We start from the raw sequence: 228,664 nt of genomic DNA, 5'->3' as shown, positions 1-228,664 counted from the left end.
TGGAAGAGAGTAGATCTAGATTGGATATCAGGAAGCAATTCTTTACTGTGAGGGTGGTGAGACACTGGAACAGGTTGCCCAGGGAAGCTGTGGATGCCCCCTCCCTGGAGGTGTCCAAGGCCAGGCTGGATCGGGCTTTGAGCAGCCTGGTCCGGTGGGAGGTGTCCCTGCCCAGGGCAGGGGGTTGGAACTAGATGATCTTTAAGGTCCCTTCCAACCCAAACCATTCTATGATCTATGGAATGTTTGCCCTATCTATGTCAATCTGTACTAATTGCCTAAGTATCCTCCTGCAATCATTACTGTAAGCTATATAATTATGCTTATAAGTAAGCTTATATGTAAGCTATATGATTGTGCTAGTTGTTATTATATCAGAAACCAGCAGATTTCTTATTTATTTTTATATTGGTAAACATATTTCTAATTTAATATTATAAGCAAGTTCATACATACTACCACTTTCAAGTAATGAACTTCAAAAGTAACCGAAATTTTCTTCAATAATATTTAAGCCAGAATAGGAAAAAGATGGTTGAATACAGCCACCAGCAGAAGTCAATTACTAAATATCTGAACATTTGTTTTTAAAATCTTTTTAAAAAACAAGAAAATACGTTTCTCTGGTCAGATAATGGATGAATGCGAAAAATGTTCAGTATTTATTTCCAATAAAAGTTTGTAGCTATCAAACTTTTTGACTTTAATTGCAAGAAAAAGCAAAATAGCACTAAACATAAGTATGCTGAGTGTTCATTAAGAAGTTGGTGTTTGACATTAACAGTTCACAGGAGATGCAGTTTTTAGGTACTGTATCAGCCTTGATGCTGTTTATCACATTCAGTCAGAGCCAGATTTTCTGTGGTCCTCATTGAGAGCCATGGGGAACATGGGCCAAACCTCCTCTCTCGTCATTCCGACTTGTCACAAGTGTTCATCTTCTGGGAAATGTGGCAAATCCTTCCTTCTGTAACAGGCACTGCATTTACTGATGTTTTTTTAACTCTGCTTTCTTCAAAGGCTTGTGGCAAATTCAAAAAATATTGTAATAAAATAATACAGTATATGTATTATTAAAAAAAGAATAAAAATAATATTAACTACTTATCATTTAAACAACTTAGATATTAATCTGATTGTTAACTGATGTTAACTCTTGTATATTTAATAAATATTTTAAACCCCAGATTTTATTATAACCTATAATTTGGTAAATAATCCAAACTCCATGTATGGCAAAGACCATGATTGTGGAACTGCTGTTTGTCCAAGTTTTTGTAGGATGAACTATTTATTCATTACCAGATCTCTACTTTCAATCCCATGCAGATGAGTTGAAGCTAAAAGTTAAGCTTCAACTTAACTACTGGTGCTTTTTACTAGAGATTTCTTACATGCCAGTTGCACACAGTGCTTTGTTAAGCCTTTGGCCCTCAAATCCACGGCTTGAAAGAAGATCTTAACAGGAGTCCTACATCTCCTGTCCGTTCCTTCAGAAGTACCATTAGCACACCATGCAGTGAGTACACTAGAGATCTATGTACGCATAGGGTGCACGTGAGCGTGTAGTGCCCAGGAGCCTTTCAAAGATGAAAAACTCCTGCTGATCCACGGAGTGAGAACAGTACACATACTGTGCAAAGTGAATATGATGATTGATTATTGTAATAGAATAAAGTCATCAGTGAGTTTGAATCGTATGACAACGAGAGGACAGAGGGAGAAACGTGAAAAAATGTCATTTATTTTTTATTTTCTGAGTGAGGAAGAAGAGTTTAAATCTGATGCGGTGATAAGGAGGGAGCCAGTATGGGACCCAAAGAGGGAGAATAACCTGGCTTGAGCTGTACGCGCGTATCAGGGAGCCCATTAGAGAGCCCCAGCCCACTGTTCTCATGAGCCACATGAAGTAGTGTATTAGCTGTGACAGGCTGTGAAGAGGACGACTCTTTCCTGCACCAAACATGCCTGCTGCAGCAGGATCAATAAGGAAAGGTAAGGAAGAAATCAAGTAGGCCACTTTTATTATCCATCAAAAGATGCTTGTTCTAGGAGTAGGCCCAACAGAAAAAAAGGTTACATGTTTTTCATTGGCTTTTCAAAGAGAGAGAAATGAGAATAAAGCAATTCACACAGCTGTACAGAGATAAAGAGGCATAGCCAGTGAACCTAAGGGAGTATAGTCAAAGAAAAGATTTAGAAGGAAAATTAGGAACTTCTGTTTCTCACTGAACTTTGAGGCATCTACTTTCATCAGAAATTAGATCATCATTGCATTATCTTGAGGTCTCCATTGTGGAATGCTAATAGTGTTTCTAGGTTTTGTTCTGTGGCTTTGACCTGATTTCCTTCATACTTTCTCAAAACAAAGCCATCTACTCCCAATAGAATTTTTGAAACCTTTACAGGCATGGGCTTATAAATTACTTTGGCAAAATTACAAATAGAAGGGTTTAGCTAATGTGAATGCTTTAAGACAGACTTTTGTGTGCTTTTCAGCACTATGCATAGGAGCATGTGACCCTTTGTCTGGCTTATATAATGGAGATCTATGAAAATGATTTCAACTATCTTCGCTTTTCACACCATTCTTAGGATCAAAAGTATGTACGTAATAAGTGCTTATCCCAGAATGTCAGGTAGAGTTCCCTGTCCTATTCTGGAAGAGATTAAAACGTATTTGGTATTGCATCTACTGCTGACTTATCTGTCTCTCTGTACAGTCGGTTTAAAAACCATACACCATATTCTCTGTGTCCTGTCTATAACGGAATAAATATTCTAAATAACAGCCATCATTGCAAGTTCACAAGGTGAGACATATGACTAAAATAAAAGACAGCATTTTATTCACTGTCTTTGGGTATAGGAAAAATTGAGCAATATGCAAGATAATCAGTATTAGAACATGCCATAAACTGTTCACTAAAGTGCAAAAATGTAGATGACAAAGAATAATGCTTCACTTCTTGAGCATTTTGTGTGTCTTTGACTGAAGGAGAACTGCTTTCTGGACTATTAAGAGGATTTTACTCACTGTCTTAAAGTGCCCGTAAGTAAATTCCATTTTTTTCTTTTTCTTATGCATATCAGACTTGGGACAGGGGCACAGTTTATTGTTATGCAAATAAGAAGAACATATTTCAGCCTGTAAGGTTCATGAATAGATGGCAAAAGTCTCTTATAGAGAAGACCTTTAAGTTATTATCTTAGTCATCTAAAGAATTCCTTAGATAAGCATCCATGCCTTCTCGTAAGTAAATAGTATTCTGAAAGAAACAGCTTTATTCAAGCAGAGAAGAACCTAAAAAAACCCTGAAGAGCCGTATTCATGGCTATAAAGAATAAAATCTGAGGGGGAGGCATTTCAGACCTGCCTAAGTACATCAGGACTTAAAATCCACAAATCCAACTTTAGTCTCAGGTATACGAAAGCTGAAGGCGGTCTTCCAATAACAATGTGGTCTTACCTCCCTTTAAAGCCTTATTTTCGCTATTGAAGCTATTTTAAATTAATTATAACTTTTGTAACCATGGAAATTACAGTACAACAAAACCTCTGCCATTGATGCCTGGAGGAGATAGAGTGATACAATCTTCTCTCCTTCCGGATGTTTATGAATGTTTAGGAGATGTTTATGAGAGGCTGAGAAAGAAAAGGATGGTGACAGTGCCAGGATGTATCAAGAGACCTACATCCTGCAAAAATAATTTTGTCACAAGCTGTTTGTGAAAGTAAAGAGGGGACTTTATCAGAATGGCTTTTGTCCATTGAAAGCCTTATATGCCAAATCCAAAGCTTCTGTATGTTAAATCCACTTCCCTATAAGGGAACTAGAATTTCAAAGCGGGGTCTGACCTCTTTAAGAGTCTTTTCTGCCTGCTCCATTTTCACATCCCTTCGTAAACCCATTGCTACATGCCTTGTAGGAGTGATCACCCCAAAATGATCAACTGTGAATAATCTGTGGAGCAGCTTGTATCTGAGGAAGTGTGACCATATTTATGAAGTAGCAGCTCTGTGGATTTACAGGGTTGGGTGCTCGGAAGCTGTCACAGATCTTTCCTGCCTTTTCTCAGCAGCACCCCACTAAAGTTCCCATAGACTAATGTCCTACTGTTTCATATATTTTGTATTATGTAGCTTTATTTGCATTATTCAAAGCCCTAGTACACTGGATGATTAAAAGATGACCATAAGAAACAAGAATCTGAGAGGAATAAATAGCCACATTCTCATATATGACAGCTCTGTAAATGTACACATTTAAATGACTATTTCAAAATTCCTTTGAATTGTACAGTTGCAAAAGCATGAGTAATAAATCTATTCGATTTTTGGTTTAGTATGAATTTTTTATTCATTTGAAAAGTGAGTTGAAATTATTTGGAGCTACCTTCTTAAATAACTTCCAGATTGAACATGTACATTTTGCATGCAAATAAGACTGAGAGATTGTGGCTACAAATAGCTATACTTAATTTGAATATGTAAAAATAGTATTTGCATGTGTGAACTTTACTAGAAGGCGAGTAAGAGAGTTTAAAAAACAGGCTTGATATCTGTGTTTTCTAATCTTCTGAAGGATGGCAGGAATATTTATCAAACTAATGACACATAGGACTATCAGGAATGAACAAATTTTAAAACTGATGGATGAAAAAAGGGAAAAGAGTCAAACTATAATCCAGTATGGTCTCATAGTTCAGCAATCAATCAGATTGTACTTCATGGAAATAAAGCTTCACAATCATGAATAATAACAATAAACATATCACAACTTACGTTAGCCAAGTATTTCTTAATGGCAAGTTGGTAGACACTCCTTTCCTGCAGATACAGTTGATTTTTTACTGAGTCTCCTACGGTTCCGTGTCCTGGTTCTGCACCTGGATGAAGTCCAAATTCTACTGCTGCTACCTGAGGAAATCTGGAAGTTAAGAAGACAAATACTGGATAGGAAAAATGAATAAATCAAATTAATGAACCATTCGGGACAATGCAATGAGAGCAGTCTCAGAGCAAAAAAGACACTGCTTTTAAAATAACAAGATTAATAAGATCATACTTGCACCAAATATCTTACAATTATAAGGGTATTTGAGGCAGCAGCTGTTACTTTTCTTGCCAACAGTCCAGAACTGATCATCTATGTTAAGACACTACCGAAGGTATCTAAGATTTTAATCCAGGTTTTATATTTGCATAATACAGTAATAATATTAGAAATGTTTCTTGTAGAGAAGTAATGACACAGGGTTTGTGAGACCATTATCAGCATTATGTGAAACTGTAGGAAACATTTTAAGTGTCTAAAACTACTAATACTTTCATACACAGATCAAACAGACTGGATGATCACTCTGCAGATTTTTCCATTAAGAGCTGTGTATCTGTAAAAATCCTTTTAAAAAGCTTCCAATAGTTATCACCCTGGAATTTTGACTACGAGCAGTGGATCTACAACAGGGAGGACAGCAAAAAGATCACCCATAATAAAATCCTCTGTGGGGTAACTCAGTTTAAACAAAGCGCAAATACAAAATCATAACAGAAAATAATTAATTTCCTGTAGGATTTTTCTTCCATAAACATTTGGCTAAACATACAACTTCTTGTTGAAAGATTTGAGGTTAGCTGTGGTTTGAGGTCATGCTAAATAAGAAAGAATGTGCTTTAAAAACTAGTTCAAATAGCAGTGATGTAGGAGTCGATACTGCAAAGATCTACACACATATTATGTGCATTAAACGGTCTTAGAAAATTAAGCAAATATGTTGACTTAATGATTTCTATAGTTAGAGTGTGTTTGGGTTTTTTAAATATTGTACACATGGGTAGATGGAGAAGCCAAATCTCAATTGTAATCCCTTCCATCACAAAATAAGGCCAACTAAAACCAAAGCCATCTGGGCACAAGGCAAAATGTTGATTTAAAAAACAAAAGAAAACAAAACAATAAACTCATCAAAAAAAAGCACCCAAACACCAGTATAAAGCGAGTAATTATTAGCTAGGAAGAACAGGAAAATGGAGGTAGCAACACCACCAAAACTGGTTGTATCTGAAGACTTGTAGAAACTTTCAATTTTAAATAATTCAGTAGCATTTTGATTTAAAGCATATTTGGCAAAACCAATTGCTCTGCAGATTTAGTAAGATCAAGGTTTTATATGTGGGAAATGTCTTCTCAAATTGCTTCTTATTTGATTGAGGAGTGGAAATAATTGCAGAAATACGTTGCTTGCAAGACTGCAACCAGGATTTCACCCAAGCTATTTTGTCTCATTACAGTACTGCTGTACTTTAACTAAGCATCATTTCTTCTTCACTCTTACCGCATTTGCTCTACAAACACAATGTGCTTGATTCCTGCCTTGGATACCATATGCTTTAAAAGACCCCAAAAAACCAAAACCCCAAAAAAACCACCAACAACCAGAGAGACAGAAAGTGTACAGACAAGCAGACCTTTTCAGTAATGTGAATCACCAATACCATCTAACCTATACATACCAATTTTAAAATGATTTCTCATAAGACTACCTGTTCATATATGCACTAGTATGTCACTGTACTTCAATCACAACCCGAAGCAGTTAGCTGATGTGATTAGTTCATACTTGAACATGCTGATATTTTCAGTATATGTATTAAGATTTACTTTTATAATTTTTTTGCTAGTTTTAAGTTTCTAATTTCTTCAGAGTTTTGGTTGGTTTGTTGTTTTTTTTCCCCTGTAATATAACTATCTTTGAATGCTTTCTTTTGTGCTACAAATCCCTGACTTTTGGATTTGTTCCTACTCAGAGATTTTGGAAGAGCTACTCCAAACTAAATGATTAAGAAACATCTCCAAGGTTAAATATTAACATATTCAAAACATTTTGGGTTACCAAAAATGTTCTAAGTGGTGACCTAAAGTAGATAGTGCTACATCAGCATAAGCACCCTCTAGTATTGCACTGGCTATAGGATTTCCTAGACTGCTTTCTACTCCTCCCCCAGTATTTAAAGAACTGTCTAGTTGTGTATCAGCTGGACAAAGAACTACTTCTAAAAGACGCTGAATAATAAGATTCCCAATATACATATTTGCAACATACATTCCTTAATTCTAGAAATTTGTTTCAAAGATCAGATTTGTTTTATAACTTTCAGTAGAAAAAGAACAAACACGAAAAATGGTTATTATCCCTTCAGTCCAATAAATCTGAACAGACATGTTTTATAAAATATCATTTGTTTTGGCCTTAATTAACACCAACACTTCTAAAGCCCCCTAGCTTCCACTCTACATCCATGCTTACAAGAAGTTTAACAACACCAACAAAGCTACAAAATGCATCTCTGGAGTTTATCTAAGCAGGGGAATTCCAGTCCAGCCTTTCTTCTTACTATATCTGATATAAATGATGTGCAGATATGATAGTGGACAGCAGAAGTGATCAAGGCCTGTTGTAAGACGATAAACCCGAGGCATTCCCTCAAGAGTAATAAACACAGCTCTATCCATTGTTGGCCTTAGGAAGAAAGCTTGACCAACCGCAAGAGATGACCCCGCAGGTGACTGAATTAGGGGAGTCTGTTATCATGCAGGGAATCAGTTCTCAAATGCAAAGGATATTCGGGATTTTACTTGTGAGCTTTGAAAAGTCAAAATTATCCCTTTTTTGGCTTCATGTTGTGTTTGCAAAGGGGAATGTAAAAGGATTCAAATGACTGTACTAAATCCTATAAAAGACAGAGAAGAATTTAGCTAGAACCTGAGAATACATGATAACAGCTGATAACCGCTCACACCAAATTAACAGGTTGTAGCTTGTTGCTTAAATCCATTCTTGAAACCATCATCACCCACATGCATTTCCTGAGTGATTTTTTTCACCATTCTCCCAGTTAAATGTTCAAAACAAATTAACCTGTGGTCACAACAGAAACATTTCTGTAGTTTAAAGGCAGTTAAGATCAAGGATTGCAATCAACTTCACAGTCAACCTAACTTTAACAGTCTCAAAGTTTTACTGTAATGTGTGCCAGTTTTTAGCATCTCTTGTGAATACTAATGATCTAATTAAAAATTGTCTTGTGATCTCCAGAGTCCCCTCAGGAGCAGAGAATATAGCAGATGCCATGCTACTACACCATGGCAAAGACTGCTTTATTGGAATGTACCTGTGGTTAGCTGTAAATGCTCAGTGCTGCATATCAGAGAAAATAGCTTATTTAAATTTAATATTTTGTCAGAAATACTTTATTCACAGTAGGAATGCACTAATGCACTATGCAACTCAACAGCAATAACCACATAAGGGATTTAAGCGTAAAGCTCTCGGGATTGGAGTGTTACAGTAATACTACTGTATTACTAATAAATATCTATAATGAAGGGAATTCTTGTGGATGGTGATCTTTCAATTAGAAAGTCCCAGCATCCATAAAACAGAATGTTATTGAATGCTGCATTCTTTCACTCTGCCATTGCTTTTAACTGTTGAATGAGTAGCTATGAGTAGTCAAGGATAAATTAATTTATATTAATAAATATACCAATCATATAATTCATATGCCACGTAATTCATATACTATTACGAATTAATTCTCTCAAAAATTCAGGAAGTAGCACATAGAGGGGTGCCAAGGGTACTGTTTTTTACTTTCCTATATTCTGCAGATACAGTAATATTTTAGGATTGAATTGGATAATTGACAAAATTTCTAAATGACATTTTCATAGAAAAACTTAAAACCAAGTTTAATAAGGTGATGTCTTTTAATAGTAATCAACTCATGGATGCACTAGAGTAACCTTCCATTTAAAATTAAACTAAAACAATTTAAAAAAAAATAGGCTACATTCCTCTGTAGTCTTTTACTGAAGTCAGTAGAGTTGTATCTGCAGGAAATATGGATCTCATTTCAAGATAGAAAGGCCAACTAATTCACAATTTCCTCTTAAATATAAATCTAAACTGTGTTTATAAAATCAGGAAAATCCCATGGCCACAATGTAAACACAGTATAGTTAATTGCTTCTAGAATAATGCAGAATATAGGACACAGAGCACTTGCAGCTTCCCACTTGTATCTATTCTAGATGTACACAATTGTAAAGGACACTTTTGTGCATCTCTTATTTTCAAATCACAAGTTACCTAATTTCAAATGATCATAAATCATTGTCATGGTTTGGGCTGGGATGTTGACTTTCTTACTAGCAGCCTGTGTAGTGCTGTGTTTTGGGTTTGGGATGGGAAGTCTGTTGATGGCGCATTGGTGTTTTCAGTTGTTGCAAAGCAGTTGGGGCCTTTTGTGCTCCTCACACCACCCCGCCAGCGAGCAGGCTGGGGCTGCACAAAAGGTTGGGAGGGGACACAGCCAGGACAGCTGACCCCAACTCACCACAGGGATAGTCCATACCATGTGGCATCATGTACAGTATATAAAGCAGGGGAAGAAGAAATAAGCGGGGAATGTTCAGAGTGATGGCATTTGTCTTGCCAAGTAACCATTACATGTGATGGAGCCCTGCTTTCCTGGAGATGGCTGAACACCTGCCTGCTGATGGGATGCAGTGAATGAATTCCTTGTTTTGCTTTGCTTGCGGACACGGCTTTTGTTTTACTTATTAAATTGTCTTAATATCAACCCATGAGTTTTCTCACTTTTAATCTTCTGATTCTCTCCCCCAACCCAGCTGAGGGGAGAGTGAGTGGGCAGCTGTGTGGTGCTTAGTTGCCAGCTGGGGCTAAACCATGGCAATAGTCATAATCCTTATGGGAGCATTTTTTTAATGAAGGCTCAAGAAAAAAAGTTTCCATTTAATGCCCAGCCAGATACCTGACATTAAAAAAAAAAAAAAAAAAAAAGCAAAAAAACCCAGAACTCTCAGCTTAGTATGATTTTCTTTTCTGTATTGAACATGAAATAATATGGAGTAAAGAAAAAAATCATTCTCAGTAGCCTACAGAAAACATTAAATAGACCAGCAGTAGGTGTAAGAAATACTGGCCACAGTATTTTCAAATCTGTGTATGTTACAGAATCCTACCTAAAGGCAGCAGCAAGCAGACTTTTGGTTCAAATTCTAGACCTATTACTGGTGTAGTGTCTGAAAAGGTCACTCTTCAACGAATTATCCTAGAGGGTTCTGGATGCTAAACTGCTTCTGCAGAGGATTTAATTGCTACAGGCAAAATCCCACATACTTATTAAACTTGAAATAATACTAGCATGAGCAGAAGGTTATTCAATATGAAAGTGACTGTTAGAGTGTACATAGGCAGATTTTTGTGGACTCTTATGGTATCTTTTCTTTGAAAAATACAATCTTTTCATGTTGTATATATTCTCATTTTGGAGTACATGTAAAACAGGAGCAGAAAAGAAAATTTGATTACAAGGAATTACATCTACTTTCTAAAAATTAACTAGCTTCTGAGCTTTGCAAAAGATAACCAAAAATAGTAAGGACTGAAAAAAGACGAGCTGACCTCATCCTTCCACCCAACTAAATCCATGGCTGAAAGGACAGATATGTTTAGAAACACAAAGCAAAAAAAAAAACAAACAGAAAAATCCATAAGGAGGAAGAATCATCTACTTGACATATTTCTGCTTTCCCCTTTTGGCTCATAAGAAGCCGTGTTCTGGCTTAGCAACCCTAAAGGACCTTTGCCTTCCTTATAGGGGTAGTTAACAAACAAATTAGCTTGTGTTTCATCATTCCCTGGGTTATCACACTGCTGTTTTCAGTAGCCACTTTTGTTGTCTCCTAGTTCTGAAACTATCTGTCACAATCTCATTTGGGAGTCTGAACACTTGCTGCCCACATCAAAAGCAAAGTCTGTTGCAAATAGGAGTCAGTTACTCTGTTTATTAAACAGTAATTCTTTACAAGAGCACATGTTGTATGGTTTGCCTGTTAATTATGAGGCAGATTGTAGGCCAAACCAAAAACCTTACATGGATTTAAACGGTCTTGGATTTACTTCTCCCCTAAATTAATAGTTCCATGGTTGCTACAAGTAGCACTTAGATTAGAGATGAGCTGTTTTCTTTTTTTAAAGAAGTTACTGATGATTGGTTATTTTATATTATGGCCCCATACTTCTGGGATTAGATTTTCCTCTTATTTCTGCAATTTTAGAGGCAAACTTTGACTCTTTATTTACTCCTGAAGAAGGCATTCCACTTGTAGAGAGGAGCTCTGGGGAAGAGCCTGCAAAAGTGTGTGCCCTGCACCCCATGTATCCTATGAAGCCGGGCTCTGCAGAGCACAGACGTACCGTGGCACACCTCTAACAGGGACTGGAAGAGCCACACAGACGCTGCCACTATACAAATCGTGTCCTTGTCCTGCTGTGACAAGGGCTATGCTGGCTTGCGGAGTGCTACTTCAGGCACTGGATCAAAGCAATGTCTTTCTACACATCACATCAAGAATTCAGGCTGTGTTGACAATGCAAAGATGACCACCTGCTTTCAAAGTAAGAACACAAGGTCCTGCCTGAGACAACTTATAATCAAAAACCTGCAGAGGACCACCCACAACTGGGAATAAACCAACAAACCACAAGTGATATGAAATTCAACTTACCTTAGATTTTTTTACCAAAGACTGCAAATGCACAGCACATTCAAATGGAATCATGTGTTTTCCTTTTTTCTACACATAAAGCCGATGGATTTAAGCATTCACGGAATCAAATTTTTATATCTGTTGCAAGTCTATAATGGAAAAAAAAAAAGAAACCAGGCTCACTTGACACACACTTGTTGCTCTTCATCCGTACTTGTACCTTCCTTTTCATTGCTGAATTAGTAAAGCTTTCATTTGGCATTTCCTCAAAACAACTGAAAATATTTGCAAATAAAACAGATGAATGATGCCTAAAACACTCCATTCTTTCTCAGATGTCAATAGCAGGTGTTCTCTGAATAGAAAAGGAATGCAAAATAGAAAAAGAATACAGGAAAAATGTGGACTTGATCTTTTCCTGTGTCCCACTGACTTGCATGTTCTCTCTCTGACCTTCACTCCTAAATAACTGCTCTTATCGTTTTCCATTTCACTTTATTTCATCATTCGTAAGCATTCTCTGTTGCTGTTCACCTTTTTCCACTTTGTTTCTTCATGTTAGTATATGTTTCTCCTTTTCTCATCCTTCATTTCTTCCCCACTTCTTCATTACTCGTATCTTTAAAACAGTACAAATTTCTAGAATATTTAATAGCACTGATACTGCTGTCATTAAATCACTTCCTTAGAGCTCTATTGGGAAAAGCATTTACAGTAACGGAATGTTAAGAAATGCTTGCAGCAGTATTGAACTTGAGAAGTGGAGAAGATGCTGAAGTAGGGGCAAATACAGTGGAAGAAAGTATCTGTCTCATGAATTGACAAATAAACTTCCATGAAATGATAAAACCTTTCATGAGACTGAGGAAGGTTGTGAAAGCAGTTTTTACCTCATCTAGGAATATTTATAAGTTCATATTTGTTATGAAGCTGACATGGTATTTTTGTAATGCCAAAAAGGCACAGAGGAATAGAGCTGAAAGGGACCTTGAGGAATCTGTAATCCAATTTCCCTCCCAAGGGGAGATTAGCAACATGTGCGTAATTTCTGGCAGAAGATTGTCTATACTTTTCTTTAAAACCTTCAGTTAAAGCCTCCTGTGGAAAACTAATCCAGCCCTTCTCTACCCTTACCATTAAAAAGACTTTTCAATATAACATGAATGCTCCTGATGAAATTTATTATGTATTTCTACGATGCCAGGAAAAAAATAAAAGCAGTTTGTGTACTTGACAACTGCTGTTTTCACTCAGTTATCTACTTCCAGCACTTTCTGTCTCTACATAGTTCACCTTGTCTATATTATAATTTTTTTCTCCCTCCCACTTCTCTCCAAGTGGCCCACACCTCGCTTACAAGGCACCAGACTGGATAGGTCTTTACCACCTGGGAAAGCCAAGACTGAGTAAATATTAAGTGGAATTATTATTTCACATGTTTTGCTAGCTGTAACACTAATTCCACCTCCTGGTATGACAGGGGGTTTTCTTACTAATAGCTTCAACTTCATGTCAACAACAAAAATGCCTAGATCCTGTTCTGCAGCATTTTACCTACCTCAATCTTGCATTTATGTGGTGGGTATCTTCTACCAAAGTGCATTATCTTACACAATTCCTTTACATGATTTCACAACATTTTTAAAGATGTTGTGAAATGGTATCTTCAGTTTATCAAGATCGCAATGAATTTTCATCTGTCTAAGTTCCAGCAGCTGTCCCGTTCACATTCATGTCATCTAATTTAATAATCATATTCCAATACTGTCGTCTGGAGGATATGGGGAACAGTGAACAGAGCTGGACTCTCAGCAGGCATCTGCTGAATCTCATTCATGTTAACCCCACATTAAGAGTAACCCATTGATTACACCTTGAGCTGTTGTTCAAACTATTTCATCCTCCCTAAGCCTTGCGATTTCTCTGGGAGAAGGGGGAGAAATAGTGTATAAGCAGATATTAAATTAATGCATAGTATATTCATTTATTTATTTATTTTCTATATATAAGCATCATATATTCCATGGGATTTCTCCAGTTTCCTGTGGTTACTCGTGGTGAACAAAAGGAGGACTAGGGATCTGTCCCTGTAAGTCTTCCATACAGGTGTAGTCTGCATCTACATATGATTTTTTATGTCATTTTTAAAGCTCATTTGTATGATAAATCTTCCTCTCTCATCATGAGTTTTAGCCTATGCAGGGTAAGTTTTGAATTTTGCTCCTATTTGGAGATCTTACGTGCTAACTTCAGAACTATAGTTCTACTTGTCATTTAGAAGAACAGAACACAAAACTGTTCTTTGATCACATAGAAAAAACAGATGGGAGTGTGGACAACAGAGAATGAGTGAGAAACTAAATGGGAAAAATAAGAACAAAATATAGAGTAGAAGGATAACATGAGACCAGAATAACAAACAGAAGATGAAAACAGGCCAATTAAAAAACCATACAGCATAAACCGTGAGGAAATTAAAGCAAAGAAACAATACAACAAAGTTAAAAAGAACGGGAAAAAGAAAAGGCAATAAAGAAAATGCAAATCCATGAAACAACATTGAAACAAATCTCTTATTTCTTTGGCTTTATACAATAATCCAGCCCTGTATTTTTAGGAGTGTAGTCATACATTCTCAAATCTTTAGCTCTTTACTGTCAGCACAACGGCCTTACGCAGGTTTTTAAAAACATATTCCAAGACAAGGATGTGGTATATCTTTCCGAATCTCTGCAGGTCCTCCCACATGCTGTATCCTTTTCTCAATCTGAGAAAGATTCATTAAAACTTAAAGCCACTTTCCTTTTTTTTGCCTTTGAAATACATTGGCAGAAACATTGGTCTTGGTGAATATGTCTCCCTAAATCCTCCCTCTTCAGAATTCACGGTTGTGTTTAATTATTTTTTGATTCTTACAAGGCTATTTATTTCAACGTCATGCGAAGCCCAAGTAAGAATTATTAGAAAGAGTTCTTTTTGTCATCTGCAAACAAGAAAGGAGGAGGAAGAATTAGAGGAGGTGGAAGCTGACAGCCAGAGCCTTCATCCTGATGTTTCTCGGATCCCAAGAAATGCAGCTGCCTCTACAAGCAGAAGGCCACTTCTCTTACTTATGAATCTCTCCATTGCCTCAATAATCAACCAACAAGGTAAAACTACAAGCCTAGAGCAGCAAACCAGCACAACCACACCACAATAAGGATTACCAAACTTTCTGCACAGGTAAAGAGAGAAAACTAAAGCAATCTTCAACTCACTACAATTTCTAGAATCGTGCATATAATAAAGCAACAAAACTGGAAATCCTGGACAGTGTCTTCTGAGAAGCCACCACTCTAGAATTGTAAAGTACTGGGGGGTGAAATCTTTTGTTTGATGTCATATGGATATTCGTATGCTTTTTTTGGTTGATTTTCATATTCTATTTTTCGTATTCCTAAATTCCTTTGTTTTTTCAGTTCTAGTTTTCCTTAAAACTCTTCCTGATTTCAGAGAATGTCCTTGGCATTACTTCAGGCAGCACCATCATTCTTAATCCTTCTCTAGATTTTAAAAACAATAATGTAATATTTAAAGGCCAGGAAAGCAAAAAATGAAGGTCGTCATTACTGTCCTTGCATGTCACACATGCACGGCCAGATTCTCAGAATTGCCCAGCATTCATCAAGAACAATTACAGGTTTTGTTTGCTTTGTTTTGAGTTGAAAATTATGCTCACGAAATTATATTAAAAAAAATTAAAATGTGAATTTAGTAGGTTGATGAGCTTGGTGAAAGCAAGATTAAGGACAAGGACAACAAAGGCACTTGGCAGTATATGTTTCTATTCAGAATGGCTTGATTTCAGTGCAGATACTCAGAGCAGCAAGGCTAAAAAGCTTGTAAGGCAGAGTAAGAGCTCAGGTTTCCCAATGAAATCACTGATCATTTGATTCAACCCATACTGCATTTTCATGTAAAAATGAACTGTGCTGCACTCGCCATGTACAAAATGTAGATTAAGTCATTGTTTGTGGTGTGTGGTAATGACACTTCTATGGAAACCACAATATTTTCTGTGTGATTTAAGCCTTCATTTAAAGAAAATATGAAAATGTGGTTATTAAAATTAGCCTTCAAATGTGAAAGTGTATTGAATGTGCATAGTAACAGTCCAGATGATAGTTCTTAAGAGGATGTGATCTATTTCTGTTCATTTCAATAAATCATTAATTCCTAAGTGAAGTAATGATAATTTAAAAAATCAATGTTGTGCCTCTTCCGACCATTTAACAGAAATGAGCAACAACAGAATAACTGAAATTGAAGTCAAAGTTTGCTTTGTAGGGCTACAATATCTCTTTCAACATGTAGCTAGTAAATAGGTACCAGAACAGGCAGAAGAGTGGAGATATAAAGTAGCCAGTAAAGGCTTTTTCACAAAGGCCAAATTCAGATGGCAAACAGAAGAGGTTTCAGAGTACTGCCACCTCTGTTTTTTGAGGTTACTAATTTTGGGCTGTATTCTCATCTTCTTATAACACAAACAGAACTTTGTGAAACTGACTAAGCCTGTGTGCCCACTGTGTGTCCAGTATGATCTAGTTTCCAGATTTTCCTTAGGTGACTATCTCTGAGAGTCATATTGGGATTATTCCTTGTAACAGCATGTCCTGGTTCAGGGTGGAGCAGTGGGAGAGGCTCTTGCTCTTGTTCAGTGGGAAAGGCTCTTGCTTACACTTGATGGTGTAGCAATCACAGTCAGTTGACTCAGTTGTTTAACCCGTGGAGGTGTTGCACCTGTGGGGAGAAGTGCACAGGACAGGTGACCCAAACTGACCAACAGGATACTCCATCCCTGCAAATCTGCATCGTGCTCAGTATAAAGCTGAGTGATCAAAGGGTCAGCCCTCTTCTTCACTGGCTCTCTTTCTTCACTGACTGACGCCTGAGGAGGACCCTGTCACTTTGTCTGCCTTTGATCCTGACCTGTGTGTTCCTGAGTCTAGATCTGGTATCCAGTTCCGGAATCGGTGAGTTCAGTCTGGAACTTCCCCAGTGCCTGCCAGTGACATGTTCCTGGGAACTTGATATGTTTATATATATGTGTGTGTGTATATATATATATGTATATATGTATATAAAAATATAAATACCTGTTTCATTATTTCCTTTTTATTTTATTATTAATATGTCATTAAAGTAGTTTAGTTTTTTCTAAACCCATAAATCTCTTTATCTCTCTTCTTCCTGTCCTTGGAGCGAGAGGTGGGGGAGAGCATCTGTCGTCTTGTCATTGGCCAACCCGGCCCAAACCACAACACAGCGTTAATTCTTGTGCTACATTTACACTAGCTACAGTAGTGAAGTTTTACTTTCCTTAACTTGCTTTTGATATCTGAAAATATTTTTCCTTCTTTAAACGTTATCAGACCTTTGCTTTTTAAAATCTTGAAAGAGACCAGCTGAAACATTGTAAAAATAACCATTCTTAAAAATAAAGTATACCTGTAGCATATGACTTTTTAAAACATTCCTGAAGCTGTAGTGGAGGGCCTCTGCATTGGTCTGGGCATTTTTCCTGTAGGACTAAAGGGAAGAAGATTATTTGGTTTAGGTATTTACGTGTAATTCTCAGATTCTCAAAAGATTATACTTGTTTCTTTGAATTAAGTGTATGTTCCCTAAATATCTAGAGAACTGCAGTTCACACATTTAATATAAAAACACAAGTCCCACACATTTCTCCTATACACCCATCAAGCAGTCTCCAAACCATTATATGCCAAATATTGCATTTTCTAAGTAGCAAAACACTGACACATCTATAAATATTAATTTCTTAAACATCCATTTGGCTGGAGCTGTGTTCTTTCACTCCTCTTTCTTACAGCTCCTCACAAATCCATAGTGTTTTATTTTCCATAGCTACTCCTATCCTACTTTTAACAATCACAATGTTTTACTTTAAGAGCTTAATCTTCATCATTCCATAAATAATGTACAGATTTATTATGTGTAAGACCTTCTTCTAATATTTTACTACCCAGTCATTTATGGAATTTGTTGTAGGAATTGTTATTCATAAGGAATTCAAATAATATCATAAAATTTAAATTTTAATTGTTAGTTCTTGCAAGTATTTTTAAAATTATTTAGTGTTTTGTGCTTTATGACATTAAAGATAATTTTTCTTGGCTTTTTTGCAGCTGTTTACAGAAAGAATTATCAGTGGTCTTTTTTATCTTCCATTCATTGTGTGACTTTGTTTTTATACCGGATTTTCTATCATAAAAAAGGTAATGTTAAGGCAAATTTATACTTATTTATTGCAAGTGTTTTGTATTCTGTTGACTACACTGGAGCTAAAGCTAAATAATTCCATTTATACTTTCATAACTACTGGTATTAGCCTTGTCCTTTTCAGTAATAATTTTAATTTCTGCAGTTTGAAGATTTGTTATGCTAATGTTTATTTTTTTAAAGTAAGCATTTGGTTTTTTCTCATGATAACAGAGGTGCTGATGGCAGTAGCATTATTTTAGTGATGATATGATATTTTTAAAAAATTATACCCATAGAGGTGAACGCAGAAGCTATCTTGTATGGGCCTCTTTCTTAGACTTTCTTGTAATTAAATCCTATATTGTGTTAGATAAATCTGGCTAAATTGGACACAGTTAGTTTTCTAGCTACCTGAGTGCTGATACAGGTTTTTCCATATAAATTGATGTTGGAATTACATATGTAAATACATGTTGTAAAGGAAATCGAGAACATGGGAACATATCCGGGATTACCTGATTTAGAATTTCTTTTGTGCTCTGATTTAAGGAATACAAGGGTTCTTAGACGCCAAAAATCTCACCGCAATAATCTCTAGCATCCTCAGGGCATGGCTTCAGTGTCACAAACAGTCCTTTGCAACACTTACAGAGAAGGCAAGTAGAGCAGACTAAGCCATTTCGACATTTTTGCTGGCTTAAGCGTGTTGTTTCATGCATTCATAACCAGGGGCAACATGCCTGTACTGGGCTGGCAGCTACGGACAGACTCACTAATGACTGCATTTTTTTAAAACTTCCAGTGACTGCAAGCAAAATAAGCCTCTTCCTCAGCACCTCCACTGCTAATACACTGCGTGGAGATTAGTTGCCTAAGCAAACTTGGAAAGTGTTGAGGATGACACAACAGAACTTAGAAAAATGTTCCTATTTTCTTTACAATCTCACCTAATATATTGCTAGTCTTTGTTGAAATGTGGCTGTAAATTTCACAGGACCGGGATGTCTTTGCTTGCTTTGCGGGGGTACCTATGCAAATTATTTTTAGACATTTTTTAAAAACACTCAATTACTGTATTTGGGGTCAAAAGTACTGTATTGACTTCTACAGAGACTAAGTATAATATTTTCCTGTATCTTGGTATTAGACTAATAGAGACTAAAAATATACTAATGTGCAATCTTTGCTACAAAATGATTTGGCTTGGTAAGCCCTACGCTGAGCACAGGCTGAGAAGAAGGGATGCCGGGAGCTGCCACTGCTGGAGGACCTCTGAAGTCAAGAAGGCTAACACCTTGGATACATAAAAGACTTATTTATGGCATCAGGACAGAATAGCCCCTCCTGTGGCAGTCCTTTCCTTAAGTCCCTAGCCGGTAGGGAATGATTAATAAAAAAGAAATGGCCACTGAAGCTGTGGTTTTCCATTGCATTATTACATTTTTATTTATGAGGGTTAAAGGGTTTTGCTCCACAGGAAGCCTCATCCAAAAATTGAACACTTTACCTCCAGACGCTGATCTGACCCTGCATTTCCAGGGACTAAGTTTGTGTTCTGTTTAAAATGCACCATATTTACTTAGAAAAACAGTCAGTTCACTTTCTTCAAAAAAATACTTCAAAGAAATGTGAAAATGTTGTTATTCTTAAGTTTTCATTTTCAATCTAACTTTAAAACTTATATTTTATTTTACTGTACTAAGGATATCACGCAGAACTACTTTCCTACATTTTCTTCAGTACCCATTTCAGGGTTTTGTCTTCTCTGTCTCTATCTCCTTCTACAGAAATGTCCATTTTTGCCGTCTCTATTCCTTTGCCCCTTTTTGCCTGCCTTTTTTTTTTCCTGCTCCAAAGACATCTCCTCATATTTCTCAGCTAATCAGCGTCTCTGATAACTTATCAAGTCCATTGCATTCTACTCACCCTTGGAAAATATTACCAGAATCCAATGACCAGAGAAATAAATGGATTAGGCAAAGATTACAACAAAATGGAACAAGAGAGACTCACAAGTAAAAAGTTCATCTAAGCTGATTTTTTAGAATTACAATATGGGCTAGGTATAGCAAAGCCGACATATTTACTTGGATTTCATTATGAGTTGTGGAGTTGCCTAATGTAATAGGCCAGGAACTCTGAATTTATTTCAAGGTCACCTACCCATGGTCTTGAGCAGATGCTGTGGGAGGGAGCAACAAGCCCCTGCGATCCACTAAACATCAGGAGATGAAGCTGGAATAAGGCCATTTGTAACAGGAACTCCAGTTCAGACAAGAGGAAAGAATCGTGTCTCTCTCTTTTCAGGAAAGGGCTGCAGCATTTATATATGTATCTCTGCTTTCTCAAGAGAGCATCTCATCTCATGGTGGTATATGTTTTCAAAGTGAGTCTTACTGCCCACCCTGTGACAGCATTTGGTGGCTTAGCTTGTAGCTCTTCCCCTCCAGACCGAGAACACGGATGCCTACAGAAATCATTGTTTCTTATGCATCCCAGAGCGACTTGTTCCCTGTCACTCCTGCTTCTCCAAGGCGTGCCATCAAATTCATCATGTTCCCTGATGATTTCAGAGGTCAGCTGGAAGAATTCCGAAAACTTGCAGTCTTATAAATTCCAGAAAGAATCAACAGATCCACTTCCAAATGTGGACAAACTGAAGATACAAACAATCAGGAGTGAGCACGCTGCAGGCCAGCGGGACTTCAAAACCGTTCCAGATGTTGGATGAAGGGCAAAACTCAGCTGTGACTCAGCTTTATGCAGGGCAGATATATCACCAGAAACTAAATTTCTAACCTGTTTTAAAAGTCAGTGGGACTTCTGGCATTGACTTCAGGGGACTAGAAATTCAGCCAAGACAGGTGATGTATAAGCACTCATGCTTCACTCTTCAGTAGATTTATTGTTATTGTTGATGGTTTTAGTATTAACATTAGTATTCCTTCATAATTGCTACTACAGTAGCTCTTTAATAAGACCTGAAATAGACTGAAATAAGACTAGAACATAGGACTAAAATGATACATGAGCAACAATTAAAACAGTAGCATTAATTAAAACACTAGCATAGTAACATGTTTTAAATTCCCTTTAAAAATACATAAGTTTTGTTCTACATAGATGTGAGGAGAAGATGCGTTCACTTTGCTTTTTGTCAGTATTAAAATGTTTTCCTTGCCATTAGGTAATGGTTTGTCTGTATATGGAAGAAATATGATGTCCTGGCTCAAAGCTTGTGTTCATGCAGCACCAAATTCAAGCATTTATTTCCTATGAGTAATAGAATTAAGTTTACTACAAGAAAAAAAGTGTGGTGTCCTTAAAATAGCACTTGCAAACTGCAAGTTCTTGCTGCTCTGAAGATCTAGTAGTATGTTTACAATGGTAACTTTATAATTACAAGGGCATTTTAGTTTTAGCTAGAGTGATGACAGTGCTTGCAAGCGCTGCAAAATTATCGGCACTAACAAACATCCAGTAGCTTCCATTTCTGGGAAAACAGCAGGAAATGTCTAAAAAGAGTTTTAAGCAGGCTAACAGGCAATGTCTGGAGTCAGGCAGGTACCAGGGTGTCTGTGTTACAGTAACGCTCAGCACAGCCTAAAAAGAGGCCCTCAACCTGCCAGAGTGCCACTGCTGGCATGTTCAAGCTCCTTGGCAAGACTGGGCTTCTGCGTGTGCTGTGCTCGGCGTTCCCTTGGTATCAAGAACATTACTGAAACATAAAAACCCTTTATTTAATGTCCCGAAGAAATAAAATTATACCAGAAGTGAGCTAAGCAGCCATAGCCACCTGGCTACAAAGAAGAGTGAGACCAGTCCTGGAGGTGAAGCCGGCCCAGGCAGTACCTGGCGCAGAGCAGAGGGGTCCCAGGAGGGCTGGGGAAGGTGGCCTCAGGCACAGTGTTGGCACAGCCCCACAGCCGTGCACTGCCCTTGGAGGGGCTGGTGCCCCAGGCGTGGGGACACTGCCAGCGTCTGCCTGGTGAACTGCCACTGCCCTGTGCTGCTGGAGCACAGAGGAAACAGTTTCTCCAATCGATTACTATTTAATCTTTCCCACAGTGAACAAGTATAACCTACAGGGCAGTCGCATCACACCCTCCAAACGTTCTCCTTAGAGCCCACCTAAACCATCCTAAGATGGTTTTTAGTGAAAGAAAACAAATTCGAGCAGTGACCCAAGCCTTTGCTAAATAGAAAAATATTTTCAAAGTAAGCTTCCTGACGATTAGTGTCAACTCCGGCAAAAGCCGGCCGGGCGGTGTGCCAGGGTCCAAAGGAGCGCCGCCCGGGCTTGGGGGCGGGGGGTCCCGCTGAGGCTGCGGCCACCAGACGGCAGGGCGCTGCCCGGCTCCCCCCCGGGGCTCCCACCGGGAGGGCCACTCGACCCGCGGCCACCGGGCGACCAGGCGAGCCAGGCGCCGCGGCTGGCGGGCTCCGGGGCGGCCGGCGAGGCCCGGGGCGGGGGCGGGAGGGCGGCGAGGCCCGGGGGTGCGGCTGCCGCAGGCGCTCCCGCCCTGTGGGGGCGGCGCACTGTTGACGGCGTCAGCCCCGCCGGGCCCCGCCGCCCCCCGCCCCGGCCCCTCCGAGCGGCTGCCGCCGGGCGCCCCGGCGAGACGCGCCGCGGGGGAGCGCGTAGCGGCGCGGTGGGGCGGGCTCGTCCGCGTCCCCGTCCCTGTCCCCGTCCCCCGCCGGCAGCATCGGGCAGGTGGCGGGGGCCGCTGGATGGGAGCTCTTCTCCGCCGGGCACGGCCGAGCTCGCCCCCGCCCTTCGCCGGCTGCGGGAAGGAGGACGGCGGAGCATGCCACCGGCGGGGCGGTTCCGCGGGGACTGACATGCTGCTGAAGGAGGGAAGGCGCCAGCCCCTCCGCCTCTCCCCGCCGTAGCGGAGGCGATGCTGCAGGGCGCTCGCCGGGCTCTCCCGCCGGCGCCAGGGTACCGCCCGCAGCTGCCGTGAGCGGCGCCCGTTCCCCGCCGGGCCGAGGCCGAGCAGCGGCCGGGGGCCCGCACCCCCTCCCCGGGGCGGCGGCGGCGGCGGCGGGAGAAGGCGCTGCCCGCGGCCGCGGGGCCCCGCGCAGCGGGCGGCTCCGCGCGGCGGATGCGCGTGCATGAGCGCGGCACCGAGCGGGCGCAGGAAGCGCCCCCGCGCCCCCGCCGCCGCCTCCATCTTCCCGGGCAGCAAGACCTCGCCCCGCCGCCGCGACGGTGAACGGCGGGGCAGCGGCTGCGAGGGCGCCCACCAGACCCAGCGAGCCCTGGATGACTGCAAGATGGTGGGTACCGCCCGTGGGCTTCGCCCGGATTTCCACCCCCTGCCCCCCCCACCCTTTTTTAGTCCCGGTGCCCCGCGTCGCCGGCGGCGGCTTGTCGCTCCCCATCAAGTGCAGTCGCGCTGGTTGTGAAACTGCGGGTCCTCGGCGGGCGTGCTGCCCCGTGACCCAAGCGGTGGCGGTTCAAAGGCGGGAGAGGGGAGGGGAAAGGGGACCCGGGACGGGACGGTGCTGCGGGAGCAGCAGCGCTCGCCCCACCGCCCCCGGCCAAGCCGCTGGAGTTGCTGTTTTGCGAGGTCCGGCCAGATCCGTCCCCAGAGTTGCACTCGCTGAAGCCTAAATAGGCGAAGAGTAGCCCCCTCTGCATCCCCGCGCTTTCTGCGTGCTGCCGTGTGCAGCAGCCACGCTCCTGCCCTAAAATCCTTCCAAAACGGAACTCGGAATTTGAGGCCTTGCGATTCATACGTGGTACCTGTTTCCAGCCTCCACAGAGTTAAGCTGGCTGCAATTGTGAAACCTCAGATCAAGGACTTGCATCCATGTTATTTTTGGACTGTCACATCGTGGTGTGACATTTTTCTCCATTCATGTTCAAAGTGCTTGGATCCTGACACTTTTCCTCCAAACGAGTGCTATATGCCGCATATCTGGCTCCTTGAGCTACAGTCAGCTGGACTCCGGGCCCTAGAATTGGTCCTCTTAGCCAATGACAGAAATAGAAAGCAAATGAAGTTGCTCCTGCTTTTCTTGAAAAATCTGGATCTTGCTAAAGCTCGGTCCTATAGCGCTGGAAATGTACCTGCTACTTCTGTTCTGCTTGGATTCTGGCAATTTTGTTTCCTCTAATACTGCAAATTGTGCTGGCAGATATCCACTCTGATACTTCAAAATTGGGAGAAACTCCCAGTGCACTGAGGAACAAAAGCTGCCAAAGTAGCTCTATAAATATACCCAACAAGTGGATCCCGCTGGGTCCTGCCTTTTTTTCTCATTCCCGACAGCATAATGTGGCTAGTTAAACAGAAGTGCTAGCTTTGTCGAATTTCACTGATGAGGAATAAAATATGATTTACAGATGGGTTGTCGAGATGCCGAAGGATTCAGGAGATAAAACCCATGGGTTTTTTTCTTGTTCTCTGTCTCGATGCTGCAACATCAGTGTGGTTTTGTTTTCCTTGGTGATGTTGAGGTGGCTGAATGTGTCCTCTGTTTAGACAGGGGATGTCAGGTGAGTGCTGGCAAATGTGTCTGGCGCAGCCAGTTACCCCTTGCAGGATGAAACGCTTTTCTCTTTTTCTTCATGTGGCGTACTTACGCTATGACACAACATAGTACAATTGTTTTTTCTCTCCATTGCTTTCATGCCTTGTCTTAAGCTACAGAATGAGAGAGTTGAAGGCAGGTTTGGCAAATATTGTGCCTGGGTCTTTGTTTGGCGTGTGCTTTTGTTTTTGTTTGGGCTTTGGGGGTGGGAAGGTGCAGATGTACTGGAATGCGCTGGGATTGTTCTGCTGTTCCAGAAGCAGAGAAACCTATTTGCTACTCTTACAATGAAATTTAAGAAGGCACGGCCAAAAAACAGGTCCCAATACTAGTTCTCAGTTACACAGAGTAGTTACAGTGAGATGCATGAAGAGGCAAATGTAATACTGCAGGAGAAGCGACTCACTTATTTTCTGAGTATGAGGATGTGAGGGCTTGACTTCAAAATTTGGTAGATCTGATAGAATCCAGGTTTTCAGCATGCTTGTGTGTTGGGATACGTTGAACTCCTGGTCGTAATGATGGCTGCAGAATGAGCAGTTACTCTTGTCTGTTTTTTTGTAGTTTGGAAATTGAGGTCAAATTAGCAAAACACAGATAAATAAATATTCTGTTCTATTGCTCCCTGCCTTCCACCCCCGCCACGATGTGGAGCAAATGGTCTGATGTGCTTTCTTTCAGAAGGCAGAAAATGCTTCATTTCCCTAAAATGTAATCCCACGTACATGATCGTGGAACTAAACTATAATGGGCTTTCCATCACTGTAAAAGTTAGCCGTTTATCCACTAGCATCCATGTGTATCTGTTGGATACTGGATTTCTGTAAAGGTTGAAGTGTTTATTTACTTTGTCTGTTTTCCACACGCACACACACATTAGAAAAAGTGCTTTCTGGAATCGTAAGTGGAAAGTGCCTGTCTGGTACATCTTCTCAGCCAATAACTTCAGATCAATTTTAAGTCTGAAATCTGGGTTAGAGGTCAGTGACAGAACAGAAATCATTAGAAAACAAATTAGCAGAATCGCCAGTATAAAAGCAAATGCTACATTCCAATCTCTAAATGTGCTGTTAATCAGGAAGCAGGAGGAGCGAAGGCAATCATTTCTGGAGATATTTTTGTCTTTTATGATAGCAAAAAATAACCTCACGCTACTAGTAAAACAGCTGGGTTTTTTGTCTGCTTAATATTTAAGACTAATAACTCAAACACTTTCAGAGATTAAAAGCAGAAACACTACTTTCCTGCAAATGAACATTTATAGCTCACGGAAGAGGCAGCTGCCACGGATGCCCTAGTCATTTATTACTAAATCTCGGGCACTTGATCCCGTTTTCCGTGATAATGGGAGCAGCAGGAACAAGCCCTAGATTGGTCACATGTTTTAAAAACTCAAGTTGTTTTTATCAGTGTAGTTAAACCTCTCATGTAAGTAAATCCTCTTTGTTTTTCAGCTTGTCCAGGAGTTCAATACCCAGGTGGCTCTGTATCGGGAGCTGGTCATTTCCATTGGGGATGTCTCGGTCACCTGCCCATCTCTGCACGCGGAAATGCACAAAACTCGAACTCGGGGATGTGAGATGGCCTATCAGGCTCATCAAAAACTAGCAGCTATTTCTGGGTAGGAGTCTACTTATGTTTCGTTAAAGCTGTACTCATATGCACATCTTTGCTAAATACTACCTTATGGAAACTTTCAACAAAAGCATTAATTCATGTGTCAGTTTTAGGCATGGAGATGTATGACCACAAATTGTACAGAATGCTCATATCCTTATGATAGTACAATTTGGTGTAAAATCCTGAAGGTGGTATCCTGCTGATTTCACTGGATGCTTTTATGTAAGATGAACAGGATTTCACTCCGTGTCACTAGACTACTTAAAAAGATCAACAGAGAAGCCTTGCCTTCCAAGGGTGAAATAGCAGTGGCTTTCTACCTAGTCTTTTATTGGGTGTACCTAATTGAACAGTTAGAGACAACTAGCTCAGCTCAACTAAAGACTAAACAAAATTAGATGAAAGAATAATTAGGTGAAAATTATATAGGGCGGGAGAATACATACAGTATTGTGAAAACTTGTGCTTACATTTTACATGTTTTTAAATCCTTATTTGTGTTGAAGCAAGGACTGAAGCTTTGCCAGCATATAATGTTTTCATTTATTCTTTGATATTACATTATATACGTTCCTTTCCATGGCGACAGAATGCATCATCACATACTTGAGACTATGCCTCGGTACAAGATAAATCGGCATAAGTTGCTGTGTCTTACAAAATGGGAATTCATGCTGCTTACGCAAAGTCTAATTATTTGTGAGTTCTTCGCAGTATGGTGAATGGGGCATTTGTATTAATTAGCACACGTACTTCCTGAGTCGTGTCTCTCTGACTACACTTTGTTAGAACTTTCTGCACTTGCCTTACCTGCCATAAACCATCGTGTACTGCTGCAAAAAAATTTTCTTTTTTTGCAGTTCCGCCTAATCCCCGCTGAAATTTTTTCATCACTTTAATCTGTATGAGAAATCTGTCATGGGTTTAGTGCATAAGGGAAGACCACATTAATAGAAGAAAACGCTGGTTGGTCACTTGAGTAGAACTGTCGACGTTTTCAGATGTGATGTTGTGCAAAGACTCCTAAGTTTATATTGTGACCTCTGATTTGTTCCTCAAACAAGATACATGCTTATAAGTTGTTAAAATCTGTGAGAATTTTTAAAGTAACAACTGGCCAACAAAAACATACAGTTCTTTTTAACCACTGCACTGAAAATGTGGAAGCAAACAGTAATGAAATTGATCATGTGCACTTTCAGACTGAAAAGAGAGAATAATACAAACCAAAAAAGTACATCTGAATAGCAGAACCTAACTTGGATTTTATAATCCTTTTTTTTTTTTTCCCTATAAAGAAAACAATCGATATATGCACATTTAGAAGTATGGAGTGTTTTTAATTAATCATTTCACAGTTGGGAGTCTGTCATATACACAAAGATGTCCTGAAGGTTGTGCAGTTGCTGCGAGATTGACATTTAGCTAATCTAGAACTGTTTTAAATAACTGTGATAATAGTGTGATATTCATAACAACTGCTAGGTGTTAGAAACCCTCTGGAAATTACTTGTTTGGTTTGACAGACATTTTACGAGATGTGCTTCACATCCCCAGATCCCCTCCTACAGCTGAGGAAAGCCATGTGAGCCAGCTTAACTTGTTTGGTGTATCTGTGAGGAAAGATGGGAGATGAAGGTGCAGAAAGGATTCAGAGTAGAAAAGAAGTAGAAGGAGCGGAGTAACAAATAGTCTCGGAGGTTCAGTTTTCAATTCAGCAGGAAGAGTGATGTAGCGCATACGGCGTAGGGTCTGGAATGGGAACCGAATCTGGTAGGAAGAAAAAGTATCAGGAAGAAAAAAACTTAGGGAAAGGAATGTATTAAATCATCCTCATTATTAAATAGTCAGGAGGGTAGTGTACTGCTCAGAAACCCCTGGTAGTCAGCAGATGGGACAAAGGCTTATTTAGTTTACTGCTTTAGTTCAAAATGCAAAGCACTGCACTGGGTGAAATTCTGGGATACACAACCAATTCTGTTTTCCAAAGCTTGTTAAAGAAAGCCTATTGCTTTCCCACCCAGAGAGAATAACAGCAATTAGCTAATTATGTTACCAGACTGTAAAATTTCATTACATATCAGTACTCTATTAGTTAAGGTCATCAGTAATGTTCAGTGAGTCTCTAAGTGACCTGAGCTGTTGCAGGGCATTCTTTCTTTCAAGAAGTTGTCATCGCTGTCTAGTACAACATTAAGTTCATTAATTTTGCTTGTGCTGATGTCTTCCTTGGAAAATTAGCGGACAGCTTCATTTTATGCTTCCTGTTTGAGTACATCAGGATTTGAGACTCTTAAATGCACTCCTGGTTCACGCCGCTGGAAGAGGCACCTCTTTCCCCTCCAAACTCACCTGTTCTACAGGAGTAGGGAAGGTAACAAAGAGGAAAGCTGCAAAGACTTGGAAGGAAAGAAACAAGAACAGAGCCACTAATGCTGAGAAAAGCAGCACTGGAAGAAAATTTGGGAATTATGGGAAGGGAGAGAAATGCTGAGGTGGAGATAGTGCATAGGGAACTGAACAGGATAGAAGTCATTAGGAGGAAAAAGCTTTGGTCATGGGCATATCCGTTCTGGAATATTAGATAGACATCAGAGTAGGACAGTGGTCTAGTATGAACGAGAAGAGGAGACTGCTGGTGTAGCTGTAGAAAAAGTGTACACTGATATGCCAACAAAAAGGAGGTTCAGCTATGGAAAAGGAGGAAGTGAAAGCCACACTTGTATTTTAAAAACTGAGAGGAAGAAAAGGAGATGATGACAAAGATAAGGAAGTAGCAAAGGAAACATAAAACCTTACGAAGTCTGCACTGGATTAGACCATGTCACCCCATCTAGCTCAAATCTGACAGCTTCCAATAGCAGAGAGTTCACAAAAAAGCATATAAAAAACAGACTGTGTATAGAACGATGCCTTCCCTCCTATACTTGCCACTACCCAGCAATCAGTAGTTTAGGGGGTGCCTGAGCCAAAAGCTGCATCTGAACAATTTGTATCTGACAAATATGAGTTCTCACAGAAGATTGCATGATTTGTCTAAATAGGAAGGTCTTTCACTCAGAAAATTCTGAGGATGAATAATGACTGTGATGTGTTTAAAAATGTTACAAAATAATTTACAAAAAGAAAAGATTGATGAGAAAGGAAACTTCAATCTCCAACTTAATAGGGCCTCATAGCTATTACATCCTCTTCTTAACTTGCTCTGTTATGTATTTTTCTGTAGCAATAGGTGAAAGTTTATCAAAGAGCAGATGCGTGCCTCAGTTTACCAACACTATCATGGCTTTCAGGGAATAAAGATTATAAATAAAAATAATTGAAATTGAAATATCCTAGTTGATGATCTTTTAGGAATGGAAGTCAAAGTAAACTCTTCTTTCAGTGTTGGTTTTCTCAGGACTTCAGGTCAATTCCTACTCACCACATTTGTACTAAAAATTCTTAGTGATTTCTAATGAACTGTCTTCTGAATAAAGGGAGTAAGGTTTGGTCTGTTAATTATACTTTTTGCTGTAGTAGTTTATCAGAAATTAGATATCTCAAATTAATTACGTTGCATCCTTGCATTTTCAGATGTTGCGTTCAAAACTGGAGAAAGTAAAGCAGCAAGAAAATGAGTTAGGATTTTTTTTTTTCCAAAAGAAGAGAGAGGAGAAATACTTGCAACAATAGCGAGATGGGGGAAAAAATGTGCAAATCTCTGTTTTGGAAGGGGGTCTGCTCTGTGGGATGGTAAAGGCTGATATTTTAGAAGTCATCAAACAGAGCCAGCTATATAGGTGAAGTACACTAAGTCTGGGATATAAATGGAAAGATAACTCAGAACTGTATTTTAAGATACAGGCCTGCACAGCTGTGTACACACTTTTGTAAATGTCCCTTTCATATTCCCAAGCCCTTGATATGCTTACATAATGCCAGTACTTCTGTGTGCGCCTGGCACACTGAAACCAGAACTGGCAGTATCTGTGACAGCCTGATATATATGTTGACGGTGGCTTTTTTTTTTTTTTTGCATGAAATGAAACTGTGTGAGGAGCTTAGGGGTGCATGGCAATGTACATCTGTGTGAACGTAGCTTTGAAAATGGTTGTCCTCTGTTGTTCAGCCTGGTGTTGCAAAGTCGTGAATCTAAGGAGGAATAAACCCCTACACCAGTACAGGCTGGGGGCCAACCACCTGGAAAGCAGCTTTGTGGAAAAGGACCTGGGGTGTTCTGGTGAACACAAAGTCAAACATGAGGCAGCACTGTGCCCTTGTGGCAAAGAGCACCAACAGCCTCCTATGCTACATTAGGAAGTGTTGCCAGCAGGTTGAGGGAGTTGATCCTTCCCTTCTGTTCAGTGCTGTTGAGGCCATCTCTGGAGTGTCTCCATATCTAGAGTCCAGTTCCGGGCTCCCTAGTAGAAAAGAGAAAGGGACGTACTGCAGCACGTCTAGTCAATGGCCATGATGATTAAGAGCATGCAACATCTGACATACAAGGAGAGGCTGACAGACTTGGGATGGTTTAGCTTGGAGAAGGCTTGGAAGGGGATCTTATCAATGTGCAAAAAAAATACCAGATGGGATAGTGTAAAGAAGACACAGACAGCCTCTTCTCAGTGGTATCCAGTGACAGGACAGCAGGCACAAATTGAAATACAGAAAATCTGATTTAAACATTTTTGAAACTCCTTTTTTGCTGCTATGTTGGCAAAATATTGGAACAGGTGCCCCGAGAGGTTGTGGATTCTCCATCCTTCGCTATGTTCAGAACTCAACTGGATATGGTCCTTAGTAACCTGCTTTAGCTGATACTGCTTTGAGGACGAGGGTTGGAGTAGATTAGTTCTAGATGACCCTTCCGGCATGTGTTAAACGTCATTGTAAATTTCTCATTGGGAGGATTACAAAATAAAGTTTCCTTATTTCATATTGAGGTGCATCTGTTACTTTTATAAAACAGTTGTTAAAGTAACTTACCCTGAGTTCAAGAGAAGTTAAGGAAGTAGACCTAAAAATCAAATCCTGATGGTATTCCCATCTTTATTGCAGTGCACAAAAATGTTACCATAGTATTGCTTTAAGTATGTAGTTTTACATAATTTCTACTTCTGTTTTCCTTTGCAATCCACGGTAGATTTCTGGTGTTTTCAATATGGAATAGAGGGTAATTTCTCAGACCTAATTAGTATTAAATCAGTTCCTAAGGTTGTGTTAAAGCATTCTATTGATGTCCAATTGTAGCCAAAATTTTATTAGATTGTCTGAATTTTCCCCAAATTATGACACTTTAAAATTATTATCTGCTTTCTAAAGCACACAAGCAAACAAAAAAGACCGCTCCAAAATATTTTACAAATTAAGAGAAAAGGAGACTTCAGGCTTATAACTTAATGGGAGCTGCATTACGACAGACGTAACAGAAGCCATTTTAACTGTTTAACTTCAGATGCTAAATAAAGCACTGCTGGCAGGCAGTATAGCAGAGCAGAAACAAAACACAGCAACACTTAGGTCAACAGGGAAGAATTTTTATAATTGTGAATCAAAAACAAGGCAATGCCAGCAGACAGAGCAAGAAGCTAGAGCTCTGCCCAAGCTAGATACCAATCCAGCAGCATGTATGGAGGTCTCTGCCCTCCCTACATGTCTTTCCAGTCCCTGCCATTGGACTCCTCTAAGTGTATATGTCAGAAGTGGGCAGAGGGATGTTAATGTTGATCCCGGGAGTTCTGAATCCCAGGCACTGCCACTGTGTCCTGCCTCAGTTACAGTTGGCTTTGTTTCAACAGCCAGGTGAAAGTTAAGAATAAGGTAAGCGCTTCACAGAGGTCACACCATGACAACCAGAATGTAGCCTGATGAGAGTATAATTAAATATTATAAGTACTGTGGTGACATGTAAGAAAACAAAGAAAGTAGTCAATATTCACTGCAAGAATCAGTAGTGTTACATATGTAATATGAACAGCGTAATGATCCCTGAATTCATATGGGGTTTTTTTTGCTAAAATATTGCAGATATTTAAAACAGTAGGAGCTTAAAAATCTGACCTTCAAAATCCTGTTAAGTAAGTACAAAATGTTGAGATACTCCATTTCTGAAAGCTGTTGGAAATAAAACTTTCCATTTGCACTCACAGGCGTATACTAAAATCATCTCAGTAAGTTGTTCCAATCTGACAAGGCCAGATCCCGCAACTCTTACAGTCATTAAATATTATCTCAGTCAGTCCTGATGACTTAACTGGGACTGTCCAAAATGAGGGAAAGCTGGGGAGATCTTTGTCTCCCTCCGAAGTATAACTTTCAGGATCTGGAGCAAGTTCATTACTGAGCATTCTTATCATATAAAGTCTCATTTTCCCTGAATCTTTACATTCAGCTTCTGTAAACATTTACTCTAACTTTCTTAAATGCTTACAACTTTCTTGTGATTTTGAGCATATCATATTCTAGGGGCAAATTCTGACTTGTGTTTGTTACACTTTGTTTGGAATATCTTCACTGATTTCTCAATCGTGAAGTGACTCCAGATTTAGTATTGTGTATCAGAGACTGCACCTGTTCCAGTGACTCCAATGGGAGTTGGTCTCCATGGGAATGTTTTGGGAAGTAACTCAAGTACTCAAGTATGGACATCTTGTGAACATACTCTGTATAGATAAACTAATAAGTATGCCGTAGCTTACTCCTTTCTCAAGAGGATAAGATGCACATGTATTGTTCTCACTAGATTCCGTTGCAAGAATTTCTCTAATTACACAAGCCACGTGCATCTAAGGATGCAAAGGATGCAAAGGGACACCGGAAATCTAAGACCATTTTCTATGGAACTGAGTTAAGGTGGGTTCTGTTGTTGAGCTTAAAGTCTGTTTACTCAATTTGAGTTGCAAGTTGAAAAAGAAGTCATTTAAGTCAGATACCTCAAATCCTAATAGGTCGATTCAGAAGGTAAATAATGAAGGAGAAAACAAGGTTACTTCCTAAAGCTAGAGTTCTCAAAATAGCTAACCTCGACAGACTCGCTTTTCCTTTGTACCTTTGTCTTTGGAACTGTGCTCTAATAGGCAGTTGGGACTTGAAGATACAAGGTATTAATATCTCCCTTTATAGATCTGTCTTTCATGACTGGAGGGTGGATTTAGTAAAGGGCAAACATACCTAAAAGTGAATTTAGCATTTACTTCTCCATGTCCAAAACAGCAATTCTGAAAAGCCTGAAAGTTCTACCGCTGCAGTGACACAGTGTAACTTAGTTTTGACAAAGTGGAAAAGATTACTACCTTGCTTAATGGTAAACCTAATCATCAGGCAGAAGTGAGGCATTCTTGCTTGTCCAAGATCTGACGGGCTTGATCCCATAGGTGCTATCAGAGGATCCTTGGAGCCCAACACGCACTTACAATTTTGGACTCCTCACAAAATGTGTTGGCACCTGCCACTTTCTTTTAAACCAAAGCAGTAAGTACATCAACTTAGTTTCTAGACCACTTGCACCTAACTCCCAGAAAAATGCCCTGAATATAGTCAGGGGAAAGTGGGAGCTAGAAGTAGGATGGACATCATCGATGTCAGTCACTTATTTGGCCCTTTCTTCCATCTCGTCCTCAACCAGCATGGCCACTGCTGAGACACTCAAGGACTGCGTGTGCAGTTGAGCCTGCCACCTGCGTGAAGGGTCCTCTGACAGAGAAGCTGTGTCCCAGCCCAGAGGCTCTGCCCTGTGCTCGGGGATCGCCACGAATAGCCATATTCTCCCTGGCAGGCACAGAGCCACGCAGCTTTTCTTCTGTGACGTCACCTGAAGCTGTGAGGTAACAGCGGGGAAGGAGGACGCACGTTGCCATCTTCTGACCCAGTGGGCAGAGTATTGTGTGCAAGGGAGCAAAATGGCATAGAGGTCTGTGCTGTGCTTGGGTTTCAAGCAGTACCAGTGCAGGATGAACATCGAAGACTCTTAAGCCGGTTCCTTGGTGGTAAGGAGAACCTGTATTCTGGTCCCTGCTCCCATCGTTTTTTCTGTGTTTTAAGCAGATAAAACACATAAAGGCACAGGGGAGCAGAGATTCAGGACTTGCATAAATGCTGAGTATTCTTCATCATTCTGCGTCTTCAGCCTGGTGAACTGTGAATTCATCTACACAGTACCCTGGTCTAGGGTAGGAATAGGCTGTAGGTTTAGGTTGGTTTGGCTTCTGTTTTGTCATGCCTTCTCCGTTCAGCGCCCCATTCTGAGCCCCAGATGCCAACCTGGAATCCCAAAAGGTAAAGTGTTGCTGTATTTTAAGTCCTTCACTGGAATGCTCTTCTCTTTATGCGTGAGCAGCATTCCACTATGGTTAGATTCCAGGGGGTTTGATTCTCTTAAGTCTAACTGGGGAATAATGGAGTATTCCAGCCATAGGTAAGCCTATTTATCTGTAGCAATGGTTGAAATAAGCACTCTGTTTTACGCTCCTATTTTGAGCTTTACAAACCTTTTACATCACAAATTGAAGTGAAGGAAAACAACTTACGTAGCCAGAGAAATTTGGGGACTAAATTAGATTGGCAGGGTCCCTTTAGAAATGCTGCAGTGTCAGAGCTGACCTTGTTCAGACAATCCAGTGTTTTTGCAAGCATTCTCTGACTTCATGCCTTTCTCTTTTTGTCCTTCCTTCAAAATACCTGCTATCACTGTTGGACATAAAAAGCTTTTCAGACTTCTTCTATGAAAGCAATTTTCTTAGGGAGTAATCAGCCAGAGGATCCAGCTGTTAGGTACGTCTATGGAAGCAGGAACTGTGAGGATATGGAAAAGCCTACAAAACTTAAGTGTTGACTCATTTTTGGCAATTACCTTTGCTTTGCTCCAAATTTCCTCATAACCTCCCTTGTCATCCCTTTTCTTCAGTTTTTCTTTTTCCAGTCCTTTCCCCCTTCGTATCCCATCTCCAAACAGTAATGAAATTAATATCAAATTTTCTGCTGCCATATTAACTATTTGGAAACTCTTCGGGGCAGAGATCTGAACGTACTTACAGCAAGGTCACTGGACTCCACTTACACTTAGATCTGTGGTATTATTGTAATAAACATGTTTAACAAGAAAAATGAATGCTTTGAATATTTATTTTTTTTCATGTTTTGGGAAACATCTTGAAAATCATTCATTCAAACCCTGACTAATGTTTTAGGCAAATTACTTACTAAATAGGTGTACCAGTACTTATTATCTCTTAAAAATGCTGTGTCTATTATTTAATTCTTTTACATCGTATTTCAGTCTTCCAAGGGAAGGCATAATATTAAAATATTATATTTTATTACTGCCATACAGTCTCCTAAATAAAGCATGCAAAGATTACATTTTTATCATACTGTTTTCCTGAATTCTTTCTCAAAAAATTGATTTTAAATGTCAATTTGTGGAATTTTAGGCCCTAACACGTAACAGAACATAGCAACTGCTGTATGTATCGTGGCATATCACAAGTGGAATCAGTCAATAAGCTCTTCCTGAGCAATACTAACTTATATCTGTAAATAGTGCTTTAAAAAGGGAATTAGAACTAAATTTTAAAAGGTAATTAAAGACTTACAAGTGCAGCTAATTATGAATCTGACACGCCACGCTAATGACCCTATGCCCACAAAAATTATGGGTACCACAGAAGCCTACATGGGTTCAAAATTAATGTTAGACTAATCCAAAATAGGTTTTTCATTTCAGTACTTCTGAGAGAAAATTTCTTTCATGGCAAAATTTTGCAAAAAACCACATTTGTGGAAAAAAAGTATTCTGAAGCTTCGTGCCTGTCTTCACAGATGTGATTAAAAGATGCAGTTGCACTGATCTGTAATGAAGACGGCCAAGAAGGGCGCCTTCGTGTCCCATTTAGGCCCGTTGCTTTGAGATCCGTCTCACCAGCATATTTCAGTAATTTTCTTCTCTAGATTCCTACTGAAACACAGCTGAGGCCTGAGCTGAGAGTTTAGTCATGAGTTCTAAGTGCTTCTTTCCTGATCGTTTTCTTAAATACTGTTTGATTAAGAAATCCCACATGGCTGCAATTTTTAGTGTTCGACACTCTGCTTACCTTCGTTCTGTATAGCTTTGGTTATATTGTTTTCAGAAAATTACTTCTGATTCTCACTGAAGTTCTTATAAATCTATTCTAGCAATATGTTCATATATCTTAAGAGAAATGAGAACATGAGATAATGAAGTTGAGCATTAGAAAAAGACTTCAACATGGGCTCTTATAATTCCACATATACTGCATTTTTGCTTCTGATTTCCTAACTTTTTTTTTTAATTGAGATTTTCTTGTTAACAGGAATATTTTTACTAATTCTCAGAAGTTCCAGTGTTCTGAAACACTTTTCTCTCATTAGAAAAAACAATTTTGATTTTGTGCCCTTGACTGAAATCAGCCAGTGCAGTTGCTAAGTTAATTGGACAGGACCATACAATTAAGGGCGTGTCCTTCTCATGACTCATGTCCTGTCATGTCTCTTTCAAGCTCTAGACTTCCTACAGAATCATGTAAGAGAAGACTTTCATACCTATTGTGGATTTTGGTGCATGGAGGTTTGATCTAGGAAGATGTCGAGTACCAAACTATAAAGGATAGCTGCTCTCAGCAGCATTGTCAGTAACTTGCAAGATCAGTCTCCAGCCAGGGGAGGTCTCAGATCTGTCAGGTTTACAAAGGAAAAATTCCAGCCAAATCTGAATTTACTCTAAGGTGTGTAAAATCTGTTACAGTTTTTCTGATTGCTTTATACTTCTGGTTCGTAACAAATAAATATTTGAAACCATTATCTGGGCATTAAGGTCTCATCTGAACAAAGCGTTAAATTAAGCATTCCTGAATCAGGTGTCCTTCCAGTATTATCAATTAAATGAAGTTTAAATGTTTTAAAATTAAACATATACTGAAGTGCTGGCTATTACTGAATACTATTTCCTCTTTGCTGGATATATTTGCAGATCTACATAATTTTTAACTGTGAGAGAAATAATACAGTTCTTTATATATTAATTATTCACCGTAGTTCTTGCTTTTCTCTCTTAAATTCCATTTTTTACCTTGCTATTCTTGTCTTTCATATGAATACTTTCTGCATGAACATCTCCTGTCAGTATAGGAATTTGGCATAGGGATTCAAATACTGTCATATTGTATTAAATTATGTGATTGAAGTTCTTGAAGAAACTGATTTCCCATTGCAGAAGGAAACAAGTTTGTGTTTATTGGGTGAACAAAGAAAAGCTGACCTTTTATCTCTCTGTCTATCATGGCAAGACATATCATTGCATACGCACGGTTAGTAACCTTGTCGGCATGTCAAATGGTGAAGTGGCAAAATATGTAAAAGTGCCGTGTTTATACAGCAGCCTCTAATGATTTCCGTAAGTTCTGGAGCTGTTACTGTGATGAAGCAGATCTACCCACCCATATGCATTTACACCCTCTTTCAAAAAGCCCCAACACCAACAAAACAGAGATTGGTACTTTGGGATAGTACGACAACTGCTACCATAGCCCTGTGCGTAGGCTGAGCGAGCAATATGAGGCTGTGTGCTGAGGAAGCACTCCCTTTTTGCAGGCTGAACAACACCAGAAGCCCTAAAGTCGTGGGCATTCCAAAGCCTGGGCATTTAATTTAGCTGCAGACCTACCCAAAGTAGTGTGTAGCTCTGCTATTACATCATTCAAGACCTGGAAATGAGTAGTGTGTCTGTGCAGCTGCTAATACAGGGTACTGGGTGACCAGGGAAGACTCTGTGGAGGCATCCTTCTTCCCAAGCAGAAATAGGCATTTCAAAGAGGAAAAAAAAACCCCACCAGTTCACAAAGTCAAGTGGAGATTAGAGCAGGATTCAAAAATCCAAAGTGAAAAAACCGCAAAGTTCTTTATGCTAAAATACTGCTTCCTGAACACATTTTATCAACAGATGGTTTTGAACATTTCTTTTTCCATATACAAATTTAAACATTTCAAGAAGCTAATCTTTCTTTTTTCTCTCTTTTTTTTTTTTTGACACGTTCAAGTTTTCTCACAGTCTCTCAGCTGTGATTTTTAACTTAACTATTCATACAGATTTGATCTGTGAAATATCTGCTAGGGCTGTGCAAGATACTTCTACTGACACTATACCACAATTTCGTTTTCACTTGTAATACTTTTATGTGGAGGTATTTGGGTATTTGTTTTTGAAAAAATACTCCAGAGCATAAGAATCAGCTATTGAAAGCATTCCTAGAAGCATTTGGTACATCCAGAATCCCAAATACTACCTTATTCTGAGCAACCTAGTAACAATCTGCTTGGTGAACTGTTTTCCTTCCAGTTTAGAATTGTAGCAGTCACATTGTTTGACTAAAATAAAATTAATAAAAAAGGATTATGAGAATATATGGATCTTTTCAGTAATTTTTAATGCAATACAGCTCTTGTCCAAATCCCAGTGAAGTTTACAGAACATTTTCCCTTTAGATTCAATAGTCCTTAGGCAACAGTGTTTTGTCATATTTTTGAGGAAATGCAAATACGTTGTTCCTTAGTGCTTCTCATTTTATCATCTCATCATGTCTGCTCTGTTTTTCTCATTTTGAAATACGGAAAAACAGAAATTTAAGTTACAAATAGATAACAGGTGTCCAGATCACACAAGCACTTTATGGAATGCCCTTTGGAAAAATTTTATATTGAAATTTATATTCAAAGTAGGTACGACAGACAGAAAAAAATGGAAAAGAAAAGTGTCATAAATCAAAGCAGTCATCTGGTTTGGTGTCCTGTGGATGGTCAACAGCAGATGGCATCACTTGCCTGCAGCAGAGTTCCTTCTAAATCCCATATGTTAGTAGTTTGTTGTGACCTAGATCCTACAGCACCAAATACCCGAAGCATTTCATTAATTTTCAAGCCTTTCTGGGAAGTCTGACCCTATTTGTCCACACAGATCAGAACAAATACCATAGATCATCCCCCATGGGGTACTTGTTTTGATAGTTTTCATTCTTTTTCCAACTGTTAACAGAAGGAACTACATGGGAGTGTAAGTATGAATTCTAACCATGTAAGCTTTGGAGACTTGTCAAAGATAAGAGTTTATTAATCATTTATTAATGAGTATTAAGTGATTAAGGGACATTTTAAGGAATTCAGAAGCTTAACTAAAATCAAAGGGGAAATCCATATGCAGTCAAGTTCTAAGAGGCAACGTGGAGGTATACTGGGCTTGTGCCTGTTGGCTGGCACAGACCTGTCCCTGCTCTCGCTGCTGGTTTATCAGAGAAATCCATTTGAGAGCAACTTGCAGATGCTGACGAGACAGGGTGCTGAATAGGAATTTCGTTGGGAAACTTAAAAGTTGTTGCATATACAACTAAGACTGCCTCCTTCTTGGTTGGCACAGATCTTTTCTGGAAGGTCTGTGTTATGGTTTGGGCTTGTCTGTTGTTTAGTAGTGTCTATCATATAATTTGAGGCTGTGAGATTTTTTGTCCAGCTGAGGCTAGAGCTAAACAAGGCTGACTTGAGAGCTCACCCAAAGATTTCTTTTGTCTAACCTGACACCACCTCTCTCAACAGGGAACCTGACAATGTGCAGAGAGAGATGTTCAGCTCATCTTTGGCTAGTGCAGAGGTCTTAGGGATTTCCCTAAAGTAAAGGCAAGGGACAGCCAGCTGAAGGCAAGAACTATGGAAAGGAGGCTCAGTGTTAATTTCTACAAAGGTTTGGTGGTGAAGCCCTGCATTCATGTTTTTTTTTAAATCTTAGCAGCAACTCAAAAGCATGATTAAATACACACGTGCAATTTCAGTTTGAATTCTGAGTGCTTAGAAGTATCGTGTCGGGGATTTTAAGCTTATCTAGTGTGGTGGTTTAGCCTTGGCCACCAGCCAAACTCCGACCCAACTGCTTGCTCACTCACTCCTCAGCAGGACATGGGGAGAAAATAGGAAGAACAGGAATGAGAAGGCCAGGGTGGGGGGAGGATAAAGACGAGGACACTGCTTAACAACTACTGTTGCGGGCAAAGCAGGCTTGAGTTGGGGAAGATTAACTTAATTCATTGCCAACTAAAATAAAAATAATTACTAATTTGGATAATGGGAAGCAAAAAGACAAACACTAAAACAACGCCTTTTCTCCCCCCTTTCCCATGCTCAGCTTCACCCTAGACGCCTCTGCCTAACCCCCAAGCAGTGCAGAAAGGATGGGCAATGGGGGGTTGCAGTTCTGCCTCGCCTCTCCTTCCTCCTCACACTTTCCTCTGCTCTAGCGTGGGCTCCTCCACAGGTGGCAGTTCCTTCAGGAATATCCATCTGCTCTGGTGTGTTCCTCTCTGCAGGCTGCAGGGAATATCTGCTCTGCCATGGGGAACCTCCTCCTCCTTTCTCTGACCTTGATGATCCCTCTCTTGTTTCTCACTTTTTTTGTTCCCTGTGGTGTTCCTGCCCTTTTTTAAAATAAGTTTTCCGAGAGGTGCCACACACACACTTGGGCTGATGGGCTCCGCTGTGGCCTGCCGTCAGTCCCCCAGGTGATTGTCGGTGGTTTTGTCCTCTAGTGGAATAGTTTGGGTAGTCTGGTAATACTCTGGTAATTTGCTTACCCGTGCTTCAGTTAATTCAGCCAGTGAACTTCACTTCTGAGGGAACAAATGTAGAAAATTTCAGTCTGTGATTCTGATCATTCCAAAGAAGTGCTTTCTGACTAGCGCCTGCAAGTACTGGATACGCTGCCAAATACAGGCATAGCTCTAAAACCTGTGTGATACTTGTTCTCCTGATAACATAAAGCCAGGGGTGTGGAATAATCACAGTATTAATTAATTAGTAATTAATTAGTAATTAATTAATCAATCAATTTTAAGGTAAGGTCATTGCATCTTTAGTAATAGAGTGGGTTTCCAAAAGAATTTTTGAACTTCAACATAAAAAAAAAAAAAAAATTTCAAGACTTCAATAATTTAAGTGATGCTATATTTTTTCCTTTGGGGGTATTTCTGAAAGAGAGGAGCTCCGCCAGAAAAAGGAAGCAACAGCATGTTCAAAATGACTGTAATTTGCAGACCATATATGGCCCTTGGTTTACCAGACAACTTCTGTGGAAGTCAGTGAGATTTTCTTGAATGGATAAGAAAAGTATATATCCTATGATACAGTTGTAGCTAAATTGTTCTAGCATGGAAATATCTAAACTGCCATCAGTTTGGGAGTTGGAAACCTCTCTACAATATGAGTCACTGCATTCTGGTTTTGTTCTGCTTTTATTTTTATATGCCCAGATTGACTCCATCAGCCTTATCAGAGTATTTGGAGATTTACACTGGTCTAACTACACAAAATCTGATCGCATATCTTCTGCTATTGAGAGTGCTGTTGTAACTGCTTCAAAACAACAATCTGATTTAATAAAAACAACACTGCGACCATTTATGGATCTGCTAGAAAGAACTAGAACTGCTTTTCCTCTGGCTGGACTGGGATGTTGTGTATCAGTTGTACCACAGAATTACAGCACATTAGTAGAGAACAAAAAAATAACACATGATACTGAAACTGACAGTAATTCAAGTGAAACAAACAAAAAGAACCCAACCAAAACGCAGCAGATGGGAGGAACACAAGAATTTTCTCGAGATCTGTTTAGAAGAAAACATTGTCGCTGGATGACTTTTCCACTTTTATTCAAAATGAATCAGCAAGTCTTTTGTTACCTTTAAAGATGAATGGTTAAGTGATAAAAAAAATAAATGATGTGTTTAAGATAGAAAAGCAGAGGCAGGTTTAGTAGGCTGTTGCACCTGAGCTATAGTCAGAGGGGGCTCTACCTCCTTATCTAAGGTACTGGGCATATCTCCTGCACTATTTGTCACATTTTTCATTCTAGCGGAAGAACCATCATGTTTGAGGTAGGCCATGTTTCTAGATCCTCCTTGTAGCTGCTGTCTATTTCTAAACTGCAGCATTTCTGACACTAAATTAAAAGACAATCTACAGGGTAATATTTGTGGACAGTGATTTTCCACAGCTTATCAAGCCAATCTACATTCCTTTTCATGGGAAGTACATATATGGGGCTTAAGGTAGGATTTGATTAATTAATTTTCACTTCTGATTTGCCGAAGGTTTATTTTCCTTTAGCTTTTGAAGAAAAGCAGTCTTCATTATATGCCTGGGTAGTTCTTTCAGCTCGTAATATTTTAGAACTATTGATACTGTTTATAAATGATACTTTTCCTTAGCATAGAATTGTCAAAAGAATACTTTTGAAAGGTGTATCAAACCCTTCATATAACATAGCTACTCTTTTAAACAGAGATAATACATGTGTGTATTTTTGAGTGCTGTTGATATTAAAAGTAAAATGCTGCTTTGTTGTAAATGTGTGACAAAAAAATTTAAGTTAAATTTATAATTAGACCATAATCTTTGTTAAGTTTTGGTAGTCTTAAATTTCACTAATTTCAATGTAACTATCAATGCTGGACACCTGTGGGAATTCAGGAAAACCTGAAGGCATTTTTCGGTTGTCACCAAACTTGGCAGTACACTAAAATCATCTGTCAACTATTTGGGAAAAAAATCAAAATTTTAAATGGAATTTTCACTCCTTACCTTTTCATGTTAAGGAGGGACATTTTAATCATGTTTATTCTTGTATTTTAAAATTATTATCCAAAGAGCTGCATTCATTCACCTTTCTTACGTATGTTGGGTACTATATGGTTGGTGTAAGAGCTCCCTCTGTAGGTTTTATTTTAAATATCACTGTAGGAAAATATAAAGGAAAGTAAATTCCACCTCTTGTCAGTGCTTCATAAACATACTCGGTTGAACAACACGACTTGCTTTTTAAAAAAACAGGATTTTATGGAAATAAAACCATCAATTTTGGCAGAGGTTAAAGTAAGAAAATGTAATGTTATGGATGTATTTAAGTTGTATTTACAAAAATTTATACTTTAGTAATTTAAGCTACTGTTATGTGACAGAATAAACCAGCATTTTGTCTTTGGTAACTACTTTTAATACACATAGGTATCAGGGCTCTCCAGCTGCAGAAGTATGGCTCACCGTAGTATGAGTTTCTCATCAGCTGACTGGTATTCACATCTTTGAATAAGAAATTCTACTCTTTATGGCACCCTAGTGGTATAATATTCATGCGACAACTACAGAAATTCCTTGTAAGGGAGGGACAGGATTTTTGAAACTATTTAATATACAGCCATCAGCATAATTTAGCAGAGAGAGAAAAAATGAAAATCTGCCAGTTTTCCCTAGACAAGTGTTTCTAAGTCAAATAAGTAATCCTACAGACCTCATGATGGGAAATGTCGTTGGTGGTAGTAATAAGCTAACCATCTGGCTTTCCTTCATACAGGGTTTTTATTACTAAAAAAACCAACCAAACAACCAAACAAACAAAATCTCTGTGTGAAGGAACCCGGTTTTTTTTTGAAAATCAAAGCCCACTGTTTTCTAGTGAAGATCAGGCAGGAGGCCTGACAGCTATTAAGCAATAATTATGTATGGATGTATAGATGTATAAACTTCACCCTATGTGCACAATACTTGCATACGCACATGTACACCCATCTCACCATTTCCCCTTCCATGTGTTTGGGAACACATGTGTCTTGCCGCTTCACTGGCAGGTCAAGAGGCTTTCTCAGAGCAGTAGAATTCCATACATTTTATCTTAAGTCCCTTCCTACGTGGGCCATTCATCACATTCATTCTGTGAAAGGCAGCAGTGCTCCCCTGTCGGATGAAGGATGCCCAGGATGCCACAACCTGTGTATCAAAATCCTGTAAAGGTTATCAGTACCTCTTACCTAAGTCGATAGGGAGAAAATTTCTCCTCCCGCTCCCAACAGGTGTGGGAAGGGAGGACAATTCCTATTCACAGCCTTGTGGCAGCTGTGCTCAGAAGCCAGTGATTAGGAACTGGTCTTTGGCTCACGGGCAGGTGCTTGGTTCTGTGCTGCCTCTGATGTGTCCAGCTGCACATAAGCTAGTAAACAGCTCTGTTTGACAACACGATTTAGCACAGGACTTGTATGAGTTGTGTTACATGAGATTTCTCTTGAATATCTAAGAGGTCTTCATAAAGAAATCAGCTGGACTAACTGAAACAAGGGTAGCTGACTTTGGGGTGTAGTAATACAAGTTTGCATGAACTTTTTGTTGTAAATATGTATGAATTTGGTATATAGCTACTTAATAATAAACATATCGTAATCAGCATTCTGAAAGTTACGTCTGTACTAGTCCCCTGTTCAACATTTCTCACGGCATGACACTGAACATATAGAAATAGAAAATTACTGAGGGAAGTTGTTAAATTGATGACATTTTAAAGGGAAATTTTAAGTGCACTACACAGAATGAACTTCAGGCATTCATTATGTGCATTGGCATCAGAGCATGTGGCTTTCAGAGATGAAAATGAGGCCTATATTCGTGCATAAAAGAAAATTGTTTGGTTGCAAGCTAACGGAGTTCTTCTGGTCATTATTGCAACTAAGCACTAATTAGACAGTTTGAGACAATCAGTGAGGGTAGTGGCCTGGAAATAATTCCCATTGTATAAACTTTGGATAATTAAAAATATTTTTCTTGGATGTCACTGCTGTTACTCTGGGTTTGCAAATGAGAGAAGAATTTTGCCCACAGTCAAATTACAGATGCTCCATATTCTTGAAAAAACAGGAATGGGTCAGAACATGCATATATCGTAGATGTTTCTAGTTCTTATTCTTTTGCGATTCATAAATATAGTTTACAAGAAAAATGTATTCGATTTACAACAGCAAAAAAGTCAATTAAAATACCTATTACTGTGCTTTCCAATTACTCTTCCAGCTCATTTGCGAACAAGAAGCCACTGATAAATTCAAATTGGCTTATGAGCCAATCATCTTGTATATAATTGCTGCTTTCTTAGTCTGCACAATGAATAAATCTGTCAGTAAGACCAAAAAAGTTTTAAAGAAAGGCTTTCACCATTTTTACTTCTTAGAAATTAAGTAGCTGTATGAGGAAAATACTGTTTTCTTACACCTGTGTGCAGACCCTCAATGTTTTTGCCAGTGACAGCTAGAAAGGAAGAAATACATTCAACATTGTAACTAAAGTTCCTGTGATGGCCAAGACTTCTAAAAAATCTAAGTATTTCTAACATTTGAAACAATGAAGAGAAAAATAGGGCAACCATAATCCAGTTTTATCTAAATCTGCTACAAGGAAATTATCTTCTCATGATACAAGTTTCCATACTCCTCTTAGTGATAGACTTGTGGTTAAAGAATCCAAACTTTCAGAAGAGCTAGACATATTCAGCTTGCATAAGAGAGCGGAGTATATCTCTGTCTCCCTACCAGAAACAGCTGTCATCACTGAGCAGAAAAAAGGTCATCCTTACCATCTGTGGTGCCTTTGTTTTTTGCAGGTTCCACTTCGCATGTGAACGTTTATGGGGCATTGCCCTGCAGGTGGAATAGGCAAATCAGTGACTCATTTATCCGTTATGTTGTGTAACTGTTTGCCTTCAGGACAGAGGAAACCCTGCTCAGAAAGAAAAGTTTAGGCATCTAGGAAACTCAAGCAGAAAATGAATGTGCTAGTGTGAGTATATTCGTGGGGTTCCAGGACTTTGCTATTACATCAAAGAAGCAATAATTTTGAAGAGCTGAATTTTGGACCTCGGTGATGAATATGGAAAGTAAATGAAATTCTACACTCCTAAATCTTTTTGTAATGCCTCTATTGGTAAGAACAGCTCAAGGGAAATTACTGTATGTATGCTCATGGAGAAACAAACTGCAACACTATGTGATGCAGATGATGGGAGGGGGAGAAATGTGCCATGCATATGTCAGAGTATGTGACGCTAAGGGGTATAAAAAAATATCATCTGTAAGCTAAAAGGTAGGACAAATGAGGATAGTAAAAGCCTCCAAGAGACCATGTATTATCTAGGTATGTACTACATGGTTCTTAAATTTATTTATCAGAGAAATAAAACCAGGTATATATGCTCCAAAGTTCGGAAAGTTAAAATACTATTCCAGAGGAAGAAAACATGATGTGTAGTGCTTTTGCTGTATTTGGCTAGGTGCTTGTTCATGCTGAATTTGGTTAGATGAATTCTATAAGGTTACATTTACTCCAAAGACTGCATCTTACATCAAACATCAGAATCCTATTCCACTCTAAGATTCATCCTGTTTTGTAGTAACTCTGTTACAGAAAATGTTGAAATTGTTAGCCATACATGTAAAGTGCAGGACTAGAAGCTGGTCTTGAAAATGCTGATATGATTTAGAAATAAGTCTACTTCTGAAGAACTGCTTCTGAATTATATTGAAACAAATTATATTTCTACCTGAACTATATGTGTTTTGTCTTCTTTGGTTAGTACCAATGTGATTGCATTAAAAACCCTTCTTGCCATCTGCCAATTTGAAAAGAAATGCTGTTAAATTTATGGTTATTGTTTATGCAGAGAGAACAGTCCATTTCTAATCAGCTAAGTGATCACAGATCTAACAGTTGCAATTCAAATAACAAATAGATTGGTTAAAAGTGAAAGAAATGGCAAACACAACTGCAGAGAACATCAAGATTTAACTCTTGTTAAGCCAGGACTAGATACTATGGATTAATGCAAGATAAAAAAGTACCAGATACTTAATGCAAGGTAAAAAAGTATAAAATATTGTAATACACAAAGTAGAACTTGTAAGGGTCTGAGGAGTCTGCAATTAAGTACAGTTTTTAAAAAATCAAATTCAGTTTGTCCCAAAACGATCTTATGTGCATAAACGTGTGTTGTAATGCTGTGTATTTCAGAACTGGCATTCTTTATTTTGTTATAATACTGTTTATGCATTCACTAAAAATATTTATGTTCCAATCCTTTGATGAGAATGTGAGATTTCAACACAGATTCATTTCTAGTAAATACGTGTTTTCATATGCAGTTAAGGACTTCGAATAAACAAAAAAAAATTGTCAGGTTATTAATTTTTCAGGAAAACGATTCAGGGTCGTAAGGCTATCAGATATTTCCGACTTGGAATCACTGAGAATAGGAAGAAATATAGGAAGCATCAGAAGAGACATCTTCACAGTATTGGGGGGTTTTGTTCTGCCACCATAGCTTTAGTCTGTACTTATGATAAGATGCAGGAAATACCATACCATGCGTGGTATAGTTTTTCAACAAACACAGACCACTTTAAAAGTGGAAAAGCAGATGTAAGGTTTAATGTCCGATTTTACAGCCAGGCATGAAAATTGATTCCTGGATCTGGGTAGATTGTTTTCTTAGTGTCCTAAGCAATTAATTGGAATTGTAGGATTACTCTTGATTTCCGTTTTTGTTTTCAAGATTATTATTACTTTTCTGAAAAAAACTCTTGAACATCCCATTCTCCTCACAGTGCAGTATCACATGAGTACTAATATGAGCACAGGAGGGAAAAAGAAATTCAGGCAAAACTGTAGAACCGAAAGACTACAACTGACTTGTTTCTGAGGAGAGTGTCTTCAACGTTGGGTTGATTATGCCTGATCCAGGATTTGTAACTTGAACAGTGATTGTGAAAGTCACCCTGCAGCCTCCTGCGTCTGCACCAGGACCAAGGGTAACTGAAGTAGGATGGCAAAAGAACCCTTCAATCTACCAGAAAATACTTAACCAAAGCTTTTAAAGAGGAGAAAAGATCTCAGTCACTTATTTATCCCTTTTCCAAAAATACACGGAGATGAAAATGAGGACGTGCAGTCTTACCAAAGACAACCCAAGTTCAGTTGCTTTAAGCCTAGAGCTTTGTAGACCTGAAGAACTGTTTGTAAATAGAATTTGTTAGCAGCAGGTTTTTTATCATGTACACATAGCTTAGTAGTATAGCAAGCAATTATGATGTGGGTGCTTCCAACAGTAGGGAAGTGGATTTGATGACCCTCACATCCTTCCAAACCCATTCCTAACTAAAATTTTTCTCTTTTACTGCAGCCCAGAAGATGGTGAGATTCATCCTGAAATCTGTAGACTGTACATCCAGTTGCAATGTTGCTTAGAAATGTACACAACAGAAATGCTTAAGTCCATATGTCTGCTAGGATCACTGCAGTTTCATCGGAAAGGTATTGAATTGCATGAATATCCAGATGCTGGTTTAAAAGAAAGAACGGTCTTACAGGGCATGAAAGACAAAGCACCAAACTGTAAAGTGAACTATACGCTAAAACTTTTCAACTACTGAAAAAAAAGCTGTATTTCTATTTCATTATTATCATCTAACAGAATTGTGTCATATTAGGTATGTATCACTAATGTCCTTGTAGTTCAGAAGTCTGATTATTTTTTAAAGAGTGGTCCCAAAATTTTTAGAGGTCATCAGTCAGATCAGTGAGCAAACTATCGTCATTTTATTAGAGGTATTAGTTGTGTATGATATTTGAGGGCAAGTATTCGGTGGAGCAATATGGCATGGTTTTAATACTAAAGTGATCCCTTATTATCCTTGTTGTTATTTATCCAGCAATGCCAGTTTATAGCAAAAGACAGACAAATATGGTTAAAAAGCTGCCTACCTTTATAAAACTAGATACTAGATTCAGAACTGAAATCTACCTTGTAGAGTATTTTTACACACAAAGGAGATGTCCTTGCTTCAGTGAACATATCTCTCTCTAATGATTTCATATTTGATCAGCCACCTACTGAAAGGAAGATGTAGAAATGCAGATAATCCACTGAATAGGTTACTTACTAACCTCATTACTCAGTGACAGCACACACTGATTGGGACTGTATCTGTGCTAATTGTAACTACTCTTTCCCCAGTAATATCTCAGCAGACTATACTAGGTAAAGACAAGACAAAGTTCTGTAATGAACTGTAATGAAGGTCTTGTAATGAACCTTATGTATTTCCTGTCATGCTGAAAGTTCCCATAATGTATTTTTCACATCTAGATATAGGTTATAGCTATGGTATTTTGCAGCCAGTGATATTTTTATTATGAAAATAAGAATTAGACTTTAATAACTGCTCAATGGAGCTTCTCAGTGGTTTTTCTCAAGTCAAAAAGAAATCTATAAAATAGGAAGAGACAGAATTAACATAGCCATCCTATAACAAGATGCCAGTAGCTACTGAAATGAATCATCACTGTTTAAGACAGATTGTACTACATTTCTTAGCATTCCTACAGTTGTCAAACCACCTTCTGTAGTTCCATATAGGAAGTAGCTTGAGGTGACCTGAGTAATCCTGGTATGTCTTGTCTCTCCCTTTGGCCTCTGGATAGAATCTACATTAATAACTTAAACTAAACATCAGACTATTAGATGTCTAAAGTTGGATAACACGACTTACAGCATTATAGTGTGGGCCAGCTTAGTTCTGATCTGGCAGTACTTTTGATTTACATTGGTTCCTCCTCTCACCATAGAGAAAGTCATGGTAGCTATTCTGCCGTTGTTAAATAGAGTAATTTTGTCTGGTATCCATATAGACATAAGCATAGTAACTTGGCTTCAAGTTTTTGTGATATTCTCTGAGGAAAATTTGTAATAGGCAAAAATTATATAGTCACAGGGATTCCAATAATTTGAATTTTGGAACTTAGCCAATAGAACATTGCTCTTGTATATTAAATATTTGATATTTACAACACCTAGAAGTATTGTAAAGGCATCATGCAACACAGGAAATTGCAGTTACATGTTAAGTATTTTTTCACAGTAAAGGTATTCATGTACTAGAACAGACACCCAAAGAGGCAGTGAAATCTCCATTCTTGGAGATACTGATAACTTGAATAGCCGCGAGCTATCTGATGCAAGTTGGCCCTGCTTTCAGTAAGGTGTTAGACTAGATGACCTTGCAACCTATTTATTCCATGTTCTGCCAAAACATACTGTTTTCCAAGGAGGAGAGTGAACCCATATCTTTCTTTAATTTCTTTATTTATGGAAAACGGTACTGCCATGTGGGCAAGGTGCGTAAATTTATCTCAAGGAATGAAAGAGCTGTTAATTTCACCATTGTAAAATATTTTGTGATGTTGCTAGTGTAGAACTTTTTTACTTTTTCACCTGTTAAGTTTTTTCACCAGTTTTTCTCCTTCCGATTGAGCATAGTAAAAAAAATAAATAACCACATTCCTTGTGTACAGAGAGTACTACCTGCAGAAACTTTGCTTAAGTCACAAATAGGCATGTCTGATGTTCTTGCTGTATCTTGAAGCTCATTTTTGAAGGTAGTATTTTCTATTTGGATGTAATGTTTTCCATTTTGTAGTCCTCTTACCTGTTGGATTAGTGGTTTGTTGGGTATTTAAATCTCCCATGAGATTTCACCAATTTATGTTCTTACTTGGGAGCAGCCAGCAGAGATTCAAGTAGAAGGACATGCAGGCTGTTCTCAGCAACCTGCAGCTAATAAATAATAATGCAGGTACTGGCATCTTGACTGGACAGTATCAAACAAACTATAGAATTGATAAAGCTAAGGCAGTGCTGATGCTCTTTTCCCGAGAGAAACTCAGCCAGTGCACCCTCCTGGGAAACAGATGCTCTTTAATGAAACACCACACCACAATTTGAAGGGCTGAGCTCTGGGTATTTTCACTGTCTTTCACAGCACTGATTTTCTGTCTCTCTTATCTTTCTGTTCAACTGAACAAACACTCCTATATATACTGTACAGTATATATCAAGCTTCCTGTACAGAAATTTCTTGCATATTTACAGTGCTTTAGATTAACTTACTACTGTCATACAACCTCTGCTAGAAAAGTCAGATAGTCTGTTATTTCTTTGAGAAGTAACAGTCACAATGGGGCCTAAAGCCATAAATATTTCCAGCTGTGTTATGCAGTAAGTAAACTGAGGTAAGTTCTCTCTAATAATTTTTTTTTCGAAGATACATACACCACAAAAGCCCAGTGTTGAAAATACATTATGACTGCAAAGTTCAACATTCAAAAAGTTTGCAAAGGACACAATGGAATGTGTCCAGGTAGCCTTAATTTTTGTAGTTACTAAGCCTTTGGTTACCTGACCGTATATATATTTTATTACTGCTCTTTTCCACAGTCCCAAGAGTCCTGGCTAACTAATACACATGTAAATATTTACTTGGGCATACATCTTTCTTTTATCCTAATTGTTCAGTGTCATACATTGTATTTATTGCACGCAGTTTTGTTCTAAAGGCAGAATCCGTCTGTTCCTCAGGTCTTTCTCAGTAACTCATACACTGGTGGGGCTGTCTTCAGAACTGCCTTGGGTAGTGAGGTAGTAGCAATTTTTCCTGTCGAAAAGATGGAACAAAGAGAGATTAAGCTAAAGATTGCTAATTTAGAATCTCAGCTTGCAACACACTTTATGCAGTGCTGTGTGTGTTTATTATAGAGTAATTTCTCAGTAGCTCCATTTGCAGCTGAGTGCAAAGAGTCTCTGGGTTGAGCAACCAGACAATTAGAAATGCTACATCAATAACTATTTTGAGGAGCTGGGTTTAAGCAACTTGGATAGGATCACATGAAAACTTCAGGTAGGTATAGAGTCCAGTTTTCAGGGCAGCACTGTGAGAAACTTTCTGGTGTCTTCCTGCAGACCCTAACACGATGGCTGTAAGGATCTTGCTGTCCCTTTTGTTATAGCAAATACCTGTTGGGGGTGACTATAGCAAATACCTATTGGGGCAGATAAGGCAGATGGCAGCTCATGTTCCAGTTCTTCCAGGAAATTTTCTGAAACTTCTCGCTGCATTTGTTCACCTAGTTTTCTTCTGCGTTGTTATCACACTCTGGCAGAACTTCTCTGGATAGAATCATCTTTCTCAGACTTTGTCAAGTAACAGATGAGTTCACTTACCTACGACCTGCAGCTTCTCTCCTCATCTTGGTTTTGCTTTGTTTTTTCCCCTCCATCATTTGAATTTTATAGCTTTGTACTTTAGGGAGCAGTGTCAAACACAGTTCTTAAACCTAGTGATACTTTTTAAAATTTGAGTTAGAGTTTCATGAAAAGTAGGATATTCTGAAGGAGTTTAGGTACCTCTCTGAAGTGTTTACAAAATTCAGCTCTAATTCCTTTAAATGTTGTATGTCTATGATGCCATTATTTACGTTGCATGTTCCCAACAATGACTATTCTTTTGATTAAATAAACAAATCCTGGCTTAGCTACCAAGGTCTTGGAAGAAGTAGTTGACATAATTTCTGTCCGTGGAAGCTGCTGGATGAGATCGCCTTTTTTCCAAATTAATACGGAGGTTGTCACGGGTCCCACATTGAGAAAACCCAGACAGAACAACCTCAGAGTTCTTAAGTACACTTTAGCATGCATTGCTGTATTCAGCCACAAATATTTCGGGGGTCAAAGGTTTTCACTGGTACCTTACAAAGAACTTAATTGTATTTTTAATATGTAAACATAACAGATAAAAGAACTTTGCTGATCCATATATCCAAAATAGTAATATATTCCTTTCATTGTATTACTGAAGATTAATGTCTATACATGTTTACATAGAAACCATTCATTTCTAAGGATCATCTACAGATATAATTGACTTGTTTGGTTATATAATTACATATATTAGAAAATATTTTTTAAAATCCTAAATTTCAGATTGCAATCATTCTATTAACTAGCTATGCACTATTTGGTCAAGGCACTCATTTTAATAATTAAGGGAGTGAGCCCATGTAGGAAATAAAAGGCAAGAGGGGACGGTTTAAATGAACCAGAGGTGTTTTCTGGAGTTCAAAACATGCTGTAAAAATAGTTAAAACTACCTTGTCAAAGAAGTACAAATTTGAAACTGGTAGTCATTTATGCTGAGTTTGAACAAAGTTGCTGCTTATGTAATATATTATCGTTATGGTCCAGGGTCAGTACAACCTGCTGTATTGTTTGTAACTTATTGAAAAAGAAGTGTGCGCAGATGGAGAGGTAATTCCTACTACTCTCAGTTATTTACACGTAGCTCTAGTCATTTTAGTAGAATTTGAATATCTGTGGGAAAAAATGAGTCCAGGATACATTGGATTCCTAGAATCTTACAGTTTCTTGTATGAAATGGTCTCAAAGTCTTATTTTTTCCTGTGTGTTCTTTTTCTTAATGTTGTGCTTATACATGAATAATTTCTTGTATAAAGATAGCTGAGGGCAGAAGGATACCAGCCCTCAGCAGACTGGTAGGTACCTGAATACTTATGTAAAAAAGGGAAGAACTGAGTCTTATGGGAAAATCTTGTGTGCATACTATCGACAGAAAACATTAGGCTTTTGTGATGTAAGTTCAGACTGAACTCATTCCTGCATTGTTGGTCTATCAGAATGATACCAAATCACAGGTAACTGTATAGTGTACCGTAGAAGTTCATAGCATAATTGTTGTTTTTCCAGTACGTGTTTTGTGATAAAAATCTACATTTCCTTGTAATAGTACCTAAAAGCCTGTGATAGCTTATATTACAGATTACAAAAATAAACCCTCAATTCAGTAAAGGGAAAGGCATTTTTGTTTTATTTGGCTTTGTTTAAATTACATGCTACTTAGAGTCTTGAAGGAGAAAAGAAGAATTGTTTAACAGATGTGAAACGATCTCAGCATTCAATTTAAAGACCGGTAGATTTGTGTAATTACTTAGACATATTACTTACACAAGAGGGATAAGATGTGAGAGAGAAGAGAAGCACGTAGGTATGGAGAAATAAGCACTTAAAAAATCCAGAGAATCACCCTTTCTCATGTGGACACTGTGAACAGGCCAAAATGAATAGAACAGAAATAGACACGGATGGATGAAAACACAACTTCTGCCACAGGCTTGTTGTTCCCATTGCATTTTCCTTAATAGTAATATTTCCAGTGAGACAATCTCATGAGTTCTGCAGGCCCCAAGTGTAAGTCAGGATTTAAGTTCATTAGGCTGTTAGCTATATTTGCCACATTTCTTTTTTACTTCCTATATTATTTTTTCCTATTCTCTGTTGATGTTCTCCTTTTCAGTCACTTTAGCTGTGATCTATAGCGTGTGCATTTATCCTTAATTGCCAGGCTAGAAGCCTGATGCAAATGCTGCCTCCTTTTTGAGAGAGGGGTTCTCTCAGCTTTGTTAAATTTTCTTCTTCCCCTCAAAGATCTTTCCAATTCATCTGCAGTGAAATCTAACTAGCTCTGAGGGACCTGTAACAGATCGTCTTTTTCATTATGTAAATTTCTCTGGGAAGTAGGTGATCACTAAGGGTAGGTCCATAGGGTAGCACGACAGAAGCAAACACAGAGGTCACCACTGAAGCAGTAAGTGAGACAAGTAAAGCACAGTGATTACAGGTGTTGTATGTAGCCTTTCTGAGCTGATCGATTCTACCTTCTGATTATCCTCACTCACTGATGTTTGATCTTCAGCATTATTTCATTCAGTTAATTTAATTTCATACCAAAAGCATTTTCTGTTTCTTAAAGTAAAAAAAAAAATATTAAATGTGGTGAATTAGACTATAAGACAGAACACATCATGTTTTATATTAAAATTTTACAGTAAAAAGAGCCTCTGTCTACTCAGCTGGCAAAAACAGCAAGCGTACGTGGACACCTCGGAAAACATTGTGTGCATGATAAAACTCCAACTAAAATCAATAAAAATCTTTCTACTGACTTAATGGAAAGTGAAATTTAGGGTTCATATCCCTATTTTAAGAATGTATAATAGAAAAGATATCCTTACCACAAGTAGAAAGACGAGAAGATTAAAGAGCTTTTGTTTCTCTGCAGGCTGTGCCATGTAGTAGAAATGTTAAGCCTGAGTCATATACGTTATTCAAGCAAAGCCTTTATCGTTAGCTGGCTCTTTAACTGTTTTCAAGTGATTGAGCAGATGCTCTGAAATTCAAGAAAGGCTTTATGAATTGTTCACGATACAACAGAATTACTGGTAAAGAGCTTTTTTGAGTTGAAAAGAAATCTGTGCTGTTCATTATGCTAAATCTGCAAGAGCTTGCCTTTGTGCTAACAAAAAGAACGTTACAGTGTCAGTGCTTCTGTTCTCAGGTTGCAAAAGGGAACCTTTTCTGTTATTTCACCTAGCATTGTTACTGTCTCCATTGAAACACCTCTCACATCCCTGAAGGATGCATCTGTTGACAGGGTTGTTCTTGACAGTATGTCACCAAAGGTCAGGTTGGAGTTCCAACATAATGGTTCAAAATAATGGGAAAATTAACTAATATCCAGTTACAGCAGTAACACCTTGTGATATCAGTGGCAAATTAGATGGTTTCCCTGGAGCAACCCTCTTTTACAAAGAAGTGGTGAGATATTGGTAACAGTATGTTGTGTTATGGGCTTCTTGTAATGGGAAAAATAATGAATCATAGAATTGTTTAGGTTGGAAGGGACCTTTAAGATCATCGAGTCCAACCATTAACCTAACACTGACAAAATCACCACTAAACCATCTCCCTAAGCACCATGTCTACCCGTCTTTTAAATACCTCCAGGGATGGTGACTAAGCCACTTCCCTGGGCAGCCTGTTCCAATGTTTGATAACCCTTTCAGTGAGGAAATTTTTCCTAATATCCATCCTAAACTTCCCCTGGCGCAACTTGAGGCCATTTCCTCTTGTGCTATCACTTGTTACTTGTGAGAAGAGACCAACCTCCTCCTCTCTACAGCCTCCTTTCAGGTAGTTGTAGAGAGTGATAAGGTCTTCCCTCAGCCTCCTTTTCTCCAGGCTAAACAACCCCAGCACCTTCAGCCGCTCTTCATAAGACTTGTTCTCCAGACCCCTCACCAGCTTCGTTGCCCTTCTCTGGACACAGTCCAGAACCTCAATGTCTTTCTTGTAGTGAGAGGTCCAAAACTGAATACAGTATTCAAAGTGTGGCCTTACCAGTACCAAGTGCAGGGGTACAATCACTTCCCTAGTCCTACTGGCCACACTCTTCTTGATACAGGCCAAGATGCTGTTGGCCTTCTTGGCCACCTGGGCACGCTGCCAACTCATATGTCAACCAGTACCCGCAGGTACTTTTCCTCTGGGCAGATTTCCAGCCACTCTTCTCCAAGCCTGTAGCATTGCATGAGGTTGTTGTGACCCAAGTGCAGAATCCAGCACTCAGCCTTGTTGAACCTCATACCATTGGCCTCAGCCCATCCATCCATCCATCCTGTCCAGACCCTTCTGTAGAGCTTTTTTACCCTCAAACGGATCCACACTCCTGCCCAACTTCGTGTTGTCTACAAACTTACTGAGGATGCACTCAATCCCCTCCTCCCAGTCGTTGATAAGGATGTTAAACTGAGCTGGAGAACACCACTTGTCACCGGCCACCAACTGGAATATTGAAGCTTACACAAAAGAACAATTAAAATTGTACAATATGAGGTACCTTAAAATAATAGCTTAAGCTCCAGTCAAGAACTAGAAAAGATTGAAAGTTATACCTACAGGGTGATACACAGTAAAACATATGATCTGGGAAGCAGGCTTAGGCTAGGTTCCACAAGCAATTGAGTCAGCATAATAGCTTGTTACCACCAGGAAGGTCTTGATGTTTTCCTCTCCCTTATCATGCCTTCACTTCTTCATCTTATCCACTGCTCCTTGCCATGTGATCATCCTCCTCTGGCACTTGCTCTGGAACACGTAGGGTTCTTTACTGACCGGACTAAATCACTGCAACATCAGAAAACTTCACATTTTATTTTTCCTTTTATTGGCTAATCTTCTACCATTTGACAGGTTAAAGTGGTTCACAGAGGGACCTGGCAAAGTACAAGTTAGCAGTTGGTGCCAAAGTAAGCAGTAGAGAACGGACACAAGACATCATTCAATACATCAGCACAGGAAGGACGTGGATCTGTTGGAATGGGTCCAGAGGAGGGCCATGAAGATGATGAGAGGGCTGGAACACCTCTACTATGAAGACAGGCTGAGAGAGTTGGGGTTGTTCAAACTGGAGAAGAGGAGGCTTCGGCAAGACCTTATAGCGGCCTTCCAGTACCTGAAGGAGGCTTGTAGGAGAGATGGGGAGAGACTTTTTATCAGGGAGTGTAGCAATAGGACAAGGGGTAATGGTTTTAAACTGAAAGAGGGGAAATTTAGATTAGATATTAGGAAGAAATTCTTTACTGTGAGAGTGGTGAGACACTGGAACAGGTTGCCCAGGGAAGTTGTGGATGCCCCATCCCTGGAGGTGTTCAAGGCCAGGCTGGATGGGGCTTTGAGCAACCTGGTCTAGTGGGAGATGTCCCTGCCCATGGCAGGGGGTTGGAACTAGATGATCTTTAAGATTCCTTCCAACCCAGCCCATTCTATGATTCTTTTATAGATGGTAAACTTGTAATGTTAGGTCGTTCAATCTCTTAGAATCAGATGACTTGGTTGGGAGGGGAGGCAGGGAAAAGGGCTTCCTACTGACTTTAGAGAGTAATGAAAACATTAAGCAAGTATCTTCTGTAGTATAAGTAATGTCTAGTTTGACATTCAGACAAGTAGCTAAGAATATTGTTTTTTTCAGCAAAGGAATAATTTAACAGAATACAACAGTTTAGAGAACCTGCCCAAAAAGAGCTTCTTAAGATCCAGGAATTTCTAGTTTAAAAAAAAAAAAAAAGAGAGTTACAAGCCTGATAGCAGAGGTAGTTATTTGTGATGTAGAAGAGCAATATAGCATGATCTGCAACCTTGGTCTCTAGGGTCCCAGAAAAATGGGCTGAATGACCACTACGCTGTTAGCTGTTCTTGTTCTTCCTGTTGTTTGTCAAACCTTTCAAATTGCAGAAATTGTGAGATTAAAAAACATTTCCAGCTCAACTCCTCATACCACTGTTTTAAACATTGTCATTTTTTCCTATGTTCTTAGAAAGTTTTATTTGTTTCTTTCTAAGATTGCTTACTCAATTTCATAAGAGAACTCAGAGGAGGAAATACTTTACCTTCTCAATAATGTGTCTGGCATGCACTCCAATTTGAGTTTTCTCATATAAATGTACTTGGTGCCAGGACTGTACTTGCCACTACAGAAAAGGAATGCCATCAGACAATCCACGGGAGGTTTGCAAGGATAACACAAAATCCCACCAGTACTTAACTCTCTTGCATGCTCCACTCTCACAGTCCACATCCTTTACCCCATTCTCTCCCTGACAAAAGCCCTGGCAGATCTGTCATGAAGCCCCCATTAAATACCAGTGCTGCACTGCATTTTCATATGATGAGCGTGAATCAGGCAAGTGTAAGCACGGAAATTCAGAATATAATGCATATTGGGTTGTGAGTGGTGGCAGCTATGTATTGCTCTTAAAATCACTAAATACAAAACTGCACATATGTGTCTTTTGTTTTCCCTTAATATTGCTGTAATACCAGGAGACATGGATTGCAATGTTCTTTAGTGTCAAAGTTTCTGAAGTTGCTTTCAGAATATATGCTGTAGTTTCCTTACTTATTTTGTTCTGGTTTGTCGTCTGTTTTTTTATGTTGTGTCAGATATGAGCCACTGCAGTTTAACTGAAACTCTTCATAATACTTATTATGTCAAATTCTAAGCTCCACACACGCCTGCGGGGGACTTCTCTCAGTTTTGTTCAGGAAAGTAACATACAGCAGCGCTCTGATTAGCGGACTGGTGTGTTCTGCTCTCTTTCTGAACAGTTCTTACTCAGTGTTTGCATTCAGCAATCTCTCTTCATTTATACTGTGCAAGATCAAGGTCAAATCATCAATGATATAATCTGAGTATGTATTTTAATTAATAACTGAAGGGGATATGTGTTTTGTTTAAATATTTTAAAGGAAAAGAACCTTGTGCCCCACCCAAGATCCTAGATACTAAAGTGGAGGAGAGTTCCGAAGTACCTATTTTAGAAGACACGTCATCATCACCAACAGATATTCAACAGCATTTATGGCAGGTTTCCACAGATATTGAAAACACTGAAAGGTATGTGTAGCACTTCATTCGTAAACAAAACAAATTTCTGTCTAGGGTTTATTTAGTCTTTTCCAATTAGGCAGCCAGTGCTGCTACTATTAAAGGTATTAGTTAATTAAATAACCTGTTAACATTCAGTTACATTTAGCATATCTGAGAGCAACTCCTAAAACAAGGTCAGAGAGAAGTGACGCTAATTACCAGAGGATAGTTGCCAAAAAACAAAGGGTGGCAAATGATGTTGCTAGTGGGGCAGGTTCTCTAAAAGAGAACCTGGCAACTTTAATCTTGTCTTGAGTGATTTCTGATTTTGTACCTGAAATCTGCTGACCTGCGTGCGGTTCTGCATTCATAAATCAAAAGCACAGAATCTAGTTCATGGCAGTTGTTTGTGCCCATAGTTATGAATGTGGAAGCCTTGGGAGGAGAGGGGAACATCATCCACAGGCTTGTTGAAGTGGACTTCTCTTACCCCTTAACTATACAGCTGAAAGTCAAAAAATGAGACCCTTTAGTAGGGGGTAATCCTTATGGCCAACATTTCTTTGCAAAAAATACCTGTTTTGATGGCTTTGCATATTAAGCTGCTGCTGAGATTTTAATGGTTACCATGTTTATTTATATTAAATGAAGTTCTCTACTGAGAGAGTAATGTGGAGAATAAAACTGAGCAATTTCTTATTAGTCATGTTGCTTCATTTCTAAGAACTATTTTAGATGTAGATGAATGAGGCAAGACCACATTGCTTTTAAAAACTGAAAGCCTGAAGACATTACAAGCCTGCACACAAAATTGCCAGTCTGCCATCTATCTGTAAAACAGGAAACTTTTTGCAACTTCTGGCCTCTCTCGAAACCTATCCAAATGTAACTTGCTTTGTGAGATGGTATTTTGTTAACATATTTTACATCTTCTGCCTTTTAGAAAATTTCCTGCCAGAGTCCTCATAAAAGGAGTGAGAATGAAAGCCGTGTTTCTGATATTTTCACTTAATGTGCAGGGAGCTTAAGTGTCATGGATTAGCTACATGTGTTATCATAAATCATAAATTTGGACCAGATGTGACTAGTTAATGTCAGACTGGCTTAAAAGTGCTCCCTTATTAAATCTACTGCTCTTTATTTTGGTATGGTTCCTCTGATACATGTATGTGAACCAAATGCTTGCCCAATAGATTTTTGTATTTATTGCTCCATTATTTCAGCATATGAAGCTATACTGTGAGCCATTCTCCATTCAGTCTTCAACTGCTGTTCTATTGTATCTCTTTCAACTTTTGTTTCCACAGAGATATGAGAGAAATGAAAAACCTTTTAAGTAAACTCAGGGAGACTATGCCTTTACCACTGAAAAATCAAGGTAGGTTTTGTATTTTCTTTGTGTAAGGAAAATTAAGATAATTAAAGGTTTTGCCTTCCATCACATCCAAAAAATCTAGGGGTTTTTTATAGAAGTTACAAAAAGAAAAATCTAGGTGAAGTCTCTTCCCTACTGATTCAGTGAAGTCAGAATTTAGTATGTGAACTCTGGCCTCTCGAGTTCCACATGAGGTATTCTGGAATTTTATAGATACGGTATCTATAGATAAAATAATAAACTTTTTGTGGTGACACAAAGGCAGCAACAAAATTAATTCCCCGTGTCAGGAGGTTTTCTTTTTCAAAGGTAACGAAGGTGTAACTGGCACAGACTATGATAGGGATCCTACCAAGTGATGGGGTTTGCTTTAACTCCCTACAAGGCTTGTAGCTTCTGTGAGATGACATTGACCCTGTGCAGAAAAGACACTTGCCTTGAGCCTGCTAACAGCCTGCTTTTCCCAGTAGCCGGCACATTGTAAGGCTCATTATACAGATGCACAGGGGGACAGGATCTCCATCCTATGCAGGTATTTAGCAGTGTGCCTTCATTTTGCGGCCCGGCAGTGTTAATGTTCCACGTAGACAGGGACTCTCTTTCTTCATGTGAAGAACATTAAAAAGATAATAATTTTCCTTTATGATTTCTTCGCATAATGTGTATTTCTTAAATGCTGCGTAGTCTTTGCCTAGTGGCACCTGATGGACTACACCTAATGTGTCCTAGATTTTGTCCCAGGTAACTAGGCAGTCTATCATTCATCATAATATGGAAAGAGATGAATACAGAAAGGGTGATTTCATTATATGAGTAAGAGATTGCAGCAGGATGGCTTGGTGGAAAACTATGTGAATGGAGAAGGGGAATTGCTTATGATACATGGTACAGATGTGCCATTGTAGAGACCAGAAAAATGACGTAAAGTCTATGCCTAGCCTAGAAGAAAGGAGAGTGGTGGAAGTAAGGAATTAAAAGACACATTTGGGGGATATCAAGCATATAGAGACTCAAATTCAGAACAGAGATAAAGGTGTACTGAATTCTTCTCTGCTGTCTGGTGTCTACACTGCCCTCCAACCTTGGCCAGAAAATCACTGATCACCCATGCAGCAGGATGGGAAATGTGTCAGCTGGAGTTTAAAAGCTCTGAGACATATCCCGGGATCAGGTAATCGTAAACGGTGTTTTTGCAGCTCCCACTGACTCCCAACTGTGTAGTTTGCAGATGACCTCTGAGAATGGATGCCTCAGGAATGGACAGTCATATTCATTATTCATACAGCCCTTAAAATTTTTGAAATATTCCAAGACCTTTAATTAATTAAAGCTCAATAACAGTATAAGTAAATAGAACAAACAACATTATAGGTAATTAATATGATCTGGACTGTAATTTTGACACATATATGAATTACAAGCATTTCATGCCATTGAATGAGTTTATTTTTACGAGAGCCAATCCTCCTTTCAGTAAATGACTGACCATTTTGCTGTTGATTTCAGTGACAGACACAATGAAGTTAAGGTTGCAAGCCTGCAAAAGCGTTACAAAACATTACTGACTCCTCACAGACCTGGTTTTTTGTATGGAATTCTCTTAAGTGACAGCAGGAAAGTTACTGTGCTAAGAAATTTAGTTGATGTGGTTCATGAGCTTGAGACATAATATTAAATGACCTCTTACCTACATTCTTAATTGTTTGTATTACAGTAGTGTCTAGAGCCTACAATTAAAACTAGGTCCCTGCTGTAGCCAGAATGGGAACATAATGAGGCATAGCTCTCAGGCTGAAACCATGCCTGAAGATGGCTCAAATTCAAAGTGAATTCTAAAGATTTTGTGAGATAGCTCGCTGACAGTGCATGAGTTGTCGCAAGTATAGGCACTAATATATAGAGTTTGTATGAATTTAAAAGGAGTTACTATAAAAGGTAGAAAGCTAACCAGAAACGGGGTAAGCATATTGTGCCAACTTTCCCAGACAAGCGCTTTTTCTCTTGATGTGCGAAGATGTTCCAATGTTGCAGTTTTAAATGTACGTCTCCCTGATGTGCACAAATGGGCACCCTATAAAGTTTTTTTTATGTTTCAATTAAGCCAGACTTTAACCTTAGGATCAATATTTCCAAATTTGCATGTCTGCAAGCTCTCAAGCTACTTATCTTTTATGTTTTATTTGGGACCCTAACATTATTCATCCATGCAGAAATATTGTGGCTTAGGTCTCCCAGTACTGGGGGTGTAATTTCCTTTAGGTTCTGTTATTGAACTGGTATTATTCTTGCCAAAATTTCTATTGCATTATTATGGAGATCCTGATAGTTAGCATTGTAAGACTCTTAAATACAAAATTCAAGTTATTATTTGCTCTATGCCTAGAACAACAGGATCTATTACTTGATCATGTAGGTGCTGTTAGGACACATAAGTGAAGTAAACTCTTTTGTGTGTGTGCATGTGCACATACTTGTGTTAAAATGTGGATTTTTTTCATCACAGATGATAGCAGCCTCCTAAACTTGACTCCATATCCATTGGTAAGAAGACGGAAGCGAAGATTCTTTGGACTGTGTTGTCTTGTCTCAAGTTAGAAGATTAAGTACAGAAGCACCAAGAAAATCATAACTTTGATTAAACCACTATTATTTGACCACTGAGAAGACGAACATTGCTACTCTTGATTATAAAGTACATTTTCTACGCAATTCCTTTTTCTCTTCTGTTCCATCCCCCTTTTCAAAAAAAGAGTTTTAATAGTTTAAAGTTATGGTGGTCAAAAACCAGCTGTGGAAAAGATCTAGCATAACTAAGAATGTTTTTAAAACTTTTTGAAGTATGTTTTGCATGCTTACTTTCAGCCACTCAGAGAAAAGACGAATTATGGTAATAGATAATTTTAAAGTTTTTTTTATTGTTTGAACTGCAGCTAAAAGTTTGTGCATAGTACAGTAATCTTATTAGTATCATATTAAAATACTTGATCATATTCTAACAGTCTTTAAGCATAGAAAACTATTTAACAGCAAAAGTATTAAACTTCTAAAACATTTAAACAATATTGTAACAGAATTTGCACAAAATATCCAGTTGCTTTTTGTGCTCTCATTCATATTTAGTCTTCCACTATATCTCAATTTAAAAGTTTCATAGAAAGATATCTTAATTTACGATACACAAACCATATATGAAAATACTTATGACTTGTAAATACAGAGAAATCATAGTATCTACATACTGTACAATGCATAGAAGCAGCAAATTTCCTTCTAAGCCGATAGTGTCTCTACAAGCTTTTGGGGAAAATAAATAATTTATTAAAAGAAAATGTATTAAAGTAAACAATGTAAAACACAGCACCAACTGATTTTGTTTCCAATAGAACTCAAAGCATGGCGTCTGCATATCACTAAGTATTAACTCCTATAGGGCATGCCAGAATTATCTCACATTGTAAGATACTAAACGTTTTACATTGTTAATAAAGTTTTTTATTTAAATTAAGTGTTGTCTTGTTTCTAGTTATATTGCAAGAGTAAGTCTTTTTTCTCTAATTTTGTTGTCAGAGTACTGCACAAGTTTTGATAATTTTTCCATTTCAAGAAGTATGGTAACAAAGACAGATAAAAAATTATGGTGAATATGTAAATGCTCAAATGACGGCTAGCAGCAGCAGTAGGTATGAATAGGTCAGACTCATTGTACTGATATTTCAGGATGATAGGCAAGACACCAGAGCTAAACTTGTGCTAGACTGCAACACGGTGAAACCCATAACAATCTATAACTACAGTGTAGAGCAGGTCACCGTAGTCGGTAATACCTGAGGAAGGTGACTATGAGCCCTTCTGCCATTCCACCATGACCCAGCATATCAACAGGAACCAAATTCCTTCTTACTGTGAGAGGGTTTAGTGCTGAGTAAGGAGATACTGTTTCCTTGTCACAGGAAACACCAATACATTAAATTCTCCATTATTTTTTTTGGTAGGACACTGGTACGCTCCCCAGAGCAGTTTGTTAGGTATAGCTGTATCTGTATCTGGCACCTACAGAGTTTGAGCTGACTGATTTTTCTACCAAGTTTTTCTCCTAGGGTGCTGTTTGCTGAAAAAGGAAGGAAACACCCACGTTGTCAGAAATACTGGTGTACTGCCCATAGCAAGGACCAAAAATTCAAATTTAATTCCCAAGGCAGGAAGGTAGGATTTTTTTCTTCCTGAAGAGCCACACCACTCCTGTTGTACGCATTCATGTAACTGAGCTTCCAGCATTTCTCTGAAAGGTTATTTTTCTTTTCACTCAGATAAAGCAGAGTGTTTAGTTTTTTTCTAGGTTGAACTGATCTATTCACTTTTCGCCTTTCAGTCTCCCAGACAGAAAATGTATTTTTGAATAAAAAGACACCCAAATAAATACTTTAAATGCAATGAGGACAAATAAATCTAAAATGTCCTCATGGAAATTGTGTGTTTCCATAAGCAAAATGAATTCCATCTGAGGAATACATTGCTAAATTCTTTAAATATCACAGAAAAAGGTAACTGCAACATGTTTCAGGATTTCAGGTCACAAACTATTCTTCAGCATACACGGCATTTAATGCAGGGAGATCCCTGCACACTCAAAAAGCTGTGTGCTTGTGAGCATGAATGTATTTTTCATAGGGTCATAGAATGGATAGAATTGGAAGGGACCTTAAAGATCATGTAGTTCCAACACCCTGCAATGGGCAGGGACACCTCCCACTAGCCCATTTTGCTCAAAGCCTCATCCAGCCTGGTCTTGAACACTTCCAGGGATGGGGCATCCACAGCTTCTCGGGTCTCCAGTGTCTCCACATCCCCACAGTAAAGAATTTCTTCCTAATATCTCATCTAAATATATCCTTTTTCCATTTAAAACCTTTACCCCCTCATCCTATTGCGACACTCCCTAACAAAAAAGTCCCTCCCCATCTTTCCTGTAGGCCCTCTTTAGGTACTGGAAGGCTGCTATAAGGTCTCCCTGGAGCATTCTCTTCTCCAGGCTGAAGAACACCAACTCCTCCACCTGTCCTCATAGGAGAGGTGCTCCAGCCATCTGATCATCTTCATGACCCTCCTCTAAACACACCAACAGGTCGATGTCCTTATGTGTGGGGCCTCAGTACTGTGGATGCGTGTTGCGTGAAAAGGGGCAAAGCAGTTTTAGCAGAAGATAAACCCCCTTGCGTTCTAACACTCCTCACCGAGGTGGGAGGCTAGGTGCGGCTAGGTTTAAATTCTGAGTGATGCCCAATTCAGCACTATCAGTCCAATCGCGTTTAATATGTATTAAACTATTACGATTTGGATACACTAATAGTGGACTGCACCTTCAGTCTAGTCGTGCTCATGAACTAGCACGGCCACTCTCGAGTCTTTGGTCGCGTTCAGTGAGAAACCAAAACGACTAGCTACTTAAAAAAGTGCAGTTTATTTAAACAACAGATATATAGGTTCTTAGGATTGCCGGTGATAAATACACTGTCTGCAAAGCACGTGCAAATGAAAGTATTGTTACATATACAAAACGCGCGACAAAGTTATAAACGATACAGCCTGGCTTTAAATGTAGAAAAAAGAGAGTCTCTAGAGAAGTTTCTAAGTTTCCCGAGGAAGCACTCGGTATAATCTAAGTCTTACCCAAAGGCGTCCCTATGGGGGGGAAGAGAGGCTCAGCCCGTCGACTGATCCCAGAAGTCAGTGATGTAATTCTTTATGATGGTGTCTTCCCTGGGTATCCCCCCTCTCTTGGGCTATTTTTATACTATTTGTTATCTTCAAGGTGGAGTTTGAGTGACTTTAGTCATACATACTTTTATCATGATTGGTGTAAATTTCTCTCGCTTCACAATTAAAGGTATAGTTTACGAGAAATTCAGGGCGCAGACTCAAGAAGGAGTGGTCGCACCTTGGAGGCGGGTAGCCTTCGGGATGGAGGTGTGTTTTGGTATTATAATGACATTATAACGAGCAAAGTTCGCACAAAGGACAGCATTTCATCAAAATTTGACAAAATGTTGGCTCTGAGCATCTAGCGGGCAGCTAATTGGCAGCTTATCTGTTTCATGGTATCATCCCATTCCTGTATCCGCTATACATCATAAGGTAAAGCCACGGAATAATTGCATCCCGTCCCGTACCTCATGTAGCTTATCAGGGAACCACAGATGTTGTGTCCTTCATGCCAGCTGTGGCTATTTTCTACCTCAGAAGCCTCTTGATTTTATACTTTTCCTTAATGTGTGAACAATGCTGTACTTTTGTATTTTTTAGCCAATTTAGTATTTATTCCACAATGCGGTCTCAGCAGAGCGGAGTAGAGGGGCAGAATCACCTCCCTCGACCTGCTGGCCATCGTTCTTTTGTTGCAGCCAAGGATGAGGTTGGCTTTCTGGGCTATGAGTGCACATTGCCAGCTCATGTTGAGCTTCTCATCAACCAACACTCCCAAGTCCTGCTCCTCAATCCATTCTCCACTCAGACTCTTGCTTTTTAAGAAGAATGGAATCATAGTCTACAGCAGGACATTTTTTTCAAAGTTAATTCTGTGACATTTTCCCCACATCCCTCATGAACAGTGTCCTCGTTAACTGTCCTAGTTTTCCATAATAAGTAGTTAAAGAATGTCCAAAAGATGGCAGCACTGACTTGTTTTCATTAAAAGTCTACAAACCAATAGCCTTGCCTTGCTCTATGACTCCATTCCCAGAGTTACAACAGGCTTTGCAACCGCTAAAATTTTAGAAAAATAACTCCTGATGTCTAATAGCTATTAAAAAGTATTGTCTGGGGATTCGATCTGTAATTACAATTAACCAATTAATTTTGGTTCAGCCTAAGTTAAAAAGACCGATTTATACTATTTTATTAATCCTGTAGACACTAATGCCAAAAAGGAGTGTATGAAAAAAAGACTAAGCATGCAGCGATGCTACAGGAGACAAAGGGAGAAACAAAATTTCACGCAAGCAAACTGTGTTAATTCTTTTAAAATGTTGTTGTATTAGTATATACACAGAAATTGGTTTATCAGTTCAGTGTGATGTCTCTAACAACTACTTTCAAAGGAAGATAAAGCAGTAAGCGTGCCTAGTGCAGTACCTGCCCACATATCATCACACGTAGGTTAACAAGCCAAGTTACATGACAGCTCATGTCTCTGTGTTTTTATCACATCTGCTGCGATGGCATATAAGTTAGTGAGAGAAATGTATACATGTTAATTAATTATGCAAAGCTCTTGACATCAGTGATACTTCATCACAATGAGCTGTACAACTTCAGGACGTTCTGTGATGGAAACAGATTTACGTAAGTTGTCTTTGAAGTCCTTCCTGTTTGCACTGTTTTAAAGTGTACAGTAACATGCACATACTTGTACCTTTTGTTATTCTGGAAACTTTAGTACTGTCTTTGCTCATTTTGAAGCTTTTCTGTATTTCTAAACAATTTCGCAGCTTCTCTCAAACTCCTTGTAATTGTTATACCTGTTACTAATCCTAACGGACACATGCTTTAATTCCCAAGCTTCATGGCCACTTAAGGAATACTGGTGATCAAGGGTGAATGGAATGTCCTCCAGTTATCTTTTAATAGGTAGTAGCCACAAATCAAGGCTCGGTAAGTATCTGAATTGAAAGGTGTTAAGGGATAAATTGGCTTAATTAGGAATGCAGAGGATTATCTTTCACTAAAATTCAAAAGGAAACAAAAGAAACTTTTTTTAAACCCCAGAACATCACATAGTTCCAAGAAGGATAAATGTTAATGATATTACTTACATTTTAGTTTAATGGAATAGGGCAATGTGGGATCAAAGCTTAAAAGTTCCCACAATAAAATGACATACAAATCACTTAGAGATGATTTAGAACCATTCATTTATTTGTTTATTTTCCAAGTATTAAAAAAAAAAAAAGACGACTTTACATTGATAAATGCTTGAATGCATAGAAACAAGCAATTTAGGGGAGATACTGAGGAAAACAGTACCTGCTTTCTAAATCCTGAATGGGGTTTTAATATTTTAGTTGAAAATGCTGCAGGATAGAGGCACCGTAACTCTTTTGCAGGATTTGAAACAAGAAGCACCATACCCACCAAATACATCAAGTTTCTGCAAGTCTTTTCTATCAAAACTTTGTGCAGCTCTGGCTTTTCTGAGCAAGCCCAAGTTCTTTATAACCATTCACTTGCAGTACCTTTCCTGTTTTCACAGATACTTCACATCATAAAAAATATGTGGCTAAAAAGTCGGTTGTCTACATACAGTCTAAAGTGTAAGGTTTTCAGAGCAGAAGCAAAATGCAAGCATATAGAAATAGACAGTAAATACATATTGCAGGCTGCATGTTAACTTACACAATATGTAAAAGACAGCATGCAAAATCTGCATGCTAACTTACGCAATACAGAAAAGGTTGTCTCTGTGACCTATTAACTATTCGTCCCATAGCAGGCTTACCTGGGATGAGATACAACATAAACACACTAATTTTTCAATGTAAGGTAAATACAGAACTACAGATTAAAGGACTTTCAAGAGTTTGAAGAGCTGTCTAGACTGTGGTAATGCTAGGATCCTCCCTCAGGATTAACAGTAAGACAAGAGAAGTTGCTGTTTTAGTGAGAAATACAAGGAGATCGCCTCAATGCCACCACCACCTCCCTGGTCCCCGTCACGATGTGAAGAGAAGAGGCAAAGAGCGGGCAGGAAGGGCGGGCTGGTGGCCACCGCACCGGGGCTGCCTCGGTGGGGCCTGGCCTCCCTCTTGGTGTGGGAACCTTCCCCACGCGTGGTGTGGGTAGCCTTCACAACATCGAAGGGGTTGTAATAAACCTAATGTGATGAGGGAAATGCAACAGGAATAGGTTTTCATAGTCATTGAGTTTAGGGGCCTTGGCAGACACACCGCGGGGTACGCAGAAGCTGAAGGGTGTATGTCAGCAAGCTCACCATGGGCTGGAGAAGGCATGGAACTGGAAACTTCACATGCTGTCAGTAGCTGCAGGTCATTCCCTCTGTTTCAGTTTTTGTCTGCCAGGTCTTTCAGCAACTGCCTCTATGCAGATATTACTTCCACCACTTGCCGAAGTGATGCTTTGCAGGCAGAATCACAGCACTCTCCTTGGCCGAGCCCAGAGCAGGCCTCTTCGTTGAAGTGTTGTTGTAATAATACTGCTATTTGGGCTTTTTGTGTTTAGATTTAGAAACACTGGTGTAGTTCACCCAGAACTAGGTGTAGTATTTGTTGTATACCCGGCCACATCTGTTGCTCTCTCGAACACTTCAAGCCCCATGTTGCGCGCTGTGGTCTTGAATCTAAAACACAACACCCAATGACCTACTGTGAAGAAAACCAACTCTGTCCCAGCCAAACCCAGTGCATCATGCCATCGTAAGGAAACCTTAAAATTACAATTTAAAATTTTACTTTTATCTTGATGTTCAACTTCGAAAAATCTGTGTCAGAAAATGGGAAAAATACAATAACCAACTTTTATCCCATTTCAAGAATAAATGCACAGTGATGCACTGATACCTCTTTTCAAAATATCTGCTGGTCTTATGTCAGCTTAAAGGTGAGATTCTTTATTATCTGTGTAAGAAGTAGGCAACAAATTGTCCAGCTGCATGGACAAAAGGCAAGAAAAGCTAAGGAGACATCTATTTCTGCTCCTGCTCAGTCCTGACTTGCTTCGGTCAGAAGAGATTTGTAGCATTATTTGGGGAAGTTTGTGGTCCTGTTTAAGTTCCAGGACCTTGAAGGCACTGTCTGACAGGCAGCAAAACTTATCCTTTACCAGCAGAAACTTCGTTTTCTGCTTTAAAAAGAGCTGAGCCAGGCTAGACATAGGTGGACAGGAGATAATTTCAAGGGATCACCATGTGGCAAAGGTTGAAACAGTGACTTCAAACTGTCCACAGCTGAATCATTTATCTTAAATCCAGAAATCTTTTTCCTGAGGCTCTATTTCCTTGTACTATCTTTAAAATCTCAATTACCACCTCAGTCATATCTCAAGTAAGAGGTAGAATTTTACTCTGTAGTTGATGGTTGTACCCTCCAATGTGGTTTTTTCAACCTAACCTGCTGCCAGCGTATGCATTATCTGCTGTCCAGATCTAGCTTCATGTTGCCAGTCTCATAAATTTTTCGTTTTCCTGTCTGAACTCATCTAGCTTTGAACTATTGGTCTCCTCCTCACTAGTACTTGAGACTTCACCTTATTTCCTATTATCTGTAAATTTTCTTGGTATGATATTTATATCCTCTCCATTCTTCTTAAATGTATTTAGGTACCAATAGTAATGGGAATTCTGGGCTCCAAAAGAGCACATGGTTCTATTTGTCCAGTCTGTTGCTGCCTCATGGAACCACTCCTTTGTTTGAGCCGTTATACGTACCAAGCTCCCTCTTTCAGCAGCTGTATTTCTTGCCCTTGTGGGACTGCAGTTCTTTGGTGTATAGAAAGCTTCTGCTAATTTCCAGCCTAGATCTGCTGCTGAACAACTAGTAGCAATTTGTTTGTATACTTGTATTATATTTTAAGTGTTTTCTCTGCTTTTGTTGACATCTTATCCGCTAATATTTAGGGAGGCCTATATACCCTTATCAACTAATTGAAAAGTCAAGATTTTCTAGTTGCTTGTAAACAGTGCTATAACAGTACCTTCAGAGTGCAAATACCTTCCTTCTCACAGACTGGGTAAATACCAATTTTCTTCTGGTTTTGATTTCCTCCAGTAATGGTTTACTGAAACAAGACTTAACACAATGCACTTATCAAATTTAAGGGGGAAAAAACTTAGTACATGATGGTTTTGTTTAGGAATATAAAAGATCTGCTTAAAGCATCCAGACAAGAGAAAAAACATCCTTTAATAGTAAGAAATGTAATTTTTTTCCACCCATATTGTGAATAACTTATTCTTTTTTAGCAATCAAATGACAAATAATCTACACATGTACTCATTTCACAGTGGAAGATAAACATTTATTCCTTTCTGCTTTTTCTTCCTTTAATTTACTTAGCTCCTGTATTCTCTGTGCTAACTTAGAAAATAATTTTTTAGCCATCCAGGAAAATTTAAAGAAATAATTTGTACTGTCAGCACTGAGAAGAAGCTTTTTAATCTTTTCTGTGCTGCAACTTAGAAGGAAAGTAAGAAAGCTTCTGAAACTGGGACAGGTGGGGGGTGGGGAGGGGAGAGAATGTTGCTGATCCCAAAAGCAACGCACTGTTGGCCACCTTTTTCAAGATTCAAACAATTAATCTCTTTCAGTCAGTAGCAGATACAGTAACAGCAGAAACAGCAATTGCACATGGAACATATCTGGCAGATGTTCTAGAAAGAGAGCATTATTTAAGATTCAGAACACTTCAGAGATTTGGAAAGCTTTGGCAAAGCAAATTCATAGAATTTAAACATAACAGAAGAGATTTCCTTAAGGAAGTCAAGGTTATATATCTAAAAATTGGTATCTTTCAAAGGATTGAGTCTGTTTTTTCTCCTTTGAAAGTTCCCATTCAAGTTCTCATTGGTACAAATCCACAAAAATACTTTTTTGGTTAGATTCCAATCTTTCATCCTTCTCCCAGAACCATTATAATCCTAGTCCCTGGCATAAGCAACCTAGTGTCTAAGAAAGGAAACTTCATCCTCCTCATCTTCCCTACTTCTTTTATTCTGAAGTTGGCCTTAATAGCACAGGAACTTCTTCAATTTCAGTGCCTCACTAGAGAGCTGATCTGAATTGAGGAAGAACCTCAAAGGGAAACTTAAGCATCCTGTAGTGATTGTTTGGCAAATTAGCCTTTCTATAGCAAACCATCATGTACTGGTTGTCTAAATACAGAAATAAAATTATTGAGTCAAGTGTCATATAAGACCTTCCGAGGTCTGTGAAACACCTGCCAGCACCTGAGTTTCTTAGATTTGATTTTGTTTTGTAAGGTTTCTGTGAGATATTATCTGAAGCTTATTTGAGACAGCTTACTATTAGTGTCCAGTATTGGAGGCTTCCTGTTGTCTTCAAAAATAGATTATTTTCCCTGTAATGGTTACCTCATTTAATTATTGAACGTTTTTAAAAAACAGGGGTTTACAAGTGTAAATATCCCCAGACTCCTTGCATAAACCCAAGTCGAGAGTTTAACCCATTCCTTTCTAAACGTAATGTGGAAAACTGAAGCCTATGCAGTGAGTTTCATATACCACAGGGTCCCATATACCCACATTTCTTACATATATGGAAAAGGAAAACTTTGCCTTAGTGTACTAGTTTTTAGAAGTTCAGTGGGTGGTGGTGGTGGTGGTGGTTGTTGCATTGTTGACTCCCATTTTTTTTCTGTAATATTTCAGAATTAAATTGATGTTTGTTAATGTAAAATTTTTTTAAAAAATGGATCAAATAATTAATTTTGAACTTAATCTTTTTTTTCTTAAAAAGTAGAATTAACCTCCAAATCTCAGAAAACTCATACTATTCAGACTAATACAGGTCAACTGTTTTAGAACTGCTTTCCCTGCAAATGAAAGAAAAGAAAGATAAGAGTGAAAAGAGTGATAAAGAGAGAAACAGGAGGGATGTAACAGCTGTAAAGTATTCCTTGGTGTTGTCCTTTGGAATGCATACAGTCCAGGATCAATTAAGGCATAATTGTCTCTTTGTGAACTAACTCTCAATTTTCCTGCAAACAAGAGCACCAAAATTTTGTTCATTTAAAACATGAGTTGCTTCTACCACCAAAATAATTTCCATTAGGTTCCTAAGTCTGAAAAGCTGTTCACGCTTGGTTTGGCTGAAGAAACAGCTGTTTTTATGGACTTTGATGAACTTCCTGTAAAAGGACACAAGAGTTATACGATAGAGGAAAATGAGAAATCAGTAGGAATTTAAAGTAAACCCTACAAGAATGGAGCATAGCTTAAACTAGTATTACTGTTATATTTAAAACAGTCTTGAAACTCCCTTCTTGGATATGGGCTGGATACTCTATGATCAAATGTTTTGAACCAGATGTACATATAAAAATTGGTTGCTGAAGTTCATCAGTTCTTGTTTTCATTGTCTTAGCACCAGCACATCTGTCTTCAGTTTGAAATTACTGAGTGGAGTCGTCCCTAAAATAAGCTATAGCTTTGGGGTTTTTTTAATTAAGTGTAGGAGTTCTATATAGATAAAAACTGTAATTTGCGAACTGTATCTTCAGAACATCACTGCATACTATCGTCGTGGCAGTAGGGAATAGAGGATCCATAAAGGTGGCTTATAACTTCTAAGCTTTAAAGTGCACTCGGATGAAATGCAGTATTCACATACTGCTATCATACAGCGTGTTTCTTAGAGTTGAATTTAATTCTTCGTTGAAATTCTCTCGTGGTCAAAATTCTGCCAGGATACTTTATAAACAGTTACACTAAGTAAAAGCCTCAGGGATGTTTATATGCAATACAGATAAATAAGGATTCATCATTCTTCTTCACTGTACACTTTCTCAGTGGGACAAATATTTAGCTTACACAGAAAACTGTAAACAAAAGTTAGTCACAGTTTTAATACTACGCTAAAGTATAAATGAACCCTACTAAATAGCCTATTTCTATTACAGAATTTTCTCCTGTATTGCTGTTATTTTAACTACAACATTTTAGGAGAATATTTGCATTTCTAGACAAACAGTTCCCTCTGATCTTCTTCCTCAAATATTTTTTTTTTTAAAAACATAAAAATATATCATATTCTTAACAGGATTTTCCTGTACTGGATAATCATTAGTTCAGACTGCTTATATGTTTTCCACCCTTGTACTGGCATTTCTCTAGTCCCTCTGTTTCTTCATTCTTCTACCTCTTCTGCAATTCTTTATTTTCTGCTACCACCACCTCATCTCGTATTCTTCTTTATCCCCTAAATTCATCTTCATGATTGTTATACTAGAACTTCTTGTGAACAGTTTCAGTGTTCTGGCATTTTTATTACAGAAGCATTTTTGTTGTGTTTTTCCTTCCATCCACGTTCATATTTATGGTGATTTGTAGCTTAGAATCTCCATTAATGCCCTTCTCTGTCTTGAGGCAGAGGAATTGTGGTAAGAGGCACCAACCGTGTGCTCTGCCCAAAAGAGTCTCTGACGTACAGTAATTTTGGCAAGTTAAGATAGGTGAGTGCCCAAGACATGGCAGTGCCAGAACTATTTTCTAACAAACCAGCTTCACTGCTGGCTCTACTGTGGAGACTGCAGAGCACTACTGAGTAACCATGTGAGTTAAAAGGTTTGTGATATTTGTCATTCTGCTCTGCATACATACAGATTGTGCCCTTTTTTGACTGGGGAGAGAAAATGTGATGAACTGCAAAAGACAAACTGCTGAAAATACACCTTAGAAGTTCCTGGAACTGATTATTGTATGAAACAGACAAGCACCCTGTCAGATTCATTACTCGTGATACTCCTTGGAGCGATCTGCAGCTATGACTTGCTTTGTTGTTGTCAACTATAAAAGCACTGAGTAAATACAGAGTTCAATATGCATTGATTATCTCAGCAGCTTTTACCTCCTTAAAGATCAGACCTTTAAGGCTACCCAGTCTGTTCCAAGTTCATAGTTAGACACTACATTTTTTTCTATCTATCTACAACTGCCTTGTTGCAATTCTTAGCTATATTATGATTCTTCAACACGATTTATTGCTGAAATAAAAAAGAAAACAGTTGTAGAGCTGTGTAATAATACTGTGTTACTCAGAATTTATTTTTCTTTTAGTTTTAGTCCCATCTTTTGGATGCCTATGGGTAACACTTTTGTTTGTCCTCACTTAGATTCCCTTGCAGACTGCACAGAACCAACATAGACCATTGAAGGTAGCTCAGAATACAACAAAATAAGTATCTGACTCACCTGCAGGAAATACTCAATAAAAACTCCTGGAAACAACACAAGCTGACACTACCAAATGCCATAATTTAAAAAATGCAAGCTTAGCAAGTGATGGTGTAATACAAATTTTGATGGCAAAGAAACACATAATGGTAAAACAGAAAACTAATTATTAAATTGTTAAACTATCAGTGATGTACATGTCACTTTTCTTGCGCTGCAAACTGATGCTAGGAGCAACTAAAATACTGCAGAGTTTTAACAGATCATGAAGACAGCAAGTATGTTCATATTGATAAAAAGCCTGTGATCATGAAAACTAATCAGCATGGAAGCGTACTTCAGAAAAAGTCTAAAGAGAGAAAGATTATTGCATTGTTGTTCACCCCCCCTGCCAATCCAATATGTATTCAAATGAAGCTAAAACATGTTATACAGGTTGCACAGAGAGGTGGTGGAGGCCCCATCCTTGGAGACATTCAAGGCCAGGCTTGATGAGGCTCTGTGCAACCTGATCTAGTTGAAGATGTCCCTGCTTCCTGCAGGGGGGTTGGACTAGATGACCTTTACAGGTCCCTTCCAACCCAACGGATTCTATGATTCTATGATAGTGCTGAAATACAACTTTCCATTACTCTAGGTACATAAAAAAAGTATATATGCATCATGGAAGAGACTAAGAGTTTTCCATGGTGTCTCACATGCTGCTGAGAATGGTGACACTCTGATTTTTGTGCTGTGAATGTGTATTTTCTTTAGCTATTTCTAAAACAATAGCTTAATTCAGCTTTGATTCAGTGACGCCAGCTGTTGGTGCACTTTACAGCACAGTCTGTTCCCCAGCTAGTAGGTAGACTGCAGACGTGCATGTTCTTCCACTATCTGGGAAAGCAGACTGAAGGCAACACGAGGTACCTACTTTGTTTCCTGGTGCCTAGATAGAGGTTGATTTGCATTTCAGAGCTAATTGTAAGGCGTATGGAGGTTGTTGACTTTTCATTATTCTATCCATTTGGCATGCCCTTGCCTTCATTTCTTTTCTTCATCCCACCCCATATATCACTCACATGCAAGACAAAAATATTTGTCTTTCTTTATGAAAATAGGCATTTCATTCTGTAACTGAGGTAAATTGACAGGGAATGACAGTCCTTGTTTGTACTGGCATCACCTTTATACTGTAAGATCTTTGGTGCTTGTTGAGTAGCCGGCACACAATCAATATCTTAGCCCTGTACAACCACAGCATTTATGTCAGGCATTGCCCTTGAAAGTGTGGTTCATGAAAGCTAATAACAACTGATAGAAGTGAAGGAATAGCTGAGTTCTAATATTAGAAGTCTTGTTCTGATACTTAAACTTGCTGAATGTTACTTCTTTTTCTGGAAGCAGAGTAGGCATTTTGGTTCAAGCTGAGACAATAACATTTGTTACAACACAAAAGAATCACTAACATTATGTCTAAATCATATAAGAAAACCAATGATATTTATTTTTATATCACTTTAAAAGATTAGCAAATATTAACTTGGCAGAGAACTGTTCATTGCAGCATCTCCTCAATGTATCAGTTAACGTACCTGAAATCCTGAGCACTTCTGCAGAAAAAATCTATTGACATTAACATACATCTTTGTAAATAAAATGGGAATATGGCCTGAAAAATAACCCGACACATTATATTCTCTCTGTTACATAAATACCTGAATTGAGAGAATAGCAATATTTAAATTGTTCAAATTAGAAAAGCCTTTTTCCAATATGAAAATCTATGTACGCCAGTAACAAGTGCCAAGACACGAACACCGAAATTCATGCCTTACTCTTGTAACCACTGTAACTACCATAAATAGCTGCTGTAATGCTACATGGTAAGTAATTGCACTATCATTTAGATAGGTGATCTTTTGATTTCAACAATTAGAACTAGAATCTAAAATGGCTATTTTAAACTACACAAAAGCATAAGGAGCACTAAAATAGCTACCAGCTGCTTTTCTGAATTTTATGCCTCTATCCATTCCCTAATTTGTCCTTAAATGTAATTTGATGTCTAAATTATACTTATGCATAGAGATATATTAACTCAAATAAGGGTTGTTTAATAAACTCTTCAGCCACTCTGGTATAGAAAGCTCAGTAAAATTTCCCTTCCTGTCTTCAGATGAAGCTTTCAAAGATCGAGAAACAAATAAAGTACAAACTCCCATTCCTCAGAATTGGCATCATGGGATCACTGGGAGATCATGGGAAGATCATGGGAGAATTACATGCAAGTTCTGAATTCCCCTAACTCAAATAACCCAACCTCATTAAGTAAGGAACATTTTAGGGGAAAAAAAAATAAATCACAATGAGCTGTGTCTTAAGCTGTGGCTTGATTAAGTATTTCCTTTGGCAACAGTACTGGCTTAGTAGCCCACAAGTCCCCTGTTGCACTCTACAGAATAACTGTCTTAGAGAATTAACCCAGTCAAAAATAAGCTCTTAACAGCCACAGCAACACTAAGGAGACTAGAGTGAACAGGGTGCCAGAATTTGTTAAATTAATACTTACAAAATAAAAGTTCCTTATACTATGCACAGGTATCAGCTAATTGAAGAGTCCAGTCTCTCTTCAGTTCTATTATCCAAGCCCATCCCAGAAATCATGATATAAGACATGAAAAATTAGATTGGACCAACGCCAGTGAGAAAAAGAGCAGATGCAAGGACTCTTGCCATCCTCTATTGAGAGACCTACATAGAAGGTTACAGATTATTTCTTTTTGCTCTGTGGTTTTCATGAGTATTTTGATCTTTAATGTTCTGTAGCACAGCACTGACAGCATGAGTTGCCTAATGATAAGGGTATGGGTCTGAGACATAAAGGTCTGAAAGACAGAGTTAGATCTAGACATCTCACTTTCAGGGCAAATACGGTAGTCATTAAAATACCATAAAACGTTTTGTACCGACCCAATGCTCTTACCCACTGTAGAAAACATAGGCAACAGATACTATTCTTAAGAAAGCTTAGTTGTTGCTCTTCCTCATACTTTGACTCCTATGAGACTTACACTGCAGCTGTGTGCCAAGCTGCTGAGGTGTAAGCAGTTCTGTGTCTAAGCAAAAAAAACTTGAAACCACAGGCAAGAGGAGCATTTTCAAGAAGCTGTAAACATAAGCACTTTGAGGTTTAGGCATTTCTGGGGCAAGATTATATCCCTAAAATCTGCTCAACTCAAAAGTATCAGCCTATCTTGAACCTGTACCTTACCACAGAACATAATATGAATTGGATACTCCTGAATTCAGTTATAAAATTTTGACATACTTAACATTGCTCCCAATAGCAAATGGTAAATTTTGCTACCAACTTTAACATGACAGATTGCTTACTTTCCACAAGAGGTTGGCTTGTTTGTTTGCTTTGTAACTTTTCAATGGGAGTTCTATTATAATGAACAGAGGCTTCACAATTCTTGTCACTTGTCAGTCTTTGAATTTCCTGTTTTCGTTCATGTAAGCATTAATCACCATATTATCGTATTAACACAGTTCTTAGAACTTTGTAAACAATCTTGCTGGATAGTCATCTAGTGTAAGGAAGTGGCACTTTACAACTATCTCAAAGATGAAATAGTCGCAATTGTAAAAGAACAAAACCTAGGCAGAAAGGACTTTGAAAAATTAATAGCTTTTGTTTGTTTCCAGCTTGCTCACAGTGATCCTTACAGAAGAATAAGTAATTGTGTTTCACAGTCTATGACTAGATCAATTTTAGAAGATAATTTTGAACAAACAATCTGTTTTAGCTTCTCATTGCTCATTCTTTCCCTTCTCCGGACCCACACTCTACTTCGTATTTGCACTTACTGGTTAACGTATATAAGTAGAAAATGTTATGCAAAACATACATTTATTTAGAGAATAACATAATAGAAAATCTTACTTTAATTTCCAAATTTGATTTAACCACTCTGACATTAAGCATATTTAAGTCCAAATCTTTCTACACAATGACTAGCAAACTGAAGCTTACCATATCCTAGTGTGAATGATTCCAAATACAGCTAATCGCAACTGAACTAAGAATAAGAGTGAAGAACTAGTTAAACTTGCATGGTTCAGTACTAATAAACTTGAAATAGAGGAGCAGATTCTTTTCCCAAATGGTTCATTTAATTATTTGAAGCACTGATATTTGCAAACAGATTTCTTAAAAATATATATATATCATTTTAAAACAACAGCATTGCAAAGCATAAATAAATTTGATTTGAAAGGAAAATCATATTCTCTGCAGAAATGAACACAAAAATAGCCAGCATCTCAGTCACTACTAGAACTGTCTGAACTATCAGAAGATGAACTTTTTTCCTTTCGTCTCTTCTTCTTTTCCTTTTTACGATGTTTTCCTTTCTTAGATTTATTCTTTTTTTCCTTTTCCCTTTCTTTTTTGTGTGATTTTTGTTTTTTTGACTTTTGCCCGTCCTCTTCAGCTGCACTTGATGAGGAAGATCTAGTAAAAACAAAAAAATATAGATACATACTGATATGCAATTAAAGAAGGAAAATGCCACAAGAATAATGTGGGGTTTTTAATTTCAGTATTTATATAATGTCACAAATCAAATTTGGTGTAGAATTTGTACAGTAGCATCCACTGGAAAGCTTACGATATCTCAGTCTGCATGTTCAACTGAACCACAACTTTTCTAATTAGAAAAATTAGACTATTGTGACAAAAAATGCAGTATGTCTATGGTACAGATTAATTAACAATGGAATAGGCAAGTTGTGTGTTTTTCAACCTTCAATAAGGAAACGACTAAGAGTACAGACTGACAGAAAACTGAAAGTATGACAGTAAGATAGAGCTTCCAGCTTTTAAAATATCACATGATCAGTAACAATGCGCCAGTAATGCCTTCAGACAAATCTAATGTCTTTCTCTCACACAAAAAAATAAAAGAAACGGGTATGACAAATTTGGATGCCCTTCCAGCTCATTATACTGGTCTCTCACCAGCAGTGATGAGTGATTACAGACATACAAGAATTAAGATGATAATAAAAGAAAAGGCATGATTATTATACTCAAGAGGGTAGATTTGTCCTACTGTTTACATGATTAACTATTAATTACTTGCATGTAAAGACTACAGCCAGCAGACTGACTCTTTTTTACTATCTTAACTAAGTGTATCTTACTAAGGGTAAGCTATAGCTACACTATGTAAATAAGGAAGGGGAAAAACGCCAATACAACCACTGTTAAATCCTGTTTATTTATTTCTGAAAACCATCTTATTGTGGTCTCCAAATACATTACACGTTCCCTAGCTCTCAGTGCAGTTCCTGGCATATTGTCTCATCAACAGCCCTAATGACTACAGTCTCATCTTAATAAAAAAAACCAATACTCAGATTCACAATGCATTTGAATATTATGATATTTGAGACTGGAGTAACACATTTTTTAGGCTTCTACAATAGCAGGAATGCTAAAACTCAACACATGCTAAGTAAAACTAGTTTCCCCCTTGATAGTTACATGTTACTCAGAGTGTGCGTGTATGTGCGTGTCTACACACATACACGCGTGCATGCAGGGCATCTTAGGGTCTCTGAACTGCCAGGAGGCTTCTCCATACGAGCTAAGATGGGAACCAATCCCATAACCCTCCTGACTCCTTGTTCGTCTCCCACCACATCTTGCCTAGTGTTGGATAGTCAGAAGGAGCATTGCTTTCTCAGACCTGCAGAACCCCAGCTTGTTACAGCTTTCTAGACTTTCATGGTCCTAAGTCCACAGCAGAGCCACTCCACAGTGGCTATACCATTATTCAGAGAACAAACAAGTTCTTACTGGACAACAAGAAGCTTTTCAAACCAAAGATGTACTTGCAAATAAAGTTGCATCAAAAGCAGCATTGTTTTCCGAGAAACAACCCAAACATCAGAAATATTTCTAAAGTTGTTTTGAAATTAAAATAGGTGTGTGAGAGAGTTACCTTTTCCTTGGTCTCTTTAATTTTGGTTTTTCTTTGTTTTTTCTTTTTTGTTTCTTTTTTTCTTCCTCCTCATTTAAATCTATGGATAAAAAGTTACAGTTTACAAAACACTTGTCTGAATTAAGATCAGCATTAAAAGAGTGGCTTTGACTGCAATGTAAAGTTACTACAAAATTCTTGTTAAAAGTTTTTCCTTTCCTTTCTCCAAGTTCTGGACTAGTATAATAATTTCAGAAATATTTTGCAGACTAGCAGAACTTTTTATACAATTTACATTCTAATGACTTTGATCTAAGCACTAACAACAAAGGAAGTCCTGTAAAATGTAGCAAAAAGTTGTGACTTTTCCTATATTTTTACATCAGCTTTAGATTTCATATCAGTTCTTCCATATTTTAAAAGACTTGCTCAAGTCTGAAAACAGGTCATTTAACTAGAACATACAAAAAAAAAATATACCCGTAGGCTTACCTGAATTACTGTCACATATATTCATTTCATACTTCACAAATAGCTATGCCATAACTGAGAAAAGCTTGAGTTAACTGTCAATATACTGTCTACGAAAATTGGCAGAAGAGTCACCCCTCATCTGGTCACGTTTGTTTCTGGTCCTAACACTGTATAGTTCTGTGTAGTATTGTATAGTATCTTCACCTTTCACTTACAAGCAGTATTTTTATAACACTGATGAAATTTCTCACCTTAGGCTTTTCTATAGTAGTTCAAAAGTATTTTTGAATTCTCCCAAGTGCAAATCCACTACATAAACATACAGTACTACATCAGTTAACAGGAAAATGCTGGCTTTACAATTCATCCGTAGAACACATAGCTAATTTTGAGCATTTCATCTTTTGTCTATCATACAAATAACCTTCCATACAGTCTGCATGCTAGTGCAGTTATTCATTTGCTAACACAAATGGAAACTACTGGTCTGTATGTTCTGGAGCGAAATTTGAAAGAATTCAGTATGTTACAAAAAGCAAAATACTTTTGGAGCAATTAAAAACCATGAACAAGAATGCGTGATCAAGCACTCAGTATATATTTAAGAAAATGGTGCAAAAATCTAAGCGCAAACAGTGCAAAAAGCTTGAGATGATGAGGCCACTTGAAAACGGCAAAATCCTTCCTAGATTATTTACAGTTAGAGATACATATCTCCTTGCGGTACACACAGCAGCCACAGTTTGAGAAGGAACATATAATAAACGGGGATATCACAAGATCAAATAAACAGCTGCTTTTCCTGCAGACATGTATCTTCAATTAGTTTAGGGCCAAAAAAAATGCCCTTGCATGCAAAAGTACATAACAAATGGGAACAAGTTTTTCAAAAGAGACTTGTTCCAAGAAAGGACTGTTGCAGTACCAATTTAGCCCTGCTGACAAGCAGACTACCCATTTCTTTTGAAGTGTTCCAGCAAATTACAGGGTTCTATCTCTCCCTTCTCCTTCCTAAATAGCATCTTCAGTAGGAACTGAATGTTGAGTTTGTAATGTGAGAGCAACAGAACAAAACATGATGTTTCAAGGGGCACAGGTGAAGAACATTCATCCATTTAAGACGTGCTATGGTGGAACAACCTCCCCTTCTGACATAGGGAAGCAGTCTCTTTGGAGTCCAAATTCAAATGAACTCAAGTTTCTGCCAAATAATCCATCTATTCTCTTTCTGACAGTTGATGCTCAGACCTTCCAAACAGAGAACAGTACTTCTCCAAATATGAACATTTAAATTCAATTCACTAGCTGTTTCAGTCAAAACACTACTTAGAAACTGGAGAGGAATTCAGCTGTTACATTTGTCAATAGTTTTAAGAGTTACTATCAACTTTAAGATGTTTAAACTACATGCCATAATCAAAAGATTAACTCAAAACATCCATGTCATTTTCTCCTAAGCAGTTTCTTAGTAACAGTCTTACAATCTTTTTTACATAGAAGTCCTTTTTGAGATGTTCCAAATGGGTACATTGTTCATTTCCTATGACAGGACTTAATAATAATTTCAAAAAAAAAAAAAAAAAAAGATGTAGCAGATCTCTGAAGTCTGAACACATGAAGTAAAAGACCTGCTTTTAAAGCACAGGCTTTAAATAATAGTAGTTATCGAAAAGGATAAAAATGAGAGTTCCAGTACTTCAGAAGATCATTATCCAATTTACTCTTTAAGAAAAAAAAAAAAGCAAAACACCTTACTTTTTTTTTCACGCATGGCTTGCAATCTCTGTAGTTCTTCTTCCTCGCTGTCTTCACTGCTAGTGCTGCTAACATCTAAAACAATATCTCTTTGAGGATCTACTCGGAGGAAGTTTCGACATTCGAATGTCAGATGACCAGCTGAACAAAACAAATATTCAGAAAGAAAAATTACAATTCACCAAAAAAATATCAGATACTAAAGAACATCCATTTTAGTATTAATCAGTTTTGAGAAGGAAAAAAAGGCTAGGCTATAGACACAGGAATACAAGTAGCAATTGAAATAAACTCATCTTCTTCATATCAAAACACCTACATCTTGAAGACAAAGCTTTTAGGAACATAAATACAAGTTGTGTGATTTGACTACAAGTTTCCTCCTCTTCTAGAAAGTTTCTGACACTTACTGCATGTAGAAATGAAGCACTAAATCTATATTGATATCCGTGTTCCTTTAGAAGAACAGATACACAGAGCAATTCATTGATGACATTTGCTGAAGACAAAGCCTACAGTGAAAAAACGAAGCATACTTTCCTCTCTCCTCACACCACATAACGCTCATAAAAAAAATTACATTAAGTCACTCTGTTAAAAGTTCAACACAATTCACTGCAAAACCAGCATCCACCCCTCCATCATTATAAAAATAAGAGTTAGTTATTAACAAATTAAAATCTAAGACCTGTCTGCATTCATCAGGAAAGTAGCCACAGACATGCTTACATGATCAGAGCATAATGCAAAGCATAAGCTAAATGCTAACTACAGAACTTGTAAGTAACAAAATCAACTGTTTCTTGAAATGCAGAATGCCCAAAGAAGTCTGTTTTCTTAGCATAGAAGATCATACAGATGTAAAATTCTTTTTTCTTTTAAAACAGATTGGACTTAACTCCAGCTGAAATGCCTGCCCAAGTTTGCAGTGAGACTCAGAAGCACAAATGCTAATCTCAGTAGATATTTGTTATGAGTTGAGAAACCCATAACAATTTATTGTTGTTTAGACAATCATTCTATCACCCGATGACCCCTCCCCCACCCAGAAAGGGGAACCAGGGAAAACAAGAAATACAAGGGTTGAAATATAAATAGATTGAATAGTATAAGACTAAATAATTAACAATATTACTAAAGAACCAGTATCGATCCCAATACTAATATAAGATGTACCAGGATTATACTCAGCCAATTCTATCAGCAGGAAGCCATGCAGTGGACAGCAAATGTTGGACAATGTGAGCGCCATGGCTTTGGGAGGAAGGGAAGGGCTCAGGGGTCTGGCACCAGGGCAAGGAGCTCTCTGGACCACCACCATCAAGGGAGAGAGAAACTACACAGCAAAACTTTCTAATTTATATTGAATGTGACGTTCATTCTATGAAATAATCCTGTTGGCCAGCCTGGGTCAAGTGCCCAGGCCTCGCTCGTCCTCGTCCCTGCACCTGGCAAGGCTTGAAAACACTGAGGATCCCAGCCTAGCTGATATTTCCATGAATTCAGACACTAGAGTCTTCTAAAAGTGCAGTTTTCCCAAGCATTAGAAGAGAAGTTAGTCCTGTATCGCTCAACCCAGAACAATATCAAAGACCATACTTTCAATTCAAAGTTTCTCAAGTAATAGTAATCCAAATGTAACATATACAAACACAATAGCATACTTTTTTTTTCTCTGAGAAACTCAAGGGTTTTCAAAAGCAGCAATAGGTATGAGGAGCCACAGAATAAATAGGAAATAAATAAAGACAGAAAATTACAGTAATTTAAACAAATGTATAAGCAACACGGGAGAACATTTCCACCAGCCCTGCCCCCCGCCCCCCCCCCCCCCCCCCCCCCCGCAAAAAAGGCAATTCCAACATCACAAATTGAAGAAAAAACACTGTAATTTCATATTTCTTATTACAGACTCACGGTATCCACACTTCTTGCATCCTGCTCTGATGTTATCTTTATTTCCACCTGAAAGAGAAAATTTCATCAATTAGGTGTTGCTAAACAGAATTCTCAAGTTTCTTTTAAATCTGGCTTGATAATTTCAATACACAGACAGGAGTGATCACTCCTGAGAGTATTAAGTACATTAAGATCTCTTAAAAAAACTTAAAGAAAAGCAAAACAGTGCATTTCTAAGATCACTTTTCTGTGAAGTAATCTATCAGAACAAATTTGGCTACTATAAACCGCTACAGATCATTTAGTTTCACATAACTTATTGCCAAATTCTCATTTGATTATGACCTTACCATTATAATTTTAATAATTATTCCACTTCTCTGACAGCTTATGCATTTGTTTAGTTACAGTATGAACAGAGTAACAGCTATCTGACATTCCAGTGATCCATAACTGCGCACTACAAGTGTACTTACAAATTCTAGCAGTGCATAGATGTTGACAGACATTCAATGAAAACTCTGAAATAATTTATATTTTAATTACAAGAACTGTCTTTAAAAGGTAATTAAAAAAGAAAAAAGAAGAGAGATAAACAATCACTCCTGAAAAGGGACAAAAGACAGATAGAAGACACCAAAACAACCAATGCTAAATAAGTTGTTAAATGATTCTGACTCTAGGCAACAAAGCACCAAATACAAAGAATTAATGTGTACAAGAAAGCAGATGGGGAATAAAGTGCAGAGTAACAGAAAAGTCTGTAGATGCTATGCAGGAAGGAGGACCAGAATAGTGAAAATTTTAGGTATAGCAAGTGTGTGATTTTCCCATCTGAGTGCACAGTTAAGTTAAACAGACATAGTAGGATATGACTCAGAAAAAGAGAAACCCCAGAGACCCACCCCGCAAAAATAGATCAGTCTTGTTTTTAATCATCTGAGCCTATTCATAATGAAAGTCACAACTGAATTTCCAAAATCAGAGTGCCCTTCTATCTTCCAACTGAATACAGTATGAAAAAAGCAGTGACTTATAAACAGTTATATATAGTTTTCTGACAAACTAGGTCATTTATTTAAATAAATAAATAAGCAAACATAACAAGAAAACCATGACAGAAATTACAGAACCAGGAAGTTAGTACATTTGCTCCACAGAAACAGAAAGTGAGTACATTTGCTCCATGAATTTAAACTGATTTACTGAGACAAGCACTGTCTTTAGAAAATTCTACTCAACAGAAAAACCTTCAAACCCCAAGCTGAAAAACTAACTTGGAAACTTGTACAACTCACTGGTCTATGCCCTGAAGAATACTGGAAAGCTAAGCAATACAGATACGTACATTCCATTATGACACATGGTTTTCTGTGGATCCCAAAACCTTACTATTGCATATGCCCTTCAAGGTCTACAAACTCAGCAGCACTTACATGCCTGTTTTATGACTATCTTCTGAGGGAAATCCACGAGAGGTACGTAGGAGGTAGAGAACATGAAAGAAAGTGTCAAGAAGCAAAGAACAAAACTATACTTGTATCTTGCAATATCATGTCCAAGAAATACTCAAAACAGCATCTGTTTGTCCCCTACACCTTGGGACTAGAAAGCAAGATCACCTGAGCTACTACTTTGCCTCAGCTTTCTGAAATACTCAGTAAACTTCATCCCTGCTGCGTAACTGACCTGTACGTAAAGAGAGATTTGGTATTGCGTGCAAGGGAGGTCAGTACAAAATCTCCCATAGCATTGTGCAGGTGCCATTTGTGAAGATTTCCAATAGAAACACTCAGCAGATGACAAGAATATTGTCACCAAATACTCCCACCAAATTCCCAAGACTGAAATTTTATTATTATTCTTAGTTTTAAATGTTAGAAGCAGGGTTTTAGATTAGGTGACATTTTAGATGGTTAAAACCAAAGTAACTACTAGAAGCTTCCTTTTCTCATTCCCTTCTTCCCAGGCGTTAACCCTCAACAAAATTAACAACGAACACAGCAGCAACCACCACCAACGACCTCATTCATTCGGTGGAGCACAAGGTTGCAAAAAAAGCTTTGGAAACCTTTGAACGCAAACACGATCCGTCTTCCTCAAGAACCCCTTCTAGAATGGGAACAAGCTTATTAAGGTCTTCTTTTCTCTTAAGAGAAGCAGCTTACCAAAGCTCAGACTTCTTCAGCTGTTCCCAAACACTCCTCACATCTCAGGATCAAGAAAAAATTATGAAGCAACGGCTCTATGTTTGGCTGACACAGATCTAAATACCTTGAAAACAACACAAGTGTTTGCGCCCGTCCTGTCTCACCATCCTCGACAACGCGTCTATGTGAACAATAATCGAGTGGGGCGCACACAAACGTTAACCCAGAACAAAAGACGAGGAGGAAAGCCAAGTCTGATAACAACCATTCGCCGGATCTAACTTTAAAGAAGGTGGACCGCGCTAACAGGCAACAGGAGCGTAGCACACGGTCATCACTCGTCCAACACGCCGGGGAGAGGCCCCGCAGGCCTAGAAGGAGGCGACGGCATGGCCGCGGTCACCGACGGCTACCCTGATCCCCCTCCCTGCCCCGGCCATCTCCCTCCCTGCCGCTGCCCCAACGACAGCTGGTTTATAGCAAACCGGCCGTGCAGACCCCAGCAACGCGGGACCCCCGCGGCCCTGGAGAGACGCGCCGTGCCGTCGCCCTTCCCGCATCACGCTGCGACCCGCGCTCCCCGCTCCCAGCATAATTTTCCACCAGCCCGCCGCTTGTTTCCCCTTCCCCACCCGCCGTCCCTGTGGACAGCCGGCCATTGCCCCCTTTTCTCCCCGCTGGCGGCGGCGGCGCCTCACCCGGCAGAGCCATGGCGCCTCCCGCCGCCCTCCTCGCCGGCCCGACCCGGCCCGGCCCCGCAGCGGCGCCTCTCCCCGCCGGAAGGCTTTGCCCGGCGCACTCTCGGACAGTGCCACTCGCAGGGGGGGCGGGGGACCTCGGCACGGGGCGGAAGACACGAGGAGGGATTGCAGGTACCTGGAGAAGCTTCCGAGTCTTTCCGAAACAAATTCATTCCTCAGTGACTCCTGCGGAGAGTCCGACCGGGGACCCATCCCTTCGTCCTTCCTCCTGCCTTGGTCAACCTCCTCCCCGCCTCCCTGGGCTGAATAGAGGCGCCCAAGATGGCGGGAGGTTCACCGTTGGTAGGAAGCGTTAGAGGCGAAGCGTAGCCGCGTGTTGAACCTGGGTGGTCTGGGACCTACCGGGACCCTCCTTTCCCCACCATGAGCAACATCTACATCCAGGAGCCCCCCACCAACGGCAAGGTGAGGTCGGGGGCAGGGGCTGCGGTGGGCCAGGGGCCGGACAGGCCAGGCCAGGCCCGGCCGGCCCGTGGGGTGGATGCGAGCTGTACTGCAGCGTCGGTGAGGGGGTGCCCATGACGGGGAGCTGCTGCTGCTGGGGGGGTGTGGGCTCCTCGGGGGGTGCGGGTGAGGAAGCCCTGTGCTCCGAGGGGGCTCTGCAGGCGTGTGGGGGGTGTTGTAGGGGGTGGGGGACACACAGGTGAGGAGGGTGTGCGCTGTCTGCGTGTGGTGGCGACTTGCGTGTTGTGGTGCTGGTTTGGTTAAAGTTACTTGGAGGTGATATAGCCCGTACAGATATTACGCGAGTCAAAGCACGGCGTAAAGCATTTAATTTTTTTCTGTTCTTGACGATGTCTGTAGGTTCTGAACTTTTTTATGATCTCTTACTGAATTTAATGCTATTACTCGCAAGAGAGGTTTTAGGAGCATGTAGTGATGGGACGAGGGGTAGTGGCTTCAAACTGGAAGAGGGTAGATTTAGATTAGATATCAGTAAGAAATTTTTCGCTATGAGGGTGGTGAGACACGGGAACAGGTTGCCCAGGGAAGTTGTGGATGCCCCATCCCTGGAAGCGTTCAAGGCCAGGCTGGATGGGGCTTTGAGCAGCCGGGTCCAGTGGGAGGTGTCCCTGCCCAGGGCAGGGGGTTGGAACTAGATGATCTTTACGGTTGCTTTCAACTTAAACTGTTCTGTAATTCTGTATGTCTTTGGAGGTATACGGCTTACGGCTTTTTTTTTTTTTTTTTTTTACATGCTGTTTCCATTATGGAAGTGTTAAAGGGTATCTAAGTTTCTGTTGTGCCAGGTACCAAGTCACTGGCCTTGAAGCTTTATTGTACATGTTGAGTCAGAACTGTATCTTAAGTTCTGACAATGCTATCTATACCTAATAGTAGCTACATGGCACATTTGAATGTCTACTATTGTTACTAATATAATGAATGCAGAAGTATTTTTTTAGCTTAGCAATGATATTCTTTGATTGGTGACTAATTTACAATAAAACTAATGGTGTATTTATCTGTGGTTTTTATAGGTTTTGCTTAGAACAACAGCAGGAGATATAGATATAGAATTATGGTCAAAAGAAGCACCAAAAGCATGTCGAAATTTCATCCAGCTTTGTATGGAAGGTAATGACTGAATGGGATAGGAGTTGTTGAAATTATTTCATATGCAATTTTTTTGCCTTCTTTTGTAAAATAGAGGTCATAATTATATTTTAATTTTAATAGCTAATTAATTTATTTGTATTTAAAAAATATTAACTAACAGTCAGACAATGTTTTTCAAAGTTATTAAGGAACTCCGTGAAAAAAAATAAAAACTTTAGATGGTTTTCTCAAATGGAGCAGATGACATAGTATTACTGAAAAGTTGTATGTCAGAGGTTTGGGAAGGCTTATTTTCAGCAAGTCTCTACAAATTATAACAACTACTTTAATGTATGTATGAAATGGCAATGATCCTCCATCCTCCAAAATTGTGATTTCATCATCTTTACTACCTTTTCATTTTTCTCATGAGAGCCTCTAATGTTTCATTTGCTGTAGCTTTTTGTTGGTGGAAGCTCTGTAATGCTCTTCGCTGAAGTAATGGGTACCAGAATGAGAAGCTTCCTATTGGGAAAACAGTAACAAGAATTTGTGAAGGACCTGGTGCCTTTATCTGTTTTCTAGCTGCTGCTATTATCCCATTTATGCATTTATAGAGTACTTCAGAGTTCTTTTAGCTGTCCTCTGTTAAGGAAAAACACCAGTCTAGGATTTGTGCCTCCAGCACGGATCCAGCCTGTTCTGTGTTCTTATGCATAATGTGGAGATTTTTTGCAATGGTAAATCAATTTCTTAGCACTTGGTAAGTCATAAGAGTTCAATTATCTTTAGTGTTAAAGAGCTGTGCTTTATTTCCTTTCTGAATTTGTCTGACTGCTGTGTAGGATCCTATGCTTTGTATAATAAATTTTGGTATTTCTGTTGTGAGTATCCTAGTATATAACCATCCATGAATACAGCTGTCTATGCTGTAACATTTGCAGATCCTGCTTTGTCTTGCAGCATTCAGCAGACTTATTTTTATTTCTTTAAAAAAAAAAAAAATCAACCAGAGATATATGTCAAGTAAAGTTCAGTTTTCATTCCTTTTGTTTTCTTACAATCTCCTCACCGTTATCTGATAGATAGATAAAAGAGGATAACTTGGGAAGCAGAATATTTCGTTCCCTGAAAATGATCAGTTTGTGTACAGTGTAGGTGGTGAAAGTGGTGACACTTGTGTTCCATGCTGGTGATTGAAAATGCTAATCATTTGGTGTATGGATATGGCTAAAGATGTATGTGAGATGTTGACTGGGACAAGGCATAGTAGTTTTAGCATTCCTTTTAAGTTGATGTACATTGGTAGTATCATTCCAAACTTGAAAGCTGAAAAGAAAATAATTCATCAATATCATCTTGTCAGTGATTTGCAGTGTCTTTTGCAACAGAAGCATATGCCACCTTTTTTTTTTTTTTTTTTTTTTTTCATAAATGTCATCAGCAATACTTTGTAGCTGAGATATAGTCACACTGAGCAAGACAGTGGAAGAGGAGGAAAGCCAGTCGGAATATCAGAATCCAGTTATAGTGCTTGCTTTCTGGAACTTCAGTCTCTGGACATTTCTGTATAATTTATATGAAAGTTTGATTTTTTTAGACCACTTGTATGTATTTATTATCATATTTTTCTTTTATTTTTCTTTTTTTAGAGTATTACAACAACACAATATTTCACAGAGTAGTGCCTGGCTTTATAGTGCAGGGAGGTGATCCCACTGGTACTGGATCAGGTGGAGATTCAATCTATGGAGCTCCTTTCAAAGTATGTATCTGTATCTCTTATGCATTAATTTTTGGTTATTCTCTACCAGTTGTTCTTCCTACTGCGTTAGATTGTGAGAAAACAAATCTTACATTAGAAATGCAACATTATACATGTGTAGTAATTGCTTTCACATGTTGCTTCAGTATTTTTGAGTTGCCTTTTTGAATTGACAGTTCTTAATCTAGCTGTCCAGATACTATGATAAATGTATACTAGCATGTATAATGTATACTAGTATGAACTTCAGAAGGAAAAATAGTGAGGGGGATGAATGAAGAGTTGGTGTTGATATGTGGCAAACTCAGATGCAGAAATGTACATTGTTTATGCATATTCTAATTCATTTAGCAAAGGTCTCAATGTTGTATATGTGTTCAATGGTATTGTTGATACCAGCAGGGCTCATCTCTTAACCAGGAGGCTCAGATCCTGAGTGAAGCTACACACGCACAGCAGCTCTGTTCTGTTCTGCCCGATTGTTTTATTTCAGATGGGGCAGGCACCTTAACTCGTGACTGAAGCTGCATAGCCTGGCTCTGGGCCTTCCAACTCCCTACTGCTAGAGTAGATTCGTACCTACAACAGGAAAGCGAAGTTTGTGGAAGGGGTTGGTACCTGAGCAGAGAACAAAACAAACATGACCAATATTGTAGTAGCATTGCTGCTTAAAATTTGTGATATCTCAATATTGCAGTGTTTGGAATTGTGATACTGTCATGGTATTGTTATTTTGCTCATAGCTTTCACTTTGCTCTGAAAGTAGTCCTTTCTTATGGTCCAGAACATGTTCTTCGTGTGGATTTTTGCAATGCTATACTGTTTTTGAGCTTCCAGTTATTTTACATGAAGTAGGATTTTTTCCCCTAAATACAGTGATTAACAAGAATGCTAGTTTTACAAGAAATGTATGAAGTGCAATTACTTTTAGAAATGCATCAATCCAACAAAAGTAATGAATAACAATTGATTCGTTGGCAATGACTAAAAAAAGATAAAGTTACCAAGACAGAACTTAGAGTTTTTATTAAATTGTGTGTCTTCCCATTGTTGATATACCAGTTTCTAGTTTTTGTCATTTGTTGGTTTTGTGTCTGTGGTTTCTTCTGAAAGAAGATTGTTCATTTGTTTGCATTATTGTAGGCACTAAGAAGAAAAAAGCATTGATTAAAAAATATCTTTTCTGATGAAAACAGAAGCTTTTAAATACAATTATGGCACTAAGTTTCAAAAGACTTTTTAGAGTCGTTAGAGTTTTACTACCATCTGAATTTAAAAGAAAATTAACGGCACGTTTTCGGTGTGTGCATTGATGTAAATAGCCCATAGCTAAAGAAGTGGAAAATATAGTTACTTACTTAAACTGCGTTCATTTCTCTTCTGTCTTTTCCAGGATGAGTTCCACTCACGACTGCGATTTAATCGAAGAGGACTTGTTGCTATGGCAAATGCTGGGCCCCATGATAACGGGAGTCAATTTTTCTTTACGTTGGGTCGTGCAGATGAACTTAATAACAAGCACACAATCTTTGGAAAGGTCTGCCACATGGACTAGAGTCCCAGTTTGAGTTTGACTGAAGCTCCTCTGTATTCAAAGGCTATTTTAGTGTTGTTCGCTGCTACATACATTTGAAATTTATTTTACTGCTTTCTAAGCTGTCTCCATTTTCTGTTTCTCATGCCTGGTAGAAATGTTTCTACAGGTTGTTCCCATAAGTATCTACTTTGCTGTTGTTATTCTTCTGAATTATATTTTCGTGTTGTGCTTCCTTTGAATAATCTTACTAATATTATTATGGTTCTGTCTTATTAATCAGTTCATCTAACACTAGTGATATGTTAGAAAATTCCGTTTGTAAATTCTAGTTACCCAAGAAAAATCAGGGAAAGAAAAAACATAAGATGAATTTACCACTCTCACAATTTGCTTGAAAGAAAAGAACACAACTATTTTTTTTACTTCACATTGTCTTTATTTTCCTCTTTCACAGCTCACAATAAGAATTTCACATCTTCCCTGCTATATGGTCTCAAAAATGCAGTTTTAGCTACCTTCAACTTTTAAACTGTTTCAACAGTTAAATTTGAAAAAGCCCAAACCTTTGGACATTGTACTTGCTGTCTTTTAGAAGTCTTACATGCTTACAGTGTTTCCTATGTCATTTGTATTTTGAAAATTCTTTACATAATAATAGCCTTGCATTTTGCAGAATAGTTAACAAAAATTATAGGCAAGGACTTCAAACCTCTTTTATAAATTTGACAGGTTACGGGAGATACAATATATAACATGCTGCGGTTGGCTGAAGTAGAAGTTGACAAGGAAGAGAGACCTCTCAGTCCACACAAAATAAGAAGTAGTGAGGTGAGTATGTTCTGGTTTGAAATTTGAAGGTTTAAAAGTCTTTTGTTCATGGTGTTCAGAAAACTGTTCTAGTAGGAAAACTTGGCATGTCTCTTTATATATTGTTTATAAAATATGGAATAATTTAATTATAACAAAATGCTTACTAAAGATGTGTCTAAAATATTACTTTTTTAACAGGTTTTGTTTAATCCTTTTGATGACATTGTTCCAAGACCAAATAGAAAGCTGAAGAAGGACAAACCAGAAGAAGAAATTAAAAAGTCCAAAGTAAAAGGCACAAAGTAAATATATGCAACATAGAATCATAGAAATGTTTAGGTTGGAAGGGACGTTTAAGATCATCGAGTCCAACCATTAACCTAACACTGACAAAACCACCACTAAGGCATTTCCCAAAGCACCATGTCTACCCATCTTTTAAATACCTCCAGGAATGGTGACTCAGCCACTTCCCTGGGCAGCCTGTTCCAATGTTTGACAGCCCTTTCAGTGAGGAAATTTTTCCTAATATCCATCGTAAACCTCCCCTGGCGCAACTTTAGGCCATTTCCTCTTGTCCTACTGCTTGTTACTTGGGAGAAGAGACCGACCCTCACCTTGCTACAGCCTCCTTTCAGGTAGTTGTAGAGAGCGACAAGGTCTCCCCTCAGCCTCCTTTTCTCCAGGCTGAACAACCCCAGCTCCCTCAGCTGCTGGTTTGTTTGGTTGGGGTTTTTTTGTTAAGCAAGTGGTGGTTAATTTTCTTTCACCTTTAATTTGCAACTTGGTAATTTTCTATTTCTGCTTTTGAAACACAAGGCTTTACCAAAATGCACAGAGGAATGTTCTCTAACCTTAGCAAACCTGTCTTCGCTGTTTGCGAAGAGATGATAGACATTTAGTTGCTGTGACTGAAGTGGTTACTGTGCATCAGCTGAGCTGTAACTGTTTCATGTGTGCTGATAATTTGTTGTAAAAGAGAGGTACAAGGTAGCTTAAACCTTTCCCATCCGAGGGAGTTGCGTAATGGTGCTCGTGGGGCTGAAATGACACTGAGGTTAATACGTACTAGTAACTATGGCACAGCTCATTTGTTTGAGGTTTTTGAACTTATTTTATCAGTTATCACATCTCTCCCACTAAACACCTTCGCAAAAGTCAGGCATTTGACATGGGAAATTTCAGTTTCTGTGAATGAAATTTGGTAGTCCTAAATCTGTCGTGAAAAGTAATAGGAAATCTAAAGTGTGTGTATGCTGTCAGTTCTGTTGGACAGAAATACAACACATTGCAACTGACTATTTCCAGCATATTATAAATACTTACTATTGAAAAAAAAATATAAAAGATCATGATTCCTTTTAATTACATTCTGTGAATGTGTGTGCATTTGATGCCTTGCTGAGCTGTCACATCTTGCAAATTTTATGTTTGGTACTTCAATGTTGCTCTGTTAGATGAAAAAAAAAATAAAAGTACAACTTCTCTGCTTTCAGAGCTGTCAGCATTTGAGATTCTGTGAAACTTAGTCAAAGCAGAATTTCTTAAATTCCATCTTACCATGTTCTAACTGATGCTTAGCTATCCTGATTGTTTTGTCTCAGGAATAGAATAGAACACGCTTCTCAAAATATTCATGGTTTATTGCAAAACAACATGTTGTAGTTGTTTGAAATTGGTACGTTTAGCAGGACAAAAAGAATCACATACAATATGAAAGTAATATGTGTAAAGTTTATAGAATATTAATAAGACAGTATTTCAAGTCATACTAGAGAATGTGTTTTCTCTCTTAAAGAAATTTTAACCTGCTCTCCTTTGGGGAAGAAGCTGAAGAAGAGGAGGAGGAAGTCAATAGAGTTAGTCAGGTACCTTACCAAATCATCCCCTGTTTTCTTTTCAACTTAATTTTACCTTTTTTGCATGTTAGTAAAAGCTTTAAAGTTCTTCATCTTGTTCTTACATTTGAGTTTTGAGCAATAATACTAGAAATTACTTCAATTTTTATCTTCTACTATTTTAACCTTTTGAAAAAACAGAGGTTTTTAACTTTTCTAACTTTGAAGATGCCTTCAGTTACTGCATGATATTTTTACATTTCCATAAACATAAAATGTCATACTTCATAGGGTAGATCTATGTCTACTGTTTAAAATTCATGGAGGTGATAGAAACTTTGTTCTTCTTCACCTCCTTAATTACAAGAGTCTGATTTGACAGTAAAATGCTTGAGATTTGAAATAGATCAACTTGTTCATTGCCAGTGCATTCTTAGCTCCATTTTCTTATGTATGTCCATTCTGTGTGTAAAATTAAGTGGAGTATTGTGGGGAAAATAGTGCATTATCATAATTAAATATTGCACTATTGTGAATTGGACACATTTACAGAATTAGGCTTGCATAGGTAGTTAATCTAGCATTTCCTAACCTGACTTTGCCTCTTAAATAACATTGGTTTAAAAATTTCTTCAACAAGTTGTCATTCTCATTTCTACTGAGACCAAATTATTCTACTGCTGACCAAATTATTTCTTTAGAGCCCTAGTCTGTCTTACTTATTTGTATGGTCCAAGTATCTGCCTGCTTCAGTTAGTGATCAGACTACATGGTGCTGAGTACTGTACCACGTAAGTGAAAAAATGGTCCTCAGCCCTCAGGATTTAGTTAAAATACAAAAAAAACCAATGAATAATGATGAACAATATTAATGAGATAGTAGCAGTCAGGATGATAGGAGAGGTTTGTCGCAACAGTTTTAACTATTTTTCTTTCTTGTTTCAACTTACCAGTCAGACTAACTATACTTGTTTAACATGCTCATCTGCAGTTCCACTCTTGGTATAAGTCTAGTTTTTAATATTTCATTTAATTTGGTTGCTTTGATGTTCTTCCCTTTCACATCAAACACTTGCTTTTCAGTTTAAAATTATCTAAATAGAACATCTCTTTTGTGACAAGTCCAGTTTCAGTGTTGTCATGCTGTCTTCAACTGTCTTAAAATCTCATCCTCGTATTTATCCTGACTAAATCCTGGACTAGCTGTAGCTGGCAAAATAACCAAATCAACTGTTTATGAAAAACTTCTATTAATTCCTTATAACGCAATGAAACTTTTCTTCCACAAACCTCATTGCTTGTTTCTAATAGGTTTGATAGTATCTCTATAGTTCTGGACATTATCTTTGTCTTGATGAGGTTGATGAAATATGTGAACTTCAGCACGAACTTTCATTCTCTGTTTTTGGTAAGAAAAATTGAAAGTCAAAGTTAGTAATGGGATTCTTAGACATCAGAATCTGTGAATCTGTGAACTTTTTTTTTTGATTGCTAGATGCAGTAAGTCTTGCTTGTTTCAAAGTAAGAATTGTATGTTTTCGGGACTGAGGTTGAGAGGAAAATCTGCCGGTAGCTGAGGAATCCTTTAATAGATGTGGGAAAAGGGAACATTTTTTAATTAATTTTTAGTGTAGTGAGGCTGGGGCTAAATTATATAAAGAGTAAATTAAAACACCATATATCAGGATGAAATTTTTATGGTATTTAATGGTTTAATGTTTAGATGTGAAAAATAAGAATTCTTGTCTCAGTCACATCATAGTAACCAAGTGAGTACTGAATTTAAGAATGGCTTCCTAAGTTTTTTCTCCATCTTCCCCATTATGAACAATTTTCTACTCTGGACTTGTTCAGCCTGCACTACACTTAGTCTAAGCGAGGAAATATATTTTGCTTTTGCTGCAGTACATCACCAGACTCTTATTCCTGAGGCTGTACAAAGAAGGGCAAGAAGGATAACTGGGAATATGGATCATGGTAACTTTAAAATAAAAAAAAAAAAACAAACCAAAAAAACCAAACCAAACAGAAGAGAGGAAGGGAAAGATTAGAATGATTATTCCTTATTTCTTACAATATGAAAGTTGAGACACAAGGATAAATAAGCAAATAAATATACAAAGGAGTATTTTTTTCCTCTTGGAATTTAAGTTGTGAGGATTTATGCAACAGAACATGGTGGAAGTGAGAAGTGTAAATACTTTCAAAGGGAGATTAAACAAGGGAATAGGGCCATTGGTGTCTTTTAAACGCTAGAGGTCAAATTGTGTCTTCTGTATCAGGAGAGTCTCTAAATGGTTATATTATAGAGAGTATGAATCTTAGTAAATTTGTGTATGCCAGGAGGTTATAGAAGGCAGACATCACAGGGTTAGGGAAGTTTGTGTCAAGAGGGAGTGGCAAGAGCTGCTGCTGCATGAGGGAGGGTGAGTGAGGAGGCAAGAGTGATTCCTGCACAGGCAGCGCACTCACCAGCAGGGGCACAATCCCACAGGGTCTGGATGCAGCAGGCAGAATAGGTTGCTGGTAACAGGGTCCATCAACAGTCCTAGACACGGCAAGCAGTAACCAAAACCAAGGTCCCCATCTGAGATTCCAGTCAGAAGCAGCAAGAGATGCAACGGGAGACAGGGCTGGAGAAAGTCTACAATGTGGGTCCAAAAGGCCCGTCCAGAAGACAGGGTTAGACACAGGTATACCTCTGGATTGTCAGGCCTAAGATGAAATGGTTATTATGGGCAGAGGATTTCCAGGTGAAACTCCTCAAGGCCAGTAGGGCTGTTAGTGCACTCAGGGACCTGACAGTGGCATGCCCACTGGGTGTTGATTAGTGTTTAATCTGAACCTTTCAGTGTCCAAACTGCTCATTTAATTGTATTTGTTTCTAGCAGTTTGCAAAGGTGGTAAGCACTTGTGTTATGTTTTATCTAGCTCCTGAACACACATGCACAAATTACTTGTTGAAGGAGGTAATTCTTCGTGTTGCTGAATATGTTAGTCGTTGTTTTTCCACATGATAAAAAATTGAAGTTGTGTTTAAATGATTAAGATTTTATTATCCACACAACAATTGTCTTCCTGAAAGGATTATAAGGTGCAGCTGAAATGGAGACATTCAGGTCACAATACAGACTGTTTCTGTAAAAGAGATTTTCAGTCTGATTTCAGTCTGGATTAGCATGGGGAATGCTTTCTTGCTGCTGTCTTTCTGCCTGAGGTTCTTATGTGGTGTTTGATTTTATTGGAAAGTCAAGTTCTTACCTCTTCATTCACTAAACTATATAGTGCTAGAACATGTCTCTTTATGATGTGTAATGATTGTGATAATTAAACAGTCTCTTTGTTTTTTTTCTTTTTTTTTTACCTCTTTCCTTTAAAATTAAGTGCATTGCTATTGCAAAAATACTTTTTAAATTTATGTAGTCAGTTTGATTCACCTCTTTCTGGTGGAACACCTTCTCTGTTCTGCTGTTAAAAGTATTTGTGCTTACCGGTTAGGCTAAAGCTAACAAGAAACAAGTTGTCTTTTTCTTACCGTTATCCTTTTTCACCATCTGTTCCCTCAAACACTGAAATTTTATAATACCTTTTTTCTTCTCTTTTCTTTTTGTTTTTTTAACAGAGCATGAAAGGAAAAAGTAAAAGTAGTCATGATCTACTGAAGGATGATCCACATCTAAGCTCAGTTCCTGCTGTCAGAAGGTTAATATGTGATTTCCAATTTCCAGAAAGGATTTACTTTCAGGATTAGCATCATACGTATTCATTGTTTGTCTGTTACTCTTTAAGAAATTAAGAATAGCAATGCTGGATTGGACCAAATGTTCCTCTAACCTTCTGTGCTGTCCCCAACATTGTCTGCCAGTGAATGCCCAACAGAGAATAAAAGCAGGGCAAGCATAATGTTTACCTGATTAATCTCCCAGCCTCCATCTGCTTTCAGTTCAGGGGACTGTCAGATTTTGATGTGATTCATCTATTCAGTAATCCTTAATAGAGCTCCCATCAAAGTACTCGTTCAGTCTCTTGTAATAGTGTTTACATTCACATCCTCCTGTCTGCTGCAAGAAGTGGTACCTCCCCTTTTTGTTCTGAAGCTGGCTGCTACTGCTATCATTTGATAAATTCTCTTATGCTGGAAGAGGTAGTGAGCAGTCAGTCCCTTTATACCGCTCTTTACCACAGTCTCTTCTTAGGCCATCTCTTTTCTAGCCTAAACGTTTAAAGCCTACTCAACTTTTCTTCACACAGAAGTTATTCTGTACCTGTGGTTATTCTTGTTGCTCTTCACAGACCTGGTTCTGTTCTAAAGTATCTTTTCTTTCTTTTTTTTTTTTCCAAATCTAAACAACATATTAAAAATGAGGTGAATCACAAATCTGTATAGTTGCATAAAGATAGTCTCTGTTTTCTCCTCTGTTTAATACTTCTTAACTTCTGATTTGCTCTTTTAATCACTGTTGAATATTGAGCTGAGATAATTCCATGAAAATATATCAACTCCAAGAATTTGCTTGTCATAGAATAGTTTGGATTGGAAGGGACTTTTAAAGGTCATCTAGTCCAACCCCCCTGCAATGAGCAGGGACATGTTCAACTAGATCAAGTTGCTCAGAGCCCTGTCCAGTGTTTGTCCAAACATCCCTTGAATGTTTCCAGGGATGGGGCATCTACCACCTCTCTGGACAACCTGTTCACCACCCTCGTTGTAAAAAATTTCATCCTTATATCTAGTCTGAATCTACCCTCTTTCAGTTTAAAACTGTTACTCCTTGTCCTGCTGCAACAAGCCCTACTAAAAAGTCTGTCCCCATCTTTCTTATAAGTCTTCTTTAAGTACTGAAAGGATGCAATAAGGTATCCCCAGAGCCTTCTCTTCTCCAGGCTGAACAACCCCAACTCTCTCAGCCTTTCTTCATAGGAGGGATGTTCCATCCCTCTGATCATTTTTGTGGCCCTCCTCTGGACTCGATCCAATGGGTTCATGTCCTTCTTATATTGGGGGCCCCAGAGCTGGATGCAGTACTCCAGGTGGGTCTCACGAGAGTGGAGTAGAGGGACAGAATCAACTCCCTTCACCTGCTGGCCACACTTCTTTTAGTGCAGCCCAGGATACAGTTGGCTTTCTGGGGTGCGAACGCTTATTGTCAGCTCCTGTCCAGCTTTTCATGCACCAATACTCTCAAATCTTCCTCAGGGCCACTCTTAATCCCTTCATCCCTCAGCCTCTATTGATAATGGGGGTTGCCCCAACCCCGGTGTGTGACCCTGCATTTGGTCTTGTTGAACCTCATGAGCTTGTCCAGGTCCCTCTTGATGGCATCCCTTCCCTCTGTGGAACTCTGTATTGATACAGAGTCTGATGTCAACCACACCACTCAGCTTGGTGTCATCTGCAAACTTGCGGATGGTGCACTCGATCCCACTGTCTGTGTCATTGATGAAGGTATTGAACAGTACTGGTCCCAGTACAGAGCCCTGAGAGGCACATCATGATCAATGATGGTCAGCTGAGAGTTCCTTGTTCTGTATGTGGGACTACTTTTCCTCATGTGTGTATCTTTACTTTTATCTACTTCATCTATCATTTTATTGTCTCATAATTTAAGTCCTCCTGCAGTTCTTCAGTCTGCTCTTGACTTTACTACCCTGAGTAACTCAGTATTATCAAAAAATTCAGTGACGTGGCAGTTTGCTTGCTTTGTCTCTGAGTTCACTGAACAGCTCAAGCCCCAACACAGACTACTGTGGATATACGCTAGTGATCTTCCTCCATTGCAAGAAGTGATTGTTTGCTTCTAACTTTTGTTTTCTGTCTTTTAACCATCTCTTTATTCATGCGTGGACTTTCCCATCACCCCAGAACTGCTTAGTTTCTTTAAAAACCTTTGATTAGAGATTCTGTGTGAGTCCAGATACACCAGAGAGATCATCCACAACCACGTGTAGCCCATTCAAAACCCTCCCAGAGGTTGGTAAGGCAGTTCCCTTTATAGCCATGTCACAAATCCCAAGTAGATCGTCTTACCTCTTACCATGGCTTCTACTTGTTTATGACTGACATCAGAGTTGCAGACCTGGAAGTATTCTAGATATTTTCTTTAATACTTACAAACGTGGATTGTTTTTTGTTTCTTAAATTATAATCTTCTGTCAAGAAATAATTCCCTGGATTAATTTTTAAATTAAATTAATGGCAATGATTCCAGCAAATTTATGGTTTCTTTGATGACCTTGATGACTTATTGATGTTTTAGAGTGCACCTCAAAGCCTTGACTTTGGAGACTCCTTTAATATTCCTTGCGTTGTTTCTTTAACTTAACTTCTTTTTTAAAGCGTGGGATGGAAAACTCTGTTTGTGACAATTAATAGTGGATATGTTAGCTTTAGTATATTCAAATAGATGCCTTTTTTAATACACTAAACTAGTTGTATAACACATGAAAATTTTGATGTTAACCATAACTATCAGTATAGAGCATGTCAAACATGCCTATATAAAGAAGGCTTTCAAAAATATAGACTATTTGCAATGAGGTGCTAGAAATTGTTTAATATATGAGATCAAAACCATCCATATTAAGTGAGTTTTGTTGTTTATTTTTTTCTTTTAGACAAAACATTAGTGTTTTGGCTAGATAGCTCAAGATATGATTAGAATTTATCCTGTGTTTTTAAACATTTCTAATCAGAAAGGATTATTACAGTCAAATGATAGAAAGTATGATTAATTGGTACTTTTAAGATTAATATGAGGATGATATAAATGACTAGGTTCACTAAAATTTCAAGTAGCTAACCAAACAAAATTTTTCATTGAAGAACTGTTTTTTTTAAACAGTATTTTAAATATCCTCTGGTACTTCAAAGTACTTATGATTATTTTTCTTCTTTTAGTGAAGCAGCAAGTGAAGAAGGGGATTTGAGTGAGGTAAGTAACTTTTTTTTACAAGTAAGTCTTTGATTTTTACTGTGTGTGAATTAGATTTTCTTAGGGGAACAAATGCTACTTTAGAGGTTTTTGAAAACTAACGAGCTCAAGTCAGATTTCCAGCAAAAGCTGGAGGCCCTTTCAGAGCTCAACGGTTTGGCCATTGTGAACGTTCACAACAGAGTATGCAGTAATAACTCTACCATCTACTGTATTTTTTAAAAACTGATTACCAGATATTTCAGTCATTATATTAGGTGTATGGGAGGTTACGTATCACAGAGTGACAAACCAATAATAAAAGCACTGAAATTGCTTTAAAAAAAAAAAAAGTTAAGTTTGTCATGAATAGTGATATAACTCAGATGTCGGAGGGGAAATCTGTGTATGACTGAGAGTCCTGTTAGAAAGATTTCTTCAAGGAAACAAAACTTCAGTGAATATTTATCATTTAAATTGTATTGATGAAGACTGTCACCTCTGAAAGAGAGGAAATCTGAATAACCAAGCAGTAACATTTAACCAAGCATGGAGGCTATTTTAATTACAAGGAGATTGCCATACATGGTGCAGAGTAAAGTTGCTAGGTGAAGTATGTCTCTGCCTCGAGCTGTAGGTCATGGGGGTACCCCTTTGAGTTGCTGTTGAGACAAGGGTATAATATTTGACTAAGAATGTAATCCCCCATTCCCCAAACTGAATCCTGAAAGGTACCATTTTCTGTATCTATCCACCATGCACAGCTACTTCACTGTTAGTTGATGCACAGTGGAAGTGAAGGAAAGACACAATCTATCCTATTCTTGTGCCTAAAATAAAGAAAATAGTCTGCTTCCACCCTGTTTCCTGTTGCTTTTTATATCAAGCATATGGGTTCAGGTTTTTGGACTCTTCTCCTTTGTAATTCCTGCTGTGCAGGAGCATTTAAGTGTTAGAAGGGTTCTGAGAATGGTATTTAATGAATAATTTTTCAGATGTTCAAATAGCCGTTTAAGTGAACTGGATTTGCGGAATATAGAACAAGTACGTTAGGTATATTTACTTAAATTTTTATTTTTCAGACTAATTAATGTGAATGCTGTTATAGTAATGTCATGAAATAGGAAATAAGAAGACCTTCTTTTTTTTTTTCTCTTTGTGCTCTCCTTAGATTTCATTTCATTGAAAGATCTTAGCTAGAACCTAGCATTTCAGGCAGTTTCCTGAGCCTTGTGTAGCAGTAGTAGTATTTTATCATCTCACTTGGATTTATTTCAGTTAACACATCACAGGATCACTTCCACATTTACACAGCTGGAGCACGTTGGTAGTTTTATTGCCATCCTATGAGCAAATAATTCTTCCAGATCTCCACCAAATAACAAGTCCCTAGCGTGTAAGAGAAATCCTTCTTATTATTCCTAAAAGCCTGATCTTGCTGTTCAGGCTATTAAATACCATCTTGTTTCTCTTACTGCAGTCCACAAGGTCATACATTCCATATTTTGAGAGCTGAGTCCTTTGTATTAGCAGTACCTCATTGCTATTTGTTAAACCTCATTTTGTGCCTAAGTCATTAATGAAAACATTATATGAAATGTGTTCACAAGACTGAACATTTTTTTCCCACCAGTGACATTCCTTTGTTTCCCCTTTCTGCGCAATTTGTTTTCTTCTTCCTATTTGCCAGTTAGTTACTGAACAGTAAGTTTCATGTAGTATTATGGATAGATAAAGCTTGATGTCTGCCCTCCAATTTAATAATCTTCTCTGTGGAAAAGGATCTGAGAGTCCTGGTGGACAACAGGATGACCATGAGCTAGCAATGTGCCCTTGTGGCCAAAAAGGCCAATGGCATCCTGGGATTCATCAAGAAGAGTGTGGCCAGCAGGTCGAGGGAGGTCATCCTCCCCCTCTACTCTGCCCTGGTGAGGCCGCATCTGGAGTACTGTGTCCAGCTGTGCGCTCCCTGGTTGAAGAAGGACAGGGAATTGCCGGAGAGGGTGCAGCAAAGGGCTACAAAGATGATTAGGGGACTGGAACACCTCTCATGAAGAAAGGCTGAGGGATTTGTGTCTCTTCAGTCTGGAAAAAAGATGACTGAGGGGGGATCTTATCAATACTTATAAATACCTAAAGGGTGGGTGTCAGGAAGATGGGGCCAGGCTCTTTTCAGTGGTGCCCAGTGACAGGACAAGGGGTAACGGGCGCAAACTTGAGCATAGGAAGTTCCACCTAAACCTGAGGAGGAAATTCTTTCCTTTGAGGGTGGCAGAGCACTGGAACAGGCTGCTCAGAGAGGTGGTGGAGTCTCCGACTCTGGAGACATTCCAAACCCACCTTAGACGCGTCCTAGATGACCCTGCTCTGGCAGGGGGGTTGGACTAGATGATCTCCAGAGGTCCCTTCCAACCCCTATCATTCTGTGATTCTCAAATGGCTAAATTTGAGTAGCCATTAGTCATTCTGACACAAAACCTCTCATTACGTTTTTGTATCCAGAGCAAAGAGAAGAATAGGACAACTCCACCCAGTTAACAACAGCAGCAAAAACTAGTACAGCTTCCAGGCAGACAGTTGTGCATTTTTGTGTCGCTAGAGGAACACCACCATCCAACTGAACAGCCACTTCCCTCCTGAGTTGTCATGTAGCTAGCTCACTCTGAGTAGAAATGTGTTAAATCTATTAGTTAGTAATGAGACTCTAAAAGGTATGAGATCAGATAGAGTTAATGAGACAGAGGAGGGACTGAAGGAGGAGACTGGGCAGGAGAAAAGAGTAGAGTTGCAAGAGGGGAAAGGGTTGAGGAGGAAGCTTATGTCCTATTTTGTCAGTGTTATTGTAGGAGGAAACTGGTGAAATCCTGTGCAGAGTGGGGGGGTATGGAAGGTTTGGGAAGCAGGGGATTCAGATGAGTTGAACAAGTTGAACCATTTTGTCTCTCCCATTTTAAAACACCATCAATGGAACCCCCCTCCTGCTATTCAGATTTCTGTAGTTTTTAATTAGCTTACTACTTAGCAATTGCATTTTGTCTAGCGTTGTCCATTTTTATTCTAGACATTCTCCTATCCAACTCTGTGTTTCAGTGAAATGCTCTTAAGTCCTAGCCAAATCTCAGCAAGGAGTCTGTCTTTATCCTTGGCTGTTAAACACCTCGAACACAGTCCTGTTACATTCCTTTTCTGGATTGTGCTCCCTGCCATTGAGATATGTTGTCACCCCATTTCCCTGATAATTGATCAAGTAACCCTTCAGAAATCCTTAAGAAAGTTTCATTATCTCCTCTGTCAAACAGTAACTTTCGGGGAAATTAAGTGAAATGCGTATCCTGTTCCACTTTTTCCCCTACTTAAAAAGAACAGACAGCCCCCCCTCCCACAACAACCTTTCAGTTATTTCATCAACAAAATATTCAGCTATTTTACTGTGCTGAATATTCACAGATTTCATTTTTTATTCCTGACTGGTCTTCTCTTGTCTAAATCTAAAATCTAAGCGTGGTAGTATGAAGATTCCTAAACAATGACTCAAATACAACATCTGAAATCCAGCTCTTGATTTTTCTCTTCTATTCCCAAAATCATGGCTCTTGGTTCTTTTATTATTTTTTTTTCCCCTCTCCCTCTCCATGTTTATGGACATGGTCTTCATACTACTCATCCTCCTGCCTGTCAGTCACCCAGGAATTGTACATTGTCTTTAGGGTGTTCCTCTCCGAGTGCTGACATCCTGGCATTTTCCTGGATACAATACAGTCCTCTGTAATACCATTTCTAAGTCTGTTCTTTCTCTCTGTGTGATTAAAATTACAATCATGTGGTGTCTTATGCTTTTGCTTTGGCTAATTACCATCACTCCAAAATAAATATGAAAAGATGTACCATGTAGTATTTGAGCTGGCATCCTTTCATTAAGATTCATGCAGGCTTTCTTCTTCAAGGAAGGAAGTAATCAAACTTAGATGCCTTGCTCTAGTCAGTCATCTTCATTACTGAGAGGAATGACTGACTTCTCCCTCCAAATGTCTTTGAACCAAGGTGGTTTATCCCCCTTTGCCTTTCTCTGCTAGGCCTGGAACCATAGTATCTCTAGCGAGTTGGGGTGATTGATTCCACGGGTTTTCATGGCCTCTTTTGATCAATGGGGGTATTTATAAATTCCATCATGGAGACTGATGGGCAAACCTCTTCCATCCCATCATGACTGTAGTATAGCCCTGTCGCAGGAAGTTCTTAAGTTTTGTTTTTCTTTTAGTGGAAAATTAAGGAAGTGTTTAATGTATTGCCTTGATCAAATTTTGGGTTTATGAACAATGACCATACTGATACCACATTGCTATGAGGACTTCTGCAGATCTGCAACAGTTTATAGTCTAAACTAGACTGTTTCAGGTTTTTTTAAGCAATATAAAAAAAGATGTAATTTGTGTATGAAAAAATAATTAATTATCATATTTCTAATTTTTTGTTCCCTCTGAAGCAAATAAGGAGATATTTGTTCGGAAAGTTTGCTTTGAAATGAAGTATTGTTCTTTTTTTTGGTGATGGATTATCTTTGTAAGAAAATCTTTCCATATTCAACAGTCTTTATTAAAAAAAAAAAAAACTAAAGGAGAAGTTTTATCATTTTAAATCAATAAAGGAGGAAGAAGAACATGATGAAGATGCTGATAGCGTAGAAGATGAAGCTGCTAGCAATGAAAGATCTCAAATAAAAGAACGCATTGCCAAGAAGTTGAAAATAGATACAAGTGAAAACGCGAAACACCAACTTCAAGAAGAAGAAACAAAGACAGAAAAGAAAACAACTAGTCGCAGGTAAGTGTTGTGCTTTGTTTTTGGTTTTGTTTTTGTTTTTCCCTTCAGCTTATTTACAGTTAAATTTTCTGCTCAGTTCCAGTTTTGCAGTTACTACATTCATAGGTTAGTATTTATATTAAAATTATTCTCACTTGCCCATCTCCAACTATGGAAGATGAAATTGCGTTTCACTTTCTCATTTCTTAGTTTCATTTGGCAGTTTAAGCCAAACAGTTAAGTTACGTTTTGTTACACTGAGCACTTATAGGAACCTTGTAGGGGAGTTTTCTTTTTCCCCCATGACTTATGAATGAAGAGTATTTATATGTATTTATCATGATTTAATTTACCTTCCTATACATTTGTAAAGTTTGAGTTTTATAATTTCTTTATCTGCACACACGGTGGTCATCCAGCCCTGAGACTTAACAGAAAGTAAAGACTTCCTAGTCATCCATTAAAGTCTGGTTTAACACAGTAGTCATTCTTAAAGTGTACCAGTTTTTCAACACTGCAATTAATACATCATTTTTTAAATATCATCTAGGGCTGTTTTTAGAGGGTTGGAATATGTCTGTGTTTAGTAGCATAACACTGCATTCAAATTATTAAACCAGCTCTAGACAAATCATTAAGTTTCTGTAGCAGTATTCAGCTCTTTACAGACATAAAATTGTGGGTTCCAGTCGTGTAATATAGCTGTGCCGGCCTTCGTGAACATCTGTACTGATTAGTGCTCAATTTTCAATGAGTTAATTCGTTTTCTTGGAACCTTGTGTCTTGGCAGTCCTTCTCCAGAGCTGACTTGGGGAATTCTGCCTAATAATATTTATATTGCATGAAAACAATCATCGTGAATGCAAGTGATATGTAGTGGGCCTGATGGCAAGCTTACTAGGAATTATTGTCCAGTATTTCAATAAACATGGGTTCATGAAGTTACTGAACAATTAAGTCTTTGCAGTTATAAACTTGAATGTGTAAATTTACTTATTCAGTGAAACTTTCTGGGTCATAGTGGGAGGAAGCATCAAAAAGGTAATTTAGATTTTGTACTCTAACTCTGCACAGTTATTATAAATAGCTGCCCGATGAAATTATTCACTGCCTATATTAAATTCCGCTTATGTAGCGGCTGTCTTAGATTCTCTCGTACAAGAGCTTCCTCTGAACTGAACCATTCCTCCTCTTTTCTTTTTTTTTTTTTTTCCCCCCCTGTTTGTCCCCACTGCAAATATGGTTTTATATGTAATGGCCAAGGCATATAGCCAGCATGGAAGAAGTCAGGACAGTCTGTTTGTGACAAAAGAATATCTGGTAGTCAATATAAATGCTTCACAGGTACCATAGCATTTACCATCCCTATTAATAACTGGGAAGTAAAGGCTTCGGGTCACAACATGTGAAGATAATTTTTTTGTAACAGTAATACACTTTAAGGTAGAATATATATTGAAACTTTAGTTGGAAAATGGAAGGAATAACTGCAACAAAATCAATTGTTGTTTTACAGTCATCAGAAACTCACCCCTTGCAGGTTACTCTGGTTTCATATGACTATATATACCTGCTAAAAATAAACCCAACTATATCTTATTGAAGAAGAGTCTGTTGTGAGTTATGGTGGGCATTCAATCATTATCTTAATTGTAAAACAAAACTAGTTATTAAGAGAAAAGGGAAATCACACCCTGACATGTGCAACTTCACAGGTATCGATCTGATAATTTTTCCTGAAACAATTTAGTATGATTTTAAAAGCAAGATGAGTAAGCTTTGAGCATTCCATGTGAGATAGTGTTTTTAACTCTGTGTGGCCTATATGTTTAGAAGCAGGCTGTGCTTTTACAGTGGTAGGAACACTTGCATTATTTTGGATAATCTTTTAATATTGGTATATTACAATATACCAACTGTAAGTGTTGCTGTTTGTCTGCCTTTTTTGGAGCAGTGAAAACCCTGGTGAGAACATTGCCAAGAAAATAATTTTTATTAACCACTTTAATAAGTTCGAATAACTCCAGAAAATAAAATATTTATGAGATTTAAGCAGGAAATTCTGTGTCCTTTTCTACATCTTCTCCAGTGTTGATTTGAATCTGAGAAACACATCAGGTACAGAAGAGAAACCTTTGTAATTTGAGCAAATCATACAATAGTTTGGGATGGAAGGGACCTTTAAAGGTCATCTAGACCAACTGCCCTTCAGTGAGCAGGGACATCTTCAACTACATCAGGTTGTGCGGAGCCCCGGCCAACCTGACCTTGAATGTTTCCAGGGATGGGGCATCTACTACCTCCCTGGGCAACCTGTTCCACTGTTTCACCACCCCCAGAGTAAAAAATTTCTTAACTTATATCTAGTCTGAATCTACCCTCTTTCAGTTTAAAACCATTACCCCTTGTTCTGTCACAACAGGCCCTGCTGAAAAGTTTGTCCCCATCTTTCCAATAGGCTCTCTTTAAGTATTGAAGGCCATAATGAGGTCTTCCCAGAGCCTTCTCTTCTCCAGGCCAAACAATCCCAACTCTCTCAGCCTGTCCTTATAGGAGAGGTGCTCCAGCTCTCTGATCATCTTCGTGGCCCTCCTCTGGACCCCCTCCAACAGGTCCATGTCCTTCTTGTGCTGAGGGCTCCGGAGCTGGATGGAGTACTCCAGGAGGGGTCTCACGAGAGCAGAGTAGAGGGGCAGAATTGCCTCCCTTCACCTGCTGACCGCGCTTCTTTTGATGCAACCCAGGATGAAATTGGTCTTCTGGGCTGTGAGTGCACATTGTTGGCTCATGTCCAGCTTTTCACCGACTAGTACCTCCAGTTCCTTCTCCTCTCAATCCCTTCATCCCCCAGCTGTATTGATAATGGGGTTGCCCCAACCCAGGTGCAGGACCCTGCACTTGGCCTTGTTGAACCTCCTGAGGTTCACACAAGCCCCATTCTCGAGCTTATCCAGGTCCCTCTGGATGGTGTCTCATCCCTCAGGTATGTCAACTGCACCACTCAGCTTGGTGTTATCTACAAATTTGCAAAGGGTGCACTCAATCCCACTGAGGAGGTTCCAGTCAGTTCTTTTGCAGGCCTAGATGATGTTACTGCCAAAATTCCTTGTAGTTTTGTGTTTGCTGAAGAGAAGACGCAATATACTTAATAGCTGGAGATAAATAAGCAGAGCATTTGCCATCAAAAAGTCCTGCACAATAATGGAAAAGGATATAGGAAACAAAATCTGTAATTTAATTGGGCATTAGTTTTTCCTGTCATATGATTTTACTTTTAGTTATAGGCAAAGCAACAAACTTTTATGCTTTGGCAAAATTTATGTAGTCAACAAGACTTGTGTGGTCAGATCTGTAAACTGATGTTAATCCATTTCTTTTGGAACTGTCATAAATTTGTTCTCTTTATAGAACCATGTAGTGTTAGGCACACCAGCATAGAACTCTGTTTCATGAACACTGGCTTTCTGTGTTTCATTCTTCTTTTGTCTCCATAAGAGCACCTAAATCACAATACATGAAATCTAGCGCCATTTTTTCATGGCTGTGCTATACATAACTGGGTATTGTTTCAGAGGACATATACAGGATATCTAAAAACCTATCCCCTGTTTCTCCGTTCTGCCATCTTTGAAGTTGTGCTGTGTGGCTGCTTTGGAAGTTGGTGGTGGAAATTGGTACTATCTCTGCTGTAGACACCTGGTCCACAGGAAGCATATTGAGATCTGGGAGGATGATGGATAACTTGGATCCCAAAATCTGGTTATGGTTGAGATAGATGGATAATCCCTGTGGGAAATTACATGAATATTTATCTTGTGACGATTGAAATGGTTTTATGTCAGTATGTGGGATGAGGAATGTGAGGTAGTTTTTTGTCACAAGTCTTGCAGAAGCATTGTGCTGAAGTAGTTTCCTGACTGCAGGAAGAAGTAATTCCTGGTTTTCAGTACTCTGCCTTCAGTGATTGATTAATCCTGTACCGCAATAATGTTTGTGATATTACCCATAATATTCCCCGATACAGAATAAGTATAAGCTTCTTGGAGTCAATGTACTGTTCTTGATCATGGAGGTTGGACAAATACAGATTAGCGTTAGATAGCTGTGTCTGATGGTGGAGGTGACGATTGAGAAATTTAAAAGTTCTCCAAGGAGAGCTTTTTCTCAAAAAGTACCTTCAAGTACACAGCAGCCAAATAACATCTTTAGAATTGCAAAAGGTATCGGACTTCATATGTACTTACTACCTACCTATCTGTCCATCAGTCTGTCCACCAATATGTTTAACTGTCTGTTGGGTTTTATGGGGGTGGCTGGTAGAAACAATTTCGGCTAAGATGTAATAGCAAATTTGTAGCATGAAAGAACACAAAGCTAGAGCATACCCTTAGGCATGAGATCCTGCGTGCCCAAGCTTGCATGACATTTTATCACATTTTCAGAGACATTTGTGTAGGCATTCCATAAGCTGCGGGCTCTGCATGTGGACGGTCAGTGTGCTGTGTTTGTGGCTATTCCACTCTTTCAGGGCAGTAGCAGTAGTGTTATAGCCAAATGCGTTATCTTAACTAAGAGGGTTTTATTGGATGCCTTTTTAGCAGTTGGAAGACATAGCCTTGGGTACTGCTTAGTACCCCAAGTAATATCAATTTCTAGACTTACTGTTGTCCAATTAATTGTCTGGCATCCTCTGACATGAATATCAAAGGCATGGTATTGTTTATTATAAATAAGGTGTTATTAACTTTGAGGTTTGGTGACATAAAGTAAGATAAATATTATCAAGTTTCATTGTCTGGCATAGTGACTTTTTTGTAAGTGTACTGGAGATGATTGATAATATGCTCCTGGGACTTCACCACCCGCTGTAGTCCAAGTGTGTGTTGATCAGAGCAGGCAGAGATGTGGGAGGGGCAAACATCAAACAAGAAGTTGGACCCACCATACATAGCTTGAAGGATGATGTCTACTAACATATCAGAGGGCCAAGAAACATCTGATATCTATCAATTGCTCATCTCATCAGGTACTTAAACGTGCTAATAGAATAATTGAACACCTGAACATATTTTTTCAGAACACTGTCTTTCAACATGCATGACTTTTTCTACCAATCTGTATTAATTTGTATCAGTCCTGTTTCTTTTAATACAAATAGATTTGTGAAGTCAGAAGTTTGCATATCTGTTTCAGAGAAACAATACGGAAATAATAGACACCACCTCAAATTCATGGCACTGGGATCCAATACCACTTCTAAATGCAGTCATACTTGGAGTGCTCCAAGGATTACATTAATTTTAGCCATTTCAGTAGGCATTTGAACCTTTTATGTATGTTTTTAAAAATAATTTGAAAGACTTTCCAATATTAGATAGGAAACCTTGCGAAAAAAATTCCTATTAATTCTAGCAAGTTATTAGAGAAATTTCACAGTTCTGTTTGGTTTTGTTTTTTTTTTTTTAATTAGAAAGCGTAAACCTAAACTTCAGAGTATACAACAGCTTTTTACATGAAGGAATGTATATAGATTAGAGAAGCATTTGCCATCATTGCAATAGTAATGACATTTATCAGCATTACATTGCATTTGTCAAATGGCAGTGGCTTGAGATCATCTGCAGGCTTCAGAGTAAACAGTCCTCTTTTAGTTTGGTAATTAAAAATACTGGGTTTATATTTGTTTTCACCCTGTAGGTGGAGCTCGGGTGCTACGTATTTCTCTGTACCAGCTTTTAAAAATTTTCACTGCTTCTTGTTTGCAAGACATGCAGTGGGCAAGTAGAGTACAGTTGACAGTACAGTTTTTCACTCTACAGTCAACAATTTCGATTGCATCCTTATAATGGATGTGCTATTAAATAGCAATATGAAATAAGTGTCTGGAATAGCTAAACTACTGAGGAAGAAAAGCTGACTTTTTCTGAGTAATCAGCATCACCTGAATTTAACTCTGTGTTTTTCCTGCTGTATATTTTTGTCCTAATAATCCTATGAATTGCAGTTGAACTAAGTAATCACTGTTCTTTTTGGCTTATAAGCCATCACTGACTATCATAAGGAGATGTAGTAATAGTAGTAGTTACTATTAACTACTGTTGTAATTAATAGTAGCTATATTGCCACTCCCTTGCTTTCCTCATTTTTCTTATATGCATGTTGCTTGTCATGAAATAAATCATGTCATGAAGCTTTAGACATCTATTGTGTGTATATGTAAGTAATTACTTGCTTCATCCTCAAAGCAGAAGTCTATAACACTTTTTAAGGTGTAATTCTTCTGAATTCTTTTTCTCCATTTGTTAAAAGACAAGATGAAATAACTAGGTTACTTACAGATACCTGCACTTGGTCAAATGACTTGCATCCCCACTCATTTTGTCATCTAGGCACAATAGTAATAAAAATATTTAATGATGGTAGGCAGACATGCTCACGGTCATGCTAAGTCCATTTCAGACCATGCAGTAAAAATTGCATGTAGTTAAGACACCATAACATTTTCCTAGCATCTGAATAAAGGTTGACACATTGAGCATGCAAGATTGCTTTCCTAAAGTGCTCTCGTAGTACTTTGGTATGGAACAGCCAAAGGTCATTTTATATGTGATCTCATGGTAGTCTTTTAAAAGACCTTTAAATCAAAACTGCATATTCTCTTTGTAAATCTGCAGTTGTTATAAATGAAGAGTTGGATATTTTTTGTTCATAAATTAATAATATATAGTAGAATATTTTGTTGTAAATTAATTTACTGCGTACTTTTACCTTGTGCTTATAATGCGGGCATTATAATGAAAAGAAAAATAATTTTGGAGACTCACATAATTCTACAGTGGAAGAATTCTTGTCATTCTTGTAATTGTTGAAAATTTATTACTTCTTTGTTATTTATAACCGTGAACATTTCTGTACATCTATGGAATGTGTTCAAGGGGGATGAGACATGTCATACAAGTCTGTTGTCTATAATTGTCATCATAAGGTGGCTGTTGTCATTGCAAGGCTGTTTTCTTTGAAACTATGGAAATCCTCTGACTGGAGGATGTTGCAGAAGTTGCACCCATTTTCAAAAAAGGTAACCATCGTAGGGATGATCCAGTTAGCCTCACTTTGGTCCTTGGGCAGATCATGGAGTGGGTCCTCTTGGAACCTATTCTGGGCACGTGAAAGAGAAAAAGGGGATTGGAAATAGTCAGCGTGGATTCAGCAAAGGCAAGATGAGGGAAGGACAGTAGATATCATGTAGTTTGAGCATGAAGCTAGAGTAGATGAGTTTCTGAGGTTCCCTCCGTCATGAATGCTTCTGTGATCTGTTGGTTTGTTGGTTTTGTTTATTTTGTAAAAATTGTTATTTCCACATCCCCTAGACTCTGCTGAGATCTGGAATAACAACTCCAGCAGCTCTTTAGTTGTTGAGGTTTTTTTAAATTGTTTTTAAGTTACATGTATATGTATTTAGGTATTTTATTTATGCTTCTGCTGATATAAACTTAATCAGTATATCATCTTGTGTTCAGGAAGCTACTTCTGTAGTTTTTTGTGAATGTTTTTTGTTTGTAAGTGATGGCAATGTGATGTGAATACCATATACTTAGAACTACTTACTAACTTTGAAATGTGAAGTTTATCTGTTTCTGTATAGAACTGTGATATTCGTTCTTCACAATAATTACTATTTCCAATCTATTAACTATATTTTTGATCCTACTAACATTTTCCTTAACCAGGTATAACTGTTACTATCAAGCCTTGTCCAACAATACATATTGTCTCCTTGCTTTTCAGTTTAGCATCAGGAAATAGAAATTGTACGTTAATAAGACTGGCTTTTGAGTTCTTGAGTACAGACTCTCCTTGCAACTGACTTCAAACTTCACTATACCTAAAGAGCTGCTGCTGTTTTCATAACAGCAGATTCAGGTATTCTGGTAGTAATGTTTTAAGCCAAAGGAGACCATTAGATTAACTGTGTATCTCATGCCATAATTTACTGCCAGTTTACCCCTGTATTGAGCTCACTGTTTAGCTACAGTTGAACAGGAAAGGCATTCAAATGTAATCTGTAGATATCAAGAGACTGAAGGTTCGTCCATATTTAGTCAGGCAGTGTAATCTATTCCAGTATTTAGATACCTTACCCCTAACAGTACCTCATCTAGCTTTGCATTTTAATTTGTCTAGGTTCGGCTTGTAACCAATGAATTTTTTTGCTGTGCCATTTTCTGAAGTTCACTGCAGTATGCTTTATTTTCTCTTACTTCAACTACTTAAATTCCAGTTGAGTCCTTTTTGCCTTTTTGATAAGATGCACCAGTTGAGTTCTTTCAGTCTTTCACAGTAAGACATTTTTACCAGGCCTCAAGTCACTTTAAAGCTTTTTTTGTTCCTTCTCCATTTTTTCAACATTCTTTAAAGAACTTTGATCAGTAATCACTTATTAGACTTACTACTGCTGTATAGAGAGAGCAACAACTTTTTTTCTTACCTCCACCTCCATGTTTATTCATACAGTGCCCACATCAGCCCTTCTTACTGATGTTCCACTGAGATAGTTGCTAGAGCTTTCCAGATTATTTTCAATCATCACTCTCCAAGAACTAATTTCCCATTTTGTACACTTACCTAGATTTTGGCAACTAATTGTCTTTGGATTTGGGGTTTTTTTAGCAATCCCAGTTTGCCCAGCAATCCTGATGGGAGAATTTGCTACTGTGACAGTTTGTGTGATTCACTAGTAGTGGATGTAGTACCAAGTTCCCTGGAGTGAATAGATATATTTCTAGTCAGTGTTTAAATCTCATTGGCAACTATTTTAAGCAATAACTTTTTAACCTAATTCTTACTTGATGAAGATGTTCTTTCGGCCTGTTTTGTGTTGCTGATTTTTTCAAGGACTTCCATACTTGAAAGTTCTGAGAAGGAAGTTTTCCTGGTTTCATATATTAAGAGGGGTTATTTGGGTTGACTCTAAAATTAGCAAAGTTAACAACCAGTCAGGAACTCAGACTGAATTCTACTAAGAAACTCTCTGATAGCATTATGTCAGAATCAATATGCTACTCTGAAACTTTTTTGATTTTGACTATTGTGCTTTTTCTGTGGGAAATTTTTATTTGATTATTGTATTCTAGCTTGATTCAAGAAGTACTTTTTGTGTGTATGTAATCCAGTACCAGATTTTTTTAAAAAAGAGATATTGCCAATAAAATTGATGTAAAAATCATTTAAATGTTGAGATGAGCACATGTAAACTGGTTAGTTTTCAGTTTTGGATATGTAACGGAACTAATAGCTTTAGCTGCAACTCATTATAATAAATGCAAACCTATTGTCCTTTTATCGTTACCTCTTAATTTTGGATCCAAAAGTCTTTGTTGAAGTCCATAAAGTGCCAGGTTTTAGAATAATAGAAAACATCTGTTAGGTGTTAAAAGAATAAAAGAAAAAAACACCAAAACTGTCAAGTGGAACCAAACAGAGATTAAAATCTATCACTAGATATACTGTACTACTAGAAAGGGTTACTGCATGAGATTGTATTGACATTTGCAGTCTCTCCTGCTCTTGTATTCTTTTCATATTATGGTATCTTCAGATCTTTGTGACTATGCTGCCTGCATTTTTAATTTCATTTTCTTAGAACTTTTGAATTCTTACATATTTTTAAGTGTTGAGAGTAATGCATGTGTTTCATCTGACAGCGAGAGGTTAATTGTAAATATTTTTATTTTATTCAAAATCATTAATTCCGTACTTCAAAAGAGACTTATTTACTGTGTGATTATTGTGCTCCATTTGTATGGGTATTCTTTTAAAACTAGGAACCACCGATAGATATAAACCAGCAAATCAGCTTACGTTGTTTCATTTTAACTTCCTTGAAGTGGGCCACTTTGTGATCCACCCTAAAATAAGGGCCTAAACTATTTTAAACAATTCATTAGATTAAATTGAGAAATTCCAGTTTTATGCAAAAGTAGCTACTTAATCACATACTGAAATAGAACAATTACTAAGCGACTGGTGACATGAAATCAGACTTTTTTCTATTTCTGCCTTGCTAGATAGAGAAGTATATTTGAAGTCTGTTTTCTTGATTTGAAAACAGAGTGGGTAGTGATTACATAACACATGACAAAATTAGTTATATATCTGTGTAATATATTGCTACAAAACAACAGCTATAGAGTTACAACACTTTTCATTTGACTTCATTGTGCTCTATGTAGCCTGTACTTCACATAGGATCATAACCAGAAATCTGTAATCTTTTCTCAAGACGGGGAGAGAAAGTATTTTATGACCAAAAAACCACCAACTTTCCTTCTCAGTACTTCTTATTTGTTCTTCAGTTCTTCCTTGTATTAAGAGACTCTGTGCTGTGCTTTGCAAAATTACATTAAGCATAAAACTTGCACGGAGTAGTCACTAGCACTCCTCACCCTGCCCTCAGAGTTCTGATTTTTAGGTACAGTGTAATCAGCATAACATTTGGGAAATTTTGCAGGTTACTTAGCTAGGGTTTACCATCAGCATCCCCAGAGCTCCATTTGTTAGCATACTGTATGTTTTATATTAAAATATAGTCTAATAAATAAAATATTTTAATATATAGTATTAGAGTGGAAGCTAGATACTGAGAGGCCACCCATATGTTCTTGGTTTGCAAGAGACTGAAAAGTATTGTGGGAGAATCCTATATACTGACATTTTTGCAATTAGAGGTCAAAGACAACATGGTGTTTTATGTAATCTCACCTTCTTTTATGCGGTTTTGTCCCATAATATACTGACAGAAAGGTCTGGAAAACAGAGCCTATAAACTTCCCGAGGAAGTTATTTTACTCTTCAGAACTGTCCAGCAGTTTTCTCAAGTAGGATGCAGCACCTATTCTATAATGCATAAAATTGTAACCAACAGTTCTGGAAAAGTGCAAAAGCTGACATAATGCTGAATTTCAAGGGAACGTGTAAGCAGCAAATCTTTCCTAACAGATCTCTTTCAATGCGGAGTATCAAAATGCTTCTCTTAAATCTTAACCTTTAGTGGGTTTTATGACACTAAACCTACTTAGGACTGTTCTAAATTCTACTGATTGTTCTTCAGTATTTAATAGATTTGGTTTTCTATTTCTGCTCTTTCACTCTTGTCTTGAAATGTCATTTGAAAAGCTCTTTGTAGGAGCAGCACCTTTCTGATGGAAAGTACTAGGTGTGTGAAATACGCTGATACACGGACAAAGCAGTATGGCAGTATTTCAGTCTTCCTGTTTTTCTTATCTTGATTGACTTGTGTCCAAGCAGAATTCCATTAGGTTAGTCATTTGCCTTAGATACAGTACATCATGAACACTAGCTGAATTAGACAATTTTGCTTGTTCATCATATGAATTCTTGAGAAGGTATTAGTTCAATCATGTGAACTTGTCTACGAAGACCTATGAAGACCTCCTACGAAGGATGTAGGAGATATAATTTATATATTATGCAAGTAGTACCTACATAAATATTTTCAGTATACAGAAGACAATGTTCTTTCACTAGAGTGGCCGTTTGCAGGAGTCTGCACAAGACTCAATCTGAATAAAGAGGTAAAGAGTTTGGAGTATTAGCTGTGAGGGAGGGATTAAGTTATTCCATTCATTATGAATTGACTTTACAGCATAAGAATACAGAAAGCTGCTGCCACATGTCAAGGTCAACACATTTTCCTGGTTTTATTCTATAAACGTAGGTGCTTCTCTCTACGTGCAGTGCTTGCCATACATAGGGCAAACTCAGCTCAGGTGTTCCTCAACATGTCACTCAGTTGTGACATGCTTTAAGTGGAGCAGTACCTTTGAAGAATTTAGAGATTATTTCAGAAATTAAGTAGAAAAAATGATGGCCTATGAAATATTATTATACAGCATAATGCCTACTTGACACTGAAAGCGCATTGTACTGGTTCTGATTTATGCGTGCCTCCTGTGGTTTGCAGGTGGAACTCTCTTGAATCCTAAATACTTTTAAGTCTGTGTTACCTCGGAGAACATGACTGGTGTGCTTTGTTGTCACAGCTATGCTAAGCAGATGTGTGTGATCCGGAGCTACCTCATAGAAAAGGGAAAACTTTTTTTTTTTTTCCCCCCCACCTGTGCTGTTCAGGAAAAGCACAGACGTTGGGAATTCATTGTCTAGGTATCAAAAAACAGCAGGAGTGGTAGTTGGTGTAAACTAAGTCAGCATGACTTTCATGAAGAAATCTGAAATAGGAACTTATTTTGATGTATTTTTGTAAATTACTGTGTAAGAGAATTCTTTTAAATTCCAGTTTGGTTGAGTGTGTGTCTGATTAAAGTAGTAGCTGTTTTAGCTTCTGCCTTTTGAAAAGTGTAAGCATATAAATCAGAGAATCGTCTAGGTTGGAAGGGACCTTTAAGATCATCGAGTCCAACCATTAACCTAACACTGACAAAACCACCACTAAACCATGGCCCTAAGCACCATGTCTACGTGTCTTTTAAATGCATCCAGGGATGGTGACTCAACCACTTCCCTGGTTGGCCTGTTCCAATGCTTGATAACCTTTTCTGTGAAGATTTTTTTCCTAATATCCAATCTAAACCTCCCCTGGCACAACTTGAGGCCATTTCCTCTTGTCCTACTGCTTGTTACTTGAGAGAAGAGACCGACTCCCACCTTGCTACAGCCTCCTTTCAGGTAGTTGTAGAGAGTGATAGGAGCCCCTCAGCCTCCTTTTCTTCTGACAAAACAACTCCAGTTCCCTCAGCCATTCCTCATAAGACTTGTTCTCCAGTCCCCTCACCAGCTTCATTGCCCTTCTCTGGACATGCTCCAGCACCTCACTGTCTTTCTTGTAGTGAGGGGCCCAAAACTGGACACAGTACTTGAGGTGGGGCCTCACCAGTGCTGAGTACAGGGGTACAATCACTTCCCTAGTCCTATTGACCACACTCTTCCTGATACAGGCCAGGATGCTGTTGGCCGCCTTGGCCATGTGGGCCTACTGCTGGCTCATATTCAGCAGGCTGTTGACCAACATCCGCAAGTCCTTTTCCTCTGGGCAGCTTTCCAGCCACTCTTCCCCAAGCCTGTAGCGCTGCATGGGGTTGTTGTGACCCAAGTGCAGGACCCAGCACTCAGCCTTGTTGAGTCTCATACCATTGGCCTCAGCCCATCCATCCAGCCTGTCCATATCCCTCTGTAGAGCCATCCTACTGTCAAGCAGATCAACACTCCCGCCCAACTTGGTGTTCATCTGCGAACCTACTGAGAGTGTACTCAGTTCCCTTGTCCAGATCGTTGATAGGGATATTAAAGAGAACCAGCCCCAATACCGAGCTGTGAGGAACACCACTTATGACTGGCTGCCAACTGCTTTTAACTCCATTTACCACAACTCTTTGGGCCCAGCCACCCAGCGAAGCATACGTCCTTCCAAGCCATGGGCAGCCGGTTTCTCCAGGAGAATGTTGTGGGAAATGGGGCTAAAGGCTTATAGTAAAGTCCAGGTAAACAGTATCCACAGTCTCTCCTTCATTCATTAAGCAGGTCACCTTACCATAGAAGGATATCAGGTTTGTCAAGCAGGACCTTGACAAACCCGGGCCTTTCGTAAACCCATGCTGACTGGACCCGATCAGCTGGTTGTCCCGCATGTGCTGCATGATGGCACTCAAGGTGATCTGCACCATAACCTTCCCTGGCACTGAGGTCAGACTGACAGGCCTGTAGTTCCCCAGACCTTCTTTGCAGCCCTTCTTATGGATGGATGTCACATTTGCTAACCTCCAGTCAACTGGGACCTCCTTGGTTAGCCAGGACAGCTGATGAATGATGGAAAGTGGCTTAGTGAGCACATCCACCAGCTCCCTCAGTACTCTTGGGTGGATCTCATCTGTACCCATAGATTTGTGTGTGTCTAAGTGCTGTAGCAGGTCAGTCACCATTTCCCCTTGGATAGTGAGGGCTTCATTCAGACACACAATAATTCAGTTTAGATATAAGAAGAAAAAGAGAGAAAGAGGCTTAATCCTATACGTTTCAAGAATGTCTGAAAAAAGGGAAATGCTTTCTGAATTTTTTGGCTTGGTATTGATATCCAGCTTTGTAATGATACCATACAAAGGTATAGTATCTGTAATGATACCAGACTCACCAACAGGCCTTATAATATCTTAGGTATACCTATCTACATGTCAGATGTTTGGTTTGATAGGTTTCCACTTTAATTTGTGTGTGTGTTTTATGCTTTGGGTCACTTACCATGGCATATAAATTCAATATGGATTTGAAATCAAAGAGCTAATTTATAAATTGCTATTTACCCATAGTCATATGGAAACCACTCACTTTGTAAATGTTTGCATGAGTCAATGATTCCAGTGAAACTATTAATGTAAGTAAAAGTTCATAGAAATAAGCCTGAGAACCACTGAAATGGGTTCATTTGACAATCATTATGTTGTATGAAGGACAAAGGAGAGGAAGGAATATTTTGGATAAAATGACAGAAAAAGTCTTTACCCTTGGGACTGAGTAACTTTTTCTTTTTTTTTATAAGGCTGTCTCAAGAGATTATTGCCTTCCTTTCCTGTCCCCTCAGCTACCTTTTCTTGACATTTGTTCCTGAATTAGAGTGTTACAGTTGCTTATGGAGTTCCTTGTAAAATAGATCCCTTATACAGCACAGGATACCAGTAAATCCCAGTAAATCAAGTGGAAAAAAAAGTGATCTACAAAGCCAGGGCCAGAAGTAATCTGTCAAAGACAAGAGACTTTTAAGCAAGTTTTAGTGCTTTAGAAAGTGCACATAACCTTCTGCCCACAGCACACTGCATAGAAGATACAGACATCAATCTTAGAGAGAAATGGGGAAGGCATTTTGCTGGGGCTAGAACCCTGAATGATGCAAACTTTTGTTTTAATCCTTATATGGTTTATCAAGTCATTTGGTTATTAGGATTTTTTCTTGTCTTTTCAAGTAATATTATAGTACTAATGCTTTTAAAGTAAACTTAATTGATATTTTCTTTTGCTTTACATGCTACCTTTCCTCACTGCATGGGGGATCACTCATGTCACTCGGGCTAAATTTCTTTAAGGAAGGCAATAGTATTTGATTTAGCAAAGTGTAATGTTTCAAATTTTACCCATTCTTCTTTAAAACTTGACCATTTACTTTTTGACTGATGAGGTTCTCTTTTTAATTATCTGAGAAAATGAAAAGAATGGTCTTCTTTTCCTTTGGTAAAAATTAATTCCTAAGTTATCCATAAGTTTAAGAAGTTAGTGTGTTCCTTTTCATTTGCATTTTTATAATTTGTTCAAGAAATTCAGTATTTCAGACATGTATAACTGACATATAGGAAAGCAAGATTACTTCAGAATTGGTTTTAGAAATACTTTATTTTTCTTAATAAGACTGTTTACTTAGAGCTAAGGGTTGCGTGATTCATTTATTCTTTTCAAAATAATGTAGATTTTTCTGTATTCTTTAGCTTAATAACATTCATTGTAAAGAAAAAATAATCCCAGACATACTCTTTGTAGAGTTAATGATTGGCAGTAGCTTAAAAGCAGACTATACTATATTAAACACAAACCCAGATTGTTTGGGCACAAAACCCAGAATCCCAGCACTGAGATTTTTCTTGGCTAAGCATCAAAGCATGTTAATAGGTATAGTGTTAGACTGGGACAAAGACGGGATTGTTACTGCGGTATATTTCATCTTGCTGATACTTGGCAAGAGTCAGTGTATTTTTAGGTGAAGTTTGTGTGTGCATTTGTCTAGTCACCTGGAAAAAAGGATGCGTAGATGACCCGTGAAAATGCAGTTAGCACGATGGAAGGTGAGAATGTGTAATCCTTATTATACAGTGAATTGTTAGCACTATATTGTGGGTAAGATATCATTTCAAAGGGCTGGAGTGTTCTCAGTTGTTTGGCTGCACATGTGGGGTTTGTTTTTTTTTTATAACGTAACGATGGATTTAACAGTGGTATAGCCATGTACTTTTTAATTGCTAACTGTTCATGCTCCATTTCCTTTCTTTGTTTCAACAAAGTTGAGTAGCATGGGAAGAGGCATTTTGAGGTTTTTGTTTCTGTTATAGAATACATTTTTTGTAAATATGAGCAATACTTTTTAAAGTGGTACTGCAGTGAAGGATGACTACAGTATGTTCAAACATTTTCTTTATTCATCACATCTGCTGTTTTTCTCAACAGTCAATTCATGGTATAATTCAATATTTTTTTGGTTTTACATGCCTTACTACAGAGCCAAATAGGTATTTTTTGTATAGTGTAGAACAAGTCATGTTGGTTGTCAGATTCTGGTTGTGGAATCTTTATGATTAATAATATTTCATGAATAAAAGGAAGTGAAATTCAATTCTTGCCTAAAAAGTTGTTAAGTTTTTGATAGTTAGTAGCTAATAGTAGTAGTTGTTAGTTTGGTAATAACAAAACAAAGTAAACTACAAATTTTGTGAGCTGAGCAGATTCGATTGGGAAATCTTTCAGACAGTAAAGATAACTGTTACTAAATTGATTACAACTTTTTTTTATCTCAAAGATTGCAGCTACTATGCTGTCATAGGTAAAAAGCCATGTTTCATATGATTCTGCAACCTGTTTTATAACATTTAACATGCTGGTAATTTTTTGAGTACAGGTCTTCACCAAGTTGTCTGCAAGTCTGCCTATCATCTTTGCTGTCAGTTGGGATAATAGATTTTCAATCGTGTTTTTTTTGGGAAGGGGCCATTTTCAAGGTTTTTCACAGATACATTTATATTAATTATAGATTGTTAGCTGCATTGCCACCTGGTCCTGGTGGATATTGTGTGAATATTGCAGATGTGATTTCAGGAATGCTATTTCAGATTAAATGATTCTTCATAAATTGTTTTTTCAATGTTTCTAGCAATCAAATTCAGAATTTTGTTGAAGGCCTTTATTCTTCTAGCTTAATAGACAATTTGATGTCTATATTTAAAAGCAAAAAAACAGTGGTTATTTTCTAGAACTGAAGACCAGAGTATGCTACATTGACCGTCGCTTTTCTGAGCAGATGCTTTGTAAAATATGCAATTTTTACTCTTAGAAATCTATTCTCCATGGTAAATATTTCCAGAAGAAAAAAGAAAAAAAGGAACAAACCTGAGCATTGCGCTGTTATTTTGGTCTTAATCTTTGACACTGTCAGGTATTCCTGAATGTATCATTGTGGACCATGTTTGTAGGTTAGCATATCTGGACTAAGTTCTGCAGTGAACTTTACAAATCCAGTCTTGCAGAAGTCTTTCAGTTGTTCATTCTCATTTCTTGCATGATAATAGTACTGTTTCCTTACAGTTGTGAACTCCCAGAATGAGAAGGCTATAGTTGTGTTTTAAGTAGAAATTACATAGCAGGTTCTATGGAAGTTGAAGTATGTATGTATTCTGTTTCTCCCATAAATGGCCTAATTTGTGTTGTAAATGGTATTAGTTGCAATTCCAGGCTGTGTTTTGTGGGTATTTTAATCCTGGTTGATGGATTTTCACAAACATCTTGTTAAATACTTATGTGCTGCTTCTGCAAAATGTCTCATAGAGAAATTCAAGTTACAAAATTTTAGGGTTTTTTTGTTTTGTTTTTTTTTCTTTTGCATTGGTTTTTTTTGTAAAGGGTGAATGTCATATGATATGGTGTTTTGCTTTCCATATGAACAATTTAAACCTTTATATAGGTAACTAAAAATAGTAATACTATTAATAATATCCTTCAGATTCAATCATTTTACCATTATTTGTTGACTTCACAGTTTCAGATTTATTTTGTATATAAATGACAACTCTCTGGTTGCATAATGTTCCAGTTAAGATTACATATACTTAATCATAACTGTCCCAGTTAAGATTACACATACTTCACTTAAGCAGTCAAGCATTTGACTTGCAAAGCATGTGTAACTTAATATTTTTTTTATTAGTTGATCAACTGTGTTTTTAACATAGACATGCAGCTAGTTATGATATGTATTGGTTTCTACCTCTTTGTGATGATCTGTTGAATTTTATATTGAATCACACTAGTGTAAGTAGTATTAGATCTCAATATATGACACTGTACATGGAGGTTATGGTCATAGAGACAGCAAAAATTAATACCTCCTTTTGAAAATGTGCTTTTATTGTACTGAATGGCAGCCTTACTGAGAGTGTTGATAGGATAGTAAGTATGACTAATTTTCTGCTATAGTCTTGTAAAGAGGTAATTTTACGTTTATGAATTACATGCTCATAAACACACTTAAGTGCCCTGTTGTGCTTGTGAGTGTAATCTATATTTGTCATAGATAATTATGCAAAATCTTTTCATAATAAATTATCAACAATTTTAAGAGTTTTTTGTGTGTGTGAATGTATCTTTACTGCTACAATTTAGTTTGGAGTTTGGAATTTGGAATTTGTTTTCTTTTTCCCTTCATTTTCTTTCTGTGAGATTACTTGCTTGGAATGAGTGATAAATTGGATAATTTCTTGCAGCTCAAATTTTTGTCTCTTTGAGGACATAGGAGTTTATTTGAGAACAAGGGAGTAAAACATGGCACTTCCAGCTAGGTCCTCCAGCTTTTTGCTGCAAGTGTCATGATTTCTGTAATTAATAGTCTTACTGGTTCACTGAGTCTGAATTTAAGTAAAACTGACTCAACATGGTAATAAGTATTACAATAAATTTTAAGAATTATGTTTTGAGGAATGAACTTTTGAGGTTCGTTGCTGGGCAGACTTTTTGTTGGTCTAGAGTCCAGAATACGTACAGGCTGAAATACTCTCTTTTTGAACAGAATCCTTTGCACATAATTAAGGGAAAGCTGTGTAAATTGTAAATGAATTGGTTTGGGGAAAAACCACTGTGTTGTTTTGTTCAGCAATTGTAACTTTAATGTATTTCAATGCATGTGTTCCATGAGAAGTGTTACAGACTGATTTCTGCTTCTTAGGATTACTTAACTTTAAAGTAAGTTTAAGCATGGAGAGCATAAGAGAGCTTCCTAATAATTTTAAGTGTGAAAATCTATTTTAGATGTTGTATCAGAAATATGTTTCATGAAAATTATCGTCACAAGCACTTGCATTGATTATTTCTGCAAAAATATCTAAGATGTATTAATGAAGGTTCTGAGTAGAATTTGTGTCAGCAGGAATAAAGAAAACCCAACTTGAGTCCTTATAAGGGTATATCTGCTTCTAATGAGAAGAAGCTGTTTATCTAGTGAAAATGGAAAACATCCAAAAAGCCTAGACTTTGAGAGGATAAGGCAGAAAAGACTGCTATGATAATTTAATCCAGTGTTTTACCTAAAAGAGCACACAAGACTCTCTTAAATTATTTTATGTCACTCTTATCATTTGGTGGAAAAAAATCCCATTTTAATGTAGAGATTTATGCTGAAAGATACCCCGCTAAAATTTTCTTCAGTAAGTGCTTTTCTTGTTAAGTAAATAAAAATGCCACTTCTTTTTGGTCTGCCTCTTGGCTCATCTTCGAGGTCTTAGACCCTTTTTCACTGGTCTGCTGGCCTTCTGTTAGCACATTTGTCTTCATTTGCAAGTTGTGACCAAATCACCCTTAAACTTTGTTTGGTAAATTAGGTAGATTGAGCATTAACCTTCCTTTTGTCACATTTTACTGTTTTCCCCAGTCTTTGTCATGTCTAAACTTGGTCAGAAATTATGCTCTTTTCTTCCTTCACAGAAGGTAGTTTGACAGTCTCTTTTCTTTATGTCCACAAGTAGTAGAAATAATTTTTTCATGGTTCTAAGTTGATAGTTCTGTTATTTTTGCTCAAGAACAGTTTATCAAGCTTAGAATTACTTGAGTTATATTTTCTCTTTATAAATAGTGATATAACATTACAGTTTCTGCCCTTCTTTTTCCTACTCCTCTAGAATTTCCCTCCTATGTTATTCACAGCCTTGTTCCCCATGGCTCGTAGATCTCTTTAAGCATCTTTTAAACAGCACTGGATGCAAATTGCATGGCCCTGTTGCTCTTTTTATACTGCTTGGTTTTTAGTAGCTGTTCTTTCTATTTCGGGGTAACTCAAGAAAACCTAAAAATATATTATCTTCAAATGTCATATTGGGCTTTCTCAGAGAACAGAAAGAGCTATAGAATTCTTTTTTTTTTTTTTCCTACATTGCTAGTACTTTTCCATTTCTTTAGGCTTTAATCCCTAACATAAAAAGAAAATTTAGAAATGTGGAAATGTGGGCTTTTTTCTATATGTGCTCAAAGATGCATGTCTGTATAACTTTAGCTATGTCTGTTGTCATAAATAAATGGACAATGGTTATTTAATGATCACTTTTCTATTTAAAAGTATTTTTACCTTCTTAAAGTAACATCTGAGGCCAAGTTAAGAAAAACAAAAATTTCCTGTTTGGTACCATTTTTCATTCAGGCATTTGGCAGCAAATTACAAATAAGCAGCTTTACCCTTTTCTCTGTACAGCTGCTTATTCTTTGTATTTCCCTGGATCTTGAATATAAAATTAAAGATGCTGGTAAAATCCAAGTATTGAGGCCAAATATTGTGTGTTTAGGGAGGCATCTTTTTAAATTAAATTGTTGTTAGAAAGTAGTGTTTCTTTTCTACTCTGTTACAAGTGAGAAGGCAGTCTGAGTTTTAGTGGATTTTGTACAGTGCTACAGAAACGTGGCTTAACTGTCTGCAAAGAGAATTCAGTTTTAAAAGCTGCATAAACCATGTTAGTGCAATGTGGGATCAAAGTTAGTAAGTCCTGCCCAGTCTGTCAAGTAACACGTGGAGACAGCTTGTGTATTCTTGCACATGTTCTTAGAGCAATGGAGTTGACCGTTTTGGACCATGTGGTGCATGGGGTCAGCATGGCTTATTGAGTCAGTTTCTGCAACATGTAGGCTGCACCCAACCCGACTTCTAGAAAATTACTGGATATTTCTGCATAGTGCTCATAACCCTCCAGAATGCGGAGGCTTTATTGGAACATACTGAGCCAGGGTGGTATTTCTGTATTTACCTGGGGAGTTTACCTGGTATCTTTGCACCAAGTTTGTGTGCTTGGAACACAAGGGAGGGATTACAAACCCGGCCTGGGAAAGAACCAGTTATTGTTAGAGTTTGTTTCTGGTTTTATGTCTCATTAAAGCAGTCTTTGCCCTTTTCAGACATCATCTCTCTCTGGAGATCACTGCTACAGGTGAGACTTCTCAGCCTACTGTCTTCACACATGTAGGTCTGGCTAGGTGCTTTGTGGTCTGCTGTGGGATTCATGTGTTTCTTCAGGTCAACAGCGGATGTTGCTGGGTTGGACTAGTAAGTCATGCCATGCCCCCAGCTCACTCAGGGTTGAGTGTCTATATAGTCTTCTGTTGTATCTGTGTGATAGATAAGGGTGGATTTTGTGGCGTGTCACTTCCTAAGCCTGGGCACAACGAGTACATACCTGTAGCTTGCTGCTACTGTGACATTGGGGGGTATCCCAAAACACCATCTGTCCCTCTTTACTGAACTGATTGTACCACTCTGCGTTACAACTGAGTTGTTCCAAGTTGTCATCCATTGACTGCTCTGATGTCTTATAATAATAAGTAGTTTATGGGACTACATACTCACATACATATGTACCTATGTGTATTCAGTTAGATGTGTGATGACAATGTATTTGTAGCCTACAGTTAACCTGAGGAGTTTTCCATAGTCCAGAAAATCTGGTAAATGCTATGTAGGCATTTTATATGGCAGTATTATTTTTTTTGTGTGAAAAATACTGGATAAATAAAATAAGTATCAATCTCAAAGAAGTTACAGTTTAATATATACTTGTGCATTAAAATGACATAAGACAGAGGTTAAAACATGAAACAGTCTTGATGTGGATCGGCCAGTTTGACAGTGGAATACGTGCTCAGATAAGCAGACCTTTAATGCTTTCCTATGCATTCTGCCTCAAATTGTAACAGAAAAGACAAATTCAGGAAAATTTAAATCACTATACATTTTATCATAACTAACATTAGGAAAGGACTATTGATAGGATTATAGATCGATAGAGTTTTGTACTATTTCTAAAAGTGGTTTGGACCATCATGAAGAACTGAAGTTGAGCAAACACTGTATTCCAAATTGTGATATCAAAATATTTTGCACGTACTCATTGCTTGGCTATATTGCAGATACTTGGTTTTTTGTATCCTTTTTTGAGAAATTTCAACTGACACGCAATTCTTACCATTGTTTTCATTAGTTCTCATTTTGACTTACTATATACTTGAAAATTGGTGATCCTCCCAGTAAAAGGGTTAATGCACATTGTTTGACACCTTCCCAAGTTTTAGAACAGCAAAGCATACCATAGTCACAGTTGGATAATTTCACAGCAAAATCACTTTTTAATGAGAAGTATATCAGCAGTACAGAGCTTTTGAAGTTCTTAAGTTTGGCTGATAAGCAGCCATACTGAGCTCATTGATGGAAAAGCATCATTTGCTGAACAAGCCTCATGGTTAAGACTGGAAGTCACAGTTACGTCATTGCTTGGTTAATTGGCTGCACCTGTCACTTGTTAACAGCTCTAATCCAGTAGTCTCTGAACCACGTGTTGAGAGGTCAGCAGGAGCAGGAAAGAGCCTGGTGCACTGGGAAACATTGTTAGATGTAATCTTAGTTTGGCAACCTGTTGTGCTTGTTAAATTCAAATTGTTGCTTTTCATCTCATGACATGAGCTTCCCAAAGTCAGAATGTTGCAGATATCCTGAAAGTAAAGTATGTGGTTCTCTTCCTTCAAGGCAATGCTTAATTAACTTAAGATCAGATATTATTTTTCAGAATGTATTCATTTGTGGTTTTGTCTTTTGTAATGAAAAATTCTTTACAACTTTGTTCTTCTTGGAGTTGGAGTGCAGTTAAAAAGTATGAATACAAAATTCATAGTAGCCAGAGAAAATATATCTCTATATATAGAGATACATACACAGACATGCATATGTATTTGTTAGTATTTAGATGTCCCCTCCATGTTATAGAGTTTGAGTCCTCTGCTGTCTCAGGTGCTTGTCATTGTGCTGCCTTTTATCACATAATGCTATTTGGGGCATTGAAACTTTTAGTATAGTTATTGTATACGTGTAATTATGTTGGTGTTTCCTGCTATTTATATACTTAAGCTATCGTTTAATTCTAGTGATCTTTTCAGCTATTTAAATAGTTTGAGTTCTTCAGTACATCTTGAAAATATTTGCTTTCTACATATGTTCATATTGATGAACATATTGAAAGTATAGTCAAAAATCACTGAATTTTTAAAAGTACATCTGAGTGTAGAATTTGAGATAACTCATATGTTTAGCAATTTTTGTACATTTTGTAATGAGCAACTTGCTAAACTTGTTTAGACAATTTGAATAAACTAATTAGCTTATTCTACATATAACTGCAGAATACTGCTGCGTTATCATCCTGTATTTCAGAGGAGCAATTCTCATACTATTAAATCGAAGTTAGAAATGTAGAAATGTTTTAAGTTTAGAACTTCATAACATTTTGCAAGTATTTTGCTATTTTTTCTTTTGTAAATTTCAGAAGACTGCAAGTACACAGATAGGATTTTGGTATTGATGGTTGTTGCTAAGAAATTAAACAAGTTTAACAAGTGGTATTTTGCATTACTTGACTGATACTCTTACAAAATTCTTTATCAAATAGGAATGTTCTTGCTAAAAGTTATGATATCACAGAATGTGTTGGGTTGGAAGGAACCTTTAAAGGTCATCTAGTCCAACCCCCTTGCAATGATCAGGGACATTTTCAACTAGATCAGGTTGCTCAGAGCCCGGTCCAACCTGACCTTGAATGTTTCCAGGGATAGGGCATCTACCACCTCTCTGGGAAACCTGTTCCAGTGTTCACCACTCTTGTCGTAATTTTTTTTTCCCTTATATCTAGTCTGAATCTACCTTCCTTTAGTTTAAAATCACTAAACCACCCACTGTCCTATCGCAATAGTCCCTACTAAAAAGTCTGTCCCCATCTTTCTTATAAGTCCCCTTTAAGTACTGAAAGGCCACATATTGGTTACTTGGGAAAACAAATGTGCTACCAACACTATTCTCATCCCAAATCCAAAACTTACCACTACACTACCTGCTAGCAAGAAAGTCAACCTCATCCCAGCCGACACCATGACAGTTGAGTATTAATTGTGAGATCATAACATCTAATTTGGAAGTGGTTGGTTGTATATAGAATGGAGAATGTTTCTGAATGCATGTACATTAAATACTATCCTAGTACCAGTGTTTATGATTCATTATTTTTGAAAAAATTCAGCAAGAAATAGCAGTGACTTTAAATATGGCATGTTATTGTTACAGAAATGGCGTTACGGTGATATTGTCTTTAAAAGTATATGTGTACTGTAATTCACTGTATGTGGAATAGATGATAGTGAATCAGTCATTTATTGCTGCTTTTGTGGTGGTAAAAGATAGGGTCTTTATGGATATATTTGCCCTCTTGTAGCATTTTTAAACAAGTAAATGGTGTGGCTGTTTCAGTGACTGGAACACAAAATGGAAAAAAAATACTTTTATCGTGAATTGAGTTCAACAGTTGCATAATCACCTCCAGGAAAAGGGGATGGCCTTAATATGTGCAGCTTAGTCTGAACTGCAATTTTTTAAATTTTTTTTTTTTTTCATTTTTAATGCATATTATCTGTGAGACACTCAAACTGATGGCTTCTTCAAGACTTACTAAGGGATATTAGTTACAATTTACTTTGGAGTTTTCTGATGATTTATCTTATGAAGAAGATGCGATCCAGGTTTCAGATTGTTTCATAGATGCTTAATGTACTCAGTTTTTGTCATACAGTTCAACATTGAGCAATTTACTGCTCATTCACGGTACCCTAAGACAAATAGTTACTAAACTGTTTCTTAGGTATGTTCAGATTTCTAGCTGTTTTGATTACAAGCTACGGTATCTGAAACTAGCCAATTCGTTAAATTGCCCAAAGAAAAAATGATTGTGAGATGTAAAGCAAACAAACAAATCCCTTCAGCCCTCTAAAATGCAAATTTGTATATCAGAGTCATAATATGTCTTAAGTTAAAGTAACCTTTCATCAACAAATATGTTTTTCTCATTTGCAAAAGTAACTGCTTAAATGAAAAGTAAATCTTTGGCTACTTAAAATAGCAGTATTTTTTTATGTCAAGGCCTCTCTCGTATTTCATGCTGGGTATAGTATCTTTATGATAAATATTTCTAATGGAAAGTGTCATTGAATTACATTTGGTAATAATTTTCCATTGCTATAAAAGCGTAGAAATTGAACTAAAAGCAAACTATTATTTTTAAAAACAAGTGCATGATCCAGTGGAAACAATCTTTTTAATTGAAGGTGTTGGGTTTTTTTAATACCACTCCTGCCCAGAAAAAGGAGTTGTAGTTGGTGGAATTTTATCAGGGTTTTCAAGCAACATTGAGACACCATCTTATGCTCTTCCTGTAAAACTGAATTCAAACCTCTTTGAAAAAAGACTTATGCCTACCAAGAAAATGGTATTTATCCTGCTTTATGTATGAATCAAAATCCAATGATACTTTAAAAGGATTATTGTTGCTATTAAAACTGTTACAGTCTTTTTATTTTTGTTTGGCAATTCTTCAACAAAGATGATCAAAATAGTATGATCATCATTAATCAGAGATGATCTTTTAATCACGTAATATATATTGCTGTCCAGGTCAGTTTTATGGACTGTCCGTCAAATCTTGTCTGTAATTTGTATGACTAGAAATTTCTCCTGCACATTTTCCAGTGGCCAGACAAAAGAGGAACTGCTACTGATTGTAACGTTAAATAGTTTAACTTGTTCAAAGGCATATAAAATATTTCTATTTTGCATCTGTAAAATTGTGTCTGCAGTTTGTCCATCGCAGATGTATTAACATAAGGTTATAGCAGAGCTTTAGAGTTGTAGTTGTAGTCATTTTCTGATGGGAAGTTTAAAGGATTAAGCAGCTGTTTTCATAGCTGTGTAATCAATAAGGTTGTAGAACATTGGTGGGGGGAAAAGCATTCCTGGGTGTCTGTGTTTTCATTCAAGCAGTTCCTCCACAAATTTACTGCCCAGTAACCTTTAGGCTCAACTGTGTTTTTTTTTTTCATTGACTGCTGAAATGGTAGTTGCAGTGTGTTGGCAGAAAAGGACGGTTTTGAATGGTGGCTATTGTTCTATTAACATTAGAACCCTCTGGCTACAGGATCAGCAAGAATGCCTGCTTAGATAAAGTGACAATGTTGTCTCCTGTTCATGGGAATAATTTGCTGATAAACTATGACAGTACAGAAAGCCCTAAGGGCTAAGGGTGGGGAAAGCTATGTTAAACTTCATGTATTGCTCAGCAGAATTCTTATTTACAAGGTAATTCATCCATTAGAACCTATTAGGAAGTATGAATTGTAAGCGCATCTTACACAATAAACCTTCCTTATTTGTACTGTTATGGTTTGTAGAATAATTCTTGAAACAAATAATGAGGTTCTGTTTCTGTGCCTCTGCATTCGTGTTATTTTTTTGATGACAGAATGGCATCATCTAATCCTTACAGGACAAAGAGTTATGTAATGTATATTAAATAAGTATATTTCCAGTGCTTTTACTGAAACTTGTATGCCAAAAGGCTAAATAATAAGTTCCTCTCTTATACTTCCTAATCTTTGAGTAATTCTTGCGTTCAGACTAACTGTAGATAAAGGATTGGTGCCATCATTGTTTCATCAGGCTCTCCTAGAATACTCCGAAATATCCTCAGCTTGAATTAAATACTAGTTTTTAATAGTTAATTAAATAACTAGTATTATTTGTGATTAATATAGTGTTATAAAAATGCATGCTTCTAAATATCTCTGGAATTAAAATGTTCTGTGGTTCTTGAAACATTTTAGTAGGTACTGAAGATTGGAATTCTCAAAGACTGATATTTCATCCTTACAGTAATGTATGGTTTTAGAAATTTTATAAGAAATGTTGAAACTGTTAATTTAGAATCATAGAATCATTTAGGTTGGGAAAGACCTTTAAGATCTTCAAGTCCAACTGTAAACCTAACACTGTAAGTTTACCACTAATTCAAGTCTTTAAGTGCCACATCCACACATCTTGTCCATAAATACGACGATGCACAACCGGAATGAGGTAAAAATCCAAACTCTTAGGAACTAAGATTTTAACATAAATCTTAAAGATGTGTTTCTAGAATTCATGTGTAGTTGAAGAGAAAAATATGGTAAATGTCCTTTTATTTTCCTTTTTTTCTGTCTTGAGTGATGTTTCTTATGTAAAATCATCACATTGTAATTATTGTTCATTCATTTATATCATCATGAACTTTTAAGTGTATCTTATACTGAAATTGGTGAAGTACAGATGTTTCCTTTGTGGCTGGACAGTTTTTCAAGTGTGAAATTGTTGTCACATGGACTGAATAACAGAATTAATCTTTTACATTTTAAGTTCCCACTATGGTTGTACAGTCAGTTTCATAGCCAGGTATTTGGTTACATTTGTGGAACTCCAAGTTTGTGATGCCATCCCTTACTTTGAGATCCAAATAATGCATATTGTAATCTAAATGAGTGGAATGAAAATGACCTTTTTAGAGTACTTGTAGGTGAATATGTTTTAGAGCTTCCATTGTTGCATGGGTTCTTGGATAACTTACAGTTTGTTGTGGTTTTGGGTCGAACTGACCACTGAAGTGAGCAACAGGTGTTCCCCCGCACCTCTCTCTCCAAAGAGAGGAGAGAGGGATATAAAGAGATTTACAAGTTTAGGAAAAAACTAAACTACTGTAATGAAAATATTAATTAATGAAATAATAAAAATTTTTAAAAATAACAAAATATATACAATATATACAGAACTGTATCAAGCTGCCAGGATGATGATCGCATCACAGCAGGCACAGGGAAAGTCCCATACTGGACTCAGCAGTGGACAGGAGCTGGATTCCAAATCTGGAGTCAGGAAGGCTCAGATTGGCAGACAAACAGACCTCTCCTCCTTGGGCGCCAGCCATTGAAGAATGAGAGCTGACCCTTTAGTCCCTCAGCTTTTATACTGAGCATGGGGCAGATGGGATGGAATACCCTGTTGGTCAGTTTGGGGTCACCTGTCCTGTCCGCTCCTCCCCCCTTCTGTTTGCAGTGTCAGTAGACTATTAAATCATCTGAGCTGTTCATGAGACCTTCATCTATGCATACTGGTAAATCTCAGACAATTTCTGTAGTATTCCATGATGTTAGTTTCCAGCTGTCAAATTGTATTAGAGCGTGTTCAGTATTTTCTGATTTTCTGAACTTTAGCTTTCCATTAAATCATAGAATCACAGACTGGTTCGGATTGGAAGGGACCTTAAAAGATCATCTAGTTCCAACCCCACTGCCATGGGCAGGGACACCTCCCACCAGACCAGGTTGCTCAGCCTGGACTTAACACTTCCAGGGATGGGGCATCCACAACTTCTCTGTTCCAGTGTCTCAGCACCCTCACAGTAAAGAATTTCTTCTAATATCTAGCCTAAATCTACCCTCTTTCAGTTTAAAACTGTTACCTCTCATCCTGACAAAGAGTTCCTCCCTGTCTTTCCTGTAGGCCCCCTTTAGGTACTCGAAGACTGCTATAAGGTCTCCCCAGAGCATTCTCTTCTCCAATCCCAACTCTCAGCCTGTATTCCAGCCCTCTGGTCGTCTTCATGACCCTCCTCTGGACTCGCTCCAACAGGTCCATGTCATTCTTATGTTGGGGGCCCCAGAGCTGGACGCAGTATTCCAGGTTGGTGCCTCACCAGAGCAGAGTAGAGGGGCAGAATCACCTCCCTCAGCCTGCTGGCTGTGTTTCTTTTGATGCAGTCTGGGATATGGTTGGCTTTCTGGGCTGTGAGCATTTATTGCCAGCTTACGTTGAGCTTCTCATCAACCAACAGCCCAGCGTCCCTCTTGTCAGGGCTGGTCTCAATCCATTCTCTGCCCAGCCTGTATTTGTGCATTGGGTTGCCCTGACCCATGTGCAGGACCTTGCACTTCACTTTGTTGAACCTCCTGAGGTTCATGTGGGCCCACCTCTCAAGCCTGTCAAAGGCCTTCTGAATGGTATCCCTTTCCTCCAGCACATCGACTACTCCACACAGTTGAGTGGTGTTGGCAAACTTGCTGAGGGTGCACTCAATCCCACTGTCCATGTCACCGACAAAGATGTTAAACATTACCAATCCCAATACCGACCCCTGAGGAATGCCACTTGTCACTGGTCTCCACTTGGGCATCGAGCCATTGACAGGTAGAGTTGTTACTTAACTGTGAATGAGAAATGTAGGCTGTTGTGATGTTATGGTAGAAGATAGCATTTGAAAAAATATGGAATATTGTGATTTCTGTAGAATTGGTGCTATTGGAGCACTCACACTGGAAAAAAAAGAGGAATGCCAAACAAGTTATTTTGGTACAGGAAACCCTAATTTAAATTCAGATATATAGTTTTCTCTCCCTGCTGTGTCTGCCAGTCCTGGATAGATCCTATTCTTAGTAGAAAGAAAACGTGTGTGGGAATAATATCTTCCAGTTGTTCTAAAAATTGTTTCCTCATTGCCATTAGAAAGTGAGGGACATATGTGTAAAAACCTGAGAGGCATTATGTTCTTTCATAGCATGTTGCTGATAACAAAGTTTTCTACTTCAGTATGAATGAAAGAATACATCAGTGAAGCTTATATGGTCAATGTTTTGCCACTTCTTCCTTTAGCCTGATGCAGAACAGCCGGTTTCTTCCCATTGTTTCCTTGGGAATTTACTTTACTTGATGAATACAACATGCTGAATTCAAATACATCATCAGATGCTTTCTCTCCTTCAAATGTGTTCTCTAGGACTTACATGATGCTGTTTCTGCTTACTTTGTTCAGTTCAAGTGGACTCAAAATGAATTGGAGAAAAGGAGATTTTTTAAAATTGATTTCCCTCTCTCCCTGAAAATTTTTGAACAGAAAGCTACAGAAATTACTGATTACTTTAAGGTTATGTTTTCTTTCCTGTGCTACTGCTGTAGCAAGCTGCTACTGTGAGATCTTGCTACCCTGTTTTTCACATCTGTGTAGTTCCTAGATTTTTCTCTTTCTTATTTAATTTTTCTATCTGATTTACTTTGACCTAATGTTGAGCATTGTCGCAAATTTTTCCTTTCTTCCGTTTTCTCCTGCTTCTCTCCAGTTGGTGATAAGTTATATTATCCACTGCCTAGACTGACTTGAAATTTTAAATGTATGCTACCACAAATTCTAAATATTTTAATTGTTTTAATTTTAAAGCTTTATTTTTTTATAGCAGGACATTTTAAAACTGAATTTATTTCATACTGATTTCTTGAAAAGTATGCCAAAATGTAATTCATGTGCACTCGATGCTCTTTTCAGGCTTTAAGTGCTTCTAACTAATGAAACAGGAAAAAATTTCCGTAATACGAAATGAACCATATTATGCCCTCCAACTCACCCTCCATGGAAGAGTCTAGGGTTACATAAACTTTTTGCCAATCCATCAATAAAACTGCATTTTTGTCATGGCTGTCATAAGAGTTATGGATTCCACGATTTTCTTGTTTTTTAAAAAATTGTCTGTGACTTTTGACATTGTGGTTTTTTGCATGTGTGTGGGAGGATGTGATGGTAAACAGTGTGAACCATTTCAGTGAGAACTTTCAGAGCTGCCAAGTTAAGCTTTGAGCTCCATGGGAAGCAAGTGGAGAACAGGAGCTCAGCAGTAGTTCTTCAGCGACACACAGGATTAGGCATGTGAACTCTCAGTGAGAATTTCTAATTCCTCCAGAGGTAGTTATGCTTCCACATCCTCAGGAGGGTGGTTTTTTTTTTTTTATATTGTTACTTAGAAAGGTCAATAACAATATAGCGATTCCTGTTTGAGATCCCGCTGTGGTTCTCAGAGCAAACTCCGCTCTGGGTTTTGAGGGGTTTTTGCCTTTTTTGGTAGAGTCAAGTACATGGACTTCTTGATATAAGAAATCATGACTTGTGACACTCTGCACTGCATTTCTAGAATCTTTAGCCTTTTACTTCAGCTCATGCTCTTAGTTTTTAAAAAGGAAGAGCTCTTATACATGGTTGTTGATTATAAACACTTGAATCAATTTCAATAAATGGTATTTTCTGTTTTGCCTTGAAAACACAATAAATTAAAATAGCAAAAACACTCAGTTTGTGGGTTTTGTGGTTCCTGAATTTGGCTGGGACTAAGGTTTGCAAATAACTTCAGGGGCATAAATTAAAACTGGATTTGATTAAATAATGGTACGGAAATTTAACCCATTTTTACCTTAAATGCCTCATCTTCCCCACTTGTCTGTATGCGTGTGCTAGCGCCTCATCATTTGATGCCTTACAGAGTTTTTGGATGACAGATTGTCTTTCAAAAGCACATAAAAATAATAATGCAGCTAAGCTCTGTGTTACAGATTGGTCTTGAAGAAAGATATTTACACTCATGTATGAAATGCTTACATTAAATGCTGTGTGCTCTTGATAACCTGTGGCACTTTGTAATCTGTCTCAAATGGTTACTGTCCAGGTAAACTGAGTTTTGCAATTGTGTTGCACATCAGGGGACAAGGAGCTTGGGCTAGGCAAGCTTCTAATCGATGTAGAGACCCAATATCATAGAGCCACCATGTCCATTCAGAGAAGGCCATTGTTTTCAAATTTTAATTTTGGAAGTTCATCTTTTTCTGTTCAATGTATTGCATTCATGTTGGTTTTTTTTCCAATTTTCTATCCGTACAGCATATGTAGATAACATATGGGACTGTATTGTGTTAATGTCAGAAAAATGTGTGATCTTCAGATAGTGACTTGTTACAAAGCGACATGAATTAATATTTTTGTTCGTAGTTTTCAAGGGCCAGAAAGCATTATTAGGTTATGGAATCTGACTTCTTTTATACCACTCATTCACTTTTGCCGGTACCCAATACTAAAACTAATTAGTTCATGTTTTAGTCACTAAACAGTTGTTGTTAATAAATTGTTATATGCCACAGCCAGAAGGTTCTAGTGAAAGATGTATCACCAGTACTTAAACACATAGTATATTAGAGAAAGTATAAAGATTTGCCCATATTAGTGGACAATCTCTAGCAAGAGGGTGAACTCACAAAATTTCATGGCAGCTGGACCTGTGGAGAAGGTCCTTTGTGATACCCAGTTAGACATTTTGAGTCTCTATCTCAAGATTTTACGTGATTTTTTAAAACTACCTGAGAAGGGTCATGTAGCCCTTCTGATACTTTATCCCCATTCTATTTCAGTTACTGATTCTGTAAAGGAAAGAAAACAACTCCAACATTTTATAAAAGTGTCCTCATTTGTGTACTAAGATATATTATTATCATTAGTGTCTTAATTGAGAATTGCTGTGTTATGACCATGTTAGAAGAACTGCAAACCTTATGTTTTTCACCATAGAGTGTAGAGTATGTGCAGGGAAAGCAAGGCCATTTGTTCATGAGTAATAAAAAAGATCAGAGGCAAATGTTAAATTCTTAATATAACAAAGTTTGTGCTTATTCTTTTGTCATGTGGAAAGAGATTTTAATAAATATATACTTACTGACAGGAAAGTCTTGGGTAAACAAATGCGTATTCTGTTCTGCTTGCAGAGGAGCATTTAGGAATCTAGGAAGAGAGGCATAAAAGTGACCTTCAAGGGCACTCAGAACAGGCCCCAGCTATTGCAGGTATCAAATTATGCAATCCCTTTAATGAATTTATCAAGATTTATTTTAAGAAAGTGTGTGCTGTTTTTTTCCTTAATTTAGATAGGTACTACCACATACAGATATTTTCAGTGTTATATTTGGATATTTTTCTTTTTGTCATGTCAGAGTTTTGCCTGGACATGATTCTCTGGAAAGACTGTTAGGCTACTCTTCTAATCTAGTTATTTATATATAACCCGGCTTCTTCAGAGTTTTTCATCTAGAAACGTGACAGCTGGCTACATTCACTTTCCCTAATGCGCTTACAAAGCTGTCTTTTTATTCTGGTGCTTCTCTATTCACTTCTTTACTATACATGCTTTTCTGAATACATCTTTTACTACTATGCTGCCTATGGTTTTCTTCAGAATATCTGAAGAAATAGACTAGGGTTTTATTCCATCCTTGTCATTATATTCTTCATTTATATGACTGACATCTGTGAATTAGACTAGAGGTATCATAAGAAGAAAAAGAAGAAAAATAAAAGCAGACATATTTTCTTCTTAATTTCATGATTACATGTTGGAGATTATCTTCATTCTTTTGTTTTACAAATACAATGACTCTTTTGTTTTCATAAAGTCCAGCAATCCTCTTTGACTCAGAGTTATGATTAGACACAGGAATATTTCTGCCATCAAATACATCAGATTTGTGCAGAAGAGGATAGAAGTATTTTTATCTGTTTATTAAAAAGATTTTAAAAGTCTACCAAGCATTCATAAAAAGTGTAATTCAGGAGTGTCATCTAACCATTTAATTTAGGAAAATGAAATTTACTTGTAGTCATCATTATAAAGCCAAATATTTTTCACAAATCCTACATAGATTATGCAGAGCCTGGAAGAGACTGGAAAGAGAGTATTTCTGCATGATTCTGGCATTAACTCAAGTAGCCAGGGGGTTTATTAAATTTGCCCAAACAGTTGAGCTCAAATATTCAAAAATAGCTTTGGAAACGACAGCAGATCCAGTATTTTCTTTCCAGGTCTTTGTATGTAACTATGTAAGATTGCAGTGTTAGAGTAGACCATGCTGTCTCCATGTATAAGTGAGTAAATGGTGCCTGATTTTGTCACTTTCATACTAATGGCTGTTCAAAGGGAGTAGTGCATGATGGAGACTTTGGTCAGAAATCTATGATTTGCACATTTCATTTTTATACAGAGGTCTGCGTTCTGGTCTATGAATCTTAGTTAACTTTGGGCACTATAGATTTTTAAATGCTTGAGAAGGAAGTATGTTTATTTTGGCTAAGAGTGTGGAAACGTGAAACTTTCCTTTTTCCCATCATGTAAACTAGAAATAGAAAAAAGTAGCATGGGTTTTTAGAGCTATTAGATCATCTGGTCTGACCTTCTGTACACCATGGTTTGTCCCACTTACCCTTATTGTAGTCCCAGAAATCTGTGTTTTTTGAAGGCAGAATTTGTGTTCAGTTGCAGAATGTATTTTGGAGAAGTGGCTATCTTGATGTGAAGACAAGAAAATGTGTGGGATGTACTGCTGCTTTTGGTATTCTCTTCTAATGTTTGGGTATACCTCCTATGAAACATTTGTCCCCAGTTTGGTACCAGCAAATATGTCTTTTTGTTTTTCTCTGATAAGGTTAAGTCCTTCTTGATTCTCTCTATTATTTCCTCTTATTTAATTTGTAAACTTATGCTGTCTATCTTCTCTATTATTTTTTTTTCTGGAAAGACAGAATAGGCAGACTTGCACTCTTTGTACAAGGTATTTTCTCCAGTAGCTGAGCAGTTTTTTGGCTCACTTCTGTGCTACCTATGAAATTGCACTTGTTAGATGAGACCTATTTTCCATAAATGTCTTTAATAATTGAAATTTTACCACTGACTGTTTACAAAACACCTTTTTTTTCCCCTCTCATTTTTTCTTGTATTTAGTAGCTTGTTTATACCAAGCTAATTGGCCAGTAAAACCCCTGGATAATCCTAAATTCACTTTGCAAAGGTTGGCATGATATTCTCAGTCTTCTAATATTCATGAGATAAATTGAAAGATGAGGAGACAGAGTGTCTCACAACTAAGCCTTTTAGTAATTTGAATAGAAATTGACAGGTTAAAATGTATGTATTGCTCCAACAGATGAGGTCTAACAACTTCCTCTACAACTGATGGCCTGAACAATATTGCAGCGTATTTGTGTGATATGATAAGGCAATTTTGGGCTTTGCTAATGAGACAGAAATGTTTATTGATGTGTTCATCTCTCTCATTGTTACACGTAGTGATTTTCAATTCTAGTTGCTGCCTTCATTTTGACAGTGAAGCTGGATGGGTTTTATACCAGTGTTATCCTTTTTCTGTGTTGCAGAATTGTGATTTTCAGCCAACTGATTTTCTATCTTTAAGGATTTTCAGTTGCAATCACAATTTCTTTACATTTTAATATTCTCAGTTTTGTAATAATTCTACAATCCTTCTATAATTTTTAGCAGTATTGGAAAATTAGCTCAAAAGTCACACTTTTCATATGGTGGTAAGCCAGTTTGCTCTTTTTTTTTCTCTTTTATTTTGATTTGTGATCAGTGGTCTCTAAGCAGTTGCCCACAGTTCAGTAACAACTAGCCTTCATCTCTCGTAATGAAGTCTCATAATGTAAGTAAGAATACTTACTCTGTGTTGAATGCAATATTAGTGATGTTAAGAGGTCGTATGATATTTGATTGCATTGGAACTCCCAATATATTTTTGGGTTTTTGTCTCTGTCCTGTTAACAGGTAATTTTAAAGTATTCCGCTATTTTTGGTTGGGATTTTTTTTGTTGGTTGGCTTTGTTTTGTAGGCAACATGAATAAATATTCTTTTTTGGGGATGTTAATTTTTTGTTAGCTATCAGACCAGTCTGCAGGGCTGAAGATTTCTTCAGCTCCAAAAGTATTTTAAACTAATTTCACCTTCCTAACCTTCCTTTACTCTGCACTCTTTCTTAACTAGAATTCTGGTCACTAATTTCTACCCAGAGTTTTCAACACTCCAACCGTGCGTATTGATCCAGTAGGTTTCAGTAATGTCCATTATATCAGTTAGCCAATTATACCAATTAGTGTCATCTCACTAAGTACTTAAAGTGGGATCATTCCTACTAGAAATAAGGGCATTATAGTAAATGCAGGTAATCTAAAGACAGAAGGGATGTATGGGCTATCTAGTCTGTCATGTCATCAGTAGATTATACTCTTTCATACTTTTCTAAAATTGTGTTGAGGACAAAACGTGCAGAGTAATGGTACTTAGAATCGTAGAATGGTTTGGGTTGGAAAGGACTTCCATTGCTTCTCTTAATTACTCCATAGGCAAATATGTTTTCCGGCAGCAAAATTCCTTCCTTCTTTGTGTTTCCTACTAGATTATTGAGTATCTGAAGTTTAAAGTACTCACAATTTTCTTAGGCAGGACTGCTTCAGCAATACAGTTGCATATTTGTTTGTTTTTTGTGGCCTGTACTTCATTTAGGTTGGTGTGCCCTTTCCTAGAATCTGGCTTATATGGATTCTTCTAAACAGGAGTCTTTTGCGCACTTCTGATAGCTTTTTATAGTTTTATGAAGAGCGCTTCTGTAAGTGAGTCCATTTGTCTTAGCCACTATATTTTCCACTAGAATGTCAAACTCTACTAATTTCATTGCATCTCTCGCTGTTGATCCTTATTTATTCTTAGTGTACTGGCTTTTTATATCAAAAAGTAATCATACATAGGAGGGTCATGTACCTATCAGAAACACTATTTCATTAAAAAGTTCGGATTTTAATGTGGTGGGGGTTTTTTGATTTATTTTTTTACCCCTATATATGTGTGCATAAAAGTTGTTTCATGTACCCATTTTGGAATGTTTTTTCATCTCCGTTTTCACTGCAGTCAAATCATAGTTTCTTCCCAATTTAGTTGTTGATACAAATTGGTTTTATCTTTTTAAAATACCTAAACAATTACAATTTTTATTAAAGCTTATTATGGATTAGTCATGAATGGTTCAGTGCAAATCCTTGGCATCTTGTAATCAGAAGTTATATAGTTGGTCATTATCTGTTTCTCTCCTTCGGTTCTAGGCACTGAGTTTGCTTAAAGTTGGCAGTTTCTGTGCATGCTTTACCACTAGCTTATACTCTGGCAGCAGATAAAAAATTGCAACAGTACAACTGTACTATTCTGAGTTCTAAAAATGAAGAGAAGGTTCACAAAATTGTTTTAAATATTCAGTGAGCTTAAATGGAAGTAGATAATTACTCTATTTGCAGCATTATTTTATTTTTTTTTAATAGCTATTTCTACCTGTAGTGTATGCAGTTTGCCTTTTGGTGGAGACCTAGAATGCCCTGCAAAATTTCACTGGAAGGTAAAAGCTGCTGACTCATTAAATTCAAGAGGCTAGCCTCTGGTTTATGGGGTAAGAGGACAGGCTTGCTCAGACTGTGAAACAGGAGACAGACAAAACAGCGTCCAAGTCTTAGAACTTCTTACGAAATACATAAACATGTATCACAGAATGGAGGTGGGAGAAGGAGTTTGGAGATGTCTCAAGGAAATGAAGTTATAGGGAAAGGATGCATTTTAATGAAAACTCACTATGTGTGCTGGAAATGTCTTTTATATGCCCCTCCAAGCAGATGAAAGGGTGCTTTTTTCTTTTCATTAATTGAGACCAAAACATAACATCACTACTTCACTGGAGACTCCTGTGGGACAGGTGTGGTCAGAAAAAGACTGCTAACGCTGTCTGAAGGGAGGGAGTCTTGAGTGAGCAATGTTTTGAGATGGTTAACGTTCACTGTTCTGTAACAAGTTTTTGCACATGTTTCCTGAACATTTTTTATAAAGCTTACTTAAACAGCAAACATAATGTTTTTTATATTTTCCTTTTTTTTTTAAAAGAAAAAAAGAAAAAAAATGAGTCAGATTTTTAGTTTCTCTGCGGTTTAGGTTATTGACATGAAGTTCTTTGTGTACAATTCCTGCCTACCTGTATTGAAAAACAATGTGAAAAAAGCATGTGATATTGAGTTAATCTAACACTGGAATGAAAAGGAACATGTATAACCCACAGGTTACCAGTTACAAGTAATTTGATTACCAAGAGAGGCAAAGACACATTTACTGTATGACCAAGAAAAGGAGTATTTCAGAATTGCAGATGGGTTGCTGAGCACAATGAGGTATATGTCTCTAATGTAATAGTGTTTCATATAGACTATTTTGTGGGACAGTACAATGACAGTTGAATGTCATGCCTTTAATTCTGTGGTCACAGAGTATATATTACCTATTTTTTTAAATTAGTATAAATATGTAATATAAAAAGGGTAAGCTACTTTTGGATCAAATACAAGGACAGACATGTCTTCAATATAAAGAGTCTTAAAGTAATTGCATTAAGTTTAGTTGGCTAAATTTCAATGTTCTCATAAGCCTATTAATGTTATAGGAAGAAAAAACCGCACAAAATATGCAGAGGAACAAATATAATAAACGTTTTTGTCATTAGATCAAACTATTTCAAATGTACAAGATTATTCTTTTCTGTGGGAAAATAAAAGAATAATTGTCAAATAGTACATTAAAATGTCACTGAGATCAGGTTTTTATTTCTGCTTCTTCCTTCTTCTTTCTTATCCTTCGTCTTAAGAAAAATGGTGGCTGTCAGGAAATTCTGTGTTTTGTGGTATAGAACAGGGGATATGCATACCTTTTTGACAAAGTTCTCTTCTTCTGATTTTTATTTCCAGATATTTAAAAATTATATTAATTCATGCATGAATCAGGTAAAAATACAAAAGCTCTCAAACTTCCTGCAAAACTTGCTACCCTAAGAATAAAACTTAGAACTTGTATTGAGAAGATCATTCCTATAAACCCCAACCAGCTGACACAGAACAACATGGAATTTTATTTTCATGTCAAAATGCTTTTAAGTTATGTCATTGTTTCTCGGGCCATAAAATCAGATTGTTCTGTTCTGAATGGTTTAACATCCCTAGCCCATCCCTACGATGTTAAAAATATCAGAGCAGCACAAATTTCCATTTCAGTGTGATACCAGCGATACTTATGAGTTTGAGATTTGGTTTTGTAATTTTTTTTTGAGTGGGCTTGAAAAGAATGATGTTTACATCCAGCAGATGACTCTTCCTTTGATCCCAACACTTCACATGCTACTAATCTGTACAGCAATGGAGCAGCTTCACCGCTAACAACTAATCACTTTTTATATGTTCCCAGTGTATCTTTTTGGGACTTCAAAATACAGAGAACAGCAGAACAGTAAATGCTTTGGGGTTTTTGTTTCTATACTTCAAAATATTAAATATGTAGTAGCAGTTTAATTCGATTTGTTTTAGTTTCTAAGTTCAGGAACAGAGAAGGCACCAAGCAGTAAAAATCACCTGCAAGTGGTACCATGGATCATTTATTCATGAAAAAATATGTAATACCTGTAATATACTACTACTAAATGTAAAAAAAAAAAAAAAAAACCACACCAAACCAAACCCCACCCAAACAAAGCCCTGAAACATGAGTCAAAATGCACGTATAGCAATATTCTCAAAGTATTTTATGGAATCTGTTCTCCATGCATATTTAAAACTCAGACTATTCAGTTAGGAAGTACTGATTAATGTATTGCTACATTTTCTCCTTAATTTCCCTTTACCCATCACTTAATATGTAAACATTTGCAAGTGTTAAGTATATATGAGAGAGGGCATATGCCATCTCCTCTTATTCTTCTGGCTACTAGCCTGTCCGATTGGATATCAAGCTGTTAACTAACCACGCTTACAACTGATAGTTTCGCAAACAAAATGATTACAGAATTTCTCAACATAACAAGTGTGTCTCCACCCCTAACTCTCTTAGGGGCCCAGAAGAATATTCTGAAGGAAATCAGTAAGTATTTTAAGGTTAAAGGGAGTGTATCCTTCAGCAAGGCTGCTGCAATTTGCACCATTTCCACCCTTAATGCACTTGGAGGATGTTTCACCTGCTCCAGTTCTCTGTCAGTGTCATAGATCTGATCAGATCAAGATGTATACAGCAGAATAGGAGGGAATAAATAAAAAAAGAGCGCTGTCAATTTGGTTTGGCCAGGGTTTAGGCTAAACAGGACGCACATGAATTGGATGGATGGGTGGAGTAGCTCACCAAGGCTGGAAAAAGAATCAGAGGAGTAGAGTAGGAGGAGAATCATAAGAACTGAGATGATATATATGATAGTATTCACAGTTTCAAACCAATAATCAGTGTTTACAGGTTTTGCGATTTAATTACTGGTTGTGATTGCATGCCAAAATTGCCATGGCTGAAACCTAGTTCTTGTGGTTCAGGTGAAGAAGGTTCAAAGGCTCAAGACGCCCTGGTTACAGGGACTTCAACATTCTGTATTTATTTACTTCTCTCTAAAATGGGATGGCTTCATTCTTAAAAATAATTAGTATAATAATCTGCTATGCAGTTTTTTTCAAAATTACTTTTTTTTCCCTTCAACTAAAAAAATTTTATAGGACTTCTAAAACAATTTCTCACCTGCATAAACCAGTTTGGTTTGCACTGGCATAGAAAGCATGATTGCCAGTTATCCCACAAGTAGTTTCATGCAGACTAACACCATGACCTGTATTGAGTTAATGTTCCAACATAAAGATTTGTTAAGTGTGAGCTTGACACTGCACTTATTTGGTCCCTGTAATATTCTTTCTTTTGTGATGCATAGACTACAGGGGTTGTTTTCCATTTACGTAGCCAACTCTGTAGAAATAAGTCTTTTTATTTGTATACATGTATGAAGGCATTTGACAATCAAGTATTGGAGAGAAAATAAAAAGTTACTTTTTATAGGCGTACATTTACATATAAAAACCCAGTCTGGTGGTAGATCATGCTTATTTTTAACAGTGAAACTCTAAGTTCCTATTCTCTGTTTGTTGCCACTGCCATTTGGAAGATGGTCTCATGATAATGATTTTTAAAATGTTTAAAATGTTTCTGCTGATCTGGAAGCTCTCAGCAAAACTGCTGTTTAAAAAAAAGAAATTTATTCTCCATTACTTTTGATAGACTTGGTGATTATTGACAGTGAAGGTATTGATGCCACTGTATGTAACTGGAGTTAGGTCATTTCAGATTGAATTCTGTGTTAGCATGGAAAGGGTACAATCTTTGCTAGTGTACTTCCAAGCTATGGGCAAACAGGAAAGTGGGGATTAGGAGGTATAGATACAACATACAAATACGGAACAAGAAATCATAAGATTAAGATTACCTTTAGAAAGTAATGTAGTTCCCCTCTTCTTGTTTACTATTTTGATAAGTGGGAGTAGAGAATGACAGTGGGGAACAGTAAAGAGGACAGAAGGTGGCTATAGACTGGCATCTGTTTACCCGTGGTATCAGTCAGTGTTTTGTGGCTATTTTGGCAGAGCATGAGTAACGCAGGAGGTTTTTGAGGAACAAGTGTTAGTCTCTCTCGGGATTTTATCATGGAATTTCAACCCAGACAAAAGAGGAAGTAAAAGAGAAAGCAAAATAATATTTAGGGAGGGAGCTGACAACTATTTATCTACAGAGCTAGATACAGCTATTAGGGGAACCTTGTGAGAAAGGGGTTAACTCTATCATTTTATGCCATAGTAGATACATGAAAGGAAGTTTCCAGATGTCTTTTTGCTTGTCTGTAGTAAACCCAAATTTTCAGATTCCTAATGTTCATATAGTCTGATTCAAGTCAAAATACAGAAGTTGTGTAGGGTTGATCTCCTGTTGTACAAATGTAGTCAACAGTGAACATGTTCTGTTGCCATATCCAATTTACGAGTACTGAAAAACTGCCAGGGCAGCGATTTGAGTTAGTGATTTGTACTACCTATATCCAAGGCAGTCTCTGTGTGTTTCTGTAATAAGTTAGCACATCCTTGGGAAGAAAAACAGTAAGAAGAGACATTTTCTCATTTTGTATGTTGTCATTTTTAATGCAAAGGAAGACAAGATTTTAATCATCACTTAATGCAAACTTCATTTTGCAATTATTTTACTTCTCTTAAATATAATATAATGTTTCTGTATACCTCTGTAGCTTCAAGGCATCAATCCTCTCCAGAAGCAGTAAATTCCATTACATTAAAAGTACAGTTGTAATCAATTTTCTGTTTTAAGAGGCATTTCTGGAATTTATATTTCAAAAAATATATTCAGATTCGAATATACCCACTCATCTTTGCCTTCCTAAATGCTCTAGAATGTGTTTCTGGAGAGCTATGAAGCTATTTCTGCAGCAGATCATAAATAAAGAGTGTAGTGGACCTGAAGGTAGCACCTTACCATATATACTATCCGAGGTGTGAGATGCAGTTAATACTTATGCTTCTTTCCAAATGGATTCATTCGCTAGTTTGTTTGGCTTTTTGATAGATCTGATACTTTATTTTAGTGGGATTTTTATGACATCTGTTCCTGGTTTAGCCCTCACTACCTTCCTTTGCTTGCTAGAGAAGTTTACCACATAAATTTTTAAGGCAATGTTCTCTGTTAATATTGAAACCTTTATCTAGGAAATGCTGAACATCGTGAACTGCAGGAAAATGCATAAGTAATCAGAAGACTGCTTCTTTTTCTAATTCTGTGCTTTATAAAATGTAGCTAAGAAATTATATTTAAATATCTCTCTACAAAAAATATTTATTAATTTTGCCTTAGTTTCTTAAACAGTTTTACTGCTTTCTCCAGAATGGTAAAGAAATTACTTCAATTTGTCATAGGATTTTGGCATATCTGTTTAGTGTCAGGGACAGGTAGGAAGGACATATGTGAAGCCTGGCAAAAGAAAGGTATGGCTGTACTTCAGTAGGACTCACTACTGATCCTGCTGTTTTCACTCTTCCGCATACCTTAAACTAGTTGTGGAAAAAATTGTTCTTGATGAATTAACCCTTCTTTTTAGCCCTTAAAGTGAGTTTAGTAAAGGCATTGATAGAAGTATAAGGAATACAGCTCTTCAGTATCTCATACATCAATTGTACATTAATGCATTCTCTTTCTTTTTACCCTTGTGTTCTATACCACACCACAAATTAGGCAATAATTTGTAAATCTAAGATTGCACCATTCTTTGTAATAAGTGCTTAATCTTCTTGCAAGAAAGACAAGGCAAACACACAAAAGACAGCATTTGGCAATAGTTTGCCTAAGGGTGAATTGTTAAAAGGAAAAAGTAGATAGTAGAACAGTCTGAAAAGAAAAATAACTGATAGAAAGGCAGTAAAAACTGTTGCAAGAGTAACTACTGGAAAACTAATGAGCCACAAGCCAAAACTGATGTCAAACATATTAATGCTTGACTATGATGAATAACCAAGTAAGTTTCAAGCACTTCTGTACCTAAAATAAATGCTAGAACTAGATTTACTCAATATCTATTTTTTTCATGTTTTTTTAGGCTCTTAAATATTTATGTCAAAAATGGTCTGGTTGATGGTTTTGATGAACTAGTAACACAGTGAGACAGAAGAGTTGGGTAGACTCTTGCAGTTGTACTGACACAAGAGACAAACTGTTAAAGACAAGACAATCAATGTTACTCTTGTGAGGAAAACAGGATAGTTCTTTTTCTGCATCCGAGCTACACAAAGCTGATGTTAAGTACCTACAGAAAGAGTGCATGAAAGTAGCCGGCTAGCAGACAGCCTAGTGCAGGGTACATTATCAGGAAAAACCACATTTTTGAGGAAAGAAATCCTGCAGAATAACTTGTGAACAAACTTTACCAACAAAAGCAAAGCAAAACAAATAGCAGGTGGAGGCAACTTGCGTAAAAGATGGATTTATGCAGCTGTGGGACATAAATACATCGGCACAGCAGGTTCCATGTAAGTGTGCGGTTCTTTTTATCTTTATTTTCTATGGACACTTTTTACAGGGAGTGGACTTTAAAAGTGCTCTGAACATGCAATTAATAGTTCCGTGTTTTTACAGTTTTGGGAACACTTTGATCGTGTTATGCATACCAAAATCCAATAAACTGTTGTTAGTTTTTAAGGGCTTGTGTTATACACAGTTTAAAAATTAATACTTGCCAGGTTTTAACTTGGAGATTTCCTGTTAGTGCTTTCTCTTATAGTAGTTGCTTTACTGTATCGCTTGAAAACAGTATTGGCTGTTACGCAAATCCTTTGTTGAGCAAGATTCTGAAGTAGGAAAAACCTTTGGAAAGTAATGACTTACAAGAAAGTTTCTGCGTGCATTGCTTGCTTTGTTATTAACATTTTGTTTAACAGAGTTTGGTTTTACTAATTGTGAAATTTCCTGCAATATAAATGTCAGTAATATAAATCATTGTTTATCTTTCCTTTCTATGTTTTGTTCTTGTAAGACTTATTTTAAACAAAATGTGCTATGGTTCATGACTGTTTGGTCATTTCTGAGAACAGATATGCAAGTAAGATTATTCTTTTATACAGGGCACTTAAAAATATGTATAATATTTTACTGGTGAAACGATTATAGGCCTGTAGTCTGTTTATAAATACATTACTTCAGGATACCATGAACACTAACCATTTTCCTTACCTAAATTATATGAAATATGAACACCACCCTTGTCTTGAAAGTCAGAATTTTAAGGATGCGATGGCATAAATCATAAACTCATTTAGGAGTGTGTTTTGGAAGGCATTTTTTACAGAATCACAGAATTGTAGGGGTTGGAAGGGACCTTCAGAGATCATCTAGTCCAACTCCCCTGCCAAAGCAGGTTCACCTAGAGCAGGCTGGACAGGAACGCATCCAGGCGGGTTTTTAATATCTCCAGGGGAGACTCCACCAACTCTCTGGGCAGCCTGTTCCAGTGCTCTTGTCACCCTCAAAGTAAAGGAGTTTTTCCTCATTTTGAGATGGAATTTCCTGTGTTCAGCTTGTGTCCGTTGCCCCTTGTCCTATCACCGGGCACCACTGAGAAGAGTCTGACCCCATCTTCTTGACACCCGTCCTTTAGATGTTTATAAGCATTGATAAGATCCCTCTCAGTCTTCTCCAGGCTAAACAGACCCAGGTCTCTCAGCCTTTCCTCATAAGAGAGGTGCTCCATTTCTTTGATCGTCTTTGTAGCCCTCAACTGGACTCTCTCCAGTAGTTCCCAGTCCTCCTTGAACTGGGGCGCCCAGAACTGGACACAGTGCTCCAGGTGTGGCCTCACCAGGACAGTGTAGAGGGGGAGGATGACCTCCCTCGACCTGCTGGCGATGGTCTTTTCAGTGCACTCCAGGAGACCATTTGCCTTCTTGGCCACAAGGGCACATTGCTGGCTCATGGTCAATTTGTTGTCCACCAGGACTCACAGGACTCTCTCTGCAGAGCTGCTTTCCAGCAGGTCAGACCCCAACCTGTACTGGTGCATGGGGTTATTCCTCCCTAGGTGCAGCACCCTACACTTGCCATTGTTGAACTTCATTAGGTTGCTCTCCGCCCATCTCTCTAGCCTGTCCAGGTCTCACTGAATGGCAGCACAGCCTTCTGGTGAATTTATATAGAACATTCATCAGCTACTTGCAGAGTACTAGACTTACAGATATGTATAAATATGTGTTTTGTTACTGGTTTTGTCTTCCAATGGCCATAACGACCCGAAATTGTAGAATCGTAGAATCATTATGATTCGAAGAGGACTTTAAGGTCATCAAGTCAAACTGTTAACCTAGCACTGCCAAGTTACCACTAAACTGTGTGCCCTTAGATCATGAAACTTCTCTTTTTCTTCACTACAAATATTAGTTGCTTTATAACCTTTTGAAAATAGCTGTCTAGCTGTTCTTTACAAACTGCATTATTTATTTATTCTGTGAAAAGTACAGTAGCTACTGCGGCATACGGAAACCTCAAAAGGAACCAGTGGTCCATTCACATTTTTTAATGCATTTTGAGTACTAATCTGCCTAATAATCTGTTTGGAAAGTACCTGTGCATGTTTTGGTATTTCTTGGATTCCATTCAGTTTAGGAATACAATTGAATATAGTGTTAACCACGCACATTCTGTATGGCTTGGCTTACCAAAAATGTTAAGAATTTAATTGATATGGTGCAACTACAAGATTAATTATCTTGAGTAACTGTAATTAACATTTTAATATAATTTTAATCTAATGCGCTTTATTTTGTATTTGTGATTTCCTGAGTGTTATAGATAACAGTTATAACTGGTCAGTGGACACAAGGTCACTTCAAAAGCTTTGGTCTGTATTCATGTCTGAGGGTGTAAAATAGCATGTTATGTATGGCAGCTTTAAAAGAACAAGAGTAGAAAGGATTCAGGATGCTGAAAGGAAAGGGGAATTAGAATATTTGAACTGCATATCAGAAATATTTTCCGAATTATGAAACATAAGGAAATGATTGTTTCAGATATTTAAACTAAGAGTACCAAAAAGTCATATATGTCTGTAGAAGTGAGGAAGGAGATAAACTAAGTGACCTAGTAGGTCTTTTGCATTTTCTTCCTCCAGTTTTAAAAATCATTTGCTACAAATTTTGAGGTATCCCTTTTTAGCTGTTCCAAAAATCACTTTAACATTTGTCATGTCATTCTTCACAGTGAAATCAGCTAGGACTGTTATGACCAGAATATTAATTACACAAAAATTTTTAAAGGGAACTGTGAGTATAGCCACAATGCTGGCTTGAATTAGGTTTGTTTGCATTGTCTGTGGGTTTCGTGTTACTACTTAGTTCTTCCTGTTGACTGTCTCTACTTCTATTTTTCCCAGATGTTTTTTTCTTGCATTTTTCAAGACAGAGTTAATTTCTGCCCATATTTTAATTTTTATAAGTCTGTTAATGCATTTCTTGTTTCTTACTGGAGATAACAATTATTTAGTGTCTGCAGATTTTATTAATATGCTGTTTACTGTCTGATTCATAAATTAGTGAAGAAAAACAGAGTGATGAGCAATACCAACAAACTCAGAACACTGATGATCACTGAAAGGTAATATTTGTGGTACTAAAAGCATGGCAGACTGAGTAAAAAACAAAAGAGCAAAATCAAATATTTCTGAAGTAATCTGGCCACATGGAACAAGCTTATCTCATGTGTGTTGCATCAGTATAACTCCAGCTCAGTCATAATGTGAAATGAAACACTTTTTACATGAATAGTATTTAGTCTGAGCATAAATGTAATTCAGTTTGTGGAAGTGCAATGCATCTGTATTAGCAGACACACAATGATTTTAACAAAAAAAAAAGTTCTGCTAGCAGATGGTGTCCAACAAAGACCACTATTGTTTCAGTGTGAGATGCTTCAAATGTTCTGGGCATTTAGCCCAGACAGAGCCATTTTTCCTATAGTATGTGACCAGGCAATAACAAAAAGAATGAAAATAGAGGTGTCAGTCCATATAAAAATATTTTTATAACTTAATATATCTAACAAGTCAGTGGCAATTATTAAACCAAGTTAAATTAACAAAACTGATAAGATCGTTATTTTTACATTTTCATGTCTCTCCGAACAGTTATTTGGCATTCCACCTTCTAGGAAAAATGAGTTTGGAAAGTTAAGCTACCTGCTGGTACTGTTTAAATGCCCACAGATAACATAACTCAAGCAGCCTGGTGCCTGAAAGTGAGTGTTAGGGCAATCAACAGGAACAATAAAAATCTGTTCAAACAGAAAATCCACAAATCCCAAGGATTTGGAGCCTCTCTATGGATTTTCCACAAATTTTGCTGTTTTCAGCAGAACCCAGGCTTTTATTTTAAAGGTGAACTGCAAAGCTGAAAAGAAAATTGAGTTAATAAAATATGTGCTGAATCCCCTCCTCTCTTTTTGCAGCCTCCTAACTGGGGCCGTCTGCTGCATATGTTTTAAGTTTTTCTTTTTATAAAAAAAAGCAACAACAAACTCCCTCTTTGAATATCATCTAATACTTACTTGTTAACTTCAAGAATAAACTTCCATTCTTCTCACTAGTCTATCGACTCTGAAGTATTTCTTAAATCCATGAATTTGTTTTCTTCAAGTCAAATGACTGCCATCCCTCAACTTGGTCTTACCCACTTTCTTTGTCTGCATTTAACTCTTTAGAATGCGAACTCTTGAGCATACAGCTGTTGTCCTTCCATTTATATCTGACATGTTTTTTCAGAAGAATGAGATTAAGTGTTTTTGGGAAAATGCAAGGATATTATAGATATAAAATAGGTTTAGGATAAAATTGTGGTACAGGTAGCTTGAATGAGGACTATTGATTTTAGTTTGCAACCATCAAAGTATTTTTAGCTCTAAAAAATCAGATGGACTTCCACAACTGTTGCTAGAATTTGATGTGTGGTAACTTAAGAGCCATGAGAGAGTTTTATCTGAAAACTGACATTCCTTGTTTGAGAATATTTGAGAATAATGATTTGATAATCATTAGTAGTTCAGTGAAAACAGGAATAGGATTTTACTGACTAATCAACAAATGAAAACCAGATCCCAAAATACTGATAGTGATAAAAGAGACGTAACTGATACTCTTGTTAGTAGCTATGATTTTTTAAGCAAAACACCCTAAATTACTATACATTTTGTTTTTTATTTTATCATGCATGCACTTTATGATAGAAAGGAAAAATCCTATTAAAAATACTTTATTTATTTTTTTTTAATATAAGGGAGAAGTAGTGTTGAAAAACTATGGGACTCATTCTCTGTGGTCCAGTAACCTTTGTTACTAAACTAAAACAAAGATGCACCTTGGTAAGAAGAGTATTGGCAAATTTTTTAATTTTATATTGTTCCAGTATGACTGCTTCTTGCTATGATCTCTTTATCTTTTTCTTTATAGTATTCTTTTTTTTCATTGATCTTGACTGGCAATAAATGTTCTTTGCCAGTAATTTTAGTAAGAAATTGAAAACTTTTAAAAAGCAAAAGGCATCCTATGATTTCTAAGTGCAAATATCATAATTATTTCAACTCCCTGTCTCATTTCTTAAGCACTGAGTTTTATTGGGTTACTGGTATACTTTAATATTTTTAGCTGATTAAATAGATGTAAATTCAGAGCAGCTTATAGATAACATAGTTTGGTACTGACAGCTTTTCGAACAAATAAGACTCCTGCCAACTCTGAGAATTTCTCACAAAACAAAGTTCACCCTTAATGTTACATGTTTAATTAAAAACACTGTTGAAAGCATTGTTTATGATGCCACATACCTATTGTGTTCCAGCAGGTAGGGATGCACTAGTCCAGTTGCTAACTTTTTGTTTCTTAACCCAAATGAGCACTATCTTCAGCAGATCGTAGAAATATTTCCTTAGTGTTACACCTGAACTAGTTTTCTTGTCTGTTGAATGGAACTTGTCTATACTGAGAATAATTTGCATTACTTATAGAGTGTAAAACATCTTAAAATGTTCATAGTGTGAAAGGACTAGTATGTAGGATGTTGGTAGTTCATTATGTAGTATATTATTTAAGCAATAGTAACGCATTTGCACTATTCAGAAAATTTTTTAAAATCAAGTGCTATATTTAAACATGATAAAAATATTACTTTACCTACATAATAAAATTTTTATATTTGACGAACCAGTGCCCTCTACAGCACTGATCAAATTAATGTCGGTGGTGTTGTTACAAGAACTGTTCTTGTGGTACTAAACGTAAAAATATTATTTATGTGAGCTTAAATATAAAATCCAGGCAACTGTTTTATAATAAATTAGACCAGTAAAGACGAAAATTTAATTGACTGAAACATAAAAAGATTAAAATTGCAGGATACTTGTTGATTGAAGCAGTTGTACATGGGATAAAACGCATGTCAATTTGCACCTGTCTTACGAATGCTCAAATATAAGTTTAACTTGCATGCTTACGGCTAATTGTTTGGAATTATTTCAGCTACGTGCTTTGCTTTTTAAATCAGAATAAAAGTTTTCAATTGCATCTGGGTCTGAGATGAACCTATGAAGTTAACTTTTATTACATCATATGATTCAGGTCCAGTTGAGATCTACTGCAAAAATAAAATGTCTTTGCTACTTGATTTGCTTTTTTGAGACTTGCTTTATATCAATTCAGAAATACTTTTTATTCAGTCTAAAGAGTTCTCAAAATGTTTTTTCTGGCTTACATACAGTCCATGCTTAATTAATGTACAGATGTGGGGTAATAATGTAAGAGGTATTTTGGAGCCATTCTTTCTTCAAGTGAGAAGGGAATGGGTAAAGGGAAGAGATTAGAGATGGAGCTACTTCATAAGAATGTGAAATCCATCTGGGGTATGGAGCAGATCAGCTCAAATATTCTGCTGTAAAATGACCTAAAGCTCAGATTGTGTGTCTGTAACTGTGAGTTAATGGACCTTACTTCTTGGTATTCACAAACTTCACAGATTTTAATAGTTGCTATAGGAACTATCACTTTAATTTGCTGAATTGTTCTTTAGTAGTCTTACTGTGAAGCAAATATGTTGCTGATTTTTGTGAGTAATTTTATAGTCGAAATAAAAAAAAACAGTTGCACAGAATGTACTAGGGACACTGAAATACATGCTTTGTCACATTGTGGGAAACTGGGGAGTTTTTCTGATTGTGCGTACATCAGTGTCATTAAAATTCTATAGTTTTCAGGCGTTTGCTGGATAGCTCTATGTCAGCTAGTGGCATAATGGTCCTGTGTTAGCTGTTCAATACGGAAGTTCACGCAAGTCCTAAATACTGAGTCAGGCTTTGATTATATTTCAAAATCCATCTAATGATTATTAAACTCCTTCCTTATTTAGCTATTCATGCATTACATAAAAACAAGAATTTTTTTTTCTTTTTGTTTTACCTTTACATATCTCACAGTTGTTGCTTTTAAAGTTATGTGAAGCTTTTCCAATTACATAAAAAAGATTATGATCTTCCTTAGAGCTGTGAAAAAGCTTACTTTCCCTCCATTCAAAACCAGAAAATGACAGATCACTTTCTCTGAGGAATATTTTTACATAACAGATATTTCATCCAAAAATCAAGTGAAAAAACAAATAAGTTTGTGCACCTTGAGACGTGGACCTCTCCAGTATGGAAAATATCACTCCACACTTATGTGCTGCTAAGTCAAAGTAATAAATGTCAGTTTTTTAGAAGTCATAATTGATTTAAGAATAAACTAGGCTGGATTAGATCAAAGATCCGTTTAGCCAAATATCCTGTCTCTGACAGTGGCCAGAAGCCGAGTAATTCTACGATACTACTGGGGAACTTTTTCCGGTTCCAACAATCTGAAGTTTAAGGCTTATTTAGTCAGAAAGTTCATTTGGCCTGTTGTGTTTAATGTTCTTTGGTGTATTTTTCTTCTGTGAATAGATCTAGCTACTTTGAACCTGTTCGTGCTTTTGGTCTGTAGATATCTTGTGGCAATACATTCCTCAATGCAATTGTAAGCAGTGTGGACAGTATTTCCTTTTGTTTATTTTGAATCTGCTGTGTTGCATCTTCATTCTGTACTCTCAAGTCCTTGTCATATGAAAAATAGCGACTAACACCTGTAGCTTACATTCTGTTGAAGACATTTCTGTCTTGGTATTTGTTTGGAAATCATTTTCAGGCTAATTCAGATCTCTATTTACATTCTAATTCGCCTTCCATACGATATGTCCATATCCAGCATCTCTAATCGCATCCGGTCTCTAATCTCTGGATTCTGAATCATGAACAAACTTTGGAAGTGGTGAGACATGAGGGTTCTCTTCTTTCACTGGACAGCCAGAGGGACTTGATGGCCCATTCCCACTGAAATCACAGTTGAAAGTGGTCTGCTCCTTCTGTCAGCACATTTAGATAAAGGGCATCATAAAAATAAGGCAAGGGGTTCTTAAAAGGTCCTCATAACCACTCTTGTGTACTAACACAGAAGTGGTTGTAGACTGAGCTATGTGCTTGACTGGTGAGTGAGCAAGCTACATAGTTTTTTTCAGAGGTACAGAATTCCTGAAATATTACTCGGCTTATTGTGAATGCATTTTACGGTGCATCTCTGAAGATCAATTCCCGGAAGTACTGTATTTGCTGTGTATGCCTGTGCTTTCTGCCTTAAACAGGAAAAGGGAAACAAGGAGCAAGATGCTGCTACCAGAGCATCTCATCCAGCCCCTACCTAACATGCTCTGTCTTCAGGAGCCCCTCACACCTGGACAAGAAGGGTGATGAAAGCCAGAGAAATTGTTCTGACAGTGGAAATTCTGGCTTTCGACTTTCCCAGAGTCCTACATCCCTCCTCTGTCACATCATGTACATGTGGTTCCTCCATGTGACAAAAGAGGGCTTGGGAAAGGCAGTGCTCGAACTAGGTTTTTTTCTTGCTGCCAGTAAAATTCTTTCCAGTCTGTTCTCTCTTGTCTGGATCAGAGGAGCCCCTAGAAGAGGGGGCAGCCAGGAAGGATCCTCAGGCTGGATGAATCACCCTGTTGGATCCTTTGAGGCTTAGATAGTACTATTGGAAAGAGGAGGGTTTTGTTAGCTTTGAGTGAGGCTCAGTGATTGCTTCTAGACTTGAAACGTTCTGCAAATCAGTCTTTAAACTGACAATAAGTTGATGACATTTTTATGTATAGAAAACCAATTTTATATAATATTGAGGTTTTAGAAGAATTAAGTTTTGTTTCTCTTCAGAGATCTGCTTGTTTTGAGTCTTAGTAAAAGAGAGAATCTATACTTGCTTGCGGAGGAATACAATAGGTAGATTGAGTAGTATGTTTAGCTGATCTTTCAGACAATTTGGCATTGATCTTGCAAACACCTCAGTACATGCTTAACTTTGAGCCTTTTTTTACATTGTTAGAGTTACTAACTACTCTGTACTCAAACAGAGTTCTCTAGTTGTAGTTTGCAGTAGCTGAGCATTTGAATGTGATTTGTTTGTTTAAAATATGCATTATATAGAGACTGCAGAGCAGACTCACTTGGGAATAATGTTGCCATTTCGTAATAGGGAAGGATGCTAAAATGTAGAAATGTCAAGGCCAGCTAACTCTGAAACATTTTTGGCAAGATTATGTTTTTTGAATCTCGCTTTTCAATATAATTACAAATCAAGTAAAGTTGATTATTTGCTTTATTTTAGGCTGCTCCTATGACATAATTTACTATTTTGTATAGACAGATGATATGGGAGGTCAGAAAAGGATTCTGTATGTCTGTGGTGACTATATTTTACAGTGTCTGATAGGTTTTTATGGAAGCCATTTGGTGATCTCATCAACAACAAGTATATTGTTTCATTACTATCAGATTCAGTGTGTTTGTGATTAAATCAGCAGAATGGAGAACATGAAGGGAGTGCTGTTCACTTTGCAATCATTTCCATCTGTTATAAATTTTTATCAGATGTTGGGAAACAGCAGGCAAAACTCAGTGCAAGTGTTTTATCCAATTTCCAAAAAATGGTGATATTTAATTGGCATATATTGTGCTCTTAGTTTAATCTGTCCATTTAGATATCTGAAATGTCCTGTGGTATACCAGTATTAATAGAGTATGTAGAAAGGTATGTCCATCATTCCTCACATTATTTTCTTTTGAAGGCTCTGATGCTGATATAAATATTTCAGTACTTAGTAATCATGAGCACTGGTGACACTTCTCATAAAATGGAGAGTAAGAGTGAGACTTGGAGAGGAAAATCTCCATTAAGCATATGCTGCTGTTCTAAGTGTCTTTACCTCCCATTGGTGATGTAGGAATCTGCAAGTGGAATTGGCTGGCTGATGGCCAGTGCCATTTGCCTCAGACAAGTGCGAGAGGAACCCATCAGCAATACATATAAGCTGATTTATAATTAGATGGTCCTAAGGTATGAAGTCTTATATGTCTTCGAAAATTCATTTTTAGTATTTATTACTCTAAATAGATGTTCCTGGTTTTCGTGAAAATGTCTGAGATACTTTTAATAATATGAAGGGGTTTACTCCAGAGAAACCATCTGCAAAAGAATTGTGTGGTCTTGTCTGAAGAGTGAAAAATATTTTATCCTTTTTTTCTAAATTACCGAGATTTTACCGAGTGTCTCCTTGACTCAGATATTAGAACTCTGCAGTAGTAGTGTTTTTCCTGTCCTTTTTCATGTTTCCTCTGTCTCACTTTCTTTATGAAATTAATATTTCAATTTTTCTCCATCTTCATGTCAGGGGCAATATTTCATGGTGGGAATAATCTTTGTCATCCTTTCTGGAGTTTCCTGTATTACTGTGTTGGCCATTTTGACATGGGATATCCAGTTTCATTTATAGTATTCTAAACTGAGCAATATTGGCTGTCTTTTGTAGTGCCACTATAATACTTTTTGTCTTACTCTCCTTAATAAGTGTTCATTTTATTTTATGGTTTTCCACAACTGCATATTAGTAGAGGTCTTCATTTAGCTGTCACTAGTAAAGTTCAGAGGCTTTTCATGAACTCATTCTGTTACTTCAGAGATGCGTAAGGTGTGCAAGGATTTCCCTCTGCAGAGTCTCCTTCAATTTTGTAAGAGAATTTAATCAGAATTTATGAGAACCTGACTGCAGGCATTTGTTCCATTCTCCATTCCTGAGTTAAAACCCTGAGAAATCACCATATTTTCTCTGGGCTTGACTGAGATACTCATTTTGGATCTTCAGGAAATGTTGCCATCATACACCTCACTCAGTTTTTTCGGAGTAATTATATTGAAGTATTAAATTTGCCATATTGAAAGGTAATTGTTTATTCTTGTCTCAGTTTGTCTAATTCTTTTCACTGTGTGCTTTCTTTTCAATTAATTTCTCACCATTTGCTTTCTCATTTTTACAAGGCTCATTATAAAGGCTTTTCGAACATCTAAAGCTGTTCGCTTTGTTTTCCATTACTCTGTTCATCCGCACCTTCACCAACACATTGGAATGAAAATGATAGATTAGTGAGACAACATACAGACCTGGTGTTGGAGATGTTGTGTATTTTACTAGTTACATAAAACTACTCACCAGAATCTACCATGAGGTTTACTGTGATTTCTTTGGTGCTCCCCTTTGTTCTAAAGATACAGTTTGTGACGATCTTGTCATCCCATACAACATTGTTTTTAAGATGAGTTAGTGGAACAGCCATTCCTGATTTCCTTCCAGAGTACGTGCTCTGGAGCTTTATCACACTTTTAATTGGTTGATATCTCTTCTTCTGGAACCTCTCTCTTAGGTGTTATCTCATCTTTATGTCCAAATCAGATCAGGTTCCTAGAGAGTTACCTCCCCAGCATCTTCTTTTGAGAAAGCTGACACAAATCAATCATTTATCTTAGTAGCAGTGGTTTTGTTTTATGTTATTATTACCTGTAATCCCATGTGACCTAGTGACCTCTTCCTTCTTTTATGTTTTCTTGTTTTAATTAATTCAACCATTTTAGCATTAATACCTTCAGCTGTTCCTCATTAAAACTCATCATAGACTCTTTTATACGTCTTCTAACGTACAACATTCTACAATTTATTCTGACAGCCCTAGCTTTAGGTTTACAGATACAAAATGATTTGCATAAACCTTGTTTTTAGTTACGCTGTTTAATTCCATGCCTTTCTGGTCCCTTTTTTGTGAGCTTTGCATTGCATCTAATACTTTTTATTGTTTTACAGGAAATATCCATGTTTCTTTTAAAGCAGTTAGTATTTTCGTCTTAGACATTAGAACTTCTTTGACTTATCTGATGAAACCACGCTTTTAGATTTTTGGCATGACTTACAGATTTGGTCTGCTTCCTCTAACATGATAGAACAATATAATACAATGGTCTAGATTTGAAAGTAAGAAACAAGGACAGTCATTAGTGGCTAATAGAAAAATATCTTGAATTGGTTTTCTAAAGGAGATTCTGCTAAACTAGCCTGTCTTTAGGTATTTCCTGAGCAAAAACAATCTTTTTTCTAGGCTAAATGTGTATAGAATTATAGAATCATAGGATCGTCTAGGTTAGAAGGGACCTTTAAGATCATCAAGTCCAACCATCAATTAACACTGACAAAACTCTTCAGTAAATCATGGCCATAAGCACCATGTCTACCCGTCTTTCAAATACCTCCAGGGATGATGAGTCCACCACTTCCCTGGGCAGCCTGTTTCAATGCTTGGTAACCCTTCGAGTGAAGAAATTTTTCCTAATATCCAATCTAAACCTCCCTTGGCAGAACTTGAGGCCATTTCCTCTCATCCTCTCACGTGTTACTTGGGAGACGAGACCGACACCTACCTCTCTACAACCTCCTTTCAGGCAGTTGTAGAAAGCAACAAGGTCTCCCATCAGCCTCCTTTTCTCTAGGCTGAACAACCCCAGCTCCCTCAGCTGCTCCTCACAAGACTTATTCTCCAAACCCCTCACCAGCTTCATTTCCTTTCTCTGGACTCGCTCCAGAATCTCAGTGTCTTTCCTTTAGTGAGGGGCCCAAAACTGGACACGGTACTCGAGGTGGGGCCTCAGCAGTGCTGAGTACAGGGGGACGATCACTTCCCTAATCTTACTTACCACACTGTTCCTGAAACAGGCCAAGATGCTGTTGGCCTTCTTGGCCACCTGGGCACACTGATGGCTCATATTAAGCCGGCAGTCAATGATATAATAAGACTGATTCTGGATTAATCTGGAGGAAATGGTTAAAATGAAGAAGAGGGAAATATAGAACAAGAACTGTAAAACAGGTAAGAAGATGGTTAAAAGAGAACATAAATTATGTTGAAAGAGGAGCTGTTGATTTTGGCCAAATTTATTAGGATAGCTCTTATTTCAGATTTTCAATAATACATTAAATATGAAAAAAAAAACCCTAAGTTTGTTGGAAAAAACTTGTAGATAGTGCAAAGTTGGAAAGTAATGTTAATGTGACAGGAACAACTTAGACAGGAATATCCTAATGGAAAATTGAGTGATCTCAAAAGCTTGAATGGTAGAAATAGGGTAAAACTTAACAGTCACAGGGTCATGCAGTAAGGAACTAAAACAAGAATTCATCCTGCAAGCCATCATTCAGAAGTGACAGTAGAGGAGGAAAACCTCTTAAATGACCAATGTAGTGTGCTATTGCAAAAAAGAAAAAAGGCAAATGCATTTCTATCAAGCATTCAGCTAGGCATTTGCAATCCAGATAGATACACCATTGGTCTGGACGAGAGGTGCTGGCAGTCTCCTGCAATTTTTATGTTTATTTGTTTTAGTTTAACCATGTTGCCTGTTTTACGTTAGCCAAAGTTAGATTCTTCTCTTACACTGGGAAAATTTAGGTTCTTCTATCTGTTCCAGAATCTGCTGTGAACATAGAAGTACAGATAGTGCATAAAATCAGCCTTAAGCTAAAACTATGATATATGCTTCTGTACATGCCCTAATGCATACATCTGCAGTTTCTGGCAGTGTAACTGGTGGCTGAACAATGTAAGCGAAGAAAGTTTGTAGGGAAAGCTAATACCTTTTATTAAGCAAACTGTGGAAGAAAAACAAACTAGCTGAAGAAGAGCTCCTGTGCCCTGAAACCTGTGGGGTTTTTTCCCTCTCCGTCTGTGTTAGTTGCTGTAATGAAATATATTGCTTCTCCCTTAATATCTTTCCTCTTCTAGAGCAAGTTTATACTTCATGCTCAGTCTGCCGGCCCTGCTGTTTTGCTAAGCTTGTCCTAACAGAGTAAAATGGTAACATTCTTCATCAGTCTCAGCTTGTGAGAATTCATTGCTCAGTACTGAGACTGCTGACATACAGTGTATTTTATAGTCCAGTACACATAATTACATTAAAAGAGAGTGCCAATTTTCTGATGCTTTAATTATGTGATCCGCTTCTTTACACTCAGGTTTATGGAAATGGAAAGACAGTGATGATTGCTCATGTTGTCTTTAATAAACATGCCAGTCCTATTAGGTTTCAGCATTGAAATCTTTCAGTAGTCCTAGAGGAAATATATAAATACTCACAATTCATACATAAACTTTTTCAGTGCAGAAGTATTTTAAACAAAGAGTTATAGTACTAATTGCAAACTGTAATATACTAAGTACTGTTATAGTCAAAACCAGCATTAACAGTTAGCGTTAGCATTAGAACAGGGCCCAGCAGCTATATTAAAATACTTTGTTTACCAGTTTCCAATGTCAAGACCTGCCGAGTATGTCTTCCACCATTCTTATGTCATCATCGTATTTGAGATACGACTACCATGTACCATTTGCAGAAGATAGGCACATATATGCCTGACTCCTGTAGCAAAACCAGGCTGGCAAAAAAGACATGGTGCATTTTCCAAACCCATAATTTTCATTCTCATTTTTACAGTTGTAAAATTATTGCAGTGCCAGAGATGAACTGTAATGTAATCCAGACAAAAATAAGATTCTTGAACCCTAGAAAAGTCTTAGATCTACATGCCAAATGGGGGAATTTGCTATCCATTCCAAGACTTGTATGGTCTGCAGGTACCCCAAGGGGCAGAAGGGGGAGTATCAGAAAAGGCTTCAAAACTGACATTGTAGAGCAGACATTTCCCTTGATTTTTCCACACATTCCACAAATCAATTAGTTGTACAAATATGACATTTATATTATTTTTTTTTTTATCATTCAAGTTCTCTATTTGGAAATACTATTTATATTTTAACTTAGAATTCTCAAACAGAATATTATGCACTTTTCAAGAGCATCTATCAGAAACTAAAAGCTATCATCTGAATATGGATTCTTTCTCATTGTCCCTGTTATTATTAAGGTGTCTGCTTGTCAGTTCTAGAATAACTTTTCTGTATAAATCATGGGTGGTAATGATATAATAGGCATTCAAAGTTATCATTAATAAATTTAAGAAAGAGAATATGAAATGTGCTTTTTACAGAATTAATAAATTTGGAAAAATAAATGTGACTGCCTGTAATTGGAGGGGATTGAATCCCGGACTTCTTTCCAGGCTTTTATCGTACATTAGGACGGGATAATATTGTCCTACAGCCTGATTTTTGTGTGGTTTATCTAAACTAAATTGGAGTCATCTATTCTGCTATGAAATTAACATGAGCAGTGATAAAGTACCTCAGTATTCATTTTATTTTATTAAGATGTTAAAGGATGCTGCTTGTATCAAAAATAAACTTATGTGACAATCTTGACATGCTGTTATTATTTATAACATTTTAAAATGACTTTGTAAAATGAGTAAGAGGGTGATTTTTTCCTTGTTCTGATATGTTTACTTGTAGCAACACTTGCTAAATAATGTTAACATTTAAGGATAGCCAGTGAGTAATTTTCCTCTGATGCTGCTGAATGAGAAGACAGCAAAAGCGAATGAAAGGAAATGGCCTTTAAAAAAATAAAAACAATGTAATCATAATACCATAAAAAGAGGAACGGAAATAACATGCTATGCCATCAAAAATAATAATTTAATCTAATATTCATTATTACAGAAAAAAGCACTTCCCTGAATTAATTCTTGCTTCAGCTACCTTTCAGAAAAACACCAGGCCCAGTGATGCAGAATACACCATAATCTTTCAGTTGTTCAGTCACTGAATAGTTCCTCCATTGTATTTTCACGTTTGTCTGAGTGAATCCTCTGACTGTGAGGCTATCTGTGTAGTTTTGGCACCGCCTAAATACTTAAGTTTTGAAAGAGTGTGGCCTTGTTTAACATTGTTTGTACCAGGATCAGTGAATGACTGTGTGCTAGGGTAACCTCAAGCAGTTTGGGCCTCTCTATGGGGTTAGGTGGAGTTTAGAGGGGGAGTTGTGAATACTCCAAATTGTAGTGAAGTTTAGACTGGAGTTGGGATAAATTTGGAAATGTGTAGGAGGCAAAGTTTTTAGGCATTTTGTAATCGAAATAGAGGCATCAAATTAATTTTAGCCTCTACTGAGCTTTGTCATCATTGAATGGGGAATATCTAAATTAAAGTTTTGAATATATGCAACCACCTTTTCCCTAAATCACAGTTGAATAAGGTACTGTGCCTCATTAGGCCTCATTTGTGACTGTGTATCCTATATATTTTATTTGTTACAGATTTTATATTCTTAAATAAATGCAGCCAATCATGGTTTATATACATGTGTGCATGAGCATGCAAGTAGAAAGAGACACATACATGTGTAGACACATACATAGAGAAAGAGAGGTGGTTTTGTGTTTGTGCGTAGCAAGTATAATAATATGTTCGCTTACACCAAAGTCACAATTAGTGTTTATTTCTGTAATCAGTTCTCTTTTCTTTTGCCGAAGTAAAGTAAAATATGGAACGTCTCCGTTTTGAAATAAGAAGGTACTTTGTAAATTCAGAACACCCCTTATTACTTGCAGCAAAACACCCTCAGTACATGGCACTTAGAAACAAGTTTATTCATTTAACTTATAATTTTGGGCTAAATTTCCATGTGATTTTATTCTTTATTAACCTAGTATTAATTAATGATTTAAAATACAAAAGAAAAATAAAATAGCTCTATTAGAAAGCCGAAGCATGGAATATATGATGTTATAAAGGTAATTGCAGAAAACCCTACTACTAAGATAAAAGTACATTGAAATACTGGTACAGCTAAAAACTGAGAGATGAAAAATCTCCTGTAGTAAACAAGCACTACAGGTGGCTTTTGCAGGCACTTTAACCATGCCGAAAAAACCTGAGCATGAATCAGTAAAATGGCTAAGGTACTGAAACTCCATACCATAGCAATACTATGATGAGGTTTTGGGTCTATGCTTGCCCACAGCTCATCAGCTCAGGGCACAGTGTAGCAAGCATGTGCTTGCTCGCTTGTGGGTTAGATCCTTAGTGACAGAACCAAGATAAGAGTTGTTACTAACCTTTACTCTTGTGTTCAAGCCACTGCTTCGCATTACATTTCATAGGGTTGGAATCTTGCTCCACCAAAATCTGGTTTCTTTCAAATTCAGTAGGAGGATTAAGGTCAAGCAGTCTCCATCAGATTGTGTGTGGACTCCGTCCAGCCATATGGATGTCTCTAGGCTTCTCGGGTATCCTAACTTTAGATGACTTGTGACATTAATCTCTGAAACAGTCTTAAACTTGGAGTCAAGAAACTTTTGCAGTTTATGTATTGAAACAATCAATGAAAATGATCTTTTAATCTTGGTATCATAGAAAATACAGGAAGATTTTCCAGACCAATACTTCTGCATGTCTGAGGCCTGCTTCACCATGAAGTAAATAAAACTGCAAATAAATTGTGAAGGTACTTCTGCTGTGCTGAAGTTAAGAAAAGGTACTTCTCAGTCAAGAGGTGTAAGCTGAATTGTTTGAGATATGCTGATCCGCTTTATTGCTGTTTTAGAGATTAGCAACCAAATAGTGTTAAAAAAAAAAAAAGTTCATATCCATTAAAAAGCTTGAAGTTTGTCAGCATTTTTTAAGATTAAGCATTTTCAGATAATAGGCCTAGCTAACTTAAGTCTGATAACTTTGCTGAAAATGCAATGCTTTCTGCTCTACTAGTGTTCATTTTTAATAAAAATTGGAAAACTACAAGAATGCCAAATAGAATTACTATTTCAGAGCCTAATCATGACTAATGATACGATGTCGAGAAATGAAGACAGGTTAGCCTGGCTGAAGACCGGAAGCCTGTTGCTTCACTCCTAACCAGCTATAACAGAATGCTTTATTCAGCAAAAAAAATAGACTAAAGTTGTAACTAATGCTGGTTAATGTGATCTTGTAAGTAGTAGATAACTATGTTGCTTTTTGGGGAAACTGGAGGGAGGGGATGATGCAGGTTCAAAAAGGGTTTACTTTTTTGATTTATAAAAATAACTGAGTTGGTACAGTGTTTATAGCACAGGTAGATTTGTGTCAAACGTGCCACTGACATTTTTATTTTTAAAAGGTCTTTATAAGAAAATAATAGGATACATCAAACCAACCATTACAAATAATTTGAATTGACTAGCTAAGTGGCCACAATGCAATAAAAACAGCCTTGTAATACAACTAAATACTAGGTTATATAATTGGAAATCAGAAATGCAGGTTGCAGCTGCAGGATAGTACAAACACTGAACAACATTTTGCAAAGAAGCAGCTAAGAGGTGGTTTTAGAGTCATTGTTGAAAATAATGTGAGTTCTCAGTGCAGTGATGACCTTATGTTCCTTGGTGAGTTAAAACTAAGGCACCAAATGCACCATCAGCAGAGCCCTAGAGGAATGCTGGAAGCCATCAGTATGTCCAATTCTGTGTCCACATTCAAAAGGGCTGTGGACATACTGCAGGGAGTTCTGAAGTAGGCAGAAGTGATTAAAGCTAGCAGAACATCTTCTCCTTTAAAATAAACTCATAAAAAAAAGCATAAATTACTTGGTCTGCTGAAGAGAAGCCTGAGTGGTGACCAGGATAATAGTGTAGAGGTGTTTGTTGATTATGTATTGAAATAGTTCAATAGGAAAGCAGATGCCTTCACCGTGCCTGGTGTCGTTAGGATGTAACTAAGTTTCAGTCTGAAGTTACCCAAGTTCTCATAGCTCCTAGATTCTGGAGTTCCTGTCAGTCCTATCAAACTGATGCAGAGTCCTATCAAACCAAGCCACAGTTGAACCAGAAATTCAAAGGGATTCCTAGACTTGATTTCGCTACAAATGTTCTAGATAAAACAATTCTATTTGTTCTGGAAGTAAACTGAAAATTCTGGAGTTAAACAGTTTGTTCTGGAACTGTTTAGCTAAATTTTTTTCAGTTTTCTGCAGAATGAATATTCTGATTTCAATTAATTCTGATACGAGTAGGAAAAATGAATAATTGTTTTGATGTTGCTGTTTCATTCTAGTTTTAGGCTTCAACAGGCAGGTTTTTGGTTTTTTTTTTTCTCATAGTGCTTCTTGGAGCTAAGTGTTCTAGAGAGTTTTGGCGATGTTACTCAGAGAAAAAGAATATGATCTATAATTCTTTGGAAACATTCAATAATTTATTGTACCCATGCATGCATATACACGCACATATACACAGACTTATTTCTTTGCTTGATGTTGAATACCGAACAAATGGTTGAGACAGTTAGGACCATTTTGCTTGGCTCTAGGACAGTATAAGCCTATTGGTAAAGTTGTTTAACCACTGTTATCTTTCAGGATGTTCCAGCTTCAGTCAGAAAAAGCTACTGAGGGTTATGTAGTTAAGAAATTGTAGTAATTATAGAAAAATAATTAGGCTAAGATACTTCAGATAAAAGGTTAAAAGCTGTTGTTTTAAGTATAAACTAGTGCTAGCCAGTATTTGGAAAGTTATGGCTTTCATTTACTAGAAAATGTAGTTAACTTTCGAAAGCTATAAAGAAAAAAAATCACTGGTAATTGGAAATTCGATCCATGTTGTCTAGTTTTAGAAGAAATTTCTGCAAGATGGAATCCAGCTTGGTACTTAAGCAATTTTACTGAAACATTCTTCACAAACTGTGGAGATAAAAGCTTAGCATTACAAAGAATGAGCTACTTCTCTGTTTTCAAAATATGAAATTTAGGAAGGAAATCTTTTGGGGGTTTGTATGCAACATTGGTAATGCCATTTCATGAAGACAAAAAGCAATTGCGTGTTACTTGTTTATTTTCCATTTGTGTGTTTTGGCCCTTCGAAGTGGTGGTAAGTAGGCAGGGGAGGAGATTACACCTGCTCTGGGAGTACCTCTCTGTGTTGAGGGAGGAGGGACAGCTTCCAGGCTGCAGGAAGTGGCAAGAAGAGGAAGAAGCAGAGTGTAAGAGGAGGGCCTGCAGCGTGACCAAGAGAGCCATGAGACAAGCTTGGAACAGACAGAGCTAACTTTCCAGGGACAGGAGGCAACTGCATAATTGGCTACAAACCAGCAGCTGAGTTATATGCAGGCTGAGTGCAAATTTACTGCATGCTAAGGCCAGTGCTTCAAAGATGCAGGGGCCAGGTACAGGCTGATTTTTAGTCCCTTATTTTGATACTGCTCTACCTCATCAATTTGATGTTTTCCTGTTTACAAAAAGTCCATTATTTCTAGTTATTTTCCAGTAAATCTGGCTTGTGAGTATAGCCTGGCTTTCCCATCAGTCAGTTCTTGTGGCTTCCTCTTTAGCGTGCAGGCTTTTTGGATTACCTTTCTCATGAACCTAACTTGGTAAAATGAACCTAGGAATAAAAAATGTAGGAACTGTGAAGTCTATAAGGAGCCAAGTATCAAAGTTGTATATTGACCTAGTACTGATCATAGAAGGAGCTTTAAAAAACGTTTTAGTATCAGGCTGTCTAGGAATTAGGACCTTCGGTGTTTTGTACAAAAACCTCTTTCCATTGAAAAAATACAACTTTTATTGACACGTATGTCGTTCCTGCTGTACAACTTCTATAAGAAATATTACAGTATACTAGATTAGTGTTGTAATGCAGCTTCCTTGCCATACTATCCCCAATTTATGTAAAAGCAATGAAGATACTTGGGTTAAAAATGTCTCTTTATCCTTCCCCTATGATTTTGTTCTCAGGATAGAAAAGTTAAATTTATGTAAAAGCTGTTAATCTGGGTTAGTGTAGCTTCTGCCATGCTGTTGAAAATTAAGACCCACTGTTGTAGTTGATTGGTTGAATGCATTTACAGTGGTAGTCTTGTTTTCCTAGTGCTTTTCACAAGCTCTGTGTTTGTGCCTACATACAAATGAAAATGAACTTCAAATGAAGTCATCACCGCACAATTCGAAGTCTTTGCATAAAAAAGGCCGTTGTGTTGTGAGCAATGGTATTACAGATGAGAACTGAGGTACACAAAACACCTGCAGGGAGATGCTTGCATGCCATGTTCCTGCATTGTAATAATTTCTGCTATTCATTGACTTTGATGAATACTAAATCAATCGGAATTTAATTTTTTGGGGGAAAAAAGTGGTAAATACAGATTCTAACACCAGAAAAACTTGAAGCAGTAGTCACCATTCTTTTCCACTGGTAACCATTAGACTGGCACAAGTAAGCACCAGCTGAAATTCAAGGAATTCCTCTTAAACATGCAAAAGTGCTTTTTTGCATTGAGGGAGGTCAAGTAGTGTTTGCTCAGAGTGGTTTTGGAGTCTCCATCTTTGGATATTCAAAACCTGACTGGACAATGCTCTTGGCAACCTACCGTGGCGCTGCTTTGAGCAAGGGAGCTGGACTGGCTGATCTTTACAGGTTGCTTCCAGCCTGTGATTCTATGAATACAGGTATTTCGTTTGATATTGTCACAATGACGTATAAATTTTGGTTTCTTGCTATCACCCGATTAATTTTTTTTGGTAAAATTTGTGAAGTGAAATGAATTTTCATATGTAATAATGTATACTTACATACATATCATGTCTTTATCACTTACAACTACTACAGTAAGAACTACATTGCATGTCCATCTAAGAAATCTAGGATGCTAAGATTTATTACTTCAGTAAATAGAACTTTATAATACATGTAATATTTATTTGGCAGTGCCTCTGCTTCAAATTCTCTTTGTGTGGTTCTCATGGTTAAATATTAAAATGTTAAATTAAAAATACAAATGAAGGTTCTTTGTTTTATTATTCACGTCTGTGACATATTTTTAATGGGGTCTTAGAGTAGGTCGTCTGTTATGTTCTTTTGTTGTCTCTGCTAATGAAAATATGAACTTTCTTAGGTTCTAATTGAGTTTTAAGCCACGTTCCTAGCATCAGTGAGTCAGTACATTCCCTGTGTTTATATCAGAGATTTACTGCCCATTAACTTTGATTCTATTTCTCCTGAGTGGCTTTACATTCCCAGAAGATTAAATTTGTGTAAATATTTTTCTTTTTGCAGTGAGGAGCTACGGAAAGAAGCGCGACAGCTGAAACGTGAACTGCTGGAAGCAAAGCAGAAAAAAGAAGAAAGATCTTTAAAACCCAAAGAAAAGGAAGGTAGGAGTAAATTATAGCAGGTGTTATGTAGATCTCCAGTTAACGTTACAGCTTTAAAGTTTTTTAGTGGTTTAGTGTTTCTTGTGGACACTATATTGTTGAAATGCTTTTTTTTTTTCCCAAGAAAATTAGTTTTCCTTAAGAATGTTAGTAATGTAAGGATACCAGTATATAAATAATTTGTACAGGTAGTATTCATTCTTTCAAATGAGGTAATATATGTCTTTTCAAACGTTCTTCAGTTACATCTGTGTAGTTGGGCAAGCTTCTGGATTTGAAATATCGTGGCATGTGATTGAATTACTTTGTCGGGACATATCTGTTCTGACCTCTGACTTGGAAAGTCATCTTGACTTTCCAACATAGAAAGGTATTTAAATGCAGATGGTTAACTTTGAACTCAAAGCTACTGACTTCAGATTTTTATGCATCTTACAACACCAGTGGAACTCAAATTCAGAAAGTCAGTTCCATGTTTATTTTCAATAAACCTTTGCAAAATTGGATCTTCAGATGCCCCCTTCTGTGTCAGACAAATTTTATGCGTTATTTCTTTCTAAATGTGCATAAATTGCTAAGTTTATAATATAGTATGTAAGATGCGTGTTGTAGTGCTGAATTGAAGAAAAAAAAAGGGCTGTTTTTTAAGCACTCTGGAGTTGCTAGGCACATTTTTTGAGTGGATTCTTGGTCCAGTTCTCAATACAATAAGAAATCTGGAAGAAAATATAAAATTATTCGGAAAAATTTCCAGATGACACACAATTTAGAAGAGTGGTAGAAAGTATGACATCGTTTTTAGCAAAAACTCATGGACACTCTTGAGTAACAGGTGAGCTTAGTCAGCAACCAGTTTAGCAAAATAAAAAATACAGTATCTTGAATTTGTACGTGAAACCTAGCACCAAATTTTACAAAGTCATGGCTCTGAAAAAGTTCTAGGAATCATGCTGAATCACTGGAAGAATATAAGCTCTCATTGGCACAATAATGAATGCTGTCACTGGCCATGTGAAAAAAGAACTGCAAGTAGAAGTGTAGAAAAGGTAAAGAGTAGTCTTATGTACATATATGATAGATTATATAGAATAGTGCCTTATATGACAATTGTAATACTATCACTTAAACATTATCCCTATTTTGGTGCCAGTTCAGTCTGAGGACTTACTGTGGAGTAATTTGAGTAAATCTACCTTTACAGTGACAAACTAAAGTAATACTTGGGCAATACTCATAGTTACTACTATGGTACAGTTTTGAAGGATACTTTTTGTTCAAGGAAGGGGAGTTTATAAACCAGGGTTGTTGGGTTTTTTGCTTTCTTTGAAATAAATAGCAGGTAGGAGATAAACCTGTTGAAAATCTATAGGGAACGGCTAATGGTGAAAATAATCTTGAATAATCTTCGGTTTCCTTTTTTTGTGATTACTGTCAGAGCACAGAAAGGGGTCTGTTCCAGTACCTGTTGAGAAAGATATATGGCAGGAAAGAACCTATTCAACATGTTCCTGGAATACCTAACTGAAAATTCTGAAAATAAACATGTTCTAGAATTTAAGAAAAAATTAAAAAGACATTAAATGAGATGCAAATAGTGAAGGGCAAGATGATTTATGAAAATACAGTAACAGGAGAAACAGGAGATGAATGATCAAGAGGAGATTTGGTTGTCTCTGGCTAAACAGAGAGGAAATAAGCTTGAATGCTTGTTTTCACTCCGTCTTTAGCATAGCGGTCAACTTTGATCATATGCTTACATCATAAGTGACATAGAAGGAAGTGTTCAGGTACAGAACAAGCAACTAGAGAAGACTTAGATAAATTAGGTGCATTAAAATCATTTGAACTTGGAGTTCACTCAAGCATTAGGGAGGACACTTAGGGAGTCAGGTAAACCAGTCCCAGAGACATTAAGATTAACAAAATGTTAACAAAATGCTTTAAGAGAATTGTTTGTAATCAGGCTGGAAAGCGGTAATCCTGGGAACCTGTTTATTAGTGATCTAGAGAAAAAAACAGATTACCTTTATTAAATTTGCAGACTAAATAAATATATGAGAGTGGGAAGGGGAAGAAACTTATGTGCTAAGGTTGCATTTTCATGTACAGTTGTTGAAGTGAAGAGCTGAGTGGCTTGCGCTCTTCACTTCCACTAGTCCATGTTGGAGCTTTTACTGATCTGATTCAGTTTAAACTGGAAGAAGTGTTCTGGTTTTTTCTTTGTTTGAATGCTGGGTTGGTAGATTCAGTCAGTGCATAGAAGTTAAAAGCCAGCTCGAGGTAAACAAAATATGTTTAGCCTGGGAGATCTTGGGGAAAAAAAGATTATTATAGTAAGTGATTTGTATCTCTCTCACAAAGTATGAGTTGCACAAACATAAGATGCTAATGTAGCACTTTGGCAGCTTCAAATCTGAGAAATATAATAAGTAAAAAGATGATAGCAAGTTGATAGTGCATGCTATTGAAAAAGTCTAAAGTGTACTGACTGTAAAACGTAGAAAATGGTCTGTTGTAGGCAAGACAGACTCATTTTCTATTCAGCCTGAGCAGGTCTTCAGCCTGAATCCTTTGCCCAGCTATGGCGATTGCACTTGAAAAAAAGATATGAGGCATCTTAAGGGAGCACAGAGGAAAGCAACAAAGGTGATTGGTGATCTGGAAAGCATAATATCTGAAGATTGTAAGAATTGGGGCTGTTTAGTCCAGAGAAGAGATGTCTGTGTAAAAGGAGACATACTAATGAACATGAAGAATGTTAAATGCTAATGTAATCCCTGTGGAGAAGATAGGAGATAGTAGGCTTCAATTGCAGCTAAAGAGATTTAGGTTAAATGTTAGGGGAAACTTCTTAAAGATAAGTGTTGGAATAGATGACCTACAAAGTGGAACTTTTCAATTCAGATTAGGCAAATAGTTCTTAGGACTCAGGTAGAAAAGGTTGATCCTGCCTTTTGGGAGGGATGGGCTGTTTTTCAAGATTCTGTGAAGCACAACTTAATCAAAAGAAAGTTAAGATGTGACTAGGAAGAAGGTCTTGGTGGAGAGGAGAAACTAAGCATCTTGATAATGGGCATAATAGTTAGGTGGAAGCATTACCAAAAGCATTGTATTTACCATCACTATGAGTCTTTAAATCAAGCAATTAAAATAAAGGCTTGCTTGTAGGTCTGCCAAAATAATTCAGTAAGGCAGTACTCTCTTTACGTTTTGCTTTCTCTTCAAATAACTTATTCTGGTTATCTATTGACTTGTTTTGTCTATTGTCTGAAAAGAGAAAGTCAGTGTCCTAATGATGTTTCCCTTTTTGAGGAAGTATTGCACAAAGAAATGTAATTCATTGTATGATCAAAGGAAGTAAAAAATCTTCTCATGGTAGAGCGTCTACCATTACAAAATCCGCACCCAAAGAATAAATGTAAAAAGCTCATTAAACGTATTTGGCATGGTCTTGAAGAAGAGGAAACTGTTCCTACATTTAGCTAGAATGAACATGTAGTGCTTAAAGGTGATTACTGAAAGGCAGATGGGAGATTTACTGTGTGACTGTCATATATTTTGGACTATAAAGGAATATGGATTAAATGTAAGAACAGCTTTAACAAAATCCATATATTAATAGCTAGGTATATAATCTAAACTTACTTTTTTGGTCTCAGTTTCCAGATGTCTTTCACAAGCCTATCAATTTGTTGTCATTTGAATTGTACAAAGTTTCTCATCTGTATGGAAAGAACAAGTACACTTGCATGATAGGTACATTTCTGGTAAAGGATGAAAGAATTTACAGACTTCACGAATAACTGTGGAAAGTTGAAATTTTAATAGGAATTTAAGTAAAAGGTTACATCTACCTTATTGTTTTATCGCAGACCAGGTGTGCACTTTTGGATGAAGCCATGCTGGAATATGCATTCCAGGAGCACACCTGATGAGCTCCAACTGGTAGTCTAAAATAGAGCAGCCCCCAAAATATACAGTGAGTGTATCGGGGCCTCAGCATAACAGTTTTGCTCCTGTTTTATAGTCATGTTGAATAATGTTGAATTAGCCAAAGTTTTCATTTATTTTGTGTATTTCAGCATTATAACTAGAGGTGACCCAAAGACACAAAAGTGATCCAGAGCTAACTGCCTACATTTTTAAAATCTTTCAGTCTTTTTGCACTTACAACAAAGCTTTTATTTTCATCATGGTTCTTACGGAGCTAAAAGCAGTTTTTTGAAGTTTCCTTTTTTCACTCTATCCAGATACTTATATTTTTTCTCTGAAGTCTGTTCAGACATCTCAGTTATGAAGCATCAGCTTTGAAGAAGATACAGATTAAAATTTAAGAATACGTATTAGAAAGATTAAATAGCAGCTTGTGACTGATAACCTAATAGTAGTGATGTCTTGTAGTGATATTGGAATACTAAGAAGCATAATTTCATTGAGCAAAGGCCTCAAAACTTTCTTAATATTATTTAACTGTAAAACACTTAGAGTTGTAAATATTATAAGTTTTGTAAAATTAACATGGTGTTGTATCTTAAACTTCACTTTTGTAACATCACCTCACCATATTGTACTTTATGGTTGCTGTGTTATCGAAATTGAAACAGGACTGAGTGTTTACACTCTATCTTAATGACTATTGGAAAAACATTGTTAGAAAACTGTGAATTTATTAATCATCAAGTACCAAAAGTAAATATCACTAAATACTAGATTCTAGTACAGGAGGTACTAGAGTGGAGGAGAGAAGAAGAGATTTTGAAAATGTTATTGAAAATAAATTGAGAGTCATGGTTACTTCCTTAGCATTAAGGAAAAAAAATATTTCATGCACAAATTCATAAAATAAAGAAATTGGTAAAGCCATAATACTGAAAGATATTTCTGTTTTGTACTAGGAAAAAAACTGAACATGAATTTACATCGTGATGTGTCTGTGATTGAGTCGTTGTTGCTACAGAGGCATTAACTGTAAAAGCACATTTGTATTATTGCACTTGGTTCCAAGTATTGTAGCCCCAAAAAAATTACTGAACAACTGTATACAAGTGGACAAAAAAACCCCAAACTAGCAGAAAACTAGGTGAACTAATTCATTAGTAGATACTTGAAGATATGGCTAATTTAGGTAGGGAGTGGAATGGAAGAGTGGAATCTTAAGTATTTAAAGATGGTAAGTGAAAGGAATGAAGAATACCTTTACTGTGAAACAGCCATTCACAACTTAAAAACAACAGAAGATACTTTAGAAGCACTTCAGTTTGAGTATAATGAAATCTAATAGGAGTAAACCAGCGTTGTACCTGAGCAAGTAATTTTGCCCTAAAGTTAAATGCATTTATCACATCTCATGTAATTTACTCAATTTTTCTTTATTGGCCTGAATTTTCGTCAGTGCAATAGGGCTGTCAGCATGCAAGGGCAGCCCACTGAATTTATAACAGTTTACCTATTCTGTATTAGTTTACATATAAGAAATTGCATATATTTAAAACAGACTACTACCAGGAAATGAATGTGTATGTAGCAGGACATTTTTCCATTGTTCTCTGCCTGTCTTCTTGGAGAGTGTGAGATGGAGAGTGAGTTGTGTCATGCTGTATCAGGTATGTCTATGCAGATGGTGCAGACACTTGCACAGCGTCTGCCTATGCTCTGAACTGGCTGCATTAGGAAAAAATGCTAGTTGAGAGGCTATGTAACTGCATTAATATGACTCTGTGCTTGATTAATAAACAGTGCATCTCAGCCAAGACTTGCAACTATAGTGGGAGAAATTCACTGAAGACCACAGAACTTGTGAGAGTAAGGCTTAGGTCATACTGGACTTTTTGCAGTATGAGTGTGAGAGGTTGCTAATGAACAGGTGGTAGCACGACACATCTATTTTATGTCCACTGGCAGATCTTTATTAGTATTGGTTTCACACTTAGTATCACTGCTTCAAATTGTTCATGTTACATATTATGCCTACCTAATTTTTTTCTGTATTTGTAGATTAGAGTAATTAAGGAAGATTGGGGGGTGAAAATGTAAGTGTTTACATTGTTCCAAGAGGACAGAGAAAAAACCTAATTCCCTCTGTACGTGTTTGATTATAACCAGCCTTCCAATTTGTGAATAAGATTGTTGACTTTGCCAGACTGCTGTCAAGACCTTACTTTAAATAAGATGTTTTTCATTTATGTGACATTTGCTCTGGTGATGCCAGAAATTACATCAAACACTATAATTTGAGTGCTGAATTACTTCAGCATTTTGAAGTACTTAATCAAATATTTGAAAAAGATACAGTTTTCAAAGTTCTATAGCGTAAACCTGTGAATATACTCCAATGAAATTTGCTTTAGACAAGTACCATCTGCCCAATTGTTTAATTATATGTTGGTTTTAAATAGTAGTAGTATTTAAGATGGACTATTTTAAGTTTTTCTTGTTAGGACATTTTTGTAAACTGTCTGATAATCTGTGGATGGTGAAATTTAATTGTCAAACATGAGAAAATAGAAAAGCTACAAAATACTAAAAGCAGAGAAACCTAAAAAGTAAGTTAAAAACCAACATTCAAGTGTAAGAATTCCACTGAGGCATGAAGTATTTTCTGCTTTAACTGTGGTCCAGGAACCAAAAGATTGAAGTGTTTAGAAAACTCTCAAAATCTAGCAAGGGTGCCAATTTAAGATTATGTTTTATTTCTGTTTTACTATTAAGTTTGGGCAATGTCAGTGGCATTTAAAGATTTAAGTCCTGTCTTACATGGAAAGATGCTTTCTTGAAGTCTGAAACTAACAGAATTTTGGACCCTTGAGAACATCAAGAAAACAACAAAATCCAAATTTTCGGGGGTTGGCAATTATGCAGCACAAATAGATTAAGTATGAAGATTTTACAGTATAGCTGCATGGTATCAAAGTACGCATCTTGAATGTGTCACTTTTGCAAACCTTTATGTTTTCTTCCACTTTACATTTTTTTTTCTCTTTTAATCTCATAGAGTAATAGCCAGCATCCCTATTCAGTCTCTTCCCTGCTAAAGTGAATGTTTTTTCCTCTTGTCTCTCTGCAAAAGAAACAAGGACAAAAACCTCCCTGTAAGTCAGCTTTGATTTTAGTAGTAATCTTAAGCATGTGCTCAAGATCAACTGACTTTGGACAATTAACCACTTCTTAGACTAGGACTGTAGCCTAAAAGCTACCAAATTTCAGAAAAGATTCACTAGAAACTTCCACTGTTACATATTGAAGTTTACACTGTTTTACAAATCAGTGGGCTCTGCTTTTTCAAAAAAATGTTTTAAAGCTCTAGGAATTACTTCTAAGATTTTGTTATTTGAGTTGGTTAAATGAACTAAAATGTTTTTTTCCTAGAACTGTTGCTTTTTTCACTATAGCAAACTGAAAATCCGGTAGTCAGGTCAACCCTGGAAGCTCATTCGGTAAGCAAACCTGTTCAGTTATTCACAGTTAGTAAATATTTCCTCGTACCTAACTTGTAAGCAAACAGTGGCTCTTCAGGAACTTAGGCAGTCCAGAACTATAGTAACAGTAACTGAAGAGTAGTTAAAGGTGCAAAGAAAGCCATAAGTAGAGTTAGTCCTAAATAAAAATATACTGGAGAGTATGTTATAAATTCTTTCAAGCATAACACTATTTCATGTCGTATTTTCTAGTACACTCATTTTTAAACTACTTTACAGTAAATTAATATTTGTATTTTCATAGACGTAGTATTTAATGCTGGAAGAAAATTTTTTCCTGGATTCTGGAAGTGTGTTATCTGTCATATCTTAATTATATAAAGTGGCTTTATGTTCTCCATCTGTCACTTCTGATAGGAATTCCATTTTAATTCATGAAATATTAAGGCATATCAGAATTTCTTTTGTAATTCATAAGGGGTTTGTTTGTTTTGGAACAAAAATAGTTTTTCTTTTCAAGATTTGAATCTCATTAAATTTTTTAAAATCAGTACTGCATATGTCTATAATTCCAGAAGAATGCAATGTAAACTGGATATTGATGAATAGCTCAAAGTGGAATGTACTGCACAAATACAGGAAAGTGTTTTAGGCTTCTTATTTTAATGCACAAAAACATTCAGTCATAACTTCTTTCATTTCAAACACAGCGTTGTCCAGCGTTTTTTAGGTTTTTGTTTTCCCCTTCAGTATTTAGTCTAGTTATACCATGCATTTCTTGATATTTCTGTCCAGTAGGTCTTTCAACATATGAAATGTGTCATCTGAGTTGCTAAAGAGTGCATTTGAGATACTGATGAAAATTAATAGATCCACCACATTTAAAAAATATGCAAACCCTGCTAAATAAACCAGGGTACCTTTTAATATAGATTTCTTTGTACAGTCTTTTTGTTATCTTACTTTGGTTCTGCATGAACTCATGGTTATATATGCAAAGTGCTTTACAAGAGTAAATGGCATTACTTTTGTGAGGGTCAGCATATCAGGAATGTTTTGTAATGTAAGATACTTCAAGTCTATTTGTGTAAAAATCTTCATGCTAGCTGTACCTCATCAAAGAAAAAACATAAATCAAAATTCTTTCATTGATCCTTGTCAGTACTGTAAGCTCTTTCTTTTTTATGGTGGTATTAAACCTTCAGAAACAACAGGTATTTTTCTCTGTCACAAAATGTGTTGTTTCTACTCATCTGAAGGCTAGTGTGTTTCTGATAATACTTTCAGCAACCACACTGCTTCTTTTTGCAACAAATATTTTATGCAAAATATTTGCATAAAATATTTTTCATATTCAATATCCTTTTCTTAAAAAGGGAACAAAATCTCTAGATTTTATACAGATTCAACCTCCTATGTTAAAAGGACAGTCATTATTTGTCAAGAGTGATACAAATAATAAAATATTAAAATAACAAAGTTCGTACTGTGGAAAATTGTACGCATACTGTCAGGAATACATTTGTCTCAAAGTGTACCTTCGCTGTCCCACAGTTGTTGTCCATCCTCAGCCGATGTTACCCCACCTTCAGTGCTAGAAATGAAGCCCAGTCATTAGGGCCAATATGAACGTCAGCATAAGCAGTGATCGCATTTATCTGATCTACCACAGTCAGCAGATCTAGAACTCATACTTCTTGGTTTTTATAAAGTAGAAGATAAAATTCAGTTGCAGTTTCTGAAGTAGAGCATGTCTGATGCAACTTTTTTATGTGTTTATAGTGCTATTAAGTTTACCAGGTGCTTTAGGAATTAGGCTTAAAATTACTCTATCAAGCTTCCGCTTCTACTCCCACTTCCTATTTAGGGATTGATCCAAACCCATCCAGACTGCCATTCAGTTCAGTTCAACACCCTTTGATCAAGTTCTCATATCTTTGTTACACTTCTGCAATTCTGTAGTTAAAAACTGACATAATTTGAACTGTTCCTAATTTAAGTGTGAGTGAAATAAACCCTTCTGTATTGTTTTTAAATCAATCTCTTCCTTTCTGGTTTAAAGACTTCTGAATCTCCTCCTTAGTTTCAGGCTATCATGGAAACCATGTCCCAAAACCAAAGTTTTATGTTAGATTACACCACCAGGTTGGCATCTGTTACTCCTTAAAGGAATATTTCAGGATAGAAGAATCTATCTGAAAGAAAATAAATTACTTAAATGCTAAAGTTTTTGTCACAGTAAGATGAAGGTTCTCTTGGCAGTAACTCAAGCTAGCTGAGGTAAGTAGCAATGTACTTACAGGTTCTGTTAGAAGAACGATGAAGTGTATTTTCAAGAAGGAAGGTTGTCTTTTTTCTCTTTTGTTTTCCTCACTTTCCTTACTCACAGAATATACACGCCAACTTGTTCAAACTAAGGAAAAAATCTTTCTTTGCCCGATGCTATTTACACTTTGTGATAAGAAGCCTCTAGGGCACAAGTGTAGAAGATCCCTGTAACATAAACTAGCATCTTCTCCATCCTGTGATACTTACTTAAGGCATTTGTTATTTCACTGCTGTGTATCCATGTCATGTTTCATTTATTTTTGTCTGAATAAATCCTCTTAGATTAAGGAGTTTTGGAGCTTCAGTATTTTAACACTGATATAATGATCTTTATACTTCTGATGGATCATCAGGGTGGACCTAAGTTTGTCAAGCTTGATGTGAAGGTCAAGTGCATCATGTAGTGTTGTGGCTCCTCTTTTTTCCAACTCTTCCAACTTTTTTCCAAAGATTTGGAGGGGTTCTTGGATGGGAGATATGAAGTAGTAGCCATCAATCTATTTTTATATTTTAAAAGGGGTTTTATATTTTTAAAGGGTTCTTCCCACCATCAAATTTCTCTTTCAGATGTTTTCTTTTGCTTGGTAATTACCTGAGTTTATTCATGCAGACATGAATAATTTGATGAAAGATCTGATACTTATCAAAACTGACTATTTCATTTATATTAAAAAATAGACACTGTTTGTCGTTTTGAAATGGTTGTTTGGAGTTTTCGGAAGTTTTATAATGTGTTAGAAACCCATTGACTTAAGGGCTCTTGAAAGTCCTTCCTGTTGTATTACTTGCTTTTAATGTGGAGTAATAGGTTGTAAGACCTCATGGAGAAACACAAGGATGGCTGTAAGTCATTTTAATGAAAGGTGCAGAAATATGATGCATACAAGTGCATAACTGTTTTGGTTGACCCACTCTGAAGTTAGTTCAGGTGGATCTGATTATCTTTTGTCTGACTTATGAAAAGGCTTTCCTAGGAGGTAGAGAGAATGAAGCTGAGGATTAGAAAAACTCTGACAGGCAAAGACCCAAGAAAACAGTAACCTCAAGAGAAGGCTTAAACCAAAATTTAAATTATTTGTGTTAGCAGTAAGTGACAACCATATGAGTGTGATAAAAATACACAAACACACAACTGCAGGGGAATTTAACCTATTTGTATGAGAATTATATTTGAGCTGCACTGGATTAAACTAAAATCATAGTCAAAAGACATGTATGACTAAGGATCACGTCTTCTTTAAATTCAGCATGTGTATATTGAAGTTTGGATCACAGGTTTAAATGTTTATGGCCAGCTCGAGATTGGCATTTTCATAAATTTTCAAGAACACTCTTCTCAGTTATTTTCTTTGTCATAGAAGGGCAATTATACTTATCACTGTGTAAATGGGATTAATTTCAAAATAGCCCTTTAGGTAAATGTCACCTGAAAGGTTGTCTTCTTTAAGAAAGCAGGTGAGTTTGTACTTCAAGTTATTTATCTAGAGGCTGAATGGTAGTGAAACAAGGCAGTATGTTGTTTCCACACAGTCAACAAGTTTGGATACATGAGTTTATGCAAAAAACAGTGTTTTGTCTTCACAACGGGTTGGTCTTGAATTAAGAATGGGGGTTTTTATTAGTAGAAGTGACTGAGGTAATAGGGGGAAGGATGGAGCTGAGACATGATAATCTGTAATTTTATACTGTACTTTACTGTTTTCTTCAGTTCATCTGAAATTATGCTGCATGAGATTTTATGGCAGATTTGATTTCATTCATTCATCTGTTTAATCATCCTTAAATGACTGTGTATATGCATTTATCTTTTTTGGTCTTTCTAGAAGATGGCTTTTTTCATTCTTTATCTTGCTGGTACCTGTAATCCTCTGTTGTTCATTATATCCAACATGTCAACTGGAAAACAGGAAGAAAAAACTCCGAATGATATTATATATGTTTGATTGTTTTCCCTGATATTCTTCAAATACATACGTGCAACAATACATGCAACATATAAATTAGGATAAAAAGGAAATATATATTTTATTTGTAGAAATATATAAACAAATATTTTATATGTAGGTATACCATTACAAATTTATTTCCTATTATAAAATCTTATGTTTATAAACTTTATAGAAAAGTTTAGGTGAGAGAGAAATTTAGTTTGGAATCAGAAATTTTATCTGTATAGCTGTCAGCAGTCATCTAAAAAATGCTGATGCAGGGTTTGATTTAAATTTACAGTTGATTGGGATGTATATCCTGAAATTTGTTGAAACAATTTCCTCTATAAATATTTTCTGTTCATTATTTCCAATGGACATCTGGAAGTTTTGTTCTTCTGCTCCTTATCAGCAATAACAATCCTGTAAATAGATGTAAATAAATTTCAAGTATACTAAATCAATATATGAAGTGCTATTCAAGAGGAAAAAAATGTGAAAGGATGGTGCTGATCAATTTTCAAATTGAGATTTTGTCCTCTTAAGTTATTAATTTGTTATGGCCGTGGATATTCTGCAGAGAAGAAACTGTTAAAAAAAGACAAAGGAGAGTAGCTGTTGATTAGTTCAGATATTACTTTGTTGGTACAGAGGTTTTTTCCTGATTGACAAGATGGACTCTGTTTAAAATGTTATGGGTTTTTTTCCTATTGCAAGATCAAGGATTTGGTTGATGGCTACTTCAGCTTAAAAAACAGGAAAGCAATGAATTTGTCTATAGGCAATATTTGTCTGTGTTTGTCTACTCTGTAACAAATAGTCACAGGATCTTAATGCACACCACAGTTCAGCTGCTCCAAGAAAGATCTTCATAAATGAAGGTAAACTTGTAAAAGGAATTTCAACAGTTTTCATTTCTCATCTTAACATCAGAGTTTTTATTTCTGTTACTCTGCTTTCCCTGGCTCCATAGTAAAATAAAGTTGAAATAAAAATTTTTGGACTCATTGTCTGCCCAGTACAGTGTTGTGTTTTTCATTTCAGCAAGTAGCAAATCATTCTACTTGCTGAGAAAGCAATACAACTGAAACAATTTATGGAAGTGTTTTGCTTGGTATTTCAGAAGTCACAAATAATCTCCAAAATGATACTAAATCATAAAACCTAATTTAATTTGTTTAACCAAATATGTTTCCTTATACAGAGGAGGAACCTGCTCCAAACAGTGTTGTTGAAGAATACCTTCAAGAGAAGAGAAAATATGAAGACAAGCGGAAGCAGCAGCCAAAGAAAGGGGCTTCTCGCGAAGATCAGGTAATAGTTCGACAACCTGGGGAAAAAAAAATTCCAGAAAAAGTTCTGGAAATGGTTCTCTCTTCATTTGAGTAAAAATAAAGTTTAAAATCCGTTATGTTTCATTTTTCATTAAAAGAATCTTATTATTTGTAAAAATAAATATGTACTCTTCAGTCCCCTATTTGATTACCCAGACAGACAGGTAAGTGAAGTTTCAATGTGTATTTGAAAGTGCTATCAGTTCAGTCACTAAAATGTTCCAAAAGGAAATGCTACCCCCGCAGATGTATCCTTGATTACATTTACAAGAGTTTGCATTTCTATACAGTGCTTTTCTTGGCTCTGCAGCTTGCCATAAGATAACATTGGGACAGAAGTTTGCATACTTGGCATCTGTCCAAGCTGGGTTTTTTAACATTTTAAATTGTTCTAAAGAGATTAAATTCATCCACACCTTTTGGTGTTGTGAAATGAACCAAAATAGTTTTTAACTGAACTGTAAAGAGAAAAGCCTTTTTAAATATAATGAAAATTATTTTTCAAAATGAGCTAGGATGTATGTAGACTTTAGTATGCAAATATGAGCAAAGTAAAGTTCGATATAAATATTTGTTTTTTCTACAGTAGGAAAGTTTGAAACTGTTGAATATATGAAACTGCCTGTGAAGTGGAAAATACCATTAACTTAAAATCTGTGCAGTACATCAAACCCATCGGTTTATAAGTGCATGTCAATTCATCTACGAAGATGTTAATAATCAACTCTTGAAGCTAGAAGAGATTGGAAACTTGAGGCTTACTAACTTCAAAGCAGTGGTTGGCAAACCTTTATACATGCAGCAAACTGATTTAGCTCTAAACTAAGAAGTTTATGGAAACTGTACATTCAAAAGCCCATTAACTTTGAATCAGAGAGTACTAAAGCTCTCTTGGCAATGTGGATCAAGGGGCTTAAAACCACTTCTAATGAATTTATATCACCCCTGTCCTGGACATCATAGGAAAACAAGATGAGATGACAGGGATGTATATTTTAGTAGATCTTAATTTTGATTTATGTAACCCTGCTAGGAACTATTCAACAATAATTAATCAAGTTCTTTGTAATCCATTTCACTTGTGGAGAGCCTCTTTTAGCCTTTTATCCCTCCTACGTTGTCCTACAGCACAATACCATTTTCCATCCTCTGTACGAGAGTTAAAGAAGAGGGGGAAAGGTATGTGTCTCCTTACAATATTAGATTTTGAAAGTCCTAATCTTCTAATTCTACAAGAGTAAATTTATAAAGTTATTTGATCCACAGAATGGCATCTAATCACTCACTGCAAAAATGCCTACTAAGATATTTTGAAGTTATTTCTATCACCAAGTCTATTCACAGGAATGCTGGCACCAGAGAAAATTAGACAAGACACAAGGAATGTGGCTTTGGTTGGTCACAATTTAATGTAAAAAGGATTAGTTTGTTTTCTTCTGATGGCCTAGGCAGAGATTTGCTGTCTCAGATATTGCAAGCACAGGGCTTGTTTGCGATACTGTGGAAAGCTATAGAACTTGAATTATTTGCAGGCCCAAATATCCTTGAAATTTTCCTCTCTCCCATCTTAAACAGAAGATTAGGCATAAAACAAAGAAAATAAATGCAAAAAACCCTTCCAAAACCTGCCTTTGGCAGTGCTAAAATATGTTTTTGAAAGAATTCAAAAGCCAGGAAACTCCTAAAGTTAAGATTGCTCCCAGAAGGAAATTTGATTCCAGTGAACACTTCTGGTATTTCCTATTTCTGTTTTCTATTCTTGTTTAGTTTTTATTCTTTTAAATTTGAAAAACTTGACCAAACAAAACTAAACAGCCATACAGAGGTGTTTTACAACATAGGTGGCCAACCTATCACCTACAGATCAAATGTAGCCTGCCACATAAATTCAGTCAAGCACTTATTCCCTGATGCTTTCCTTTCCAGGAATGTCTCAAATATCAGCAAGAAGTGAGCTGTGGGCTGTGCAAATTGTTCTTATGGTCTGCCCATTTTTTGAAGAGACCCCTCTCCCATAACAAGGCTTAGGCATACAATTCTTGTATGATCAAAATCTCATTCCAGGTGATCAGAAACAAGACCTGCGGTTCAATCTTCAGGTGTCACCTGAGATTTGTTGACTTCTTTGTAGCTGAAAAAGACTAGGCAATGTTAGATGGACAATAAAATACAAAATATAAATCAGTATGAGCTTAATGTATGCAGCATAAGCACTTGTATCTGTAGAATTAGTTAACATGGTTTGTTGCATTTGAGTCAAAAGCTTTGAATTTTTTTCAATGTCAGTACATAATTTAAAAGATCAGCAATGTAAAGTATATAAATATTAACCAAACTGGGTCTTCAAAGCTTGAATGATTTGTAAGTTATACAATGGATTGCTTTATGAGAAGAAAATAGCAGGTTCATGCGGTAAAATTTGTTGTAAGCAGTTAGTGTCATTTAATCAGCTATTTTATTCTGTAAGTAGCCACAAGTTTTTGTTCCTTAAATATGCATTTTGATTTCATCAGGCAGCCAGACAAGTGTTCTTTCACACCTGTGGCACCCTCCCTGCTTGCTTTTGCTCCCTCAGCATTGCTTGTTCGCTCTTGCTTGTTCTCTCGATGGGCACTCTCAGTGCATTCTCACGTTCTCGCCCCTTGCCCCCACTCTCCCTACCTCTCGCTCTCTCACTTCCCTCTCTCTCATATTTCTTTCAAATTCATATGAAAGATCTCTCTTCTGTCTTTTTGTACTATTCCTCAAAATAATAACAGTTTAAAGATTCTGTGTATGTCTGTTGTTATGTATAAGTATATATACCTTCTCTAAAACCATACATTTCATTTCAGACATTGGCACTGTTGGACCGATTTAAATCAAAGCTAACCCAGGCAATTGAAGAAACTCCTGAAAATGAAGTTTCTGAACCTGAAGTAGACAATGACGAAGGATGGTGAGTTTTTTGGATTCAGGTTTCTGTGTTTACTGCTGGAAATCCTACTGCATTAACATAGTCTCACAGTTCAGCATAAATTTAAGGAGTAGCAGAAACATCAAATGTGAAGACAGTTGCTGCAGCAGGGGTCAGCTAAAATGTACTGGTTTAGCACTCTGGAAAATAAGGTGAGAGAATAGAAGACGTTTTACTTTGTGTAGTGTTAAGTCCTACTAAAACTCTGTGTTGGGGGTGGTAAGTATTTTAACAACTGATGGATGAGATGAAGATAAACTGATAGACTCATCCGAAGTGTAGGGTGACCCCAATGAAGCAGGGGGGCATTGAAATTGATAAAGTACTGCGGAAGTTATTAGCTCAACATCTCCCCATCAAGGAAACAACTTGCACCATGTGTCTTATGTTCCATACAAAGAACCCACCTTAGGTAGGTAAGGGGATAAAAATCAAAGTGATTTGAATTGTGAGCCTAAAGTCCTAGACTACAAGCTGTTAAATGATAATAAAAGTATGTGCAGAAAATGACTAGGAAAAAAGCAAAAAAACATAGCAAAAATGTTTTGTAAGGACAGGTAATCTTTTTTTATAAGGTGAGCAATATAGATGATCTAATAAAATAGGCTGTTTCTTCCTACAACTTCTTCCTTACTTGGTGGCATAAGCCATCACAGCTACAGCAAAACTAACACTAAAATAGAAATTTTAAAAAGTTCTTGGCAAGTGTTTTAAGACAACTAATATGGAAATATGTCAAGGTGTACCCTTACAATCTTCCTAAAGGCTCCCTTTCTGGGAGGGGGAAACTAATAGGATACCTACCTGCCCCAAAATCTCCAAACTAGCACCAGTAACTAGACTTGAAAAAAATTGAATTACAATTAAAATGGACAAACATGTACATTAGACACCCTTTTTAAATCAAAAATAAATGATGTAACTAAATGTGTTTAAAGCATCCTGCATCTGTTTTGAGAAGACTCATACAAAACTGCAAGATAACCGTGTTAATGGAGTTGTTTTTCTCAGATGAGAAGACAGTTAGCATTGGTAGGAAATGCAGACTGTCCAAATAGTTATTTTTACTGTCATTCCACAAATGAAAAAGATGTGCATACTGAAGTGAGAAGAGACTGTGAGGAAGATAAGATATGGAAGGAAAAATTATTTTCATGTCTTAATTTACATTTTTTTTCCACATGTTGATAAATTAAATTCTTCAACTATCTGTGAGTTACACATCAAGTTACAGTAAGCTATATTATAAAAATATTTGGATTTTTATATATGGAATGAGAATATATTAAGACTATTTGAACATACATTCCATATAAATTTAAAAAAAAAGAAAAAAACATAGGTTGTGAAGGTTAAGCTGAATTGCAAGTTCTGAGACCTGTTGTGTTGATGAGATTAAACTTTTAGATCCCTCTTAGATAACTTTTACTTTCTTTTTTATATCATATACATGATGAATCATTGCATACATTTTAATTTATTTATATAAAGATACACAGATTATGCAGCTTTACCTTCACACTTTCTTGCTTTTCACTGAATCGAGCTGAGACTTCACATGGGAAGTTCTAGGATTTGCAGAAAACTTCAGGTACATGTACTGGCAGGAAGACTAACACTAGTCAGTGTAAGTGCTGTAAGTATAGCAGTTAGTGTAGAATTCTTGCAGTTTATAAAACAACATTTTTACATAACTAGCGTGCAATGAGTGCATTTATTTTTTCAGTGTTTCTCTGTGGGCATTAGCGTAGTCTACTTTCATCTTAACAGGTACCTTGGCATTTTCATCACTGAAAATGTGCTTAAAGTGGTACTAAGTAAGCTGTTAAAAATCCTGAGATTCTTTCAGAATAATACCAATTCAGATATTTTGCTTATTATGTTATTGATTACTTTAGAAGTTAATTCCATTATCTGGAAATAGATCTTTGCTTATATTCTTTGGCTATTTTAACAAATAGATCAAAACAGAAACATCTTGGCTGTGGGTTATTGTCTTTGAAACAATAGAGAAAATAATTTCCTAAATCTTGCCCCTTTCGGGATACCTTGTATTACTAACTAGCTATTGTAAGTTTTCTCTTGTCACCATCTGTTCCGTTGCTTCTTCAGACCACGAAGTCTTCCTCCATTACGTCTTTCTTGGCTCAGGCTCTTTGAGGATGAGGGATAACATACAGCATAAATTTTGGGGTCCTTAAATTTCACTGATATTTTGAGATCCTTCTGAGCTACCAACGTGCTTCTAAGTTCTCCAAGAATTATAGAATAGACTATTTCAGTTGAAAGGGACCTACAACGATCGTCTAGTCCAACTGCCTGACGAATTCGGGGCTGACAAAGTTAAAGCATGTTATTCAAAGTGTTCAAGGCCAGGCTGGAAGGGGCTTTGAGCAACCTAGTCTAGTGGAAGCTGTCACTGGCAATGGCAGGGGCTAGGAACTAGGTGATCTTTAAGTTCCCTTCCAGCTGTAACCATTGATGATTCTATGATTAAGGCCATTATCCAGCTGCCTCTTAAACACTGACAGGCTTGGGGCTTTGACCAGGAAGCCTGTTTCAGTGCTTGACCGCGCTTCCTAATGTCTAGTCTAAACCTCCCATGTCCGGTCCAAATTGCCCTTATGCAGCCTTTCCATGAACCTGAAGGACTAGTGTTCATGTCTGATGTTTTCTTGTCACAGTAATATATCCAGACTTTTAAAGACTTACTATAGAGTCCAATCACTATCTTTCCTATTCCTTTCTAAGTAACTACTGACATCTAATTGGTAATAATTCTTTTCTCTGTAAGTAGTTCATACTGAATGAAGAGTGTTGCAATTTCAGATTATGAAGCTGTATTTTTTGTTCAGAAAATAATATTGCATTCAGAATTGCACTATCATGAACACAGAATAATAAGAAGCTACAGAGTAGACTAATAATTAACATCATATTATTAATTTTACAGCACAGTAAACGTGCATGTTAACTTTACAGGCAGATGAGAGTTATTTTCAAGGAATATATTTGAAGCTAAATAAATTGTAAAGTGTACACATTACACAAATTGGTTCTAAACACACAACATTAACAAAGCAATGAAGTCTTCTAAAAGCTATTGATGATTGTTAGAATCACTTGGAAAGTTAAATTGCATATTTTGGGATAAGAGTTTACATTTTCAGTGTCTTTGTGTTGGACTATTTGAGATAACTGTAGTGACTTTACATTTTAAAATTCTTTCTTAATTCCAATCTACTCCTCAAAAGACAATAATTCTACTTTATTTGATTTTTATTAAATATAGTTAGTGTATGGCTTATGCATATATGATATGCACAAATTATGTGATTCCTCCAGGCCATTTTGTAGGTCATGGTTGCTGTTTTTATGGGAAGTGAAAGCCTGCCAGTATGCTTTGCTCTACTGTCAGGGTGTGTTATCTGAGGTAAAATGATTGCCTCTAAGACATTTTTATGTGTCCACATGAGTGGCCACACATTGAGGTGTAATTTTCATTTTCTGTCAAGATAGAAACCATTACCAATTTGTTATGTTTTCTTTTATTTGGCAAACTTCTCTCTGCATATTTGGCTGAGCTGCTGTATTGGCATGGAGTGTAACAGACGTTTGGGCACTTTTCAGCATGATTCTACTTTTTATGCAAGAAAAAAGAAGAAATATGACTCTATTGTAAACACTGTGTATGGTGTTTGATAATTATTACCAGATTTTACTGTCTAAGAAGGCATTTGAGGAAGTGTTGTGAAGAGAGCTGAAGAGAAATGCATAATACTGTTTTAACATGAAATACCAGAATCTTTGCTGAGACATTCTATTGCAAACTCTTCTGCTATGTGAGAATGATTATATGTGTATCTGTCTGCAGCAATCAAAATCCAATTTCCCCTACAGAATTCCAAACTATCAAAATAAACATGGTATGTACTGCCAGAAAGGGTACTCGTAACAATAAAAATGTCTGCAAACAAGTAGACAGACACATTTTCACAGCATCTGGGTACCTCAGGAAGACATGCTTGATCCTAGTTCTTCCAGGCACAAGCTTTATTGTCCCTGTGGTTCTGTATGGAGAACTATTGTTTATGCTTTTCTTTTAATGATTTGTCAGATGTCCTCAGTACTATTTGATCATTAGTTGTTCTTTATTTGCTTACAGTCCAAATAAGAAAGAGTCAGATGCATGACTTCATTCTTCTCTTGCACAAAGGTTGTACAGAGTGCGGCAGAGGTGGGTAGCGATGATCTGGCAGAATTCAGTCGCTCATTCTGGGCTTTAAGTCTTATCCAAGAAGACTTTTCCCCAAAATGTAGATGAAGTCCATCACAATATCAGTGAGGTGTCATCTGCCTAGAGACTAATGGTCTGAAAACCAAGTATGTCATAGCAGAAGACCCACCTGGAATCATTCATCTATTTGGTACTTCCTACCTGAATAGTCCTGAATTTGAAAGTGAAAACACTGCACACGCTACGCTTCATACAGAGCACTGCTGCTCTTCATCTTCTTTAGGGCTTGGACTGCTGTACACATGTAGTTGTGTGCATGTGACACCCAGTCAGGTTGTAGTGCCACTTCAGGGCTCTGATTATAATATCAAATAGTTACAGCAATAGTAAAGCCCAAATTAAAGTCCAGAAAGTATTATGGCAACTGCAGATAATGAAACTAATGATGCAGATCCTGTGGACGTGAAAATGTTTTCCAGGGAGAGAATCCAGCTACGGGAGAAAACAATTCAGATGCAGTCAAGTATATTCAAAGATTGATTGCTTTAGTTAATCTGTGCAGAATGTTCCTACTTCAGATAGGATAAGAGCGATACTTAGTACTCTGAAACAACCTCCCATCAAGTAATTCTGAGAGTTCCGAGTGGTTCATCTTTCTTCCAAAGCATGAAATCCAAGACTAGATACAACACTCAGCTATGTCTTCGTCAGTGTTGAGTGGAGGATTACTGTGTTTGTCATTGCTTCTTTCATACCTGGTATCCAATCCATTCTAAGCCACAAATCTTTTCCAAGTGAATGGCTGCCTAACCTAGCTCTGTCCAGTACCCATGCTGTTGATTGCCCTGATTGAAATTCAGCCATTGCATTTTCTGAATTCTGTCCTATTTCTCATACTACTACTCCTGTTTGCCAGAATAACATAAATTCTGAATACTCCAGTAAAGTTTCAAAACACATCTTCACAAACATAAGTTCTATAACTATATTCTTCTCCAGTAAAGTCATGAATGAAAGTGAACTAACCAACTAACACTGATCTTTTCACTTTGTCATTTAACTATGGCTGTCTACTCCTAAAAATAGGGCTCTCCAGCTGAATTTTTACCAGGCTTACATCCTTTTGAAATGGAAGAAATATGTATCTATACTTTTCCAGATGGAATGCTGGTCTTCGTGGAAGGTACAGATTCTCTGCCATGAAAATCCACCTGTCATATCCTTAACCAAAATTCTGGACTGTCTTCTGCTCTTCTCTCTCTCTGATCTTTGAAAACAAGCAGAGCCTTCCTGAAACTGCTAGATTTATTGACATACTGAAGTATTTCTATTCCTATGACAAATTTTGCAATCCGGAAAAATTTTGAGCTGATGGAATTTTCTGCAGAAAAGAACACACCACTTTCCTTCTTTGAAGCTCATCTGGTTGCCAAGTCAATTTAGCATATTTCTAGGAAGGTTCCCCATTGTTTGTGCATTCTCACAGCTAAAATCCACAAGGTTTACGAACCAATTCTGGTACCATTCTTGAATTTAAAGCTTAAATTGTCATGATCAAGTAACCCAAAACTCAAAAGGAGCAGCACTGCATACCACTAAAAAGCCAAATACTAAACCAATCAAGTTTGCACTACCTTATAAAACCTGGAAGGCACATAGGCTAGCAAATCACCGTGAATTTTTTTTGTGGATTGATTGCAAAGATATGCCCATCCATTCACTTCTAAACAAAGTTCTTAGTTGAAGTACATAATAGCTAATAGGCATCAAATCCTAGAAGAGCACCAGAAGGTGTTGGTATGTAAACAAGGCATTGAGGCAATGTTCTGTTCTTGCTTAAAAACTGTTTCCGTGGTGGTAATCTGAGTCCTGATAAGTATGGTTTTACATTATTGTTACTTCCTCAGTTTGGATTTGATAGAAGATGCCCAGTTCATCCTGGTGGACCTTCAGTATTCAGTGTAGAAACTGGAATATTAACATGTGAAAGCTGTTCCTTACCAGATGAACATGATTATGTGAAGTGCATTTAAGCTATTGTTGCCACTAGGGAAGCAGCCAAAGTTTCTATCATCCTCAGAAGAGGGGTTTGGTCTATTATTAATCCCATCAGTTCACAAGTCAGGGCTGCAAGTAGACCTCCAGTTGATTTTAGCGTTTGTGTTACAGTGGAGCCCAGTAATTTTTCCTTCATTCTGCACCCAGCTAGAAGTTTAGGATTTCTTCTGGTTTCAGATCTCATCACTGGCCTCTGTCTGCTCTCAGTAATGCACTCTATAGCCACTTAGAATTCAACTGTAACTGCCAGCATGCTACATAGTTGATTTAATTAATAACATGTGATGCCACTGCTTCATAACTGAATCACTGCAGTGTTTCCTGGGTGAAATGTAAGGTTTTGGATGTGAACTACAAAGCTCGTTAATCTTTAAAGAGATCAACTTTTTCCTTCCCCATGGAACGCTGTCATAGCTGTAACCAAGCGATGAATGTAAATGAGACAGTCACTTAAGTATTTTTGGGAGGATGTCTAGACTCTGAAACATACTCTTTCTTTTGATATGAAATAACATAAATCCATTCAGCTTTCAGATATGCTGTGGGACAAGAAAGAATGAGTGGAATGGGAATTTGGAATGTGGTGATGGTTTTTCACATGGTTTTTCAGTTTAAAATTCTTATGGTTAGTTACCTTTGTTGAGTCTGAGCTATTCTAAATGTTGGTTATTTTGAGGGACAGGAAAAATAGTCGTTTTTTTAACTCAAAGTGAGTAAGTCAATGCCTGAAAATACCTTTCAACTTACAGTCAAAAAGTTGTTGTGAAAATTATGGGAGAGTAAAGGTCTTCTATCTCAAACAAAAAGGCATTTCAGACTTGCTTGTTAGATTGTTTCATGTGCAAGTTGTGTAATTACTATGTTGGCACGACTGTTGTCATCCTAGTAATTTGTGACAAACCTCATTTAAGGTATTGAGGATTAAAAACAATTCAAGTGGGATTTTAATGGCACTGTTGACTTAAATAAACCGTTTAAAATCTTGTGGCTTTTATAAGGCTTTTAAAGATATCTTCTTGGTCACAAAATATTATTTTAGTTTGCACAGTGAAGCTTTGCATACATCTGATCACCAGACTATAGCAAAAAATAAAGGGAATGGGTCTGGTTTTATTAATTTATTGCTTCTGTGGACAAAAACCTCACTAAAATTCAGTGCTAATCATTAAAAGTGCAGCCTGGTTTATATATGTCAAATTCTGTAATCTATTCCCAGTTCTAAATTTTGCAAAACTATCACTGAGGCCAGTTAAATATTTTGACAACACTGGATGTTAATGCTAAGCCCTTTCTGCCAGGACATTCATTGCAATTTGACAGTATAATTTTTTACCCAGTTTGTAGAGATAGTTATATATTACTCCAGAACAAACAAAATCTGTATATTCAATGAAGGTATTCTTTATCCAGCATCAATAGTTATGTCCTTTATCTTCTTTAAAAAATGTTTTTGTTGATAATACAAGGAAAACTTCTCTCAGAATACTTAGCCTTGGTTTCAGTGAGAAATCTGTTGCAGTTAGGAGTGGGAACACACAGTATTTCATTTATTATGTATTCTCCCAGTAAAAGGCTTTGTGGCTGAAAGAGAGAGATTTGGGTCTAAAAAAAAATATAAAGGCACCACCTTTCCAATGTGTGTTGTAGAGAGTAGGCTAGAATTGGTTTGGGTTGGGGGTTTTTGTTATTGAAATAGCAATTTCAGAATCAGGTAAATCTTTAATTTAGAGAGACTGGTTTTGTATTGCAAGATTTCATTTATATTAAGAACTAAATAACGATGCACACTGTTAGTATCTACACCACATAAATTTGATAATGTCTTCCACATTTTATTTCCAGGATTTCCTATTTAATACAGCATCTACTATTAAACTTTGCATAGCTAAATTCTTCTGGATAAATGCCTAAAAATATTGGTTATATTTCTTTCATAAACCTACTTTTAGACACATTTTCTAAAATGCAGGCTCTTTCTTCGCTGTAGTACCTCAGACTGAGGGTTATGAAATATGGCTTCCTCAAAATTAGCACCAGTCTCTGCAGATTCAGTTGCAGAAGCTTAACTGTGACAAACACAGTAAGCTCCTGAAAACTAAGCAGCAGTCTTTTTCACATGCCGATGCTAGCTTGGGGAATGAAAGAAAAAGTGCTGCTGTAATTTATGCCAGTGAGGCACAACGATGGATTAAAGCCATGTTTGCTCCCCTCCTCCCATCCAGACTTGAGCCAACGTTCCTCCACTAGTCTGGAAAAACTGGCTCTATATTAGGTCTCTGCTGCTAAGGCCATTGATTTACTCAACTACATTTTTAAAAAGTTGACAAAATACTTACTTGATTGTTACAAAGGATAAATGAATGCCAGAGGTCTGTATTAGAAACACATTGGAAAGAGGGGTTTCTTTTCTGATTGGCAAAAAATAAGTTGTTTGTTTGGGGTTTAGTATTGCCGCTAACATTTAAAGGAAGGAAAAAAGAAAGGAAAAAAATACTTTCTGCTGTAAATCTTTTCTTTTTTCCCTCCAATTTTCTCTCCACCTTTACTGCTCTACTGCTAGAATGTGTTCAAACCTTGATATGTAAATGCTAGCTGCTAGCCCACTGCCTCAGTCAGTAATTTTGCATTAACAATTTGTTCTTCTGTTGAAGTTGTATATTTATTGCCCCTAGCTGTTCGGCATGCCTGAGAAAGTCAGAGCATTTGGGGTGGGTTTTTTGTTTGTTTATATTTTGTTAATTCCTCCACGTCTAAGTTTATTTGGACTAGGCATCTGGGCTTGGAATCAACTACTGTTTGACTTAAATTCAGAGATGATCCATGCTTTACTCAAGGGATATCTAGTATTACATTTACTGTCTGGAAATCTTACATTTTATTTCTTGCCAGCAAATGTAGTGAAGAATGAAGAAATAATCTTCTAAATCTTTAATAGCCTAGCTTAAGCTTCCTGCGTATTTACACACCTTTTCAGGCACCCCAACTTCATGTCATTCTCTGACATGTCTAAACAGTAAGGATTTGGACATATTCAGAATGGGGAGAGGGAGGGACAAAAGAGAATGGAGGGTGCCTAGAGAATGTTGAATGTTATGAAAATCTGAGTATTTTTGTGCTAGAAATAATCTCCTCTTCCCCTCACGGCAGCTCGGTGTCCTGGTGATACAATACTGCCTGTCCGTTTGTGTTAATTTGGGGAGGCAATTTGCTGACTTCTAGAGTATCAGATGCTGTACAAGCTATTGCCAGAGACAGGATGCTAGACTAGATGGATCATTGGTCTATTCCGGTATGGTGCTTCCCATGTCCTTATGGTAAATGCTGTGTAAAGTTTTTCTACACTGGTACACTGTCTGGAACAACATCTGGAATTCGGATTATAGTCTTCCACACCAATCTACTCTACCAGGAACATTTGTCTATTTAAAGCACCCAGTTTCTTTCATCAAACTAGTAAACATTTTTGTGAAGAGGACAAGGAAGTAGTGTAAATATACTATGTATGAATTGTTACCAAACAGATGTGATTATAGAAAAATAGTAATTGCTTAAAATCATAAGTCATCAGAGGTTTACATACTTCTAATTCTGATACTATAAGAACTAAACACATTATTGCACAGTGCTTTGATTGTGTTTTGAATTGGATAAGCTATTTCGTAGTTAAGTTGATTTTTTCCTTTCTCTTAGAATGATACTTACAACTAAATCTTCTTTCAACAGAAAAAAAAATGCTTAATACTATCTTGAACAATGGAAGGATACTCTCTTACATTAGTCATCACCAAGAATACTTTACTTTGTTGTTAGCTTTGCAAAAACTGTAGTATCTTTTGGGGTTTTTTAACATGGATATCCCATATTTTGTGAAACTATCAGTTTCTTATTATTTTTGCAGTGAATATTTTGGGGTAAAACTGAGCATGTAGAATTCATATAGAATATCTCAAAAAAGTCATACAGTAGAAATATCTGCAAAAGTTCTGCTCTGATCATTTTATGCTGTAGAACTACCTACGCCAAGAGAAAACATAAACAACGCGGTCTTTAGCCTATGGAGGACCCACAACTTGCTGGTTATTCTGAAGAGGTTATACCTCTTTTTCTTCATTCTCCAGTCCTTGTAATACAATTTCAAAAGGCTAGTCAAAGTTAACAGAAGTGTACAGTCTGACTTTGTATAGTATTTTTTTAAAGCATATTTTTATCAGTTTTCCTTGTTTAGAATTGGGGAGATTTTTGCTCTGTGCAAGACCAGCAATAATATGTTACCTTCATTGTTAACATCCAAATGCTGAAATATTGTAGCTGATAGTACTCCATTCATCCAAAAGCTAGAAAATACCACTTTCAGTTCTTGCTGAAATGAAATTAACCTCAGGAGAGTGCTTGGGGGTGAGAGTGTATCTAGTCCAACTCCCCTGCTAGAGCAGGATTGCCTAGAGCACATCTCTCAGGACTGCATCCAGGCAGGTCTTGAAAGTCTCCAGAGAAGGGAACTCCGCAACCTCCCCGGGCAGCCTGTTCCAGTGCTCTGGCACCCTCACCGTAAAAAAGTTTTTTCTCATATTTCAGTCTAAAATCTGTGCTCTGTACTATATTCACTAATATGGATTGAAATGGTATTATTTTGATGTAGCATCACTTAACCTGTGAAATTGACTACAATATGGCAAATATCTCCATTTATAGCAGTTTTCTCAATACTTTTCTAAGTATTTTTTTATATTAGAAATTTCTGTGGAGTAACAAATGATTTGCATTTGTCTAGGCCTGAACAGAAAATGTTATTTCTCTTTTTAAATAACAAGTCAATAAATTTGAAAAATAGAAGGTTTTATGAAAGCATAAAAAATTGGAGGGGCAGGTAGTCTGATCATTAGGAAAGGAGATGGGGAAAGAGGACCAAAGGAATGTGGAGTGGTGGAAACAAGCAGTGAAACAAGAGTGAAATCTCTTAGCAGTAACAATCACAGCAGAAACCTATGACCACAGATTATTACTAGGAGGCATTATAAACTTTGTTAAAGTGAAATCAAACCCAGTTTGGCAAACTATGCCCAAACAGGAACAGTGTGTGATAACAATGGAAGGTTTAAATACCAAATGCTACGGAAGAGTACAGGCTTTCATAGGTGATTTAGCACAGCTCCGGTACTATGAGGTAATGAGACAAAACATACTCAAGGAAGCTTGTTTCCTGCACACATCTTTTTTTTTATAGCAGTGGCTGTGTGAAACAGAGAGAATTAAAGAGATGAATCCAGGTTTGAGACTGCGTCTATAGCAGTACTCATGCTATCAACCCTCGTGGCTGTAAGAATCAGAACCTACTTCAAGTACTTTGGGAAAAACTATTTTTCTTTTCATGACCTGTAAGAGAAGAGAAACTTGGATTACAGGACTCCTTTGTGTGAAAAGAGAGATGATGGCTTATCTCTTAGATGAAAAGAAAAACAAAGCTGGATGGTGAGATAAGGCAGACAAAAACTAGGGAACTTGCCTGCAAGAGTTGTGTTGCACAGAGCACTTGGTGATGGTTGCAGGTTTCATTGGAGACATAAACATATTTCCTCTCTCCGGCTGCATTGTGTTTACAAAATTATTTGTAAAGCTCTTAGACACTCTTATGCAAAGAATGGTGACAGCAGCCTGAGCCAAGAGGCTTGTTTTGGTTGTAGCATTTCAATTCTGAAAGAAGGTGGGAACAAGATTAGATGTATTAATATATTTCTTCCTTCAAAATTCCCATTATTTATGGTTTTGACATTCTTTTCTTGTTCATACTCTTGTTCTCTTTCCTTGATTCAAAATTTTTGCTTGTTTTCAATTGTCATTTCACATTTTTCTTCATTTTATTTACATTTTGGTCAGTCTCTTTTTCTCTATTTTTGTTTCTCATTCCTGTCTTTCTTTTTAGTCTTTACATTTCTCAATTTATTTTTCTTTTTGGTCTCTCAACTGTCTCTCGCTGTTTCTGAACTGTCTTTCCTCTTCCTCTGCCACCCGCTACTCTGCTGGAAGTCAAAAGGGTGCCAGTGTGGTCATTCTTCCAGAACAGCCAAATTTTTTTTCCTTAGGAGAGAGATCTGATTTGCTTTGATCTGTGGATTCACTCATCTGTTTTCTCATCTGTTCACATGAGCTACATTTCTATCCACTGCCTATGTATCATGAGGGCGATGGGAGGAAAGTTATGTTTCCTACATTAATGCTTATAGTTTAACATACACATTTACAATATTTGAAGGAAAATGTTAGTAGCAAACAGAACATAATTTGATTAAAGCAGTAGTGCTTGAGTACATCTCATTGTTTTTCTTTTAAATATATGGTGCATTGTTGATAATTGAGAAAAGTAGGTAACGTTACTTGCAAGCAATGTGGAGCTTAACGAGTGGTAGTGCTAGTAGTTATGGTCCATATTGGTCTCTTTCTTTTTTCATACAGCGTGTACAATGCAAGAAGCAGCACTGAATTTCTTGATGCAAATACTTATTCCTGCTTTGTTCATTTTAAGCATCCTGATGGAGAGAACCAGTAACTTCCATAAAACGTAGCAATGATTTGCAAAATTCTGATATTGTAAACTTTATAACAATGTGATTAGTCGCTTAATTCCTTTAATCTGCATTTTGAAGTGGTATGTAATTTTTGCCGATGTTCTGAGCGCCAGTTTAGATGTGTTGTCTGTAAGTAGCACATGTTTAGTAACATACAGTTCTACATTTGGAAAGGGAAAAGCTGTGTGTTGCTTCTTCTTGGTGCCTACTAATTGCAGAAACTAAGGATATATCATCACCATCTGCCATGTTATGCAGGCACTTCCAAAACTGCTTAAGAAGTGACTGCTTCTGCGCCAAAAGCTCACAACAGAGTTAGCAGAATATAACTTTTGTCCACACCTGTTGACAATTTACTGCAAAGCTCAGCTGTTTAAAATGCTGACATAGGTGAGTGCAAGATAATGTCCTGGGCTCTCCACTGAAGTGTCAGGGGTACCAGAGGGCATTCTATGTAGAGTCACTTGTGCAAGGAAGGCTGAATGGGCAGCAGGTGAGCTGATAAAAGCCAACAGCTGTGTCAGTTTGATAAGCAATGCAGCTTTGCACTTTTGTTCAGTTAGTATAAAAGTCACTGATGCAATGCAGTGCATTTGTACCTGGAGATCTGAGCTTCATCACTAGTGCAAAAGCATAGTGCTTCCTTGCTCTTGGTGAGATTCAAAATGATTCAGTTCAACAACTACCACTTTGTTTTCTCCCAAAGGGCAGTTCTGGAAAGGCCAGAACCATTGTGATACCAGTTTTCTGTTTATGATACACTTACCTCGACAGCCACCCGTCAGCAGCTGGCATATGGTTCAGATGGCTCACATATCTCAAAATCAGAGGGATTAATGAATATCATATCTTTTCTTGCAAGTACCATCTCACTAGAGTAGCTCAAAAGAACATGATCTGTCCCCTGAATAAACTGGTTGAGTCTGCCTGGAGAGCACTTTGTAGGTGGGGTTTGTTCTTTGTTGTTCAGTTGGCAAATACGGTGTTGCCTATCTGTCCTGGTTTCAGCTGGGATAGAGTTAATTTTCTTTCTCGTTGTTGCTGTGTTTCAGATTTGGTATGAAGGGAATATCAGTAATGCATATTATTTTAGTTGTTGCTAGGTGGTGTTTATAGTATTCAAGGACATTTTTCAGCTTCCCATAGAAGCTGCAAAGGAGCATAGAAGAACAAAACAATGAGATGGCCAAAGGAATGTTCCATACCGTAGGCATCACACTCCGTACATAAATGGGGGTTGGCCAGGGGGCAGGAAACTGCAGTCACTGCTTGGGTTGGGCTGGACAACCAGTTCACCAGGCGGTGAGAGTGACTTGTGTCTTGTATATTCCTTTACAATTATTATTATTGTTATTTTCCTTATCCGTTATGGTTCTATTAAACCGTTTTTGTGTCAACCCACAAGGTTTTTTTCCTTTTCCCTCCTTTTCTCCCTGCCCTTCCTGGGGAAGAATAGGGAGTGAGCAATGGGCTGCGTGATCCTAGCTGCTGGCTGGGGTTAAACCACGACACTGTGCTAGAGTACTGGACACAATAATAGTTCTTGAATGCTTTCTGATGTGCTGAAGTTTCTTTTCTAGCTTCGGTTGCAGCCAACATTCTCCCACTTGTTATCTCCTAGAAAGAATCAGACTGATCACAAGGGTAATGTATTAGTTACTACAGCTTAAGGACATGTCGGAGCTGCTGTGCTAGTAGCTGTGAAGAAGCAGCCTTGTTTGCTGAGTGTTGCAAAAATCATTATCTGAAAATATCGCTAGGCCAGGAGAGTGTCCATATACCTTTGATGTCCTGTACTGTCTCTGAAACAGTCTTAAATGAATTCAGGTATTTCCGTCTAATGTTTCAAGACACTTCATTTTTGGAATACTGAAGAGAGCCAAGTACTGACTGTCCTTTAGTAGCACGGAAGGAAAGAAGTGCAGTACGGCAGAACAGCCTTACATGCATTGCATGGGATAGGATAATGGTTAAGCTGTAGGATGCTGTCATCTGGCCAGGGTAAAAATCAACCCTTTCCAGCAACAAATCTGTTCTAAGATAGCTGATTATGATTTGCGCACTATATTAATAAAAAAGCTTAAGAAAATAATTTTGTCGTTACTTCTTCTTCTAAAGAAAGTCAACGATTTGCACACCTACATAGTTTAAACCCAGAATCATCAGTTTTGGCAAGCTATTTTATTAAAACTAGTTTTGGAAAAAAAGAAACAAAACCTAAGCTGCAATTTTTTTTTCTTTTGCGTTTTGCATAGGAGATCTGACAACCTTTCATCCTTTAAATTTTGAAGAAAAAGTGTGTTTTAAAGTTGTGTGTCTCACTCGTTTAAAAACTGTCAACAAGCGGTGATAAGCATAAGTTTGTAGGTTCCCAAAGACCAGACATGAAGTTAGAGCTTTCAGTACAGTGGCTGCAGAAGCGTGACTGTGCAGCCAGCTCCCCACTGAACCCAGAAGCATGCAGAAGGGAATAGAGCTATAAACCAAACAGGGAAAAGTCTCATGCAACCTGTATTTGTGGAATTGCAGCCTTAACTGCACATGGAAAATTGTGCAAGTGCAAACTGTTGTTGGAGGAGCTTGTGTAAGATTACTGTAAATTCAAATAATTCATATGGAAATAATTATTAAATACTTCCTGTGTTCCTTGAAAAAAAAAAACTGTTTGAATTGGGTTTGGAAAATTGTATTAAGTGTGATTTACCATTTACATAGATGCAAAACAGTCTACCTGTGAAGATGTGTGACTTGCAAAAAATAAGCTTAAGTTCACATCAGGAAAATATTTTTTAAAATCTCCACCACAGTCTGTGTTTATTTTGCTTTACCTGTGAAATGTGGCATCTGAAATTGATTCTGGGAATATCAAAAAGTTTCTTAATATTGGCTTATTTTTAATCACAGCTGGGAACAGCTCAGTGGAAAGTTATGAATAGGAGTCAGAGACTATGACTTCTTTCAGCTCTTGGAGAGAAGTAAACATTACTTAGTCTGAATCTCCTGCACCTAATTTGCAAACTACCTGGGATGCAGTATGGCCTGACCCAAAAATTAGAGAGGTATTTATTTTTAATTCCTATTAGTTGTATCCTGCAAGTGTGCTGTGGCATTCTTTGAAAACCCAAGTTGATGAAACAGCTAAGTGTGACTACACTTCTACTTTCACTCATATACCACTCTCTAAAACCACTCACCAAGGGATGACTCCATCTCTTCAGCCCTATACTTCAACTCAGACTAGGATAGTGTGATTTGGTATGTGTTCTTAAAAAAATATTCAAATGCTCATCTTTAATAAGTTGAGAAGAGTATGACAAATGCAGAAAGCATGTTAACTAAAATAAATTACTTCAGTCTCTCCACTGTGAGACAATGTTTTTATAATTAAACTACAAATACGCAATCATGAGTCACTCTGATGGTACATTATGTTATTCTGAATTGTAAATTTGACTAGAAAATAAGTTTTGGTGTTAGTAGTGTGTACGGGGTTATAAACTACTGAAGTTTTATATACTGGAAACAAATCTTAAGTATTTCCATAGGACAGGGTAATATGCAGGCATGCTGACAATGCTGTACAATAAGAGGTTTATGAAACCCACATGTCAAGAATCAATTGTGATGAAAAGTTTCAGTTTTTAAGATTTTTCTAAAGCGTTCAAACAGATCCTATACAGTCTATAGCTTTGAATTTTGTCTGATTTCTTTAATAGTACTATGTTGTAATCTACAGTAGCTGAGCTGGTTCTCCCTCTCTTCCTTTCTTTATGCATGGAGATTTGCACTAGACCTCTTAGAAAAACCTGTTCAATTCATGACCTCTTACATGTTGCAAGAGACTGATAAAGCAGTATTTCATTGGCTAGAAAACTTTCATTCTCATCCTGACTTGCTTTTCTTGGCTTTTCTGTCACAAAGCCCGTAGACAAAGATATCTAATGCTATAAAGATTGATATGCTTAGATTCAGTTCAGGATAGGTCTCGTTATTTTAAGTTGTCCCATCAAAGATGTTTTTGCAATTGATTAATGCAGAATCCAGTTGTATGTGGGGGCTTTGCCTGGGCATGTTTGTTTGCACTGAAAAATATTTTAATTCCATTTTGTGCTTTTTTTTAATTGAACATATGAACTTTATACTTGTTCTCCTGGATCCTAAGTAGCGGCTCTACTACGACTGTATATTCAAAAGTCTTGCTTATTTGTCAGTAAAGACCAATAGGTTTACAATCAGTCGACTTGTAAGCATCTTTGGTTTGGTTTTCTTCTCTTTTCCTCCCTCATTTTCCCCCCCAGGTAAGTAATTTATCTTTTTGTCTAAGATTTTGTTTGTCCGAGCTAAAACTCGTAGTTTTCTGACAGCTTCTTTAGTAATTCGCACCTCATTGACACCTGCTAATAAGGCCGTAGTTGGCAAGCGCCAGGCTTTCCTGCCACTGACTACAGCTAACAAACAACTTTTGTCTCCAGGCTATCTAGAATGACAGACTAGTCTGGGTTGGAAGGGGCCTTTAAAGGTCGTCTAGTCCATCGCCCTGCAATGAGCAGGGACATCTTCAACTACATGGGGTTGTGCAGAGCCCCGGCCAACATGACCTTGAATGTTTCCAGGGATGGGGCATCTACCACCTCCCTGGGCAACCTGTTCACTGTTTCACCACCGTCAGAGTAGAAAATTTCATCCTTATATCTAGTCTGAATCTACCTTTTTTAGTTTGAAATCATTACCCCTCTGTCCTATCACAACAGGCCCTGCAAAAAAGGCTGTTCACATCTTTCCTGTAGGCCCCCTTCGGGTACTGAAAGGATGCAATAAGGTCTCCCAGAGCCTTCTCTTCTCGAGGTTGAACAACGCCAACTCTCTCAGCCTGTCCTCACGGGAGAGGTGCTCCAGCCCTCTGATCATCTTCATAGCCCTCCTCTGGACCTGCTGCAACAGGTCCGTGTCTTTCCTGTGCTGAGGCCCTCAGAGCTGGACGCAGTACTCCAGGAGGGGTCTCACCAGAGCAGAGTAGAGGGGCAGAATCACCTCCCCCAACCTGCTGACTACGCTTCTTTTGATGCAGCCCAGGGTGCAATTGGCCTTCTGGGTTGCAAGTGCACATTGCTGGCTCATGTCCAGCTTTTCATCCACCAGTAACCTCCAAGTCGTCCTTGTCAGGGCTGCTCTCAATCCCTTCATCCCTCAGCCTATATTGATACTGGGGGTTGCCCCAGCCCAGGTGCAGGACCCTGCACTTGGCCTTGTTGAACCTCATGAGGTTCACATGGGCCCACTTCTTGAGTTTGCAATTGTGATGTTTTCAGATTACTGGAAATCTGCTGGAATGGGGAAATATCTACTAGGGGGAAGTTTTCTAATCAACAGTAAAAAAAACATTGCATTGAACAAAGCACTAGTTTAGTCTCATATTCAAAGACTTAGAAAACATGACATGCACCAAGTTAAGGTGGAGCAGCAGGATGTGAAGAATTTCTTTTTTGATCTTCTGTGTACCTACTACAAGTGTTTGCCATGAAAGCTCTTCTCCCCTGTTGTAGAACCCTGATGGTGAAAGGAGGTCCAGAGTGACTAATAGGAAAACTTGAGAAACACTCCTTGTTCCTGGGAAAATAATTCAGTACATTTGTGAAGATACATTTAATAGAAAAAGACAAGACAAGAGAGTTCAGTACATGAAATTAAGTCCATCAGAGCAAACTTTAGCTGTATTTTTCAAAATGGCAAAATGGTTCTTCACAAAAGTGGTTAACCCTATAATATTAGGGTCTACTAAGAAAGAAAAAAAAAACAAACAAAAACAACAACAAAAAACCCAATAAAACTTGGATCTTTTTTGCTGTGCCCCAAAATAATTCGCGGTGCTAAAATCTTGCCATGCATATCATAATTACAAATCATAACTTCCCGTTCTTTCACTGAATTTGAGCTATGTTTTATTTTTGTAGGATGTCACACGTACTTCAATTTGAAGATAGAAGCAGAAAGGTGAAAGATGCAAGCATGCAGGATGAAGACACTTTTGAGATCTATGATCCACGGAATCCTGTAACTAAGAGAAGAAGAGAAGAAAGCAAGAAGATAATGAGAGAAAAAAAGGAAAGGAGATAAAATGAATGTAAAGCTAGCCAGAGCTGCCTTGAAAAGTGACTGCAATAAAGCACTGGCTCTTTTGTACGCTGTAGCTCCTAAAAATATCACTGGACAAGTGTGAAAAGGAATCTCTCAAGAACCTGTCGTGCAGTTTTGAAGCAGAGCTATCATTTGTTTCTTAAGTTGTGCAGTCAAGTGTGCTCAGTGCATTCTTTATCCAACCTCTCTAAAGGTTTTTAGAATTATGTATTTAATAAAACAGCTGACTTGACTTTTGTCTGTACTTTAGTTATCACAGTCACCGTCATTGTTTTATCAACATCTGGTAGTCAGAAAGTTTTCAACATAATGAATGAGAATTTGTCTAAATAAGGGTGAAATTAGAAGATAGAATCCCCATCTGCAGCCTTTTAAGATTTTCTGAAGTATAATCTTAATTATTTTTATTATTTTTTGAACAGGCATATAAACTTTACAGCAGTAAAAGCTGCCTTCCTCGACCACTCTGTTGCAGAATTAAGATGATGCACTTGCAGATCTCCTTAAAATGGTCCCAGATTTCTTGAAATAAACTAAGTTTAATTGGAGAATTTGGTTATTTTCTCCTTCTTTTGAAACACATATTCTAATACAGATCCCATCTTGGGAAACTGGGATTATACACAATTTGGGGAGTGTTATTTCACTATGTGTACCCCATGAACAAAAAAGAGAATCTGAATGTGGTACTGTAGTGGTTGCTTAAACTGTTGGCAATAGGAAGAACACCCGTCTGGTAGAATTTTCACTGTGAAGTACCTGGTAATGAAGATTGGTTTGTTAATTAGTCCAGTACAGAAACAAAAAAAAATGCTATCGGTCTAATTAGAAACATAACCCTGATTTTACCAATTATTTTACCACCTAAAAATGCACAACTCAAGTTTCCAGTTTACAGCCTTTCCACAGATTTGTTCTACCAGGTGCCAATATTTTTATAGAAAAATGGGAATTTTCAGTGCTCCTTCCTTACAGCATTTCTGATGCCACAGAAGCATGTAGCTAAAGAAGAGTGAGCACAAGTGAGCAAGGTCATTAAAAAGTGCAACCAGGGGAGTGTTTTGCTGATGTTGTTTTTAGAACAAGTTGAGTAAGGTATGGTGTTCTTATCAAGCTGCTGCTGCCAAATTTCTTGATAGGGTCTGAGGTGTGAGATACATAAACCTGCATTGGTGGGTTTATATGGCCTAAATGTCAGAGGTTAGATTAATACAGACTATTGCTTTAATGCGCGGTGCAACCTTTGAGATAAGGAGAAAGCTTGGAGGTGTGATGTGAGATCCTGTATAAAGCTGTCATTATTCTCCTCTTAAGCTGAGTGAATTGTACTGTACCGTGGTGTAAAGAAGTTAAGAGGGGTTACGTTCTTAAACACAGCCATTCACAAACTGGTGCGTCCAAGTGTTTTAATCATTAAGTTATTTTCTGTCGGGCTGCTATTGGCAAAATCAAGAACATCTAATGTCACATGCCGTTATCTCTATTGATTGCTTTGTGGAGAAAATTTTAAAACAGTCATTACAGGAAACGAGCATATCAAAGCCCCATTCTGATGGGGACTGGAGGGAGGAAGAGAGAGTGAGTGTGTGTGTGTTGGCAGAGGAGGTCAGCATGGGGAATGTGAGGGTTAGATCTAGAAGGAAACTTGAGCGTCAATTCCAGGAGACAGCTACTGTCCCTGTAATAGAAAAATGTTCTAATTGCATATTTTTCCCGTAAGCTTAAGTAGGATGCATGAGTCAATGAATGGGCAAGTTGACTAACACCCCTTTTAGCTGAATCTTTTTGCCCACCACCTGCAGCAACTCTGTCTGTGCTGTATTAGATGATTCCTCTTTTTAAGCACTACCCAAGCACAGGGAGAAAAGCTTAATGCAGGGTTGTGGGCTCTGCTTGGTAGGAAAGGCTGGACCTTGCATTCACAGTATTGGTAATGTCACAAGAACAGGAGAGTAACTATGCTACATTTTCTTCGTAAGTGAAGTGTGTATTGAAAATCAGAAAACATTTTTCCAGAGATAATGTATCTTGTGTAATTAACGCTACAGTTGAAACCAAATCTGTTGCCTTTTTAAACCAATTCTAAGTACTACAGTGTTATGCTTTGTGCTAGGAGAGCACAAGGGCTGGCCCCAGTGGAAGGATGCTTACCCCAAGCAACTGTCTTTCCTATGTCCAATGAATATCACTTAAAGTGTAATGGGCATTTACTGCATTAAGCCCAGGTTCCCAGTAGTAAGCTGGCATGTGCTTTGCGCTAAGGCTGGCTATCTGGATACAAAAGAGGAAAGCCTTTTGGAAAGGGGGTGGGGTTTGGTTTCAGGTTCTTTTTTAAATGAGAGTTGGGACCAGCTTCCCTGGCAAGTTTGCATTTTGCTCTGTAACAAACCCATACGTAAGGGTAAGGATATTTGGATTAAAATCCTTCAATTTTGTGGTGATTGTGAATCGAAAATCCACTTCACCTTGCTGGGGACAGCTGGAAGTGCCAGGCCCTGGATGCTTTGTGAAGGTAATTGGAGTACTCGTGTCTAAAATCAGTCCTGTGCCACTGGGGCTTGGCACAGAGCCTTGTGCAGGCAGAACTCGCCGTGAGGGAGCATCGATGAGAAATGCTACGAATAAATGAATTCAAGCATTTTTTAATTATGAATTCTATGTGATAAGTGTATTTTATAATACTTATTTCCTAGAAACACAGAGCCTCTAAACAGTTTTTGGTAATTAATTGTTACAAGCGATGTTAGTCTTCAGGTCTAAGCAGCCTTGCGTAGCATTTCACAGCATTCATTGAATAGGCTTCTCTCAGAGTTCTCAGTTCATTTATATTAATGCCACTCCAAGAAAATAAAAGGATCTGCCTTTATTCCTTTCCTAAGGAAAGAACAAAATTATGCTTGTAGGAAAGAAACCATACCTATGCAGTAAAGTTAATTTCCATTTTTAAGGAAGGCAATTTTAGTAGGCTTCCCTGTTCTTATTTTGTCTTCATTCAACCCAATGACAAAACTTCCCTACCACTAAGGACTAATACACACCACAGCATGGGTATATTACAAATTATCTCAGCTAATCAACCAAGAATCACTTAGAAAATGGCTAAGGTGTCTAAATCTTACTAATTTCACTAAGGCAAAAGTAGTTCATTTAAGAGGCGTCTGGAGCAAAGTTATGAAAAAGTGGCAAAAGCACACTCTCAGGTAACTGTCCTTAAACCCAACACTAAGGAGTAAAAAACTCGAAGAAAGAGGTTGAAATGATGGCAGTTCTCTGAAACAGCTAGTTTGCGATGCCACAGCTAACTGCCATACTGCCAGCAACAATCCTGCCTCTATCCCACAGCTAGGCTGGCAGAAGCATCTTTTAGCTCAAACTAACTTCATTCATGATTTGATGTTGCTAGAGTTCCATGACATGTTGAATGCTACAGAATTGCCGTATTTCTTACAGACCATGAAATACGCGTGCTCAGAGTTACACCCTTTGGCAATACTGAAAAGCAGGTGGGAAATGCAATGCGGGCAGGTGTGCGCCTCTGTGAAGCAGAAGCCTTGTGCGAGGCTAGTGGCTGAAAACTGGAGGAACAATTGGTTTTGTGGCTGTGGAAAGGATTTGTTCTATGGTAGTGAGATTTTTCAGTGAATATGTTTTCTTGCATCTTCTTATTTAGCAGCTCCCATGTTCCACCCCGGTGGCTAGCACCTCACTTGTCTGTATAAACATCTGAGCATCGTTTCTACACCGTTGTAACATAAAGCTAGGAACATTTGTCTATGCACTACTAATACAATGTGCTTTGACACATGGGAAGTTTTCCTTCCTAAAAGATGCTAATTATGTGGACAGACCACCCAGCTTGAAGGTGCACACCACCATGCTGGGATGTAAATAATTTCTTTGAAAAAGTCACAGTTTAAAATCGCAGGGTATTTTCCACTTCCCCACCACCACCTGTTTTTTTTGATTACTCATTTCAATAAGCTAAAAATGGTGTAAGTCCAAACTATGACTGAATTTTGAGTTAGAGCACAAAGGTCAGGGATACCTATTTTTAGTGGCAGCTAAATTGCAATGTCTGTACATTAGCTTTGCTGCCAACACAGCAGGCCAGTGTCGACAAACAGTCTTGTGAGACCAAGTCCTTCCAGTCATGCCGGCTTCCCATGTAATGGGACCTTTCATTTCACCAGAGGGAGTTTAACTTTCCTAAATTAAAAGAAAGGATGGGGGAAAGTCTTACATCCCTGCACACAGCATTCTGTTGGTAAAGTTGACATTTTTGTTTCTGGACCAGCTGTATTTCAAGAAGATAAGGTCCTTCCAGGCCACATCTGGTAATAGCAAGATCCTCAAGAACAGCTTAAAGGCTTTTCTCACGAGTCCTGTCAGTGATGCCAACAGCTAGCACAATGTGCCCTTTCTGCTTTGGACCTAAAAAAACCACAAAGTACAACTGAAGCTGGTTTATTTCTGCCAAATAGCCACTACGCCTGTGCTGCTAGGGGTGTAGTCTGCCATGCCACATGACGTAGCTTCCCTGAGCTGCTGGCTTGCAGCATGAGCAGGTTTGGGAAGAGGTTTTTCCCATACTGTCTCCATTCCCCAGTAGAAGGGTGCCTGAATTCTGCTGGTTAAAATAACCGCACACCAATGTTGTCTGCTTTCGTCTAGAGGACCTCCAGTTTGCAGGAGACACAGTTATGTTTTGGCAACGTAAAAACTGGCCTCAGACAGAATGGATAGCGCTAGACTCTGCCTCATTCTGGCAGAGACGTGTGTGTCTGTCGTTACTTAAATGATGACAGACTTGTGACGCCTGTGTGTGTATTCTCAGTAAAAGATGTAGATATTTGCTTACATCTTTCACTGTAACAAAACATGAACATGAGCTGATCATACAGTGACTACACTTATAAGATTCCTGCTGAAGTATATACAGCCCTAGGATGTAAACTGAGAAGTGAAACCACGTGTCCTCATGTTTCTTACCCTGGTGTAGAGTGCTAGACCCATCATGAATATCCACCAAATGTCACCAATTAAACACAGGAGACTGAGTGCATTATATAGCCAGGATGCACCTTGGAAAGGGTGACACTGAAGTTCCTTGAGGAGGGCTGGGAGCACTGGTGACAAGTATAGAATCACAGAATCATAGAATGGTTCAGGTTGGAAGAGACCTTAAAGATCACCTGTTTCCAACCCCCTGCCATGGGCAGGGACACCTCCCACTAGACCAGGTATCCATCACAACCCTGAAGGGCAACCTCCAGCTGCCTGCTTCTTGCTGCTACTCAGTGCATGTGGAGTAATCCAGGCTGATAGGAGCAGCTGCCTCACCGCAGTGCTGCTGCTGCTCCACTGGCCTCCTCTTACAGAGGCCACATTACCCAGGCTCCACTCAGCAGCTCACTTACCTTCCTTCTCAGGCAGTGCCTCGGACCAAAAAGTCTCCTGGTGAATACGTGCTAGTGTCCATCAACTCTCATCCCGTTTTTGAATATAGGTGATCATGCTTTGATAACACGCTCCTGCCCTGCCAGTACCATAAGCTCGCCATATCCCTGTCTAATGCCATAAAGTGACCGGTTATCCTGGTCAGATGTGCCACACTCCAGCTTGCTGGTCACAAATTCCTCGTGCAGACAGACAGAAACCTCATACCCGCGGTGGGATGCTCTGATTGATAAGCTTTGGTCACAAAATCTGCAAGGCACCCAGGGCAGGTGGCACCCAGCCTGTCAGGGGCAAACAGCCTCTGCACCTCAGCTGCTGTCACCACAGAATCACTCTCTGAATTCATTTTCATTTTCACAATATTGTGAAACAAATACTTGTTTTTCTTGACAGGATTTCTCTTCCACTTTTGGGTTTTTTGGGTTTTTTAGATTTTTTTTTTCAGTACCCTCTCACACGGCACAAGTTTCATTTATAAGACACAGATTGGAAGAGTATGTTTAAAAAGCTACGGCACACTTGTTCAGATCTTTCTTGTGCATCTCACACAGATGAGTAAGAACTGCTTTTTGCCTCACCAGGCTTCATCATCACGCTCTCGTCATCATGCCTTCCCTGTCAACCACTATTACCAAAGGGACGGAGGAAGCGTTTATACCCTGCTCCTACCCTTTTTGAAATGGATAGCTGTTAAATTTATAGGCTCTGCCCTGCTGGCTTCTCAAACTCTATGTCTCTGTGTGCTTGGCTTCCTAATGCAGAGTGGAGAATCCGTATACCCTTAGAAGAGCCATGCTTAAGCTGAAGCTGCATTTTATTTTATTAAGTGCATATGTAGTTTCTGTACATACTACAAATGCAAAAAAAATGAAGTCAAAACTTCAGTGAGCAGATTTATAATTGATATTTTAACTTTAGAATATTTAAAACACTTTATTTGTATATGTCACTTTCTAAATTCCTGAAACACATACTGAAATATCATTGTACCAAAAGCGGTTTCTGTTCACTCTTGATCCTACCTTTAAGTTACACATAAAGGATGAAAGCTGGAAGCTGCCAGAAATACCTAATATGCCAGACTAAATTGACATTATTTGACTAAATATGAAGTGTCTGCTACTCAGAAAAATCTGACCACAGAATAAGGATCTTCTGATTGTAACCTGCAATTGCTATCTGGTGTTCCTCCAAAGCAGTACAAAGGTCTGAAAGCTAATTTTTGGGGGGGGGGGGGGGTGTGGGGGAAATCAGGCCTATCCTTTTCAATTTTTTTTTATATACCAATATAAATTGGTAGATAGTAACCTTCTACTCCTAAAGCACCATTAAAAAAAAGCACAAGCACCCTACCTTAACAACTCTAAATTTACAGACATGAAAGGAGACTACAAACAAGACAGCACCTTCTAAAATAAAATAATCTGTTCTTAAACATCAATGCATTTTGATTGATGTTTAAAATGTGTTTACACAGAAAATGTTTACACAGAAAAATGTGCATTTTTGTGAATATAGTCTCCAAATCTAAATGGAGGAATTTTGCAATATGGGGAAGTCTAGTAGGAACTTCTAGAAGGAAGGAAAATCTACTGTTCTTGACTTAGAAGATCACATGGAAGAGAAAACAATTCCTGATATAAAGAGCTTCTACCGTGGCTCCTATTTTTAATTTATGAAATACACTGTCTGTGGAACAAAGGAAGATAAGACAGTCATATTCCTCAGTCAATGGGAGTCATGAACTTGAATGTCCAGTCCAATATTCATAAGGTTATTTGTTGTACACCTGCTTCCCTTTATGATTTGTTTTACTTTATTATAGTAAAAGGGCACAGTTACAGAATAGCCCTAGGATAGCCTTTATTTTTGGCAGCTTCATTTTGGCAGCAAGAAAGCATTAAAAGCTTTATTTTATTTAAAGAATAAAAGTTCTTTATATTGAACACAGTCTGGAAGATGGCATTTTTGCAGTAGCTATTGAAAACTTGGGTCCAAAACCAGGTATGCTATTCTTCAGAAGTAACTTCTCAGTCAAACAGATTTTAACACAACATTGCGCTCAAAGGATACTTCTTTCACCTGCTTGGACTGAGTGCCTCTCTACGTTCTTGGCAAGCAGTGAGAGACACTGATTCACAAGTGACCTTGTATTTTTCCCATTTTTTCTTTTTTGCAGCTTCGCTGTGTGAATGACCTGTATGATCTGACCTGAGTTATCAGGTATTGCGCTCTTCTGTCTCTAAAGCTATTTCACTGGCATGGCAGACAGTAACAGTTAGTATATGTGTAGTCATTTTAAAAAGGATTTCCATTACAGCTACACTATGCTCTCCCTCACATTTACAGACTACACAACCCAAAAAGTTTACACATTAAGCGCAAGAATTCTTTCAAGTAACAGAGCATGGGTTTGTCCCATTTGTTCTTATGGACTGAAACAGACTTGGCAACATGGTATAGTAAGCATGAACATCAGAACATGAGGAAGACAGTTTTTAAGATGACTGACCCTTGAGAGGAAACAGAAATAGGCATGTTTTAATAGAGAACAAGATGTTGTCATCTACAGCACCCAAACAATCGAGGTATCCCTGAATGACACAGAACAACATTTGAGAGTGCAGTAAAAGAGAGAGGAAAAAGTAATTCTGACCCAGCTATTCCAGACTTACTCATATTTATAATGAGGCAGAAGAATCTCCTTCCAGTGTTTCATATCAGTTGATTTTATGAAGGCAAAAATCATCAGACGGAAAAACCGCAGTAAGCAATGTTTGCCTTTGCCAAACAAAGAATTTACATAAACGTCTGCAACTAAAAAAAACCAGCAACCAAACCCAGCTTATTCCGACCTCTAAATCTGATGCACACTACTGTTTTTTGTTTAATTTCAGGTGGTTTCACTGCTACAAGATGAGACCTCATATACTGGAGAGACCAGAATATACTACCTCACTGTCATATAATTTAGGCTCAGTCATACCTCAGACAATATTTTTACAAGGCCACTTTGCAAAAGTATGTCTAGCCTATCCAAATGACAATATTATTTATGCCAAAGGTTTCACTTTAAGGGTGGAAGTATTCCAACTACTGTTTAATAGGCTATATGGAGAGGCTAAGAAAACATCATTTGTTGCACACACAGCTTATGTGTATAATATAGAACTAAAGAGTACAGACTGATCATTGGCAGTACGGCCTAAAACTGGCCTCAGTGAAAAAAGCCACAAAAGCAATGAGCTTTTGAGTTTTCCTCTCCGATATTATTTTTGGAATTCCTGAGCTTAACCAGAAATATGAATGCACAAGTGAGAACTACATCTGAATTGAGTACCTACCTGGATATTCAAAATGTAAAAGATAGTTTTCAAAGGAGAGTTTGTAACTCAGGCATATGACATTTTATAAGCAGACAGGACAGCATATTCTCGGCTACAGCCTTAGGACAGGGAACGGACAGGAGAGGGATGGCAGGAACGCCAATAAAAAGCTTTTGAGAAATACTGAGGTGAAGACAATACACTCTCCATAGCCAAACTAATTAGTACCAGTCCAAGTGTTTCAGAAGGCAATTAGAAAGTAAAGTAAAACAAGCACGTTTCTTTCTTCTCAAGCTCTGTTCTTTGAAGAGAAGCTTCGTCCATGGACTTTATTTGTAGCCAATTTGTAACAGTTTTTCTGGTAAACTACACTTCTTCAGGGGCTGAAACCTGCACTGCAAACTCATCATTGTTACTGACTAAAATTATGCTGAGGAAGCAATGTATTTTTATGGTGTGAAATCTGTCTAGATATTAGTACTGACTCTTGTAACCTGTGCTGTTTAAAAGGCTAATTTATTCAGGAAGTATGGTATTTTATTGCAATAACAGGAGTTCTCATGTAATACTTGTCTATTCATAAAGCTCAACACTTAAAAACTGGAAAAGGTGTTTGTTCCTGTGTTTCTATCACTCTTATCAAGGACACTGGTATTATTCCTTAAAGAAAGCCACTTGCCTGCTGTCAGAATCTCTTCAGTGCACCAAGAAGGATACTGATTCTGATGCTGTGAGTGACTGAGATTGCAAAGGCCACGCCAGAAAAGCGCTACCATATGCACCAGCATATTACAGCACTTGAAATTTAACTGGCATCCAAACAATCCCAGTGCATCAGGCTCATTGGGATAGTGTAAGTAAGATTTGGAGGAACAGAAGCACAAGAGGAGACCCCACAGACTGAGGAAGGAGCTGGAAAAATACCGCAACTGTGTAAAGCTCTTAGCCGTGCAACGAAGGTTCATAAGCATGGGAAACCCCAGACAGGCATTTTGAGTAAAAGTGCATGGCATAAGAGCCTTTGCAATACATAATATATCTACTACATAATATTCTATAATAGTTCTGCTTTCAATATAGAAAATTAATGTTTAATTATCCTACAGAATAGTGGAATAACTGCTATTCTTCCTCTGTTTCAGAGCCATTTACATCCATGCCTTTTTGGCAGTGCCAAAACATGCAGAATTTGGGGGCGTTTTGCCATATGAGAAAAACTGCAGAAGAGTAAGCAACCATTTATTTGTTTTTGAGAACGCTTTTTATGAACTGTTAGTCAAAGAAGCTCCATTACTAAGACTGGCAGCAGCCAGTGGATTGTTGCTCTCTCACATCTGACCATTCTGTTGTTTAGGTCTGATTGTTTAGGTCTGATGTCTGTTTCACAAACATCAGTCAGACTTTTGGTTGTCAGATCACAGGTTCAGTTCAGGTTCCGAATAGGAGGGGGAGAGGCAAGGAAAGAGCTTGGATAGTGACAAACTATTTGCTTTTTCCACAATGATACCATGTGGCTTTTGGAGAAGGGGCCACCTGTGACCACAGAAAACCACAAGCATTCAGATCCGTTTGAGCAAGCCAGTATAATATCACACAGCTATAGACAGACAGTGTGTGTCTCCTGGTCATCCTGTGTGGAATCAAGTTTTAGAAAAAAAAAATCTTAAACTGCTCAGCTGAAGGGCAAGTCCAAAGACACCTCGCAGAAAGACTGAGTGCCTCAAGTTATCTTTCGATTTCTATCTTGAATACACGAAGTACCACATTCATTTCTGAACGGTATGAACGCATCTAAAAAGAGAGCTTGGAAGGTGAGGTGGTATTTATTCGCAAACTAGTGAATAAATATGCACTACACCCCTCAGAAATATAGGTAACATTAGGAAGGGAGAATACAGGCAGCAACTCTAATCATGGAAAAAAGGATGATATTGTACAAAGGTAAAACCTGACTGAAGAAAAGTTAAGTCTAGACTCGTTTAACAGTAGTGATTTAATCAAGAATCTTTAGCACGAGAGCTACACTGAGAGCAAGTGGGGCTTTGTATGACACAAATATCCCTGAAGCTTCTCCTTTCATGCTTTCTTGGCTCTGTGCCTACATAGAGCATCCTCTTTGTACTGAGTTTTCCAAATAAAAATTACATACACACAAAGCATTGAGTTCACATCAGAATGGACAGAACATAATCAAATGTACCTACATAATTTAAGAGAGAGGTTTGTCTAATCTCTCTCCCTTAATACTCCACACTTCCCAAATAGTCTTTTCCAATGCATGACCAATATTGTTTTCAGAAATATTTTCCTAAAATCTTACGTAAATCTCCCTTGCTGTAGTTAAGCCTATAAATTCTTGTACCAATCTGAATTAATAACCTTTTCCCCTCTGCAGCAATATTTCATGTATTGGAAGATTAATCATGTCTCCTCTCAACTTTTTCTTCTCTAGAATAAAAAATCCCAAATTTTATTTTCTTTCCTTAACAGTCATGTTTTATATATCTCAAAATCATCCCTACTGATCTTCTCTGGCTTTTCTCCCAGTTGGCCTGCATTCTTCTTTGCCTGTGGTACTTAAGAAGGATGGAAACAGCAGTCTAGCTAAGCCTTACTAGTGCTAAGAAGAGAGGAATGAATCTTAACTTACAGCACACCTGTCTATTTATCCAGGCATGGGCTTTGCTTTCCCCTACTCCATTGACTTTTTTTTTAAAAAATGATATTCAGCTTGTAAACCACTAGAATTCTCAAATCCTTTGCTGCTAACCTGTTGGTGAGCAGTTATTTTTTATTTTAGCAGTTGATTATTCCCAAGAGTGATATTTTGTATTCATCTCTATTGCACTGCACCCTGTTTCAGGGGGATGTTTTTTCAATTAGTTGCAATCATTATGAATTCTAGTCTTACTTTACAGCATGCTTGCAGGCCTTTCTAGCTGTAGGTTCACCTAGGCAATATTTCCTAGATTGCTTATCAGAATGCCATATGAGACAGGTCAAACTATCAAACGATTAAACTTAATTACATTACTTCTCTCCTATCTGCAAGCCCTGTTACCATACTTTAGAAGGAAATTAGTTAATCAAAGTAAATTCATGCTACTAAAGCTAAGGGCAATTTCATCATGTTTTGAAGAATAATATGAAGTGAAAAAATGTACTCCTTGGAAGGAAAATGTTTGCTGAAATGCAATTTATCTTAATATGATATAGTCTGTGTAAGATAATGAATGCTTTTCATAGTTCACTAAATCCAGCAGCATGAACCAAGTTAATGCAGAGTTGAGGCTTAAGCCTGATCAGCCATTCAGTCACAGGCATTTCTTTTCCCCAGGTGTGTCATGAACAGTAGCAATATAACCTTTGGCTGCAAATTGCGATACGCATACCCCAAGCCTCAAGTCCTTTGAACTGTCTGGATGAATGTGTGAAACTCAATCAAAAGCCAGCTCTGGGTCTAAACAGATGGTATGATGCAGGTAGGCACTACTGAACTTTCTCAGTCTTTTTATCTCAGCAAGGGTACAGAGCTCCTTCTGAAAAACAGGAACCTGTAAAGGCTTATTGCTTGTGCTGGCATGGCAAATTGTGTCATCTAAGCAGAATAACTACAAATTTTTCATTTCCTTTATGTCCCTGTATGAATGGTTATAATTCCTCTTACAGAGGAAAAAGGTGAAAAGGCAAAGAATTAAAGTGTCGGAACAACTGTTCTCATCTGTCATTTGATAACTGACCTGCCACGTCTACACAAAGGAAGCAAAACACCTCCAGCAATTGTTTTTAGACTGATTTGCACATGGTTCTTTACACTTTAGTCAAGTGTACTGCCACTGAGAGGAAGCCCACATGTTACAGAGAAGGAAGATAAGGGAGACGGTAAGTGTGTGAAATACTTAGTGGTGACTGTGAATGTAAAACAGCATTTCACATTTGTGAAAGTCAGCTGGGCTGCGGTGTTCTCTAAGAAGACCCACAGCCTTGCATGTGAAAACAGAATCTGTCACTAATCAGGCTGAGGGGGAATCTCTTGTCCTTATTTTCTGAAATTTTGCACACATAATCAGGACGTATATTCTATTTGAATTGTTGTAACTAAACAGGTCCAAATATATCTGTCCTGTGCAGTGCAGTCCTTGCTTCATCTAGCCCTTCATTCTGGCACCTTAATTTTTCTCTGCACATCAATGAGACTTTAGACAGCTCGATTTGCCTACTGTCTCACGATTAAAGAATATATTTTTGTGAATGGAGCCTGGTAGCTCATTAAACAGAAGCCAAGAAAATAAGTATTTTCTTGAAAAATCTGTTGAACTGGGAAGCAATTTCTTTATCTTGTTCCTGCTGGAATACCAGAACAGTGTAGGGGAGTAGTGTTTCTGTACACTGCTGAAATTAGTAGAGCCATCCGCTATAAGTTACAAGTAAAAACGAGTGACAGTTGTTTCCTGGGAGATACTGGTACTGGAATGTGGTTCCTTGTTTATATCAACACAGTCCTTAATGCTCTGCTATTGATGCTTTCTGCAGAATTACCTCATCCCACGCTCAAAATTTTGACAATTCTTAACGTCTTGAACAGAGCCACTGCTTTCCTCAGACAAAACACAATATCATCTACCTAAAGGGACACTTCTGCATTTCTTCAACAACTCTTTTTCAGTGGGCATTACCTAATCAGAACAGATGTGGCTATTATAAGGGTAGTTTGTGCCTTAGGTCTCCAAATTTTTGTTCCCGAGACAATAAGAAACAGATGGTCCAACAACGGTCAGGAATGCATCCCCTAGAAAAGGCACACACTAGACTTATTTTACTGAAATTAGAAGACTTTTAACATCACAAGCAAGGCTGAAACCCTGCACACTAGGATCCACAAAATATTTTCTCTTTTCAGGTCTAAAGAGAAAGATTAAATGTTCATCTTTTCATAATTGAATGAAAGCAGCCCTGCATCAGGGTTGAACTGGAGTCAGACTGTCCCACCAGCCTCTCCTCACACAAGCAGAGCTTAGAACCTATTGGGCGAAACACAGTCATGACCAAGCACTGCAGTCTGAGCTGCATTTCTGAGAAGCACATTACAGACGCTCAGTCTGTCCTAGCTGGAAACACTCGCATGCTGCTTCAAACACAGCGCTAACTTATCTCTTCTGTCTGCTTGCACCTCATTTCTGCTTTGATGCTATGCGTTGAAAAAAAAAATTGTTTTCTTGTTAGAGCAAAGCACTAGGTGTCAGAAATAAAGAGCACTTCTTTATACACTGGTGGCACCAAAACAGTTGTTTCTCTTTTAACTAATATGACATTATTTTTCCTTACTTGATATTAGAAGTTATTGTTACCAAGTAGCTACTTTTGTTTTGGGGTTTCTTTTTTGGCCAAAAACTGTCTTGGAGCAACACCAAATGGAAAAGCATGTTTTAAACCTTCCATCTTATTGCATGGATTTTACTAATGTGACATTTTTCTCTTTACAAGTGTTTTTCCATAGCACCTATACCAAACTTACTCTTAGGCTGTAGGGAGGCAGAAGACTGACAGGGACAATGCTATTTGAAAGCAGATCAACTCACCTCCAAAATAATGCAGCTGTAGTATCTTGCTACATTGGCCCGTGCTCACAATCAAAAATTAAATGAAGTATTTGAAGACAGCACTTAATTCCCCTGAAATCCAAAGAGAACAAATCCCTGCGCAGTACTTGGACCCCGGTTGTTTGTTACATCCAGGTAGACTATGGGAAGTCTCAAGTATTGAGTATGGACCCAGTATTTCAAGGAGACCAGCTCTCAAGCTCAGGACTTCAGTTATAGACGTAAAAGCCATTTTGAAGTATTTGGGAGTTTCAAAACTGACAGTCTTGAAAACTGTAAACATGAAACTACATTTTTTTAACGTTGAGTGTTTAGAGGTTGTTTTCTGAATTCCCTTTCAACAGAGTTCTGGGAGGGTTTTTAATGGAGCAAATCTGTTTTCCACCTAAACATGAGGAGGAACTTCTTTACTTTGAGGGTGGCAGAGCACTGGAATAGGCTGCCCAGAGAGGTGGTGGAGTCTCCGTCTCTGGAGATATTCAAAACCTGCCTGGACGCGTTCCTGTGCAACCTGCTCTAGGTGACCCTGCTCTGGCAGGGGGTTGGACTAGATGGTCTCCAGAGGTCCCTTCCAACCCTATGATTCTATGATTCTAATAAAATGCATTGAATGCAAACACCATTAAAATAGATTAAGGTGGATTTGCTTCATTCACCAACTATCTGAAAAGTATCATCAAACAGCAAACTTGGAGATGGCTGAAGAAACAGTCTCTGGGTAGATTACAGAAAGCTTTTCTCTCCTCTCCACAATCAACATATTATGGCAGGATCACAGACTTTGTACTTAGTATTGCACAAAAATTTATTTTGAACTGTAAGACATATAAATATTTTCTCTCTGAAGTGAAATGAAAGCATTTTTAATAAAATAAAAACATGTTTAAAAGCTAATGGTAAAGAAAAAATCTCACTAAGGGCTCACACAATGCGTCCTCATGCAAATCAACCTTCCAGCTATATTTGTGCTAAAAAAAGATTTTTCTTCTGTAGAAAAGAGTCATTCTCGCTCTATTTTATTAGAAACTGTTTAATGGAAAGTTAGCTCCCCTCCAAGGAGTCACTGAGCAAAAAAACTTCATTCCTAGCCTTTAAGCATAATTACTGCATGAAATAAAAAAACTACCATATGAAATGTCTTAGTCATTCTTTCAAAATAATTTTCATCATAGTCTCAATTCTGGAGTCATTACTGGATTTCTTTATAGTATAAAAGGTCTGTTTAGAGTTATATATAACACTCAGAAGCAAGAAAAGGAACCAATATGAGGGGGAAAAAACCAAAATAACTTACATATCTTGGTTTCTCCCTCGTTTTCTCTCTCTCTTTGCACCTTTCCTTTGGCTCCTTTCCCCTCAGTCTTCCTTAGTTTCAAAAAGTTTTCTTCTATTTCTTCTTTCAGCCAGTTTCCATCATTTATCAGCAGTCCTGGCTAGCTGGGGAGGTCACAGTTGACTGGAGGTTAGCAAATGTGACGTCCATTCACAGGAAGGGCCACAAGGAGGATCTGGGGAACTACAGGCCTGTCAGTCTGACCTTGGTGCTGGGGAAGGTTATGGAGCAGATCCACTTGAGTGCCATCACCTAGCACGTATAGGACAACCCACGTACAGGCCCAGCTAGCATGGGTTTAGGAAAGGCCGGTCCTGCTTGACAAATCTGATCTGCTTCTATGACAAGGTGACCTGTTTAGTGGATGAGAGAAAGGCTGTGGATGTTGTTTACCTGAACTTTAGTGAAGATTTTGACACCATTTCTCACAGCGTTCTCCTGGAGAAACTGGCTGCTCATGGCTTGGATGGGTGTACTACTCTTTGCTGAGTAAAAAAACTGGCTGGCCGGCTGGGCCCAAAGAGTTGTGGTGAATGGAGTTAAATCCAGTTGGTGGCTGGTCACAAGTGGTGTTCCCCAGGGCTCAGTATTGGGGCCAGTTCTGTTTAATATCTGTATCAATGATCTGGACAAGGCGTTCAAGTGCACCCTCAGTAAATTTGCAGATAACACCAAGTTGGGCGGGAGTGTTGATCTACTTGAGGGTAGGAAGGCTCTACAGATGGATCTGGACAGGCTGGATCGATGGGACGAGGCCAATGGTATGAGGTTCAATAAGGCTGAGCACCAGGTCCTGCACTTGGGTCACAACAACCCCATGCAATGCTACAGGTGTGGGGAAGAGTGGCTGGAATGCTGCACAGTGGCAAAGGACCTGGGGGTGTTGGTTGACAGCCAGCTGAATATAAGACTGCAGTGTGCCCAGGTGGCCAAGACGGCCTGGCTTGTGTCAGAAATAGTGTGGCCAGCAGGACTAGAGAAATGGTCACCCACCTGTACTTGGCACTGATGAGGCTGCACCTTGAATACTGTGTTCTGTTTTGGACCCCTCATTACAAGAAAGACATTGAGGTGCTGGAGCATGTCCAAAGAAGAGCAACGAAGCTGGTGAAGGGTGTAAAGAACAAGTCTTATGAGGAGTGGCTGAGGGAGCTGGCATTTTTTAGTCTGGAGAAAGGGAGGCTGAGAGGAGACCGCATCGGTCTCTACAACTACCGGAAAGGAGGCTATGGCGAGGTGGTGGTTTGTCTCTTCTCCCAAGAAACAAGTGAGAGGATGAGAAGAAATGGTCTGAAGTAGCACCAGAGAGGTTTAGATTGGATATTAGGAAAAAATCCTTCACTGAAAGGGTTATCAAGCATTGGAACAGGCTGACCAGGGAAGTGGTTGACTCACTTCCCCTGGAGGTATTTAAAAGACACATAGATGTGGCACTTAGGGCCATGGTTTAGTGTTTGATATGGTAGTGTTAGGTTTATGGTTGGACTCAATGATCTTAAGGAGGTTTTCCAGCTTAAATGATTCTATGATTCTATCCTTGCTCTTTGCAAAGCCACATGCTTGTCTTCTCTTGCTGCTGCTAAATATAGCAGCATCACTCCATTTGACTTCTGTGACTCTTCTATACCTTCCCCTCTGCCTCTTTCATAAGAGTCTTTTATATCTGGCTACAAAGGTAGAAAACCTTTCTTCCTCATCTTTAAAAAAAAAGGGAAAAAAAATCCCAGGACACCACTGGGCAAGCAATGACCCTTTGGTAATCATAACTGCATTCTTATCCCACCTCACCATCTGTCAGACCTTCTCCCTTAGTTATATCACCACTGTAGCTCCTGGCCAGGAGCTGTTTCTTAAGGACAAGCCAGCCAATACATGACACACTAGTGGAAAGGCCAAGTAAAGATCTCTGGACATTTACCTTTCCCCTGCCCTTGGCATACAACCTCAGCTAGCTTCTATTCTATGGGAGGCTCCAGGCTTGCTGCCAATTTGGGGACAAGATGTGTTGGATGACACACATGTCGGGGTACAAGCATATTCAGCTTTCCTTTAGAAGAATTAAGACAAGAAAGCAGATACACATTTGCAGTTCAGTATGTGCCATTTTCCAAGTTGTTTAGTTCAAACTAATGGCAAAGGCCTCACATGCAGTTGCTGGGAAAAGAAGTTTGCTGAAAAGTATAGATGGTCAGGAGTTCCCATGGTGGTGGCCATGTCCTATACTTTGTCCCTACCCTAATGCCCAGTGGATGACGAAGGTCACTGTGAAGTTCAGTTCCTCAAAACAGCTTCTTCTCTGTCTGGGCTGCAGCAGGATCCTTGGACTCCTCACTGAAGCTCCCCAAACACCCCATGGCAGATGCCTGGCAAATCCAGAGGGAGTCTAAGTGCTCAAGAGTGAGTAATGCCTGCTGCCAGACAGCCTTAAAGGAGCGGCCTGGGAGTCTCTCTAGTACCTGGTGGGTGGTAGCCCATATCAAATGCACCTAATTGGAAGAGAGGCCATCCTGCCACCACCACAGAATAATCTTAACACACAACCAGATCATGAGCCTGGCTAAGAGGTAGCAGCAAGTCTCACCATCATCCGCGCTGGAGGCAGCATGAGGATTGAGGCATGGGTGTTCACTTTGACCTGCTTTTCCTCCCCTCCCCAGCAGGTGACAAGTGATTTTTTCTTACCCCACAGGGACAATGTTTTTCATAGTTACAGGGTGAGCAGTGACATTCTTCCTCCAGCCCTCCTGATGCCATCTCAAGTCTAGGAGAAGGGCAATAAGATGTTACTACATTGCAGAAACTGTTCTTCAGCAGTTCATTTTGGACTTTTTTCCCAACTAAGTGGTCTCCAATCCCAGCTGGGCCCTCCAGGTAGTGGTCTACATGCCTTCCTGAAGTTGCGTACTTGCTCTGTATGGAGCCATGCTATCCCTCTCTTTCCTCCTCACCAAGCAGTAAGTGCATGTCAAGGTTTAGGCTGGACTGGCCACTAGACAAACAACAGATATTTTCTTAATCCCTCTCCCCTCCCACAAGGGTGGGAGAGAAAATAAGGGAGAGAGCAAGATTTATGGGTTGAAAAAAAAAACAACCCAAAACTTAAACAGCTTTAACGAAACATTAACAATAAAGATAAAAAATAATAATATTAATACAAAAATAATTAAATATATACAGATATATATAAAACCAATATCGAGTTCCCAGGAGGAGGATCGTGTCACTGGCAGGCACTGGAATTGGACTCAGTGACAGACAGGAACTAGATTCAAAAACTGGATTCAGGAATGCATGGATCAGGACCAAATACAGTGAACGGACAGAGTCCTCCTTGGACACCGCCCATTGAAGAAAGAGGCTGACTCCTTTGTTCCCTCAGCTTTATACTGAATATGATGCAGATGAGATGAAATACCCCACTGGTCAGTTTTGGGTGACCTGTCCTGTCCACTCCTCCCCACAAGTGTGACTACTTTACACTCTTCTGCTTCTGACCCTCCAACATGATTCATAGCAAAGTTAGCTGACCTTTGTTGTTACAGCAATAAGTATAAGCAAGAGCCAAGCCTCACTGCATACCATTCCTTGGTATTAACTATAAACATCAGAGATTATCTGCTAGAAGCAGACACTGTCTGAAAAACATACCATTGATTTCAGTGAATACAGTTAGTTAGAGGAGACTTAACTGAAAAGTAAAATTACTGAAAAGAAAATTGGTATTGTCCTACCTCAAACCAGGACAGTTCATGAGCACAACATGATGGTCACTTCAGTACTATATTAACTGAAGAAGAGGCCTCTGCATTATGTCTGTGCCACTGACTTCGAAGAGGCGTGTTACGAAGTGCTGGCAACACAACACATGGGTGTCCTGGTGCAACCAACTACACATGCTGCGTCCCCACAGTGAATATGGGGAGCTCTCTAGTGAAGGCTGCACAAACTGCATGCGGGTAGACTTGGTAAGCACAGCCTGGTTGCCAAGACTTCATCCTTGCTCCATCCAAGCATACAGGTGCTCTCACAGTGTCCTAAGGTTGGAACAGGATAAACAGACAGGAAGATTAAACCTCTGGGAGGCCATGTCAGTGGCCTCTCAGCACACCTCAGCCATGGTTAAACTTAGGTGTCTCTTAAGGAAGAATATAGGGATTTTAGGATGTCAGTCCAAAGAGGAGTATGATTACAAAAAAAAAATGAAAATAGAGGCTAGAAAAGCAAACTCTGAAAGGGTTCAGAATATATGTAGATGTAAACACTTATGAAAGGGGATACGTTACTCTAAGTGTCTGGAAATCAAATCATCTGGTTTCATCTGCAAGTGACAGATTACTATTCATCATTTGATAGATCTCAGAGGGAAAGGGCAAGTATAACTAAACCTTTTACAATTCGTGCTTTCAGTTCATTTTCATATGCCTGAATCGGATCTGATCATTTAGATTGATTTTGCATTTCCCAGACTCTTGTGGGATTCATTTGCACTCAGCCAATTTTCATTCCATTCCCCCTCCCAGACCAAGTAATGTGCTACCACACACACAAAAAAAAGCACCAGTGCCATTGTAAAATTAAAAAAACAACTCCAAAAAACCAAAACCAAACAAAACATACCACACAGCAATTTTAGAGCATGGAGAGAGAGCTTTTAAAATTGCAAGCAGTGTGATTGTCTTTTTGTTTGGATATTGAAAGGAACAATAGGATTTTTGTCTAAGTCCTACAGTTCTAGGCAATTAGTAATG

At 37.7% G+C, this 228,664-nt stretch overlaps 3 protein-coding genes across 4 annotated transcripts; 2 read left to right on the top strand and 1 right to left on the bottom strand.

Annotated features, from left to right (window-relative positions):
- Positions 1–22,959: 22,959 nt before the first annotated feature.
- Positions 22,960–63,843, top strand: RGS7BP (regulator of G protein signaling 7 binding protein). Its single transcript, XM_063320826.1, has 6 exons — positions 22,960–23,126; positions 25,841–26,007; positions 48,031–48,161; positions 58,843–58,990; positions 60,271–60,341; positions 62,842–63,843. Exons 1-6 carry the CDS (start codon positions 22,962–22,964, stop codon positions 62,931–62,933), a joined length of 774 nt encoding a protein of 257 aa, XP_063176896.1. The 5' UTR covers positions 22,960–22,961; the 3' UTR covers positions 62,934–63,843.
- A 12,880-nt stretch (positions 63,844–76,723) lies between these two features.
- SREK1IP1 (SREK1 interacting protein 1) lies at positions 76,724–88,506 on the bottom strand. Of its 2 annotated transcripts, none has more exons than XM_063319714.1 (5): positions 88,385–88,506; positions 85,377–85,424; positions 83,460–83,600; positions 81,252–81,330; positions 76,724–79,756 (listed from the first exon to the last, which is right to left on the bottom strand). In XM_063319714.1, the coding sequence occupies exons 1-5, from the start codon at positions 88,419–88,421 to the stop codon at positions 79,567–79,569; spliced, it is 495 nt and encodes a 164-aa protein (XP_063175784.1). In that variant the 5' UTR covers positions 88,422–88,506; the 3' UTR covers positions 76,724–79,566. The 2 variants fall into 2 exon arrangements, with proteins under 2 accessions (XP_063175784.1, XP_063175785.1); XM_063319715.1 differs by lacking the exon at positions 88,385–88,506 and adding an exon at positions 88,207–88,299.
- Positions 88,507–88,535: 29 nt separating this feature from the next.
- Positions 88,536–209,957, top strand: CWC27 (CWC27 spliceosome associated cyclophilin). Its single transcript, XM_063319713.1, has 14 exons — positions 88,536–88,674; positions 89,751–89,847; positions 91,461–91,573; positions 92,967–93,110; positions 93,840–93,938; positions 94,119–94,222; positions 95,719–95,788; positions 99,381–99,460; positions 102,657–102,690; positions 107,315–107,490; positions 173,149–173,246; positions 186,122–186,231; positions 189,086–189,189; positions 208,017–209,957. Exons 1-14 carry the CDS (start codon positions 88,633–88,635, stop codon positions 208,177–208,179), a joined length of 1,434 nt encoding a protein of 477 aa, XP_063175783.1. The 5' UTR covers positions 88,536–88,632; the 3' UTR covers positions 208,180–209,957.
- The last annotated feature ends 18,707 nt before the right edge of the window (positions 209,958–228,664 follow it).

Source organism: Chroicocephalus ridibundus, chromosome Z, assembly GCF_963924245.1.
Source record: "Chroicocephalus ridibundus chromosome Z, bChrRid1.1, whole genome shotgun sequence".
Taxonomy (NCBI): domain Eukaryota; kingdom Metazoa; phylum Chordata; class Aves; order Charadriiformes; family Laridae; genus Chroicocephalus; species Chroicocephalus ridibundus.
The sequence above is the reverse complement of the archived record's forward strand: the minus strand, read 5'-3'. Positions and strand labels throughout refer to the sequence as shown.

Excerpts from the sequence above, each read along its gene's own strand:
- RGS7BP (XM_063320826.1), top strand. The coding sequence starts at position 22,962 with ATGAGCGCGGCACCGAGCGGGCGCAGGAAGCGCCCCCGCGCCCCCGCC. Across the intron at positions 26,008-48,030 it reads AAACTAGCAGCTATTTCTGG|CCCAGAAGATGGTGAGATTC; the intron begins GTAGGAGTCTAC and ends CTTTTACTGCAG. Across the intron at positions 60,342-62,841 it reads TTTACCACTGAAAAATCAAG|ATGATAGCAGCCTCCTAAAC; the intron begins GTAGGTTTTGTA and ends TTTTCATCACAG.
- SREK1IP1 (XM_063319714.1), bottom strand. The coding sequence starts at position 88,421 with ATGAATTTGTTTCGGAAAGACTCGGAAGCTTCTCCAG. Across the intron at positions 83,601-85,376 it reads ATGCAAGAAGTGTGGATACC|CTGGTCATCTGACATTCGAA; the intron begins GTGAGTCTGTAA and ends TGTTTTGTTCAG. Across the intron at positions 81,331-83,459 it reads AGCCATGCGTGAAAAAAAAA|ATTTAAATGAGGAGGAAGAA; the intron begins GTAAGGTGTTTT and ends TTTTATCCATAG.
- CWC27 (XM_063319713.1), top strand. The coding sequence starts at position 88,633 with ATGAGCAACATCTACATCCAGGAGCCCCCCACCAACGGCAAG. Across the intron at positions 94,223-95,718 it reads TCCAAAGTAAAAGGCACAAA|AAATTTTAACCTGCTCTCCT; the intron begins GTAAATATATGC and ends TCTCTCTTAAAG. Across the intron at positions 107,491-173,148 it reads AAGAAAACAACTAGTCGCAG|TGAGGAGCTACGGAAAGAAG; the intron begins GTAAGTGTTGTG and ends TTCTTTTTGCAG.